Source organism: Camelus dromedarius, chromosome 1 (assembly GCF_036321535.1).
Source record: "Camelus dromedarius isolate mCamDro1 chromosome 1, mCamDro1.pat, whole genome shotgun sequence".
NCBI lineage: Eukaryota > Metazoa > Chordata > Mammalia > Artiodactyla > Camelidae > Camelus > Camelus dromedarius.
Genome location: NC_087436.1, coordinates 68,536,102 through 68,798,431, shown reverse-complemented (window position 1 = coordinate 68,798,431; position 262,330 = coordinate 68,536,102). Strand labels below are relative to the sequence as shown.

General features: G+C 34.2%; 4 protein-coding genes and 1 long non-coding RNA gene across 18 annotated transcripts; 4 read left to right on the top strand and 1 right to left on the bottom strand.

Moving 5' to 3' along the window:
• The first annotated feature begins 7,486 nt into the window (after nt 1-7,486).
• TMPRSS11D (transmembrane serine protease 11D) lies at nt 7,487-48,394 on the top strand. Its single transcript, XM_064489273.1, has 10 exons — nt 7,487-7,593; nt 20,743-20,864; nt 22,778-22,896; nt 29,213-29,280; nt 33,181-33,338; nt 36,673-36,711; nt 39,315-39,492; nt 43,519-43,778; nt 44,929-45,071; nt 48,233-48,394. Exons 1-10 carry the CDS (start codon nt 7,487-7,489, stop codon nt 48,392-48,394), a joined length of 1,356 nt encoding a protein of 451 aa, XP_064345343.1.
• Nucleotides 48,395-116,823: 68,429 nt separating this feature from the next.
• Nucleotides 116,824-129,616, top strand: GNRHR (gonadotropin releasing hormone receptor). Of its 2 annotated transcripts, none has more exons than XM_010994695.3 (3): nt 116,824-117,402; nt 127,720-127,939; nt 129,266-129,616. In XM_010994695.3, the coding sequence occupies exons 1-3, from the start codon at nt 116,881-116,883 to the stop codon at nt 129,508-129,510; spliced, it is 987 nt and encodes a 328-aa protein (XP_010992997.3). In that variant the 5' UTR covers nt 116,824-116,880; the 3' UTR covers nt 129,511-129,616. The 2 variants fall into 2 exon arrangements, with proteins under 2 accessions (XP_010992997.3, XP_010992998.3); XM_010994696.3 differs by having other exon boundaries at nt 127,848-127,939; nt 129,266-129,489.
• A 15,055-nt stretch (nt 129,617-144,671) lies between these two features.
• UBA6 (ubiquitin like modifier activating enzyme 6) lies at nt 144,672-215,834 on the top strand. The gene is made up of 33 exons (XM_031469769.2): nt 144,672-144,793; nt 148,751-148,813; nt 164,169-164,263; nt 164,796-164,824; nt 168,063-168,157; nt 168,706-168,817; nt 172,139-172,219; nt 175,044-175,166; nt 177,328-177,451; nt 180,375-180,478; nt 181,783-181,845; nt 182,649-182,725; nt 183,277-183,343; nt 186,760-186,903; nt 188,201-188,268; nt 188,964-189,042; nt 190,262-190,342; nt 193,899-193,976; nt 195,500-195,681; nt 196,880-196,985; nt 198,508-198,597; nt 198,705-198,785; nt 199,562-199,690; nt 201,094-201,145; nt 201,234-201,297; nt 202,282-202,351; nt 203,700-203,771; nt 206,310-206,427; nt 207,589-207,782; nt 208,649-208,776; nt 211,143-211,230; nt 211,421-211,515; nt 214,805-215,834. Exons 1-33 carry the CDS (start codon nt 144,723-144,725, stop codon nt 214,938-214,940), a joined length of 3,159 nt encoding a protein of 1,052 aa, XP_031325629.2. The 5' UTR covers nt 144,672-144,722; the 3' UTR covers nt 214,941-215,834.
• On the bottom strand, nt 208,775-258,696 carry STAP1 (signal transducing adaptor family member 1). 12 transcript variants are annotated; one of them, XR_010380652.1, is made up of 10 exons: nt 258,481-258,695; nt 249,623-249,694; nt 246,157-246,270; nt 244,030-244,086; nt 241,256-241,428; nt 239,658-239,786; nt 233,844-233,913; nt 228,712-228,740; nt 227,122-227,255; nt 224,677-224,756 (listed from the first exon to the last, which is right to left on the bottom strand). XR_010380652.1 is itself a non-coding variant. In XM_064485078.1 (10 exons), exons 1-9 carry the CDS (start codon nt 258,598-258,600, stop codon nt 228,713-228,715), a joined length of 798 nt encoding a protein of 265 aa, XP_064341148.1. In that variant the 5' UTR covers nt 258,601-258,695; the 3' UTR covers nt 224,677-227,255; nt 228,712. The 12 variants fall into 12 exon arrangements, 11 of the variants coding, with proteins under 11 accessions (XP_064341163.1, XP_064341148.1, XP_064341153.1 ...); XM_064485078.1 differs by adding an exon at nt 231,915-231,949 and having other exon boundaries at nt 224,677-227,255; XM_064485083.1 differs by lacking the exon at nt 227,122-227,255 and adding an exon at nt 231,915-231,949.
• Nucleotides 231,851-250,888, top strand: LOC116158029 (uncharacterized). 2 transcript variants are annotated; one of them, XR_010380664.1, is made up of 4 exons: nt 231,851-231,964; nt 233,583-233,745; nt 239,688-239,794; nt 248,377-250,888. It is a non-coding gene; the product is annotated as an uncharacterized LOC116158029 (long non-coding RNA). The 2 variants fall into 2 exon arrangements; XR_004142262.2 differs by having other exon boundaries at nt 231,908-233,745.
• Nucleotides 258,697-262,330: the final 3,634 nt, after the last annotated feature.

Below are 262,330 nucleotides of genomic sequence, written 5' to 3'. Positions count from 1 at the left end.
GTAAGGGGGAAAGTGCTGTAAACAAAAACTAGAAGACAATATACTTCACATCTTTAAAAAGTTATTAAAACAAAAGTAAAATTTTAAAGTACATTAAATATTTAAATAACTTGCCCCAATAAACTACTTTTCTTTTTTATTTATTTCAAGGGAAAATTCAGCAGTGGGGTGAAAAACAAAAACTACGTTCATGAAGGTGGTCAAAACACTTCACATTAGAAGATGGTTTCAGTATTTTATGATGAAGCTATTTGGTGTGATATGATTAACATTTTAAAATGTAGCCATTAAAATTCTTAATAATTGATGAATATGGGTACTAGATTTGCAAATTTTCTGTAAGTCTGAAATTACATCAAAAAAGTTATACTTTTATATAGCTAATAGATACATACACAGCTACTAGAAATAATATATACAGCTAATAGAAATAAAAATTAGTAACAGAGATATGCTTATGAAATAATATTAAGCATAAAAAGCACAATACAAAGGTTATACACTGATGTAACTCATGAAAAAGACTTGTACTCGTGAAAAGTACTTAAAGGTCAACATGTAAAATGAAAATGGTTTGTTTAGGTAACTATTCAAAAGTTTTAAAAATATTGTTTTATTCTTTTTACTACTACAAAACAAAACAACATCAGAATATCAGGCATAAGACAAAGGATCTGATAAAAATATATAAAGAAAGAATATGGAGGAGCCCATGCATTCCTGTCCATTATATGGTTTGCACAATATATTAAAAACTGTGTATGTAACTGAACACTTCTCAAGTTGCAGTCCTAGAGTAAATTCATTTGCCATTAGCTATCAGTGCTTTACAAGATAAAGTCATATAATTTTAGAGTTGAAAATGTTCTCTAAGACCACCTGATTCAGCTTCTCATTTTCTCAGGAATAAATGAGACTCATAGAGGAATAAGTAATTTTTTTCCTTAGGCTGTTTTCACCAACTAATTGTTGGTTGGTGAAAACAGTAGAGCCTAGAATTCAAGTTGTCTAATTTTATTACACATTCCAGTTATTTAGCATTCATTATTTCTCACAAAGTAACCTCAACATAACCTTCCAAATTCATTTCCTATCCTTTCCCACACAATAAACAGGAATATCTTTTCTCACTTCCATGCTATTCTTCCTCTATGTTTTCTTGGGCTCTGCCCTGCCTGAAAACACTGCCCAACACTCTCCATCCTTACCGGAACCCCAAACATACTTGTACTACACTCTGCTGTCCACACATCTACTGGCAGTATTGAATTAGAATTATTTTCAAAAGACATACTCAGAAAAAGACTAAGTGAATTTTAGTTCCAACTGTTCTGCTTGCTTATCCCACACTTTGTACACCTACTCAATTACTTTTCTGAATCTATTTCATATGCCATGAGAAAAACAGGATTTTATCACAGAGAAGAGAGAATTCAAAGATAGTACTACCCATTAATTTCCATAATGTATGGAAAGTATTTATTTTATGATTGTCCTTGGCTTGGTGTGGCAAAGAATGAAGTACACAACAAACAGAAAGATGGGCAAGAGTGTCACATCCTTTCTAAATTAAAGACGATGATACAGCCTGTGAAGTCACAAACTTTCATAAAATACCTATCACCTGTTATCACGTTTAATCACAATTTACTAGTATAAATAAAATTCTTACTGATTTGTGAAGTTCCCTGTCTATTTCTGATTCCACTCCACAAGTCATACAATTGGTTCAAGTTGATTCCTTCAGACTTGTTTAACAAGTTAGATTTTAATTATGTGGGATTTCCTCCTTTGTCTTCAGTTCCTTCATAGATCATACATGAGAGTCATTCATTTGAATGGAAATCTCAGAGCAATTGGATAGGCAGAAAAAAGGACTTCTTCATTACTCAGGATTAAAATGTACAGGTAAGTCTTGTTTTTTTCTCCACAATTTTGAAAGTTTTACTATATCATAAAGCATGTGAAAAATGTACGGAAACGTAAGAAATTTTGGCTATGTCTCACAATCTTCTAGTTACTTTTCCCAAAACTTCATTAAAACTCTTAAATATTGTTTAGATAATATGTTTGATATTGTTTAAATACGGTGCTTGGCTGCTTGACTGAATTTTTTATGAAATTAATAAACCTGAAGAGACAGCTTAGTGTTATGAAAACATGTCTTTAAATAAGGAATTGTTTTTGTTTTCTCGTGTTTAATTTTCAAAAAAGTGATGTGTGGATTTTAAAATGTAGGCAGTAAAAAAAATTCCTCTGTTGTTTGAAAATTTTTTGAGGATTATGTATTTTTACTCCTGTCACAGTATCATTACTACATGTGCAGTGGATTCTAAAGTCCTCTTTAAGAAAGTAAAGACAGTATTTGTCTACCTTTTATACACTATGGTATTGTTATTTTCAAGTAAGTTTTTGTTGATACTTAAGAAAAAAATAGTATCTACTTAGTTTCCTTTCTAGTTAATAATTGCTTATTTTCATACACTTTCACATAAAAAAGCAACAAATTGTAGCACAATCTAGAGTCAGATGGTACAATCTCAAAATTATATAATTTGATTTGTTTGTATCTGCATCTGAGTGTATTGTTTGTTTTGTCTTCTCATGAACACAGAAAAATATGACACTAATTAAGTCATTTTAAAAGGGAAATAAACAAAATATGGACAATCTGTTGGCCATGTTGTGTAGTTGAGTTTATTTTAAATCTCCTGAACTTTAGAAAACTTGATCAAAATTAAAATCGTTTTAATAAAATATATGTACAATTATGTGTATTTGAATATATATGAGTAAAAAATGGGTAGCAGTCTAAGTTTCCAAAAATAAATAATAATTAACAATTAATAATATAAAAATAATAAAAATTATTTCACATTCAAACAAGGGAATAGGTTTAATAACCTATCAAAATAGGTGAAAATCTATAAAGTAATTTATATATTGTATCTTCTCATTTTATGTGAAAGTGAATCACAAAATTGTATTTAGTCATTGACTAGCACTTTGTACAGTTACACATGTGAAAAAGTCTAATGAGAAATACAAAACAGTAATCATGTTTGCTGTATTAAAGTGGTAAGCTTATGAATTATATTTTTCCATCATTCCTAAACCTTCTGTAACAATGTAGTATTGTTTTGGTAGTCACAATACAGTTAGAAATGTATTTTGCAGAAATATTTTTAATCTCACAAAGAAATTTCTCTGATATTTAAAAAAAATTGATCCTCATAAACAGCTAGATGTCATTCAAAGGAAAATAGAGGAAAACATGGAAACATGCACATAATGAAAAAGAAGTACAATTTCAGAATGCCTGGAATCAATCTAATTTCTAAACTGACCCATCCTTGTAGGAAATATGACGCTCAATCAGAACCAAACTTTCCAATTACAAAGAACTCTTCTTTGGAACTTTGGTTTCTATGGATCACACTTTGAAATATTTTGGCTCTTAAAAATAAGCTGTATCTATAAATAATCAGTTTTTCCTTTTTTATTAACCTGAAAATATATAATTCACAATTGGTTTTGTTCATTGGTTAGTTGGTTGGTTTTTACTGAAATGAGATAATCAGAGTTACCATGCCAAATTGGTGAAATTTTGAAAATAACTTATGGACTTTCATTCATCAATTTGAGGGCCCATGACTAGGAAATAATGCCTTCTTTCAATCTGAATAAAGAGCAGAATTTGTGTGGGAAGGGGAGAGCATATTTAAATGGCTTGGGGAGTTAAAAAATAGACAAATTTTTATTTTGACAATCTTATTTCTAAAGCAGGACATCTGCCTGAGTTTAATATTGCACAGGATGAATTAAAACATAGATTTCTTCTCTACTGGAATATTCCCATCAGCATAAAGACATACCATAATATCTCCAATCAAAAAAAAAAAAAAAAAAAACCTCACACTTCACTATTTTCTAATTCTTCCATATGCTCTGAGGAAGCAGGTTATCCAAATTGTGGAGGGGAAGGAAAATTAAAGTAATATGTTTTTAGGTAGTTCTAGGTCATTTTTAGGTAATTTTAGGTAAATCTCCAGGTAATTCTGTGATACCTTTGGTTGAGACTGGGTTCTTTTGGATGGTTTGATTACTTTTATATATAAATTAAACTCTCAGACCTCTTTTAGTTTGTCCTCTCCTGAAGCTTGCAAAGTTTGTATGTTCCTTCCTTTACCTACCTGTTCATCCCTACGTGAAGAAGGAAATCCTACCACCAAGGGACCCAGGAACCTGGCATTATGATATAATCATGATTCATTTCAAATCTTTTAAGTATTCCAAATTTTCTCAGGTCCTCTAGGAGAGTGTCTTGTCAACTGGATTACATAAAAAGTATGAGGTAAGATTTGGAAAATAGGATGAAGATTAAAAGCTAGAATTCAGAATGTAGTCTAAGGAAAGATTTACTGTAAATGAGCATATCTCAGCTCAGGAACGGACATGTCTTAGCAGGACTCTTTCCATTGTAACAAATCTCATTTCCATTTTCTTCCTTTTTGTCCATGCTCATGATATGATTAACTGACTGCAGAGACATGTGAAAGCCAGTCAAATGCCATGAAATAAAAAGCCAAAACTGTCAGAAATACATTCCAAATTCTACCTGTTATTTCTATTCTGTCTAATGAATTGTGATTTTAACTTTCAGAAACCATGCTTAAAATTATAAATCATCAGGCAAAGGGTATATTTCTTAATGGAAATTAGTCAAGTGGACCAGCTTTACAGTTAAGAGTCCAAAATGGCACATTTAAGGTATAAGGTATTATCCATAAAAACCTTAGGCCACATGCTAAAACAGCTGCCCATTTGGTCAGAATGTTTTTCTAATGTTGGTAAAGGATGGGGAGTGGTGATGGCATTATAATACTGGTGACTGCTATCAGTCACCTAGAATCATATATTTTCTAACAAATCTCCTATATCCACTGCTAATTTGCCCTCCAAAAGATACTCAAGCTACTTCCTCAGAAACTTGTTACTCATCTGGCTCATGTCAGTCCAGCCCCCAAGATGGCTTTGGTTGATACCCCTAAAATAAGTCATAAGAAGAAGAATTAATGTCTATTTTTAAGGGAACCTAAAGATACCTAATCCATTTCCTTAAAAGCTGTTGCTCCAACTTGAAGGATAGCATTCCCTTGAGCAAAGAAAACTTGCCATAATGTCAGTTTTTCAGAGTATTAAGTCCAAATCTGGCATATGTGCATGATATGTAAAAGTAAAGCACCATCCTAAGCCTGAAATCACTCACTGGGTGACTAAGATCATTGAAAAATAAAACTGACTTTGGGAAAGTTTACACTAATGAATAACTCAGCAGAAAAAAATGGCAGATTCTTTAGAATATTTATGATATCCATGTGTCAGGAGTATGAACAAGTGTATCAATGGTTAATAAAAGGATATGTGAGTTCAAGTTTCAAGTTAGTGGATAAAAAGATCTACTGAACATTTTTCTAACACTGATAATTTTTTATTCTGAGTTAAATACATTAAAACATACAGTTTCCTTCTCTGCTGGAATATTCCCATTAGTATAAAGAGATACCAAGCTATCTCCAGTTTAAAAAAATTCCTCCCTTGACCCATATCCCTTCTCTAGCTATTGCCTCATTTCTCATTTCCTCCTCTTAACAGCAAAACTCTTGTAAAGGTTTGTTTAGACCCACTGCCTCTATTCTTATTTTCTTCTTCCATTCACTTTTTTACTTTTTAAAATTTTTATTGTTAAATATATCACACATAAAGACTAACTGTAAAAATGGACCTCTAGGTACTCAACTTTATTAAGAAAAATAATATCATCAGTACTTTAGAAAACTCTGTGGACTCTTCCTCAATTACATCCTATCCACTAACTGCCCTCCCCTCACTTTGGCCCTGTAACTGTTATCTGGCATGTATCTAAATTTCTTTATGGTTTCACTATACACACACACACACACACACACACACACACACACACATATATATTCCCTAAAGAACATATTGTTTAGTTCTACATATATTTTAAATTCATTTTATGGGATCAAAATTATGCTTTATAAGTGTATAGTAATAACTCATTCATGTACACAGCTATGTGATATTCCATTCTAAGAGTCTAATATAACTTACATAACCACTCTTTGGGGATTTTACCATTAAAAATGACACAGCTTTGAACATTCTTAAATGGGTCAAATGGTACAAACAACCAAGAGTTTCTCTTAGGTGTGTTCCTGCAAATGAATCTTCTGGACCATAGGGTGTATGCATGTTTATCTTTAACTTTTCCTCTTATCCCATTACAAGCAGATTCTCATCTTCACAGTCTCAAATAGCTCTTGTCTAGCTCTCCAGTGATCATCCAAATGTAAAATCCAATGGTCAGATCTCAGAGCTCATTTTACTTAACAGCTTCACAGCAGATCATTTCCTCCTTGAAATACAGTCTTAAAGCTTCCAAAACATTATTCTCCCTTGATTTTTCTCTTATCCTACTGGTCAAACTTTCTGAGTTTATATGCTGTATCTTTCTCATTTTCCTATTGCCCAAATTGTAAGTAATATGAAATACAATTTCTTTTCTTCTAGCTCTACTTATCCAGTTACATGTTTTCCAATACTGTTTCAGCTGATGATTCCCAAAGGCAGGTAGTGATCCCTCAAGTCCACAGTCATTCACTGGGAAACCCAAAATGCTCATGCTTGAAAATAACTTATAAATCAATATGGCAAATAAGCCATTTTGAATCTTACATACCCAAACAATTTATTTATACCTCTTTTGTGATAATTATTGTATTATTTCTTATGCTTTATTTAATTCATTTATGTTATTCATCCAATGAAAAAAATCCACTTTTTGAGTGCCTAATTTTTGTGAGTTGTTGTTTTCAGTGCTAGACATACAGAAATGGAACAGAAAGGCCTAGACTCTGTTTTCATGTCATTTATTGGGAAGGCAGGCACTAAAAAAATTAAACAAGTAAGTATCTATTTAATTCTACTTGTGACAAGCACTATGAAAAGAAGTTTAGGGACTCTGATTAATTAAGATGAATGGAAGCAACTGTCATTGAACACATTTATTCTATGGAAATCTTAGCAGAGCAAAAGGTAGTTTTTACTGAAAATCACAATCTTCCTTGTCAGGAGCAACCATATCAATGATTAAAATGAAAATATGTGATTTCATTTTGATTTGTTTAATAAGATGATACAAAAATAAGTATTATAGTAAACTATCTAGGAGTTTATGGAAGGCTTCTCTGAGGAAGTATTATTTAAGCAAAAATTAAATGCAGGCAGGAAACTGATCATACCAGTCTCTGAAAGCCATATTAAAGAGCTGGGATTATATTCTAAGCGAAATGAAAAACAAAGATTTGACAAAGGCAGAGACATTATTATATTAGAATTTTAAAAAGATCATTCTGACTCTCTCTAGAGAATGATCACTGTGGAGAGGGGGAGATACCCATCGATGAAGGGAGACCAGCTTGAGGCTAGTTCCGTATTTCAGAAATGGAATGAATATGGCTCCAACAAAAGTGCTGGGAGTTGTGACAAAACTTGTGACATATCTAAGAGGTAAAAAGGATGCAACTTGACACTCAATTGGATGTGAGGGATGAGAGAGAAATCAATCATGATTTTCAGGGTTTCCACATGAATAACTTGGTGGATGTAGGTATCATTTACTAAAAAAGAAAATGTCAAAAAAAAAAGTCTATCTGATGGGGCAGAGAGAGGTTGTCAGTGTTAGAAGGGAGAAGACAATTCTGCTTTGGAAATGTTGCGTTCTAAACATCAAGTGGGGATATGTGAAAGATGCAGTTGAACATTTCAGTCTCAAAATCATATATAGATCAGCATTTCTCACAGTGTAATATCTGGTTTATTTCTATCTGGATCCCCTAGGGCACTTGTTAAAAATGCAAATTTTTGAGCAGCAAGACCAGATCTACTGAACAGTCTGAGTGTTGGATGCAGGAATTTTCATTTTTATAAACTTTTCAATCGATTTTTACACACAGAAAAGCTTGAGAACTGTTAGCTTAGATGGTAATTAAAGTTGATTAAATGAAATCAACTAGAGAGAAAAGTGAACACCCAAGACAGAGCATGGAGCAGCAGACTCTTAAGGTTGAATAGAAGAGAAGCAACCAGCAAAGGGCATCAGAAGGATAAAAAGATGTGTCAAATCATGAAAAACAACAGAAAGAGACTATTTCAATAAAGAGGAATAGTCAAGGGTGTGAAATGCTGCTAATAGGTTTCACCTTATCCTCCTTCAGAAACTCATGAATGCCTTAAAGCAGGATAATTTTTTGGCCATTTTTTAAAAATGTCCCCAGTGCCCAGCAAAATAGTGTAAAGAGAACTCAATTATCTATTGATTTTTCCACCATTCATTTAATAAACAGTGTTAATAGAGTGTCCACCACGTCCCGAGTTGCAAAAAAAATTAATAAGACCTCAAAAAAAGATCACAGATGAAAAATCAAGAGATACCTCTGTACCACTACTTAATCTCTCTTTAGATCAGTTTATTCATCTGCATAAAGGGTAAGATGGAGTGGATATTCCTGAAGTTCCCTTCCACAGGTAACATTCTGTGATTCTGCAGAATTGTTATTGCTCTTACAAAAGGCCATTACAAAAGAATGGTATTAGCAGCTAGAGCTGGGTTCTACCTAAAAGAGGAATGTAGAATTTACCATTTATTGACTATAAGCCAGAGTTCTAAGTACTTTACAAACAGCACCTCATTTAATTCTCACCCCATTCTGATGCATGTTATTATCCCCATTTTAAGAATGAGGAAACTAAGGTTCAGAGAGGTTTTGTCACTTGCCCAGAGTCACACTGTGTCTGTCTGATTACAAAATTTATGATTATCATTATAGTAATGTACTCTTTCTATATTACTTGTACAGCAATTAAAAATTCAATCCTCCCAACAGGACTAGTATTTCATAGGAATAGTATATAAAAACAGAAAAAACAGTGATTATAGATACATTTGTTCAGGAGACAGAAAGGAATGCCTTATGTGTTCAGCTCTTCATTCCCATGTTAGAACCATGGAAATGTTCACAGAGTAGACAGGGCCTCACTTCCATCATCTAATCCATCCTCTCACTGTACAGATACACTTAAAACAGACCATCAAAAACTTCAGGAGATACAGTGGAGAACCAATCACAATCAGTCCCTGCCCTCATTTGCTTGACTGACCACACACTGACACAGGGTCAGGTGTCAGACAATATTTCAGTTGTATTAATAAGTTTTTAAGTCATTTATCTTCACTACAGCCTGAAGGTAGATACTACTGTTACCTCCATTTTTCAGATAAGGAAATGAGGAGAAGTAAGGTAACTTCCCAGATTCACACAGCAAGTAGAAGGCAAAAGCAGAATTTGAATCCTTAGTCCAGCTTCAAAGTCTGTGCTCTCAACTGCTGCCTCTCTCATGGAGCTTAGTTTGCTGCAGAGGGGAGGAGGGTGATGTCAGGATAGGGACATGCATAAGGAACATGTAAGACAGACATTCTTAAGGGAATAAAGTGTTTACAAAAGTTGAAAGTGTGTAGTAGAGGTAAGAGAATCTACCTCATAGAGTGGTCGTGGAAATAAGAAGGAACCATCCATGTGAAGCAAGGAAAGAAAAGAGCAGCGTGAAGGTGATAAGGAAATTCACTCATTCTTCATTAAGTGACAAAGGGGAAAACTCAAATCCAGAGAAGTGATTTGTCTAATGTCAAGTAGCTTTTCTGATCCCTTCAACACTGTTTCCCCACCACCCACCCTGCCATTGTGCATATTTCTTCCCAAGATAAAAGGTATCTACAATATTTTTCCTGAGCTCTGAGGAATACATTCTATTGTGTAGGCTTCAAAAATATTAAAGCTATTGACCTTGGAACTCTGCTCATTCCATTATGACACAAAGTCATTATAGAAAAATGATACTGAGAATCTCAATTCTTTCTTCTGCTTCTTTAGAAAATCTGGGCAAGAAGCCACTAGGATTCAGTTCAGAAGGGACTGAGTACAAGATGCTGTTTTTAAAAATATACTGATGAAACTAAGTATTACTCAATAGCATCTGAAACAACTAATCTTGGGTTTGGTCCATGATTCATTAGAAGCTACTCTTTCTGTGAGAACAATTATCATTTGCTGGATATAGTTAAACAGAATTATCCAAGATAAATACATATGGGGTTCTGATTTCAGTCTCCACTCCTCCCAAGTTACTAGTAATAACCCTTACTAGTAGCACTGGGAGAATAATCCCAAGAAATTTTTGGATTCTCTACTCTATCATGCCCACTAACTTATTTCACCCAATTTGCGCTGAAATGTCTTTCTTGCTGAGACTCTTTACTAACAGATTTTTATTTAACTTGTGTATTTAATAATGTATTTGTCTTTTTGTTCTCCTACCCCATTATTCACAGCACCTCCTTTCCTCCTTCCCTGCACCCCTCCCTAAGTAAACAATGTTTTAAAACCTGGTATATATCTTTCTATACAAATTAAATAGGATCATCTCCTTGGTAACTGTTAGAATTTTTAAGTACTTGAGTCTATATATAATAATAAAATCAAATATTGGAGGATGAACTCATCTGGGGCAATAAGTGCCGCCTTGTGCTTCTCCAGGGTGTGATATACCAAATCCCTCACCTCACTGGGATACATTTTGTAGAAACAATGCAACAGGAAATACCCTGATACTTTCAATTTACATTAAGTCACACTGAGCTAGGAGTAAGGGCCCCTAAATCCTTCACACATTTATTTCCTATAGAAAACAAATATGTATTAGGGTCAGTATATTTTAACAAAGCAGTTAGTTAAGGTTTTGAACATTTCATGACGATCTTATACCAGAAGAGGGCTGTCTATGTACCTGGAGTCTAGGAAACAGAAGAAACTAGTATGCCTTCAATAATATCATCCTGTTCTGTCTCAGAGCTACTCTGATCTAACTGTATCCAAAAATCTTTGTTACACAAAGTGTGGTCCTTGGACCAATAGCATCAGCATCACCTGGGAGCTTGCTGGAAATGCAGAATCTTGAGCCTAACCCCAGATTCACTCAATGTAAATCTGCATTTTTAAATTCATATATATATTAAAATTTAAGAAGTACTGAAATGAACAACTGCAACTGCACTAAACAGCTACAAGTTTGGATACTTCCCAAGTATCCAAAATGGAGAGAGAGGAACAGCAAGAGGTATCTTTGCGTATTTAAATACGAATGAGAATGCCATCTAAACTGGGTGTGCAATAGATTTTCCATTCCTCTCCTGCAGAAACAGTGCCTTGGGTAAGTTAGAACTCACAGAGGAGCATATTCTTCACTGAGTTTCAGGAACATTGTGTTCCTCAAAATGTTAAGTATTTCACAAATAAATGTTTCTTTGCTCGTATAAATTTGAGAAAAACTGCTTAGTTCAGGCTGCATAAGGAAGAAAGAAACATTTGCAAAATAGCAAATAAGTAAATTTGCAGAATAGCAAATAAGAACAAAGGCTTAGCCTATAGCTATGAACTACTTGGGAAAATCTACCTAAAATGAAACCTTTGACCTTGGTCTCATTATATGATGCCATAAGTACCCAAAACAATCAGCTACTGAAAGACCACTTCTACTCTATTAAACAGTCAGCTGTTTAAATAATTAAGCACCCAGCATGAGTAGTTTCTATATTGTTTCATTCATTAGACTATTCATGCCTCTTTTAAGTGTAGGCTAGTAAAAGAAGTATAAATGAAAGTTTGTATTTCTTTCTTTTCTACTTGTAAGCCACAATAAAAGTTCATTTTCCCTGGGTCATGGTTCAATGCATTTTTAGTCTCATATATAAAATTATTTCACTTAGAACAATGGGTGATTATATGTATTTAGTAAATATTAATTGATAACTGCCTAAATTATATATACACACACTGATTTTCACAATGCCAAGTGCTTTTACTTACTACTGAATACCTAAGGCTATAATAATGGGAAGTTCTTTATGAAATCTATAAAATCCTTTATGAAATCTATAAATCCTCAAATCTATAAATCCAAACCCTCAGTCATGTCCTTTGCTCTAAAGCAAAGACTCTAAATCCAACATATTTAATGTCTTCTATAATCTCAATTGATTTTATTTTTCCAGATTATTTTCCACTTACTTGCCTACAAGGCCAATTATCGTTCTCCAAGCACACTTTGCACTTTTCATCTCTTTTGTTTCTGTTTTTTCATCTACTCAGAAGTTCTACCCGTCCTGCAAAGTATAGCTCACATGCTACATGTTCCATGAAGATTCCTAACAGTCCCTCCATCCTTTAACCAAAAGTTACTTCTCTGACCTCTCAATTTCTGTAACATTTGGAGTGCTTATGTGGCACTTTTTACCTATCACTCTAAAGTTACTTAAGGAATTTTATCTTATTTATTTTTGCATGTCTAGCAAAATAATAGGCATGTAAATCTAATATTTCTAAGTAAAGAAATTAATGATTACAGGAGAAGAGTAGAAAACTAATATTAATTTTTCTCTACTGCAAAAAGTACCTCAATGGAGGCAGCTGTGGACATGTGCCCTTTGGTGTAAAGTATCTGTGTGATAACACCCAGGTGTTAAGTTGGAAGAAACCGGAGTGCATAATAAATGTTACAACTAAAGATATAAATTAGAAGTCATCTTTGAAAAAAAATGTGTATAAAGTAAGCTGAAAAAGTGTGGACTAGGTTAAAAAAAAAGGACTAGAATAAGTAAATAGGAAAAATTGAGTATTTTGAACGAAGTGCACTTTGTTCTCTTGATGATAGATTAAATATAAACAGGGTAATATATAAGATTAAACTGATTAATGAAAAGAATTTCATCTTACTCTAAACTGCTTCTTTAGCACTTTACAATTTATATAGCATAAATATTATGTTTTAATTCTCACAAAATTCTGTGTGGTGAGTATTGTTATCACCATTATATAGCTAGGGAACTGAGACTCCATGCTGTTTGAAGGACTCATTTATGATTACTCAACAGCTACTGGTATAACAATCTTTAGTTCTTGAGTCTTTTCTAGTATATTTCCTAGTTGTCGCTACAATAATTCCTTAAATTCAGGAAAACTTTTTCAGAATTTACAAACAAGTGTCATATACATTTTATTTGGATCTTTTTGGATAAGGAAGGTATTGTTTTGTCCATTTTTAAAACAAGGCAACTAGAGTTTGGAAAAGTTATGATTTACGTGAGATCTCACAGCTTAGATTTGACAGAGTATCTGAATCCACACCTCCTAACTCCACTTCTGTTTCCACATCCTCTTAGAAAAGTCTTTTACAATGCAAGAATTAAACACTATGCTCAGAAGTTTAAAGTCAATTAAAACAATCTTTTATATATCAGATCCTTCTTTTCAGAAACATGACTGATATTAGAATGAAGGATATCTCAAAAAGAAAAAAATGATCATTTTTAACTTCCTTACTTATTGCAGAAATATAAAGTGAACATTATTAATAAAGAACATATTACAAAACTGGAACAATTTTTCAATGTCACTAGGTCCAAATAAATTAAACTTTGATATACTGTGATGAAGCATAACCTATCATTTTTCCCTTCTCTAATAATTGTTTAATACTGCCTAAGATATATCCTCAAACACTACAACCCAGTAAAAAAATTTAATCAAGTAATTGCTGCAAAGCATCTTAAAATATATTTCAAAGATTTAACAATAAATTGGAGAAAGAATGCCCATAAACTTCCAGTATATGAAAATGATCCCTTAGGGTTTAGAACAAATTAGACAAAGTATGAATAGAGCATCATAGGAAAGGAATTTATTTTTCTCCTAGCAGTAAGGATGGATTTGTCTTATTGTGGCCTCACCCTCTCATGGGGTTGTTTCTGTGGCCTAGATCTGTTAGAAAGAGCCTGAGTTCCAGGTACAGCCTGAGTCCTAGGAAAAGAAGAACTAAACTAGCCTGTGAAGTAACTGAGCTCACACTCTTGGCTTCCCTGGCAGCAGGTTCTCCTGAACCATCATGAACCCCCAACTCAACAACTACATGCATATATACATACGCACATGCTTACATACATACCTACTAGTCATTTGTCCATATCAATTTGCAAATTTTATGAGAAGAATTTGAATCCTAGATTGGCTTTCCCCACAAGTAGCAGATTCCAGAACTCTGACACATCATTTCATGCCTGTTGTGGACAGTTGTGCAGTTTGTGCAGTGTACAAAAATGCTTGGCTCAGAGGGAGACTGAAAGCCAAGATGGCACCTATGCTGCCTGCCAAGCTGTGTGCCCCAGAGTAGAGCTGCACGCAGCCCAAAGAACACCCTTTTATAATTGTCTCTGTCTCCCAGAGAAGTTCTTTTCCTAGTAATCAAAAAAGTATAGCATAGTCTTGTTCAGGTCCCTTACCATTTGCCCAGTCTCTGTATCCTCAACTGGTATAAAGGGATTTATATCCTCAAGGAATGGAAACTTATTTAAATGCTACCCAAGACAAAATTAAATTGGAAAATAAATCATTGAGTTAAAAGAAAGTCATGCAGTGCATTCCAAAGGTACACACATACAAAATATTGTGGGTTTGTGATTCAAGGATAAGAATTTTATCTTCCATATAAACCCGGAGTTTTCAGAATGCATTATGGTTTAATAAAACAAATATATTCAAGAATCCTTAAAACTATGGCACTGACTCTGCAATCATCCAGCTGTGCATTCCTGAATAATCCTGTGTCTCTCTTTTCTTTTAGAATATACTTAAGGTTATCAAGAACAACAACAACAACAAAAACCTTAAGAAATAGATAAATAAAGTATTGGAGTAGATCAGTGATTTGCTGGAAATAGGAAAGGATCCCTTTCCCACAACTCAAATTCAAAGAGAGAAGCTACTCTATTTTCATCTATTTTATATCACTGAGCTTCCAAGCTTTTTGAGAACTTGAACAAAGTGATCCTCAACTTAAAAAATTAAATCATTGAAATGGATAGTCTCTATTGCCTGCCTCATGACAACCACCTAGAGTTAATGAAAGGTATTTAAACAGAGTAAGTCCCTCTACTTTGGAAACATTTCTCATATTCTTCATAACTCCAATTTATAATGTAAACACATACATACTCAAGTATGTGTGTTTGTGTATCCTGCAATACAAGGTCTGTAGAAATATTTTTGAACTTTCCATTTCTTAGTATCAACAATAAGGTAGTAAATGTGATAGAAATTAATAATAACAACATGATAATTAACAGAAAACTTCCTGCTATCTGAAGTGGCCACTTGCAGTTTGAGCTTGACAGACCTGGATTCGCATTCCAACTCTCTTACTAGCTAAGTAACTAGGCTTCTCATTCATTATCTGTAAACCAGGGTTTCTAAACAGGGATTAAATTAAATGATGTAAAAAAGTTCAGCCAGGTACACGGTAAGCACCCGATAGATGGCAAAGATTATTCTCTGATCTGTATTTTTTTCAGTGTTTAAAGTAAGAATGCATGGCACACAATCCTATATAAAGTCCCTCCAAACAATAGTAAAATTATTTTAAACCCATTTTTGCAGAGCCATTCATCAACTTTTCCATAGCAATGCCTGATACGGACTCTGTAATGGGTTCTGTGCTAGGAATGGGGCATATCCTGGCAGACAAGATGCATCTCCATCTTTCAGGAGCCACAGTCCAGATGTGGATGCAGGCACATGAAGGGATAAGGATTATAATAGAACATCACTGAGCATTATGAAATCAGATGAGGGGCAGCAAGGGGAGAAAAAGTTAACTACCTAGTGGGAAATTAAAGATGTTTGAATTATTTCAAGGATAAAATGAGAAGTATCCAGGCAGCTGAGATATGAAAGTTTCCAGGCAAAAGACAGCACACACAGAAGCGGCTGTGACATTTGATCTGGCTGGGGTTAGGTGGCAAGTGAGAATGTGGCAGAAGTTGAAATTGCAGATGTGATTTGATTAGCCTTAAGTGCCCTGGAAAGTTTGGATGCCATCTGAGAACTTTGATGAGCAATAGATAAATTTCAAATGAAGTATCAGAAGGGGAGGATGCCAGATTCTAAGATTTACATTTTTAAAATCCCTAGAAGAATTGTAAAGAATTGATTGGAAAGAAGCAAAAACCTTTAATTCAGTCGATTCCTCTTTTCCCCATATCTCATAAGTGAATCACCAGCAAATCCTCTAGGGTCTAAATGCAAAATATACCCAGACTCTGACCACTTCTCACCACCTCCATTGCTACCACCCTTGTCTAAACTACCATCATCTCTCACTTAAATTATTTAATAATCTCCTAAGTGGTCTCCCACTGCATCCCAGGGCCACTACTCCCTGCAAAGTGCCCAGAGTGATCCTACTAAAGAAATAGATCTGATGTTAATCTTTTGTTCAATACCCTCTAAGACTTGTCTCACTCAAAATAAAGACCGACGTCCTTACATGCAAAGCCCTAAGTGATCTTTCCCGAGCTGCTAACTCCTAGTTTCTTATCTTTCTGCCCTCATTTTCCTTCAGTGCCCGCCACCCCTGACTTTCTCACTCCACTCCAGTTCAGCTGCCTCTCTTGCTGGTCCTCAAACTTACTGCATGAGCTCCTGGCTCAGGGCTTTCAAACTGCTGTTCATCTGCCTAGATAATTCTCCCCCTGATATTTTCATGGCTTGCTCACTCAACTCCTTCTAGTCTTTACTCAAATGTCACCTCCTCAACAAGGCTGGTCACTCAATCTAAATTTTTAGCACCCCCATACACACCCCCTTCCCCACCTCTCTGCTTTTTTGTTCCCTTTATTTTACTTACTTATCTTACACATTTCTCTCCCGACACCATGAGGATTGCTATGACTGTTTCTTTTCATTGTATTCCCAGCAATTAAATTTTGCCTAGAACACTGCAGTCACTCACCAAATAGCTCTTGAATGAACTGACTAGTTAATGGAAGAAGGGAGATCAGTTAAGAGGCCTTTCTTGTAATACAAGCAAGATGATAGCAGCCAGAATTAAGAAAGAGATAGGCAGAATGGACAGAGAGATTTAGACAGTAGGAAAAGAATCTACTGATGACCTCTTAAATGTGGGAAGTTACCAAGAGGGAGCAGGTACAGCTAATTACTGGGTCTTTAACTTAAGGTACCAGGTAGATGGTGGTGACATTTATCAATAGTAGAAATAGGGAAGCATGAGTACAGGGTGGAGAAAAAGACAGCAAGTTCAGTTTTGAACTGAACTGTTGTATTTAAGGAGGTTTTAGGACATCCATAAGATGTCCAATGCATAATTGGAAATGATGGTGTGGAGCTCAAAAACGAGGTCTGAGCTGAAGATGTATCTTAGGAAATATTACCTTATTAAATGCTTGCTGAAACTATGGCATAGTATGGGATCATCAAGGAAGAATGCATATCACGGGAAAACAACCATGGGCCAAATCTTTATTATCATACCTGATATCTTATTTAAGTGGACACAAAATTGTTTAGAAGTCCTCTATATACATACATATTATATACAATTGAATTTGCAATTACCCTGTCACTGTTTTCCTCTATTCTTGCAAATAATGGAAAGTTATTGGCAAGTGGTTCTATTAATCCACAACCATATATTTGTAACTATGTGCCAATGGCAGAAATTAACATGTATTTGTACATAAATATGATATATTAATGTAAGGTGTACTTTCAAATCAAAATTAAATCAACAATTATTTTATTGCATATTTAATATGTGTAAGGACAAAATCTGAGCATTCAGTTTAATAAAGCTCTCAACAGATGTTGATTTTCTTAGCCTCCTCCAAGTGATATCAGGAGAGATAGGAGTCCCAAAGCTTTTCCATCTCTTGTAGTGTGAGGGAGGAAGTGTATGTCAGAGGAAGTCCACATTCCTTGATTCTAACCACCCTGATTTCCATTTCCAAATCTGTCACTCCTGAGAAATTATGAGTTATTTACTCTCTGAGCTTCAGTTTTCCTATCTTTCAAGCAGGTATCATAATACCTACATTATGGCTAATATGAAGACTGGCAATATACCTGCACAGTGTCTGACACTTAGGCTCTCATAATGAAAGTATAGAATAAGTTTTCCAACATTCATGTAATTTTCCAAGTCAATGAAAGAGAGTAAGAAAGAGGGGGAAGCTGGTTAAAAATATCACAACTGCGTATCTGTTTTGCTATTTAAATGCAAGCACTAAGAATTTCATTGGTCAGAGTCCTGCTTTAAAAGCAAAGTATCTGCTTGCAGGTTTCCATTGCATATGAGTCAAAATTCGGACAGCATTAGCAAATATATTTTCTCTAGTAGATTGCAAAGTAAATACTACACACAATTTAGTGCATGTTGGCATAAGCTTTATAATCAGCCACATACAGAGGTTCAATGACAAGTTGCACTACTACCAAGAGAGCAGATATTTCTTCAGCTGTTTCTATAGGGTGGAGCAACCCATTCTTATGTAATTAATTACGGCTTGTGAGATTAAGGTAATCTGAGGTCCACACCCTTTGTTCATTGAGTCATATGTCTCATGATGTTTTTCAGGCATTGAGTTTAAGATGCTTTCCGTGAACTAAAGCAAAATTGGCACTAAAGTCATTCTCATGGGAGGCTTATCCAAGCTAAAGCATATGCTGACTCTAGCCTTTGTTGTTTTTTGGGGGGACAGAGGGTGGTTGACTTCCAACTTATCTTTGGTTTTTAGGAACTTCTCAATCTATCACTCATAAATCTTGACACTTCTGCTCATTTCTGGAAATACAGTCAGTTTCCTGGTTATTGAGATGGAGAATCAATCAATATGCAACTTATTTGAGTTGGCTTTCCTCCAATTCTGCCTTTTTCTGGCTCTCCTACTGCTCAGCACCACTGACATTTACTAAATTTACAATGCCAAACACAGCAATTGTAACCACATGTCATTGGTACAACAAACCCATAAGGAAACACAAGTGTAAACTGAGGATCAAAAAGTCAGCAAATGTCAAGGTGCCAATTTTCTCCTATAAGAAAATCACTACAGTAGTCATTCCCAAATGCTGGACTCTGGACCAGTAAAAGTCAGTTTTCACTAGTCATTAGCAAAATGAATTTTAAGAGCAATGTAATAAAAAGACATCACTAAGCTAAAGCTAAACAACATCTTTTTTGTTATTCTGAGATTAAGTCCTTCCTACTTTTATATATTTAAAAGCCCTTTTATTAAACAATAATGTTTGAGCAAGGTCAATTTTTGTAATTTTTAATATGTTTATTCAACAAAATTGAAAGTTGGCAAGTCTACATCTACCTCTAATAACTTCTGCAATGATACTGGTCTCAGAGACATAACTTACAATGTGCAGGTAGTACTATGTAAAATACCAGGAAGTGCCTTTTCATCAGGGTATGAGTCAGTTAGAGCCCAAACACCACCAGGTGACCCTGCTGTGAAACCTAAAAGTCTCGGAATCTGATGGCATTCCCTTCACACTTACACGAGAATGCTAACAAAACAAATAAGAGAAATGAAAACCAGACTATATTCTGGCCAAATGTAACTGCTTTTTAGCTCTGTTAAGGCTTTTAAAACTAAAACACACCCAGGAATTAACACATGCAATAAATATTTATAAATATCATAAATCTATGAACCCCCTATATATGCCAGGCACCCTACAAAGTGTCAGAAACATACACATGAATAGAATCTTTATCCTCAAGGCTCTCACAGCTTAGTGGATAACCTATTTAATAGAAATATATACTTTATACACCTAACATAACCTCACTGATTTTCAAAACAGCCTTGTGAGGCAGGTATTATTCCCATTTTCAGATGAAGAAAGTCTTAGATAAATGACAATAAGATCTCCAAGCAAACAAGGGATAAAATAGGAATTCACACTCAGCTCTTCCGGTGACCTCTCCAGTGTGAGTGTGTGCGGTGGTGGGGAGGGAGGCAGTGAAGAAAACAGTGCCTAGGTTATATGCCAAATGTAATACCAGACACTGTGTTAGTATAAATCTATTGGCTTACACTGATATTGATGAATCCATGGGTGAAAAAAAATGATAAATCACACAAATCCTCTGCTGCTGGTATAGTTCTAATTCATTTCAGGTGCCTGCTACTCTCCTGAATCTCAGCTCTCAGCCTCTGGCCATATCTCTATTTTAATAATATGGAGAATAGTACAGTGGGAAATGCTACTGTTCTGACTCCATCCACCCCTCTCTCTACTCAAAATGATCCCTCTTCAGCACATCCCTGGGGATGGTGCCCAGATAAGGGAGCTTACTATAGCAGTGTCCAACATAGGGTCTTGGAAGAAGTTGTAGTAAAATAGAAAAGAGTTATTATTATTCTTGAGAACTTCATCAACTGGCAGAAGAAGGAAAAGCAATTGCATACCACAGGTCAGATTCACTTATTCTTCTATCAAACTACCTAAATGTCAACATTTTAGTGCTGAAAAAAATTGGAAAGAAAAAACATTAAGGAGAGTGTTATTCAGTTCCGTCTCATTTTCAAAACAATATTCCTATCAAAAACCAGTCACTTTTCTATAAATAGAGCCACGTGCAAGCTAAGAGGCTTAGGAAGGCAGAAAATGATCATGAGCACTAAAATGATGGATTCTCTAAGTGAAATGAGTGGCCTCCGATTTTCTTCCCCTTTCTAAGGCCAGCACGGGTGCCATCGGCCTCAAGATCCCTGAACCCATTCATAGTGTGTTTTGTTGTCATCGCAGTGGTGGTGATCCTGGCATTGATCATAGGTCTACTTGTCTACTTTTTTGCTTTTGGTAAGTACCAGAAGACTGGAAGTACCACTTTTCAAATGAATTAACTAAATATACCTTCAGATTAAAAGTCTGGCATTCTCTCTTTTATTGCCACTTTTATTTCTTAATATAAGATAATTATGTTTCTTATATACCTCTAAAAATATATGCTCATGTCTATATTTTCTCTAATTCAGCATTTTTTCTCTTCTCTTTTTTTGGGGGGGGGTGCTTTTTTTTTTTTTTTTTTTTTTTTAGTATACTAAACAACATTATTACCCAGGCAAGAATTATTCTAGCCAAGGGAAAAAAAACTCTCAATACTTTCATGATGCTAGAGTTAGTTCATATTGTTTTTCATTAATATGATTTCCTTCTTCATTTAATAACCTGATAAAGTTGTAAAAATAAAATATTACAAAGAAACTTAAGTTTCAACATCTAGAAGTTGGATGTACCTAAGTATTCATTAATTCATGCCCCGTCTCCTGAAAACAATCTTAGGAGCAGGACAGTTATGACAGGAGATGAATTTGCAGTTTAGAAGTAGCAAGGGGTAAAAAACAAACTTTAAAAAGGGTTCTGTTCTTTTTTGTCTTATTTTAATTTTTATTATGTCATAATAACTAGGAAACATAGACAAGAAACAGTATAAAGAATGCATATGCCCTGCTCATTCACAAACAACTTAACCTAGTATCTCAGTAAATATTCTTCCAGATGTTTTAATGTAGATATAATGTGTCAAGTTTCACTAGATAATCTATGTTATAACCTGTTTTTTTAACCTGAAAATATACTTTTGAGTTTTTTTTTTTTTTAATTTCAGCTATAATCCTGTTAAATCATTTAAATCACTGGGGTGGGGGCTGTGAGGGCATAAGGGTATGTGTGAGTATGGAGACTGAACAAGAAGAAATTTATTTATTGCAGTAACTAGGAATAATCTTTTCAGTCAATCCACTTTGGAAGTTGTGGCTTAATTTTGTTTTTGACTACATTTTGCTATCAAATCACCTGGAGTCAACTATGTCTAAGGTGAATTACAGAGGCAGGAAAAACAAATATCAAGTTTCAGATTAAACTAATGAATTTTCACTTTTAATGACACTGTGTTGTCACACAAACACAAAGCAAGGAGCCTAAGTAAGTCATCTTCAAAGTGTATCCCAGTGACCACTTACAGTATTAGAAAGACATACTTCTGCCACAACGGACCACACTACTCTTTCCCCAGGATCCTCAACTCTTTCTCTGAGATACTTCTCTGCATAAATTACGTATATGAATGTTCAAAAGGAAGCAGGGATTTTTGCCTAAGAGATTATGTTATATCCATGTTCATAATGTTTCAAAGAGGTGTATAAGTATGTTTAGAGATTTTTATTTCCTTCCACAGCTTAATATAACCTTTGGAAGACCCTGTTTTCATGAAAATAATTCACACTGGACAACCAGATTAGATATCTTGTCAAAAGAGTTATTTTGTAGATTAGTCCAAAAAACTACTAACAAGATACTAACTCCTTTGAAAAGGATAGCATTTGAAATAATTTTTGAACTATTCAGAATTACTTTGGGTTACTCCTTAATAATAAACGAATAATAGCATATTATAGACATTAATATTTCTTACATAAACAAATCTGCAATCACAAATCTCCCTAAAATATAGTAAGAATGAAAATTATACTTCTGAACAATTTAATTTCTCAAATAATACTGTTCTGATTTTCATATACTTTCAAGTTTCAGCTTTGCCAATCTTTTCAAAAACTGAAAAATAATTTTTTTATAGTTACATTTATATTGTTTAGAGTTTTCTTTCTTTCAAGGAAAGAAAAATTTTTAATTGTATAATATAACCTCTTGTAATCCTGTATAAAGATTACGTAGCAATGTGAGAATGATTCTGACTTTTCTTTGTTTTATAGATCAAAAATCTTATTTTTACCATAGCAGCTTTAAAATCCTAAATGTTGAATACAGTGATGAGTTAAGTTCACCAGTTACACAGAAATATAGAAATTTCTGTGGAAGAATTGAATCTATGGTAAGTTTTTAATTTTTATTCTTTATTATTTTTTGATTGAAGTATATGGTCAGCTTACAATGTGTCCATATCTGGTGTACAACATAATGTTTCAGCCATCCATATACATACATATATTCCTCCTGTTTCTTCAATAAACATTTATCAAGCATCAATCCTGCCAAATGCCGTAGACATACAAAAAGTGGAGTAGATGCTGGATCCTGCCCTTGTGGAGCTTAGTCTAACACGGGAGATGAAACACACCTACAGATATTTATAACCCAAGATATTTAGTATGTGGCAAGATAGCAACACAGATGTGAGTTTGTGGTGAAAAGATAAATTATATCCAGCCATGGAGACCACTGACAGCTTCTTACAAAAGACGACTTTTCTGGCTGGCTATAGGGATGAGTAGGGCACACTACAGCTAAACCATGAGCCAAGGCAAAGAGAAGAGAATGTGCTTAGCCAACAAGATTGAGCTTTATTTTGCAGACAAAAAGTCTTGCACTAGAGGCAACATGATGGTAACAGGCTCTGACAGATTTGTGTTCAGAGATGTAAAAATTAGATTATAAAGAGAAGAGCCTGCACACAGTAAGACTAGTTAGAAGCTCATTATAGTGGTCCAGAAGAAAGCCAACGGGTTAAAAGCTTGAATAGGAAGTATTCCAGAAAATGGGGAAATGCAGATAAAGCTTCTGTTTTAGGCCTACCAAAGCAATCCACCTCCCCAACTTCCTACCTTCTCTTCCCAATCTGTTCTTTAAAAAATCAATAGGAATATTTAGTTTCATCATTTGTGTCATGAGATCCCACTGCTCAGACTTCAAACCAATGGACTTTCTTCAATTTCTTCAAGAAGCCACTGGAGATATATATCTCAGGAGGCCAGTCTGAGGACAGTTATTCATAACGAAGTTCTCATAACCATACAAAAACATCTTGTAAAGTTTCAACTGTGTACCCAGTTTAATAAAGGGAGCAAACTGAAAGTGTTCATATTGAGAATCTCAGCTTTATTATAGGGAATTAGAACTCAGCTATTTGTCATTATAGCAAGATGCCAGAGACGTCCTTGGCCCTAAAGAGATCACTCAGTTCCCGCCAGAAAGATCAGACAGGTCAGCTCATCCTTCATATAGCGCATGTAAAATTGCCAAATTTGGAAAGAAACAGCTTAAAGCATAACATATAACATATATTCAGCAATGCAAAAAACTTGAAATAAATAAATTTATTTTGAAAAGCACTACCAGCACCTTTGGAAGATAGTAAGTCTTTAGAATACAATCCCCAAAGACAAAATTTTATACGATTTGTTATTATTGAATTAGTCTCAAAAATGGTCTATAAAGTAAATCATAATGTATATGTAAACCCTGTCATCAAAATGAAAATAATTTTAGTATTTTCTCTCTTATAAAGATAATGCAAAAATGTAGAAAATTCAGGGCATTCAAGAAATATAAAGAAAGAAATATGCACAAAATCTCAATACTCAGCTATATCCACTATTAATATTTTGATGTTCCAAGTGCCTTTCTATGCAAACTACATAATCATACATGCACAAAGACATAATTTTCTGTCAATGGAATCAGACTATACATTCTTGTTTATTACTACTTTTCTCTCACAAATGTGCCACAGAGGTATATAAATATCAATGAATTAAGAAATATGTCATTTAAAATAACTAAACAGTATTATAGTGTGCAGTTGTATAACATTTTATTTAACCAGTCTTCTGTTGATCGACATTTAAATTGTTTCTAGTTTTTCACTATTGTATCAAATATTCTGATAACCAGTCTTGTTGATATATGCTTGCACACCTGAGTGATTACATTTTTGGGATGTATCCCCAGAAGTAGAATTATCAGAACATAGGGCTTATGCATTTTTTGTTTCTCTCTAGAGATTTTTAATTTTTTTCTTTGATTTTAATAAAGATGTTACTTTAGAAGCATTTTAGAATTATAGAAAAGTTGCAAAGGTAATATAGAGTTCTCATATATATTACATCCATAGTTTCCTCTATTATTAAAATCTTACATTATGATAGTATATTTATTGCAATTAATGAACCAATGTTAATACATTGTTATTAACCAATTCCATATTTTATTCAGATTTCTTTTGTTTTTACTTTATATTCTTTTCTGTTTCATGATCCCATCCAGAATACCAAATTACATTTACTTGTCATGTCTCCTTAGGCTTTTGGAGACTATAATAGTTCCTCAGATTTTTCTCATTTTTGATAACCTTGACAATTTTGAGGAGTACTGCTAAGGTGTTTTTGTACCATGTCCCACAGCTGTGGGTTTTCTGACAGTTTATCTTACAGTTAGACTGGAGTTCTGGGTTTTAGGGAGGAAGACCATAGAGGGAAAGTGTCATTTTTGTTACATCATATGAAATGGGTACATACGATGACTTATCTTTTGACTTCTCTTTTCTTGTTAAAATTTTCCTGTCATCCATGTTGCAAATATTTCTCTAATATGTGATTTGACTTTCCAACTTGTTTATAATCTAGGGATTTTTTAAATGCCAAATAGATTTAACTTTTAATGTAGCCCAAATTATCAATCTTTGCATGATTTCTCACTTTTGTGCCAGGTTAAAAATGGCTTTCTCCACTCCAAATACTTTTTAAAATGTTCACTCACATTTTCTTTTTTGTAATTTTATCATTTCAGTTTTTATAATTTTATCTTGATTCATCTGTAATTTATTTTGTAATAAAGTACAGATTCTGCTTTTTCCCCTAAAATAGCTAGGCAGTGGTACCAAAACAATACATTAAATAGGGGAATGGATTTCTCTGTTGTGCCTAAATCCACTAAATTCCTCCTTTTCTTTTTTCTGTACTCTCCTCTCTTCTACTGATTCATCTTTGCCTGTACCAGTATCAAGCTATTTAGAGGACTGTAGATTTATATTTAAACATATGGTAGACAAAGATTCCCCTTAAAATTTTTCTGATGTATGATTTCCATAGTTAATCTCATTTATTCATCCTTCTGCAGAACACTTTGAACATCTAAATCATTGTATGAATAATACTCTAATATAGTGCTTTATAGTTTACAAAGGAGTTTTACGTATATTATCTAAACTTCAATTCATAATGGGCATATTATTTTTATAGATGGGTAAAGATTGTGAGATTAAGAAACATGTCGAAGGCTATTCAACTGGAAAGCAGTCGATCTAAAATTCAAACCAAGGTCTCCTGACTTCAAATCCAAGAATCATACCATTTACCAGTGGTAACATGAGTACCATCATGATCCTTGTCCCATAGTCAACACTGTTATACTTAATGAGTGGTGGAATAGTCCCAGAAACATCTATCATATTGAGCACTTCACTTCTCCTTTCTGGTCTTCAGTTTATTCATTAGTAAAATAAAATCACTGGGCTAGATGATTTTATAGTACATTCTAACTCAAAAATTCCATGGTTATATGAGTTTCATGCAAGGTATCCAGGCCACCTATTCACCTGCTTTTCTTAACCTACTTCTCTGGCCACTCCTTTATCTCTGTGTCCTTTATAGGCTCATCCTCCTCTATACTGACATTAAATGTTGAAATTCCTCAATGCTTTGACCTACAGCCTCCTATTATTTCACACTGTTTTCTATCTCTAGATGATCTCACCCATAACCATTACTTCTGCCAACACTTACAAACTAATGACTCATTCTGTTTCCAGCCCAAACTTTTCCTCTGTACTTCAGACCTTTTCACTTAAATGTCAGCTTAATATCTCAACTTGGCTGTTTTAAAAGCATCTCAAGTATATTACGCCCCCAAATCAAATTCATGATCTCCCCATGCCATACTAGCCTTCTTCCAATAATCCTATCCCCATAATGACAATACTGTTTTCAGTTTTCCAAATTCATCCTTGACAAACTACTCTGTCATTCCAAATATCCCATCCATTACCAGCCACTATAGGTTTTATCTCCTGTATTTCCCTCAAATCCATTCATTTCTCTCCATATCTGCTACCACCACGTCCATCTAAGCCATCACTTCTACAGTGAAGTACTAAAATAGCACCATAAGTAATTTGGATTATTTTGTACCTAAAATTGATTAGCCATATGCAGTATCTGACTTTACTGTCCTCTTGTTTAAAACATTTCAGTGACTTCCCATTATTTATGTTAAAGACCAAATGCAAGACTTTCATGGTCTGGCCTTTCTATCATTCTAGCCTCCTTGCTTTCTGTAAAACAACTGCACTGGCCTTAAACACAATCTACTTATTCCCACCTCAGGACTTTGCATGTGTTATTCACTCCACCACTGAAGCTTTTTTTTTTCCATGAATATTACTGAGGTTTGAGGATTCTAGACTACTATAAAATTCAAAGATACAATTACCACCCTTAATCAGGAGAGAAATATAAAATAATTCTTTTCATTGTTTTTTTGATTTTTGTCCCTTGTAATAAAAGGGTCAATAGTACAGGTTACAAAATCAAAGAAGTGTGAAAGTAAACTCATCTGACCCATTAAACAAGTACTAATTTTGAAGGGAGGGAAAAGGCCAAAAGGTTGCAGGTAAAGGAAGCAGATGTGTAGCCTCTGAGAGCTGCAGTAGCCAACTATGTACAGATCACTTCTGAAGAAATCGAGAGGAAGAAAGGTTACAAGATTCATTCAAGTTCTCATAACAAACTAACTTACCTCTGTGTCCTGTCTACTGCCCTTTCCACTATACTATTGGCTTCCTCTTCAAGCAACTGTTCACTGATTTTCTACCAAGTGTTTGTCAAGTTCCTCTGAAAGAGTTTAGAATTTTCACCCACTCTGTGAAATATGGGATCTTATCCATAGCCTTCTTCTTTTATCCCTATATATGGATATCAATCAATTAATTAACTTGCTTTTCTTAGGCTTATTATCTTAGTCCTCACAATATTTTCCACATAACAAAAATGTAACAATTAAAGTGGATTTTTAGCACTTTGGTCCAGTCTAGCTTGTGTCAGTGCAATACCAGATCATGAATTAAAATATAATTACAAGAAATGTTTACCCAAATTTTAGCAATTCCTTAAGTTTTAGGTTCAGTTCCTTTTACTTCTGTTACAGTCAAGTAAAATTAAAGCTAGATCAGTTTATCAAAATACCTCCTACAATATACCACAGTAGTAAACATTAAAATCCACCCTTCTACATAGTTAACTAGAATATAGCTCACCAAATGACTGATTCTATAATTCTATAGATTTAGATCATAAAATTTTGAGTGACTTTTTGCTTTCTTCTTAATACTAATATTTCTTGAATTTTTAAAAAAGAAATATAAATTATTTTGCTAAAACTAATAGCCTCATAATTCTTAAAAATGTTTAAAGCCTCTAGAAAGAAAAAATTTTATCATTTTGTCTAACAACTGGTTGGTGCGATATCAGCTTAACGGAACAGATATTGAAAAAATAAGATATAACATGATGCAATAGACATTGCATAAACTTTACAATTCAAGACCAGTTGGCTTCAAATCCTGGCTTAATATAATATTCAGCATGCAACTTAATTTCCCCATCTTCACCTTTTCATGTTCACCTACACCTGGTACAATCTCACAGTACAAGCCAATGGAATCTACTCCCCATTATGAAAGTTCAGTACATCTCACCCACATCTTGGGGGTAACTATTCCAGTCACAGAACAACTGCTAGTTCACTGTGAAGCTAAATGTTATACCTCAAGAAGACCGTCCTTGCTGGCACTGAGCAATAATAAAATGGGAAAGTTAAGGTTAATTCAAAAAATACCAATTGATGCTAAAAATAACCTATGATGCTTGCTTAGGCATTAATCAGAAACAAGAAAAAGATCAAGATTACTTCTCTTCTTTTTTCATAAAGCTCTCCATTGCTGTTCATTTTAATCTAGTTTTACCCATTTAAGAACAGTTGTTGCAGGATCACACACTGCATCAGTGGACTCCCCTAGTGTTGGCCCAACCCACCTTGGGAACAGCCAACAAATCACATAACATGGGCTCTCATTGAGTAAAACATCTGCTATGTTTAGAATGGCTTCTAGTGAAGAGTATCTTGTCCATTACTATCTTTGTGTAATAAATGAAGAAACAGGCACTGCATCAGAAGGCTACATAACCTGACTTAATCGATCCCATGTGTTCTGAGATGGAACTGAACTAAACAGAACTGAACTCAAAACTTTAGTCTCTGTTCCTCATTAATACAGTTCTATGTTGCAAGTTAGGGTAGAAAGAGGAAGGAGAGAAAGACTGTAATTAGAGAGGTTTTTTCCTTTCTTTCTACAGATTTCTAAAACATTCAGAGAGTCAAATTTAAGAAATCAGTTCGTCAGAGCTCATGTTGCCAAACTGAGGTGAGTAAAACTACATCCAAACATATATAAGCATAGATACAATTTGGTGCGTTTGACTTTGTTCACAGCATGGAGAGTGAATGAGATGTTCACACAATGTGTTGCAGTATCATGAAAATAGTATCATGGGCAGCTTTAAACAATGCCAAAACAAAAACAAAACATGCCACATATGGTCTATATACCTACTAATGTAAATAAACACATTGCTTCAGTTCTTGGCAGGAAAAGGAGGAAAGGGTAGAGAGATGGTTGGGTGAAGGTACAGTAACAGGGCTATTATATTATATAAATACTGGAGATACTGTTCACAATGCAGTCCATGTAAACAATGCCCCAAGAGATGTGCAGTGCAATGTCCTGGGCATGCTCATCCAAGATCAGACCACTAAGCCAACATCAAAAGCAGCTTTTTGGTTTTTGTCTGCCTGGAATACTATTAATATAAAGGGTGCTGTGGCCAAATCCAGACATGTCTGTCATGAATTAATAATAGGGGAAGTTGCAGCATACATGCTAGTTATTTGCTGTTCCTACTTTAGCTGAATATGGACCTATCCTTGTGATGTGATGTGATAGCTCTCCCAACTAAAACAGCTACTCTTATGGACCCTACCACTAATGCCCCAAATGTCCACATTGCTCAATCCATCAAGTAACATACAAAAGTTCTTCAGAAGAGAGATAAGTTATACTAATTCTTTCTCAAACACTAACTACACAAGAAAATTAATTTTTCTTTTTCTCAGTAGAGTCACTACTTAAGTACCCAGAAGTATAGAGCTCTGGTCAGATAAGATATGCTGAGGAATTCAAGGAGTAAGAAGAATACATGGGAAGAGTATTTTCCAAAATGTATTTCAGTCAGTTCCGTGCAGATTCATCTTAGCACTTTCGTGGTAAAGTCTCTGTTCCAGTCACCAGTTCACAATAGTGGTAGAACTGAATGCGCCATCTGCATTTTTCTCTTTTTGTTTACTTCCCACTTACTGCTTTCAGGGGCTTCACTGCTGCCTATATGCTAATATTCTCAAAGTTGCATCTTCAGGCCAGTCTACTTTTCTCATCTCTAGACACGAATATACACAGCTATGTACTTGATATCATTATATGGATATCTTGCAGACCATTCAACTTTCATATGTCCAGACCTGAACCTAGCATCTCTCTCCGACCAAATATGTTACTCTTCTAGTGTTGCCTGCCTCTGTTAATGGTGTCACCTTCAAATAGTTACTCAAGCAAGAAATATAAAAGTTATCTTTAATTCCTGCCTCCCTTTCAACCCACACATCCAATCATCTAATCTCCACAATTCTATTTCTTACATATGTCTAAGAGCCATAACTTCTAACACAGTAACCTCAACCATCTCTCTCCTGGACTACCCACAGCCTCCTGATGAGTTTCCTTTCCTCCAATCTTGCTCCACTCCACATTCTACAGCAGAAAGAAAGAGTTTTTGAAACAAGAAGCTAAACATATTATTCGCTTAGTTAAAATTCTTCTAATGGTCACTCCTTACCCTTATGATATATCAAATATCATATATAAATAAGAATTATGTGTATATGTATAATATATATGCATCAAAGATACATGTATTCTTCATACATATATATATATGTTTCCTTGAGAATATATATATAAAACAAAACTTTACTAAACCTCCCTATATTGCATTTTCTCCTACCATCTCTATTTCTGAGCTAGTCTTTTACCACTTTCCACTTTGTTCTTTACTCACCAGTCCCACTAGACTGCTTTCAGTTTCTTCACTCTCAACACTCTCTCTAACCTCAAGATCTTCATATATGAACTATTTTCTCTGCCTGAAATACACATACACACACACTACTTTCTCCCCCTTCCCCTTCTGTTTTAAAATATACTGCGTTAATAGAAAATTTGAGGTACAGTAAAGCCAACAAATCAGGAGATGATGACTTCTGAGAAGACATTTTGTTATTCACAGTTCCCAAGAGGACCGGACATGACTCTTTGATAGAGTTGTTATGAAAAGCAAATAAATTAGGAGTAAAACAGTCCTGTCTGAACATCTATTTATGTGTTTATCATTCACTAAACATCCCTCTTCTTTGAACTGCATATTCGTATCTTTTCTGGTTTTTCTTTTCATTATTTGTCTTTTTCTCATTGATTTGGAGTTCTGTGTTAATAGTAGGTACCAAATATTTGTTGCTTTGAGTTGCAAATATATTCTCTCTGACTACAGTATATCTTTACACTTTGTTTATGGCATCTTTTGCTGTAGAAAATCAGTTGCAAAATGTCTTATTTAAGAAATCCTTTTTCCTTGTGTATATAAAGACATTCTTCCATAAATCTGTAAATTTTAAATTGCTGCTGGTTCATATTCAAGTACTTTGTGTGTGGTACCAGGCAGAGATTTAATACTTTACATATGAGTTATTTTCCTTTAGATTAGCAATGACGCTTCTATGATACACTGTTTACATATGTCTTATGAGTCTGTTTCTGGGTTCCTATTAGACAATAATAGGAATTCTGTTCATTTCCATTAAGCTTAATTCCTATGTCATTCAAATAAAACCTACTACTATGGATTTGTCTATTTCTCCTTGTTCAGTACACTTTGAGCACATATTATCAAGTGCCTATATGTTTAGAATCGTTATATCTGCCTCATGAATTATTTCTTTTATCAAGGTATTAATCCTTTTCATTCCTAATTAATGTTTTTCAATTTTATAATCTCTAATGTCTGATATTATTATGCTACATTGACTTTCTTGTGTTTTTTTTCCAATATATCTTTCCATCATTTTTAACATTCATATATCCTTACAGGTTAGCTATTTCTCCTAAAACAGGAAGACAGATAGATTATATTTTCCAATGCATTCTGATGATCTTTGCCTTTAACTAGAGAGTCTAGACAGTTTCCACTTATTCTGATGACTGTTACATTTGGATTTATTTTTTCTATATTCTCTTGTATTCTCTACCCTGCTTTTTCTATTGCTTTCTTCTACTGTCTTGCCTTCTCTCATGTGATTGCATTTTCTTCATTTTCTTTTTTCCTTTTACTAATTTAGAAGTTCTACATTCCGTTTATTTTATTTTAGTGATTACTCTTGAAAATTTAAACAAGGAAAGTTTGTTTAATCCACTACCCTCTTCCAAATAATACAGGGAACTTGGGACTCTTATTCATTCAATAATACATGAATACATTCGTGTATTATTGATATTTCAATTCCACCTTATTTGTAATGCCTGCAAATAAGTCATTATAATTATACTGTCAATGTCTTTTTGGATTACCAGTTTACCATTTTCTTTGTTTCCTATTTCTCCTTGTACCTAATACCCTCCTTCTGGGTTCAATTTCCTTCTTACTGAAGTACATCCTTTATAAATTCTTTCACAAGAGTACATGAATAATAAACTATATTTTCTAATTTTGCTTTGATGTGATAAATGTCCTTATTTTAGCCTTATTCTTGAATAATGCTTTAGTGTGGATATAAAATTCTAAGTTGAAAGCTATTTTCTCTCAAATAATCTTCATAACAACCCATTTTAATGTAAAGAGACAGATATGGAAAGATTTAAGAAAAAAAAAACACTTACTCAAAGTCCAACAGTAAATGGCAGAGCCGGAGCTGGCATTCAAAGTCTGACATTCAGACTTCAAAGGAAACTGTTCTGAATGGTGGTACAGTGTACTATGCATTGAAATCAAGTATTTGTGGGATAGCATTGTGATATATCATTACATATGCAAACATTGTTATGTGAATCTGTCCTAAAGTTAAATATCTCAAGTAAATTTTTTAATGCTTATCAATAAAAATACATAGAGAATAGCAGAAAATTATCATAATTGACATTTCTAAAAATATGGTTTTTCAGGCAAAGTGGTAGTGATGTGATAGCAGACATTGTCATGAAATTTAAATTCACCAGAAAAAACAATGGAGCATCAATGAAAAGTAGAATTGAGTCTGTTTTACAGCAAATACTGAATAACTCTGGAAGCCTGGCAATAAACCCTTCAACTGAGATAACATGTAAGTATAATTTTTTAACACACTATTTCATTTCAGTATATCCCTTTACCTGTTCTAATTCATGTTTTAATTGAATGAGAAAATGACTTTTTTCTTTGAATTAAACTTTATGAAAGCAACTTACTATAAACCTAGATATAATATACAGCTCTCTAATATAAAACATTCTAAAGTTTAAAGAATCATTTAGCATTCAAATAGGAAGTTTAATTTGCTAAAAATTCTTTATTATTTTTCCTCTGATCACGGGGATGTTGTCAGATGTTCAGTATGTAGGTATGTTGTAAGAGTGTTAAATAGCTGCTCAAGGTCAGAGGACAATTTAATTAAGGATCCACCTCACTCAGAACAGAGCATGCAATTGGAAGGTGTCTAGCAAATACTTATGAAATAAAGAAAGAAATTAGAATATTTTAAAATACCCCAATCTCCTCTCTGAAAATCCTCTCTACTTCTGCCTGGAATGGAATCTATTTCCATTGTTTTGCATTCCTATTGCTGTCAAAATTGGCCCAAGCCAACATTCATTTCTTGCATGAACTACTGCACTAGCCTCCATGCTACTTCCCTATGCTTTGTTGGCCTTTTCCAATGTATTGTCCACATATTGATTAAGGAAATATTTTAAAATATAAATACAATCTGGCTTAAAAGCCTCCCATGCTTCCCAAAAAACAAAACAAAAACAAAAACAAAGCAAAAATGCCACCTATAAGCAGAATGCCATGTTTCTTGGTTTGCCTAGGGCAGTTCTGGTTCACATCAATTGCCCTTTACCTGTCCTGGTTTGGACAATAAATAATATGGTCATCTCATCTAAAGTACTGTATAATCTGGCTCATATTTACCCCTCCAGCCATTTATTACATCATTCTCTTCTTCTTTCACAATTCTCTGGCGACACCTTCACTTTCTCCACCTGCCAAAATTCTTTCCTGCCTCAGGGCTTTTACATACATTGTTCCAGTTTCATATAACACTCCCTAGATCACCCCTTTGCATCTGTCAAGTCTCATCTGAATCATTTCTTTCTAATGTAAGCCTTTTCTAACTTCCATTACTAATTTGTATACCTCTGTCATAGACTCCTCCATTTTCCTTCACAGCACTTACCACAATTGAAACTACAAAATTACTTCAGATTTTTATCATTTTCATTCTACTCTAAGTTTTCTAAAGGCAAGAACCAGTCTGCCTTGTTCATCCTTTTGTCCTTCTCCTTCCCAGTATTACCACATGATAGGTACTCCACTAATATTTATTATATAACTTTTAAAAAGGAATTACTTAATAGAATTTAAGGACACTCCTCCAACTGTGTCATGTACTGGTTGCCTAACAAACTATGATTGCTTCACAATAAGCACAAGATTAAGGGATTTTGTGGCTCCCACACTGAGCTGGTATTCAATTAGCATGTATCTATTACAGCTTTACAAGTTGTTAAAATACTGAAATGCTTTCCTACCTGTTGGTAAACAATCACTGCACCAGGCCCACAAAGTTGCATCCCCAGCTCCTCCAAATTCTCCCATCCCTACTCTGTACTCCCAGCTCCTCCCCCTACAATTACAGAGTTAATGCTTAGCACAGCAAGGACTTCCAAGACACCGTTCCAGCTCCATGGGTCCTTCCTGACTGGATGATGCTCATGTATTACAGTCTGTTTAATTCTTAAAAGAACCACATATTATAGATCCTCTCATTGTGCCCACTCAAAAAAGACAGATAATTGCCCAGTGTCATACAGTCAGCATGAAGGGGAGTCAGTACTGAACTAAAGTCTCCTTTGTTCAAAGAATGAGAAGGAATGGTCAGCTCTTTTTATTCCATGTCTCTAAAAGGATGTTTTGGTTCCTTTAAGACTTACAAAGCAGATGTGATACTCAAATACTGTGAAACTTCTGGCAGCAAGTAAGTTTGCATAAATTGATTTTAGAGGGCATGAAAACCTTTCTGAGAGGTTTAGATTTACCTTATAGGAAATAAGAAGCTGATTTCTCATTAAAAGATTTCAAGCAGAGAAGGATATAATCTGGTATCTACATTTTTGGAAATGTCAGTCTGATAAAGCAGAGGTGGATGCATTGACAAGTAAAAAGTGGAGGCAGGAAACCCAGTTTGAAGGTCATTATAATAGTATAGGTGTCAAATGATGAAAGCATGAACAAAAGTGGTAGCCAAAGGGATGGGGAAGATGGGGCTAATTCAATGGATAGTTAGAAGCTAGAAGGTACAAAATTTAGAAACCAAGTAGATGTGGAAATGATGAGAAAGGAGGAGTTAAGAGGCCATTTCAGACTTCTAGCTATTGGTGGAAGTGATGTCATTTACTAAAGGAGGAAATAAAAGTAGCAAATTTGGGATAAAATTTGGCGACACTGAGTTTCAGATGGCTGTTGGACATGCAAAGAAAATTGTTCTTCCATAAGCTGATCTTAAACTTTAGTAGATGGACCTTTACTATCCAGTACTAACATATTTTCCTTTCTGTGTTCTCCCACCACTTCCCTACACACAACAATTGTATTCGCTCTCCTGACTTTACTGCTCCACAAACATCTTACACTTTCATGCATTTGTGCCCACTATGCCTTCCACATGGAATGCCTTTTCGCTTCTTGTCTGCCTGAAAAATTCCTCTTAGGTCTTCAAAATACAGCTTAAATGTTATTTTCACTGTGATAACTTCTGTGAATAAGATAGCATTAGTGACCCTCTCTCTTCTCCTCTCTACTTTGCACTTAAATTTATTTGAATGATTCCTATATTAATTTCTATCTGTAGAGTATGTAAGGGCAGACCCCTAGTATTTTGCTCACTGTTATACCTACAGTACTATGAATAATACCAGTAGAATAATACAGATACAGCTACGTGGACATACATACATAGTAAAATAAGTGAAAAGTTATCTTATAGCATTTATTACATCGTATCTCAATGACTTTGCTTATGTTTCTGCTTTTCCAAGTAAACTGAGAGACTTGAAAGCATGGATAGCTTTTTTTTTTTAACTTTTTTTATTGAGTTATAGTCATTTTACAATGTTGTGTCAAATTCCAGTGGAGGGCTTTTCAGTAACTTTAAAGTATCTTTTAAGAGTTTGATGAGAAATGAAAGCATAAACTTCAACCTCCATAACAATAAATTGGAGGAAGATTATAAACACATATTTCTAGGGCTTATGACTTAGAGATTCTTTCAGCAGGTCTGGGATAGAGCCTGGGAGTCTATATGGGACTACTGAGGACTACTCTTTAAGAAATTAAGATAAAATGATATACAGTCCTTTTTGTTTTGATCGTACTCCTTTTTTTTTTTTAAACAACAGCAATAACTGACCAGGATGCAGTAAACATTCTCACTCAAGGTAAGCTTTTAAATTACTTTGTAGATATGGTTTACAAAGATAAAAAGATTAAATGTTCAGATGATTTGTACTCTTTGCCAAGGCAGTGTCTATCACAGTGGTATCTTTATTGTTAGTTCACTCATGTGGGTTCTTGTTGAGATTAAGACTTTGTTGATTCTGTTGGCCTAGGAATGATGTTTAGCTTTCGCCTCCTTTTAGAAGAAGGAAGTAGAAGTGCTATTCCACCCACACTGTATCAAGTTTGATCTCATTAAAGTTTTCTTGGCAGCTTTGGGAAATTTTTCCTGCCCTGGTTCTATGGTAGCATTTCAGTAGACTTGTAAGTTATGTTTAGTGGCACCATATATATGGTTTCTCCTAACCAGAATAGCTTGCTTTATTGTGGATTGGGTTAAGCATAAAGTATAATAAAAAATAACAAAAAAGCATTATCAGTTTTATATTTATTACATAAAGGAAAAGTCACTATTTTCGTGTCATTCTGCATACTCTCAGGCTGGGATAGCAGAAATATAATCTTTAGAAAACAGCAGTTTACCTCTCTGGCCAATAAAATGTAGTTATAAATTAGTTCAATATACATTGATAGCTGGCCTATCTCAGATACTTAAGTGATTTTGGAAGTTAATGCTTCCTCTATGGGTGTTTCCCAACTTCATTATATATTGAATTAATGCTTCTTTTTAATTAAAATGTGCTTAAGTAATTTAATTGAGAATTTGGTTGAAGGATTCAGCAAAGGAACCTATATTCTTATTGGAAGTACATGTATATTCTTAATGAAGTCTAGTCCTCTATCTATGAGATCTGTTAGAAAAAATGCCTTTGGATGGTTGTCTTTCTGAAGCAATGTCACTACTTTAGAGCTACTCCAGCAATAGAAATTATTGGTGGCAATTTACCTCTAATTTCTTAGTAATGGACTAAACAAGAGGACACAAATCATGCAAATGGGAGTTGAGAGGAGTTGAGTGATCAGCCCACTCCCACCCATTTCAGCTCTGGCCATTGGAGTGTCATGGGCTCTCTTAAGATGTTTAAATAAACCTCATCTAGATCCTTAGAACCCCTGTCACCCTAGAGAATATTCTGTGGACCTAAAGAAACTCCTTTTCCAGGGCATATTTAGTAATACAGAGTCAGTTATGGAGGTGGACTGGACCCTCCATAATGAACTACATTACCTCTACAGAGTATTCTTGATGAGAGGATTTTTCCTCCAACTTCATTGTGCACATGAATCACTTGTTAAAATGCAGCTTCTAACAAGTTCTGAGAATCTAATGTACATCTTGGTGACTATAGTTAGTAATACGGTGTTGTATACATGAAAGTTGCTGAGAGTAGATCTCAAGCATTCTCACCACATACCCACACACACAGAAGAGTTAACTATGTGAGGTGATAACTGTTAATTATCTTGATCTTGGTAATCATTCTACAATGTATATGTATGTCAAATCACCATATTGTATACTTTAAATATGTACAATTGTATTTGTCAATTATTCCATAAAAGTTGGAGAATAAAGTACAACTTTTGATTTGTTCCCTGATGTGGGTCTGAGTCAACATTTCTTTTGTTACTGTGGTATGACTGACAAATAAAATTGTAAGATATTTAAAGTGTACAATGTCATGACTTGATACATGTATACATTATGAAAAGATTCACCTCATCCAGCTAATTAGCATGTCGGTCACCTCCCATATTTATCACTGCCCTCCCTTTTTTTTGTGTGAGAACATTTAAGTTCTACTCTCTTGGCAAATTTCAATTATATATTTCAATTATATAATACAGTGCCATCAACCATAGTCAACATGTTATACATCAGATTCGCAGACCTTATTCATCTCATAGCTGAGAGTTTACACCCTTTTACCAAACTCTCTACTTCCTCTGCTCCCTGGCAACTACTTTCTACTGTTTCTAGACATTTGACTCTTTTAAAAAAAATTCCACGTATAAATGATACCATGCAGTATTTGTCTTTGTCTGGCTAATTCCCTTAGCATAATACCCTACAGGTTCATCCATGTTGTTGCAAGTGAGAGGAGTTCCTTCTATTTTAAGGCTGAATAACATTCCTGTGTGTATGTGTGTCTCTCTGTGTATGTACGTATACCACATTTTCTTGATTCATTCATCTACTGACAGACAGGTTGTTTCCAGAAAGAACCAACATTTCTAACAAGCTCCTAGGGGATGCCCATGCTGCAGGGCCACAGACCACACTTTGAGTAGCAAGGCTACTAAGAGATGGAAATTTCCCAGAGTACCTATGGCCTGAGCTGGTACCTCCAGCACTGACCTATCTTAACCCCTACTCCTGAAGAATTCCAGAGAATTCTGAAGCTACTCCAGAATTTGAAACCTCCATGCCAATTAAGTTCAGAAATGTTCTCTAAAGTGTAAGTCCACAGGCAACAGTCACATAAGTACTCTAAAAATATAACACATTGATCATGCATTTGGAAAGCCTAGCATGTCAAGGGAAAAAATACATAAAAGGCATAAATGATGGAGAAACTCTTACAACATCTCCCAAATATAAGAATCATATCTTCCCAGCACATTAATTCCCTTTTCCCATTAGAATGTGGGGCCCGTCCAGACCTAATAACATTGTCTGAGGAGAGAATCATAGGAGGCACTCAGGCTGAGGAAGGAGACTGGCCATGGCAAGTCAGTCTACAGTGGAATAATCTTCACCACTGCGGAGGTGTCTTGATCAGTAGCACGTGGATACTGACAGCAGCTCACTGCTTCAGAAGGTAAGGCCACAGTTAACCTACCCATCTGGGAACAACCAGGTGAGACACATACATGAGGGCTCTACTCACACCCCAGAACTGAATATGTTCAAATTGATTCAGAAATAATATAATACAAGAAAAATAATAAATCTTACCTTCCTATTCATGATAGAAATTATATTCTCCTTCAGCTTGCTAATTTGTATTCCTATTTCTGTTTTAGGTAATGGTATATCATCATGGTAAAGAACAAAGATGTCAGAATGTTTAATCCAAAGCCTAGCTTAGGAAATCTACTGAATCTCTATAACCCTTTTTTGTTCTTCAAATTAGGGGCAAATTAGGGACATACTATTATCTATGTCTTACTGTTACTGATACGATTAAATACATTAATATAAACATGTTAAATATAAGCAAACTATATTGTTGCAGAAAATTTGCTCATTTTGTCATGTAAACTAATCAGCAGGCTGATGGCTGATCTCAGATTGCCCTATGGCATCAATTTATTCTTTCAATTTCTAAAAAAATTGAGTATCTACTATGAGCAAGATCTGAACAATCAAGTCAATCAAAACTTATTCCTCAAAGCTTGAACCCTGAGCTCTCCTCAGATTGCGTTATTTTCTTCTCCTGGACTCTGCTTACATTTCTGCACTGAAGAGCATTTGCTCAATCTGCTCCTTCTCTCTAAAATATCTCTACCAAATCTTTTATGGGAATTCTGTAAAATCTTTACTATTTCTAAGAAGTCCTTTGCAGAACTGAAAGTACTGCCTCATAATAGCATGCCTGTTACAAAATTGTTAAATTAAGAGGAAGTAAAGGTTGACTAGTGCACAATTTCTGAACAAAAGTTTTAGGAAACCCCAAATTATTCTGAATTTTTCTTATGGTTATCTTATAACTTCATATTTTTTACACAGTGAATAAACCTGAAATTTCTGATATTGGAAACTTCTGCTATCAGAGCTATCAAATTCTGATTTAGATGGTCATACTTATTGCTGTGTCCCAGATAACACAAGAAAGGAAATTAATAGGAACATATCAATCTTCATTGCCACCTGAAAGGCCAAAGAACAGGAATGGCACCAGTTGATTTCAATCACCGCTGAATGTGGAAACCACAAATTCAAATACCTGGTCTTAGCAAGAGCTTAGCATAATCAAGGATGTAATAGAAAGAGCATTCTAAGCCCTATTCAGATCCAACCACCAAAGCTATAATGAAAGATGCAGCTATAAATATCCTCAATGGTAACCAAAGGAATCCATGATTTTAAAGACTTGGAATATCTTTAAATTTTGCTTCCTCCAATTCTTCTGTTCATTACCATGATTGATCCATGACAGCTGACAAACTACATGACTGCTGTATTGGCACCCTCCCTACAGACCTGATCATCAGAGAACCCACTTAATGAGACTGTCTGGGGCATGGCCAGACTTACGTCAAGGTACACAGAAGTGACGAGGCCCTCAGAGAGGATTCTTGAATTGTCACCTCCTCTATGAAGTATTCCCTGATGTTATTCCTTCCCTCCCCTATGTTATTCCTACAGAAATTTGCTTATCTATCTTTAACAGTAGTCCCTGGGATTTCTGCCCCTCTGCCAGTCTTCTCCACTAGTGTGTAGAACTGCTCAAGGGCAGAGACCATATTTATAGTTTTACTCCCAGACACTCATACTATTCCTTATACAAAGCACTTAGTTGAACTTGTTGAACTATAATTAATGACAACAATAGTTACCTTCATTGAGTACTTACCCCTGTGCCAAATACTGTGCTTGGCATACCTTACTTGTCTCAATTAATACTTACCCTCATGTGAGAGGGTATCAATCAGTCACATTTCATGCATAAATAAACCGAGAATTAGAGATATTAAGTAACTTGCCCTAAATAACACTGCCAATAGCAACTAGTTTCAAAACTAAGCTCTTACTCATTTGTTGAAAGAAAGGAAAGGAAGGGAGGGAGGCAGGCAGGGAAGGTAGAGGAGTGTCTTTTAGAATCTTCACTCTAAATTTGCACTTCTGAGCAAAAGAAGCATAAAAAGAAGTTTAATGTAAAAAACTCATCTATTTGCTTGTTGTCAAATATTTTTTCTTTAGAATCTTTAACTACCATTCACTCTTTTGCAAGGTACTGTACCTCATAAAATTATCTCCTGAATACAATCTATACATCAGTCTGTAAAAGACCTTTCTCATTTTATTTTTTTTCTCCTGCCATACTGTTATTCCACTTCCACTGTCTTCCCTGCCCCTAAAAGCCTCACATTAATATTTGACATATGTCTTTAAACATTCAATTACCTGCAAACCTATAGTTTGTGTGTCTGTATGCCTTTAATTCATATAAGCAGCATAGTGTATAAATCTCACATTGTTCTTATTGTTTTTGCTCAACGCTAGGAATTTTGATATGGTCCACCATTGCATCCACCATATCCTTTCACCAACTAGGTTGCTCCAAGTTCCCACTGCCACAAAGAGCAGCACACATACAATGTCTCTCACATATATACCCCTTCATATGTGCCTTTCTATAAACTTTTAAGAATTCTCTGATATATGTACCCAGAAATACACATGTAGTCTGTTAAATACACTAGAATGCTTTCCAGAAGCTTACAACTTCACATGTAATGCAAAAGAATTTGAACTTCTCTTCCCTACCAACAATATTATCTTCTTTTAAAATTTCTGTCATTCTTATGAATATGTTAGATGCTCATTATTGTTATAATTTCCATTTCTCCACTTACTAGTGAGTTTGAGTATCTTTTCATGTATCTACTAGCTATTTGGGCTTCTCCTTCCATGAAATGCCTATTAATATTTTTTCCCATTTTATAATGGTTTTTCTCTCCATTTATTGCCAGTTTACAGACTTCTGTATATTCTACAAAAATTTTAGATATTAAACATTGCAAGTATTTTCTCATGGTTTCTCATTCATCTGGTAAATATGTCTGTGAAACACTTAATTTTGTTTTTGTTTTTTATGTATTTTAATTGATTTTCTTTTTTATGTTACATACTTTTTCACTGAAGTATAGTTGATGTATAATATTATATAAGTTACAGGTGTACAGTATAGTAATTCACAATTTTTAAAGGTTATATTACATTTCAAGTTATTATAAAATATTGGCTTTATTCCCTGTGTTATATATATATCTGTGTAGCTTATTTATTTTATACATAATACATAATAGTTTGTTGCTCCTAACCTCCTATCCCTCAGTTCCCCTTCCCTCCTTCCCTCTCTCTACTGATAACCCCTAGTTTGTTCTCTATATATGGTACACTTAATTTTGATTTCATGAAATTCACCCATTCTTAACCATATGATTGGTGTTTTGGGAGTTTGGCTAAAAAATCTCAATTCCTAGGTCACGAAGATAATGCCCCACTTTTTTTTTTATATATACTGGTGCACTCACTCTCTCTGTGTATTCATACACACACACACACACACACACACACACACACACACACACACACCAAAATCTTCAACAAGCATCACATTTAGTACAGAAAAAACATTCATCCATTAAAAAGGGACTAGGAGCTTCTTATCATCACTACCATTTAAATGGAGCTTCTGGCTAAAGGAAAGGAAAAAATTAAGTTGGAAGGAATAAGTTAAAACTAAAGAGAACATTCTTTCAGACTTTTTATTAGTTCCTTGAACAGAAGGAGGCAAAAAAGAGAGAACTCAAAGAAAAAGTTCGTATTATACAAGTTATCATCGAACTATCAGCATATCCTCATTGGAATAGAAAAATACCAGGATGTTCATCACCCCAAGATATGTTTTATGAAATATTTCTGTCTCTTTAGACAAATTATCACTTAATTTGCCAGTAAAGAGTAGCAGAAATAGATCACAAAGAAATGTTGATCAAATAGTTCCTAGATGGTTGGGGGGAGGGGACGGGAGGGGGGCAGTGACAAACACAAAATTCAAATACTTGAAATTTGCACAAGTTCTTTATTCAAATAGCATGTTTTCCTATTTTTTTAGCTACTCTGATCCTCGACGATGGACTGCCACCTTTGGTATCTCCACAACATCTCCTAAACAGAGAATAGGAGTAAGAACTATTTTAATCCATAACAATTATGAACCTGACACTCATGAAAATGATATTGCACTTGTACGACTTGATAGAGAAGTCACCTTTGACAAAAATATCCATACAGTGTGTCTCCCAGTGGCTAACCAGAATATTCCACCTGGATCTACTGCTTATGTAACAGGATGGGGATCTCGAAAGTATAGTGGTAAGTATCACAGGAAAAATTAAACAAAAAAATAGCAGTATCTCCTGGTACTTGCTATTACGTATTTGTTTTAATTAAGGAACACCTAAAGGGCAGGTTGTATGGAAAGAACCATCTTATAGTCTGGTCATCCTGTGCTCTAACTAGAGCTTCCTCAACAAAGCAAAGCAATGTCCCTAGAAACTACAGGAATTCTCAAACATAGTAATAGGGAAATGTAGAAAAAAGTTTTAAAGAAACATGAGCTCTCCAATGATCCAGAGACTTTATAGGACCCAAATGGCTCCCCTATAAAGAAAAATTTAAATTTTTAAAAGGGGATTTGGATAGGTATTCTCTAAGGGTTTTAACATCCTTTAAGGTATTAACAGTCATTTAAGGTATTCTGAGACGAAATAAATCCTGCCTTTAGAGCAAGAAACTCTGTGTGTACATAACTATTGTTTATTAAGTGAATTATTTATTAAGTGAATAAAATAAAAATGAAAGTGAAAGTGATATGAAAGAGCAAATATGGCCAAGGGGAGAATAAGAGTATCAGCTAAGGAGTAGAAGGATAGTATTAAGAATTTTCACAGGCTTCTACCTATGTTGTAGATTGTCTCCCCAAGGAAAAAAACAAAGGCTTAACTGTCCTAGAAAATATTTCATCGTGTATTTATGGCCCAAAGTAATTAGGTGTAGTAGATAAAATATGTGCCAATCACAAAAATGGCAATGCCATTTTGAAGGAACATCAGTATAAAGTAAATTCAATTCTTTAGCCTTAAAATCAGACTGGTTTCTCTTTTATTAGTAGATTAAAGATCACTTAATATATAATTTTCTAATTCAAAATCAGTGGATATTTCAATTCCTACTAGTCAACTTTAAGAAAGCATATTTTCCCCTCTTTTAAGGTCTATGGGGCACTGCATCATAAAGCTAAAGCAAAACAAAACAAAACAAAACACACCAATCTGTGCAAAGTGGTTATCCTTCTCTACTATGGAAATCTTTGTTGAGAAGAAACTCCTAGTACATCTTCAATAGCCTTCTTTGCTGGAAAGAGATAATGTTTGGAGTACAATTCTTCCTCCCCCCACTCACTATACAGTCATTAATTTATGTATCCTAAAGTCCATTTTCTTTCTGGTTTTATACTTAACAGGCCCTACAGTTGCACATCTAGAGCAAGCACGGGTCAATATAATAAGTCACAATGTATGTAATGCACCAACTAGTTACAATGGAGCCGTCTTGTCTGGAATGCTATGTGCTGGAGTATCTCAAGGTGGAGTGGACGCATGCCAGGTAAGTTCAAGACAATGTTATACATGTCATCATCCAAGTTTATAAGCACTTACTAGCATGTGATACTATGATAGGCATAGCAGTAACATAATTATAATATACAGCCCTCAGCCTCTAAAAATATATGACCTAGATTTTAGATATAATATTAATGAAGTTGATCCACCATGAAATACTGATTCTGAGAAGCCAAATATTAGAGTGGTTAACCATCCAAGCTCAAGAACCCGGCAGACCTGGGTCTGAAATCCATAACCTCTATAACCAATTCTTTTATCTGTAAAATGAGGATAATAATAGTATCTAACTTTTTAGGCAGTACTAAACATTAGATGGAGATTAAATATGTCAGGCACATACTAAGCAAGAAAAGAATCTCAGCTATCTCAGATATTTTGATGTTGTTAACCTATATCATGATCACTGACATTAGTAATTTTAATCTCAACCTTCTGACCACTATGAATTCTTAAGTAAATCACTCATCTAAGAGTCATATAATCAATTTTAAAATATAAATAACACCTGAATATCAGCATCTTTAAGATAGAAAGTATATACAAAGAGCTTAGTTGCTTGAGTCGCAACAGCTTCCACAATTGTAAAACAGCACTAATGAAGAGGAAACAAAAATTTAGATCTACTTTGTAATTTTCAACCAAATCTAAAAATACTAAAAATAAACACAAAATTCTTATTCTAAAGTAATTAGAATAAGATTTTAATACTAAATTTTTTAATTAAATTATCTAAATAATTGATGTGGTTATGCCTTTTAAATAAAATTTATTACTATGTCTGAAACCCAATCCATATAATAATAGAAATAAATAATTCATATCCAAAATTACATTTTTGGAATTAAGAAAAATCAATCTGTTTTCCTAAGGAATCTGCTACTGCTTTCCTGAGTGAATTGTGAGCAGACAAATTAGGTTTATTGTTTCCTCAAACATTACCGACTTTTATACTTGGTGCTCACATTCTTGAAAAAGTGGATAAGAAGTAGATCTTACATAGTTTTGGCAAAGACTCCAATTCATGAGCACTTTCCCCAAAATGAAACATTTTTATTGACTGCAAATTGTGTGGGAGTGGAGGAGAATCGTTTATCAATATTCAAGATACTGTTAATTACCCACTGGTTTTTATTCCCTTTACGTGGAGACATCATTATGGTAGGGAATGCTTCTTGCTCCCCTTCCTGTTTCTCTTCTATTGCTAGCCCTGAAATTTTCAACTTCTTCAACAAATTCTCTATTTTCACAGTAGTTTTCCGAAGAATTCACCAAATAAGCAACACACTTCTACACTGATCATTTCAGATCTACTAAGAGCATTAATTAGAACTGACTTAAGGATATACATGAGATATAAAAGGGTGATTATTCATGCTTTACTCATGATGCCCCTTACCTCTCCATATACAAATTCTGCTCTTCCTCCAAGCCCGGTTCACGCCATAACTCATCATGAAAATTTCCCTTTGTGTTCCACTCTGAGCCTCACTGATTTTCAGCTGAAATACTATAATGCATAGAGTTTGTGCCTCAAAAAAAGTCACTTCACACAAGAGCTTATGAGATCCTGTTTGTTTTTGTTCATTTATTCATTTATTTTTTAATTGCATTAATTACTTCAGATGTCCTAGACTCAGTGCTTACACAACAATGTATCACCTGAACTGACCAAGGCTGTGATCCAGAACAGAGAATACAGGCTCAAATATTTGCCCAAGCAGGCAGCGAAGCTGGCCAGATACAGGAAAAATTAGACGTACCTCTTAGTTTAGTATTTGCTTGCCCACTCTTGGTAATACATTATGCAGAGAAATTTCTTACTATAGAAGAAATAGCAGAAAAGCACAATGATGGGAAAGTGCTGAGGACTGGTTAACTGGAGCACATATGCATAATCTAAGCAAGGCAGGTGCCAATGAGCTCCATGCAGCACTTAACCATGCAAGCTGGTGATTCACACACTAATCCTTCTTCTCATCTAAACCAGTAATTAAGTAGGTATGGAAGAACTAGCTACTAAAAGCAGTCAAATGAATAGCAAACTATCCTAGAAGCACACTTGGTAATAACAGCTGACTTATTAGTACCAACTATATACCAGGCTGTACTCAGAGTGCTATGTGTGTTAAAGTTATTTAGGCATATAAAAATATTACTTACAGATAAGGAAACTGAGGCACAGAGAGCTATTAAGTAGTTACTGAAAAGTCATATAGCTAGTAAGTAAAGAATTCAAACCTAGGCTACCTAACCCCAGAACTCACAGACTTCACCCATCAAGCAGCATGTAAGATACATTAAATTTTTCTCCTCAGCTAGATTATTACATGCACAAATATTTGGTTGGTTTATTATTATAATTGGCTGGTAATTATTTTCATAAGGAGTATTTTAGTCATTGCCACATAAATTTCTTTTCTATTACTCATCAAAAAGAATACATTACTATATACTATGCATCAAGCACTGTGCATTGTGCTATGAATAGGAAGATAAGTGAGATTTCTAAAAACGTATTCATTCGACAAGTATTTTCTTAGCATCTCCTTTGGGCTAGAAGTTTAGGAGACAGCAGTGTCCTAAATAAGTATGCTCCATTCCCTGATGGAACTGACAGTACTGCCTGAAAAACAGACACTGAACAAGTATCATAAATGCAATGAGTGTTGCAGAGATGTGCAGCTGCTACACTGAGGGGAGCTGATGCCGTGGGAGTAAGTTCAAACAGGCACACAAATATACTTGTATAAAATAATGAAGTATCAGTGAAAGAGGTACATACAGGAAGAGAGAACACGGGCAGTGAAAAACTAATTTAGCCCAAAGCTGGAAGGGATGACAGTTGGGGAAGAAAGTCACAGGTCAAGGATGGCCCCCGAAGGAGGTAAGCCTGCAATAGGAAGCAGACTGGTGGAGTCTGGGGCATGTGCTCCTCATCTTCTCACACATGCTGAAGGAACAATGTGTGTACTTGGAGGATTTTGGTAATTTTCACATAACTTGGTATCGTATTTCAACAGGAAATGTCAGGCATAACTTTACTGTTATAATGGATATGACTTCTACTATTACAGAAATAAACTCTTTAATACTTCTGACTTATCTTCATACTTAAATAATCTATCATTCTGTTTCCTTTAGGGTGACTCTGGTGGCCCACTAGTACAAGAAGACTCACGGCAGCTTTGGTTCCTGGTGGGGATAGTAAGCTGGGGTTATCAGTGTGGTCTGCCAGATAAGCCTGGAGTGTACACTAGAGTGCCAGCCTATCGTGACTGGATAACCCAACAAACTGGGATCTAGTGCAGTAAATATGTCTCTGCTGCAAAGTCCGTATGCAAATGTGCCTGTCTAAAATTCCAAAACTTCACTTTTCAGCTGCAAAAGGAAGCGAAAATGTCCTATTTCAACATTATGTTACAAAAATGTTTCACAAACACTAGTCTTTCTCTATTACTATGGATTTTATATTTTCTTAAGAAAACTGTATGAATGCTGCATAATACTGTGGCTGTGTGCCAGGGGAGGCATAGTATACTAGTTACAGCAATAACAATTTTATGACAATTGTGATAATGTAAGTGCTATTAGTGAGAAAAACAGGTACCCTGAGAGTGGCAACTAGAGGAACCTGGACAAGTCCGCAGGGTCAGAGGAGTTTCCTCCGAGGACATCTCACTGAAGCTGATGGGTGGTTTTTGAAGTGAAAAAAAAAAGTGAAAGAGGGCCACAAAAGTCAAAATATCCTTCTTCTTTGTGGGTAAATTGTATTCCATTACACATATATGCTGCATCTTCTTTATCCATTCAGCTGTTGATGTGCATCTGGGATGCTTCCATGTCTTGGCTATTATAAATAAAGTTGCTGTTAACAGTGGGGTGAATGTATCTTTTTGAATTAATTCTTATTTTGTGGTTGGCTTTATTTCTTTGGTAACTATGCAAGTTTAAAAAGCTAAAGTTCTAAACACTCTTAGAAAAAATGAACAGTACATATATGTAAATTTTTAAAATATGTGCAGTATATTGTATTTATGTATATATGCAATATATTGTATATGTGCAGTCAAATTGTAAAAATTCTACCTACCTAATAAAACTGAATAAAATTTAATGGCACAACAATTTATGTAGTCTGAATTACGAATGTTACTGAATTTTTATGGGATTCTACCGCAGCTAAAGCTTGGTTATGCACAATCATCTACGTGTCAGGGCTTCTGCTGCTAAAAGCTTACTCATGACACCGGGGTATCAGAACAACTACTTGCATTGTGATGAAAACATCTTGTATTTCTTCATGTAAAATTGTAAGAGACCTATATTGAAGTCATTCACTTTGAAGAATTTGAAAATTAAACCAACTTTCAGTGAAACATACAGACAAATCATTGGTACACTCTCTTTCAAATAAACTCTTTTAAAATCATTTCTCTGCCTAAGTATTTATGGAAGTTACAATTTATGAAAGACAATCCAAAACAATTTATTTAATTGGTTTTCCAACAAGAGGATTGCCAACTAGACTCTAAAGACTTGACACTCTCTGCTGCCTTATAATCAAGCTCTATAACTAAGGCAAGCGTCCAGCTTGCCACTCCCTGTCTGCACCCTCTGAGGACAATATTAAACTAGTAATTTACAGTAAGCATCAAGGGGAGTGTGTTTGTAGGTGGGTAGGTGGGTGTGTTGGTGTGTTCGTATGTGTGTGTGCACATACCATCACATAATCATAAACATACTTGTTTATTTCTATGTATTAAAAGCAGAAATTCTACTTATTTAGCAGAAAATAGCAAATTCAATTATTTATTGAAAATAAAATATTTAGCAAATAGTCATATTTTTATGAAAAGATATTTGAACACCAGAAAAACACCTATTTTAAGAGATTTTTTTTTAATGTACTGATGAGTTCTGTCTCCCTGATAGCTAAGTAACTTCATGAAAGCAGTTTTGAGTATTTATGGGAAGGGTGATGATTCATAAATCTTTCCAGTTCCTAAAAAATCATTCTGGAAACTCTGGAAGAAACATTCTAGCATCCTAATTAAGTCCCCAGAAAACTTATTAATACCAAGGAGAATCCTTTCCAGCATATAGAAAACACTGACTAATTTTCTTTTATTGGCAAACAAAGTGTATATTTGATGTTCAAATTGAAACCTCCTGAGTTTAGTGAATAGAACTAATGAAATGAGAATTATTCAAGAAAGTTTAGAGCAAGCAATTGACTATAACATTACTTGGAAATTTTAATTACAGAGTGTAGATCATTTATTCATTTTACAAATTTATTGAGCCCTGTATGTTCCAGACTCTCTACTACACTATACTATTCTCTACTATATGCTAGTGAAACCAAGATAAACAGACATAGTCCTGGCCTTTAGACACTCAATATGACTAACATACAACATAACATAATGGATGCAATGATAAGGAATAAGATATTTATTACAAGATAACAAAAGAAGCAGGAAGTTTCTAGAATCCTTGGGGAAAATATTTTATAACAATATCAAAAGTGAGTCTTCCAGAGCATCATTTATCATGAACCATACTAATTACTCTGTGGTTAGAGATAAGGGAGCCAAGAACTTCTCAGGTTATTTACTTTAACATGTCATAGTCTCTAATTTATATAATCCAATTCCTGTTTTCCAGTTTACTAAATCTTAAATGCTTCAAACGATCCAAAATAAAGTTTTTTATTTTTTATATGTCTACATAATCCAAATCTCAAATCCTAGTCCATTCCATTTCTAGTCAATCAGTTTAATTAATTTCCTATGGGGAAAACAGATTATCACCTCCCTCCCATATTTCTAGAGATTCGTTTCTATAAGAATCAGTTTTCTTTTGAAGAAAGTTTCCTTATCATGGGGGGTATTTAAGCAGAAGCTGGATGATCACCTGCAGAAATGTTTTACAAGATTTCTGCAGTAGGTCAAGCTTCAAAGCAGATCATTACTATGGTGCTTTCTAGTCTAAGATTCTACCCATGATAAGCAAATAGTTTTGAGAGAGCATAAAATCTGAGAGAAAGAAGAATTTCAGAGTATTGGGACATTTGTTTGTCTGTTTAATCTGGTGCACGACCATGAAACAAATTACCTAGAGTAAAGAAATATATAAAACAGTAAAGAAAAAAGGAAAATTAAAAATAAAGCCACTGTAATATATCACAAATGCACACTTGTAAAGGATTAAAAATGGAAAGTCTGAAGATATAAAGCACTGGCAAAGATGGGGGAGGATAAATTGTGTTAACTTGGAAAATTTTTGGAATTATCTAGTAAAGGCTATCTGCATAACCTATGCCCTAGCAATTCTACTCTGAAGTGAATACTCTAGAAATGGGTGCACATGTGTAGGAATATTCAAAGCAGCATTATTCTTCATAGACAAACAGTGGAAACAACCAAATGTCCATTAACAGTAAAATGGATAAATAAATGTTATATCCGTACAATGGAATACCATATAACAACAAAAATGAAGAGACTACAGCCACACCTAACAATATGAACAAACTTTAAAAACACAAAGTTAAAAGAAGTCAGTCACAAAAGACTACATACTATACTATTGTATTAGTTTAAAAACTATGTTGTTTAGAAATTCATTCCTAGTCATGAAAAGCTATTTTTAAAAAGCAAGTAATTTATTACCAAAAATATATAAGACAATGTTTACCTTTAGAGGAGCAGGGTAGAACAGTAATAGGGAAGGGAAAGGCAGAGAGCTGCTGGTTTGTTAGCAACCTTCTACGGATATCTATTTGCTTTATAGTAAGTCACTGAGTTGTACATTTACGTTTTATGTGCATTCCTGTATGTGTACTGTTTTTCACATCTCTGATGCAGAGCATTGATGGGCAGCCCAAATATGGTGAGGGAAGCAATCTATAATTCTCAGGTCATTCAGGAAAGTACCCTTGAAGGAAATGTGGGGCCAACTGACATCCTTCAAAGTCCAACGGCCCCCATCTCTGGGCTCTCAGATGTCTGCCTGTGATCTCTCAACAGACAAAGTACATTCTTTACTGGTTGTGTTTCCCCTAACAAACTAATAGCCCTCGGTAATGCATAATTTCACAATAGCTCAGGCTGGCTCGTTTCAGCCCACCTTATCAGAGTTCATAAACCCCACTGCCCATCATGGACCCTAAACTTCTTACCTCACCTGCAACCAGACTTGTGCACAAGCCGATCAGGCACCTTGTGACCCACCTTATAAAACACCCCAACAACTGGCCCCCAAGGCTCACATAGGCCCCTCTCGGCTGTGTGGCACGCTGTTGTCTATGGCAGCATACCCCTAAGACTCCTTTTCTATTCTCATACTTTATGTCTGGTAAACTCTTTTACCAACCTGAGAGTCACAGTGTCACCAACAAGACGTTCATGTCCCACAACAGGAAATATGTGAAACTTTTTTTTTCCTTTTAAATATGTATCACAATGAATAGCAGAAAAAGTATTTTATTTCTGTTCATGATCTGCATTAATCTTTTAATAATTATGTATATATTTGTTTTTAGCAGGATTGCCTATCAATGTTAACGTTGTTATACTTAATATTTCTAGTGTGCATAGTACTAACTCAAATATCTGGTTCTATTTCTTCCATAATAAGTAATTTTCCTAAGATATAAATTTTTGAGGGTAAAATAAAAAGATACATACAATCCCATTTAGTAACAAGAAACCAGCTCAAGTGATTCAGAGTTAAATAATTCATGTTAAATGATTCAGACTAAATAATTGTACTTGCAATAATAAAAGTAAACATGTTTTAAGTAATAAAAGGTTGTGTTTTGTTTATTTGTAAATAGAACTCTCAAACATTTTATTCAGCTTGTCCTAATCATCCCTTTCTTAAAACCTCAAACTCTTCATTATAATAAAAGCGTTCTGATTTGGGCCTTAATTCCTGTAAGAATGGACAGCCCCAAGGACTTGATGCATCCCCTGAACTCCCTCTAGTCACTGCCTCCAATGAAACTCCCTCCTCTGAAGGAAAGAAAAATAAAGCTTTCATACATATCAATGCAATGAAAGGGAACCTAGGATGAAAGCATGAAAAGCATTGGTGAAAACTTCTGGATTTTAAGAAAGTCAGTCAGAAGTAGTGTTGTACTCTAGTTTTTAAACAACAGAACTACAGTAGCTTTCAGTTAACTGAATCAAACATTATCTGCAATTTTTAAACTTTAGAGCTAGAAGGTTCTAATGCTGTCCTAACTGAATGCCTCTCATACTCATTCATCGTGGGTCACCTGAAAAAAAAAAATGTCGCCTTTTGTTCCTTTTGTGATGATTTATGCATGCTCAAAGGGTAATTTCACTGAACCTTTGTTTGTCCTGAATAGTCTTAGGATACAATCCTGTTTCTTTTCAGCCTTAAATATATCACTTTCTCTCTACTTCTGGCAGTCAGAGCGACTTAATGAGAAAGATACAAATTTGAATAAAGTTATCAAAATTATAAGCTATAAAAAATAAAATTATACAATACACATCAACACTGGCTCCAAAGATATGTTTGTACTACCTAGACAAATTAAAAAACAAAAAACTTTAAAATTATCCTACAGATATCAAGGTCTATCTAATTATATTCTAGTTTTAAAAAAAAAGAAATTTCCATTTAGTCGGCAGTAAAATGGAAACCTTTTTCTTCTAAAATTCTGAAGCTTTTTACAATCCCTTCACTAAAACTTTTCTCTATAAATTTGTCCAGCATGTCATATAAATTGACTAACTTCATTTTTTCTCAAACCTAGCTCAGGAAACAACAATCGCAAAATAAAATGCCCTTAATTTGGAGGTAACACTTACCCACGGTGTCGCTGGCGAAGCCCACCAGGGTTCCTGGGAAAAATAAGATGGAATCTACACGATACGGTCTAACCTCTTCCTTTGTACTTTGTCTAGTGGCACTCGCCTACAGGGGCCCATGTGTGGAAGCCTTGCACCTAACTCGCAGGATTAGAGCTCCCAGGGCAGAGCCGCCTGGCGCCCACCGCACGCAGAAGCAACCCGCGCCACAACACAACTCAAGATGGCGGCGGGGGCCGTGTGCAGAGACGCTGCGCCGGGCACTGCGATCTGGAGCCGCCCGCAGCGCCGCTGCAACCGCCCGGCAAGAACCCGCCCCCGCCTCGCTGACGAGACCCTCTAAAGCAGCCCCGCCCACAGCCTGTGAGCGGGAACCTATACTCGAGACCCCGAGCTTGCACCTCTTCATTCTCTGACTAAAGAATAAAACTTTATTTGTCTCTGAGATGAACTCAGTCGTGTTCTCTTGCTGAAGGGAGACACCGGTCAGGAGGACCCTTGCTGGAGCCAAAGTCCAAAGGGTCCGTAACAATGGCAGGAGATTGAAATGAAGACTTCCCTTCTTCACCAGTTGTGCGTCCCGAGATGTAAGTGTGACTTTCCTTTCTTTGTAGTTTCACATAATCTGGAGGGTAAAATGCAAGTGAAGAGACGTAATTGTAACACTCTCCTCATGGCAAACATTAAGAAAATTAGAAGAACTCTCTCATTAGAAAGAGTTGTCTAATTAGAGGGATTCTTTTACCCTGACTCCAAAATAAGATTTTTTAATGATAATCCTCTAAAATATGTTCTTAAATTTTAAAAGTGAAATTGAAATTTTTTTAATGATGAATTAAAAGTGAACCAATTAAAAAGTCTTGTAAATGAGACAAAGAAAAAGGAGGAGTAAGAATGGGAGGGCTTACAACCTATGTAAATATTCTCAATGATAATGTTTGCTTTAAGGAGACTTGAAATCATCCATCACTTAAAATTTTTTACTGATACATGAATATATATTTCAAATTACACACAAATGAAAAACTTTAAAAGGCTCCTACATTTTAACATATTGGATTCTAAATGTTCAGGTAAGTTTTTAACATTTAAGAAAGCAAGATGTATGTTCATATCATGTATTTTCAGGTTAGGTTTCTTATGGAACTCAATAACATTGAATGATATAATCACTGAGACTGAGGAGACAAAAATATATAGCAATTAACCTTATGACCAGTTTATGTCACAGGTTTCCCATGAGATTTACACAATCACGCAACATATGCACACAAATTTTCCACGTAATCCTAATGGGATTTAACTTTTCAGTAAGTTAAAATGTGCTTATTTTTCATCTCAGAATCCCCATCACAATGCATAAGAGATAATAGACATTCAATGAATGTTTGAATAAATTAAGGAATAAAAGTTAAAATTCAGTAGCATTAAAGAAAAAAAATTACTTTCTCAGAGTTGATGGAGATTATAGCCAGAAGAAATTTTATCATATATTCAGCCATTTATTTTTATTATGGTCTCCAAAATCAAAATACATATGGAAAATCTAAACTTCAGTAATATTCTGTCAAAAAATTTTCCAAATATACAGCCTGATTTATTAAAGGTTACAGAGCTAAAGGATGAGATGGGCACATACAGGGACACAGATGCAGAGACATAAACACTTTCAAACACATAAAATTATGGAACTCAATGGAATAATATATTCATATCAACACAATCATATACACATTAGCAAAAAAATCAAAGAGTATTCTCAGGTAAGGATAGAGAATTTGACTAGTTCTTATGAATTGAATAATTTTTATAAAAATAGTTAAAATATGAATTATCAACAATGAGTATACACATATATACTCAATAACTTTTTAAATTCATTCATTATTCATAATATTGTTTCTCAAATTATGAATTGCATATATTTTAGGATTACCATTTAGACTGGCTCTCTTGGTATTCCAAATAAAAATTTTTGCATAGAACAATGTCTTCTAAGTGGCTTATTTGTTATATTTAAAAACCAATAAAATTTCTTCTTTCCCAAGTGCCTTTTAAACATTGAAATATCTTTATGTCTTATCCTTTGTGGTTTTCCAAACATTCTCTTCTTTAATGTTTTCTATTTGAAAACTGGATAGAAAAGGGCATAACATGTATTTTATACTTACTTTTAACTGAGATCCATTTTAAAATTTCACCTGAAATGTTCAAAGTGACTATGAATGACTAAGCCAAAACTTTTTTAAATGTTTGCTTTAAAAGAATGTATTATGAACCACATTATAATAATGGAAAATAATTAAAAGCTTAAAAAACTAGTAACTGCTAGTGATCAGTTATCAACTTTCACTTTCTCATTCTCTTTCAGTCCTCATCTAAATACATAATTTTACTTAGTTTGTAACCATAACTGTTGGTTCCCAAACTGGCCCCTGTACACAGAGAACAAGGAGAGACTGAAGAAAGAGGCAGACCACTCCAAACTGGTTGGTGGCAAGAACTTGCACGCGGGACTTGTGTTGGGTGGCTGCAAGAACAGATCTCCGCCAGAATCTTAAAAGTTTATTTAAGGCCTTAACTGGGTTCAATCACATATACTGTCCAGTTGATCCCAGCAATACATTGCTCTCTCAAGGCCATGGCTTTGAAAACAGCTCTCACTGTGGGAACGGTGGGCAGAACACACACTCCAAAGACAGAGGAACCAACAAGGAACCTCCACTGCCCAGGTGCAGCTTGCAGGTCAACTGGCAGTCATGTCCTTTCCATGACCTCCTCCAACAATATAATACAAATTTGGATTCTGCCTTATTCACCTTATATTTTATCTTTTAACATTTTATGCTGCTTATGATAATTATTAAAAGGTTTTAACTTTTCATTTAGTTTATATGTCAATGCATCCATTAATATTTACTTAAAATTAGTTTTTAAATATTTCTCATTTCAGTCCAATGGTTAGTTGATTTTTTAAATGATAGCTTTTAAAGTGAACACTTAGATTTATAATAAGAGAAAAAGAAGGTACTTTCAGTTTTTTAAAGTGTTTTTGTATCCGTCATCACAAATGTTAGATATACATGGCAGACACTGTCAAACACATGAAATTATGGAATTTAAAAAGAAACTTAGGGTTGTAACTTCCATATAGCCCCTTTTTATGGCATCTTTCTTCTACATAATTTTTTAAAGCTACTACTCTATGTCTTTCCTTGATACTTCTAAACATCTCATTGCTTTAAAACTGAAACTTTTATGAAAACCCCTTTTTTGTATAACTTAAAGTCTGCCTTTATAAAGCTCATATTCACACTTCTCTAGCTGGTATGATATTTTTTTGCCATGAACTCGAGTATATCCCCCAAAAAAGTAATTTTCTTAATTATGTCTCTTTCAAGCCCCCATCCTGCCTAATTATAGCAGCTGTACACACTATTCTTGGTAGATTTAGTCAATCTAGTTTTCTTAGGCAGTTTGGGGTTTTAAAACTCAGTCAAGTTACTATATTCCTCCCTGTTCTCTACGTTCCAGGTGACCTAGCTTATATAATGTCAAGCACTGGGGCTAAGGGACTGATCTACAGTCATCATCTGTCCAGGTTATCAACTCCTGAGATGCACATTGCCCATCTGCAGGCATTATCAACCCTCTACACCTGTCCTCTCAGAAGCCTTGGTTCCAGTCTTGTCTCAGACTCAGCAGATCATGCTGCTAACTGTTGGCAGCCTCCAACAGGTCAGTCAGCTTTCTCACGTTCATTTCTGCACACTGCTTACAGCCATGGAATAAATAGGCTACTAGCCCCCACAGTCATCAAACTCAACAAGGACCCTGCCTCAGGGTGTCACAGCCTTGATACACTGTGAAATCTCCCTATTCAAGGGCTTAAGCACCGTGATGGCACAAAGAACTCAGCAAGGTGCAAGATCCCATGACTTCATGATGATAAAGCAGTACATTTTGAGAAGATCACAGGGAGAATGTAAGGATTGACCTATCTTAAAGGATGAGTAGGATTTACAATAGCAAATAAAAGAACTTAATAGATATTTTGAAGAAAGTTGTAAAAACATAGTCTGGAATGCTCAAATAAACACAATCAAAGTAGAAATTGTTAGAGAATTCAAATGTATCTGATCCAAGGTCTCATTAATAATTGATACGAGAACTGCCATTATGGTTATTTTTCATTCTAATACAAAGATAATTAGTCTGATTACCTTTCCCTTCGCATGTTTTTTGGGGAAAAGGAAGTAGCATAGGTAAAACAATGATTCTCCTTGATCGTATAATAAGTTCGTATCTCTTTAACAAAGACTGTTACCCAGGGAAGCCTTTCTCCAAGTTTATACTGCTGGTCGCTGGCCTCTGGCTGGTGGCTAAACATTAGAATGTGTCTTATCTGTTCTCCATGCCAGTATCTGCTAAGAACCAGAATGCTATCCAAAACTTTGAAAAATGACTAGTTAAACCCATATATATATACTTTTAACAAAAAAATCAACACCCTTTAGGTTTCAGGGAATAAAAACTCTTAGTGAGTGCTAGTATTCTGGTAGCAGTAAAAATTTCAGGGAGGAATTCATAAGGGATGAGATGTGTCAAAGGAGGCAAGTTACAAGTTGGAGAGTATTCAGATCCTAATGGAGGGTTAGAGCTGGGAGAGTCATTGGCCTTCCACCAAAAGGCAATAAAGAAACTGCCGCAGTCTGGACAGTAAGAAGTGCAGCTGCCCTCTCCAGATTCACTAAATGCAGAACTGAGTGAAGACTGGCTATCCTCAAACCAGGTGACCTGATTCCTTCCTCAGTCATAACAACTGGGAGTTTTAAATTTTGCCTCTACTTGGGTCATCTGATTATTTATTACTTATGAAGCAGCATATATATAGCTCATGTTTTGCTAACGCACAATTAATTAGGAAATCTTCAAAGTGCTTTGAAGATGAAAATTTGTGAGTGCTAAGTATTTTCATTAGACCATTATCATAAAGCACATAAAAGTTACAGGATCTTGTAAGCTACATAGGTGGAGAATGACTGTGCCACACGGCACTCGGGGAGAACATGGCAAAGGGACAGCCTCTGCGGAGAGAGCAGGCATGGACCGTGCTGCAGAACAGGTGGGCTCAAGGGGGCTGGGCAGCAGGACGGCTTGCCATTGCTCCTCAGGGAAATTTTCTGAAGGGACCAAATTAGTGAAAGTTGCTTTATTTGTATTTTAAAGTCTCAAAATGACCCTTTGTGGAAATAAAAGAAAATCAAGAATGATTAGGATGGATAAATTTTAGAGTCTGTTTTGCTTGGTAGTTTTTGTGAGAAATCTTTCCATCACAATTATAGCATTCATCAAAAGTATATGTATAATTGCTGAAATTACTGAAGTAAAATTGGGGGATTTACTTTTAAAAAGATAATTTCACTTTGAAAATTGAAAGAACACAGGATAGTTATATGTATCAATTTCAATAGTGTGTGTCAATATAGAGACATTAATACTTGCGTTCACAATATGCTTGCTATTTTACCTAAGTGGTAGACAGAATTTTAGGTCTTAATATCTAATTATTGAAACAGCACATTGCTTCACTGCCACACATTTTTAGTAGTATGATTTAACATTTCAGTTGGAAACAAAAACAAGAGAGGATTTTATTTCTTTCCATTAGCAGTGCCATATACTTACAGATAGCAGTTGGCCCAAAAATTAAAGAAATGTTCTGACTGTTTCTGTGGGACACACAGATGGATAAATAATTTTTTATTCTTAAGCTAATCAAATTAGCACACAGGAAAATGTTCACATGCACATTGCTGTCCTTCCTGTCACTTCAAAATGCATGCCTTGATAAACCTATTGAGCCTGACTCATATTTTAACAAAATCTTTATAGACAACGTTTCTGGTTTTGATATCTTGCCAACATTTAGATTCTAGGTGAACAGTACAAAATTGAGCAGAATGTAACTTCTCGATGAACAACTTTGTCATTTTACACATTCACATTAATATTTAGATTAATTAGCTGTAAGAGAATCCCTGAAATCTTCTCTCTTAAACTGTGATGTTAATCCGTAAGATTTAATTAACAAAAACTAGTAAAAATGTTTTGCTATTGGCTCTAATTAATGTGTTTTTTGTCCATGTTAACTTGCTCAGCTCCTTATGCTCCATAAACAGTATGTGAGAAATGTGTAGATAGACTGTGGTTTCATCCTTTCAAGGAAATAATAATTTTTTAAGTAAAACTCTCTGGCAAGCAATACTTTCTGAAATTGCTAAATGATCCTCAGTATCATTACCACCTTACCATTATTACACCTGAATGGCTTCAAGATACACTTGGTAGATAGAAAACACTGGAAAATTAAGGCATATTGCTAAAATCAAATGAAGTTTTTCTATTCCTTATGTCAACTCCCACCTAAGACCCCCAATTCTGTTGAATAAGGGGTCTATTTTTCAACCAACATCTCATATAATAACACTTAGAAAAAAATTGAATTTAAATGTCTCACATTGTATTTTTAGAAAATATTTTAAAGAATCTGGATGCTGACAAAGTTTAATTTTCCTTTTGAATCTAGGAATTACACACACACACACACACAGAAATTATACTCCAAGTTATTTGCCACATCAAATTTCGTTCTCCACTTTCCACGTTTTTTTTTTGAGACTTATTCCATGGCAAGCTGTGTTGAGTAAAATATGCAGACATACCTGTGGGTATGGAAGAGGATGCTTTAGGATAATACTCATTTACAGGAATTTGAGTTACCAGGGTTTTACCACATCATTTAGTCTTTTCTTTTTCCAAAACTTTTGTACGCTATTCTAGACTCAGTAAGCGAGTTGGTCATATTGAAAAGTGTTTTCTTCTAAACTTTTACATAGTAAGATGTATTTTAGTGTTTTTTATTTTATTATCAACCAAAAGAGTTCATGAGCATCACAATTCCATGGAAATATTGAGAGATTAATTTTATGTGCAAGATGCACATATAATTTTGACAAAATAAATAGTCAAAGTTTTTTTTTAAGTAAAATGAAATTTCTAAAAAGATTAAGATTTCAAATATTACCTGCATTGGGGATCTAGTAAATATGTCTTCAGGGACTATCATCTATTCAGGGAATGACTAAAAAAATAAATTTTCTGATAGGTATTTGATTTTGCAAATAAAATTAATGTGAATGTTTTAAACTAATCAACATTTAGTATAGTCATTTTGATGTATCTTGAAATACATATTAGAAACATCTTTCACACACACAAACATACAAACATACCTACAATATTATATGCATGGATATATAGTATATAAAATATGATATGTGATATAAATAAAATATATGAAAATATAAATGTGAAATATTTATATTATTCTAACCTAATATATATGTGTGTATATATGTATATATATATATATACACCAAACATAAAACATAAAAATATATTATGAACTGAATTGTGTCCCCTCAAACTTCATATATTGAAGTCCTAACAGCTGGTACCTCAAAATGTTATTGTATTTCAAGATAGGATCTCTAAAGAGGTAATTAGGTTATAAGATATGTCATTAGGGTAAACCCCAATCTAATATGACTGCTGTTTTATAAGAGGAAATTAAGACATAGATATGTGCAGAGAGAAGACCATTTGTTGCCATAAGGAGAAAAAGTCATCTATAAGCCAAGGACAGATGCCTCAGAAGAAACCAAACATACTGAAACATTGATCTCAGACTTCTAGCCTCCAGAAGCCTTCTGAAGGGTCTTTTGATTAAAGTATTAAAAAGGCAGACCTGAGCCCTAAAATACTCATAGTTACTTTAGATGTAAATAGTCTAAATATACCATTAAAAGACAAATATTAATAGCATGGATTAAAAAATATATCCCAATCATATGTTGTCTACAAGAAACTCACTTTAAATTAAACAATATAGGTAGATTTATAGTAAAAAGTTTACAAAACAGCCTATCATGTAACATTATTTAAAGCATTACTCAAAGGAAAGCAGAAGGTGGCTATATTAACACTGGATACAGAAGTAGACTTCAGAGCAAAGAAAATTACCAGAGTGGGTAATTTACAATAATAAAAGGGTCAATCCACCATGACAACATACCAATCCTAAAACTATGTACCAAACAGAGCAGCAAAATATGTGAAGAAAAAAACAAAATAAATAAAAAATTCAAAATTATAGGCTTCAACATTGCTCTCTCAATTGTTGAACATCTATACAGAAAAACAAGATATAGAATAACTCAACAGTGCTATCATCAACAGGCCCTTATCAGTGTTTACAGAAAATTCCAACAACAGCAAGACATGTTCTTTTTAAGGGCCCATGGACCATGTGGCAATATATATCATATTCAGTGCCATAAAACAAAATTGAACAAATTTAAAAGAATTGAAAAATCATATATAGTATGTTTTCCAACCACAGTGGAACCAAACTAGAAGTCAGTTTTTAAAAAAGGAATATCTCAAAACACTTGGAAACTCACCAGCACATTTCTAAGAAATCCATAGATCAAAGAGAAATTCTCAGTGGAAGTTTAAAAAAAAAATACATAGAATGAAAATGTAAACGAACACATTGAATTTGTAAGAAATAGCTGTAACAGTGGTGAAATGGAAACTTATAGCATTAAACGCATGCATTAGAAAGGAGTAAGTCTCAAATCAATACGCTCCCACCGCAAGAACTTAGAGTAAAAGAGCAGCAGAATGATGGAAATAACAAAGATAAGCACAAAATTAATGAAATGAAAACAGAAAAATAAGAAAAAATAAAACAAAATAATGGTTCTTAGAAAATATCAATAAAATTGGCAAGCTCTGGAAAACTGATAAAAAAGAAAAAACAAAAACTACCAATCTCAGGAATTAAACAGGGGATATAGCTACATACATGTAAACATCAAAAGGATAAGGGAATACTACCAAAAACTGTACACAGATAAATTTGACAATTTAGACAAAATTGACCAATTTTTTGAAAATCACAAACTATCCCAACTCAAACAATATGAAATAGATCACTTGAACAGACTCATAACTATTAAGGAGATTGAAACTGGAATTTAAACATACACACATTAAAAAATCTAGTGTGGTTTATGCCAGGGGTGCAAGGCTGTTTCGATATTTTTTAAAAAGTAATATATCCACCATATTAACAAACTAAAGAAGAAAAGTCACATATCACTGTATGTCAAAAAGCATTTGACAAGATTCAACACTGTTTCATGACAAAAACTCTAGGAAAAATAGGAATAGAGAGAAACTTTCTCAACTTGAAAACAACATCTGTAAAAAACTTACAGATGGCATAATTAATGGTGAAAGACTAAATGCTTTCCCACTAATATCAGGCATAAGACAAAAATGTCCACTCTCACGACCCTTATTTAATATACTGATAGAAATTTTGGCCAGAGCAGTCAGATAAAAAAAGGAAATAAAAAGCATACAGATTAGATAGTGAGAAATAAAACTGACACTATTTGCCAATGACAGATTGTCTACATAGAAAATCCCAAGGAATCTTGAAGAAAAAATGAAAAACAGAACTTCCTAGAACTAAAAAGTGAGTCCAACAAGTCATAGGATGCAGGATAAACTGCAAAAATAGATTGTGTCTCTATATACTAGCAATGAATAATGGACTTTAGAATTAAAACATAATACCATTTACAGTTACTAAAAAAAAGAGAAAGGACTTTAAATGTAAATCTAACAAAATATTTATAGGATTTGTATCCTGAAAACCACACAACACTGAAGGAAGAAATCAAAGATCTAATCAAATGGAAAGACTATGTTCATGGATTAGAAGACTCAGCATAACAAAGATGTTAATTATCTCCAAGTTGATATACAGTTTTACTGCAGTGCCTATCAAAATCCAATCAAGGTTTTTGTTTAGATATACACAAGATTATTTAAAGTTTATGTAGGTAAGCAAAGAAACTAGAAAACTAAAAAAACATTTTCACAAAAAAGATGGAGTGGCAGGAATTGGTTTACCTGATTTTAAGACATTATATGGCCACAGTAATGGAGATTGGGTAGTATTGAAGAAAAAAAAGACACAGATCAGAACAGAAGAGAACTCAGAAATAGACCCATGTAAATATGCCCAACTGATTTTTGACAAGGGAACAAAAGCAAGTCAATGGTGGAAAGATACCCTTTTCAGCAAATAGTGTTGGAGCAATTAGCCGTCCAAAGGAACAGAAATTAACTTCAACCTAAGATTCTTACCTCATATCAAAGTTAATTGTCCGTGAATTATGGCATAAAATACATACAGTTTTTAGAGCAAAAAAGTCAGAGAAAATTTGGCATCTAGGTCTAGGCAGAGTTCTTAGATTTGACACCAAAAATATGATCCATAGGAGGAAAATTTGAGAAATTGGACTTCATCAAAATTTAAAAATTTTGCTCTGTGGAAAGCTATTAATAAGGTGAAAAGACAAGCTTAGAAACTGGGGGAAAATTATTTGTAAAACACAAATTCTACAAAGGACTAGTATATAGAATATATAAGTAATTCTCAAAACTCAATGGTTAAAAAAAGAACAATCCAATTATTAAGTAGAAGATATAAACAGACATTTCAGAGAATAGAGGATAACAAGCACACATGTAAAAATGTTCATCGTTAGTCAATGCAAATTAAAACCAAGAGAGATATCTCTGCATCCCTATCAGAATGGTTAAAATTAGTGATAAGAAATGCTGACAAGGATGCAGAGGAGCTGGATCACTTACGCATTGCTGGTAGAAATACAAAATGTTGCAGTGACTCTGGAAAACAGTTTGGCAGTTTCTTAAAAAGTTAAACATACAACTACCATATGACTTAGCAGTTGCACCTCTGGACATTTAATCCCAAACAAATGAAGACATATTCATGCAAAAACTCCTATGTATATAGCACCTTTATTCCTAACAGCCAAAACATGCAAACGATCCAGATGTCATTCAGTGAGTAAATGATTAAACAAACTGTAGTGCATCTATACTATGAATTACTTCTCAATTTAATTTTTTTTAAAAAAAGGACTATTGATAACATATAACAATCTGAATGAATTGCCAGAGAATTTTGCTGAGTAAGAACAAAATACAAAAGGTTTCACATTTTATTATTCCATTTATATAACATTCTTGAAATAAAATTATACAAAAGAAGAACATATTAGTGGTTGCCAGGATTAAGGAGGGCAGTGGGACTGGAGGCAAATGGATGTGACTTAAAAAAGGGCAACACGAGGGACCTTTGTATGAAAATCTTGCTATCTTAGTATCTTGGCTGTATCAATGTTAACATCCTGGTTATAATACTGTTTTGCAATTTTTACCATTGGGGAAAACTGGATGAAATGTATGAGGGATCTCTCTGTATTATTTCGTACAACTGCATGAGAGTCTAATTATCATGAAATAAAATGTTTAAAATATTTGAAAAATACACACACTTCTCTTAGGTAGAACATCCTATAGGACAACGGACCCAGTACCTTCAATAAGTCAGTATACAAAAAATCTTAGAAAGGAAGCAGAGTATGCAAGTTATTCTAGATTAAAAGAGACATAAGAGAAATTAGAACCAAATGTAATGTGAAGCTTTTGATTTGATTTCTGTTCAACAACAACAACAGCAAATTGTAAAAGGCATTTTGAGGACATTCTGAGAAAAAGAAATATTTGAATATGAACTTGGTATTAGAGTATATTAAGGAATTATTGCTAATTTCATTAGAGATGATAATGGTCATTTTTTAAATGCCCTTATTTTTTGGATGGAAAAAATCTAAAATGATTTTTCCTTTGTGAATGTCACGATATAATTATTTTTCTATGACTATTTTAAAATGCTTCAGAAAAATAGATGAACTCTTGCAAAATGTCCACAGTTTTTAAATCTATGTGATGGATAAATTGAGGTTTATTAAACTATTCTCTCTACTTTTAAATATATTTTAAATCATCCATATTAAAATAAAACCTCTCTTGATCCCATTTCCTTCACCACGTATATAGTCCCACTTCTTTACTCACCTTTTCAGCAAAATCTTTGAAAGAGTGATCAGTGGTCACTGTCTCTAACTCCTCTACTCCATTCTCTTTCAAACCATCTCTAACCATTCTCATGCCCCTTCCACTCCTAAAACTTCTTGCACAAAGTCACCAATTACCTCTATAATGCTAATCCAATGGTCAACTTTCAGTACTCACTTGTTCTTCTTATTTATGAGCCATTAGCAACATCTGACACAGTTGATCCCTTATCTAATCCTTCATGCACTTCTGTTGGCTCCCAGGACATCACTTTCTCTTGATTTTCCTGCTACTCACTGTTGCGTCCTCTCAGTCTCCTTTCCTTAGTCTTCCTCTTCTCCTTGACCTCTTAATATGGGAGTGTTTCAGCAATCATCTCTTGGTCTCCTCTAGCTACATTTACTTCCTTGATAATCTCATCTAGTCCCAGAGCCTAATCTATATGTTGAGGAATGCCAAATGTATATCACCAGCCCAGACCTCTATCCCAAACCCCAGACTTGTATATTCAAACTGCATCTCCACTTGGATGACTAATGAACATCTAAAGCATAAAACTGAACACATAATCATTCCCTCAAAACCTGCCGTATCAACAGCCTTCCCATCTTTGATGATAACTTCCTCCTTCACATCCTCAGGCTGAAGAACTGGAAATCATCCTTGACACCTTTTTTCCACTCGCATTCCACCAATTAATCAGAAACTCCTATCAACTCTATATTCAAAATATATTCAAACTTCAACCCCTTCTCATTTCCTCCCCCTCCACAACTCTGGGCCAAGCCAACTTCATCTTGTGCTTCAATTATTAATAATCATTTTTACTCTTGTTTCTCTTGTTACCACCCTTATTCTCTATAATTAACTTTCCACAAACCAGTCAGAGGGATCCCATTAAGAAATTAGGCCAAATTATCACATTCTTCTGCCTAAAACCCTCCAAAGCTCACATTTAACTCAGAGGAAAAGAAAAGCCAAAATTATTACAATAACCTACAAGTCCCTAGATGGTCTGGGCCCTGTTACCACTAAGAATTACTCCCTTACTACTTTTCCCCTCATTCACTGCTCTAGCCACACTGTCCTCCCAACATGCCCCTTCCTTCAGGGCCTTTATAGAGTTGTTCCCTCTGCCTGGAACATTCCAGTTATCTGTACAGCTAACACCATCATCTGTTTCCAGTCTGTTCGGATTTTTCCTTCTCAGTAGGCCTAATCTGACCACTCTGTTTAATTTTGTATCTCACAGACCCACATTCCTGATCTTCTTCACCTATTTCTACTTTTCCTACAGCACTTAATATCTTTTTACCAGTTATGTATTTTATGTATTAATTATACTTTGTTTGCTGTCTGTCTCTCCCTCAATAAAATGTAATCTCCATAAAGAAAGAGATCTTTGTTCCTACAACTGTGTCTAGTAGGTCATCTATAAATATTTGCTGAATGGGTGAATATTTAGTATTATATTATTTATATGTGCTGAAAAATAAGCAGGACAAATATTAATTCACTAGTTTTACATATTGATTTCCAGGCTCAGCAATCCACTGAATCCATAATTAATGTAAAACAATACATTTTTAGACTTAATATCAAGTCCCTATTTACTTCTAAGAGTATCCTGTATTTTGCTCATATTAACACTTGCTTCCCTGTCCTTTCTGCCCAGAAGACCGGAATCAAACACAAAAATGAAACTCACAAGGTGTGGAAAGATTACCTTGGGTATATTAATGATGGTTATTGCCGCAGTAATCATCGGACTGATTGTTTATTTTGTCACTTACGGTGAGTACTCAGTATGTCTGACTCTTTAATCCCACAGAATTATTGGTTCTATCATTGGAAAAATTAGTAATTTTGAAAATGAGAGAAAGAAAGGAATCAGACAATATTATTAGACAGAGAGAATTTCTTATGTTTAAGACATTTAAAGAGACTGTTATTTAGAGACCTTTGGTTCAGGGCATACTAAACCCAAAGATTTGGTGTATTCTTCTTTTTTTTTTTTTTTTTTTGTTAACTCCTGGTAAAGATTTAGGTTCTGGGAATACATTACTAAATCAAGTAGTCACAGTCCCTACCTTTGCTGAACTTACAACTTTCTGAAGAGATAATCAGTGAGTTATCAAAAAGCCTTGAATATGAAATTCTAAACTAAGACTTCTTATTCCGAAGCTTGTAATTTTTTCTCTATACAAAATTCTCTTCTCATAAAATTCTTTCTACACAGAAGAGTATTCCCTATTACTGAGGGATGAAATTTAAAAGATCTGTACAAATTTTTCTATATATTTTGTATACAATAAAAAAAATTACGGTATCCTCAAGACTGATTTTTCTTAAAAATAGCTCTTTGTACCAAGTCTCTGTCCTATTTTTATTTCTTTCTTTAATCCACCCTTTCCTATTCTTTTTAAGGATGAGGGCCTTTTTATAGGGAAAAAATTTTTTTCCTATATTCACACAAGAAAATACTTTGTTGATTACAAAATAATGACAAATAAGGAATATAAATTTAGTAATTCTTTTAAGTTAACCTATAATTAATTACAGCTACATATGTTTGAAAATCAGTAATACATATATGTACAAAAATCCTTTATTAAGTCTAAGTTCAATTCCTGGTATAGATATAATTTTCCCTAGAATCATCTTCTGCCACCCTACTTTTATCCTGTATAATTCATGGCCTACAGAATGGGAACTACTGCTTTTTAAACCATGGCAGTATTTTCTGGAAAAATACATCTAGAAAGGAGGCTTTCTGGCTAAATAAACATCCATTTCAGTTTATAAAAGGAAAAGGATTTACAAAGAGAGAAATGGAATTGTACACAGTGGAGTAAAGAGGCCATCTCCCCTTGGGAGTAAGACTAAGTGTCTTACTACTATCTGTTTCATCTTCCATAGACAGAGGCTGTTTGTGTGAACACTGTCTTTAGGTAGATTATAATGCCAGCTGTTCCCTGGCCAAACCAAGAGTCATAGTTGTAGCATATGCCTGTAAACCTCAGAGTAAGAGGTGCTCACTCAAGACACAGAATTTGCTGCCTTTCATCAAAGGTGTAAAAGTGCCAGAAACTGGAGTTAAGAAAAGGATATTTGAAGCAGTTATCTTTGGAGATAGGTGTGCTGTGATTTCTCATACAACACAGCCACCCTGATATGTGAAGAATGGATGATGTTTTCTCCTTTACTTCAAACTGAGAGATGGCCCTTGGAAGAGAGACCATTATGACCCTAAGAAGACTTGCAGATCCTAAAAAACAGTGCACTGGAATCTGACTCACACATGGAATATTCAAAGGGCAAAAAGCTTGTTGCTTGTTTAGCAAAGTGAAGAGGAGGTGGTACCCTTGGGCAGTTTGAACAACCGAAGTCTCCGAGACAAATAATGCATAAAATGTTTGCTATGAAACACATATAGACAACCCAGAAAAAAAACCCATCACCTTAGGTCCTTCATAAGAGGCCACCTTGAAGGGTGATCAGATCTTAAGTTAAGGAGTGGGAAATATCTCCAGCTGCCTAAATGCTAAGGAATGAGTAAACTCAATCTAGAACTGTTACAACTAAGGGAACTATAGTTGATAAATCTCCAGCAATGAGTGGAAAAGGAACGTCAAAGTTCAGGGGGAAAAAAAAAACTAGAAATGAGTAAGTTTTAAATAGGTACTAAATTACTAGAGCACAAAAGCTAGATGCCCAGTTCTCAACCGTTGAAGTAACCACCTAGAGGGGTCCAAATCCAGTTAATTAAGTAGAAAAGGAGGACTAGCAGGACTAAGTGAGTAAAGAGCTTGAAAAGGGAAATATCTCAACTTTAAATCAAGTTCCAATTTTGATTATTAGAGTAGACCTGGGTATTTTAATTTCTGAATGGAGATCATGTTTTGTGATATATATGTGTGACCATAAGACTTTTTAATACTAAAGAATTAAAATAAAATTGTTTTATGGTTACATCCTATGCAGTATATGTGTTTAAAATACCAGTTTATACATATTAGTATGTAATACAAATATATACCTTATATATTATATGTATATTATTGCATATATTTTTATATATAATATACATAATCACCACCTGCAGTTTATTCTAAAGCAATTAGATACAGATATTTTCAGTGGGCCTAGAACAAATTACTTATGTGAGAAATGAATATGAGTTCTAATATATTTAAGACTCACTCTTAGAGTTAGTCATGGTAATATCTATTACTGAGAAATTATAAGCTTTAATGGCTTATAAAAATTTCTAAAAAGGGAAAAATCCAAAATTAAATACTTCTGCGTCAGAAAAATAAGTAATTTTTGTTAATAAGTAAGTTTTCTCAAGTCATAGTAAACCTGTAGAAACAGGAATAGAATCTCCTGGACTGGGTAAAGTACTTCAGTGGGGTTTCCAAAGTCCTAGATTTTTCCTTGTCTTTTTAAAAGTTATTGGTTTTCACCTTAAGGCCACCTACCTGCTGCCACAATATCTTGTAACAACTAAAAAATTAACTCAGAAAGATCTTTTTAAGTATCTATATGTTTGTCACTAAATAAACAATGAGCAAATTTAATTCTTTTATCCAGATGCTTTGGCATCATTTAGAGGCAGCCCCATGATGCTCTTCTTTTGAATGAGGCCTCCAGCACTATTTTGAAATTTTCTAGTTCACTATCCTGGACACCAAACGTGGAAGCAACTAGCCATCTCCTCACAATAACTATTTCATTTGGGCCAGTAACTAGTTAAAAAAGGGCAGTTAGACAAACCAAAGCAAAGCACAAGTATTCACTCCATAACACCTACCTTTTTCTACTTTACATAACCCTATGTGATGAAAATGTTGTGTTGTCTATTTGGTTAACTTTTTAAAAGATGATAAACAGATAGGTAGATAGACAGATAGATAGATAGATATATAGCCTTATTCTTTCTCCCATCCTCTCCAAAACTGGACACAGATTCAACTTAACAAGCCATTTACTGGGTGAATACTATGTACATAATGGCAGGTAGTGGCTGGACGTTATAATGGGAGTATAGCAGTAACGGTGGAGAGTTTCTGGAGCTTCTCTCTAGTCCTCATCCTAAAGTGCTCAGCGTCTAGAGCAGGGTCAGCACACTTTTCCTGTAAAGGCCAGACAGTATGTATTTTCCTCTCTCTGGGCCACCATAGTCTGTATTAGAACGACTTGAGACTACTGTTGTAATGCTAAAGTAGCCAATATGTAAACAAGTGAATGTAGCTCTTTTCCAATAAAACTTTATTTATGGTCACTGAAATTTGAATTTCAATAATTTTCACATGTCACAAAATATTCTTTTGACTGTTTTCAACTTTTAAGAAATGTAGAAAACCTTATTAGCTCACAGGCCATACAAAACTAGGCAGCGGGCTAGATTTCATAGTTTGCTGATCCCTGATCTAGAGTAATACATTTTAACCCTGACTGCATCATAGCACAGTAGGATTGAAGGAGCCTGGGTCCCTGACACCTTAAAGTGACATACTGAACCTGGGTTACTGACCTCTGAACTTATTTGTCTCTGAGTCTCGTATGTGTACCTGTCTCCCTTTAGATCACTGGTTCTCAACCTTGGCTGCACATCAGTACCACCTGTGTGAGTTTCTATAGTTACAATTTCCATTCCAGACAGCGTCTTTGAGTGGAGCTTGTGTACGAGTATTTTTGAAACAGCTTTCCAGGTGATTCTAAGTTGCAGCCATGGTGGGAATTGCTCAAGACACATCAGAAGTCTCAATGGAGAAAACAAAGAGAAGGCTCTGGAATATAGGGGAGAAGTGTTCTAAAGAGCTAAACTTGACTGTCACAGGAATTAAAAAAAGGAGTTGAAAACAAACTTAGTAGGCAGAAACACCAGAGGTACAGAAGTAAAATTTTATGTCTTCTAAAACCATGGCATTTCAAGAGGTAAGGAGGACATAGTCGCTAACCAAGGGCACAACATTTACCTTAGAATCTGCCATTTCTTCCTCTTCCTCTTTCTCCTCTAGGTTTGTTCCTGAGGTAAGATTATGTGGGGAAATAACACCTGCATCTTAAGAATTTCCCTTAAAGGCACTGGCACAGACGCTTTACCTGCTTCACTATGGCCACAGACAGAAGGGCCTTGAAATTCAGGAAACTCCACTCTTCCCTGTCTCAGAAGAGATTCAGAAACAATGAGTTCCTGTATAGAGAACAAGCTTTGAGTTTCTCCTTCCCTGTCTTTCAGGGACCCTCCCTTCCCACAGATGCCCCAATATTCTGCTACACAATAGCTAATGTAGGCTGCACTGACCTGCCTCTACCAGACCCACATCCAGCAGACCCTGTTATCTTCCCTTGAAACAAAGCCTGGACTCAACTCTCATAAATATGCTTGAGAGCCCTCATACCTAACTCTGACCTCACCTTGGAATCACTTGGAGCACTTAAAACGACATCGATGTTTCCCCTGAGACTGATTGACAGAATCTATAGGAAAAGGCATAAATAATGATAGTTCTTAAAAATCCACATGGGATTTTTTTTAATTGAAGTATAGTTGATTTACAACATTGTGTTAATTTCTGGTGTACAGCATAGTGATTCATTTGTACAAATATATTTATATATCCTTCATATTCTTTTTTATTATAGGTTATTACAAGCTGTTGACTATAGTTCCCTGTGCTATACAGTGGTCCAAGAAGTTAATAAAAATACTGTCTTAATGCCCTAGATTTTCAACCCTGATTTCCTAATAGAAAAATTAAAATCTGTACAGTATTTATGAATAAAAATATATAATAATAAAAACATTATATGTTCCTTTGGAATTTTCTTTTTGCAGCTTTATTGAGATATAATTGACATGTAACATTGTGTAAGTTGAAGGTGTACAATGAGTTGATTTGATACACTTACATACTGAAAAATTGTTACCACCATACACTTATATATTACAAAATGATTACCACAAGATACTTTTATATTATTTCAGATGTTTCATTGTTATTGTATAGAAACACAGCTGACTTTGTATCTGGCAACTTTAGTGACTCAATTAGTTTTAAGAATTTTTTTGGTGGAATCTATATGATTTATCTATATATGAGTCCATTCAGATGCAAATAATGACAATTTCCTTCTTCCTTTTTGATTTGGATGCCTTTTATTTCTTTCTCTCCTCTGACTGCTCTGGCTAGGACTTCCAGTACTATGTTGAATAAGAGTTTTGAGAGTGGGCATCCTTATCTTGATCCTGACCTTAGAGAAAAAGTTTTCAACCTTTCACCCTTGATCATGGTACTGGCTATAAGTTTGTCATATATGGCCTTTATTATGTTAAGGTTTGTTCCTTTCAGACCCAATGGGTTTTTATAACATGAAAGGATGTTGTATTTTGTCAGATGCTTTCTCTACATCTCTTGAAATGATCACATGATCTTTATTTTTCTGTGCTATCAGGTGCAAAGTCTCCTCTTTCATTTCTGACTTCAGTTCAGTCTTCTCCCTTTTTTTCTGTTAGTCAAGCCAGCACTGTGTTAATCTTGTCTATCTTTTCAAAAAAAAAACTTGATTTTTTGTATTGTTTTTCTGGTCTCTATTTCATTTATTTCTCCTCTGATTTTGTTATTTCTTTCTTTCTGGTGACTTTGGGCTTAGTTTGTTCTTCTTTACCTAGCTCCTTTAGGTGTAAATTTAGGCTTTTCATTTGAGATCTCGCTTTTGTCTTAATGTAGGTGTTTGTCACTATAAAATAACCTCCTAGAACTGTTTTGGGGTCATCCCATAGATTTTAGTATGTTGTGTTTCCATTTTAATTTGTTTCAAGATATTTTTAAATTTTTTTTTCAATTTCTTCTTGGACCATTGGTTCTTCAGGAGTACATTATTTAAATTCCATATATTTGTGAATTTCCCAGCTTTACTCCTGTTACTGATTTCTACTTTCATACCATTATGGTAAGAGAAGATAGTTGGTATGATTTCAACCTTCTTAAATTTTCTAAGATTTGTTTTGTGACATGTCATATGAGTTATCCTGGAAAATGTTCTATGAGAAAATGTGTATTCTACTGCTGTTGGATGGAATGTTCTATATTTGTTTGTTAGGTCCATTTAGTCTAAAGTGTGGTTCAAACCCAACATTTCTGTGTTGATTTTCTCTCTGGATGATCCATCCATTATTGAAAATGGGCTACTGAAGTTTCCTACTATTATTGTATTGTATCTCTTTCTTTCTTTAGATCTTATAGTGTTTGCTTAATATATTTAGGTGCTCTGGTGTTAGATGCATCTATACTTCTGATTGCTATGTCTTCTTGATGAATTGATCCCTTTATATTATGTAATATTATATATAGATTATATTATATCATATAATGTATATATGTAATATTATATAATGACCTTCTTTGCTTCTTATTACTATTTTTAGCTTCAAGTCTATTTCGTCTAAGTGAAGCTACTGAGTGTTATTATTTTTGTCATCTTTGCCAATGTAATCCAAACAAAATGCTATCTCATTTTACTTTGCTTTTTTTTTATTATATGTGAATGTATAGGAAGGATTTTTCTAAATAACTAACTGTAACTACTCACATGAAGAATTTCATCAGAATATTACAAAATGATTTTACCCCCCCCTTCCCAATTCGTCTCCCTTCTTTCTCTTTCTCACCTCTTTCTTCCCCTTTCAGTCTCTCTTGCTCTCTCCCTGACCAACCCTTTCTTTCTCTTTTTTTCTCTCTCTCTCAACGTGCCTTCCCAGTCTATGGACTGCAGGGGTGCAATGGGACCTGAGGAAAGCTACAAGAAAAAATTTAATTCTACTATATTTGACATATTAAAATAATACTGTCCAGCCTTGCCCTCAACTTTTTCCTTCACTTCACTTTTCTAAAGTTGTACATTTGATTTCTTTGTTCTGTTTACTTAAATTGCAATACTTACAAGTCATGCCTCATTTTTCTTTCTCTTTTATTCATTTTAATTTCCTAGGTACTTCATAAATGAAAAAAAACACTGATTTTCCTAAATGTCATCTGCAATGACCAAAAAGACTAAAGTAATTACCTATGCTTTAATATAATTTCATCTCAAAATAACATATCTGTCTTCAGACTGCCCAAACTTGAAAGTTGGCACATTGAAATTTTGCATTAAAATTTATGAATACATTCTTGGGCAAGGTTATAATTTAATAAACATATCAAAGTTATTTCAACAATCACTTAAGAATTAAGACTATTTAAATGTTGAGTTACCTGAAATTTCATCAGAGTATTCTATTTCACATAATTTTGTTAAGAATGAAAACAGTTACATGATGACCAAAGTGAGAGCTATTTTTTCTTTTTTTTTCCTTCTCAGGAAAGACACCTTTCTACTACCACATCAACTTTAAAGTCAATAACATTGACTATGACAGCAAGTTTGAAAAACCATATTCACAAGAATATATGGACCTAAATAAAAAGATAGTGTCTTTGGTAAGTTGAAGTTCTTTTCTTAGCATTTTTTTTTAAATGCTGTTTCTTCAAACGACATAATCCTAGCAATCACCTTCCAAGTTGATGACTGATGATTTCATACAATTTCTTACCACTACCTCAGTTCTAAATTAGGGTGGTCAGCCCTGTCAGAAAGTCAGTTAGAAAACATACAGGGAGAAAAAAAGTTTAAGAGGGACACATTTTGAGAACACCTAAAAAATGCCTGATGTGATAGATAGTCAAAGAATATTTCTAATGTATTAATAAGTTAAATGAATGAAACTTATTCTACCTCCAAGATACCTGACCAAGGCCAACTTGTTTCTGCTCTTAACTTAAGCAGCCCTTCAAGTAGGAGAAATGGTCAGTGTAGAAGAGCCTAAAATACAGCCTAATATAAAGAGCATCTTGTTGATCCTCAGTGTATGTGAAAATTGTTAAATGTCTACTTAAGAATATGCTTTGTTATAAGTCAACCTTTACTTAACTAAAGACCTAATGAAGAATCTTGACTGCTGCTTGGAAATAAGCTTCCTTTATCAAAGATACCACTCTAACTAACTCATATAATTCTGTCAACCAAACCAAATTCTGCCAAGAGCCGTGGTGGCATCATTCATTTTCCATTTCCCTGAGAAGATTCCTGACAGGACATTTTCAGACCTAGCTCTCTCTGACTAAATCTTACAGTTTTTCCATAGCATTCTACTACCTTTGAGTTTCTAATAAATCTGAAGACCTTAAAAGTCTTGGTGTGCTTTTGCCATTATAATAAGAGTTAGTATATAGAAAATGGAGAAAGAAAATCCCCAAAGAAAATGGCAAGGAAGCAGTATAACCCAATGATTAACAAATAGGCTTTGGACTCAGAGTCCTTGTTCAAGTCTAAGTTTAGCCATTTACTAGCCGCATAGATAAGCTCCTTGGACAAGTCATTTTATCTTCCCACACCTCATTCTCCTCAACTAAAAATGAGATGATAAATACCTATATCATGGGAATGCTCTTGACATTTACGTAAGGTTAAATATGCCATAGTCTTAGCAGAAGTCCTATTATTCTATAAGTCCTTAAAAAAATCTAAAACAATTATCTGAGTAAGATTAATAGGCTTAATACATTTTAAGTATATAACAAAATTAAATACAATTTTTAAATAACTCCAAATATGCCTACACTAAGAAATTCACCGTTTCTGCTATAAATTCAAATCAACATGTTCAAATCAACTAACCTATGTTTACTTCACAAATAAATATTCTAAAACTACCAGTCTGATCAATTATCATACCATCTTGGTTGATCAACCACCAATCCTGACATCTTGCTTCAGGTTCCCTTAGCAGCCTTCATTCCCAGTCCCTAACTCAACCTGTATTAAAACAGCCACCAACTATGGATCAATGAGGAAATCAAAGCTGAAATTAAAAAATACCTTGAGACAAATGATAATGAAAGCACAACCACTCAAAACCTATGGGACACAGCAAAGGCAGTGCTAAGAGGGAAGTTTATAGCGATACAGGCCTTCCTCAAAAAAGAAGAACAATCTCAAATAAACAATTTAACCCACCACCTGAATGAATTGGAAAAAGAAGAACAAAAAGCCCCAAAAAGCAGCAGAAGGAAGGAAATAATAAAGATCAGAGAGGAATTAAATACAATAGAGATTAACAAGACCATAGAAAAAATCAACCAAACCAAAAGCTGGTTTTTTGAAAAAGTAAATAAAATCGACAAACCTCTGGCCAAACTCACAAAGAAGAAAAAAGAGGGAGCACAAATTAGCAAAATAAGAAAGGAAAATGGAGAAATTATAACAAACAAAATAGAAATACAGAATATCATACGAGAATATTATGAAAAACTATATGGAACCAAACTGGATAACCTAGAGGAGATGACAAGTTTCTGGAAACATACTGTCCACCAAAACTGAATCAAGAAGAATCTGAACACTTGAACAATCCGATCACTAGAAAGGAAATAGAAATAGCAATTAAAAACCTCCCTACAAATAAAAGTCCAGGACCAGACGGCTTCACCGGGGAATTCTACCAAACATACAAAGAAGAACTCATACCAGTCCTTCTCAAACTCTTCCAGACGATTGAAAAGGAGGGAATACTCCCAAACTCATTCTATGAAGCCACCATCACCCTGATACCAAAACCAGGCAAAGACACTACAAAAAAAGAGAATTATAGGCCAATATCACTGATGAACATAGATGCCAAAATCCTCACCAAAATTTTAGCAAATAGGATCCAACAACACATAAAAAAGATTATACATCATGACCAAGTGGGGTTCATCCCAGGGACACAACGCTGGTTCAACATACGCAAATCAATCAGTGTAATACATCACATCAACAAGAGAAAGGACAAAAACCACATGATCATCTCAATCAATGCAGAAAAAGCATTTGATAAAATTCAACACCCGTTTATGATAAAAACTCTCGCCAAAGTGGGTATAGAGGGAACATATCTCAACATAATAAAAGCTATATATGACAAACCTACAGCCAGCATAGTACTCAACGGTGAAAAACTCAAAAGCTTCCCACTAAAATCTGGGACAAGACAAGGATGCCCACTATCACCACTCCTATTCAACATAGTCCTGGAAGTCCTAGCCACAGCAGTCAGGCAAGAGAAAGAAATAAAAGGGATCCAAATTGGAAAAGAAGAGGTAAAAGTGTCATTATATGCTGATGACATGTTACTATATATAGAAAACCCTAAAAGGTCCACACAAAAGCTACTAGAGCTGATTGAAGAATTCAGCAAGGTAGCACGTTACAAAATTAACGTTCAAAAATCAGTTGCATTTCTTTACACTAACGATAAATCAACAGAAGAAGAAAGTAAAGAAACAATCCCCTTTAAAATAGCACCCAAAGTAATAAAATATCTGGGAATAAATCTAACCAAGGAGGTGAAAGAATTATACACAGAAAACTATAAACCATTGATGAAGGAAATTAAAGAAGACTTTAAAAAATGGAAAGATATTCCATGCTCTTGGATTGGAAGAATCAATATTGTTAAAATGGTCACACTGCCCAAGGCAATCTACAGATTTAATGCAATCCCTATCCAATTACCCAGGACATATTTCACAGAACTAGAACAAATCATAATAAAATTCATATGGAACCATCAAAGACCTAGAATTGCCAAAGCATTACTGAAGAGAAAGAAAGAGGCTGGAGGAATAACTCTCCCAGACTTCAGACAATACTATAGAGCTACAGTCATCAAGACAGCATGGTATTGGTACCAAAACAGACATATAGACCAATGGAACAGAATAGAGAGCCCAGAAATAAACCCACAAACTTTTGGTCAACTCATCTTCGACAAAGGAGGCAAGAATATACATTGGAATAAAGACAGTCTCTTCAGCAAATGGTGTTGGGAAAACTGGACAGCAGCATGTAAAACAATGAAGCTAGAACACTCCCTTACACCATATACAAAAATCAACTCAAAATGGATTAAAGACTTAAACATAAGACAAGATACAATAAACCTCCTAGAGGAAAACATAGGCAAAACATTATCTGACATACATTTAAAAAATTTTTTCCTAGAAGAAATAAAAGCAAGAATAAACAAATGGGACCTAATGAAACTTACAAGCTTCTGCACAGCAAAGGAAACCAGAAATAAAACAAGAAGAAAACCTACGGAATGGGAGAAAATTTTTGCAAGTGAAACCGACAAAGGCTTGATCTCCAGAATATATAAGCAGCTCATACGACTCAATAAGAAAAAAATAAACAACCCAATCCAAAAATGGGCAGAAGACCTAAACAAGCAATTCTCCAAGGAAGACATACAAATGATCAAAAAGCACATGAAAAAATGCTCCATATCACTAATTATCAGAGAAATGCAAATCAAAACTACAATGAGGTATCACCTCACACCAGTCAGAATGGCCGTCATTCAAAAACCCAGAAATGACAAATGCTGGAGAGGCTGTGGAGAAAGGGGAACCCTCCTACACTGCTGGTGGGAATGCAGTTTGGTGCAGCCACTATGGAAAACAGTGTGGAGATTCCTCAAAAGACTAGGAATAGACTTACCATATGACCCAGGAATCCCACTCCTGGGCTTGTATCCAGAAGGAAATCTACTTCAGGATGACACCTGCACCCCAATGTTCATAGCAGCACTATTTACAATAGCCAAAACATGGAAACAGCCTAAATGTCCATCAACAGGTGACTGGATAAAGAAGAAGTGGTATATTTATACAGTGGAATACTACTCAGCCATAAAAACCGACAACATAATGCCATTTGCAGCAACATGGATGCTCCTGGAGAATGTCATTCTAAGTGAAGTAAGCCAGAAAGAGAAAGAAAAATACCATATGAGATCGCTCATATGTGGAATCTAAAAAACAAGAACAAAAACAAACAAACAAACAAAAACAAAGCATAAATAAAGGACAGAAATAGACTCACAGACAGAGAATACAGACTTGTGGTTACCAGGGGGGTGAAGGGTGGGAAGGGATAGACTGGGATTTCAAAATTGTAGAATAGACTACACTGTATAGCACAGGGAAATATACACAAAATGTTATGATAACTCACAGAGAAAAAAATGTGACAATGAGTGTGTATATGTCCATGAATAACTGAAAAATTGTGCTGAACACTGGAATTTGACACAACATTGTAAAATGATTATAAATCAATAAAAAATGTTAAAAAAAAAACAGCCACCAACTATTTCTCCTACTTTTTCATTGACATGCGTCAGAGCACCTGCTTTTATATGCCTTTCTATTTTCATTTAATACAATACTCCTTGTATTATAACTATTACCAAATACACAACATTCATAAGTAAATAATAGCATGTACCAAATGGAGTTGTGAATCATTCATCAAACTTATCTATTAGTCATTATTATAATGCCTACAGCCTATGTTTCTTCTTCTGAAGATTTCCATTAAATAATTCTTGTGATGATTCACTCTAAAAGGAGAAAAGAAATTGAATAAAGAGAGATGTTGGGTTTGTTTTTTTTTTTTTTTTTTGGTACCTCTCCATCAGATACGATGCTCAATTACAGTGAACAGAAATTCTAAAATTTAGGAGTGAGGCAGTACCTTAACAATAAAAATTAGCTTTACTGATTGTCAGTACTGGTCTAAGCACTTTATAGATTAACTTATTTGGTTCTCCCAACATTCCCATTTTCCATGTGAAGAAACTGAGGCACAAAGAGGTTAATTTACCCAGTCATACTGGATTCATCTTCTTTATAATGTATTTCCCTAAAATTAATAAGCATGTAAATATTATAAAATCTCAAGCACATTTCAGATTACATCAGTTTTCACAAGACCAGGCAAATATTTCAAAATGTTTAACTAAATTCTGTGTGATTTTCACATACAAATGTGGTAGATTATGGATGACCAAAATGATACCTGATATGTGTAAGGTATCTAAAATTACCCAGATAAAATACGTCAGCCAAGTTCATACATCAAACTACTTAACAGAGTATCCAAGAGGAGGGGGCATCTTTGGTCATTATATAACCAGGACATTCATCAAGTAACAGATTTTCTGCTGAGCTAGCCTAAACCTGGTATGAGCATATGCACATTTATGTATATGCCTCTCCTTGCAGCTTACCAAATGACATTATATATGGAGTTCATTAGAATTAGAATTATGTAATTTTTAAAAGGTTAATAACGTGAAGGATAATATGCATGGTTTCTATTTCATCTAATATGGGTTAGCAATGTTTTAGTTTCAGTAAAAATTATGTTAGTGTTCATTCAGTTTCATGCCCTTCAAAATTTATCAGAAATCTAAAATTCCAGCAGTGGTCCTAAATTCAAGATTACTGTACCTTCTAACCCAGACTATTTTAAAAACAAAATATTTCTCTGACATAGTAAATGAAAATCATTGTGCATAAGTTTCTAACCATGAAGGAACTGAAAAGATCCAAGGTTTAATTTAAGAAATGAAACCAATGTTACAGAGATACTATTTATATATTAATTGATATGAAGAAAGCTTACAAAAATTACTGATGCACTAGTTTTCTTTTCTATAATTTGAAAATAAGGATAGAAGAAATAAATACTGGATGCTCAGGACAGGATGTCCGCAGACATGGTTGCAGGGTGGTTACTATAAAGTAGCAGAAGGGACCATAGACCCAACTTTCACTCCACATCTGGGACTATCAAACTAGCAGACATGTGCTATATCTTTTGTGTCCACTTTTAGGATATTTGTCACGTGGGAGTAGTATTCTTCTGCCTCTATAACAACATATCATATTATAATCCTTTGTTACACACTTTAAAGTATAATTTAACAACATAACAACACCACCAAAAAAAAGTTATCTTATATATTTTTAAGTTTACTTGAAAGAGAGAATTTGAAATACCTGGATTCTTATATAAAAATTAATTATAAAAGAATATGTTAAAGAATACTATATAGTTACACTAAATAATTGGTTTAGGGACTCCAGTTACTTTCTGGAATTTTTTCTTTCCCTCATGTGATATAATTATTTTTATTGATCTTCAGGACATCCACTTTAGTCTGAGATTTTTCGAAAGACAACCCCTTATGTATAACCATGTCTTTGGGCTTTGGTCAGGTTCCTCTTTATTAAAACATGTATTGATTGGTATGTTAAGCCTCCTATATTTGATAAGTATTGTAATGACCAATTTCTCACCCAAAGAAGTGGTTTTAATACCATAACGTAAATGATCATGATTTTTCAGTTAATAGACTCATCCTTGTGTTCATCATTCTGAAGATCTTCCCATCAGTATAGTCTAGAACCTCCTTGCCCTCACTTGCCTAAATGGTGACTTGGAAAACATTTGCGTATTTTTCTTCAGGGAAAAAGGAGGGAACAAAATGGAATAAGGTGAAGAAGCTGGGGAAAGTAAAAAATTAAGTCCATGTGGTATGAAAGATTCAGAGTTTGTGATATGTGTGTCTTTTGACTTCCATTTGAATTTCTAATCTTGTTCTTCCTTACTTCTGGGGAAATGATTAGTTCCGAAACCCCTGCTCAAGGCCCTGCCCAATAATCCTAAGTCATTTTCTGAAACTTGGCATTTGGTTTCAGGTCAAATATCTGACAACCCTTTTCCTCCAAGGTTTGCCAAGAAACTGACCTTATTAAAAATAGGAATTGCATGAGTATTACTGGAAAAATTCCTATAAATCCTCCTTATAGCTTCCGGGAACACCCTAAGCCTGCAGTTACTATTCACGCTAAGGATGGCAAGCTTTGGTATTATTTAAGGTGTGTGTTGATCTTTTGATCTATTGTGAGGCTTGGGAAGATGAATACAATAAAAAAAAAAAGTGATGGAGGAGGGTGGGTATAGCTCAATGGTAGAGCACATGCTTAGCATGCATGAGGTCCTGGGTTCAATACCCAGTACCTCCATCTGAAAAAGGAGGTGGGGAATGGAGAAATTAAGGGCACTAAAACAAAATATGAATAACTCATCTTAAAAGAGAGAGAGAGAGAGAACCTTAACTAAAAGCATTACAAGTTTAGCTATACATATTTTGATTTGGAAACAATACCATATCAAAAACTGGTTCTACAGCATCCATCTTATTAAACAAATACCTCATTAAACAAATAATATATTCTAGGGCTAGGTGTCTGAGTTCATACTGAAGCCTATTTTTAAAAGCAAGAGTATCATTCAGCAGGCATCATTTTTGGTCTTCAGTCTAGTCTCTTACCCTGGTTTCAGTTTATGGTATTCCCACTCTCCCAACTCACTAGTCACTATATGTTAAAGCCAATTTTGACTCTTCCTTCTCCATTATCTAATCATTCACCAAATCTTATTAATTGTTCCTTTAAAGTAGTTCTAGCCTGACTTCCAAAACAAGATTGCTAATTAAAACAAGCGTTTATCCCTCACTCTCTTCAAATCTCACTGAAATGATAGAAAACAAACAAACAAACAAAACCCCAAAATGTCTAACAATGATAGAAATGTTGCTACCAACGGACTGAAAGAATGAAGAGTTTCTGGAAGGTAAAACCTAGAGCTCTGCGTAAGAGTAAAATCACAGCAGCACAGTTGCCAGCAAATTCACAACACTCTGGACATAAAACACTAGCCTCTAAGAAAGTGAGTATTCCCAGCAGGAGCTTGGAATGAACTCAAAATCAGAGACAGCAAAGGTTATGAGAGAAAGCCAGAGTGGGTAACTAATTAATTAATTAATTTAAGAAATTAGTTATTTCCACAGGAAATAATATAATGTAAATTAATTAAAGGGCTGAATCAAACATTCTACTAGATGTTCACACTAATGCAATTAGAAAAAGGAAAGGAAGTAATACGTGTTCTTTGAAAAGAATGAAGAAAAAGGATCATTATTTACCAACAATATTACCATGTACTTAAAATATTCAAGATACCTAATCGAAAAATTACTGGTAGCAATAATAGAGTTTTTACCAACACATAACAAGTAACAGTTTTCTTAATCACCAAAAATAACAAAATATACAAGTTACTATTTTTAAATTCCATTTAATAGCAACTAAAACTATAAGCTATACATGAATAAAACTAACACAATTGTGTAAAACCTATATGAATAAAAAGATATAATCTTACTAAACAACATAAAAGAATAAATAGAAAAAAAATGTTCCTGTAAGGAAGACTCATTATTTTAATTATATTGATCCTGTCCAAATAAATTATATGTTCAATACAATACTTTAGTTTATGGTAAAGATGTTATTTCAAATTCAATAGATAGTGTTGGGACAATCAGCTAGCCATCTGGAAAATATAAGTAATATTATTTGTGTTTCTGGCATAATCACTTGATTATATAAACAGCTTGTGCAAGATTCTGTTCACTTTTTTAAAGAATAGGACCGGTTAAGATTATTTATAAGGTCACTTGTAGATTTAAATTCTATGAATCTGTGGATTTATTCCTACAAATTCTAGGATCCTATTATCTAACCACTGCAACTCAAAATGTTGCCTCCTGTCTCTGAATACCTACAGAAACCACAGTCTGTGGTACTAATTTTTTCACTTAGTATGTCTTTTCCTTGTAGCTATGGATGCTCCCTGGATCTATTGCCCCAATCATCTCCTCATATTCAAATAATATTTGGGGAACAAAAGTCAGTGAACAGGGGATTCATGAGAAGTGAGAGAAAATAATGTACAACCTGAAGAGAAAATGTAGATTTACAAATCAGGAGAAATGTTTCTCAGCCTAAGAGAACTGACAACAGTTGAACTATCCTGAGCATATAATAGCTATATTATTCTCTTTTCTTAGGATGTTCTTTTGCACAGGAAACAAAACAGTGTAATACTATTACTCTTCTACAGTGCAGTGCAGTATTTCAGGGTCTTTTCTTCAGAGATATCAGTATCTTGCTCACACACTGTCATCTTCTAAAAACATTGCTCTTGACTCTGTTCTCTTCTAGCATCATTTTCCTGCTTCCTTTCTCAGTAAAATTTTGTTGAAAAAGTTAGATATGATTGCCGTTTCCACCTCCTTGTCACCTGCTCTCACTTTAACCCAGTCCACCTGGAATTCCTTTCTCTCCACCCCATTAAACTACTCCTATAAAGGTCACTAAAGACCTCACTGTTACCAAATCTGATGGTCACTTTTTTTTCCAATTAAAAGTATAATCAGTTACAGTGTGTCAATTCCTGGTATACAGCATAATGTTTCACTTCCTACTTGAACTTCTCATCATTACTTATCTTCCTCTCTGAAACTTTTCTCTTTTCGGATTTTAAAATACTTTCTTTGCCATATTTTCTTCTTCATTAGCTGCTTTTTCCAGCTGCCTTTGCTGGTTCCTTATCATCTGTAGATCTGTAATTATAGGTGGTCCCCTCTGCCTTGTCTAGAGTCCTCCCCTCTTCTCCCTTCTCCATCTTTCCCCTTCCTTTTTTCTTCTCTCTCCTCAGTCTGTACTCTCTCTAACTTACTCATCCAAACTGTTTAAAAGCCATCCACACTGATAACTCCAAAAAGGGAACTACTGATCTTTACCCCAAGACCTGTTTCTCCCAGAGTCTTACCCATCTTAGTAAAGAACACCAAAATCAGCCCAGTTGCTCAATCTAAAAACTCAACAAAGGAATACTCCTCTAGACCAACAAATCAGTACATTCTATTAACTTCACCACCAAAATACAACTTTAATCTATCTGCTTGTCTCCTGAATTGCAGCCCTTATCATTTTTCTTGCCTGAGCTCCTACAGCTGCCTCCTAACTGGTTTCTTTTGTGTTTGCCTAACCTCCCTGTAATCTATTTTCCACACAGTAGCTAAAGTTGTCTTTAAAAAATAAGAATCAAATCACATCAGTTACCAGCTTAAAAACCTTCCAAAGACTTTCAAGCTCATTCATATTTATGTAAAGATATAAACATAAAAAGAAAAGAAATCAAAAATTAAAACTTACATAAATGGAAGAATAGGATCAAAACACATAAAATGGATTTTTTTAAGTACAGACTTCTTTTTTCTTTTCTGCTTATTTTTTACCATTCCTCCCTATCCCTCTACACATATCTGCAAACTCCACTTCAAAGTAATCCATATTAACAAAGTAGTGTGTATCCTTCCTTATTCTCCTAACTAGATTTTACTTTTGAATACCATTTAATAGATTCTTTAATGACAAAAATTTATCTATTCTCTTTATTTGGAATAGGTAATTTATCTGATTTTATTTCTCCATTTTGCTTTAAGTAAATAATGGTGATTGTTGGGGTTTTTTTCCATTTTCTTGTCCTTATTTTTGCTGATTTACATTGTTTTTCATTCTATTTTTTCCCTCTTGAGAGTTTCAGTATTCTTAGTTAATAGTTAACTGTCCTGGAACTCAAAGTTAGATAAATATTCTTCTATTATTAAAAAAGTTATTAGCACCATCAAAACACGATTTTCCTTACCTAACCCCATTTCCATTCCCCACTCCTGATAAGGCTTTTTAAAACTTATTTTCCCTCCCTCCCCTGCCTTCCCTTCCTATTCTTATAAGTAGGTTTTGCTGAGATAGTACCTCAAGTTCTTAACTGTTGTTAGGATGTTTCTTAAAGTATGTTGCTTCTACTGCAAGCATTTAAATTACACATTTGTTGTATTGAACATACACACACACACACACATGCCCCCCTCATGTTTCATTGCTCAGTATTTCTTCCCTCTTCTCCTTCTCTTCTCTATTGAGAGTTCAATTCTGATTTATATCTTGCTTTTCTAGAATCTTTAGTCATGTATTTTTCTCAGTTGTGACATGTGAATGATATATTACTAGATTCTTGAATATCCATAAATATCTTTCTTTTACTCTAACTAGCGATTATATCTTGAGTGGGAATAGGATTGTTGAATTGTCAGCTTTTTCTCTCTGAGTATGAGGATATTATTCCACCAGCTTCCACCTTCAATGTGACAGATGAGATATGATTCTATTTCTTCTATTGATATATTTTTCCTTTGATATGGAAGTTTGTAGAGATGTTTTTTTGTATCTAAATTCAAAAATTCTCCTGATACGCCAAATCTGCCTAAAAATGTCTATCCCTTTGAATCTTCAGATTTTGATATTTATTTAACTCAGAAAAATTTTCTCCCACTACTGTTTTTATTATTATTATTATTATTATTATTATTATTATTATTATTATTATTATTATTATTATTATTATTATTACATTTCCTTCATCGTTTTCATTTTCTCTTTTCAAGGTCCTATTATTTGTAGCCACTTCTTCTGGAACCATGATCTAAGTGTTTTGCTTATTTTCACTCATTGTTTTCTTCTTTTTAAATTTTACTGTTTTAAAATATTTATTCTATTTGGATCTCAAGAGGAACACTTACCTTTTTTAATTGACCCTCTAAATTTTCTAACTTATAAATTGTGGTTTTCAGTACCACATGGTCTTTTTCTGATGTGCCTGAATGTTCTTATGTGTGCTTTTTTCGGCCGTTGTTGTTAAGGTTGCGGTTTCCTCCAGAAGTTTTGTTTTGATGAGCGCCTAATCTGTTACTTCCTTTCTCTGGCTGTTGGGTTTCTTTATTTGCTTTATCATTTTTCCTTGTTGGCTTATTTGGGTCACCGTCTTGTTGTTGGAGGCAATCCTACAGGATGGAAAGGTGAGATGTTCTTAAATCCTGCAGGCAGAAGGTCGGGCAGCAGGCTCTCTGCCTCTCCATACCAAGGACCCAGGAGGAAGTCTTCCAGCTCCCCATTTTCTGCCCACTACTAGCCTAGCATCAGGAGCAAGGAGGCTTCACACACCCCACCCCACCCCATTATGGTTCCTTCTTAGCCTCTGTGGGGCCATGGAAACCCACTCACACAGTCCAGTGCCAACTTTAGCCTGGGGCATCCACAAACCTCTGTTGGCCAAGATCTCCCCAGGGCCTGTTATGATTCTATCCATACACAGGACTCTCAGACAGTCCTCTAGGCTCTTCCCTGACCCATGGAAAAGAAGGTTTCTCATTACTGTCCTGTTTCCACGTTTCCTATAAAACCCAATTCCACCTGGCCCCAGAAGAGCCAGAGTATTCAACTGGAAATAGAAGAAAAATACAGTAGTTTAGTTACCATCTTGTCAGGATTCCCTCATTCACTGTATTTAGGAATAACATCTAAACTTATTACTGTGGCCAAATAAGGTCTCTGTAATCTCATCCACCTACTTGGGCAACCTCAATTTATACACTCACTCCCTTGCTCACTTTACTTGAGTTATGGCAACTTTGCTTCTATACCTCAAATATACCAATCTCATTCTTACTTAGGATCACATCACCTGCTGTTCACTCCATCTAGAATATTCTTCTCCCCTTGATTGTCAGCTTTACATCTTTCAGGGCTCATTCAAATGTCACCTCTTCAAAGTGGCCTCATTTGACCATTCAAATACTGTTCCCTGAATCACTCCATTGTATTACTTTAACATTTTTATATCACCTAGCCCTGTGTCAAATTATCATATTTATGTATTTATTTCTTGTTCTGCTTATTATCTGTCTCCTTCATTTAATCTCCAAGAAAGTATGGTTGTATCTAATTTGTTCAGAATTTTATTTCAATAGATACTTACTGAATAAATTAACACATCCCAATTGCTTTGGAGCAAGAGGAAATATATAAATTAAATCTTCACAATTCCAATAATGAATTATTGCTTTGAAAGACTGTCTTTGACAAAGTGAAAGTCATAGACAGTGCAACTTTTTGTCTGGTGCTCTGTGAAGGTCCTGCTGTGAGAAATCATCCATTAGAACAGCTGAGAAAATGATTCTTACATAAAATTTCTCTAAGATATTTCTACATATCCTGCTTTGAGCCCATCAGTAGCCCCTAACTGAAGGAGCAGGGGAAATGGTTTGCAGTCCAGACATGAAGAGGGACTGCCATAGTACAGAAGTTTTAGGAACATCTCCTTATGGGGACACTTCTGTTCAGTCTTATGCCATTGATGTTCAATAGAAGGCTGAACATGGAAGACAAATTTTATCAGTTGGACCTTTGAATTGACACCTCTTCAAAAGGACTATTCTGCCCTATCATGTTACTATTAGGAAGCAAATATTTTTGCCTCACCTTGCCATGTAATTTATGGATTTGCGGACATCTATGAATTAATTGAGCTAATATAAAGGTAATTTTCCCCCAAAATAACCACCTGTTTAACACACATTGCATATCTTTCTTAAGCGGGTCATGATCTGCAGAATTTTTAACACTATGTATTTGATGATATTAAGGAATTATTTAATTCCTAGGATGTGGTGGTAGTAAGATGAAACTGGTTTGGCCGTTTATTGATAACTGGTGAGGCTGAATGGTGGATACATGGGGTTCACCATATACTAGACAGTTTTTGTATATTTGAAGTTCTCCACAATGAAAACTTAAAAATTAAAAAAGAAAACATAAGTTATTATTTATTTTATTTTTTAACAGATAAATGAAACATTTCATGAATCCAAACTAAGAAGACAGTATGTCAAATCTCATGTTGTCCAAGTAAGGTATGTAAAACAGCCTGAGAGGCACAGAGAATAAACTTTTCCTTTGCCTTCATATCTCATATTCAACAGACTATCTTTGCTTATTATATAACTGAAAGGTTAAATTTAGGGCTTCAAAATGACTAGCATTTTCAAATGTGAAAAAAAAGGAATTCAAGGTCTGTTGTAAAATTATTAAGCCAGAACCAAGAATTCTTGCTGATGGTGAGTATTGGGTAAAGGTTAAATGGGTTTACTTTTTGTTTGAAGGCACAAAGTCTAAAAGCAAATCTAAAATCAAGAGAAGGTGTCAGTGTGAGAATGGGTAAGATAAGAGAGCTGTGTACAGAATCCCTGACCCAAGAGTAGCAGACTAGTGGCAGACAATGTGGAAAACCTTGCTTACAATCGTGGGTTAAATGTAAAAATTTGGAAATTTCACATAAAAAGCAGAATTATCAGAATGTGCTAAAAAAAAAATCAAAAGATCTAACAACATAGGACCCACATTCCCACGTGGCAACAATATTCTGAAGTTGCACTGTTTGCAGCAGGCCCTAACACTCCCACAATGTATGCATATGTATTTACACCCAACCAGCTTCACTCCTTTACCTTACCTTCCTGCCCTTCTAGAAATCCAATTCCACAGCTATTTTCTGGCAGCAAACATGTTTATCCAAACGCTAGTAAGGAACAGGTAACCCGTAACAGATATGAAAAAATAATAACCACAAGCACAAATAGAAAAGTTACTATGCTTTGGAATAAACCCCTTCCTAAAACTAGAACTTGTACTATTTAATTTTCTTGATTGATTTTTAAATAATCCATGCTCTTAACCAGAACCCCCAGAGAACTTTATTTAACCCATTTAACCTGATAGAAACCCTGTGTGATATGTATATATTAGTTTCTCATTTTGCAGAGGAGGAAATGGAAGCAAACGCAGGTTAAATGACTTGCCAAGGTCACACAGTTAATATGTAATAAAGCTGTAGTTGAACCCAAGCAGTCATTTCTAGATTACTGCATCAGCTGGTCTAATCTTCAGCTTTTACTCCTTCTATTACACATTCTCTACACAGCAACCAAAGTGAATTGGAAGAGGACATCATCCCCCTACTTAGCATCCTCTGGCAGTTTCCCACAAATGCCACGCTCCTTATATACGGCATTTGACCCGGCGCTGCTTCTCTCTGACTTCATCTCATAGCCTTGTCCTCATTCAACATTTGAAATCCACACAGACCTGGTATTATTCCTCCAATAAACATGCCAGAATTGTTCCCACCACAGGGCTGTCAAACCACAAATTGCACCAGAGTTGAACAAACAAGGAAGACATTGTTTAAGGCTTTTGCAACAGGGTAGAAAAGCCAGAATTAAATCCTAACTTCCTTGAAGCAGAGCACCATAGGGTTTTTAAAGGCTGGGGTGAAAGGGAGATCCTAGGCCATCTCAGTTTGCTAACTGGCTTTGCCCAAAGAAAAGTAAACTTTCCATATCTCTTCATTACAGAAGAACTAGCCAACTCTTGCAAATTGTCCCTCCACTAAAAAAATAATAAATAATAAACGATTCTCTCATCTTACCTTTTACATCTCATTTTGTTATTTGCTCTTGGTTCTTCCTACAAAGTCCATAGTGCAGTTATAATACATAGATACATTTATATTAATAATTTTTGCACAGCATTCTGAGATTTTTCACAATACCTCCACATGCATTATCTTATATGGTGTTTACAATAACTCAGTCAATAATATCATCTCCATTATAGAAATGAAAAGCCATCTCTATAATATACAGAGTACGATACTCCATGCTGTAGTCAAGGAGCTGGCAAATAGTGAATCTAGAATACAAATTCAGTTCCCATTAAGTCTAGATCACACTCTCTTTACTGTTCACCATGTCCATTTTCACTCCCTTGGGAGGAACTGGAATATCTGCCAGGAGCTCTGGTTAACAAACGAGAGAATGACTCCACTAAGAATGATAAAGGAGTAATTTCTTTGTCTGTTTCTGTTCTGCAGCCGAGCCAAAGGAAAAGTGATAATACATGCTGTGCTGAAGTTTAAATCCTGTTATATAAATGGTGCGGCAAAATTTTGGGATAGTGTTGAAACCATTTTACATCAGAAGTTAAAGGGCAAAACTGGGTCTTTGTGTATAGAATCTTCTTCATTTAAATTTTCAGGTAAGGCTTTTTATGTATGATATGGAATGATTTTCATCTTTTAATTTGAATATGGTGTTTTGTTGTGCAAGTGAAGACAATACTTTTCTCTTTGAATATCATTTCATATACAATAATACTGCTTTTAACCACTGTTGAAATAATCAAGGTCTATGTTAATCAATTTTTTGTTGTAATATCATCCTTATAGTCTTAGAACTAAATCTTACTTGATGATAGAGTTTGTTCTTGTTTTTTTTTTTTTTAATAATCAGGGTCCCAAATAACACTTCTTTGCAAAACAAGGCAGTCTTAAGCTCAGACTCTTCTGGCTTGTTCTGTGGGTTCTTGATTTTTCCCCAAGTTCTTTCAAATGTCTCAAGAATCTAGGCTTCTAAATTCCAGAATTGAGTCTGAATCTCTTTAACATCAGACCTACTTCTTGATAGGCCTTTCATGGACTTCATCTCTCTCTTCCTATGTACAATCTATTTCTTATTCTTGGTCACCTAATAATACTGTAAAAGTTGGCTTCTGAAAGGTAGGGACAAACATCCTTGGTTCCCAGGATAATGAGTGTCTGCCTGGTCTTGATAAAAGCATAGCCAATACTGGGCACAGCTAAACAGTTCTACCTGGCTATCAGTTCTCTGTTACAACAAATTTGACCAAGGGCAGAAAAGTATTCCTATCCTATAGGAAGGACTGAAAGGACTGTGAAAAAAAAAAAAAAAATCTAGGCCAAGTGTTCAATTGTCTGGAGCATCAAAAGAATCAAAAAACTCATCATTCCTCAGGAATAGCAAATTGTTAACTAAACATATTGAGTTAACCATTTAATCACCATGATCTCATGTCTTAAAAATTGTTCACATTTAAATCCTATGAGAATAATGGAAACACATTGATTTATAGACAGTTCAGCTTAAAACATTTATAAATATTTCAGCCTTGCCAGGGTGTGTTGGCATGTTTTTGTTGAGAACAATTAAAATTGTTCACAGATAATTCCTATTTCCTTACAAATTGATTATTACCCATGATCCTTCGGAGGAAAATCTTATAGAAAGAGGAGCACTATGTTGTTTAAAATGATTTCAAAATGCTGATTAATTTCCTTGGTATAGGACATTAGAGGATCTTAGCTTAAATGTCTGGTTTTAATTTAAACAGTGTTAAACATTAAAAAACATTAAACATTAAACAGTGTTAAACATTAAAAAAAACACTAAATACTTTTGAGATACAGTCTGCTCACATATTCTGGTTCTCAAATATGCATAGAAAGCAATGTCTAAAATAGACTTTAGCATTAAAAACTGACATAGTATTTTGTAACTACACCATGTATGGAATTTTTTTTAATTGAAGTCAATCACTAAAAACAATTAGAAGGCAGGGTATATTCACACAATTAAGCTGAAGAAAGCACTAAATTTTTCTGTATTTTTTAATATATATATATATTTTTAGTCAGATTTAAGTTTTTTAAACTCTATGGAATGTAAATATATTTTGCTATTACTGTATGTGTGAGTGCTCAAACACTTTGCAAGGAAATTAAGATGTTTTAGAATGTTACACTATGCATCAAATGAAATGTGCCCTTATGTCACTTTAAGAAAAAGTGTTTTGTAGTCATAAATTATCACAAATTCACAAATTAAAGTTTAAGTTTAAAAAAAAATCTAAAAGGAAAACATGAACATGCTTCTTCTGGATAAAAAGCCCTCATGTTGTTGAAATGTGACTCTCCTCGGGTTACATCAGTCACTTTGTCTTAGAACCTTCCTTCTCATGTGGCTTATCCTACATGTGATGACCTCAAAAGAACACAGAAATAAAGCAGCTGTTCAATTTATGGAGAATTTGCCACCAAAGATATATTTTTGGAAACTTACCTGCTAAAAACGTGAAGTCACATAGTAAAGAAATGGCATTATATTCCTAGTATTCCTCCAAACGTTAAGAACATTATGTAGGATCCTAGGAAAATAGACTTTCTGGGGGTCTTTTCCAGATTTATGATTTTTCTCAATAGTTTTATTTATTACAATGCCATCCTACAAGTTTATGAAAAGCAATGACAATTATTAAGTGTAATACACCTAAGTACAGATGGTTCTTTGTTAGGACCTTAATTTCTACCCGTTGCCTAGAAACTCCCTGTCTCTCCTTCTTCACCCCTCATCAGAAGCTAAGATGCCTTGTGACACTGGCAGGGGTTCACAGGTGCAGGAACAAACCCAGAAGCCAACGAGGCCAGGCCTCCAAAAGTACAGTGAAGTGCATTAAGACAAAAGCTCACATTCATGACAGCTCTTACTTAAAGAGATTATGAATCTTCATTGGTCACCACTTAAATAGATCTCTGGCTTAGGGATTTATGAAAGCTATTTAGATAGCCAAGGTTGCTGTCACAGCGTCTTTTGAATAGCCTGACCTTCTTATTCTGTCAGGTTAGTTCAGTTGCTTAGCACCTACTCCTAAGTATGTCAGGGTTGTATATTTCATTTTCATAGAAGCTGCTAATGAAGAGGAAAAAGACATCACTGGCCAGAGTTATTAGTTACAGTGAATGGCAGAATACAGCACCAGTGTTCCTATACTATGCCTAGAAAGAGGGGATATAGAATAATGGCTAAGGTCACAGGTCCTGCTTATGAGATTTGAATCCCATGTCCTTTACATATTAGCTATGTGACTTTGGAGAAATTACTTGACATTTCTATTTCTCAGCTTAACCACCTTATAATGGAGATGATGATAAAAATAAAAAACAGTTCTATGGTTGTTGTGCATATTTCAATTACTTAATGCACAGGACTGATACAGAGCATTATTAATTGTTGGGTTTTTATCAGAAGAAAAAAAATACTCAAAATCTATATCCTATGGATTGCAGGTTTGCAAGTCAACTATTTGCTATTATTTGTTTTCATAGTCCTGCCCATACCCTCCCCCTAAATTTCAGGCTGCACCATGGGTGAGGGGGAAGGAACTGTGAGAACGGCCTTTCAAAGCACTAGTGCAGTAGGGCCAGCTCCACATCCCCATCCCCATCCCCATCCCCTCACCAAAAACAAATCACTTGATCTCACAGAGCCTTAGTTTCTTCGACTTTAAAAAAGGGGTTATAGTTCATATATTCATAGTGTTTTCTTCTGGGAAAAAATGAACACATGCATAAATAAAGCTCTTAGCACAGTGCCTGGCATAGGGCAAGCACTCAATAGATAGTAACCAAGACAGATTTTCTTCTCTATATACACTTTGCAAAAGAATATTTTTTCAGCCATCATGATTATTCTTCTGATAATTCTATGCTTTGTTCACCGTACAACCAACTGAACCTTAGGGAACATTTCTGTGTGCTTTTCATGTTTGGATTCAGAACAGGGAAATAGCTCATTTTGAAGAGTTTTTTTTTATAAGCTTCAAGGATGAAATAAATCAATGCCAGCTGAACAAAGAGATAAAAATTATTACTTTTGTAGAAATACAAGTTAATCAACCAAAGCATCCATTAACATTTCAGCATGTAATAATTACACCTATTTCAGGAAAGTTGTTTTATATAATTCTTAGTTATAATACTAAATCATTACCAGGAAAATTTTTAAATCATCTATTACTGGCTTTATTTATTTATTGAGTAAATATGAACAACAATGCTATGGCCAGAAAATTTTAATAAAATTTTAGCTTATTAGTTATTATTGTATATTCTAATATTAAATTCATTTTCTTTTTCTGTGCACATATCAAATGATACTGGAGTGAGTATCTAAAAAGGGTTGTTTGATGATTTTTAAAAAGTTTGCCATGGATCATCACAACTAATAAAGCAAAACCTCACAGGTTTCCACTTAGAATTTGTGTTCTCTATAACTGCCATGCATGTTAAGTTACTTACCCCAAATCAGTAGCAAAATTAGCAATAGTAAATGGTTTACTAGTTTCTGGTCTACATCAAATGAATGAAAATGCATTATTCATTGGACAGTGGACATTTGGAAGGCTTTAGAGTTGGAAAAGACCTTCAAGATCTCTGGTCTGGTTGCCTCGCAGGTAAAGAAGATTCAGTGAAGTAAAGTGATTTGTCCTAACCCATAAAATAAATAATGGGCATACCCAAGACTTGAACCCATGTCTTTTGATTCTAAGTGTACTGTGCATTCTCTACATTATTTTATGAATCACTTTAGAATTGAGAGCTGCACTAAAGATCTGCTTAAGCTGCAGATTAAAGTTCCTAGTGAAAAAAAAAATCTGCTTTCTTTTTCCAAACTTATAGTCAATTATTTCAAATCTGAATCTTTTAAACTCTGTCCTCAGTTTTAACATTAATGAAGAAAGGATTTAAATCCATATCTAATTTAAAGAATCATTGAGAGGAGTTAAAATCAAATATTATGAAATATCAATTTTAATAAACAATTATGAAGTATTTGTACAAACACTTTGCTAGGCACTATGGGTAATTCAAAGAGAAAAAGTCTGGACAGCCTCACGTAAATCAATGAAGTTAGAACACTCCCTCACAGCATACTCAAATTTTTCTTTTCTATTACTGATGAGTTGCATATAACTCTTTCTTTCCTGCATAAAATTGCTGAAAGTACAATATACTAAATGCCAATTTTAATGTTTTCTTCCCCTTTAATTTATTTCTGTTTCAATGATAAAATATGCTTTAAAAAGCTTTTATTAAAGCTCATAATGTGAGAAAAAATCAATAAGGGATTAGATAAGGCATTAAACATATTAATAGCTCTTTTTTTAAGAAGAAAAAAATATCTTTCCCAAGTCTGTCAACTCAGGCTACAAAGAAAATTAAAGATTTCAGGAATTTCTCCCAAAACAGTTTTTCTATTCTTTGTATCCTTTACATCCTTTGTCTCCTAAGTAGAATTTCCAGAGAAATACACAGGAGTCCTAGGGTGTACTGAGTAAGAAAAAAATAGTTGTGGTTTGTCTTTAATGACAGCTTACATGTTCAACCTCAAAACCATGTAATTGTCATGGATTTACTCATAAGTAATGCATAAAATAAGTCTATAAATTGTCATGGTTGTAACTGGATCTATTTACCACTTCCTGAATATTTTTATTTTTCTGTATTTTTTCAAAAATATATAGTTCCTAGAAGAATTTTTTACTGTAAAAAAGATACATTTAAAACAAGCAACTTGAAATAAGTTCTAGAGAAAAAAATTAATTTGTTCAGAATGAACACATGAATATTACCAGGTGTTGGTTACTTTGCATCAAAAACTACTGTATGCAAATTGGCAAGGGACTCTGACGCTAAGGAATTACTTGAGAAGAGGGAGATACGAATGAAAGCTTCTTGGAGAAGCTGCCTCTTAAGATGAGTCATAAAGACAGCAATGGCCGTGAACTAAAAGAAATCCACAAAGAAATTCTCTTCTGGTTGCAACATCAGAGCTGTACCATAAAAAGGCAGACTTCACAAGGTGTCTAGGTACCTGAGAGAGTCAAACTAGAAGCTTTCCAAACTGAAAGTGCTAATCCTAAATAGTGACTTCCTGTTCAACATGTGTCCTCAAAAGGGCCCCTTAGAAACACAAGGATGGCATTTCAAAGGCATTACGACACGTTATCACTTACTTACATTATCCACTGCTCACTACATCAACGTAACTGTCTAAAGATACTCCTCTGTACATGTCCTCTATTCATTATAGTAATATTTTATACTGCTTCCAAAGATTAAAATCAACAATGGCTAAGTCATTGGAGAAGCATATATAATATCCAAATAAAAATAGATATTTCTGATTTTACATACATCCTAAAAGAAGCATAGTTCTACCTTTAAAACTACACCCTGCATATATGCCTGCTTATTAATTAATTGTTTAATTAATTTGTAAATATTTAACTATTTAAATCTTAATAAAATATTTTTAAAATTTATCTTCAGAGTGAAAATGGCAAACATATTGAAGATCTGTACTGTGAAAAACTAATCTACATCACTCTGAGGAATGACAAATGATATGTAATACTTAATCACAGAGATAATTTTCAGCCTACCAGAAATATAAAGAAAAGGATTTATTAAGGTTAAATATGCAACCAAGTGACTAATCAAAACCTCAATGAGTGAAGGATTCAGATTTTGTTCAGGTCCATTCTCTGTTTCTTTTCCTTTTAATGTAGATCAGTCATATTAATGTTCCATGGTACCTTTTTTTGATGAAAATAGTATAAATGAACTTACATGGTGAAAGATGATCATTTCTGTGTCGTAAAACAATTTTATAGTGGTTATGTTGCTCAGTAAATCCATGTATGTTTAGTTTTAAGGTTTACAGAAATCTACCACATAAACATTTTAAAATATCCCATTAAACACATTTCACAAGAGAATTCAGCTGATCTCTTCTAAGTGTGTAGTGCTAGAATCCTAGGAAAACTATCTGAAAAATAGGATTAATTAACTAATTTATCAGTTGGATTTAGGTAAAGTAATAAATTCACGTAAGTGGAGTTATAACCCATGGTCTATGTAAAATTTAAGTTATAAATGTACCTACTGCTACTGTAAAATTCTTCCTTATACTTTACAATCATACAGCTTAGTTTTCATTATTACTATGTTTCAGGCTTCTTTTTTTAAGAAATGAAATGTTCACTGGACAGTAGACTTTTAGGGAGCCCTCATTCTTACCAGTACTCCCAAACTTAAATTTCTTAATTCCTAACCTCAGAAAGACACCAAATAGGAAACAATGGTCATGGATTTGCAATACTACAGATTATAAAGTACATATGGAGAGCATCTATGCATCTTTTCTAATCTGATATTCAGTAGTGAGTGAATTAAGCTTATTTTGCTCCAGTAAAATTAATTTCTTGACTCTTTCCCAAAAGATGTTTGTCATCAACTATTTCTATTCCTCCCTACTCTTTTCTAGGTGACTTTCCTTGGTGCATCCAATTTTTTATGCATACATCTGCCATAGCACTTATCACTTAATATTGAGTTATCTACTTAATTGTACATCTCTTCCACCACACTTCAGGTTCATCAAGGGCAGGGTCCATGTCTTTTCTTCTTTGATTCCCAGCCCAAAGGAGAAAAACCAATGCTAACACTTGCTGAGCTGTTTTTTAAAACTGCTTTATCATATTATTCTTTGATGGGAATCTCCTTCTTGGCAGGGGCAGTGCCTTTTTTGTGTGTCTATGTGTCACTTCCTTTATGTGGTACATTGTAAACGGAGTACCTCAGGTTACATTGTTGACTCCCTGATTCAGAGGTAAATCCATAGGCGTTCCAGCCTTTGAGTGTGAGCCAAGAGATTTAAAAGGAAAGAAACAGCCACAGCAGTGACTCAGTAGAAAAAAAGTATCAGCTTGTCATTTCTCCATTCATTGTACCTGTCTTCCACCTATCCATAGATAGTTATTATATTAAGCTCTGAAATAATACAACTATTAAAAGTTTTAACTTATTTTACAGTCAGAAACATTTCTTTTAGCAAGTCATGCATCAATAAAGAGAATCTCAAAGAAGAAAGTTTTGTGAACAAAGTAGCGTTTCTAAATAATTAGTTCTTAAGATATAGGAATTAACATTTTTCCAATTGAGTTACAGGAGTTGAATTATTTCCCAAAATCTTAATATGGTTTTATATAATTTACCAACCACACGAAGCTCAAAATCAAACTCCACTGGTATTAGGTCAAATAAAAATTACCCTCTGCCAGGCAGCCATAAAAGGATTAGATGGACATACACCATCTGTTTAAGTAGGTGTGCCTCATATTTACTCATAGTCCATCTGACTGCTGAATTGCTCCTGCTTTTTTGTTCAGACAGGTTGACTTCCCAGTAAAGAATTATTTTGTCTCCCTGATTTGTTGTGCAACTTAATATAAGAATGTTTAATTGAAAATGACATATATAACTGGATACTCCCTCCTGGACTTACAGAAATCCAAGAGCATGATAAAAACAAACCTACATTGGCATTTATAGTATTTAATTTGTAGAGCAAGTGGTGATTTCTTTTTGAAGAGAAACTTAAGTAGAAATTGTTAGTGGATTTACAGTTCTCTGCATCTGAAACTTGGAACATAATTGTAATCACTTATTCACTCTCTCCTCACACACTTTGCACATGCATTAAACAGGTTTACAATTCTGCAGGGATGTGGAGCCCATAGCAAAATTATCTGGAGTAAATCTCTATAATTTTCTCTAGATGTCTAGGAATGAGTAGACAATGTTAAAGTCTGCCTTGTTACTAAAAATTTTTTTTTTATCTAAAATGAATGGGAAATGGAATGTCATGTTTAATTGAATGTTCTGAATAATTGAAACTTACTACACAAAATGTACTGATTTTTAAATGATCAAAATACAGCAAAATGCACACAACACCAAAAAAAATGCACTAAGTATAATAGTGTACATACTCTTTCCTAATTACTAATTATTTGTTTTGGTATATCACTGTTTCAGTGTCTTAGCCTGTTTCCTCAAAAAGCAGAGCCAGAGCCAGAGACTTGCATGCAGTAGTTGATTTGAGAAAGAGTTAAGGACAGAAAGTAAAACAGGGAGAGGAAGTTGGCCGTCACTAGCTGCAACTCTAGCTCCTTCCCACAGGACCTTATGAATTATAGTTTGGAACCGTATTCCCCTGTGACTAAACAGGGAAGCGTCGGTCTATCGCCTCCTATCCTGCATTGGCTCCAATAGAGTTAACTCCCACATTTCCTATTGTCCATCTCAGAATGTCCAGTGGGTTCCTTCTGGCAGAAAGTGAGAAGTCTTAGGTGATGACATGAGAAGGGCATTTGTCAAGTTTCTCCTGAGTACAGCAGATCCAAATCTGAGTGCCATTGGTCACCACACTGTGGCTGGAATAAGAGGGACTAAGAGTATTTATAGTGGCACATAAAAGATGGCAAACACATTTGGTATCTGGTGATTTGGATTTAAGATATTGTGAAAGATCCCCATTTTTCGAATATTTCAGTACTTTCTAGGACCCAAGACCTCTTTTTCAAATAACCTGTAATGGGGAACTTGAGAGTCTTTTTAGAAACAGAATAATGAATACTAAGATTATATTACCCTCTATACTAATCTCTGAACATAGAAATTACATAGTCAAGATTGATAAAATAATTATGCCTACAGAACAATGTGTTTCCCAAAACAAAATAATTAATATTAAAACTATATGTGTTCATAAATGTAAATATTTCCATTTTCTTCTCCTTTGACTCTTAGACATTGCAATGCCGACAGCAGAAAATCTTCTCCATACCTGTAAGTTCATGACAGTTATTTTCTGGTAAAACTTATTTCCTTGGATGGCAAAAAAAAAACTTCACTTGAGAGTCAATGTGTGTATCTATAAAGTTGTAATAGAAACTTGTATTAAGGTGACTGTAAACGGTCTTAAATTGGCTGATCTCATGGATTTAAAATGAGGAACATATTATCACAGGCCATACTAGCAGAGGGGCTCCAAGGACAAGCAGTGATAATTAAGAACTTAAAATCTAATACTAGCTACACATCAGTTTTGAGCCCCAGATCTGCCACTTACTAACTGGGTGAATTTACACAGGTTATTTAACTTCTCAAACCTTCAGTTCCAAGTTGTGATGATAAAAGAAGGTACAAGTAAAATACTTAAAAGAGTATAGGGCTCATAAGAAGCCCTCAAAAGTTGTCAGCTGTTTGCATTTTCTACTCTGCTTATGAAAACTTTAGGTCTAGGAACTCACTGTGGAATTCTGATCCTAGAAGCCAAGTTTTATGTGCTGAGAAATCAGTTGTCTTACATGCAAGCAGCTCCCTGCTGGCCAAGGCATTCTGCTTCTCTTTTCGCACTAGCCGCTCTGGGAAATGTGATCCCCAAGGTTGCTACAACCTAGAGCACACTGTCAGGAGAAGCACTCGTATCTGGGGACTGAGGTTGATTGGAGCAACTGGATTAGAGGACTCGCCCTCCTGAGCTGGGTGACACTGACCCTGATGGCTTTTACCATCCTTCAGTCTCATCATAATTATTTCTGAGCAAACTGGGCAAAACTGAAACACAAATCTGTTTTAGATTGTCTTTCTCTGTGATATATTTTGACTGAACAAACCTCAAGCAACTTACTAAGAGATTTTAAAGTCAGTTATTCTGACTTTAATCAATCAAAAACTTTAGTAATGATACACTCAAAATCCACAACTAAGGATTTGTCAGGTTGGTAGAAGAGAGGTAGTCAACACAGGAATAAAAGCAGTGGTAAGAAAGAGATCGGCCAATTTGTCCATCCCCCAGCTTAAACACTAAACAACCATCCAGACCAGTATCTTGAATTTGACTTGGTTTAGCTGAGATTTTAATTGTACTTTAAATAAAAAGGGAGAAGGGATAGGTAACCAAGAAAAAACAAACAGGGTTGAAGAGAGAATAGAGTTTGGCATGTGATATAAAGTGTATTTAAGTGCAGTAATAGGTGATGGAATAGATGTTAGAAGGGTAGGGACGGTGAAGAGCTTGGTAAATTGTCTGATGATTCTGAAAGTATCACCCAGCATGTCCTCATTACCTACCTCAAGTCCTTGAAATTTACCTGATGACCTCTTTTGGAGTAACAAAAGCTATAAGGTGCCAGGTAAGATTTCAGCAGAGGTAATAACAAGGTAGCACTGCAGAGGTACTGAGAGCTTAACAGACACAACAGTCATGAGTAAATGAAAACTCAGAATGAAAATTGGTTGAATAGATACAAATTAGATTAAAATCCTGTGTAAGAGCAAAAACAGGGAAATAGAGTCACCCAGGGGAGGTTCTCCTAGACCAAAGAGAAGGATCTTTGTTTTCATCTTCCTCTGAAGGAAGTTGAGCAAAAGCCAACTTCCTTTAGGAGTTGTCCAAACTGAAGGGAGGATTGGGAGGAACCCTTATACCTTTAGGTTCTGCATTGTTTGCTTTATCCTCTGTAGCTTCCATGATAAGGGAGTGGAATGAAAGAGGGAAAGAAAACGGAGTCACAGTCAGTGAGTCAATGTCAGGACTCTTTCATTCAAAAATAGCAACCACAAAGGCTTTGCTTCAACTAAATGATGTTTATGAAGAGGATGCCTTAGCAACCTGAAGTTTAGGTTTCATCAAAGAGAACAATCCAGAATCGGAAGCAATATACAAACCTAAGGACTTCAGGGGGCTAGTGGAGGCCTTTTTAAAAGTCTACACATCCCTCCCCTGTGCTTCTAATCTTTTCCACCCTCAGGAAAGAGTATCTCAAGATACATCTTGTCGCATATAATTAACATCTCTGAAACGATTGACTAATCTTTACAATTAAGTTAAATGTTCTCATTCTTGGTACAAATACCTTTCTCTAACTCAGAGTTTCTCAACCTTAACTACTGACATTTTGGGCCACATAATTCGTTGTTTCAGGGACAGTCCCGTGCATTGCAGGATTTTTAGCAGTATTCCTGGCCTCCACCCATTAGATACCAGTAGCCCAACACTGCCTCTCCCAGTTATAACAACCAAAAATGTCTCCAGATACTGCCAAATTTCTCCTGGGGATAGGAGATGGTATCCAAAGTTGTCACTGATTGAGAACCATTACTTTAATCTACAGCCACTGAATTGATTTTTGCAAGTTTTACTCACTCTCTAAATTCTTAAGAACAAACTTCTTACAGAAGAGAGTTTTGCAGTCAAATATCATTTTGACTTTAAGATATCTCATGGATTACACTATAGACTTCATTTCTACAAACAGTTGAGAAATTGTATGAGCTCCTTTTATGTGATGGGTTCTCTCCAGTAGGTTCTAGAGATACATTTAAAAAAAAAAAAAGGTGTGATTCTTGCCCTCTAAAAGTATTTATTAATGAGGCTTGTAATCTTTAGCAAAAGGTATCATAAACTGCTAAATGATAAGCTCTTTAATTGGAGTAAGATGAGATAGTCAAGAGAATCAGAGAGAGGGTCAAACAGATAGAGTAATAGTGAAGTTATACTGTTACTGCAGATTTGCTTCAAAGACTTAAAGAATCTAGCAGTTTCTCTGGATCTAAACTGACACTAAAGCACAGTCCTGATTCAGAGAAGCATCCAGCTTTGGGGGAGGGTTGGCTATCTTCATGTGTGTTACTCCTTTTATCCAGGTATTGTGTATTGTAACTTGAATGCAAACACGTTTCTGTCTACTCTGTCTCTCATCAATATCTTATTCACATGTACATTCACTCACACTTTCTTATGAGTGTTTCATAACAATCATTGCTTTAAACAAGTGTTCACGAAATTAAAAAGCACGTATTTCCCCATGCAATTTAACAATTTGTTATACAATTATTATCTTTAATATTCAAACACTTAGTTCCACCTACCTCTTTCAATAGGTCATAGTGAGGCCATACACACACACAAAGGTGTGTATGTGAGTGATGAGGATGGGGGAGAAAGATGTCAATCAATTTTGAATGAATTCTCAGGAAATCTCATGTCATCAGTTAGTCCTAACTTCTCCAAGACTATGAGTTTTTCCTCAGTTAATAGTGACATGTATTATAAGAAGGTTGTTTACTATAGCAATGCATGCATAAGCAATATCAATCTCATTATATGCTAATGAATTCCATTTTGAGCAGGTTGTGGACGTCGCACAATAACTTCTTCTGGGAACAAGATAGCAGGGGGCATGGATGCTGAGGAAGGGGAATGGCCCTGGCAAGCCAGCCTTCAACAGAACAATGTCCACCGATGTGGAGCCACTCTGATTAGTAACAGCTGGCTTGTCACTGCTGCTCACTGTTTCATAAAGTAAGCTCTGGACCACATAAAGACCTCAAATTCAATTACCTAAAAATCTGATACATATCTTTCAAGAATATGGCCACACAGCTACACTTCCAACTGCTCAATATTGTGAGGTATAGCTCGAAATTACTCAATAAAGTATCATTAAAAAAAAAAAAACAGATATATTCAGGCTAGAGCCAGGTTGTCAACAGTGTCACCACTGACATTTTGGATCAAATGATTCTTTGTTGTGGGGATTATTATTATTATCCAATTATTTGTTAGATCAAGTAATTCTATCCTGTGTATTGTAGTATATTTAGAAGCATCCCTGGCCTTTATCCAGCAGATGTCACTAGCATCCCCTCAAGACTGATAACCAAAAATATCTCCAGACATTAGCAAATGTCTCCTGGAGGACAAAACAGCCCTCAGCTGAGAATCACTAAGCTAAATCTACTTAATTCAGCTTTATAAGGAAACTGTAAATCCCAACCTGAACATGGGTCTTCTGTTTCTTTCTCATCATTATTACATTTGGCCTTATTTCTTTAATCATTAAGTATTTCAGTTCATCTTGCCTTCTCCCATATATGTTATAGCTCCATTTGAAACGATTTTTTCTTTAAAGGATATATTATTACACCAAAGTTTGCTTTTTTTGTACCCAAATGGTTTTTACCCTTCTGTTTGATTGTTCATTTCACTCATTTCTCTTGGTTTTATGTATCACAGTGGTTTTACATGAAGACAAAAATCCCTCTCACCCTTGAGAATTTGAAAATGCTCCTGCAGCACTTATTTTTCAGTGCCTAATGTACATGCCTTGATTAACAAGTAATAGTAAAAGTCAGAAATGTCTTTCTATTTATAGTTTTTAATGATTATAAAAGAGGATTTAGACTGTTCCCTTTGTTTCCATAATTTTACTCTGTCCCAAGTCCTTGCCCACTTTTTATTTAACCTAATTATTTTGTGTTGTTATATTTATCTTTCTAAACCCTTTTCTTTTCTGTACAAAAAGGAATAAAATGTGGTCTCCATGGGTTATCTTTTAAAATAGAGTTTTCAGAGTCTATTCATGTATTCCTCATTTTTATTTTTTCTTACATATAGCCATACTGTTGTATGCTTATATTCACTATGGGAATTCAAAACATATCTATTTCTTTAAAAAAAGTATAAGATACTAATTCCTACAACTCCAACATACAAGCCTTTTAATAAATAAACCTATTTTCTTTAGGGCCAGGGATCCCAAAGAATGGAATGTTAGTTTTGGGCTTCTTCTAAGTCATCCACACACCCAGCAAAGTGTCAAGGATATTATAATTCATGAAAACTACCACTACCCAACACACGATAATGACATTGCTCTTGTGCATCTGTCTTCACCAGTATTATATACAAGCAACATCCGAAGAGCATGTCTTCCAGAAACTACTTATTCATTCCCACCCAATTCAGATGTGGTCGTCACTGGATGGGGAACATTACAATCTGATGGTGAGTTCCTAAACTTCCTCTGTTATATAGTTTGAGTTTTAGGAGTTAAAAAAAAAAGAATCACAGCTAAGTTTGAGAAATACTCTTTCTGGGTCATTTTAAAAGAAATAATGTGCGGTGGATTGAAAAGCATCTTCAACAGCATTCATACAGAAACTATAATTTCATTGAGCTATTTACCTTAATTTCCCTTAATGATGGCAATTTTTACATAAATGCATTATTTGAATAAGTAATTCCTTTTCCTCCATTTCATTCATTCATTTACTCATTCAATAAACATTTATTTTGATTACCACCTTTGTTCCATGTACTGTCCTAGGTCATTTAAATATATTAATGAATAAAATAGGCAAATTTTCCTCCCCTTATAAAGCTGACATTCTTAGCAAAGAAAGACAGACAATATTCATGAAATATAATAACTAAGAGGATTACACCACATATTTTATGCAGATCAATACCATAAGAAAAATAAGGACTGCAGGGAATTGGACATTTTGGATGGGGTGAAATAAGTAGCCCTCTGTGACAGAGCAATGCTTGAGCAAAGACCACTTAAACATATACATCCCCATGACCCTAATAATGTAAGATTTAGTGGCTATTTAGGTTCATCAGTACATTTGAAAGCAGAAAAAAACACCTAAAATTAATTCCACAATTCAGAACAGTAACAAACAGCAGAAAATCTAAAAATGATCATAAAATGTATATTTCTGGAATATGAATTTTTCTTTTTTTCCTAAGGCATACATGTAATAAATATAAACTTCCAAAACAATTCAAAAGAAAAAAAAATCCCATCTTATCTGGATGAACATACTAACTATTTCTAAATAAGGTCATTTTTAACAATAGCTAGATGTGTTCGTAACACCTTTATTACTCAGAAAGGAGACAAAAGCAAGCTTAATTAAAACATATTTTTTATATTGGTTTGGAAATTGTACATAGTATCGGATACTAATAACCTAGCTAGAGAGATTACTATTGGCATTAGAAAAATTTCATAATTTTCTTCTTTTAGGAGCGAGTCCTAATATACTCCAGAAAGGATTAGTGAAGATTATAGATAATAAGACCTGCAACAGTAAAGCAGTATATGGTGGTGCAGTCACACCTGGAATGTTGTGTGCTGGGTTCCTGGAGGGGAGTGTGGATGCCTGCCAGGTAAATCTGCCTATTCCATTTTCAGACGGAGCTTTTTATGTGGTTTTTAATTTCCAATTAACCTGTTCAGTTGTTTCACTGACAATTTTTAAAGGCTTAATTATGTTTTATAGCCAGAGTAGCTGGTTACAATTATATTGCTATCTGATAGGTCTCATTATAGTATGAAAGGGCTAAACCACCCTTACTGTTACAAGAAGCTGTGAGTGAGGGTGAGGATAAGACTCAATTTGGAATAAGCAATAAAGAGATGAAATAAAATATTGGTGAATTTAATTTGACTCACCCTCTTTCACAGGAAAACTCTCAACTGAGTCTAACACCAAACCTAATGATCGTGGAGCTTTCTTAATTTAGACTGATTCCAATATCCCAAGTATTTTATTTATTTGAAAACACTTATATAGCATCTTCATGTGCCAGGCACTGTTTTAAGCTCTTTATGAATAATAATTTATTCAAGTTATGATAACCTTGTGATGTATGTTTATACTATTATAAACCCTATTTCTCATGTGAAGAGACCGAGACAAAGAGATCAAGTGGTTTGTCTAAGCTAACACAGACGTTAAGTGGCAGAACTGAGATTTAAATTCAGGAAACTAGACTCCACAGCCTGTATTCTCAAGGCTACACTGAGTTGCCTCTCCATATGCTAATATGCTTCAAATACCTCTGATCCCATTCATAAGCAATAGTCCTAGAACTAACAAAAATACTACTGTGCTTATCTAGGCACACAGAATTAGTGATAAATCCAGGAGGAGGCTTATTTTATTCATTCAATTTAATTTATTCGTTATTCTTACACTCTGGGAGCTAGAAGATGTGCAAACAAGTACTTACAATACATAATCATCATCTCTCATTACAGATTCCCATCTTCCCAACTGTCCCACTAAACCTATTCTTCAAAGTCATGACAAATTTCAATTTTTGTCCCTCTCAGTTTTCTCTGTCATCCACAATCCTATGACTCTCTTGTAATCTTGTGCAGCCTAGAACCCATGCTTTATTATTTCAGCCACTACTGACAGCACCCTCAGTGATTTCACCATCTTCTGCTTTCCCTACACCCATTCTAATCTCCAAACACAGGGCAACTATCTACTTTATTTGCTTTTCTATGCAATTTCCTGAGCACAACTAGAAGCAATCTTGCAACCTTATAAATATAAAGCTTTATGTCACATAGTTACAGCTGGGTCCTTAACACACTATAGAATTCTTTAATGCATCTTTTTATGGTGCCATATCAAACTTTTAGTATATTCATTGAATATAACCCACCATGCCCTTATATACCCTAACAAATGACATTTCCTCCCACTAACAAGAAAAAAAATGAAAGCAACTGCTCCTTTAATTTCTTTTCATCCTGAGAGATTTGTATTTTGCTTATCCTTAACCATATTAGCTCAGGATGAACAAGTTTCTTCAACAATTCAAAGCTAATCTTTTGCCTATTCCTTATCCACTGTTTTCATCTACACAGGTATTTGAACTTTTCATTAATTTTGAACTTTATTCCATATTTTCCAAACTTCCACTATAATGGACTCTTCTACATAGTCTGCAAACATTATTAGTTCTCTCCCTTGAAAATATCCTGTTCTGTGTTTCTTTTTCCCTTCTTGGTCAAATCTTTAAGGATAGTTTACCACCATTGTTCCACATTCTCAAACTTATTCACTCTCTGACCCACTACTTGCAGACTTTTGCCTTACTAGTCCACTGAAAGTACTCTAGCTAGGATTACTAATGATTTTCTAATTGTCAAATTCAATAGATGCAGAATAGTAAATGGACTGGAAACAAGTGAGCTAGAGACAGAGGGATCTACTAAAATATTTTGCCTGAGAAAGGATATAAGGGCTTCAACTAAGTAAGAATAAAGAGAATAAGACAGCTGAGTTAACAAGACTATGGGACTGATCAAATGTGAGGAAGAAGAAAAGGAGGAATACACGCTAGCTCCATAGTTTTCCCTGAGCAACTGGAGAGAAGGTGTACAGGAGAAAGAGTAGATTTAAAGAGAATAAAAGTTCGATTTGAAGTGTGCTAAATTTTAGGTGCCTGTGGAATATCCAGGTACATATGTCCAAAATGGCATTGTAAATGAAAACCTTGAGCTCAGGATAAAGTTCTCGCTAGAGATATATACCTGAAAGTCATTGTCACCTGGGTGGTAGTTAAATTCATGAGCATGGATACAACAGCTTAGATAAAGTGTGTACAATAAGAAGGCACTACATAACAGAACTCAGGTACACACACTTTTAAGGGGCCAACATTACAAGATACAAAAGATGAGAAAACAAAAAGCATAAGAAATTGGTCTCATAGGAGTCCACGGATCAGAAAAAAAGAGGGTAGTTAATAGTGACACATGCCATCAAGAAGTCTATTAAATTCAACAATTATTTATTGATAATGTTTGGAATGGTACATTGGTGGAAAAACCATTTAGAAGGAAGCTGAGTAAAAGATTTTTAGTTTGATGAGATCTCGTTTAATTTTGCTTTTGTTGCCCTTGCCTGAGGAGATGTATCCAAAAAATATTCCTAAGACCAATGTCAAAGAGGTTACTGTCTATGTTTTCTTCTAGGATTTTTATGGTTTCAGATTAAGTCTTTAACCCATTTTGAGTTTACTTTTATATATGGTGTAAGAAAATGGTTATTTTATTCTTTTGCATGTGGCTGTCCAGCTTTCCCAATACCATTTATTTGAAGTGACTGTCTTTCCCCCGTTGTATACTATCCTTGCCATATGAAAAGGTGCTCAACATTGCTAATCATCAGAGAAATGCAAATCAAAACCGCAATGAAATATTACCTCACACCTGTCAGAATGGCTATTATCAAAAAGACAAGAAGCAAATTTTGGCAAGAATGTGGAGAAAAAGGAACCCTTGTGCACTGTTGGTGGGACTGTAAATTGGTGAAGCCACTACATTCCACTACTGGAAAACATTTAAAAATAGAACTACCATATGATCTAGCAATTCCACTCCTACGGATTTATCTGAAGGAAACAAAAAAACCCCACTAATTTGAAAAGATAAATTACCCCTATGTTCATTACAGCATTATTTATAACAGTCAAGATGTGGAAGAAACCTAAATGTCCATCAATAGGTGAATGGATTAAAAAGATATGTATAAATATGTATACAATGGAATACTACTCAGCTATAAAAAAGAATGAAATGAAATCATCTGCAGCAACATGGATGGACCTGGATGGTATTATACTAACTGAAATATGTCAGACAGAAAAACAAATACCATATGATTTCACTCATATGTGGAACTAAAAAACAAAACAAAACAGAAACAGACTCACAGGTACAGAAAACAATATGATGGTAACCGAGGTGGGGGAGGGCAGGGGACAGATGAAATAGATGAAGGGGATTAAGAGGTACACACTTCCAGCTATAAAATAAATAAGGAAGACATAATATACCCATAGGGAATATAGTCAATAACATTGTGATAACTTTGGTGACAGATGGTAACTGGACTTAGTGTGGTGATCATTTCATAATGTATAAAAATATCAAATTACTGTGTTATACACCTGAAACTAACATAATATTATGTTAATTATAACTCAAATTAAAAAAAAAGTAAGTTGAGAATGGAATGAGAAATTAGAAACATCAATATAGATTACTACTTCAAGTTGCAGAGCTATGAAAAGAAGATAATTAGGGCAATAGAGGAAGTCTTAAAATCCAGAAAAGTTGTCATTTTTCAGGTAGGCAAGACCAAAAAAAAAAAAAAATGTATGTCTGGAGGGAAGAGACAGTGGAGAAAATGAAGACATATTAGGAAAAAACAAATAAACAAAACAATTATTCATAGAATAAGGTCCTTGATCCAAAGAACAGATGGGAGGATTAACCTTGGAAAGAACCAAATACAGCCATTTGTCTGAAAAGGAGAGTAGAAACAGATGTGAACTGGTGGAGGTGAGCTGAAGGAAAGAGATGATGGGAAGTAATTGTTTAATGGGTATAGAATTTTAGTTTTGCAAGATGAAAAAATTTCTGGAAGTGAATAGTGGTGATGATCACACAATATGGTCATTGAATTATATACTTAAAATGGTAATTTTTATGTTATGTGTATTTTAGACAATTAAAAATAATGATTTTTTAAATTATGAAATGAGAAAAATTTGGATTGGCTGCTCTTAAAAATGAGAAAGGAATATGGCTAAGGACACACAACTGTTGGGGAGAGGTGTTGGTTTGAGGATGTAAATTTATAACATGGTTTTCAGTGTATAGTTGGCCCAGATTATAGTGAAGAAGAAGGTAAGGAGCTAAGAATCTTGCTGAAAGAGTAGTGAATAAATTATGCAATATAGTCACATAAAGAAAGATGGGAAATAGGAAGTAAGAGAAAAGAGAGGAGTCAAAAAGTTGGCATTCTTAATGAGGTTGAAGCCACATGTAGAGTGAAAAGAAGTAGAGTAAAAATACTGCAGTCATAATGCTAATAATAGTGTTTCAGAGGTGGAGCTATTCCAGGTGATGACAAGGAGTGACATGGAAATGTTTAATAAATATGTAAATAATCAAAATCAAAGAAACCAAAAGACTATGGTTTGATCAAATGGGTGTTGAAATTATCCAGGATGATGGAAAAGATTAGAGCACAGGAAAATCCAGATGCCATGGTGTTCCATCATTCTGGAAAAATGGCCTAAACATCAGTAAATGAAAACCATATGGAGTGTAGAGGGTAGTTTAGTCAAATTATACAATTCTGAAAACTGGAGGGATGTTTCCACAAGATTTAAAGAGCAGTAGTCCAGTGCTGGTGGTGGATATATATAAACTTTTTTCCTCAATATATGCCTGAAAATAGGAGAGTTTGGGGAGGTGATCAGAGAGTTCCTCAGCATACTGTTATGGCATTAGCAACAATATCATAAATATCTCTTTTGGGTAATTATTCAGTTTAAGTTTTTCATACTTTTTTAAAATTTTTGTACTGTTATATCCAAGATATAAACTTTTATGTTTGATTTAAATAAATGATTATAGAATTCAAAAATATTCTTGACTAGAATCATTTTAATATTGAAATTTTAACATTGAAATGTTGAATTCTTAAAATTTTAAAATTGAAAATCAAAATGGAAATATTTTTAAAATAATTAAAATAACATCTTAATATTGAAATATAAAAATTTTTTAGTGTTGAAAATTTTTAATATTGAAATACATTTTTTCCCTTCTTCTGTATCTCCTTGTCTTTACTGTAGAAGAGAAAAATAAGCAGTGTTCACCTTTAAATTACAGTAATTGCATATACTTTTTCTCTTTCTAGGGTGACTCTGGTGGACCTCTGGTTGGTGCAGATTATAAAGGCACTTGGTTCCTTGCTGGTATTGTAAGCTGGGGAGATGAATGTGCTCTTCCAAACAAGCCTGGTGTCTACACTCGAGTGACATACTATCGAGACTGGATCATGTCCAAAACTGGTCTCTAGTGCAGAAGTGCTTTATAGATGAAAATTCAAATTTTATACCCTTGTTGTAAATATAGCTGTAATTCCTAAACCATATTTAATTAGAATCACCTCTCTTTATGCACATTTAATTTGCAAATTTAAACATATATAATTTTAGAACTGTGAAAATTTTTTTGTATATTAGACTTTGACAAGGGTTTAATGACAGTAATGGGCCACAACACATCATTTCCCCTTTTATCCTTTTCCAGACTGATGGGAATTATGAGTAAATATGGATTATGGGTTACCAAGGAAGTCTTCTCTAATTCTTTGCAGATCCAGGTCCCTTGGAAAATCATAGACTAGATGTTAGCAATAAACTCCCCTCCGAGTGTATAAATAATCCCCTGCTGAATCACATGGACTCCACAAGATCCACATATCTGTAGGTTGTAGCCTAGGAAGTTGCAATAATACTGCCTATAAAATTTTTTCAGGAAACTGTACCTGTTTTCTTTCTAGTCTTTGTACCAATGCTATCCCTTCTCTTTTTATGTCTTCCTCACCTTAAGTGACGCAAAACAGGCTGATAATCCCATGGAGTGCTTTGATAGATCCCGATGCTTGTTGATTTGTCCCTATTTCTCTTTCATATAAAAATGAGGCCATTCACTGTCATCACCGGTAAGGTGAAGACAACAATGGTCCTAACCTCTAGGGCTGTTGTAAGGATAAATGTACTCATATGTGTAACATGCTTAGAAAAGTGCCTGATACAGTAAGTACCCAGTAAATGTTAAATATTATTAATAGTGTCATTATTGCCAAAATCAATGAGCAGAACTAGATTCATAGTTCTTTGAACTTCTTAAATACATCAAATGTCACTCACCTTCTGCTTCACTTACCCACTTCCACAGCCATATCCTGTACTTTAGTCTTACTCAGAACAGCTTCACACATCTGGAATCTTAAATTCAAGTTTTTATCTACATTACTTCCTTATAGCAGAGTGATTCAGTTATACATCCATCTGACTAATACAACATTGTAAATCAACTGAACATCAATGAAAAAATAAATAATATAAAATTTAAAAATTATTGTGAGAAAAAAGAAACAAATAATGAAGCATTTACACGCCAGTGTTTTGTTTTGCTTTTTTTTTCCTTTCCCTAAATGTAGAAGGCAAAAGACAAAATATACTTCGGTATAATCAGATCTTACCATGAACATTTTTTCCTTTCTTCTTCTGGTTGCTGGCCCACATATAATAGCTTTTCAGGTTTATAAGGACTATCCAGTGGTACCTTGTTTTGTCTCAAGCATATGGCCCTGATCAGATTAACTGACATGATGTATATGCAAAACTTTTTGAGTCCTTCAGAATAATTATCTGTTATAATCAGGACTGTGTGATTTTAAGGAACCAATTATAGCTAATACAGTAGGTATAAAATTTGTCACAGAATCAGATGTGAAAAAATGCCTTTGTTTAATATTCCACATAAATATAACTTCACTCCCCTAAAATCTAAATAGCTGAGGGCTCAACAAATATATTTCTTTCAATCTATTGTGAACTTGTAGATTAAAATGCTATTTTCTAATGTTATAAATATTTTAGTTTGTAATATAGTTTAACTTATTTGGGTGTTCTAGTGGGAATTTTGATTTTTCTTTAACGATCTGATTTTGCTTATTGATTCTTACTTACAGTGACCCTTATTATGTGCAAATTTATCTATTTGCTAAAATTTATTTGTAACCCCAAAATCATATTTGCAGAGATTTTATAATTATTCCCAGACATGTGCATTCACAGAGTTTTCACTTTGCCCAGGGAATTTCCCAGCTAAGTGTCAACAAGGCAATGTTCTGCCTTCTAGTTTCAGCAATTATATTACAAGCAAGCATCCATAAAAAGGAGGAGGAACTTTGCTGATCTGTAACTAAGGCTTCTCCAGAGTGTGCCAAAGTGAAATGTATAATATGTGAAGAAGCCATGGAAAAGCTGGAAAAGTTAGGAAACTTATGGATTCGTGAGATGAAGGCTCATTTTTTTTTAATGTTGTAGACAGCATTGTTTGAGGCTGAAAGCCAAAGAAATTTATGGTAACTGGCTTGCACATTTCAAAAGGTGACACAGTGTGAAAATGTCAAATTGCAGGTGAGGCAGTTTCTGTATATCAGGGATCTTAGGAAGAATTTTTTTAATGAAGTATAGTCAATTTACAATATTAAAGAATTTTTTAAATATCTCCTATGTGTTATGGGGTTATGTGGAAAAGCAGGTGTTCAACACCAATGAGTTTTGGCTTGTTTGACAAGAACACTGGCATATAAAACTAAATGATGCAAATGGTGTTATTGGCTTGCAGAAACACAAACCCTGTATTTTCACTAGGAACAACGGTTCTGTATTCACTAATTTAGCACTCATGGCAACTTTACAGAACATAACTTCCACAAATAATGAGAGTTGACTGCATTGTATATTGATGCTATATCTTTGCTTTAAAATCCATGTGCTACATTTTTCTAAAAAACATAGTCCTCTTGATTTCTGCCTCATCTGTTCTTCCCACTAATTTTTCTAAAACAGTCCATTTCAGGACCGGAATAATCCATTAAAAAATATTTCCAAACCCTTCAGAAAGCCACTTACAAAGCCAGAGTCCATGTCCTGCAGTATAATATTGAATCCAAGTCTGAAAGTAGTGAGAAAAGCCAATATTTCTGATCATGTGGTGACAACCAAAGGGGAACCCAAGTAAGCTACTGACCTAAGTGGCTCAAGACCTAGGAGCCAGCACAGAAGGAGCTGAGGAGGCACTGAGGGTACATCCAGTATGCTTATCTAATCTTCTGTAGTACCCAGTAAGCTCCTTTGGGCCTGGATGATGCCATAGGCACATTTTAATCACCTGCCAAGGCCAAGCGAGTTTACATAGCAGGTATTTAGTAACTATTTATTAAATAAATGTGTATAAGACAGAATAAATAAATAAATGAACCAACAAGAATGGGCCATCTAAATCAAAATAGCCACTTTTACTTTCAAATTTATTCCCTTGTTTGGCTATAACAGAAGCAAGCTAGTTGACGTAAGACAAGTCAAGCTGGTGATTTAATAAATTCCAATCTAAGCCATACTAGTATTAGTAAACAACATCATCAAGCAGTCACCATGAAAGTTAAAGCAACAACGCAGAGAAAGTTTCTAAGTGGCCCTAGTGTAAAACGATCAGACTGCATATAAAGGAATATAAACAAATATTCATTTATAAACATATATGGTTGTGGTTACAGCATTTATACAATATTCTCTCCAATATCCAGTTACCCTCTGCAATAATATGCAACAATGGCAGCACGGTATTTAGACATTTATAAAATCAAGGCGATTACAGAAAAAACAGTTAATGATTTTACTCTAATTTAAGCATGGATGATCTGACCTTTAAGATTGATTGAGAAATTTGAATGCAGCCCAATTTGTATTAGATCCAATTGATTCTGTTAAGGTATTAAATTGATGTTTCACGGAGGATGGTTTGAAATAAACATATTTATCTAGTGTTTGAATGCTCTGCAGTGTGTGATTAAAAAAAAAAGAAATGTTTTTGAGAAATGTATAAATTCTTCAAACAACAAATTTCAACTGGATCAAGTTCTTTTTTTAGTTTTTTTCTTTTTTATTTTGCATCTGCTGAACACAAGATGAACATTTAATAGTTTTGAGAAAACCTCTTCATTAAAGTTACTTGAATCTTACCAAGTGAATTTTAAATTCAAAAACTAAGCTTCAGACATCCTTCTTCATTTAGAAAAATGTTGTGAAAACCAGGCCATCTGCTGAGGTACTACAGTTACATTCGGCCCTCAGAGAGCGCTTGGCCAGCTCTGCGTCAGCGCTCTATTGGATTACAAGCCCACAAAACAAGTTCACCTTGATCTTTCACTTAAAATATAAAACATCTCAGGGACAAACTTTGACATAAATATGTAAACCTGTGACGTTTCCATCTAAAGAAGGCTGAAATAAAACAGAACCTTTTGGTTCAAATACAATAAAACAACAGAAGCACCAGAAACAAGTCTTGACGCTCTCTGTCAGGAAGGATGGCAAACAGTGCCTCTCCCGAACAGAATCAAAACCACTGCTCAGCCATCAACAGCAGCATCCCACTGACACAGGACAACCTCCCCACCCTGACCTTATCGGGAAAAATCCGTGTGACAGTTACTTTCTTCCTTTTTCTACTCTCCACAACTTTCAATGCTTCTTTCTTGTGGAAACTTCAGAAGTGGACTCAGGGAAAAGAAAAAGGGAAAAAACTCTCAAGGATGAAAATGCTTTTAAAACATTTGACCTTAGCCAACCTGTTGGAGACCCTAATTGTCATGCCACTGGATGGAATGTGGAACATTACTGTGCAGTGGTATGCCGGAGAGCTCCTCTGCAAAGTCCTCAGCTACCTGAAGCTTTTCTCCATGTATGCCCCAGCCTTCATGATGGTAGTGATCAGCCTGGACCGCTCCCTGGCCATTACGAGGCCTCTCACTATGAAAAGCAACAGCAAGCTCGGACAGTTCATGACTGGCTTGGCCTGGCTCCTCAGTAGCATCTTTGCTGGACCACAGGTAAACCAGTATCATCAACTTGTTAGGGTATGGAGATCCAGAGTTCCTATCTAAACTTGAATGAAGGCCTTATCAAAGGCAGTATTGTATTATCTCTTAAGAGCTTGGGCTCTGGAAGTCAGAGTAGAATTTAATCCTAGCTTTGCTCTTTTACCTTGAGCAGATATCTTAATCTCTCTGAGTTTCAGTTTATTCCTTTATAAAATGGAGGTAATGCCTACTTTATGCACCTTTTGTGATGATTCAACAAGCTGTGTGTTAAAGTGTCTATCATAATCTCTGGCACATAGTAAATGCTCCTCTAAAGTGTAGCTATTCTCCAGTTTGACCTAATCCCCATTCTATTCTTCCACCTATTTTTCCTTTTATTCTGATTGACATGGTAAATTGAGAGAATCTTTAGGAATGATGAAATTTGCATAGGTAGAATGTACGCATTACTTGTTTTATATGGGTCTTCTTGAGTCTTCTGTCATTGCAGATCAGAGAGAAATAGTCCTGATTAGTACTTTGTTCTGCAGTTTGCAGCTGTGTGGGACTGAATAGAGAGAAAATGTAGGAAATCTTAGACTTTTGGAAATTTAAATATTTCTCTGAGGTTGACTTGAGCTTTTCTGGAGGTGGGTTAGACTGTAACAGGCTGTTAACAAAAGTATGAGACTGTCTGTGCAGGCACAGGCCCTCTTCTAGAGGAGGCAGACTTCTCTCCAGACTGTTTTCATTACAGGTAACCTGGTTAATTGACCTGCAGAATCTGCCTTAGCAATAGTCAGATCTCCAAAGAAAAGGACACATTCTTGAAAATGGCAAAGATCCTTTAATAACAGATGAACAGGTTGTCTCTATGCTTGTAAATGTACTGTATGATGAATCCAGGGTACAAGAATGTGTCAAGAATTAAAGTCAGAATTTCCCAAGACCCTCAAAAACTTGCCACTACAAATGGAAATGTATCTAGATGTTCTAAACTGGCCAGGTGACTTAAAAACAAACAAACAAAAACTGCCACATAGGACTCACAAAATAGTGCAAAGTACTAGAAAGCTAGACAACTAAATTCTCCTACCAATTCCTCCCTTAACATTTTTTGAACAGCAGTATGTGTTTTATGACAGGAGAAATGGGAAAAACCAAAATGTTTTTATTTCTGTGGAGAAAAGTATATTACAGTTATTCTTACAAGGGTTGCATATACAAGAATTAGTTTAGCAAATATGTCACTTAAAATGAGTTTACTTAGCAAAGGCTTACACTCTGAAATTTTCCATTTTATTTCTTTAAAGTATGAGTGCTGCTTATTGTCTAGTTTTCTTAGAGAAGATAAACACAAGTTAAGTGACTAACACTGAGCCTGGTAATCATGAAGCAATGAAACACTGTCAAAGAAAGAAAATGTCATTCAGTTGTAGAGGTAAAAATTATGCAAAACAAATACAACTACGTACTAAAAAGTCTTTAAACCTATTACAAGTGTCAGAAGAGAGAGAAATGAACAAGAGTAGAAATGGTGAAGGTTTTACAGTAAAGATAGGATAAACTGAGTTTTTAAGGATGAGTCGTATTTGAATGGAAAAAATAATCCAAGGATAACATGTAGTTTTCAGCAAAAGTTAAGGGAATAATTTTCATAGGAGTCTTGTTTGACTGTAGTAAAAGACCGAGAGTCGAGAGTAGCAGGAAATTAGATTCAGCGGCTGCTGCCGTACCTTTGACCTTGGAGCACACTATTTTTTTGTCAGAAAACATTGGGATTATGTATTTGCTTGTCTCTGCCATTATGGTATATGTTCTTACAATAGTGAAGAGTGTTGTGTTCAATTTAATTAATATTCACAGTACTTAATAAGATACCTAACAAAAACAGAAATTTAAAATGTTTGGATACTTTGGTTTCTCTTTGGATGAAATAAGTCTGTCAGTGCTTACTAAAAAAAAAAAATTTTTTTTTTGAAGAAATGAATCAGTAAATGCAGGTGGGATGGATGGATGTAACAGAAGACATTGCTAGCCAGGGGAAATTCTAAAAGTAATGTGGAAGCCATATAACCTAGGTGAGTCCTGTGCAAGGAGTAAATTTTTTTTTCCGGTTTTATTGAGAAATAATTGACACACATCACTGTATAAGTTTAAAGTGTACAGCATGATGGCTTGATTTGCATATATTGCAAAATTATTGTCACAGTAGATTTAGCTAATATTCATCATCTCATCCAGATACAATAAAAAGAAAAGAAAAAAGAAAAAATCTTTTTCTCCTTGTGATGAGAACACTTAGGATTTACACTCAGCAACTTTTCTATACAGCACACAGCAGAGTTAACTGTGTTGTACATTATTAAAATGATTTTTTAACAAAATATTTTTAAGAAAATTTACATAGAGTCTAATGGCGTGGAGAGAGACACAAAGAAGCCTTTTCAGATCACCTGGCAATGAGGTGATCAGGCTGGGGGCTAGGATGGTGTCAGAAGAGGTGGATAGTATTTATAAGGGACATTTCAAACAAAAAACAAAGATTGGCAACAAACTGGATTTAGGGGGTTAATAACAGAACGAAGTAAAATAAAGCTCCAGTATTTTTAACCAAGGAGTTTTAAAACCTGTCTTGAAATGGACAGGTAGGTTGGGAAGAAAAGCATGTGTTTGTTTGTCTGCCTGCCAAGTTATTTGAAGGGGAGGGAAGGCAGGCTATTAATAGAGCTAAAAAAAAATTTGCTTTAGGACATGATCTTGACAACATAAGGTCTTTATATAATACAGCTATTTGGAAAGTAGTTGGTAATTTGGGGTACTGATGTAGATGAAAGTCTAAACAAAAGTACAGATAAGTCAATTTGTGATCATAACTGAAATACAAACCAACAATTTCACTTTCTTTTAAAGGACTCTCCCAGAGACTATAAATAAAATATTGACTAATTTATTTAATTATTTTCACCTGAGTATATCACAGCACTAATAGCAAGAAAACACCAAATACCTATCTTAATGATAAAAAGAAAATAAGAAATTAATTTTGAATTGCTTAGGAATTTCCTATAATAGCCTAAACTCAAGCGCATTACTTTACCTGAGAGATTTGTGTGAGTATGGGCCACAGCAAACGGTAGTACTGTTTCATTTTATGAAGCAAAGGACTCATCCTTACTTTTAGCAGCACTTTAAATTTATAAAGCACTTCGCTGAAATTTCCTGACAAACCCCGCATTCATCATCTTACTCACACTGACTCTGTGAGGTCCATAAAAGCTGTGTTACTATCCCCACTTCACATGTAAGAAAACCTACAAAGGGAACCTTTGAAAACCACGGCACTCAGAACTTTTTGACAGTGACCCAGAGAAAGAACTACATACTACGTAAAGACCTTGTGTCCCTTTTTCTCACACACCTGTAACTGAGAAAAGTTTTCATAAAATAAATATTCTACTCTGTTCCATTTCATTTTTTAATGTTGTTGCAACCAACAACTGAAGGGCACAACCTTCAGTTTGAAAACCACCAATTTAAAGGATTTATTGTTTGTCCAGTGCCACTTGACCTGTTGGACTTATGTCTTTTTATTAAGTCCAGTTTATCTTTTCATTATAGCTGTCTGCTCTCTCTCTGAATGGAAGAGGTTTCAACCCTGTGACTAATGTTATGTGTATTTGATGGAGAAGACAAGAGGAAGACAGGGCTTTTTACTTCCAGACGGTGTGACACACAGGGAGTGTACTGCGTACTTCACCCATTCTACTGGAAAGCCCACTGACAAAGGCGCATCCTGCTGTGGCTAATTACATTGAAAGGATGACGTTAATCCTCATCCTTTGGTGCATATGTTGATAGTTTGTCACTCGAGTAAGTCATGCCTAGGTTGAAAAAAGAAAAAAAGAAAAAAACTGACAAGCTAGTTGTCACATTCCTGGGAATCTGGGAATTTCTGACATTCTGCTAGAGGTCAGAATAACCAGATTTCAAATTGCCCACCTTGGTTTTCCACCTTCCTGATAATGTCAGAGTTCTGTGATGATTTGGAGATACATTTTCAGAAGTTTCTGTGTAGTATGGCCAAAATGTCCTACTTTTTGCTAGTAATGGAATTTTCTTTTAAAACAAAAGTCTATGTGGAGCTTCAAAAAATGAAACTGATATAAGAGGAGAAACTGATATAAAACCTCCAGCTAAAGAGGGAAAAGGGAGCCCCAGTCCTTTGCTTGGTTTTTCACTCACCCCAGTCAGTCTCTGAAGACCTCAGATCTCCCTGCAAGTCTGAAAGGCAAAGGGATGGTAGAAATGGTGTGGGCATTAGATTTAAACAAAACTGGCTTCAAATCTCAACCCTGTGTCCTACCAGCTATTCTAAGTAAATTACCTAACTTTAAGTTTAAAAGGTAACTGTTTAAAAATGTTTAAAGTTTAAAAAGGTAACTGTAAAGAATAAGTTGTAAAGAGTAAGGTATGTGAAATCACCAGTACAAGACTTTATACTTAAACACTCACTGCTATTCATTCCTTCCTTCATTATAGAGTTTTTGAAGTCAGGAGAAAAACTAATAGGGAAATATGAGTATGAAAATAAAATGATTCTTTAAGAAACAGCAAAGAAAATTTCTTAAATAAAGATTACTTCAAAGTTCTCAAAATTATAACATTCATTCTGACTGGTAAGCAAATTTAGCCAATGTGTTCCCTAGTCACAATACCATCCACTCACTCTGAAAGCTATATATGCCAGAGCATAATAATTCAAGTCTTGAAAGTATTGTTTCTAAAAGAAGGATAAAAAAAAAGGATGGAAGGGAGATACAGAGAGGGGGCAAAGAAAAGAAAGAGAAAAGAAAAGAGAAAAGAAAGGCAAGGCAAGGTAACAACCAAGGAAATCTGGTTTAAGACCAGCTATGGTTAGGCTAGTAAGTGCATGTTAAGGAGAAAACATTTTCTGAATTAAGTGTGTCCATAGCTAATTAAGAAATTACAAGGTTTCTAATGATAGTCATCTAAGACCACAAGAATTCCAGTGTAGCAGATTATTTGCAGATAGAGTTCATTTCACTAGTTCATCTGTGTTACTATGGAGACTTACAAGTTGACAGCTTTTAAATTCTATATGTAACCCAGGCCTGCAGGGAAATAGAGTTATCTCTCAATATCCTGGGGGATTGGTTCCAGAGCACACCCAACAAGATCCCACCCCCCACCCCTACCTCTGCAGCACATAACAAAATTCCCAGATGCTCAAGTTCCTTACATAAAATGGTGGTGTATTTGCATATAATCCATGCACATCCTCCTGTATACTTTAAATCATCTCTAGATTACTTTTAATACCTAATACAATGTAAATGGCATGTAAATAATTGTAAATACAATGTAGATGTTACATAAATAGTTACTGGATCTTGGCAAATTCATGTTTTGCTTTTTGGAACTTCCAAAAATTTTTTGTCTGAGTATTTTCCCATCCGCAGTTGATTGAATCTGCAGGTGTGGAACCTGCCAATATGGAGGGCTTGTTGTATCTCAGCAAATCCGTTAGTCTTTGATGTAAAGATGTGTGGTTTGAAGAAATGAGGAGGCTTGCCTGTTACAGAACTTACAGAGCTAGAATGTACTTCTGAACTTGATAAGTAGCCTAAATTCAGTAAAATCACAAGTGTACAATATGCCAAGAATGGGACTGGAACATAATAATGGCATACCAGTAGCAGATACAGCAATAATAATGATGATGATGATAAATAATAGTCATTGAGGACGTAAATATGTGCCAGGAACTGTGCTAAATGCTTTTGTGTTCATTATTTCATGCAAGGCTCCCAACAATAATTTAGATACAATTATTGTCTTTATTTTATTCATGAAGAAACTAAGGTTAAGAATACTATATAACGCTCAAGATTACCATCTGGTAAGTGAAGGTGTCAGTACATCCAGTTACCCAAAAGCTTGTAACCACTATACTGCATCCCACTATGCAAGAGTGCCTATTTCCTTTTTTCCTGTAGGAAGCTGGAGAAGGAAGAGGCAAGAAAATCTTAAGGTGAAAATAGGTAGTTAAGGGATATCAGGAAAAATATATGGTATACATGTATGAATATAGAAATAAGTATATATGATACATATTTATAAGTTATGTGCCTCAAAATTTTTATTATAATAATGGTTATGATTTATATAGTGCTAACTGTGTGCCAGGTACCACTCTAAGTGCTTTGCAAGTATTTACTTGTGTTTAATTGTCATGACAGCCCCTAGAGGGAGATACTATTAATATCTCCATTTCACAGATGAGAGAAACCTGAAGCACACCATCTAAAGATAATCACCCTTGGAAAATATTAGGTCATGGTGTCATTACTGTGGGGGAAAGTGGGGGTTAAAAATAATATGCAAAGAAGGAATAGCATTTGCAATTGACTGTAAAGATAGAAAATGAATTGCTATTGTTTATGGCAAAATAAAGCAAATGGTGATGAGAACTGGGGTCAGGCATGAGAGAAGAGAAACATAAAGAAATTAAAGAAATATAATCCAAGGACAAAAAAGCCACTGGAAGTAAAGTGGATCCCTGTAGTAATCATTGAGACAAACATGGCCTTGGAGGTGAAAAATAAACTGAATTAAGGCTAAAATAAATTAGTTTATGGGCAAGTAAGATTCTGAATTTCCATAACACTATTCTATACCTCTCTTTTTGAAGTTACCAATCTATTATAGGTGTTACATATATTCTACATCTCCCCTACCAAATATTTAATTCCCTGATAGAAGGTATATCTGCTCATCTTTTATAACAAAAAGCACCTAGTATATTTTTTAACCAAGTAGTTGCTTTAAAAATAAGCATTTGTTAAATAAAGATGATAACCAAAATCGAATCATAGTACTATATTTCAGTCACTTTTATTAAAAGTTTCATCATTTATAACTTAAAAACATGAAATATTGAAGTGAAAATGTGACCCAGTGCAAAGCATAAAGTCAAACTCAGGTCATCTGGTTCCAAGCCTGTGTCAGGTGGTGGGGAGAAAAGGAAAGATATTTAGAAATGTAAGATTCTCAGGTTCTATGTGAAGGAACCCTTCCAGAGACTTCAAGTCACATCATCTGTTGGGTAAAATTCAAAACTGAACTTTAAATAAATTCAGGTTTCAGAGAAGGATGGAAAACTGAAAAGGTCACTTTGTAATGTGAAAAAAGTTAGTCTGGATCATAAAATAGAATTTGCTGAACGCATGTCTGAGTTTCTTGACTTTAAGATTGATAATATGATCATTTGGCACCCTCTAGTGGAATGATTTACAAATTCTTTTTTTTTTTTTTTTTTGCCCTTGAAGCTGAAAAAAGATCTGAAACTGAAAATCAACATTTTAATTACAAATAAAAGAAATAAGGGGGAGGGTATAGCTCAATGGTAGAGTGCATGCTTAGTATGCACAAGGTCCTGGGTTCAATCCCCAGTACCTCCACTAAAAATAAATAAATAAATTTTAAAAATAAATAAATCTACCTCCCTCCCTCCCCAAACACCCCCCAAAAAGAAAAGAAATATAATTACACTTTATACTATATTTACTTATATTCTATTACATTTGTGTTTATTTTATTATATTTATATATTATACTTCATTAATTTTTTTCCACTCTACAAGCAAAGAAAGGAAAAACAGTACTTTTTTAAAGGCACGCTCTACTCTTACTCCATCACCCCAAAAAGGAAAGAAATTCTGGGCTTATTAAATTAATTAAATGCCATTTAAATTTACTAATACAATCAAAAACTTAAAAAACTAACTATTTCCTGCATTTGCTTAAAAATTTTAAAATCCTGTAACACTTGTCTTTGAATTAACTTGCTACGGGTTAATTGGTGCTTGGGCACTCTTATCTTTTCATTTTAATAATATTTCATGGTAAATGAGGTTTTTCAGTAGAAAACCTTGGAAAGGACAAGGAAAGAAGAATGCTTGACCAATGGGGAAGGAATAAATAAATGTCCACTAGACCTTGTTTTTGAAAACTACTTGCAATGTTTCCGTAGCAGTTGACCCAATTTGTTCTTTTTTTTTTTAACATGATTTCACCCTTAGAGAAAGGCTGCAAGAATCTTACAAAGATTTCTAGGATATCTTTCTCTCAGTTTCCCTGAATATTAACATTTTATCACATTTGCTTATTCACTTTATTATGTTTTATGTGTATTTTTTCTGGATTGTTGAAAAATAAGTTCAGACATGATTCCCCTTTCAATACCTCAGTGTGTTCTTTCTAGCACATAACCACAGTTAAGTACCAAAATCAGGAAATTAGCACTAATACAGTACTATTATTTAATCTACATACCTTATTCATATCTCACCAGTCATATCAATAATGTCCCTTTTAACAAAAGAAAATCCAGCATTATGCTGTCGATTCAGTCTGCTTTAAACTGCAATTGTTCCTTGGTCCATCTTTGTGTTTCATGACATTGACATTTTTGAAGAGTTCAGGTCAGTTATTCTGTAGAATGCCCCTAAATTTGAGTTTGTCTGATGTTTTTTCATGGCTAGTTTCGGCAGAAACACTAAAGAGGTGATGCTGAATTCTCAATGCATTATATAAAGAAGCAAAAACTGCCGATTGGTTCCATTACTGGCAATGTTAATTTAATTATTAGGTTATTTCTCTACTGTAAAGTTATTATTTTATTCTTTAGAGTCATAAATATCCTGCAGGTAGATACTTTGAGGTGATGTAAATAAACTATTCTCCTCAAATTTATACCCATATTTTTACCATCTATTGATGACTCTTGCCTGAATCAATTATTGTTATCGTGATTAAGAAATGGTAATCACTACTTCCATTATATCTTTTAGATTGGTTAGTTGACTTTCAATAGCAACAAAGAGCTTTTTCCTCTCCCCATTTATTGATGTTTTGTAATTTGTATCAGCATGGAGTCACGGATTCTTTCTTTATTCAGTAGCTTATCACTCTCTTCTATCAGAGTTTGGTTTTGTTTTTCATGCTTAAACTGTCCCAGATTTGGCCAATGGGAGCTCTTTCAAACTGGCTCCTGAACTCTTTTCACATGCTCCATTACTCTTTGGGCATTTCCTGACTTTTTGGCATAACAAACTGTTCCAGGCACATGTTGTACTTTGCTTGCCCTTGCTGTAGGACCACCTACTATTCCAATGAGTTCCTTTTGGTAGAGAAGGATGTTTGGAAAACAAAACCTGGGTATTAGAGTGCTGGGTGTGCTCATTGCTACTGGGTTGTCATTGTTCCTAGGCTCTCTCTGCAGACAGAGCTGGAAAATAAATATATGTACATGTATACACACACACACACACTCTCACACATAGAGATTTTCCTTGCTCTTTTTACAGCTGTATAGCAGTATATGGTGTGGTCTACCACAGTTTATTCTGCTACTGTCTCATTAATTTATATGTAGATTATTTTCAATGTTTTTCAATTACAAATAATGCATCAATGAATAATCCTGTGCATACCTGTTTTCATATAATAGAGGCAGGGGTGTATCTTCAGGGTAAATCCTTGAATGTCAGATTGCTAGGTCAAAGATAAATGCATTCGTTAGTTTGTTATTGTCAAGTTATTGCTAAATTACCCCTCTTAATGGTTTACCAATTTGCATTCCCATTAGCAATGAATGAGAGTCCATGTTTCCCCACAACCTTGCCATGAGAGTGTGCTGTTTTGTTTTTTAATTTGCTAATTTTGATAGTAAAAAATAGCATATCAGTGTAGCCTTAATTGGTTGGCATCACTCTTATAATGAGTGAGGTTGAACATCATATGCTTAAGGGCCACTGTTATATCTTTTCTTTGTGAACTGTCTGTTCATGTCTTTTGACCTTTTTAATGGGGTTTTATGTCTCAAAAATAAAGTTTAAAAAAATATGTACTTTGAGGGCACATCCTAAATGTCAGACACAGTTTTATGTGCCATAGATAAAACAATGAAATCACAAAATCATTTGTGAAAATTTTCCTCAGCATAATTGCATCTGATATGGAAATACAAACAAGGTTTAAATCTTTGTTTGATGCCTGTTCTGCAAGTTTGAAATAATTTCCAAAGAAATTCAAAATCCTACAGATCCATTCACATTACCCAAACACATTTTAAGTAAAGATCCACTTAAAACTTTTTGCAGAGATGCCAAAAGGTTATTTTCAAGAAGCTTAGAAGTTGCTTTGGGTAATGTTAGAAGGCTAGCAGAACACAGAGGAGAAAACTTTCAAGAAAACTTTCAAATGCTGTTTGAAAATAAGCAATCTCCCTTTTTAAATTTTTTTTAAAATTTTCTCATACAGTTATATATCTTCAGGATGATCCATTTAGCAGACAGCTCTGGACAGACAGACGGTTTCTCTCAATGTGTAACACACTGCAGTTTTCCACAATGGTGGCATGAAGCCTTTTATAACTTTTTCACCTTCAGCTGCCTCTTCATCATCCCTCTTCTCATCATGTTGGTCTGCAATGCAAAAATCATCTTCACCCTGACAAGCGTCCTTCATCAGGATCCCCACAGTATGTATTCCTTAGACTAGCTGTTAACTGTGGGTAAACAGCTTTCTAAAGCAACTCAAAGCAGAGTAGTACTTACTATGTGCCAGACATTGTTCTAAGCAGTTTACCTATATTAACCCATTTAATATTCACAATCACCCCCATAAGGCAATACTTTTATTATCCCCAATTTACAGAGGAGAAAATTTAGTATCTTCTAATATTCTAAAATTTATACCATGGAATTAAAGATGAAAGGACATTTATTCCATTTAGGCAGTGTAAGCATTGGCAAATTGTTCCCACTGGGCCATCGCAACACTACAGCAAACACCTGATATCTAGAATATAGCAAAGTACAACTCGTTAAATGGTAGTCAACAGACTTGTTAAAGTTAAGCTGTTCTGTTTCACATTCAAATCCCCTGTATCCACACAATGTGGATTTTTTTTAATTCTTTTTTTTTCCTTTTTAAAAAAATTCTTGAGAACCATTGAGTCCTCACAAGCACAGCTTGTTTTTGCAGATTATTTTCCAAACATGTACAAAAGGGAACCAAAACTGAGAATCCCTTAAGAACCTGAAGGGGTGCAACATTAGAAGCTACGATTATCCAGTAGCAAGTGTTCCAGCCTTCAGCTGCCAGCTGCTGCTTCTTCCTGTTCCCAAGAGTTAGCAGGATGAAAATGTCTTCCCCGTGATTGTTTTTTTTTTTTTTTCTTGGCATCTGGGCATGCACAGTTCAGCACCTTGAAGAAGTCAATTTTTGCCCACGTACATTTGTGAATACAGGCCTTAGAGCACTTGATGCACATAGTATCCACACACTGCACACTTGTGTGTGTGTGTGTATGTGTGTTGGGTGTGGGAAATATTATTGAATGTCATTGACTATTTCATTTTTAACTTCACAGACGTGATTGTGCCTTCTTTTTTTCAAGAATCTGGTACATTCTCAAAAAGGAAAATTTATAAAGCATACGTGGTTCTGTTGGCTTGACAACCAAAAGATAGGGAATTCAACCCAGCTCAACCTCAGTCTGCTCTCTCAAATTTATATAATTTATTTAAGAATTTGAGTAACCTCATATTTCAAATCTGTATTAGTTTAGTGGAAATTTAATTTTAAGAGCATTACTACCTTTAGTAGTTTCCACTTATTATGTAACATAGTAGAAATCTTGAAATATAAACATGCTTTTCAAATTATCATTATTAAAAATACTAGAAATTTGCTTCCATTGTATTCATTAGGTTGAATTAGTGATTTTGTCTTCCTATTTTGTCTATTTTGGCTTTGTAATAAAACCAGTCACTTAACACCTCCTCTTTTCTCCATCTAAAAGGACTACAACTGAATCAATCCAAGAACAATGTACCACGAGCTCGGCTGAAGACCCTAAAGATGACGGTTGCATTTGCCACTTCATTTACCGTTTGCTGGACTCCCTACTACGTCCTAGGAATTTGGTATTGGTTTGATCCTGAAATGGTAAACAGGGTGTCAGACCCAGTAAATCACTTCTTCTTTCTCCTGGCTTTTTTAAATCCGTGCTTTGACCCACTTATATATGGCTATTTCTCTCTGTAACTGTCAGACTACATAGGAAATCATGTAAAGAGAGCAAGATAATGAATTTCACCTTTGGGGAATGATCAACACAAAGCATATTGCAGTACATTTACATATAAAAGAAGCAGAGTTTCAGGTTATATTACTATCCACATTCTTTTAGAAATCACATTGTTAGAGATTTAACAAGGGAAAAAATTTTCAGGAAAAATAATGAAATATTTCCCCTTAATCATAAGATTCTGAATTAACCTCTGCTTTCTGAGCTCCCATAACCCATTATGTGGGTTTTTTTTTTTAATCACTTTCTTCTTTTATAATAATATATCAGTGTTTAAAACTGCCATGGCTGTTTTCAAAGAGAGGCCAAAAAGTAAGGCTGAGAAAACACAACACAGTCCTAACCTCAGCACTACAGGGGAGTTTTTCTCCAAGGGGGTTTAGCAGCAATTACAATCTTACGCTAAGATAATATGTAGACCACAGGAATAGTATTTCCCCTGCCCATATGATCAGTTTTCCCTCCTGTGATTAAAAAAAAAAAAATGCAATGAATCTAATTTTTCCTTTGGCTTCAAAAGCATTCTGATGTTTGGAGTATTCAGCAACCAACCTGCCATCCACTCCTCCAACCTGGCAAGACTCACAAATAGTTCTCCTTCATCCCCTTGTTTACATGGTACAGGCTGTGAAGGGCTGCCATGTAAAAGGGAGCCTTAGAGGGGTCTGCATTTGGACAGGGGGTCAGAACACACCTCTTGGCTGTGGAGTCTATGGAATCTGTGGTAATTAAGTGTAGTAATAAAGACATTGTTTTAAAATACAATCAAGAAAAGACCTATACTGATTATGTTTTATACATAATATACTCTTTTTTTTAATATGAGGGATTTTTCTTCTATCTTCTGATCTTCCTAAATCCATAATCTACGAATCTCTAAAAAGGTAAATAAGAAATCAAGCAAATGCACAAGCAAAAATTTATTTGATATGTAAAATGAACTCTGAAAACCACAGTTTTAATATATAGGAGTCAAAAGAAACAGAAGAATATTAGAAAGAGGAAAAGACAAGTTCTCTATAAGTGTGTAACTAACACCTGTTGATATTTACATTTAGTGACATGGTTTCCACAAAACATCGACACAGTATCTCTTTTAATTCAGGCCTCTGTTTCAAGCCATCACATGGAAAGGGGGTTAGGGTGAAAGGGTTCTAAAATATCCATTAAATGAGAAAGTCTCATAAGGGACTTACAAGAAATTCAACCACTGTTTATAACTTTTTTTAAAAAATAGGTAAAATACTATTATATTCACATGAGATATGAAGTACCACACAAAAGATGAAATGTAATTTCCACATATTCCAGGCCATGTGGAACTGTGGAAAGTAAGTTACTAATTAGACTAATAGTAGGTCTTTCCTTTCTTTACTTTTCTTTTCTCATACTTCCAGTTTTCTAGTGTTGTGTTTTGTTTTTTTTTCCACATCCTAGATTAGTTTCCAATTCTGTCTCCATTGGTTCTATTTCTATCACCGTTGAACTCCTTCCTTCTATTCTTTCATTCATATCGTCTTTTTCACTAAACTCATACATTTAATTAACCAATCTATGCCCCAATCTACAGTTAAGTTGAGCAAGACTCAAAATCTGTAATATGCTAAAATGCTTAAAGTTAAATTTAAAGGTGTGTATGCTAGTTCTGCTAGATGACACAGGAATATAAATAAGAAAACCAATCTTCTCCACATATCTTTATCATACATATACTTACTCCTAACTAGTAACAATTCTTATATATGGATTTAAAGGCAAAAATATACAAGATACAATCCAAGGGCTTTAGTAAATATACGTTTAATGAATACATGTCAGCTTGGATTTTATATGTTCAAGATACGTTTTACTTAGACATGTTCTCAGGCATTTTTAATACATTAACTAAAGGGCTATTCAAAATCTTGATGCAGGGGATTTTCACCCGTGATCCATATAGAAAACAGTATTTCAATGCAAGTGCTTTTCTTTTATTCCTATTTATATTATTTATATGCTTAAAAACATTAACCTGAGAGAGGTTTTTAGGCCAAAACAGACTGCCAAAGGAGCTCATGTCACAAAACAGGTTAAGAATTCCCAATTGATTTTTATATTTACAAAGAAGTTTATGAGAATTAAAAAGTATCAGTGTATTCATTTATTTATATATACATTAAAATATTAATATTGAAACTGGATTACTCACCATTTTCAAACTTAGAAACTCTCTCAAGGCTCAATATGTAATGAAAATCTTTGCAGTAATAGGTATATTATACAAATATTGTGACCCATAAATTATAACATGGAAATGAATTTAAACCAAAATTCATAATCCAAAACATATGTGTGAATTTTAAGTTAAAAATATGCAACTCAAAAGAGGGCACTTAATATTTGATATTATAGTCATTTGCTCTTTTCCCATCATAATAAAAGATGAGGATTCCTTGTAAAAAAGGATATATCAGATAATTAATATTCTATTGTGGCTGCCTCCTCTATTTAGCATATAAAAGTGGTCAAAAAATGGATTTCCTCTTACAATTCAACTTAGTAATAAATGACATAGACAAGCAACAATGAATTAAACAAAGATTGCACAAATTCAACTTCAGCCTACAAAAGACAGATATCATAGCTTAAAACAAATAAACAAACAAACAAAACTACTGGGGTACCACAAACATTATTTTCCAAGAAGCTTAAATCAGTGTAAATATATTAGGAATTTTTTTAACTGTCCTGGTCTCAGAACTTACTTGGTAGTCATAAAATGATATTTGTGAGCATTTAAAATATATTTAGAATTTTATCTATTTTACTTTTAGCCTAGTTTCAAATGTTTAACCAATTCCTTAAACTTGTCTAATTACTATATTTGTGTCCATAAGATGCTAAATAAAATAAGGTTCAATTTAATCTTTAATTAAGATTAATTGAGTTAAATCTTCAATTTAATTCTTATGGTTATTAAGTTTAAAAATTAGGTTTAAAACAATTAGTCTAATTTTTAAAATTACATAATATATAAAGTGCATGCATAGGAACAGTAGAATATATGCAAAAAGTGTTGATATAGTTATCTGAGTGTTTTTTTTTTCATTTTCTTTTTTGTGAATACCTGTATTCCAAATTTCCAAAATGAACATATATTACTTTCATAATGAGAGAAAAGTACAATAAATATTATATGTATGTGTATGTTTGTATGAGTTTTATTTTTTGCATCACTGTTTCTGTTAGAATGCTTTCTGCTGTAATTAATAGAAATGACAGACTAGAGGTAGCATGTTTTTATGTTATAGGAATTCCAGAAGTAAGCATGCAGAGTTGGTTAATTCAGAGCTTTGAGTCATTTTCTCTGCTTCCACTAGGCTTTATTTTAGTGATTAGAAGTTAGTTGTCACCAACGAGAAGTCTCAAAGGCAGAAGGAAAAGGTGGCTTCTCACCCTGCATCTCTCTTTCCCAGACCCCTCAGCACTTCCTCTGAAACTGGGCTACAATTGGAGCACATGACCACTCATAAACTAATCACTAGCAAAGGATAAAGGGATTACCCCAAATACCTTAAGGGTATGTTTTATCTTCTGGAGAGCAGCACTCAATTTTCCTGAACATTTAATTCACCAGGTAACAAAAAAAAATTTTTAATAAAGATAAATAAATAACTATATACACATATATATGAATAAATATAAAAGTTCTTTTTTTCTCTCTTTTTTTCTTTTTTGTGAGAGCCTAAGGGAATGTTTTGAGGGTCAGAAGCCAGCAGTACCTGCCATAACCAAAATAAAATTAAGACTATGTAGACCACAGAGTTTAAATAGCACACAATTTAAATACAAAGCATAATAACCAGATCAGTTCTTGGAACACAGTAAATTGCACAAAAAGTGTATCCCTCAGAGAAAGGAACCGATTTTATTGTTTTTCACAGTCTAAATCCGAACACTGTAAAACTCTAGTGGTTGGAATCTTCATCTGATGCAGAGAGGGCATAGTATAGTTTAGGCCCAATTACTGACTTTCTTGAGAATTCTTGTTCTCTGTTTTTTGTTTGTCCATTTTTATGATTAGTCCATTGGGTAAGAAATTTGCATAGATTTTTAAAATTCTAACTAGCACTTCAGATCCAGAGAGTAGTTGTCAAATAAGTTAATAATTAAACACGTGGCAACCTGGAGGGGATTTCTCACAGAGCTAAGAAAACTCAACTTCAAAGCTCCTCATTCACGCCACTCCCGAGGCCTGGGAAAAGAAGTCTTCACTGGTTATGTTTTTACAAAACTCACAAAATAGGATATTATAATTGCAGTTAGTTAAGACTAGCTCTTTCCACTTTTACTTGCCCTCTGCCACACTTCCCCGCTCAGATGAGGTAGTGTTGGAACGGCCAAGGATACCTCTGGGATCCGGTCAAGGGGAACTTGAATTAGGGATATATTTACGTTGAATCTAGAGGGATACTAAGTGGTTCTTGGTCACTTTTATGCGTGGTTAAATCACTGCTAACCAGGACAGTAAGCTTCTAAGCATAGTACCAGATAAAATACTGTTACTCCTATACTGACTCACCTGGCACAGTGACAGGAAAGTGCAGGGCCAGAGGTCACATCATGATATAGATGAGTCTAGCCTTATGGCCACAGAACTACATGGGTAGTGGAGGGGAAATCGGAGTATAAAATGTACAGAAGCTTGTCTATGGGAACTCTTTCATTTCTTAGCATATATACCCTGAAGTGATTCCCAGTAAGTCACACCCATATATAATCCCCTCTATGAGCAAGACGGAACATGTGACTTGCTTCCAACCATGCTTTTCCTATGGCAAAGATAATGGGAAGCCAATTCTTTGATTAAGTTACATAATAAGGCAAAGGCGATGGGATGTCACTCCCGTGACTTATATTTTATTATGTAAGACTCCATCTTGGCTGATTGGAGCCAGAAATTCTCCTGCTGCCCTTGAAGAAGCAAACAGCTATGTTGTGAGCTACCTTTGCAGAGGGTACATGGCAGGGAATTGTGGGTCACCTCTAGAACCTGAGGGTAGCCTCCATAGGACACCCAGTAAGAAGCTGCAGCCGTCAGTCATAACAGATGCAAAGAAATGAATTATGCCAACAACCTGTATAAGCCTGCAAGTGGATTCTTCCTTAGTCAAGCCTCCAGAGAAGAACACAGCCTGGCCAACATCCTACTTACAGCTCACTGACACCCTGAGCAGAATTCATGCCCAACATCCAGTCTCATCCCTGGACTCCACACATTCAGAAACTGTGAGATAAATGCGTGTTGTTCCCAGTCACTATGTTTGTCGTAATTTATTATGCAGCAGTAGAAAACTAATATACTTAGCATGTAAAATTGTAAGAAAAGGATTGGGTCCTCATCAAATCCTAGTTAAAATAGAAATTCTCTCCTCTCAGAAATATACTCAACAAGGCAGCATATACAATTATAAACTCCTACATTATTTTTCTTTCTGACTGGAAATGTACAATATACCAGAATTTCTGTGTTTGTAGGGCACAAAACCATAGCAGTACTAAAGCCAACAAGGACATATGTTTCATGCATCCCACTGTATCAGACTGAATGTTAGAATGTCATTACTGATAAAAAATTTTGAAATTGAAAGAAAACTTTAAAAATCATCACTATATAAAACATTAGATTATGAAACATTGTTACATTAAGACATTATTAGGGAGTATGTAGCCAAAATAATTTAGGAGGAGAAGTACCTTAGAGTTATGTCAAACAATTAATGCTTAAAATTATTACATTATTTTTGGAGACTTTGCGATGTTTGTGGTATTTGTCAGATTTTTGTAATGTAATGTGATTTCTTTTTTCATTCTAACAAAATATTTTTTATACCCAATTATGTATTATAGAGAGCCTTCAAAATTGTAAAAAATCAGGCCCCAGAAAACATGAATCCTCCTGATAGGAACTAAGCCTCTACATTATTTCTACTACCGCTTCTCACTTTCCAAATTTATAAACTAGTTCTGATAAAAATATTCAAATCTTATTTTCTTGCCAAATTCACTATCCCAATGATCTCTTCAGAAAGCTAGACTTGCTAGAATGAGGTCCCACCTTACTCTTTCCATTCTAATGCCTCCTCTCCATTAGAATGGGACTGAAGTCTGTTCCTAAACCAATTTAAACTAAGGAGGACATGCTATTTGATTTCAGGAATCTCTGCTGCAAACTATATACTGGTCTGTGTGTCAAAATCTCTAATGTTCCCTGCTTTTATAGATTTCTAATTACTATGGTCTACCCACCTGATAGGATGAGACTTTCTGTGATCTCATCCATTGCTTCCTCTATCACTAGTTCATCTCCTGAATTTCCCATTATCTTTCACTAAACATCTTGGACACATTCTACTTTCTAGGCTGCACTCAGCATCTTTACTTACAGCTGGCTCCTCTACAACAATTGCTTGCCCCAGCTGGTGTAGTTGCCAGGACTAAGTTCACAAGGTCTTCCCAAGTCCATTGCAGATAACAATCCCATAACCAGCTATTTGGCAAAATACAACCACCATCAGAATAGCACGATCAAATTCAATAAAAAGTAGACCCCAAAGAAATAGAATGCAGGAACTGACAAAGATTTATCAGAAGAGAGCTCTCTCAACTTCCCACTAATAAACCTTCCTAAACTATATTCTGTTCTCTGTGTGCTCCTATTACAATGGAAAATTTGTCCCTGCTCCTCTTAAAAGCCAATCCCTCCCTTTGTGTTGTGGATAACTTTCCCTCTCACCTCTCAAGGACATCATTTCTTCAGCTATTCCATTTTCCTCCTACAACATCAATTTCCCCCTTTCTATTGAATCATTTCCCACTGGCATATGATAATACTTTTTATCTCACATTTTAAAAAAGTCTTCCTCAGCTATATATTCCATTTCAGCTTCATCTGCCACAATCCATTTCTCTACTCTACTTCCCAGAAAACTCAAGAGTTGACCACACCTGATAACTCTTCTTTACTTCCCTTTTTTAATTTTTAAAAAAATTTTATTTAAGTATAGTTGATTTACAATGTGTTAATTTCTGGTGTGCAGCAAAATGATTATTACATATATATATTCTTTTTCATTATAGGTTATTACAAGATATTGAGTGTAGTTCCCTGTGCTAGACAGTAGAACCTTGTTGTTTATCTACTTATATATAGTAGTTCCCTTTTCATCGTCAACACCTATCACCTTGTAGTCTATCCTTAGCATTCCAGTGAAACTCTAGTCAAGGTCACCAAAGACAAACCTACTATCAAAACTAATGATGCTTTTTCTGTTCTTGACTTACTGTAATGTTCATCAATATTCAAACAGTTCAAACCTGAGCACCTATGAGGAGCTCAGGTGAAGGAGGACTGGGCCATATCTCAGAGAATACTGGAGTGGCAGGAGATGAAAGAGAAGGTTTGACTGGAGAGAAACCACATGACAAGGAGGTGGGTTGGGAAATTGTCAAGCATCAGGAAGCTACATGGAAGATTAATTGGTGTCTGAAGGCTATCCCTCCCTCTTTGGGTGAGTAAATCACACTGCCCTCATGGAGAAGCCCCACTGCTGTTTTTCTTATCACTATCTGGTGATGTCCTTCCTTTTTCAGAGATCAGCATAATATCCCTTGGCCATTCATGAAAACAGTCTTTATCCTAAAACAGTGCTGAACCATCTGAGTAACTATTCTGGGTGGAAATCCAATTTTCATCAGTCTAGTATTATTTTTAATTCCCCTGAAAAGAAGGTGTGGTAATTCCTTGACAAATTAAGGAGAAAGCCCAGCATCAATCCTTGAGTGGAACTGGACAGTGGTGAATTCTTATACCAATTCATTTCCCACTAGAGACACCCCTCTTAGCTCTGTGAAACCATCTGCTCTTGGTTTCTCTCCTATCTCACCAGAAGTTCTTGCTCAGTTTCATTTTTTTCTCCTTCTCTTCTACCTAATAATTATATGGGCTCACATCTAGGGATTCCCGGTTTGTCTGTCTACCTTCTCCCCCTTGGGGATACTGCTCAGTCCTCTGTACATGGGTATGTATATATGTGTGTATATACACATTTATACACACATGCACATATATGCACAGATGTATATATTACAAAATTTATATATTTAGCTCAGACTTCTCTGAGCTACAAATTCATAGATCCAAATTTCTACTTGATTTCTCTATATGCATATTTTACTCGACATATCTTTATTATGTTATAATGAACTCTATTTCTTCCCTAAATCATTTTCTCATGCATTCTTCCCACCTCAGTGATGTCACCAAAATCTACCCAGTTTGTTCAAGACAAAACCCAGAATTCATTCTTAATTTATCTCTCCCTGTTTTCTTACATTCAATCGATCAGTAAATCTAGTCTGCAAAACATTTTCCAAATCTGCCCATTTCCCTGTCTCTATTGTCATTGATCTAACCTAATCTATTATTACCTCTCTCAACCTGATTGGAGCCACAAATTTCTCATAAATTCCTCTTGTTCTGCTATAATCTATTCTCCACAAAGTAGACAGAATGCTCTTTTTTGACATACAATTAAAATGTCACTCCTTTAATGACTCTGCATCTCACCTGAAACAAAGTCCAAATTTCTTAACTTGTTCTTCTAGATTAATTCTGAATGATCAATTCTAGCTTCAGGTTGAGAGGCTATGGGACATTGACAGTTTAACATTTTTCCTTCTCAGAAAAAGATGGAATTAATATAATATCATCATTGTTCCTTAAGAGTGACACAGCAACACCTACACTGCAATTCAAGGAAATATATATATGTATAATATATATTTTATGTATTTATAATTTTGTATATATGTACATATATAAGCTAAGAGAAAGGAAATATGTAAGCTCTGTAAAATTCTTTGATATTTCTGTGTGTATAGGCAAGTTTGCTGCCTTAATGTTTCTATTAAGTAATAGAAAGGAATCATATCTTTATCAATTAGAACACTTTAAACTAGAAAAATGAGAAACACAGTTGAAAAGGGCTGAAACAAAAAAGACACTATTTCACATAACAATCAATCCAAAGGTTAGTTGGTTTAGAGTTCCAGTGAATTTAGGGTTTTGGCATATGTACTACATCAGTTTTTGATCTCAGGCTTGTCCACTACTGTCAGGAAAAACATGTAACAAACAGCTGCAAGAGTCATCTCCTCATAGAACAAGTCCAGAGACACAAAAGGGAATATTTCCTTGCTGTGTCTGTTCTTATTAACAGGGAGAATCTTAAAGACAAAACAAAACAAAAAACAAGGAGAATCTTCTTCAGTAACTCATCTTGTTATCCTGCCCCTCACTTATATTCCTGAATTGTCTAACACGCCAATGCCTAAGCCAGTCCACTCCGTGGAGATTGGAATCATGACTATTTTAGATCACTCATAACTCAGTATCTAGGATTTGGGAGAAATCTAGATTTCCATGAAGCTCATGACAGCCCTGTATCTGAACAAAATTGATACTCTGTTAGCAAGAAAGAAGGGAGAACTCTTAACAAGAAAGAAAAGGTATGGTGTCTGCCAAATTGCCTTTCAGCAATTTGAATGACTAAAGAGGTTGGAATTAGATGTCATCAGTGACCATCATTTTTGTCCAGTAGAATTATTAAAAGTGATGCCAGCATCTCCCACCTTGAAGCAATCACCATATCTATCCATGAAACTTGGTGGTAGTGAATCTGTTTCTACTTCTTGCCTATCCCTTTCATCCTGAATTGTCCAAGATTTGGAAATAAGTATGAAATCTCATGAGAATTCATGCAAGTAATTTAATCTATTGTTATTATTATTACTTAATATTATCTTTAATTGATAATAAAGAATCTGTAGGAAAACTCTTTTGAGTAGTGTTTATCTTTTGGCATCCTAAAATTGTCATTTCACTAATTATTAAAAACAGATACCTCTCTTCCTACCTTATTAGAGATGATAACCTTTGCTTCCTCTGTCTACCACTCTGCATTAAAGCATCCTTAACCACATTGGTGAGGTTATTGTCCAGATTAGAAATACCTGCTGGGAGCTCTACTGCCTGGAATATAAAAATCAGCCTCCCATCAAAAGCCCAGTGATAAGAGCATTGTGAGAGATGGCTCCTTCAACACCACCTTCAGTGAGACTAGTGTTGTCGAGTATGTCCCCACAAAACTGTGTATAGACCAAAAACTATTTGTAAGAGATGGAAGTCTCCCTAGGATGCCATCACTGGCAAAGATGTTGCAAATAGCTGTGCCTCTAGGCACTACACCATTGAAAAGGAAATCAATGACCTAGTGTTAGGATTCAGAAGCTAGCTGACCTAAGTATAGGTCTTCAGGCTATCTTAGACTTCTGCTGGTTGGTTGTAAAGCCAGTCTCTTTCTCCTACCTGCTGATAGTTGATTATAGGAATAGAGTTATCTGTTACCCAGCTTCTTAGTTTTTCTTAGCTGTAGCTAAAGTCTTCAACTTCAGCCACCCTGGAGCATTATGACTGTGCTTTTATATAAGATAATAGGGCTATCTATATTTGTGTAGAAACGTTGATATCAAGCATCCAGTATACAATAACCTTAACCACATTTTCAACAGGAATTGTATCCTCCATCACTGCTTCCTTCAGATTTTATGGTGCCTTGAATATTTACATGAAAGAATTTCACACCAACTTGTTCTCTATCTCCACACCTATCTCCCTCTGTCCACATATATTCCAGTTATCTTTGTGAGGAAAACTAACCACAAACATTTTCTGTAGCGGAAATTACTAATGCTTGCTCTGAGTTAACCAACATGTGACCCTTGACATGGTAAATATATGGCATGTCTAAAGCCAGGATGCAGAGTATAAAATGACATCAAAGCCAGGAGGAATGGGACTGCAAATAAACTAAGGAAACAGAAACAAAAGATTAATGCAACATCAGTGCAGCCCAGAACTCAGTAAGGAAAGCCATATTGAAAAGGGGTTTAGAAGTAACCCAAAGTGTAAGTTAGAGGAAGTGAGTTAGAGCAGTGCAAAATATGGTCCTAGGGCTAGCAGCACACACATTAACATGGAACTTACTAGAAATGCAAATTCTCGGCCCTTACCTAAGCGTACTGAAGGAGAAATGCTAGTGTGGGGTCCAACAATCTGCTTTAACAGGCAAACCACGAGATTCTGATGTGTGCTTAAGTTTGATGCTCTCCAGGCTAGAGGTTCTAGCTATCAAACTAAAGATGAGAAAACAAGCCAAAGATGAGAAGGGAGATGATCTGAACATTGTTTCAGTCAAGAAAAAAGATGTGAAATGCAACAGTATAGTTGAGGAAGCAACTGCCTCTAGGGTGACTAGTGACTGTGGCTGAATTTGGATCTCTGGAATGGGGCTTTGAACGTCCTCTTTCATAAACAAGCTGAGTTGCCTTTATCACTCAATTTGGGCAGATTCTGATCATTTACAGAATATTGCCAAGAAAGCCACACAAACATGAAGCCCTGCTTAGGGATTTTCAGGTTTGTCATCTGTTTTCTATCAAATATCAGAAGGTTAACTTAGGACCGTGATTTATTATATTTTACCTCTAGTCACTGTTGCATAAGCGGTTAAGTTAAACAATAAAGTGTCTTGGGAAACTATATTTCAATCTTTAATCTATGATGATTTGTCTTTTTATTGCTCCATTGGCAATTTTTCAAAACATTTTAGGAAAATGTGATATACACATATTCTAATTCATAGTCGATTTAGGGGTGTAATTATTCACATTTTGAAATAGTTTATTTCCGTTATAAGGAATTCCCTCTGGGTTCTTCTAAACAGCCCTCTTCAAGCCAGTTCAAATGTTACTGCAACACCTTTGGACAAAGAAGCATTCTTCAAAACTCAGAAGGTTGACTGCTTTCCAACCATGTTTGAAGGCCTGGCCTCAGGGTCAGTACTTCCCGTTATTTATGATATGAAACAGGTGTTCCAATTGTCTGGCTCTGGGCATAATATACTAGAAAAATACTCAGCAAAGTTCTAGTCGTGGCTCTGCACCTGCAAGGATATGAATTTATCCAATACATTTAACCTCTTTATCTCTTTGAATCATCCTCTGTAAAACAATGGGGTTGTATATTTAGATGACTGCTAAGTATCCTTTCTGTGCTAATAGTCAATTACTTAGGAATATGAAGTTGAAGATGCATGTAAATAGCCTCTGTAATTATGAAACACAACATAGTTGATTTTGATTATCTTTATAATTTATGATGTAAACTATTTAATTTACAGAAATCCAATTTGCACATAAAGTTTCAGGAAGATATTCATTATAATTTACACTTACATAATGATCAAGACGGGGCAATTCTAAATGTATTGTGGTATCCTGGATTTTCTGGATCCATACAGAAAAAAGGACATTAGTGAAAAACTGGTGAAATGCAATAAAATATATAGCTAGTTAATAGTACTGTACCAATGTTAATTTCTTAGTTTTGACAAATGTACCATGATTTTGTAAGATGTTATCATTAGAGGAAGCTGAGTGAAGTATATACAGAAATTGTTTTACCTTTGAAAATTTTCTGTAGATCTAAAAGTATCCAAAATAAAGATTTTAAAATAAAATTATTGTGCTATGCCTTGAGAATGTAACTGCATTCATATATACATACATATAAAAACACATGCAGCACAGGGACAACAGAAATGAAGGAAAGAGACAGTGGCTCTTTGACAGATCATAATAGAGGAGAGTGCATCAAGAAACCACAGAAATCAAGCCACCATATTTTTTTAACACTATATCAAAGCAACAACAACAAAAAAGGGAGCTCTCTATTGTTAGAAAAATTTTCCTGAAATCTGTAAGGAAGGAAAAATGAGTTTGAACTGAAAAAGTAAAAATCTGCTTTGCCATTCATCAGGTATAAATAATAAACACAGATAAAGCCAGCTGTAAAGGTAACAGAAAATAGTATTTCGCCCAATAATCTGCTGTAAATTGTCACCAAGAAGCCACACTTCGTGTAAGTGCTGAATTTTTCCTCACAGAAAAACCCTATCTCTAAAATAATAAACTGTCAAAAAGAATTTGCTCTTTGAAATCCTTTCATTGAAATTGAAATATCCCATTCTTGGCTAAATGATCTAAGTTATAATGACACAGAGAAACAGCCTCTACTTGTAGAACTTCAGAAAGGAGTTTGTAGACACATTTCCCACCAATTTTAACTCTGTAGATTCCAAGAAAACAGCACCCTGGGTCCATGTTGCAGTCCAGCCTAACATAGATCCCTTTACATACAGTCTTGCTTTCTTTTAAGTCTATCAAAATGCTGCTTCAAACCTGTGAAGAAATGTGGGTGTCAGATGAAACTTGGTATGTTCATTTTCCATTGCTCTATACCAAATTACCATAAACACAGTGGCTTAAAAAATACAAATTTATTATCTCACAGTTCTCAGGTCAGAACTGGGGACCCATTATAGCTGGGTTCTCTGCCCAGGGCCTCCCAAGGTTGAAATCAAGGTATTAGCTTACTCGCTCTGTTCTGGAACTTGGGGTCTTCCAAGTTCATACATGTGTTGACCAAATTTAGTTCCTTGCAGCTGTAGGCCAAGGTTCCCTTCTCATACTGGCTGGTAGCTGGAGGCCACTCTCAGCTCCTAGAGGACATTTCCATTCCTTTCCATGTGGTCCCTTCCCTTTTCAAAGCCAGCAATGGAGTTCTTTCGCACATCAAATTCCTCCTCACATTTTGAATCTCTTTCTCTGGGAAAAGCCCAGTCTCTCTTAAAGGTAGAAATATATACTAAAAGGTGACAAATCCTACAAAAGAAAAATTGTAAGTATACACTTGCTTTTCCCTCTGAGTAGACTGCTCTTCTGATAAGATATTCACAGGACTCGCATCATTTAGATTTTAGCTCAAATTGTCACTTCTTCAAAGAGTCCATCTTTGACTACTTTATCCAAAATTTTCTCCCTCCTCCTCCCCAAGTCTCTTTCCATCTCCTTATCGGTTTCAAATTTTCTTCATCATATTTACTATCTGATGTTATTTTTTCATTTATTTCCCACCTTTTTTGGCTTCCCACAATGAGATTGATGAAATCAGGGATCACTGTATTTCTATCACCTGATTATTGTCTAGTCATTAGGTCCTAATGTTCATTAGGCATTCAATAAATGTTTAGGAAGGAAAGAAATAGGGAAAAGAAATTAGAGGGAGGGCCATAGAAATATGTCATAATTTGTGGGGTGGATGAAAGATATTTATATCTATTAGCTTTAGAATAAAGAGAACAGGCAGCAGATGAATCTAGTGCCAGAGCAGAATCTTGAAAGAATGGGACATAGACCAGTTCATTCTCAAGATTTTGTGGAAAAGGTACACAACTTGATCAAGAAACCTGAAGGATGACATCTGTGAGCAGCATGAAATTTCCAGATATTTGGAGATGTGCAGTTTTGAAAGGAGAATGGAGAGGTACACATTCTTACTGTTTCGTAAGAACGGTGAAAGAGGAGTCAATGGAAAGAGCATCAGATGAGAAGTTCTTAGACACATGTTCTAGTACTTAATCCGACAAAAGTCACTTACACTGACCCAAAGTTCCTGCCCCTCACACATAAACTGAAGAGGGCAACCTAGATGACATAATGTCATTAACAACTCTAAAAATCACATGATTCTATAAAATCCGTGATAAGTATTAGAAGTCCGAAATTATTTGTTAAACGTATAACGTCTTAAAATAAAATCCCAGACTAGAAATCGGAAGTTAACTTATTAATAGCCTTCGCTTTTTTTTAATTTATAAAATGAAAGGGTTTTTTCCCTTTCCTATACAACTCTTAAAGATTTTGATACGCAAACCCATCACTTCGCTGGCCACTGGAATCCTCTGGGTACCTTCAGCGCTTGGTTCCGTTTACAGGTACCAGACCCCCGCCGCAGCGCTGCCGCTCACGGCGGCCACCTGCAGCAAAGCCGGCCCAACGGCCACACCCAAACCGGAAGCCAGGACGCCCCTGGGCTTGACGGGAAGGCCGGGCTCAGCAGCGCGCTCCCAGACCCGCCCCCTCCGGTGACGTCACCGCCCCTTGACCTCGCGGTCCCGCCCCCTTCCCTACCTCCCGGTAGCCAGCGGCGGCTGCGTCTCAGGAGACGATGGAGGGACCCCAGGCAGTGGCCGCACCTCAGGGACAAGAGGCGTCCTGCTCCTCTTGGGGAGCCGGCAGGTGAGAGGATGAGTGTGGGCGCGAAGAAGCAAGGCGTGGCGGGCAGGACCCCGGCGCCGGCTTTCTGCTTGTTCCCCTGTTTAGGCAGGGAGCGCGCGAGAGGCCTCGGGGCCGGGAGGAGCCGGCGCCGGGCGGCGAGGGGAGCGCGCAGGGTAGGTGTGGCGTCGTGGGCTCCGGCCTCTACTGCTCCCCGGTCAGCTGAGGAGAAGGTCCACTTTTCGCCCCTTTTGGCGCTTTCTCAGTACCAGTGGGGTCGGCCATCCTCCTTCCTCCCAGTCGCCGGACGTGGGGGGAGGGAGGGGCTCCCGCGGAGAGTTGTGGCCCGGGTCGCTTGGTCTGAGCTTTCCAGCCCTGGTGCCAAACACCTTCTTCCTTCCTTTCGGTAAGTGAAAGCTAGGCGCTCCACTGTGCGCGATCCTCCACTGGGATCCTCCTTTGAAAACTGTTACCAGAGGGAACTTGTTAATAATGAATCAGTGGTAGTCAGGGCATCCTGAGGCTTCTGCTGACTACACTTAAAAAAAAAAATCTAGGAAAAAAACAGGAGTTACCCATTATTTCCCAATTGGTATTGAGGTTCTTTATGTCTTTTCCACTTCTGCAAAAATAGGGGGGAAGCGTTCCTGTATTTCCTGCTTCAATCATTTCATAATTAATAAAACGGATAGTTACATTCCGCTCACTACCAGAATACAGTACGCCTAAGATGGAAGTGAAGGATATGTGATTTTGAGCTAATGTGAGTGGTCACAAACCTGTAGCTTTTTCGCCAGCTTCAGACTGAAGGGATGCTTTTGGTACGATGGTATTGCCTGCCACTGCCAACACTGCCAAATTTACTTGGATATATTACGTAATGCAAACAAAATCTCCCCCTTTTTAGAGCATTTTTATTGCTGTATAGACCTTATTATAAAAACTATTTTTGAAACATTGCAGGAAATAGAACTTTCTGAAAAGTAAGTGCCAGTTGGTTGTATCATTAAGTGACAGAACGGGTTAGAATATAGCGTTTCTCATTTTTGCTTAAGAGTTTTACTCACTAGACTGTTGCCCTTCCTGCAAGGAAGACAGTTAGTGAAGGTGTAGTAGGGATAGGAATACTGTGTAATATGAATTTTTGTTTATTTTCACATTTGTTACAATGCCAGAATATATTATGTATGTGTGTGTTCAGATAGATGATCTCTTAAACACAGCTATCTTCTGGTTTGCTTTCTTGATTGCAATCAGAAATAGTTCTCGTAGTTATCCATTTATTTAGCTAGGAGCTGGTACCATTTGATAATGCCAGCCAATGTTTAGTAAGAGAAATAATAGCATCTTGATTATATATTTTCAAATCCTTTGTCTATATAAGATATATACCAGGCCTAGAAAATTGGATTCCAGAACTGAATTTTGTGCTATTACATTGTTTTTAGAGTCTTGTAATTGATAATTATAGCTTCCCAAAACCTAGAATGGATTACACTTTTGCCAAAATGATACTGATCTTAGCTGTCACTGTGGCTGAGGTCCCAGGCTGGTTCCCTCTTTCCCAGAACCATCTCTTTTCCTGTGTTTACCTAGTATCATTTTTGTGTGTATGCCATGCTGTTAAAAAAAATTAGGATGAACTGATAATACCACTCTAAGTATATCTGTCACATTAGTATGCTTAACTTTTTTTAATTTAAAAAATTAATTTAAGAGTTTTGGGGGGGGGGTGCTTTCTTTATGCCTCCTGTGAGAGGCGATAGACAGTATAGCATAGTTGTCAAGAGCCAAACTGATTAGATTGATGGCCCTGCCATTTACCTGCTGTGTGGCCATGGGAAGGTTATTTGTGTTAAATTCTCTGTCAGTCTCAGGTTTTTTCCTCTGTTCAATGAAGATAGTAATTGGGCTGTCTCATAGAGTTGTTGAAAGGATTAACTGAGTTAATACATTAAAGCACTTAAAATAACGTGTGGCACGGTGTTTGCTCTTGTTATTAAATGCCAGGTACCATTTTAGGTATTTGGAATAAAGTAGTGAATTCCTAACAGATCATGCATTCTATAGGGAAAGGCAAATGGTAAATAGTTAATGATAAGTGATTTGAAGAAAATACAGCAGGTTAGGGAGCCACCTAAGAAGAAGGGGAATGATTTCATTGTGTTAACAAACCAAGTGTGGATCTGCTTACCTGATGCACAGCAAAGCCAATCTGCTGGTGCTGAGTTATGTGAAGGAAAGTACAGAGTTTATTGCAGGACTAAGCAAAGAGAATGGGCAGCTCATGCTCAAAAGTCCCAAACTCCTCACTGGTTTTCAGGGAAGGGTTTTTAAAGATAGTCTGAGGGGGTGCATTGTTGGGTGTGTGATCAGCTCAGTGCTCAGTTCTCTGATTGGTTGATGACAGCGTAATGTTTTTGGAATCTTCATTATCAGCTTTCTGGTTCCAGCTGATCTAGGATCTACCTGCCACTGGTCTGCATGCAGTTAACGTCTTCCACCTGGTGGGGATTTTAGTATCTGTGAAACAACTGGAGGATATGACTCGGAATGTTATCTATAGACCTTGAAGAGGGACTCAACGTCCTTGACTTTGTTATATGGCTAAACTATTATTATTTTGTCTTACTTGACTACTTTTCTTTTGTTGCTGCATTTTCTCACTTCTCTGATTAAATTTGCTTTTTGGAAATAGGGAGATGCCTAGGAGGCTAAAACTTTCTTGCAAATGAACAGGGAGCAGGAATCTGTCCCAGGGAAGGCCCCACAGAGTTCTGCTCAGTTTCAGTAGGGTGATCAGAAATGGTCTGTGTAATATTTGTGAAACAACATTTTAATATTTTAATATTTAAATGATAAGAGCCAGCTATTCAGAGATCTGAGGGAAGAACATTCCAAGCAAAGGGAATAGTAAGTATAAAAACTGTAAAGTGATAACAAGCTTGACTTTTTAAGGAACAGTAGTAGGCCAGTGTGACTGAAGATAATGAGCAAGAGGAAGGGTTGTGGGAGTTGAGGTTGGAGAAGTAATTGGGAGACAGACATAAAGACCCTTTTAAATATAGAAGGTGTTTTAATTTTGTTCTAAGTGTAAAGGAAACTTGCTGAAGGATAGTTCTAAGTCAGGGAGTAATGTCTCACTAGTTTCTAAAAGATTTAGGTTGTTAGATGGAAAGTCAACTGAAGGGGAAGGGCAATAGAAATAGAAGAGTTAAGCCCTTGAAGTAGTTCAGATGAGATATGATGGTTTGGTCTGAGACTGTACTGATTGAAATAGTGACAAGTAATCAGATTTGAGATCCCTTTTGAAGGTAGAACTAACCAGACTCACAGATGGAGGAAATAAGGGAACAGGTTAAGAAGATCCCTGTATTACTGGCCTGAGCAAGTGAATAAATGGTGGTACCATTTACTTGGTGGTCGCAAGTGAGTTGGGAAAGACTGAGGAAGAAGAGACTAAATAAGGGGAATTAAATTCTGTTTGAGGCATGTTATGTTTGTGATACCAGTTAGACATCAGAATAGAGATATTGCTCTGGCAGATGTGCAAAATCTGAGGTCAGAGGAGAGATCAAACATGTAGAAATAAGCTTAGATATCATCAGTGTATGGTAAATTCCATGGACTGAATGAAATTACCTAGGGAGAGTATGTATATTAAGGAAGGTTTATGGAACACAAACAAAATTATTAAAATAAATCTCCGTCAGAATATTTGTAGCAGTGATAAAACCTGAGAATGAAACAACCATGGGTTCTAATTTTATAATACACACAGTGTGGGCAGTTAGTGAATTTAATTTCAACCTACTTTTTAAAAAAAATCTAAAGTGGTAGATACTAAAATATATATATGGTTTATAAAACCTCTTTTAGTACCTGATGAATCTGATCCTATGTATAATTGAATTTTACATTGGAGAATGTGAATATTGAATAACCATACTTGCACTTATAAGCTGTGTTTTCTTTTTTCAGTGGGAATACAAATTTGCCCATCATGCCAACAGAATCTGTGGAGATTGATGATGCATTATACAGGTAAGAACCATAGGGAAACTGAACTTACTTTCCTCATTCATTGTTTTCAAGTAAAGGAGTAGTTTATTTAAAGACACCATTAGGCCTATCAGAATTTTAAAAACATATCCTGATTTCCTCTTAAGTTAAAAATTAGGGTTTCTGCAATTTTTTTTTAAACTGTAGGGTGGAAGCTTGAATAATATTTAAATTTTGATTGCTTTGGATTGAGATGATATGGCTAAGAATGATTTTGCTATCCACTATAAAATATACCTCTTGTTTCTGGACAGGAGTATATATTTATGTTCTTCATAGTGCAGGAGTCTCATGAACAACAATTCATTTCACTTTAGTTATACAGTAACATCTAGAGAATATGTTTACTTTAGTGTAATCTCTAACAACATTGCATGTTTGCACTATATAGACAGTAGAGAAGTATTTTGTGATTGAAGAGCTGTGATTTGAATTTAGTGGGACTTTTTTAACATGTTTTTCATGAAATGAAAATACTTTTTCCAAAATTAAAGAGAAGTTAAAAACACATACATTGCTATCATTCCTAGTAAATTTTTAAAATACTGTGAGATGTTTGCATGGAAGACAGTATAATCTCAATTTAAAACTTTTTAGATTTCCTCTGTATATAATCATGAAAAAATAGATTTTATGTAGGTAGAATTTGGAACAATAGATTTATTATGTACTTGAATTTCTTTTTATATTTTTTTATGTGGGATGTAGAGTCAATTTTGAGCACTTTAGAAGGAGCTAATATATATTACCTGGTATGTTGATTTCAAGTCCTGTTTTGTGCTGTATCCTTGGAAAAAGAGATAAAGACTAACTTGATTTTGCTTATGTGAAAATTATTTTACCATATGGTCTTCTGACTATAATTATACTTCAAAAGTCACCTTAATCTATAATTATGATGTTCTTAATGTCCTTCTGATCTGATTCTTGGGATAGTAAATGACAGCTCATTGAGATAGCTTTGGATAATTTTTTTTCATTATTTGTTACAGTCCTCGAGAAACCTATAATGGCTGATTAATGAACATAATTTTCAGTAAATCAGAGATTAAACTTTCCATTGGCAGTGCTACATAAGTTGGCTTATAGTTCGCTTACAGTCAGTTTGCTTAACTGAAAGTTATAGAATATAGCAATTTAGGCATCATATATAGCAGTTCATATATGATCATGTATTGCTTGATCATAAGGTAGTTCTATTTTTTATTTTTTAAGGAACCTCCATACTGTTTTCCATTGCAGCCGGACCATTTTATATTCCCACCAACAGTGCACAAGGATTCCAATTTATCCATCCTTACCAACACTTGTTATTGTCTGGGGTTTTGTTTTATAATGGCCATCCTTTCAGGTGTGAAGCGATACATCATGGTCTTGCATTTCCCTGACAATTAGTGGTGTTGAGCACCTTTTCATATTCCTCCTGGCCATTCGTGTGTTGTCTTTGGAGAAATATCTCTTCTAGTCCTTGCCCATTTTTTAATCAGGTTATTGGGATGGGGGAAGGAGAGAGATTGCTCTCGAATTGTAGTTTCTTACGTAATTTGGAGATTAACACCCTTTTCAGATACATGGTTTGAAAATATTTTCTCCCACTTTGTAGTTTGCCTTTTCATTTTGTTGATTGTTTCTTTGCTGTGCAGAAACTTTAGTTTGAAGTAGTCTCACTTGTCTATTTTTGCTTATATTGTTGTGCTTTTGGTGTCATATCCAGGAAATCTTTGCCACGCCCAATGTTAAAAAGCTTTTCCCCTATGTTTTCTTCTAGGAGTTTTATGGTTTCAGGTCTTACATCTAAGTCCTTAATGCATTTTGAGTTGATTTTGTGTATAATGTAAGATAAAGGTCTGATTTCATCTTTTCATCTTTTGCTTTTAGAAATCCAATTTTCCCAACACTATTTGTTAGTCTAAACCTACTTTTTCCTCTGAATGCACTGACCGTAATAGACTACTTCCTTACCAAATGTAGTTTTTACTTTTACACCTCAATTGTCTTTTTCTTAGAGTGCCCTCTTGTGTTTCAAAAGCACCTTCTACTGACCTTTTAAGAATCACTCAGATGTCTATTCTGATATCTTACCTGAGTTACTTCTAATCTTTCCTGTTCAGTCCTAAAGCAAATTATTCCTGTTGCTAATAAAGTACTCATCATATTGTCTCATAGTATTTTTTTTAACATTTTTTATTGATTTATAATCATTTTACAATGTTGTGTCAAATTCCAGTGTTCAGCACAATTTTTCAGTTATTCATGGACATATACACACTCATTGTCACATTTTTTTCTCTGTGAGTTATCATAACATTTTGTGTATATTGTGTATAAGAGAAAGAAATAAAAGGGATCCAAATTGGAAAAGAAGAGGTAAAAGTGTCATTATATGCTGATGACATGTTACTATATATAGAAAACCCTAAAAGGTCCACACAAAAGCTACTAGAGCTGATTGAAGAATTCAGCAAGGTAGCACGTTACAAAATTAACGTTCAAAAATCAGTTGCATTTCTTTACACTAACGATAAATCAACAGAAGAAGAAAGTAAAGAAACAATCCCCTTTAAAATAGCACCCAAAGTAATAAAATATCTGGGAATAAATCTAACCAAGGAGGTGAAAGAATTATACACAGAAAACTATAAACCATTGATGAAGGAAATTAAAGAAGACTTTAAAAAATGGAAAGATATTCCATGCTCTTGGATTGGAAGAATCAATATTGTTAAAATGGTCACACTGCCCAAGGCAATCTACAGATTTAATGCAATCCCTATCCAATTACCCAGGACATATTTCACAGAACTAGAACAAATCATAATAAAATTCATATGGAACCATCAAAGACCTAGAATTGCCAAAGCATTACTGAAGAGAAAGAAAGAGGCTGGAGGAATAACTCTCCCAGACTTCAGACAATACTATAGAGCTACAGTCATCAAGACAGCATGGTATTGGTACCAAAACAGACATATAGACCAATGGAACAGAATAGAGAGCCCAGAAATAAACCCACAAACTTTTGGTCAACTCATCTTCGACAAAGGAGGCAAGAATATACATTGGAATAAAGACAGTCTCTTCAGCAAATGGTGTTGGGAAAACTGGACAGCAGCATGTAAAACAATGAAGCTAGAACACTCCCTTACACCATATACAAAAATCAACTCAAAATGGATTAAAGACTTAAACATAAGACAAGATACAATAACCTCCTAGAGGAAAACATAGGCAAAACATTATCTGACAAACATTTAAAAAATTTTCTCCTAGAAGAAATAAAAGCAAGAATAAACAAATGGGACCTAATGAAACTTACAAGCTTCTGCACAGCAAAGGAAACCAGAAGTAAAACAAGAAGAAAACCTACGGAATGGGAGAAAATTTTTGCAAGTGAAACCGACAAAGGCTTGATCTCCAGAATATATAAGCAGCTCATACGACTCAATAAGAAAAAAATAAACAACCCAATCCAAAAATGGGCAGAAGACCTAAACAAGCAATTCTCCAAGGAAGACATACAAATGATCAAAAAGCACATGAAAAAATGCTCCATATCACTAATTATCAGAGAAATGCAAATCAAAACTACAATGAGGTATCACCTCACACCAGTCAGAATGGCCGTCATTCAAAAACCCACAAATGACAAATGCTGGAGAGGCTGTGGAGAAAGGGGAACCCTCCTACACTGCTGGTGGGAATGCAGTTTGGTGCAGCCACTATGGAAAACAGTGTGGAGATTCCTCAAAAGACTAGGAATAGACTTACCATATGACCCAGGAATCCCACTCCTGGGCTTGTATCCAGAAGGAAATCTACTTCAGGATGACACCTGCACCCCAATGTTCATAGCAGCACTATTTACAATAGCCAAAACATGGAAACAGCCTAAATGTCCATCAACAGGTGACTGGATAAAGAAGAAGTGGCATATTTATACAGTGGAATACTACTCAGCCATAAAAACCGACAACATAATGCCATTTGCAGCAACATGGATGCTCCTGGAGAATGCCATTCTAAGTAAGCCAGAAAGAAAAAGAAAAATACCATATGAGATCACTCATATGTGGAATCTAAAAAACAAAAACAAAAACAAACAAACAAAAACAAAGCATAAATAAAGGACAGAAATAGACTCACAGACAGAGAATACAGACTTGTGGTTACCAGGGGGGTGGAGGGTGGGAAGGGATAGACTGGGATTTCAAAATTGTAGAATAGACTACACTGTATAGCACAGGGAAATATACTCATAGTATTTTTTTTTAACATGTATGTCACCTCTGTTGGACTGTAAGTTTCTCCAAGCCAAGGAACGTGGCAAAGTGTCTAATTCTTAAGAGTCTCATTAAATGATTATTAAATGACTAGAATAAGACAGAGGGTTCAGCTGGACTTGTGGTCTGGAACCTAAGATTGTTGACAGTTCAGTGGGTGGGCGGGATCCAAAACTGAAAGAATCAAGAGATATGACAGAGAAGTCTGGAAAAGGTGCATATGGTACTAACGTTAGGAGATACTGATATTGAGAGAGTACTTACACATTTCATCCTAAAACAAAACCAGTATGAGGACAAGGTGCAGCATCTGCTGGAGTCTGAAATGAGGCTGCTACAGTGTAACAGTCTTACATCTGGAAAATTTTGTCAGATGGAAGGATAGACAAACAGAAAATTTATTTTTTCTCTGGAATTGGGGCATTTTGAGCAAATGAACATCTTTTAACAGACCAGATACACATAAATTCATTTTTACCTAAAAGTTAAAGAAAATATGTAACTTTTTGGCATCTTATATGTTGATATTTGTAAGGTCAATACTTTAAATATTGTTTATTTCTTCCTAGATAACTAAAATTAAAATTTGGTTAATGTTTACTAGGTATACAGGTTTTCCCCAGATACTAATAACTGAGTCTCAGCCTATAATTATTTGTAGACAGTTAGGCCTTCCTGTAAAACTAAAACTCTCTAAATCTAGAAATCTTGAATTTTTACTAAGTTTCTGATATTTGTATATATATTTAGGTAGGAAATATTTTTAGAGCAGTTTTAATGCCTACCTTAACAGTTTCTTTCTAAATCTATCTCACTTTTTTCTTATTACTCAATCTTAAATCACCTCGTAGTTACTAATCAACTAAATCTGAAATTACTTTCAGAATCTAAAGGTTTTTGGTTTTGTTTTTTTTTTTTCGCCGGGGGGACCACTCTGAACAGCATTCTAAGCACCTATCTATTTATTTTTATTGCTGGCAAATTGTTGAGTGAGTTAGACTTGAGCCAGTTCTGTAGATCTGCCCATTTCTTTCCTTCTGAAGATATTCCCAAGCCTGCTTATCACAAGATTTATCTGAAGAAATGGAGTCCCAATATAGGACTCCAACCTTGGTTTTCTAGCTCCACTTTTACCAAAGAACTTTCCACTGGAAGTAATTAAGACTAATTCAAATAATAATAAAATGATATTTTGCTATCTCCTTTTAATTAATGTTCCTTACATATACAGATTCCTGTGAAGAGATCACTGTATGAAGAAGGGGTGAATATCAAAGCAGAATCAGGACATTCTTAAGTTTCTGGGTTAATACAACCAAAGTAGTATCGAAACTGTGTTTATTTTAATGGAATAGTAGAAGAAACCCTTTCCACTAGCTTTTGAGATAACAGTCTTTTGGGATTTGCTTCTGCTCCTCTGACTCTTCCTTCTCAGGCTTTTCTTAGGTCTTGCTTTGCCTGCACAATAAATGCCAGGTTCTAACTTCAGGATTTTTCTTTCAGTTCAGATCATCCATTTCCATGATTTTAACTATCTCTGCGTGCTAATGATACTTGAGTCTCTTTCTTCAGCTTTCTCCTTCCAAGCTCAAGACCTTTGTTTTTAAATGCATGCAAGGTGCTTTAAATATAAACCAGGCAGGTGTTCAGCAGATGTCTATGTTTTATAGAAACAGTTTGGTACAGTAGAATGAACATGGTCTCTGGAGATAGAGGAGAATGTTCACATTCAATTCTGACATTTATATGAACTGAAACTGGTTACTTAATCTTTCTGCTGCTTGTATTTCTCTTGTGTAAATGAGAATAATATCTTATATCTTAAGAATAGTATCTTAGTCTTAAAGGTTTTATGAAAAAACTGTTAATATAAAATAGTTCTCAGCATTAAGTAGTACTTAACACCATTGGATCCCTTTTCGTTTCCTCTTCCCATTCCCAAGTTTAATTGATGCCACACCGACTCAGTAACCAAACTAGAAACCTTAGTGTCATCTTAGATTTTTCCCTATTTGTCATCCTCCAAATTCAGTTAATTTTTTTAAATCCTTTCAGTTCTTTTTAGATAACTCTTAATTCCAGTTCTTCCATTTTCTCTCCCTGCATTTGGCATCTCACAGTTGAACTATTATGATACTCTCTTATATGATCTCTTTAGAACTATTTTTGTCTCTAATTCATCTTTCATAAGTTATTTAAAGTGGTATTTTTGACATTTATCTCAGAGTCTATGGCTTTTCAGTTTAAAATCCTGAATTGTTTCCCCATCATCTGCATTGGTGAGGCCAAACTGTATAATACACATTTTAGTCCTTTTTTGGATACAGCATAACAGTGCCTGAGAGTATGAACTTTGGTATTAGATCTGAATTTGAATCATTCTTCACCATTTATGAGTGTATGATCTTAAGTTACTTAACCTTTTAAGTCTAGTAATTTCTTTCATTCATACTTTTTTATACATTCATTTATTCAACAAATATTTAATGAGAAAATATATACAAATTGCAAATTAATCATGAAGAATAGTACCTATGAGACAGTCATTCCTAATTATTTATGATGAGTTAGGGCCTTATCTTTCTTTTTAGCCTCCATGTCAACTTCTCACCACTTTGCCTTCCAACATCCTACCCTTTACCCTTGTCGAATTTTATGTAAATATTGTCAGGGTCTAGGATTTGATTTTACCTAATTACAAGCTTAAAAACTAGCCTATTACTGTTTAATGGATTCTAACAGAAGATGTGAAACATCTTGGTCAGAGGCAAAGGATTCCATTACTTGTGATTCAGCAAATAAGATGGGCATCAGCATGGTGTTGGTTCCCCTTGTTCCCAAGTCCCATTAGGGTGATGCCATGGGCCCAGATGGATGCTTTATACATACAGCTGAGGAACACTGAATTTGGGGGATCCACCCAAAATAGTAAGCAAGCATACTCTTTGTCTTGGAGAGAAACTCACCCCATACCTCAAAGTTACATGTTGCAAATATACTCTTGAGAAAGGGCCCAGATAAAAAGCATTCAGGACATCGCCTACTAGGTATATCTAGAGAGACATCTAGGAGTTGAAAAGCCCATGAAGTAGTATCTCTCAACATAAATACATATTTTCCCACAGTTTATTAAAATATAAGTTAATATAAAGTAAACTACTGAAGTATTTAAAGTGTAAAATTTGATGTGTTTTAACATGTGTAGACTCATGAAATCATCACCACAATTTAGATAACATATCCATCACAACTAAACATTTTTTTTGTGCCGCTTTGTAATCCCTTCCTCTCTTTTCTCTCCATCTATGATTTCCCCAGGCTACCGCTGATCTGCTTTTTGTACTGTAGAATAGTTTTTATTTTCTAGAATTCTTATAAACGGAATCATACAGTATGTACACCTTTGGTGAGTCTCGCTTCTTTCACTTAGCATAATGATTTTGAGATTCATATATGATGTCCAGCTTTTAGTTTGATTAAAAAATTTTTTTGTATTTCAGTGACTTCTATTCTTCTCTTTTGAGGGTTTTTCCTTCTACTTATTTTGAGTTTACTTTGCTCTTTTTTCCTAAATTCCTGAGGTAGAAGTTCAAATCATTGATTTTTGAAACCTTTCTTCTTTATTAATGTATCCATTTCATGTTAAAAATTTTCCTTTAAACACTGCTTTAATATGTGTCCGACAGATATGTCTTCATTTTTATTCAGTTCAGAAAACTTAATTTTCTTTTGATTTCTTTGACCCATGCATTATTTAGAAGCATCTTATTTGGTTTCCCAATGTTGAGGGATTTTTTTTCAGAGATCTTTCTATTGTTAATCTCTGATTTAATTCCACTGCTATTAGTGGACATACTTGGTGTGACTTAAATTTGTTCTTAGTTTTGGGGTGCAGAATATGATCTATCTTGGTCATTGATCTGTGTGCATTTGAAAAGAATGTGTATTCTGTTATGTATTGGATTGTCCTATCAATATCAATTAGGTTGAATCAATCAATAGTGTTGTTCAGGTATTCTGTATCATTGCTGATTTTTTTGTCTATTCTTTATGCCAATTATTGAGAGAGGGTTGTTATCCATAATTTCATGTTTGTACATTTCTTATTTCAGTTCTACCAGTTTTTGCTTCATGTAGTTTGATGTTCCGTATTAGTGCATAAACATTTAGAATTGTTATGTCCTCCTGATGTACTGACGCTTTAATCATTGTGAAATGGCCCTCTATCCTAGTAATTTTCTTTGCTCAGAAATCTGTTTGCCTGATATTAAAATAGTCCAGTTTTTTCTTGATTATTTGGTAGCATGGTGTCTTTTTCCACCCTTTTACTTTGATTTGTATATTTAAATTGGGTTCCTTGTGGATAGAATATAGTTGGGTTTTTCTTTTTACTCAGTCTGACAATCTGTCTTTTAATAAGAGTGTTTACACCATTTACATTTAATATGGAACATTGATACTGTTTTGTTATTTGTTTTCTAACTGCCTAATCTGTTACTGGTTTTCCTTTTTTTTTCTTTTTTTTTTTGTTGAATAATAGAGCATTTTAATTATATTTTATCTCCTTTATTGGCATGTTACTATAGAGTCATCCTTCAGTATCCATGGGGGATTGGAGTCTCCATATATACCAAAATCCACAGATACTCAAGTCCCTTATATTAAGTGATGTAGTACAGTGAATACAGTCGGCCCTCCGTATCTGCAGATATGGATATGGAGGACTGACTGTATATTTATCGGAAAAAAATCCACATATAAGTGGACATACACAGTTCAAACCTGTGTTCAAGAGTCAACTGTACTTCCTTATTTTGCATTTTTTAGTGATTACTTAATGATTTATAGTGTACATCTTTAATGTATTACACTGTGTGTCCAAATTTTACTGTATCACTTCCTTTATGCTGTAAGAAAGTTATAACAGTATACTTCTGTTTCTTCTATCCTGGAATTTGAGTTATTGTTGTCTTAACATTTTACTTCTACGTATGTTATAAACCGACAATACATTATTGGTTTTGGCTTAAACAGTCAATTAAGACAGATATTAAAAATAAGGAAAAAAAGCTTTTGTATTTATCTATGTATTTGTCATTTCTGATATTCTCTATTCCTTTTGTAAATTAAGATTTCCATCTGGTATGAAGATTTACTTTAACAGTTCTTATAGTGAAGTTCTGCCAGCAATGAATTTGTTCAGCTTTTGTGTGTTTAATGAAGTCTTACTTTTTTGAAATTGAGTATAGACTTTAGGTTGACAGTTTTTTTTCCCAGTACTTTAACAATGTTGTGCCACTGTCATCTGATTTGTACTGCCTCTTGGGAGAAAGTCAGTTGTCATTCTTACTTTCCTCTGTAAATCGCATGATCTATTTTCTCTGATTGCTTTTAATATTTTCTCTTCATCCCTGGTACTAAACAATTATGATATGCTTTGGTACAGTTTTCTTTACATGTCTTGTTCTTTGGTTTGTTTGCATCGTGGTTTGTGAGTTCCTGGAGTGTGTGTTCCTGGAAATTTTTTAGCTATTTAGTTCTTCAAATATATTTTTCTCTCCCCCTTTCTCCACTCTCTTTCAGGGACCCCAATTTCACATGTATTAGACCAAGTGAAGTCCCACAGCTCACTTAAGGTTCTGTTTATCTTTCTCAGTCTTTATTTTTTTTCCATCTCTCTGTTTCATTTTGTAAAGTTTCTGTTGTTATGTCTTCAGGTTCATTTCTGCAATGTTGAATCTGGTCATTTCATTCAGTGTTATTTTTCATCTTAGATTTTATAGTTTTTATCTCTAGAAGTTTTGCTGCTTCTTGAGCATATGAATTGTATTTTTAATTATTTTAATTTCTTTACACATTCTATCATCTTTCGTTTTTGAGTATGTTCATTTTTTATTTTTATATTCATTATGAGTTGTATTTTCCTGCTCTTTTGCATATCTAATTTTTCAGTGTGTGTCAGACATATGAATTTTACCTTTTTAAATGCTGGGTAATTTTTAATTCCTTGAAATATTAAAGTTTTTCAGGGACACAGTTAAGTTACTCGAAAATAATTTTATTTTTTCAAGGCTTACTTCTAAGTTTTGTTAGGTGAGACCAGAGAAGACTCAGTTCTGGGGCTAATTTTTCCCCAGTATTGATGTAATATTTTTTTAAGTATTCTATCTAGTGCCCTCTGTATTACAAGGTTTTCCACTTGGCTGGAGAGGAACACGAACTGTTTCTAGCTCAGTTTAAACAACAGTGATTGTTTCACCTCCACTTTTCAGTTGATTCTTTCCCTGTCTCAAGGTTGTTTCCTCATCTTACTTAGCTGAAAACTCAAGGAGAACCCTTTACGGAATAATGGGGTTCTCTCTGTGCATCTCTCTGCTCAGAAATTCTAACTGCCTTGAATTCACAGCTCTGTCTCTTCAATTCCAGGAGACCACCAGGCTCTGTTTGGGTTTCTCTTCCTGCGCTGCAGCCTAGAAGCTCCAGGCAGTGGCTAGGGCAATCGTAAAGCTCACCTCATTTGTTTTTCTTCTTTGAGATTACTGTGGTGAGTTGCCTGTTGTTCAGTGTCTGAGACTGTTTCATTTATATTGTCCAGTTTTCAATTGTTTAAGATAGGAAAAGGATAAATCTGGTCCCTGTTACTTAGCCATGGCCAGAAGTGGAAGCCTTACATATATACTATGTATATGCCTTTCTTTTTCATGCTTTTCTTTTTCCTGGCATAGAATGCTTTTCCTTCTTTGATTCATTTTTTAGCACCTATTAAGTCTTCAGATTTCAACTTGGATGAACCATATTTGTGAAGCTTTCTATGACCTCCACTGATAGAGATAATCACTTCCTTTTCAAAGGTTCCCTTAGTTTCTGGTACTTCCATATGTAGTACCTAATAATGGATGATTTATCTCTCCCAATAACATATCACAGGCATCCTGCTAAGTATTTTATATATTTTCTCTTACTTAATTTAATCCTTATAGTGCCTCATATGAGGTTATTGCTGTCATAATCACCACACAGTGCCAGTGCCTGGCTTGAAATAGCGATTTTATTAAATTAATGCATGAAGATAATTAAGTACATCCAGAAGAAAGTGAGCAAAGTGTTCAGGGGGACTCAAAATAATGTCATGTTTGGAATTGTTTACGGAACTGGAGATGTTTAGCCTGGAGAAAGAAGACTCTGGAACCTAAATACCCTCTTCAAATGTTTGGAGGGCTGTCACATCGAAGAGGGATTAGGCGAGTTCCCTATAGCCCCAAGGAGGTAAAATTAGGATTAGTGGTGAAAACCACAGGGAGATGTTGTACCTTCATAAAAGGAGGAATCTTTGATAAATAGGGCTCTCTAAAAGTAAAGTAGATAGCTATGGAAATTTCTTTTTTCACTAGATACATTCACTGAAATGTTGCCTGTCCACTTAATACAGTCAGCTGTAATATAACAGTGCTGGGCTTGAAGTTACACACTCAGCTCTTTAAATCCCATCTCATAGGATTTAAGTGTCAGTTGCAGAGTACCTGACATTGCCTAGCACAAAGTAGGTGCTTAGTACCCTTACCCTTGGTGGCCAAACATTGAAAAGGTAGGTAATTTAGGTAACTGTTGAGAATCTGTCTGAGATTATATGATTCTTTGGAAAACCTTGGTTCATAATCTTAATTTTATTGTTTTGTCTGGATGTTCTTTGTCATTTATAGCCATATTTATGTCATGGCTATTTATTATTTGCCAAAGTAATCTTAAAAATAATTCATGAAGACAAGTCTGAGATGAAAAACATACTTTTAATGTAGTTCTTGTGACTGTGAATATAGTAAAAAGAATTCAAGTCCTCTGATTCGTGGAGCATAAAAGTGTTGTTCTTGTTCCTGTGTTCCAGTTCATTTCTTTCATTAATTTAGCCAGTTTTTGTGTGTCTGTTATGTGCCAGTTGTGCCAGGCCCTGTTAGTCATAGGGCATATAGTAGTAAATAAGGCAGCCCCTGCCTTAAGGAATTTACAATCTCCTAGGAAAAATAGACAAATAGTGAAAATACACTATGGTAAGTATTACAGTAGATTGAATGTTGAGTGTTAGGGATGCACATAAAAGATGATGCAGCACTGTCTTGAGAAAGGTTAGGGGTATTGAGAGAAGCATCATGGGTGAAAGTAATGTATAATTTGAGACCTGTGGACAAGTGGGAGTTATTCAGGCTTGAAATGCTGAGGGAGAGGAACTGAAAACCTTTAGTACACTTGGAACATGGAGTTTGATGGTAGAGTGACCAAAGATGAGGCTAGAGAGCCAGGGAGAGACTGGATTATAAATGGCTTTGTGACTAATACTGGAGTCTAGATTATCATAAGGGAAATAGGAAACCACTGGAGTTTTTAAAGCAGGAAAATGATATGACCAGATTTATATTCAGAAAAGTCATCCCATCTCTCTTAGTAGGAAGTTAATAGGTACAAATTTATTTCTCGAAAAGTCAAGAAATAAATGTACAGACATCTTATTGAGAAATAAGACAGTAAATATTAGAAGAAATAACTAAGAGAATTGAAGGTGGCTGTTCTTAGGGTTTAGGAATCAGGGGTAGGGAACTGATTTTTTATCTTCCTGTAAAAGCCTTGTAGAATGATTTGACTTTCTTAATCTGCATGTAGTGTAGCATAGTGGTTAAGGGTATGGATGCTAAGGCCAGACTGGCTGAGTTGAATCTTGCCTCCACTATTCATAAGTTAATTATTTTCTCTGTGCTTATGTTTTCCTTTCTGCAAAAATGGGAATAATAATTGAGCTTATAGAATTTTTGTGAAGATTAAGTGAGTTAATACAAATAAAACACAAAAAATGTGTGGTACATAATGAACACTGAGTGTTAGCTGTCATTCTTACATGTCAGCACTGTTCAGGTTCTGACATGTAAGGAGAATAGACAAACAGAATCATAGCGGAGCATTTTTTAAATGTTGCTTTTAGTAATCAAGAGAAGAAGCAAACAATAAAATCGGAATGGGTCTAGATTTCACTGACATGATTATTAAGTGTAATCCAATGCTCATATAAAGAATGTTGTATCTAACAACTGTAGAGTACACATTCTTTTCAAGAATACGTGGAAGATTTGTAAAATTGACCAAAATCTTTACTAGTATTAAAGAGTACAATTATATAGATTGTGATGTCTGTTCACAATGCATTTAAGCTAGAAGTCAACACAAAAGATAATTATGAAGTTCCTCATACAATTAGAAATTTAAAAGTATACTTCAGATTAGCCCATAAGTTAAAAAAATCATAATTAAAATTGAAAAGTAATAATCTAAAGTACTATGTATCAGAATTTGAGATGCTGTTTAAGATTAGTTAAAGTTTTACATGTGTATTTTAGAAAAGAAAACATAAAAATTAAGGAATTTTTTATTTCAGGAAACTAGGGGAACAAATAGAAGAGGAAAATTATTAACATAGGAAACATTTCAAAAGCCAAATTCACAGGCACTAGCCAAGGACTAGCCCCATAAGCAAGCTAAAGATCAGGCCTACTATGTTAACTTTTTCTCACATGTTAAGGATGTGAAACTATGGGGACTTTGATACACTGCTAGGTGGAGAGTAAATCAGTACATCTACTTTGGAAAACAGCTTGGCGTTATCTAATAGTTAACCCTGCCTTTCCTCTCCTAGATATATACACTATAGAAACAACTTCATGTGTACCATGAGACATATGTAAGAATACTCGTAAGTCTCATTATTGATAACTGTCCAAAACTGTAGAATAGCTAAATTATGGTATATTATCACAGTAGATTAGTATAATACAACAGAAATGAAAATTAATAAACAGCTATATGCATTGATAAGAATAATCTTGTAAGTATAGTTTCATTCAGAAGAAACAAGACACAGAAGACATTCGAAATAATCCCATTTATATAAAGTTCCAAAACTGATAAAACTTAAATATGTTGTTTAAGGGTACACAAGTAAGGAATGGAAGTGTATATAATACACTGTTCATACCATAGTAGATGTTCAATAAATATTTCATAAATAAATGAATCAATTTTATCTCTGAAGCAGAAATGGCGAATACCAATTTAAAAAGAAAAGTGTAGGTTTTATTATATATTATAGGGAATAAGGAAGGAAATAAGATGGCTTGTGTTTATAAAGTTTCTTTTTACTAGACAAGAGACCCCTTTTTAGGCTTGTATATTGAGTATCAGTAGTTGAAATATGGAAATTAAATAAGCATCTAGATATTAAACAAACATGCATTAAGCCAGCATGTGTATATGTGCATGTGTTTGTGTTCCAAAAGAAATACTTGCAACCATAGGGGTTCTAGAATTATTTATTTATACTAAGCTCATCTTTCAAATGATTCTCATAAGAATCCATTGGAAAGTTCACATCTTCAAAAAGTAGTCTAATATCAAGTTTATCACTGTTCTTTCAAATAAACTCTTGCTATTGACTTAATTACTGTATCTGACTTTTTTTTAAATTGCTAATGTGTATTTTTTGAAATTCCCATCCTGATACTACCTTGTGGCTGTTAAAATAGATGACCTAACAAGGTCCTTTACATAATTTAACAGCTTTTATATTTAAAATAATGTTTGAAAATGCTTAATTTTAAATCATCTAAACTCCAAGGAGGGAACAAATTTTTGCCTGAGAAATCCTTTTCACAGTGAAAGGCTTCAAGTGGAGGCTGCAAACTCAAATGCTTGTAGCGGCCACTGAGGTAATAAATGAGAGGAGCAGAATGGGAACTGGGGCAAGTCTAGAGCACATAGTCCTCCCTCTAAACAAGGCAACTGCTACCCAATTCTGTCTGTAGCCATGAGGGAATGTGGTGTGTGGTGCCAGATTTTCTAATTTTTCAAGGTATTTCATATAGTTGGCTATTAATTCAGACATTTTAAACACTATGCAGTTAATCCAAAACAGGTCTGTGGGCAGGATCTAGTCGCTAGGTTATTAGTTTGCAAGTAATTTTAAAAGGTTATATAATTTTGGTGAAATAATTTTTTTTTTCATTGTATTTTACATGTAGTCGACAGAGGTACGTTCTTGGAGATACAGCAATGCAGAAGATGGCCAAGTCCCACGTTTTCTTAAGTGGTATGGGTGGTCTTGGTTTGGAAATTGGTAAGCAGTATTTTTATTCATAATTTTATATGACACTTTTGAGCAAGCAAATTTTTAAAGAATTTAACTCCTTTCTCTTGTATTATTTTCTATAAAGGAAATTAGATCCACAATTTTGATCAGATTCAGTTTTGATTTTTTTTTTTTGGCAAGACTATTTCATTATACTATTACATTCTTCCACAAGGAACCAGTAATGACTCTTGCTTCTATTTTTGTGATGTTAATAGCTATTTAATGATCTTCCTCTGTATCTATTAATTCATTATGATAGACACACACATATTCATAACAGCATGTCTGGAAGCATACATACACTAAAGTTTTGAGTGATTATCTCAGTGTGGTTTGATTATGAAAATTTTATTGTTTGCTTCTTGTTCATTTGTATTTTCTAAAGAACCTATATTTCGTAAGTAGTAAAAAAGTTAAAATTATTCAGTCAGAGATGTGACCAAGATCCATAAAGGTATCTAATGTACAACACAATTCCTAATACTAAAGCTACTCCTTTTTTTTTTTTCCTTAATAGCAAAGAATCTTGTTCTTGCAGGGATTAAGGTAAGTGAGTAAATGTCCTTGGTAAGAAGAATTGTCTGTTGTGAACTCTTTTTTTCTCTTCAATAATAGTAATGTTATTTTACACTTTGGCCTAACTATTGCTTCTTCATTAGTAGCTAAATTGTTTTAATGCTCTACTTTCCTCTTTAAAAAAAAAACTTTTTATTATAGAAAATCTCAAAATTATACAGAAAAAGAATAGTTTTAGCGGAACCCCATGTACCCATCATGCAGCTGCAGTTATCTGCTCATGGGCAAATTTGTTTCATGTATCTCCTTCCCATTCACCTTTGACCCCTAACTGCCAAATTATTTTGATGTAAATCTCAGACATCCTGTTATATCATTAAGTATTTTAGTATATACCTCTAAAAGATAAAGGTACCTTTTAAAAACATAACCACATTATCATTTTCACATCTAAAAATGTAAGCATTTCTTCATTGTTATCCTTAGAAGTTAGGTATCTATTACTGCAAAACAAACTACCCCAAAACTTAGAAACTTAAACAACAGCGCTTAGCAACTTAAACAACAGTTTCTTTGGGTCAGGAATCAGGTACAACTTAGCTTATGCCTCTTTTTGAAGGTCTCTCTCAAAGCTCTAGTCAAGATATTGACAGAGTCTGCAGTCATCTTGAGAGTAGGAGAGGATCTGCTTCCCCAGCTGGCTTATGTAGTTATTGACATGATTGACAGGGTTGTGCCACTTCACATATCCACCTCAGTTTCTTGCTGGCTGTTGGTCGGAGGTCACCCTCAGTTCCTTGCCTCATGGCCATCTTCATAGAGCAGCTTACAATATGGTGGTTTGTTTCATCAGAGTAAGCGAACAAGAAGATGAGAAAGGGAATGTGCTAGCAAGACAAATCACAGTCGTTTGTAACCTAATCTCAGAAGTGGCATTCTATCACCTATGCTGTAGCCATTAAAAGTAAGTCACTAGAAGAGGGGATTGCACAAAGGCCTGAATACCAGCAAGTGGGGATCATTGGGGCTGTCTTAGAAACTTGTGTACTACAGTCATCAAGAATCTACTCACAGTTCAAATTTTCCCAATTGTCTTATGAAAATTTTTTTAAAATTTGTTTTGTTCTAATCGGGATCCAAATAAAGCTCATATACTGAACTTGGTTTCTTTTAATCAATGGATTTCCCTTTCCTGAATTTTTTTTCTCTCTTGCGATTGACTTGTTAAAGAAAGTTGGTCATTTATCTCATATACCTCCATCCTTGTATTTCCTGTAAACTGGTAGTTATATTCAGAGAATCAGATTCAGATTTGATTCTTTTGGTTCTACTGCTTCACAGGTGATATTGGGTTCTCCCATTAAGAGGAAATAATATTCTGTTTTCTCTCATTTTGTGATTATTACTACCTATTAATGATCATTGCCTGGATTCATTATTTTCTTGGGGCTGTGATATTCTGATTCTGTCATTTCTTCTTCATTTATTAGCCGGAATAGTATTTTAGAAAGAAAAGTTTCCATTTATACTTGTTTGGTTTCACTAAAGTATAGTTTGTTTGTACATGTACAAAAGATAGGAGAAATGTTTGATTTTTTTCCCCCTTTATTTTCTACTTTTCAAAATCACTGGTTTCCTATCATCCCTCAACAGTGACCAGTGAAATTTGTATGATTTGTTTGTATCATGATAACATCATGATAAACTAATGGATTTAGACATATTGGATGTCTTTTGAGCCATTGTACTTGTTATTATTCTTGATGCTCAAATTGCTTCATCTTTGCTTTGGGGGATCTTCTTCAAGTTCTTGAGTCCTTTTCACACTACTCCAGTAGTCTTTTTGATTTTCACTGATTGTAAAGTCTTATCAGTGGACAGAGCTAGAGCACTCATCATGAGTGAAAACTGAAATTTCTGAGTTTCAAGTTTAGGATTATAGGATATTTTTTCTTAGACTTTATATTTGTGTTTCTTCTCTTATATAAGGGTTTAGGTCTTAATGACATGAAACTGATTGCTTTTTACTTTATCCTGTATTATATTCTACTTGTCTATGACATAGTTTTAGAATAACAATTCCAGCATTATTAATAGTAATATGATTATTAAAAACAATATAAGATGTTTCTTTTTAGTCCTTAGGATATAGCCCATCTGGAGCTGGCAGACAAATTAACTGCTTTTTAAGTCACGTTAAAGAATTACTTTGTGTAGTTACGCAGCAAATTCAAATAGTTTTGGTCCATTTATTCATTTTGCTTTGGATTTTTAGGGATTGCTTTTTTAATTTGATTTAGTTTTGCTATTATATGAGACATGTAATTCAAAGTCAGATTTATAAAGCAAAGTATATTCAGGTAAGTTTAGCATCTCTACCCTATTTCCTCCTTCCCTTATTAGATCACTTTCTTTTCTTAATCGCTTTTTAAATGTAAGGAAATACATACATATAGATGTGCACATCTTTGTGTGTGTGTACGTACATATTTATTCCCACCTGCCTTTCTTAAAATGTCATACTTACTTCTACCTTGGTTTTATCAGTTAACAGCATACCTTGGTATTACTCCATGGTAATAAATACATGTATTTCAGTCTTTTTTTTTAATAGCTGCATGGATATACATTGTGTGGATGTATCATATGTAATTGTACCCAGTTCCTCATTGGTGGACATTTTAATTATTTCCAGTCTATTGCTATTACAAATAGTGCTGCACTAATACTCTTGTACATAAGGATTTTTAAATTTTTTTCCAGTTTGTCTTTGTGATAAATTCTTAAAAGTGGGATTTCTGTGTCAAAAGATAAACGCACATGTCATTTTGCTAACAACTGCCACATTTTTCCACTGAAGTTTTGAGCCACTTCATGTTCCCACCAATAATGTGTGAGAATGCCTGACTCACTTCATTCTCAGCAATACAGTACATTGTCAAGCTTTTGGATTTATGCTATTCTGATGAATGAAAAAGGGAATTTCATTCTTGAGCGGGGTTGAACATGCTTCAATATACTTTTCTAAATTTACATTCTTTTACTGTTTAATTTTTCCATGAACTTTTCTGGGTTTGTCGATGTGTATAGTCATACCATCTGTGAATGGATTTAACTTTATATAACCTTTCCAGTTCTTAGACCTTTAATTACTTTCTATTGTCTAATTACACAGGAAATACTTCCAGTGCAGTATAAATAGTGTTGGCGATAGTGAGAATCCTTGTCTTAATCCTGACTTTAACAGATATTTTTCTCTTTTTTGAAGGCACTTACTATTCATGATACAGAAAAATGCCAAGCATGGGACCTAGGAACCAACTTCTTTCTCTGTGAAGACGATATTGTTAATATGAGAAACAGGTGACCATAAGATATTTTAATATGTTATCATAGGATTTTTTTTTGTTACTGTGGCAATTACTTAGAATATTTTCTGTATCTAAAATAATGGATCAGTAATAGTTGTTTTTAGCTCATCACCATAAATTCACTCTACCATAGACATTTAATTATTTATATTTGTCGAAATTTTAATACATTCGCATTGCTACCTAGGATTGAATTTCTTTAAGATTATTAAAGAGGTCTTTATTATTGCTGAATATTTAAGAGACTTAAGTAGCATTGACCTATAAGGGTACACTTTGAGATTTGTGACTTACTATGGAATACAGCAGTATGTTACATCTCAAGATTATATAGTTTTCTATAAAGATAAATAAGTCCTAGCTTTTTTCCTCTCCAGTTTATAAAATTCACAGTGAAATTGTGTAATATTCAGCTTCCTCTGATGTCATCAAAGTGTCCAGGTTTGAAAGATTGAGTATTTTTATTGAACAAAAGAGCAGTAAAGGTGTTTTGGTTTTTATTATTTTGTGTATGTGTGTGTGTGTGGTTTTTTTTTTCAGGGCCGAAGCTGTACTTCAACATGTTGCAGAATTAAATCCATACGTTCATGTCACATCATCTTCTATTCCTTTAAATGAAACCACAGATCTATCCTTCTTAGGTAAATACCAGGTTAGTACTCCATTTTGTATTAGATGTTATTGACAGACTCCAAGGCAAATCATTAAGTATTAATATAGTATTAACTAATTAAACCTAGTCTATTGAGCAGAACAAAAAGTTTCAGGTTAAGAGACTTTTTTTTAGAATACTTTTCAGATCCTCTATTTTAGGGAAGGGGCCTATTGACAAAGTAATTATGTCAGTCAGCTATTTTCACATTATTGTGCATGAAAAACTACCCGGACTCAGTGGTTTATAGCAACATGCGTTTCTTTCTCATGCATCTGCATGTCAGTTGGAGTGCAGATGTTCTAGGCTGAACTTGAACTCCACAGTCTGGGTTCTGGTCCATGTACCACTCTTCTGGGACCAGGAGGCTACCTAAGACATGGTCTTCTAGCAGTAGCAGAAATGCAAAGGGGCAAGTGTAACCATCAAAGTACTTTCATTTCCAGCCTCTGTTTGTGTTACCTCCAGTAATATTCCATTGGGCAAAGCAAGTCATATTGTCAAGCCCAAAGTGAAGGAGCAGGAAAGTACACTCTGCCCTTCCTAAGGTCATGGGCAAAGAGTAATGTGTAACCCAATTACAGAGGAGTGAAAAATGTAGATCAACAATTTAATCTTCATCAGGTAACAACAAAAGTTCTCAGTACCTCGGATGTTCTAAAAGTGACTGGGTTGACCCAGATTTTTCTTGTGATTAAATTATCATGTTACCCATTGTCTAGGGAAAAAAAACACTTCCGTGTTTCTTTAAGATCTCAGTACTTCTGGCACTTGTGTGACTATGTGTGTGTGGATTTTCCCCCAACACCAAGCAATTCTCCAACATTCTGAACCCCTAACTTGGTGTCCCATGGTTTAATTTAGTTTTGATACTTTCTGCCTGGAGATGATAGTGTCGGATCCCACAGGTTAAGGGTTCAGTCCCCCAAGAACCCACACACAGCCATCCCCCTGCTTCTGAGGACTGGCTGTAAATCAGAGGTTTCCACAACCCCCTCCTTAGGTCTGATTTATTTGCCAGAGTGGCTCACAGACTCAGGAAAACAGTTTATTTACTAGATTACCAGTTTATTGTAAAAGGCTGTAACTCAGGAACAACCAGATAGAAGAGATGCATAGAACAAGGTATGTGAGAGGGGGGTGCCACCTTCCCAATACCACCACATATTCACATACTTGGAAATTCTCTTCAGCCCCTGATTCAGGAACTTTTATGGAGGCTTCATTATGTAAGCATGAATGATTAAAACATTGGCCATTAATGATTAAGTCAATCTCCAGCCCCTCTCCCTTCCCCAGAGGTCTAGGATATGGGGCTGAAGTTCTGACCTTCAGATCGTAAGGTTGGTTCCCGTAACAACCAGCCCGCATCCTTAGGGGCTTCCCAAAACTCACCTTATTAACATAAACTGAGGTGTGGCTGAAAAGGCTTGTTATGAACAAAAGACATTCATTTCACCTTTATCACTCTGGAGGTACTTCAGAAAGTAGGACTAAATGAAATATTACAACACAAGTTGCCCTTGTATCTCTTATGTAGAAATTATAAGAGTGTTAGGAGTTACATGCCAGGAACCTTGATTGAAGACCAAAATATATACTTCTGATTTATAATCACAGTATCACACCTACTTAAAAATCAGTGTAGACTTCCATTTTTGATTGGGTAACTTGAAATCCATCCTGCTACAAAGATGCTTTGTAGACTTTCTGCAGTAGAACCTGCTTAATAACCTTCCTTTTCAGTGATTACATGGGCTCAAAAAAATGTTAGGGAAGTGCTCAGAGACCAAAAATGAATCAGTAACTAGAAGAACAGTGAACTGCTGGCTGTGGTCACTTTCAGGGATAGGATTTGCCTGTCTCAGTAACCACATTTCTTAGGAATTAATGGTCACACAGAAATAAGATACAAAATGCATCTACATGAGACAGAAAAATGTAATTGAGACCTATCACTTCTTTGTGGCTCCCTGGAACTTCAGAAAGCTACACCCTTAGGAAAAGGGTATATGAAAACAGTCTTTGCCCATCAGAACAAGAAGCTTTTCCATTTTCTCTTGAGCTTTGGATGAAACAACAATTTTTCTCAGAATTTATAACCATAGCCATTCCCTCACACGAGTTTGGAGTGAACTTTACAATCCATTGTAGTCTAAAATTTCCCAAGCTGAGAACTTAACATAAAAAGTAGTACTGAGCTGGTGTTACCCTGGAATGCCAGACAGAAACAAAACTAAAATATCAAGAGGAATATACCATCAACCAGGCCACAGTGTATTCCGGTATATAAAGCCTCTGAGATTGTGTTTGTAATACAAAATAATATGACAGGAGAAATCAGTTCAGCATGATCAAGAATCAGTGGATGTGATAAACAATAGAATTAAACCTCCAAGAATTTCAGATAGTAGAATTGTTGGATAGGGACTATAAAATATAGATGTTCAAACTGACTAAATCTTAAAAGAAGGGATTAAATATACAGTATGAAAATAAGACACTATTGAAAACAACCAGGCAGATAGAGTCTGGGAGGAGACTAAAAGACTCGACCTGCTTTTGCCATGAATATGAATAACCCTAGGGAAATATTTGACCTTTATGATTCTAAGTTACTTATGATAAAATCTGATTATAAAACCTTCTCCACTTATCTCATAGGATGATAAAAAATTAAAGTAAGCATTGAAAATTATAATTTGCTGTGTTAAATAATAGTGCTTGTTGGTTTCAGTAATGACACTATCAAAACAAAAGTTGTTATATTGTGAATCTGTTAAATCTGAAGTAAAAGCTAAATCAACTAATGTATCTCTTTAAAAATGTAATTGTTATCCCTTTATGCTAGTACTGAACTTATATTCTGATGACTAGGTTAGTATTTCTCTAGCAGTAACAGATAAAATCTCCAACCATTTGAGGTATATAAATAACACATAGAATATTAAGGTTTGCTTCTAACTGTGAAGCCTGTGATGGTAATTGAATTTAACGTGGGCAGATTTTCCCCTATGTATACTATGCCATTTTATATAAGGGTCTTGTGTATCTGCAGATTTTGGTATCCACAGGAGATTCTGGAACCAGTCCCCTATGGATACCTAGAGATGGCTGTGTATGTTACTTTTACTTTTGCTATTCTGTACCTCTGAAGGTATTAACCTTAAAATAGAATATAATAGAGTAATTTTTTGCAAGGAAAACAGTGCATTTTTAGCATAGTGAAAACTATGTGAAATGCTTCTGATTTAGAAGTTGTACATCACCAAAATAATTGTTTATTTTCTAATATTTAATTTCTTGTATTCTTCTCAACAGTGTGTAGTTTTGACTGAGATCAAACTTCCATTGCAGAAGAAGATTAATGACTTTTGCCGTTCTCGGTGCCCTCCAATTAAGGTAATAGTGTTAACTTAATGACAAAGTTTACCAGAGGAAAAATCACTTTCACTATTAGAATTTGTAGCTTTTCAGTGAGTTTTATGAGGAATTCTTTTTATATAAGGACAGTCACATTATTTTTCTTTTTAATTTTGGTATCATAATCATTTCCTATTTTTAAAATGAGGATCTAAATTTGGTTTATAGGCAAATTGCCAAAACTAAGGAGGAATTAAGATTAGCAGTGTAAAGAATGATAAATATTGAACTCATCATCTCACTTTAAATATGGTATGATGGTGGTTTTCAAGAAGTTCATTGTTTCTTTTAACAAATAATTAAGCATATGTCTACTATGTACAAGATACAGTTCTGGGCACTAGGAATACATTCATGAATAGGACATACAGATTTTCCTATTCATGAAAATTCCTTCTAGTAGGGAAGATATATAATAAACCGGCAAATAAATACACAGTTTCAAGTCTTATGGAAAAAAAAGCTAGGTAGAATGTCTAAATGATGTTGGGAGGGGCCGGTGCTGATTCTCTTAGATTGAGGTCAAGGAAGTTCTCTCTGAAGAGATGACATTTGAATAGAGCCTTGAATAATGAGAAAGATCCGGCTATGTAAAGATCTGGGGAAGAACATTCAAAACATAGGGAACAACAACTGTAAAGATTTGTAAGTGCAAAAATTCACATAGTGTGTTTGACCAGAATGGAGTTTGGGTAGATGGGAGAGAGTAATAGGAGAAAGGATACCAGAAGACTGAGTTCAGAGAAGTAGTTAGAGGGCTGTATCTTACAGATCTTTGAGGATATCTGAGTTTTAAGCCTTTGAGTTTCAGTCTGATTTATATTTTTAAATGATCACTCTGGCCATGCTGTATGGAGAATAGACTAGATCAGTAGTTTTCAGAGTGTGTTATAAGGACACTGAGGGTCTCTGAGACTTTGATGGGGTCTGCAAAGTTGAAGAACTGTTTTTATAATATTACTGAAATGTTATTTGCTTTTTTTCACTCTGATTCTCTTATGGGGTACAGTGGAGTTTCCAGAGTCTATATGATGTGTGGTGACGTTATTGCTCTGATAACTAATGGAAGGTGTGTGTATATTCTTGTGTTTTAAGTATTTCTCAGTTTTAATTTCTAACACAGTAAATATCAGTAGGTATAACCCACATAAACAAAAGCTCTTTGGGTCATTAATAATTTTTAAGAACATGAATCATGGATCATGAAACCAAAAAGAAGGAAAACTGTTGAAATTGTAAGAGCAGAGGTGACTAGACCAGTTAGGAGCTAATGCAGTAAGTAGCCCAAGTGAGAGGTGCTGGTGGTGCCTTATTCAAAAGAGTTGGGAATAGAGATTGTGAGAAGTCATTGAACTGAGGAATTTGAGGAAGACTAACAGAATTGAGAATAGATGAATGAGAGCTGTGAAGGAAAGTGTGATCAAGAATGACTCCTAGATTTTTGCCCAGAGTAGTTAGGTGAGTATTGATGACATTGGGAAGACTGGGAAGAGGTTTAGATGGGAAAAATCATAAATCATGCCCTGCAGTTAAATACATATTACTAACTCCACCTCCTTTGTGGGGCCATTTCTTCCTTTGGAAAAGGAAAATGCTGTTTGTTCCTTTGAGATAGGCACTAAGCCATGATCTTACTGTATAAAATAGTTGTGCTAAAAATTTTGGATTGTGGTATTTACATAGTATATTTATATTTTGTAGAACATTTGTGCTCTGGTTCACAATTTAAATTAAGCAGACGAACAAGACACAAAGTAGTCAGTAAATTTATAACAGGAAACAAAAGTTTTACAAGATAATTACACTAGGTAATAAACTAAAATCTTTGTTTATGTGATCGATATATATATATATATATATTCATACTTTAAAGTTGTTTTGCAAGGAAAGAAATTGTCCTTGAGTTTGCAGCTTTTAAACTTAAAAAAAAAGTTTCTAAATTTCTGCTCAGTTTTATGTCTAATAAAAAATTCTGTAGGTGCCTATTTTGATAGTAAAGGCATTGCATGATCAATTAGGAGGTAATCTTCCATTAGCCATTTCACTACTTCATGTAATAGGTGGTATATATCACTGGTTACATTCTTATACCCAAATATGAATAGACTTTAGTTTTTGCTAGAAAAATATCACTTGGTATGGGACCATATGTGTTACAGATTAAGAGTTTTTCTTTATTTTCACTATCTTTAAAAATAACTTAGCACAAAAACAATTTCTTTACATTTTCTTAGACTGGTGAGTATGTGTTATAAAAATGGCTTTCGGTAAAATATTTTATAAGATTGTGTTTAAGAATCTGATTTTTACTTTTCATGACTTCATTGTTTACTGTCAGTTTCTCAGTCCCTTTTCTGTTGACCACATGCTCAGCTTTTAGCTCTGTTTTATTTTCCATTAACTCTACTGCTTTTGGTGAATGGACATTCCATTCTTTTCTAAAATGAAAAGTAAGAATTCACTGCTAGACCATCAAACAAAGATACCTTGTTTCTTATAAACTGTGCTTCATTTTTAGGGCAAGGCAGAAGTTGTTATTGAAAAATTACAGATTGTATGATGATGATGTGCTGATGTTGCTTCTAATTTTGTAACGCTAGATATCCAGTCCCAAATACCAAAATCCTTGATCCCGAAACCAATTTACAAACAAATAATTTATCCTGTTTGTGATCATTTTATACCCCAAAGAATATGCTTAATTATAAATAAAATTGTCATAAAAGAGCCTAAGATAGTTGAGCTTTTTTTTCTTATATATTATATAATATATAAGCTTAAAATTGTTTTTATCATTTCACAGTTCATCAGTGCAGATATACGTGGAATTTGGTCACGGTTGTTTTGTGATTTCGGTGATGAATTTGAAGTTTTAGATACAACAGGAGAAGAACCGAAAGAAATTTTTATTTCAGATATAACGCAAGTATGACTATATATGTATATTATTGTATATGTATATGATTGATTTTTTAAGTTGATGTGAAACTTTTTTAAAAGGTGGTATTAGCAAAATATTTAATATGCAATATTTTTTATTTGTTTAAAATAAAGTTGGAATATTAAAAGTGTTTCTGGATTCCTTCTAACATTATTTAATAATTGATAGACCAACAGTTGCTTATGTCGTTGATTTTAATTTTAATTTTGTTCTATGTCATGCCCCTATGGGACATGAATTCAGTATTTACCACAGTTTATTGTGTCAGATCATAGATGTACTAGGTATGTCATAAGTCACTTGGCCCAACACTTTGACTCCAGGAAGATGGACACATCATAGACGAGAGCTTTTCAAATTTGTTACATTTCTAAAACATTAACCTTCAAATCAGAAGGTCTGAATTTTCTAACCATGTTCTCTCTTTTTCTTTTTTTTTCTGCTTTTGTTTTACTTTTGAGGTAAAATTCACATAACTTAAAATTAACCACTTTAAAGTGAACAGTTCTGAGACATTTAGCACATTTAACCATGTTCAGTTAATATCATGCTAGTTTAATTTTTTTATTCCCTAAAAGAATTAGAGAAATTATTATGATCTATTTTTACTACTTTTTCTTTTTAGCCTAAGTCATTAACTTTATATACATTCTTTATAATCAATTTATGTTAAAGGTCAAAAGAAGACAAATATAAGGAAATGATAATATACTTTGACCTAATAGTATTTGTGCTTCTATCTTTATGGTTTATTTTTAAACCTAATGTAATGTTGCCTTTCTCACCCCTTTTTAAGAAAAATTCATTGAAAAATTATTCTGTGTGTCTTTCTGCTTACAGAATGGTTTATTGCTCAGCGTTTTACCTTCTCTAGTTATTGTTAGTTTGTCCCTGTGAATATCATACAGTTGGAGTAAGCTCCAAGGGATCTTGTATTTCACTGATATTTTCTTTTATTGAATAGTGCAGGAAATGTGGAGGTTATCCACAAAGAATTAGAAAACATCATAAACGTTCCCATTTAACTTACCTGCAGATTATTTCTCCTTATGAATATTATTCTTGAGATATTAGTAAACCCACATTACATTAATTTTATCTGCATGTTTGTGATCATAATTATATTTCTCAGATCATTAAGCAGCAAGAAAATTTTTAGTATCTACACAATTGTGAAAGAGAATGATAATTCCATTAGGTTTTATATAGATTAAATTATCACCTTATTCAAGCAATGTGTTGGATTATATGCAGTTAGTAAATTTCCAGGTGTTTGACCTATCTCATCCTTCCTTTTAGGTGAGATAAGTATATTTCTTATTCTTTATATTTTTCTTCCTATTTTTATCCTGATAAACTGGGCTACATAATATTTCTTTGGCTTTAAAGTATTGGACAAGCTTTAAACTACCACTTTCCTGGCTTTAAATCTCCATCCTTCATTCTTACATTTCTTTGATCTTCAGAGTTGAACTAATCTTTTATGTACATCAAGTCTTTCATAAATGACTTTAGAACTTAATATTCAGTCACTTTGACTTTTTTTATAAGTCACAATAATCTTTGAATCTATGAAACATTTGAACTCCTTTGTGGAATCTGTTTCCCCCAAACATAGAAATTATATTTTTAACATTCCTAATAAAATAAGTGGGTCCCTATTTTGTGAAAGTTTTTTTTTTAAGTTTAATAATACATTTTATTTAACCCAGTATATCCAAAATGTTGTTATCTCAACATGCAATCAATATGAAAAAGCATTGAGATATTTCCCGTCCGTTTTGTGACAGTTTTTTTTAAGTTTAATAATACATTTTATTTAACCCAGTATATCCAAAATGTTATTATCTCAACATGCAATCAATATGAAAAAGCATTAATGAGATATTTCCCATCCCTTTTATCATACTAAGTCTTCAAAATCTAGTGGACCCTTTTATACTCATGGCACATCTCACTTTGGATCCGCTGCATTTCAAGTTGTGATAGGTTTTTAAAATCTTGCTATTACTATAGAAGAATGGCTTGGAATTTTGGTTGTTTTGAGAATTTTATGATAACATGGGTTCGTTTTTGTGTGAAATTGGAATTTGTACAAAAAAGAAATACGTGGACTTGTTTTTTAGTAGATTACTCTTATTTTTAGGCTAATCCTGGCGTTGTTACTTGCCTTGAAAATCATCCGCACAAACTTGAAACAGGACAGTTCCTAACATTTCGAGAAATTAATGGAATGACAGGCTTAAATGGATCTACACGACAAATAACTGGTAAGTTTCTGTGTTTTATTAATTCATTTATACTTATTCATTATTCAGCACATTTATAGTTCAGGCTCTGTTCTTAGTGTTGAGAATACACTATCAACTCAGATAGACATGATCCAATTCCCTGGCCTCAAGACATTAAATCTAAGTAAGGGGATGTTAACATTAAGCAGTGATGATGGTATAAAGAGAAGAGATATTATAGGAACTTTAAACTTAGCAAGGAAGCCTACTCAGTTTTGGTATAACAACTGTAGAGACAGGGTATCTTGATTAAAATTTGAAGATTGCATTGTCTTAGGAAGGTAATGAAAAGGAAAGAATAGTCTGTGCAGAGACAAACAGTAAGAAGCAAGACACAATTCAAGAACTTAAAGATATAATGTGACAGGGCTGGCAGTGAGAGTTGAGATAGCAAGAGTCTTAGGACATTGAGGAGGAAACTTTGTTACCTCATATGGTAGATGAGCGAAGATTCTGGCAACTTACTTATTCACACATTAGGGAGTGAAAGAAAAGGAGCAGGTTCTGAGAGAAATTAATGTGTCCAGTCTGAGCTTGCTGGGTGAGGTGACAGTGAAGTATTCAAGCAAAGATACCTGTTTTTGTCCAGTGGCTTTGATAAAAGTGATGAATGGATGTTACTGTAGGCAGATGTGTTGGTTTATTAGCAAGAAGCTGCAGGGATCTGTTCTGTTAGTGAACTAAGATAAGATCCTGACCCAAAGGAGAGATAAGGTGACGTGGCCAGAGATTCGAAGAGAGTAAACATTTTAAAAAATAGATTATCAGGCTTCATTTAGGGCCCATTTGAAGTTGAAGATAATTAATTTGTAGCACTGTTAGTCTGCATAGTTTGTGGTTTTCTTCCAAGCCATGTTTAAAAGAATTAAAAACATTAGTAGATGTCTTGTAACTCAGAGACAGCATGTTTACACCTGTTCAGCTGAGAGTGATTCAGTTTTGTCTCTAGGGCTTTTGAAAGTATAATTATGTGATTAATGTATAGACTAGTAAATGGATTACTTTTTTTTTCTTTTAATGACTACAAAGTGAATCCTTAGGAGAGAAAAAAGTCAGTTTCTGTTACAAATTTATAGCAAAACTTTGGTCTATATTTAAGAATTTTTGATAATAAAACTTTTGGATTTTATTTCCCAGACTATGAATATATAAAACACAGGTTCATATCATTGATATTAAATAATTTGTATTGGTTTTTCCAAAAATTGACTAAACTAATTGTTTAGGATTATCCTTTGATGTTTTGGGGTCCACGTAATGATGGATTGTGGTACTGGATCCGAGTCTTAAGGCTATATATATGAAAGGAGGAGCCACTGGATGTCAAGAAATGAAAATTTTAAAAACTCACATTTTGTACCAAAAATTCTTTGGGCAAAGAGAGGATGTTTAAATAGAATAGGTGTTTATGAAACTTACTTTTTTCTTAACATTTATTAATTTATACTTACTGCTCTAAAGTAATTTTCTGTTACTTGAAAAACATTTTAAAATACCTACAATATGCTTATTCTAGATAAACATAAACATATAAATGTTTAAATAGAGTTAAAAATGAGTACTATTTCAGACCTCCTCCCACTCCAGAGGTGTGGCAGCCTAAGATTGTTGTTTACTCTGCTGACCTGTTCTGTCTCCTTAATACATAAGGCTTGTTTATTTAATTTAATTTCTTGAAAAGTCAGATAGTTCAAACAGTAGAAGGCAAATGTTCATAGTGAAAACTTTTCTGCCCATCTGTAGATCCCACTTGTTACTACCTATCCAGTGTTCTTAGTTTTTGTGTCCTTCCAGGGTTTCCTTATGCAGTTTTATATGCAAAGTAGCATATTACTCATAGAGCTACCCTTTGACTTTTCATTAAATGAATCATCTAGATGGGTGTTTTTACATCAGTAATTGCATAACAGTCTTTATTTTTTCCCCTTATGGCTCATAGTATTTCAGGTATTATTGAAATTGATATAGTATATCACTTGAGCTATCCCTTCCCCGAAAATAATATAGTATAATTACATTTTACATATTACGGATAAAATTAAGTATCTCATCTTAAGTTTTAGAGCTATTTTTTCTTTTAAAGTGAATCATCCTTTACCCATTTTCTTGTTGAGTTTTTGATCATTTTCTTAATCATTCGCTGGGACTCCTAATATACAGGGCATATTTACTGAGTTGCTTTTTTTTTAATATGAGTCACAAATATTTTTTCTAGTTTGGCATTTGACTTTGCTTGTTATAGTTTTTATTGTGTGTATATAATGTCAAATTTTTCAATTTTTTCTTTTATGGCTTTTATTTTAAGTCATAATTAGAAAAAGCCTTTCTCTATTGCAAAGTTTTAAAAAAGTTTTTCTCCTATACTTTTATCTAATAAAATTTTTTACATGTTTTTGGACATTAAAACTTTTATCCATTTGGAATACTTTCCTAGGTGGCTTTTTTTCCCGCAAGATTTGTTGAATAATCTTCTTTTCTTTATTGGTTTGAGTTGCCACCTTAATTTTGTCCCTCGGGGATCTGTTTCTGAATTCTCTAATCTGTTTTGTTTGTGTGCCTGTCTATTCAGGAGCTAGTATCACTGTAGATTAATTATTAAATATATATAATATAAATATATTGATTATTGAGGCTTCATAAAATATTTTAATATCTGACGATAACCTCTTATCATTCTTTTTTTATCCTTCCAAGTTTTCTTGGCTATTTTTGCTAAGTCCTTATATTCATATTGGAAAAATAATTTCTCTTCCCACACTTCCTCCCACCCACCTCCCTACAAAAAGATTTATACTGAGACTTTCTTAATTTTGTAAATTAGAGAAAATTGGCATTTTATGATAATAAGCCTTCAAATGTAAATGCTTAGTATGTAATGGTTTTCTTTTTTTTCTTCTTTTAGTGTTATCACCATTTTCTTTTAGCATTGGTGATACTACAAAACTGGAACCTTATTTACACGGAGGCATAGCTGTTCAAGTTAAGACTCCTAAAACATTTTGCTTTGTAAGTATTTTTTTCTGCTTAATAAATACTTCTTTACAGAAGAATGACAGCAAATAAAATAATTACTTAGTTAACCAAACAATAATTCAAAGGTTGAACAGATACTGATTTTCTATTTGTACCCACTTTGAGGAAAATTGTATCAATCTATGGAAATAAACTGATATCAACAAAAAAATTTACAATAGTAACACATAAAATTGAGGTATATAAGTTACCTCAAAGAAACTGCAGCTTTGTGAATCATGAAAAGGTTGATCATACTTCTTAAAATTACTTCCTAAGACAAAAGGCATAACTAACAAGCATTGATTCAGTGTGTTTTGTTTTATTCTTCAGCTATTCACATTTTTAAAGTAAAAGGAATATTTCTTTTATTTATCATACTTATTAATTCAGGTTTTTTGATTTAATTTTTTGAGCTTCAAGAAACAGTGTGTATATTGGAAATGTGAGATAATTCCTATAAACTGGCATTGAAAGGAAATGTAAGTATCTGTATAGAGAGAATTTCGAGGCTACTAGTATCAAGGAACTGAGGAGTCTCCTACTGCCTCCTACTTCTAAATCCTTAGGCCACTTCTCAGAATAAGCTGTCTGATTCATCTCTGTTTTTTTCTTGCAAGTTGTCAAGGTTTTAACTTGACTGCCTGTTGTTTTCCAGAACAATTAACTAAAGTCCTCTACAAGGTTTTGTTTAAGACAAAGTTAGAACAAAACAACAGATTAAAATGCTACAGCTACTCAAATCTGCCCCTGCATTACTTCCTCTTGCCATTGTCCACAGTTTTTAATTATGCTTCTGTTTATGCCTCAAGTAAATTTCAGGTTGGGTTGTCTTTTGTGGGCCTGGGGGGAGGTTGGTTGACTGGTTGGGTTTTTTTGGCTTTCGTGTGTTCTTTGCTCCACACAGAGAATTTTAACTGGTTGTTTGTTCAAGTCCTGTCAGGCATAAAAAGTCTTAATAACTTGCTATCAGAAATATGTGGTAGCTCTTTCATTAAAATAGTATTTTTTCAAGTGTACTAATGTTTCCAACAATTCTTCCTAAATTTACTATGTGGAGCAGGTTGTCTAATTGCATTTAACATTAAAAAAATAAATAAGTGTGATAATAAGACAAGGGGTAACCAGGGAATAGTAGCTATTTTATATTTTAGCTAAAATGCATTAGCTCAACCTAACTTATTTCTGATCTTTGGGAGAGAGCCATTGCGTTTAGTGTTCTGTATAGTTTGTCAAGTAATTACTTGCTTGCTCCGGAGTTATAATGGGTTTTTTTGTTGTTTATTTTTCTCTCTTAGGAACCATTAGAGAGGCAGATAAAACATCCAAAGTACCTTATTGTGGATTTCAGCAAACCTGAGGTAAATAAACACTTTGTAGGTTTGAGAGAGGCAACAAAGTGGGAGATGGAGATTGGTAAAAGATTATAAAGTTGAAACCGAGCAACCATGTATGTACCTTTCTGTCAGACTGTTAATTTTTTTTTTAATAAAGATTGTATTCATATGTCTAGAGTTGACTCCCAAGAATTAAAAATGGGAATTTATATAATGGAAAATGTTAGAAAAATAGGAAAAAATTTAACTATTATAATGATAGGCCAGTTTTGATAGTTAAAAGATGATTTTAATAATTCATTCAAAGGTGATCTTACTAGAAGATTTTATGAACCATGTAGAGTTTTATATAATACATATTGCTCCCCACCCAAAAAAAACTTGGGAAACATTCTATTTTTTCAAATCACTGGATATAATTTTATAGCAGTCAATGTATTTGTGATAACAAATTATATTTACAGTTTCCAAATTTGTATATGTTGATAAGGAAAAGAGATTCAGTGATCTTGTATAAATAATTGTTGCTGTTGTTCAGTTGATATTACTCTTAAGTTTCATATGAATAACCTAATAAAAACTAGTCATACCACCTGGGAATGAAACTTGGATCTGTTGCTTAAATACAGCTTTCTGACCTTGAAGTCAAGTCATTTAACTTCCCTAAGCCTCAGCTTCCTCATCTGTTAAGTAAGGATAATAATAGTTATAAGCTAATTCATTTTTGTAATGAATAAAATAATGTTTTAAAAACATTAACACAGTCAGTGCCTGGTACACGTTACACACTCAGTAAATATTGACCAATTTTTTAATGTTCTAAATAGGCATCTTTAGAGATTCACTCAGCCATGCTTGCCTTGGACCAGTTTCAGGAGAACTATAATCGCAAGCCAAATATTGGGTAATGTTCTTTGTTCAACTTTTTTTCCTTATTGTAAAAACAGTATTTCAGAAATTATAGATTAATTTTAAGTAACTAAGCCCAATATAAGTGCAGTACCATTAAATACACCAAACTATAAGCACTTCTGAAAACCTGGGTTTTTTTCTGGTCAGAGTGGAGGGGTCAAATTATAAAAATGAAATTATACTAAATAAGAATTTTCCCACTTTGAAGTCTTCAAAAGCTATAACTTTTTAAAATCTGCAAATTATTGAATTATGAATCTACTATCTGGTTTTTTACCACCTAGCTTATTACGTCAGAAGTTTTATTGCAAAAGATTTTTCCCTTGAATATTTAAATCTTATTTATATACTGTCCTTAAGTGAGCATGATTTTGAAGTAATGTGTTTATAAACCAAGTTACCTTCAAGTCAGTAAGCACTTTATGCTACATGTTGGCAAAATTCCACTTTTTTTTAACATTTCTTAAATTTTAGTTATTTATATGACTTACTATTTATAGCAATTGAGAACATTGATATTGGGTGCTTTGTTTTGAATCCTAGATGCCAACAAGATTCAGAAGAGTTGTTGAAACTAGCAACATCTATAAGTGAAACCTTGGAAGAGAAGGTGAATGTTCAAAATGATAGCCATCAAAAATTGTGTAACATATAAATATTGATATTTTCTTATCCTTCAAATTCCAGTTTTGCTATACTTACTGACTCTGTGACAGTAGACAAGTTACTTGATTTCATTCTGCTTTAGTTTTTCAGATCATGGCCTATTTTTTAATTAGATTGTTTGTTTTCTTCTTATTGAGAAAGTTCTTAATACATTCTGGAAATTAGTCCTTTATTGGACACATCTTTTACAAATATTCTCTTCCAGTCTGTGGTTGTCTTCATTTTATTGCAGCATCTTTTGAAGAGCAGAAGTTTTTAATTTTGATAAAGTTAGTTTATCAGTTTTTCTTTTTTGTGATTTGTACCTTTTTTAACCCCAAATCACAAAGTTATTCCCCTGTGTTTTATTCTAGAAGGTTTATAGTTTTGCAAATTCATTTTTATATACCATGCAAAGTATAGATCATGTACATGACTATATATTTTGAACTCATTGTTTACTGTTTTGTACTTTTATGAATTCATTTTTTTCTACCTTGCCAAATATAGTTCAAGGTTAATTTTTGTGTATATGACTATCCAGTAATTCTAGTCCATTTATTGAAAAGAGAATTCTTTCTTTTTTTCAGTTTTTTTGGCATCTTTGTCAGAAAGTTATTGTATGTGTAGGGCTCTTTCTGTACTCAGTAGTATCTTCTATTGGTTGTTTCTGTCCTTTTGTTGGTACCGTCCTGTATTGATCACTGGAGCTTTATAGTAAATTTTGCAGTCAGGTTTGGTCTCTGCTGTATTACTCAGAAAGAGCTCAGAATTAACAGTATTCCCTGAGTTCTTACACATTTGAAATTGTTTCTGTAGCCTTTATGCTTGAAAGGCAGCTTGGATGAAAGTAAAGTTCAAGGCTTTTACTTTCTTCCTTGATACTTTTTTGTATCTTATTGTTGGGAAGTATGATGCCAGTTTACTTATCTGACTCTTAAGTAATCTGATCTTTTTTGCCTTGAGTCCTTTTATATTTTTTTCTTCTGTATATTTTTTCATCTGTGAAGTCTAATAGTTTTACCAGAATATAACTCAGGGCTGATCAGTCAGTTGTTCCAGGTACACCAAGAGCCCATTTTGATTCATAGATTTGTATTTCTTTTACTTACTTCATCCCCTTTAGGGGAGGTGGATTGGATCATTTTGGTTCTTGGTTATTAAATTTCTGATTCAAGGTGGGGTTTTTTGTGTTTATTTTCCCAAATCTTCAAGTGTTTGTTATAAAACAGAAGTGTTAGTTATAATTATAAGCATATATAATTCACTCAATCAGGTTTACTCTACCTTGTGATTAGTTTGGGGGAGAAATTTTCAGTAGCTGAAATGTTTAGATTCTAATTTTTTGTCTCCTTACATCACCTTTGCTTGGTAAACTGATTTTTTTCTGCAAATTTTTTTGGATGGGATAAGGGTTTTGGGTGCTTGTTCAGACTTCTACTTCTAGATCCCCTCTTCCTCTTCTCTCAGGATACTGAAAAAGGAGTGTCTTTAATAAATGATTTAAAAAAATTTTTTTTAATATTTTTGGTGCATAGGTGTTGGTATATCTTATTGATCTTTTTGATTTCTGCCAAATCCTACTTAACTTCCTCTCTTACTTCCTTTTTCAGTCTTCCCTGTCAAAGAATATCTCCCCCTTTCTGTTTACATCATTATCTCCCAGAGCAGTCCTTTCACCATAGCCATTGTTGAGATCTGCCGGATTTCATACATGTTCAGTATTTTTGCACTTCATGTGGGACCTTCTGTTTTCTCAGGATGATTCTGACTGCTTTGTCACGTTAGGCTTTTCATTGTCTTTTCTGTGTTTACATGCTTCCTGTTCTCTGTGTAGGCTTACAGCAATATGAAGTCCAGAAATAGTTCATTTGGGGTTTGGTGTTTGTTTTTTTATTTATAAGTAATTTGAAGTTCATAATATTCTGTTTCTTAGTAATGCTGAAGCCCTGCCACTGGTTTATTTCTCTTTTTGTGGATATGTATCAGTTTTGGAGACTGTGTGAGGAAGTTCAGGTTTAAGCCATAGTCATTATCCCAGGATAATGAAAAATTCCCGGACTTGGATTTTGTTTATTAAAAAAATATAGAATCTTGAGAGATGGTGTACCTAATGGTAAGAATAGAGCTGGGGAGTTGGACTTTCTGTGTTCAGATTCTGGCTTCCCCACTTATTAGCAGTAAAATTTTAAATAAATTACTTAATCTTTCAAAGTTTTAGCTTTCTAATTTGTATGATAGAAATTATATTTCTGAGGATTATTTTGAAGATTACATTTGGACTTAATATACAACTCAGAGTAAATGTTCAAATTACCTGCTTCTATTAGCATTCTTGTCATTGTTTTTAATATTATCACTACCAGCAATATCTCTGCCTTCAAAAATGGCACAGTTTATGAAATTGTAATCCAAGGTGCATTTAGTGCTAAATAGTTGTAAAATAATGAGATATAGAAAAATTGAAATGGAGTGGGTAGGCTAGTGAGTAGATATTAACCTCTTTCTGTATCATAGATCTTTGATTATGTAATAAAAGCCTTCGTTCTTCCTCCCTACATGCACAAGTACTGTTATTTTACATAGGATTTCAGATTAATTGAGCCCTACTTGGATCCTAGATTGAGATTATAGTTACTGATATCAAAAGTATAGGCAGAGAAAGAGAAACCATAGCTCATGAAGAGATCTTTGTCCCAAATAAGAAATTGTGCTAAAGTAATAACTACAAAATTCAGTTCTCTATTGTTTCCTTAAAAATACTAATAAATTTTACTTTGAGAAACATCATTTCAGGTTTTAAGTATGCTAATGAAAACTTTGTGATGATTGGCTCTTAGATTAGATTAGTATGTAAAACTGCCATTACTCTTTTTTCCTAAACTGCCTTTTCTAACAATATATTAACTCATTTTTACAGTTTTACTTTTTATTTATCACTTCAAGCACGAATGATTGCTTCCTTATCACTTTTTATGGCTCATTTTATTTTTATTTACCTAGGTTAAAGGTTTTTCTATATTAAAACATGTTTTTAAAAATTCTAGTTGTTTGTAAATATTGACTGATGTCACAGAACTGTTTTTTAACAAGAACTATAAATGGTAGATAATCCAATTAATTATAAATTGTGCCCTAGTATAACAACAAAGAGTCAAAAAGTGAAAATAGGGGAGGTACTGGTAAAGAAAAATACTGCTTAGGGTAACTAACATGCAGTTGGATCTTTTATTATGAGACTGGGACTCTTTTAGGACTTAAAAACTATTTAGTAGGGAAATTGAATACCTTTTTTAAAAGTTAAGCTATAATTATTCTCACATTAACTCAATACCATGTGGATACTCTAAAGATTATTGTCTTTCCTGGCTTGTGTTTCAGCCGGAAGTAAATACTGACATTGTGCGTTGGCTCTCTTGGACTGCCCGAGGCTTTTTACCCCCACTTGCTGCAGCAGTAGGAGGTGTTGCCAGCCAAGAAGTATTGAAAGCTGTGACAGGAAAGTTTTCTCCTTTGTGCCAATGGGTTAGTGCTCTGTTTTTATATTTTTTTATACTTAAAGTTGAATTATCTACCAATATAATGAATATCTGTTATGACTTACAGTATTAATATGTTATGAAAGACAACCTTAAAATATTTTTTGATGCATGAGTTAGATGTGATATGCCACCGAAACTTAATTCTACAATTAAAACTGGCAGGATCATTTGTTGAGGCTGTCGGGTATAACCTAGAGTTGCATTCGAGGATGTATTTATGAGAGGAAAAATGAATTTTCTATCCTTAGATTTAGTTCTGCTACTATGTAGCAGTCATGAGCTTTCAGGACTCTTGAACTGTTCTGTGTAATCTTTTGGCATCATAAATCTTCACATTCCCTAGTTTCTAGGTATAAACTTATAAAGGTAGAAAGCATAGGAATGGTAAAAGTTTGGCAACTATGTAGGGGAAAAACCCTTACTTCTATTAACAGAAGGAATAATTGGCAGCATTTATCAAAGGACACTATCTTGTTTTTTGTGTTTTAAAAAGTTAATTTTAATAATTAAAATTTATGAAATTTATAATTAAATTTATTATAGATTTAATAATGCTATTTTGCTGCAGAATCATTTGGTTTATTTTAACAGAGTACAAAAGTCTGGTTTTAGATATAACTATTAACAGCATTGCAAATATGAATTAGGTTATTAATACAGATTCTGTGTTGTCAAATAAATAACCATTTATTCTCATGTTCAGATTTAGCCATATAAGTTACTTAAAATGAAAATGAGAATGAGACTCAACAGTTTTTTCTCATTAACTTGAACTAATTCTGTTTGATATTTTTGTAAATGCTGAAATTATGGCTTCCTAGACCGTTTCCTCTGTAGTATAAAATATATATAATTATAAATGACATATAGTAAATAGAGACTAAGTATTTTCTTATCAAACGTAATCAATTATTTACTCAAATGTAGGTGACATTGAACAAACCTTCCAGAGTTTTTAAGTAGTTATAAGAAACAGATTTGGAGGTGAAATTTCCTTTCATTTGTTAAAATTAGAATGTATCATCTTTAAGATGGCTAAGTGACATGAACCAAATTATATCTTTTTACAGTTCCTCCAGATTTAATGTTTCAATGAAAGAATATAAGGAATGTATATTGTATAAAAAACAATTCTGTGTTTTAGTCTATTACTTTACTCTGAATTGACTTTTTTTTATTGTTTTCTTTAATGAGTATTAAATAACTACAGAAGAGAATTACTTTTTGTAGCAATTTAAGTTTTCTACATAATAAGTTGTGTTTTTATCTTCTACTTTAAGTTATATATTGAAGCAGCAGATATTGTCGAATCCCTAGGCAAACCTGAGCGTGAAGAATTTCTCCCACGGTAATACTGACATTTTTGTTGCTTTTTTCTTGGTTGTATGTTTATAAGAGGCAACCAGATTAAAAGTTTTTGTTCAAATATGCATTTATTTTAGATATCTTTTCTTCCAACTCACCTCTGCAGTCATTTCTTCTCTACTTGGAGGTCAAGTGTCATAATAATGCAGTATCTTTGCCACTTTATAAATGAGTATAAAACTTTTAAGTTGTATTTGATAAGAATGGTTTGCTTTCAAAACACCATTCTGATTTTAGATGAAAACAGTTGCTACTTGAAGCTTTTATTTATTTATATCAATCATTCTTCACCTTTTTGGGTCACAAATCTCTTTGAGAATCTGATGAAAGCTTATGGATTCATTCTCCCCAAAATACACATAACCCATAGTTCTGCCTTCAGTTTAAGTGAGTTAACAACTCCAAAGCCCATCTATAGACTTATCTACAAACCTTTATTAAAAATCCCTGCCTTAAAAAGTTTTTTCTAGATAAACTAAGGTCACTTTCACTTAAGCCATTTGGACTTAGGTTGTTAAGTCAAATGGAAAAAAGAAAACAGTCTTTTCTCTTCCAAATAAGATAATTTATCCTTTGGTTTGGAGTATTCTAAGTACAATATTAAATTGGTACTAACATTAATGAAACTAATTTTTTTTTATGCCTTTCTATTTTCTTGGTATGTGTTGTTTTCTACAGAGGAGATAGATACGATGCATTACGAGCCTGCATTGGAGACACTTTGTGTCGGAAGCTACAGAATTTGAATATCTTTTTAGTAAGTAGGAATAATGATGAGAATAAATGGTACAAACTGCTATTGTATATCAAATTAATTTATTAAAGGAAATTTTAGTACAGTTTCTAACTAACAGAGTATACATTCAGAAAATATTTAAAACAGGAGTTTGCAGACTGTGGCTTGGAGACCAAATCCATCCTGCTGCCTGTTTTTATAAATAAAGTTTCACTGCAACACAGCCAGGCCCATTTATTTATATATTGTCTGTGGCTTCTTTTGTACTATAATGGTGGGGTCGAGTAGTTGTGACAAATACCATATGGCCTACAGAACCAAAAACATTTACTGTCTAGCCCTTTACAGAAAAATTTTGCCAACCCATCATCTAAAGAATTAATATGGAGGTTGGGGGAAGGGGGTACAGCTCAGTGGTAGAGCACATGCTTAACATGCACAAGGTCCTAGGTTCAATACCCACTACTTCCATTAAAAAAAATTTTTTTTTAAAAACCTAATTACCCCCAAAAAAGCAAAAAAGAATACATGTAAAAGTAAAAAATGAGTATAATAGTTTTGAACATTAAATGATTTTCTAGAAATATATTAAAAATTGTGAATGGAGGGGTTTATTTTTTGTTACCAAATAAAGGAATATATAGATGGATCTGTCTTTCTTGAATGTCTTAGTGCATTGACAGGGAAGCTCTCCCCAATAGCATAAAACTTCTTTTCTTGACACTTACTTTTTTAAATTATAATCAATCCTTAAACTACTGCTGATTTTTAATATTCATTTTTAAAATAATATTTTGAAAATCAGTTATCGCTGAGCTTTTACATACATATAGAATCCATTAGTTTTTACTTAAAAGTATTAGAATAGTTATATTCACCAAATAAGTTTAGAAAATTGTTTATAAATAAATAATCTTTTCCATTAAAGTGTTGCGCTGTTTTGTTCTGTTTGTTTCCAACTTATATAAAAAATGAGATCAATCTTTGGCATTTGTTTAGTATATTAGAATGTCTTCTGTTTAAAGGAATTGTATTATGCTTTTCCTTCTATAACACTTAAAATGGCATCATAAATCATTAAATATTTTAAAGTAAAATTAGTCATAAATGTTTAAATTATTTTTTAAGTATGCATTTATTACAACTTAACATTTGAAGAAAATTAAGATGAAATTGCTATTCTGTAAGTAGAAGTTTTCGTTTTATTTAATCTGATACACTTTATTTTTCTTCTCCATAGGTAGGATGTGGAGCCATAGGCTGTGAAATGTTAAAAAATTTTGCATTGCTTGGTGTTGGCACAGGCAAAGAGAAGGGAATGGTAAGCTCTAAATCCTTGAGAGTTATAAGTTTAGATTTCTGTGGCTTCTCAACCATATTTGACTGCATGGATCTAAAGTATTGATTTTTGAGGCTAGAGCATTAAGCTAGAAATTGGAAGATACTGACTCTGTGACCTTGTGTCAAATTACTTGAATTTTCTGCTCCTCAGTTTCTTTCTCTAGTACTGTAAAACTGATGTCTCTACTGCTTCTCTTATAATGTAATTATGAAGATCAAATGTGATGAGAGGGCTTTGTAAGTATAAACACAATAATATTGTTGTTATTTCTATTAGATACTACTTATTTATTACTAAGTAAATGTTTAAGATGGGAGAAACTAACATTAGATGGTAGCAGAGAACTCAGATATTGTTTCAATTGGTGATAATCAAAAGAAGAGTGAATAATATGAGTATAGTTTAAATTCTTAAGACAATAAATGTGAGCTAATTAGGAAGCCACATCGTATATTTAAATAAAAATGTTTTATTGATGCTGTTTGCCTTTAAGATGTAAACTACAGTAGTGATTTCATAGATTTATTATAGTGACTAATAGTAATTAAATTAGTAAAATTTATGTAATAGTTTACATTTTATAGTTTTTTACACTTGGCTTAGTATTCCACTCAAAAAGGGTATTTGTTGGTATCACAGTTATAGGCAGATGTCCTACATTATATTATTCCTACTCAACATTTCCTAAATTGTGTCACAAGCCACTATTAGTTCTGGGAGTTTTAAAAGGTATTTCTAAAAGAAAAACTCGTTGGTTACACAAGTTTGGGTATCATCTAAATACTTTATTACTTAGAAATTTATAATGCATATCAGCAAATAGAGGTCAGAAAAAGAACCATAGTAGACAAACCTACTTATTTCAGGTAACAAAACAAGGTGAGTTAATGTGGACAGATCTCTAATCCTACTACAAATACATGGTCTTGCTATATAAATTATTCTTTTTTAAAGTGTTCACATATGTAGCCAACTAATTAGAGTGGAGGAAAGAGAAATCCCTAGGTTCCAGGATCCAAGAGGTAAGTTAATTCCTGAGCCAAAAGTTGTGGTAACTCACAAGTGTTTCTAGCTTGAATATATATCCAAAACATTAGCTAAAAAGGGAAGTCATTTGTGAGAAATTGTAACCAAGAGCATGTGCCACACTGATGCATGGGGTCCATATAATTATATCATATGAAAACTTTAAGCAGAGAAATGAGTGTAACAAATTTAGGACCACTGAAAAAACCTTTAGAGCTCTGATTTAAACAAATGCAAAACTGCATCATGGTGATACTTACACACCGAGAGTACACAGGACTATGCAGAGAAATCAATATCCATTCAAGACAATTCACAATGAAAAATGACAGTCTACTAATAAAAAGGTACCACCTCAAAGAACCAGCCGATGAAAATTGAAGAATTAACTCTCTAAGAGCGTACAGATGATAGGAATACTATGGATAATAGAACAAATAAAGTTTAAAGTTAAAATGAACAAAGGTATAGAAAAAAGAATAGAAACATGAGGGGGGAAAATGCACTGAAATTTTAACAACAAGCCAAGGAAGAATTTCTATGTAGTCAGTGAACCTAAAATTAAAATACAGCTGAAGTGAGAATTGACGAACAGAAGATAAATAAAAATACCCAGAATGTAATGTACAAAGATTCTTTTTTTAATGAAAGAAGATGCATTTGCATGGTCCAACTTAAGTGTAGTAGAATTTCCAGAGAAAATAAAAATAATAGAAAAGAAGTAATATATTCCAAGGATAATAACAAGTTTCCAGAGTTGAAGAGACAAGTTGTTCAAATTGAAAAGGTAAACTAATACCAAACAAATCAAAGGCAAAGGCAAAGATAAAAAGAGAGATTACTAACAGACTTCTCATCATCAGTAAATGCACACCTGAAGATAAAGAAGCATATTTCTTCATAGTGCAAGGGATTATCAACCTAGATTTCTATACCTAGCTAAATTATCTTTCAAGAGAAATAAAGATAACTGACAAGTAAAATGATGAAAGATTACCACTTACTTGTTGTCATTGAAAGAACTGTGGATTAATAACATGGGCAGTGTGTGAAGCAGGGTAAGTAGAGGCATTTGTCAACATTCTTAAATTTAAATAAGTGTTGATTTTTAAAACCTTTAATTAAAATGTTGACCAATTTGGGGGTGAGATAGTTAAAAATTAAGTGTTGTTTGATATCATGGAAAATAGAAGGGAAAGTTCAAATATTCTCTTAATTGTTCAGGAGGAAGATAAAGATTTTTAATTTTAGATCATGTACTTGTTAAAGTTTTGAGAATGACCACATAAAAGTAGAGGTTTAACTTCCAAACCAGTTCAGTGAGGGGTTGGCAGGAGGTTGAGGGAGGATTAAAACCAAGAAAACTTGACCAATCCAGTAGAAGACAGAAAAAAAAAAAAAAAAATGGGAGTGGATAAAAAGTGGGGTGGAGGGAGGTGGAAGAAAAGCCTTTTATCAGTTATCACAATAATTAGATACTAATTAAGCTTTCTGTTAAAACACATTTTCTGTGCTTTTTTTCCCCTTTTAAGAGACACCCTCTAAACATAATTACATAGAACTATTGAAAACAAATACACACACACAGACACACCAGGGAAATGCCAGCTTAAAAAAAAGTGAATGTGACACACACACACACACAACGAGGGAAATGCCAGGTTAAAAAAAGTGAACGTGACACACACACACACACACACACACACGAAATGCCAGCTTAAAAAAAAAGTGAATGTGTCTCTGAACATCAACATCTAACAACTAGAACACACTGAGAAATACTGCTCCTAGTGAAATCACAAATACTAGCTTAAGTGGCAAATGCATTGTGAATACTTTTTAGATTATCTTGCATCTGTTTACTTTTATCTTGCATCCTTTAGAATGGGGGTCTGCAAACTTTTTCAAAAGGACCAGACTGCAGCTGTTGTAAGCCTAAATACTGTTAAGTTTGTCACAACTAGTCAGCTCTGCCATTGTAGCTTGAAAACAGTCATAAACAATACTTAAACAAATGGCATCACAGGTGTTCCAGTAATATTTATTTACAAAAACCAGAAGCCTGCCTACACTGTAGTTTGTAGACCTTTGCTTTCGCAAGAGTTTCTTTCAAATAGAAACATGGAAATTGGTTAAAATTGAGAATAAATATGTACAGAAAGAAGAGCTGTCTTCTATGGCTATTCTGTTAGCATGTTTCCAAAATGATAGTGATGTTTAGCCTCAGTTTTGTTATGATAGTTAGAAAAAGTTTTGAACATGAATTGCAGTTTGGTTTCAAATGATTTGTTTAACATGTTCCTATGCTAAACATTAATTATCATTAAATGTAAGTATAAAAAGAGTAGTATTTGTAACCAGTTTTGGATTATTTGTTTTCTTATAACTTTTACCAGGCAAAATAATTTAGAATAACTTGTGGGAGTTGTTTTAGTCATTCACAGAAAAGCAAAGTAGATTTAAATTTATTTCTTAAGTACTTTCATCTTTTTTTTTTTTCTTGTATTAGGTTACAGTAACAGATCCTGACTTGATAGAAAAATCCAACTTGAATAGACAGTTCCTGTTTCGTCCTCATCACATACAGGTGTGTTGTTACACTGTTTCAAATTTAAATCATCTATTATATTATACAAAAAAAAGGGAATTTCCTTTTTATAAATAGAAAATGGTGCTTGAACAAGCATAAAGTGTTCTTTATTTTATTAGAATCTCTCAAATTATCAAATAGTGGGAATGACAATAGGGAAAATATATAATTTTTATATAAATATTACTTTTGCATATTAAAATCTGAGTTGTGAATCATGGGCAATAATGGGCATGTTTTTTCATTTTATAATCAGGATTTGTCTATGTATTTAATCTTAGAAACATCTAATGATATAGAAACAGTTTCCCTAATACGAAGTGTTTATGGATGACAAATTCGACACTCTTATTTTCCATCTTTATTACAAAACAAGTAAAGGTTAGCAGTTAGAACATTTTGCTCTTTTGATCTTTTTTAATTATTTAACATCCCTTTTTATTATAAAGTAATATTTGTTTTACTCTTTTATATAGAGATCAAAATATTTAAGTCAGGAAAAACAGTTTAGTCAGTCAAGCAAATTTGCGTTTACTTTGGAAATGTTTTTCATTTTATTCTATAACATTAATAATCTTAGTAAACTAAACTTAGAAGTGTCATGAACAGAAAGTAATTAAAGCATACTTTTATGTAGTTATATAGTGACATAGTTAACCTAACAGTCTTACCAATTCAAATATAACGAACTAAGTAACAGGGTCTCTCATGAAGCTAATTTATGTCACAAGATTAATTCACTGAACTTTATGCATTTTATGTACAGAAGAACTATTATGGCCTGTTTGTTTTAACGTCTAACGAAGTTTACAATTTGTATGTATGCTAATAGCACTGAGAAGTAAAAACACATCAGCCTAACAGTATGAGAAGAGACAGATACCATTAAACTAGATGCATGAATTTAAACAGAATGGTCTATAGATATTTACTGTCAGAGCCAGTACTCTCAAATGAACTTTGATACTGCTTGAAATGACACCATTGGTTTAATAATGATCACTAAATCTTTAAGAAAAGAAAGAGTACTCTTTTTAAAACTAAAATATATAATAATAATTTTTAAAATATTTCCATCTAAAAATGGTAAAATTTTGAAGAGATTTTAGTACCAAAGTATTAAATTACCATACCTCTGAGAGTTCATCTTCTGTAGAGCTTGGATTTCTAATATTTTACTGAATGTGTTCTTATTTTTTATCTAGGCACACATCCAATTCAAACCTCACTACTAAGGAAAAATGTACTTTTAATTAGACTTTAACTAATATTTTAAGAATTCTAAAGCACTTAGCTATAAAAGGGGTTGTTTAGGTTTTATTAATAATGTGTGAATTACTCAAGCTAATGTGGATTATTAAATGTAGCATGACCACAATGAATGTAATTTCCACAAACTAAAAATGAAAAGTGGTCTCATTACATTACTCTTCAAGCATAAAATGTGTTAAGTTCAATCATGGCCTATATTTATCCTGTTTAATATTCATTTCTTCTGTTTTTAAATATTATTTGTTTAGAAACCTAAAAGCTATACTGCTGCTGATACAACCCTGAAAATAAATCCTCAGTTAAAAATAGATGCACACTTGAACAAAGTATGTCCAGCCACTGAGGCGATTTACAATGATGAGTTCTATACTAAGCAAGATATAATTATTACAGCATTAGATAATGTGGAAGCCAGGAGATATGTAGACAGGTATGTTCTTGAAATTCAGGTTCGTAGAAATTGTCTCTCTCTTGTTTCACTTCATCTCCCATACCTGTTTATTGAAAAGTTAACTGAATTTTCTGATAATTCTTTATGTTTTTATTACAGTTCTCCTCGAACCCAAACCATTTGATGGTTTCTCATTACACCTAGAATAAAATTTAAAATCTTTATCATGGCCTAAATGGTTTTCATAGAGTATCTGCTACCTGTCCACCACTCGAGCTTAAAATTTACTGTATCTCCCTGGCTCCCCTTATTCTTTCTACACATTCTTTTCTTTCAGTTCTTACAGGGGGCATCCATTAATTTTTCACCTCAAGTACTTGCACATACTCTCCTTCAGTCTCAGGAAATTTTATTTTTCTTATTTTAAAACTCCTGACCCCAAGTCTGCCTACTTGCTCTTCACCTCTTTTAGCTTTTTTTCCCTCATTCTTTCAATTTCAGCCTGACTGTCTTTATTCAAACAGGCTTAAGTTTGTTCCCTCATTATATCATTTATTCAGGGATTGTTTATTTTCCCATCACTGTATCCTCAAGTGCCCAACACAGGATGTCATTCAGTAAATATTTGTTAAATAAGTAGATAAATAAATGACTATCATATATACACTTTACATAATCTTTCTTATTTCTTTATATGACCTTTAATGCTAGAGTACTAGAGCAGATTTATTAACAGGAAAATTTACCAGTTGAGAATGCAGTAGAAAATTTGTAAGCTTGGGCAGAGGAAGGCAAAAAGAAACTTTAAGAAATTGAAGTGTGTAGAATATAGATATTTTAAGTATTGAGAAAGAAGGTTTGGGATAGAGAAAACATTGAAAAGATACAGTGAGATAGAGCTTATAGTCAAAAAATAACCAAAGAAGAAATAGAAAGCAAGAGAAGAAAGGGTAACACATTAATTAAGAGTTAACTGAGAGGAAAAAAAGTTGAAACTCAAAATTTGGTTGGAGTAGTAATAGAAGGTAGAGACTAAAATTGCTAGGTTGACCAACAGAATTTGGGAGGAGGGGGGTGGAAATAATAGATTGTTTGGTGGTAATGTATCTGTTTCCTAAAATATTACATTCAAGAAGTGATCAACCTGTGAAATGATCAGTAGAGAATGATAAGATGTCCTCTGCTTACATTGTTGTTGCTCACTTTTATGTTTGTAATCTATTTTCTTTTCAAATAGCCGTTGCTTAGCAAATCTACGGCCCCTCTTAGATTCTGGAACAATGGGCACTAAGGGACACACTGAAGTTATTGTACCTCATTTAACTGAATCCTATAATAGTCATGTAAGTGAACCAGTTTTTTAAATTAGTAGATGTCTCTTCTTTATATCTCATAATTTTTATGTTTCATGGTTTATCCAATTCATCAGTCAGGAAATTTGGTTTAGTGTCTTTAATCCCTTTTGTTTTTGATCTGCCAATGATGTCTGCATATGTGCATGGACACTCTTTGTAGTGTAGCTGAACTTACTTATATTAATCATCAGAATTTTGTTTCTGGTCTTTCTGGAATCTTATTCTTATGTTTACTGTTTATTTCTCAGAGCTACTTGATTAGTTTTCTAACAACTTTTGAACTGGTGACCCACTCAAAATCTTACTGAAGACTCAGTTTCTCTATAGGAGGGACCAAGCCATTTATATACATATATTTTATATAAATGATGTAGATATAGCTTTTTTTAACCTCCACAAGTGATTTTGCGATATTGCCAGAGTTGAAAACCACTGGTCTAGGAAATAATTGTAGGCCTTAGGATTTAAAAAAAGTCAACCCAAGTTGTAAAATTAAGAGAAGAATATTATTTTATAAGCATGTGTCCCTTTATTTAATGGCCATGTTTGTTTTAGTATATTTTTAAAATTTTTGTAAAATATGTTTTCTCCTTTACTGTCATGAAATCAGAAATTTATATAGCAAAAACATTATAGTAGACAAAATTGATCAGTTTAATTTGAAGGAAATTAGGTGGAGAAAATCATAATATGCTGGGGCCATACTGAAAGATTTTCAAAGTAGAGTATGTTATAAAATTCTAAAAGTTCCCTTGATTCTCTCATTCTACCACATCTTTCCTAAACCTCTTGTATTTATATTCTCAGACTTCATACTCAGGAAAGTCAGAATTGAATACTCTTCTGGCTTTCCTCTTTGGTTTCTAAAGTATTTCATGATATTTATAGATCGACAAACTAAAATACAAATCTCTTATGTAGAGACAAAGTGAGTTGTTTTAGATTGGGTAAACCAATAAGACTAAATGTACCCTTTAATAGAATATAGATTCTTCAATGATAATTTTTCACATGGCATAATACAGACATTTGCCATTTATTTAATACGCACTTTGTGCAAGAAACTGTACCAAGCATCAAGAACATATGATTCCTGCTTCGAAATATTTTTTCTCCATGGAGAGAGAAACTTACGGTATGCTGAGCATCTAATTGGGAATTCTTGAATTACTTTTCAAAGTAAGGAGTGTTGTAAATTTTTAAATGTCACCTTGATTCTTGGAGGAAAAAAAAACTTAATTATATATGGTAGTTTGTTATGAGTACTACATGGTACCAAAGGAGTACACAGATAATAAGTGTTAATAGAATTCATTGCTATAACAAGTGGGTTAAATGTCAGAAGAATCAGCTTTTCCTCTTAATGCCTAGGAGATAGAATATTAAAAAAATGTTGGATTTATTTTATTTTTGAATTTTATTTTTTCATAGTCTTAAAACACTTAAGTAAATTCAATCCTTAAAAAATTGTCATTGCTTCTCTTTATTATTGTCATATTTTATAAATTAGCGGGATCCCTCAGAAGAGGAAATACCATTTTGTACCCTAAAATCCTTTCCTGCTGCTATCGAACACACTATACAGTGGGCAAGAGATAAGGTAATAAAGTTTTTTTAAAGAAATTTTTCTTTGAAGTAGAAAAGACAATATTTCCAACTTCTAAACAGACTTCTATTTGTAATTTTTTTTCCTCTTTTCCTTTATAGTTTGAAAGTTCCTTTTCCTACAAGCCTTCATTATTTAACAAATTTTGGCAAACCTATCAATCTGCAGAAGAAGTCTTACAGGTAAAAATCAATACATTTTAATATAAACTCAACATTTTATGTCAGGGTAATCTTATTTTCAAGTTGCCTATAGTTTATTTTACTTCCTTAAACAGAGAGTATAACATTATTATTGTATATAGTAAGTGTATGAGGAATCTTGAAATTAATGAGCAGGTCACAAATGACCCTTCTTTTTTTTAGTTTGGTTGAACTATGTGGAATTGCCAATATTTGACTATGTTAGACTCACAGAACAGCAATTCATATGGTTCAACCTAATAAGGATGTGGTAATAATGATCAGACAGCTACAAATAATAAAACAGATTATTAAGATCTTTGGGAAAACCAAGTTCTAGTGAGAATTTCATGAGTGGACAGTAGTCTCCAATTTATTACTTTCATGGTGAGGGCAACTTCAAAGCTATTTTCATATTTTCCTGTCCTACACTAAAAAAGGGTAACTTTTTAGTATGAAATATTGCTCATAGCACTTCTTATATTAAGTACTTATAATGTACTAATAACTTATAGCTAGCAAGACATGAGGATAACTTGTGAGACACGAAACTTAGAGTTAAAATTTCACATGTTGTCTTTTCCCATTCCCCCTCCAAAAAAAAAAAAGGGTAGAGAGAAAGATAGGGACAAGTTTCTTAAGGTAAAAAAATTAAATCACGAGACACATGCGCTGACACTTGAGACTTTGGCTAACTCTTCCTGGGAATGTGTGTGTGTGTTTATATGATTAATTGGACATGTATTTGTTTTGTTTTGGTTTTTCTCTCATTCTAGAAGATACAATCTGGACACAGTTTAGAAGGCTGTTTTCAAGTTATTAAGTTACTCAGCAGAAGACCTCGAAATTGGTCCCAGTGTGTAGAATTAGCAAGATTAAAGTTTGAAAAATATTTTAACCACAAGGCAAGTATACATTATAAAACAATAAGAAAAAGTCTAAACTTTTTCATTTAATTACTATGAAATTAATTTCACTGACCTGAAATGTCTACTCTTTCTTTCAGGAAGCTTTTCAGAAATAAATAGTAACTTAACTGAGAACAAGTGACAGGCACACAACTAATTTCTCTTTTAATTAATGTTGCTGATTAAAGAATGCATTTAAACTTCACCCATTAGTTTGTCAGTTTTGCATTTAACTGATCCTTATCTTTCTGTATTTGTCAGTTTTGCATTTAACTGATCCTTGTCTTTCTGTAAACAGAATGGGTTTTAGTAAAATAGTAAAATTCTGCAGAATCAAATGGGTTATACATACAAACTATTTAGAATAGAACCTGGCCCATAAATAAATGCTCAGTTAAATTTTAGCTGTTATTCTTACTCCAGTTGTAGTTCTGAGAATGTGTCCTGCACCCTCTTTAGTTTCTCCCTCTTTTTGGGCTTTTACCTGTTGGAATACAAAATAAGTTCATTTTTTTCAAAAAGTCTTTTAAGTGGGGAGGTATAGCTCAGTGGTAGAACGTGTGCTTAGCATGTACAAGGTCCTGGGTTCAGTCCTCAGTACTTCCATTTAAATAAGTGAATCCAATTACCTCCCCCTGCAAGAAAAAAAAATTTTTTTTAAGTCTTTGGATTATACTTATCCCTGCTTTTCACTTCCTTCTTTTCTCTGCTTCTTGGAAAAGTCTATACTTCTATACTCACTGTTATCAAGTCTTCATCCAATAAATATGTCTTCTTTCCCCACAACTATTGAAATTATTCTTACCATGACTATTAGTGACCTCATGTTCAAAGTCTAAAGAATTCTTCTTCCTTATCTTCTATAGGTTTTTTTTTTAACTTTTTTTATTATGAAAAAATTCAACCACAGAATTGTTAAGAAAGCATGTAATGAACTCCATGTAATCCTCATATACTTGTCACCAGGTTTAACAATTACCATCTCGTAGGCAGTCTTGTTTCATCTATGATCACACCCAGTAGACCCTCCCACAAATGATTTTCAAGCAAATCTCAAACATATCTTTGCAAAATAAAAATATTATATATTTTTACTGGTTTTATTTTTGTTTTAAGGATTAGCTCTTTGAAATGATTTGTAAAATATGCCACTATTGTGTAAAAAGGAATAAAATAATCTACATTCATGTTTGCTATAAATGCAAAAAAACCCTGTAAATGTTGATAAAAACTAACAAAAGAGGTTATTCCAAGGGATGGGGACAGTGAAAGGAAAATGGACAGATGGAGAACAAGGGTGACTGGAATACTTCACTGTGTATCTCTTTATGTACGTTGATTTTTTTTTAACCCCAGTTAATATTAAATAGTGATTTTTTTTAATTCAATTTTTTCTATAGGCTCTTCAGCTTCTTCATTGTTTCCCTCTGGACACACGACTGAAAGATGGCAGTAAGTATAATAAAATATTGAGAAGAAAATTTAACACAATTTATTACTGGCTCCTGACACTGAAAATAATATTTGTATCTTTTGTTAGGTTTGTTTTGGCAATCACCAAAGAGGCCCCCGTCTCCATTAAAATTTGATCTAAATGAATCTTTGTAAGTATATATATCCGGTTTTACATACATCTTTTATTGTAAACTTCTTAACTGTATAGGTTTACACTGCAGAGTGAAAACCTCAGGCTCTTTAATATAAAATTATTACATCTCTTTTAATCTAAGTTAGCATATCACTTTGGCCAGCAAAGCCTGCCACAGTTCTTCTCTCCACCCATAGGTGTATCTATTTATTTACATGGTAAATAACCTTGTTATTTTATCTTTTTTAAAGTGAACCCAAAGTGTTATCTCTTTGACATTATTCATAAAAAAGTAAAATGAAAACAAATGTTTTCCTATTTTCATTAAATATGTAAGAAGTATATAAGAAACTTCAGTTAACTGGGGGAAAATTGTTACTATTGAATAACTCCCTAAATAATCTCAAATTAATTTTCAAAGGAGTTGATCTTTGAATAAATATCTGTATATCCTGTCTATCTATGTGAGATATACATTGTACACACAATACACACTATTATCTGTATGTATTTTAAATAACACTTAGCTTGTTAACCTCCTTTTCAACAAATAACTGTACTTAGTTTTTTCATCTGGTGCTTATTCTAGGCACCTTATCCTGAATCCTGTAAAACTTACGTTTTTTGCTTTTAAACAAACTGGTTTCTTAGTTTGAACTTATTATACACTCTTTAAAACCAAATCTGTAATATTTTCTTATGAATTAAAATGAATTTTCTTTCACTACCTTAATTTTTCTACTTATAGCCACTCCCGTCCCCAAAGTAGTCTTGATCACTACCTGAATATTAGTTCTTATGAGGCTAAACATCTGATGTTTCCTCTTTTATAATTTCTGCAATTCCTTGGTCTAGACCAGAATTTCATTGCCTAACTTAAAAAAAAAATCCTGTAACAAAAAGTCTGATTACTTAAGCATTTTAAAGGCTTTAGTTTCTGATGAATTAAACATCTTCTTTGAAACTGTGCATTCACGTTTTTATTCTTTAATTTCAAAAGGCACTTCAGTTTCCTTCTGAATGCTGCAAAATTATATGCTACAGCCTATTGCATTCCATTTACAGAAGAGGTAAGATACTCTTCGAGCCCTAACAAGTGATAGAAAAGGTTAGAATCAGATGAATTTGTTTAATTGCATCATCAAAATGTGTTTGTATATTATAAGAATCATTCTTTGATATAAATGTTTTATTTTGTGATAGTTCTGCCTATTCTAATATAGCAAAAGCTAAACTCTCATTGCAGCATTGCTAAGCAGAAGAAAGTCAGATTTTGCTTTCTAAATTTAAGTATGAAAACAAATATTTATAAAAGCAGTCTTAGTTTATTTTTTAAAATATTTACAATCTATTAACTTCAGTTATTGCAATTACTCTGAAAACCCAAAGTGACCTATTTTATAACAATTTTTAAATATACCTTAGAGAGTGTCTTTGTAAACATTTGTTTGGCTTATTTTGTGATATTAACTTACATGCTTTTCAGGAGATTTGAAAATGCTATCCCATATTGACATTTCTTAACTTTTATCATTTATACCTATTTTCTTAGATATCATCTTCATTGACTAATAAATAAATGAGCTAATACAGTTTTATTTAAGAGGCAGGTCTGCATTAGTGAATTTTTCTTCTCAAGTGCATAATAGAGCTAAATATATTGCTATACTTGTAAGTAGGCAGAACGGAAAAATATGAACTACATCCATAACTAACACTGGCTATTTTGGATCTAGATAAAAATGCCTGTTGTAAATTAATCCTTTTTGAGTTACCACACAGTGAAATATACCATAATGTCTGGTAAAAAATGGTGCCATTCAGTCGAATATTCTTTTTCTGAAGAGTGGTAATTTTGTGATATGAATTGTAGGTGATTTCAAAAGCAGGTATGTCTCAGTTTTTTCTAAGCAGTTATTTTTTTAACAATGAATATGTATATAGCCTTAAATTTATCCAAGTTTATCTTGAACCATTTAAATGTTTTCCTGATTCCAGAGGTATGAATTCCGTGTACTTACTTATTTTATTTACTGTGTCAGTGTATATTGAGTATAGCTTTGTACAGGGAACTTTGTAAAACGATTAAGAGATAGTACCTGATCTCAAGGCATTCTATATAATACTCACAGCCAATCCTAAAACTACCTATTTTAAAATGTAAAGAAAGAACTAAGATTTCAGGTTTGTTGACTAATAAAAACTTTTTTTATGCATACCACCCCCACCTTCCAGCCTTTATGGATGATATTTCTAAAGAAATAAAGGTAAATGTCACAAATAGATGTGATCTAAACAGTCAGATGATACATTATTCAAATATTTTACAATGATAAAGGACTTTTTTTTTAGGATGTTTTTAGATTTAGAATTCAGAATTTTTTAAATGTGTTGATAAAATTACTGTTTTAAAAACAGGACTTATCAGCAGATGCCTTGTTGAATATTCTTTCTGAAGTAAAAATTCAGGAATTCAAACCTTCCAACAAGGTATGTGTACAAACAAATTCATTCATTTAGCAAGTAGTTATTGAACTTCTACTTGTATCGAATCTCATTCCAAACCTGGATAACCCTGTAATGAACAAAACAAAATTCTTGTTCTTGTGTGAGTTATATTCTAATGGACCAGAGATGGACTATTAAAAATGCCAATAATTATTTGATACTTCATTATGGGCATAAGTGCTAATAAGAATTAAAACAGGGAGAACAAATAAAGGATGATGGAGCTGGTATCATTTTTTTATGAGATAACAAAGGGAAAGCTTCTCTGATATGGTAACATTTGAGCAGAAGCCTAAAGGAAGTGAGGGAGTGAGCCATGCTATTATCTGGTGAGAGAGAGTGCAGACAGCAGGAACAAGTTCAGAGAAAGGCCTTGAAAGACTGAGAGCCAGGATTTTTCTGGAGGAGAATATGCAAAAGAAGATTGATAAACAGTGAGGTTGGAGAGGTAGTTTGGGTTATGATAAGTACTATGTGTTCTATTATGAGATAAGCCAGTGGAGCATTTTAAACAGAGGACACAATCTGACTTATATTTAAAAGGGTGACCCTGGCAAATTGTGTTGAGAATGATTATATAACACATGAGAGAGGAAGTAGAAAAAGGTATTAGGAGGTTATAGGCAAGAGATAATGGTTTGAATTAAGTAGTGGGTAACAGGGAAGTTGTGTTAAGGGTTGGATTCTGTGTATATTTTTTAGTAACGCTGACAGGATTTGTAAGGGATTGGTTTGAGTGTAAGAGAAAAAAGATTGTTATTTTCTAAGTTAAAAAAAGAAATAAGCTTAATAGCTTCAAGTGACAGGGAGAAGATAGAAGAATTTTGAAAAAAAAAAATAGTGATTGCCCAGGGGAGTGGGAAAAGTGGGAAATTAGAAGATGTAGTAGGATTTCAAGATATTTCAAGTAGGATTTCAAAGTATTGAGGATCCACTTAGTGTTAATTCCACTTAATATATTCCACTAAATGTGGCTGGAGAAAAAGCAGTTATCTACTTGGGTGCTACTGTAAAATAGCTGAAAAGTTGGGTTATAACAAGAGTTGGGATTTTGTCAGGCAAAAATATTGGATGCGGAAAGAGATAGGGAATATTAATAAAGATGGAACATGAAATTTAAGCAGGGTAAATAGGAAAGTTTGAAAATACTAATATTTTCCTTTTTCACATGTTCATTATGTGCTTTTTTGTGTGCACTCTAAAAGAAATCATCCACATAAACAACCTTCTGTTCCCCTTACCCTTTAACTATACTGGAAAATGTGGAGAAATGACTGCCTCCCTGCAAAATTCAAGTAAGAAGTGGTGTATGTATGCACTCTTCCACTCAGCATTTTTATTTTAGGGAAGAGGAAAACTTACAGGCAGTTTATTTTGTACAGGTAAATAGGTTTACTGAATGAAGTGTTCATGACTTCTAGCTTATCAAGAATAAAAGTACAGAAAGGAAAAACAAAATTCCTATATAAAGAAAATTCCTAGCCCATGTTTCTAATGGGCAAAACTGCTAGACGGAAGCCAAGGAAAAAGGCATCAATAAATTTACTGTTCTTAATGCCCTTCAGTATGTTTTCTAGCTTGAATTGCTTCTTTCTGTATTAAAGTTTAGGGGTAGTAAATTATCCTGAGCAGTTTAGCTACAATTTTAACATGAATTAATGTGCTTTTTCACAGCTCCCTGGAGCACCTCCCACCGAAGCTTTAGGGTCTGGCACTTCTAGTTAGGAGATGCCACAGCCAAAAATATAATCTGCACGTTCTGGCAAATATATATTACTGCTTCCTTGGCTCCTTAATATTTCTCAAATACTTATAATAATATTTAATATGTAAAAATATGACTTGAAAGTTTCTTGGCTTGAGAATATTGACTTCACTGCCCTCATGAAATATCTGATAAGTAATTTCTTAAAGATAAATTACTTGTATGTGCTGTCCTAAGCATGCAGCTATATGAAGGAAGACATTCTTTGGAAAAGAACTTCTTGTCCGCAATCAATAAATATTTAAAAGATGCCCATATTATGTATTTTATGGATTTCTTCAATTTCCTTGGAGACAGAAAAGAGCTCTGCACTAGCTAGAGCTATGAAATTTGTTTTGATGTTGATTTGTCAGAATCACAAACTGTTGATTAACATTAACTTATTTTAGTGTGAAATTTTAACAGAATTGTATGAACTCAGATCTTGGAAGCTATTCAGTAAGTATTTTTAACACTCACTGTGAACAAGTTTATTTTAGATATTTTTAGGTTCTCTCAGTGATCAAGAGAAAGATATCTGTTCTTAGAGTTTATACGTCAGTGTGAGGAGATAGATTATAAAACAGATATATAAATAATGTAGCATTACTTACCAGTGGAAGGTATAAAATACATTAGTCCATAATGATTAATAATCTGATTAAACTGGATAGAATGTTTCTCTTTGTTACTTATTTGATAAAACAAATAGGATAATCAAACTTAGGTGTAGGATGTGATGACTTTAACGAATATATATATACATATATTAAAAGGTTGTTCAAACAGATGAAACTGCAAGGAAACCAGACCATGTTCCTATTAGCAGTGAAGATGAGAGGAATGCTGTTTTCCAACTAGAAAAGGCTATTTCATCTAATGAAGCTACCGCAAGTAAGGGAAAATCTTTATTGAAAATGTTTTGAACTGGAGAGATTTTTATTTTCGCTAACCTCTATACTCAAAAAGTTGTGGGATTAAATAATAATAACAATAATACTATTACTTATTTCATATTCCTATGAAAGTCACTCTTCATCTTTAACCGTGACTAAATTCATCATTTTCTCTACCATTTGCCCTACCCTCAAAGCCTGAAATGTAAGTTTGCTTTGTTGTTGTTCTGATTGTTTTAGTCTTTGAAATTCTACTGTGTGATTCCTTCTTAACTTTTGGCTAGCATAATGAAGAAAAATGGAGTCTTTCTGGACATTAACCCTGGGTCCCAGTCACTTTAGGATAAAAAACCATAGACATTTCTTCTTGGCTTCTTAGTCTCCAAAATTGCACTCAGGAAATATAAACTGACCTATGTACATCGTTGCTAAATAGTCTTAAATATAGGGAAACTGAACTTTTAATTCCTTAAAAACATTATTTTAGCTCTATATTATTTCATGTTTTTAGACCTGCTCATCATCTTTTAACTACATAAATCAGCAGTTTCCAAACTTTGGGGATTTTATGCAAAGACCAGTAAAATTCAGGGGACAAAAAAATAGATTAGCCAACTGTTTATTTTGCAAATAAAAGATTGTTATCCTAATTTAATAATTATAATTCTAGAAAAAACTTGCTGTCATATCTTACTTTTTCATTTCATCACATATCAAACTACACCTATCCGCAGAATGATACGGGGAACCACTAATCTAGAAATGTGTCAAAAAGATACTCATTTTTATTTGATCAGCTGACCCTGTTCTTAGTTATCAGAGTGTTTCAGAGTAGTATTTATGGAATCAAGTTTTGAACAGTACCCAATGTTGACTTTTTTTTATTGTAAACCGCTTAATAGCAGTTATACATGGCTTTCTTATTTTTCCATTTTTTAGAAAGTTTTTTTAATATAGAAACTTCTCTAATTTAGTGGTGTTAAAGCCATCATTTTCATGTCCTTCAAAAACTTCAGTTCCTTGAATTTTTTTGTTGTTCAGTCATTTAAAAACCTAAACAAAAAGGACTCTTTAACAGTAGTGAACCCACATTGCTTTTTACCTAGTAAAGCCCTTACCACTTACTAGGAAACTTTGTTTTTCTGGTTGTTACCGTCAGATGACCTTCAGATGGCAGTGCTTTCATTTGAAAAAGATGATGATCGTAATGGACACATAGATTTCATCACAGCTGCATCAAATCTTCGTGCCAAAATGTATAGCATTGAACCAGCTGACCGTTTCAAAACAAAGCGCATAGCAGGTAGAATTATACCTGCTATAGCAACATCCACTGCTGCAGTTTCTGGCTTGGTGAGATTATTATTCTTTGAAAATGCTTCTTTTTCATCATTTCTTTCCTTTCTTCCCCATTATATCACTCGCAACCAGTCACTCAGATCTTAGAGAAGGCAGAATACATATTGATCTTATAATTTAAATTTGTAAGGTATTTCTGAAAATACAGTAATCTGTACTTTGAGCTTTTAAGATAATACAAACATTTTAACATAAAAAAACAAGCTCTGTCAAGATAGAATATAATTTTTCTTACAGACAGTGATCATCTTCATCATCTTTGTATCTTCCATACAAACCAAGTGCTCTTGTTTTTCTTGAATAAAATGAACTACCATAATCTTTGCTATTTGATTATATTGGATTTTAGTTCTTTGCCTTAAAATAAATGTAATTCCTGTTAGTGATTTGGATTTCTTTCAATTTAGTTTTTTCTTAATGATCTAGAATCTTTAGAATAGCCCTAGTTATTTTACTGTACCATGGTGTTATTCTTAAAAGCTATGTAATTATTTTTCCTATTAAATGATTTTGGACTGCTATATTTCTTGAGCTCTGCTGTTTGCTTTCAAAGTAGGAAGATTACATGGTCTAATTAATTTTTTTGATAACTTTGTTTAACATGTGCAGAACAGGTTGAAAGTTTGAAAGTGTGAAATAGGCTAAGTGGAGAGACTTAAAAGAAATTTATATTACTCTAGTCCAAAAGCTGCTTTTATTCCTTTTTTTAATTTTAATTTTTTTATTGAAGTATAGTTGATTTTGCTTTTATTCTTCACACAGAAATGCTTGAAAAGAATTCAAGAAAATTCTATAGATGCAGTTAAATTCATGAATAGTGTTGGGCTGTTTATATAATCAGATCACCTTGTTTTACCTAGGTTGCACTGGAAATGATCAAAGTAGCTGGTGACTACCCTTTTGAAGCTTACAAAAATTGTTTCCTTAACTTAGCCATTCCAATTATAGTGTTTACAGAGACATCTGAAGTAAGAAAAACTGAAATCAGGTATGTATGACGGTCTTTTGCTTTTGCATAATGAGAATGACATACCTTTTTTTTACATTTTAAAAGAGAAAAGTAATAGTTTCATCTCTCCTTTTCTTCTGTATATATAACACTTTCCAGTACTTCAGGACAATGCTACCTCTTCATGTAGCATTTCTCTCTTCTCTTTTTTTTTAACTGAAGTATAATTGACATTCAACGTTAAATTAGTTTCAAGTGTACAATATAACGATTCAACACCTGTATATGTTGGGAAATGATCACCACAGTAAGTCCAGTCACCATCCATTGTTACACATAGTTGCAGAATTTTTTTTTCTTCTGAAGAGAACTTTTAAGATTTACTCTCTAAGCAACTCTCAAATATGCAATACATATTATTAAGTATAGTCACTATGCTGTGCATTACATGCGCATGACTTACTCATTTTACAACTGGAAGCTTGTACCTTTTGATTCTCTTCACTTACTGTGCCCACACGCCTACCCCGTTTCTGGCACTTTCAGTGTTCTCTTTATCTATGAGCTTGAGGGTTTTTTAGTTTTTGTTTGGTCAGTTGGTTGGGTGTTTTGTTTGTTTCTCTTTGATTCCACGTGTACATGAGATCATAAAGTATCTGTCTTTCTCTGTATGACATACTTTACTTAGCATAATGTCCTCAAAGTCCATCCACGTTGTTGTAAATAGCAGGATTTCATTCTTATGGCTGAATAATACTCCATTGATATAATACCACATTTTCTTTATCCATTTATCCACCTGTGGACACAGATTGTTTCCGTATGTTAGCCATTGTAAATAATGCTGCAGTGAACATGGAGATACAGATCTTTTCAAGTTAATTTTTTCATTTTCTTTATATAAGTACCTAGGAGTAGAATTGCTAGATCATATGGTAGTTCTATTTTTAAGTTTTTAAGGAAGTTAACATATTGCTTTGCATAGTTGCTGTATCATTTTATATTCCCACCAAGAATGTACAAAGGTTCCAGTTTCTTCACATCCTTGCCAACACTTGTTATCTTTTGTTTTTTGATGATAGCCACCCTAACAGGTGTGAGGTGTTATCTCATTGTGGCCATTGATTTGTATTCCTCTGATGATTAGTGATATTGAGCATCTTTTCGCATACTTGATATGGAACATGTTTTCACATGCCATCCATATGTCTTTGGAAAAATGTCTGTTCTGATCCTTTGCCCATTTTCTTATCGGATTGTTTTTTGTTTTTTGTTCTTTTTACTATTGTGTTGTATGAGTTCTTTATATTTATTTTGGATATTAACCCCTTATCAGAGATATGATTTGCAAATATTTTCTCCCAGTTGGTAGGTTGCCTTTTCATTTTGTTGATGTTTTCTTTGCTGTGCAGAAGATTTTCAGTTTGATGTAGTGTCACTTGTTTTTTGTTGTTGTTGTTGTTGTTTTTTACTTTTGATGTGAAATCCAAAAAATGAATCACCAAGACTAGTGTCAGGGAGCTTACCACCTAAGTTTTCTTCCGTAAGTTTTATGGTTTCAGATCTTACATTCAAGTCTTTAATCCATTTTGAGGTAATTTTTGTGCATGGTGTAAAAGTCCAGTTTCATTCTTTTGCATGTGACTTGAAGCATTGCTGACTAAACTGCCATAGAACTCTCACACTTAATCTGTCACACTGTTTAGCATTGTACTTTCTTATGGTTTCATCTATGTCTATCTACATCAGATGAATTAAAAGACACTCCAGTGTCTGACTAATGGGTAATGAGATTAAAAATCTAATTCCAAAAGCTATATGACAAAGCAAAACAATTCCCCTGGACTTCCATTTTTCACTTTTTAAATTGGTAACAATCAGAAATTTGAAAACTGCTATCTTGGCAAGAATGTAAGAAAGCACTCTCATACATCACTGGTGAGTGTATAAAATAATATAACCCATAATAAGGCAAATATAGCACTATATTTCAAATTTACAGATACATTTACACTCAGCTCAAATTATTTATGTACAGGATATTTATTCTGGCATTATTTATCACTGCCAAAGATTGGAACAATCCAGGTGTTCATTAATAGGAGACTGGAACATCCACACAGTGAAACCCATGCAGCTATTTTAAGAGAGAGAGACAGAACTCTCTTGCTAAGGCATACTTTATAATGAGACACTGGGAGGATCAACAGGGTACTGATAAAAGTGGTTACCTGTATGGTGTGATGGGGAAATAAGATAATGGAATATTTTTAAAGTTATATTTTTCTTTTTTCTCCCACATTAGTGTCTAACTAAATCACAAATAATGGACTTCTGGGGTTTTATGTTATTACTAAAGGGAAGAAAATGTAAATGTTTTTGTTCTGAATATTTTTCTATAACAGAAATGGAATATCATTTACAATTTGGGACAGATGGACTATACATGGCAAAGAAGATTTCACCCTCTTGGATTTCATAAACGCAGTCAAAGTGAGACAATTATTCATTATAGTCGCTTTGAGTCTGTTAGTTTTTATGCATAATTTCATTAACAGTTTTTATAAATATTATATAGCAGGAGTTTGTTTGCTCTCTTTCTGCTGGTTGTAAAACATTGTCACCCAGCATTTTATATTTGGATGAGGCTTTGATCATTTCTCTTTTGGGTATGCACTTTTAGGAGAAGTACGGAATTGAGCCAACGATGGTGGTACAGGGAGTCAAAATGCTCTATGTTCCTGTAATGCCTGGCCATGCAAAAAGATTGAAGTTAACGTAAGTGTCGAACATTATATGCAAGAGATTCTCAAGAACTGAAACATAAGCTGAATGTACACTAGAGAATTAAATATAGAGGTTAATGAAGTTCAGATACAATATGTGATTTACTCCTACCTAATGGCAGTAGTAAAGACATGAATCTACCAAGCTCCACAGACTACCTATCAAGCGAGATTTATAGCATTACAGTGCTCTTGTGAATTTATTGTAGTTCAGAGTCAGCTTTTAAGCTAATAGGCTTAGAAACCTGATTTGGTCAATAGACCAAGTAAAAGTAAATCCACCTCTTATATGGAAACACACACAAAGACTAGGCTTATGAGGCTGAAGTGTTTTTAAAAATGCCAAATTATTATTTTCATTCATTTATTCAGGTTTTTTTTTAAGAATGGCTGCTATATGCCAGGTGCTTTTGTAAGCATTAGGGATACAGCAATGAGCAAAGCAAAGTTCCTGCCCTCCCTGAAGAGTTTGCACAACCATTAGATATGTATGTCAGATGGTGGTAAGTGCTATGGAGAAATAAAGCAGAATAGGAGGTGTTAAGTTGGTACAGTATATTGAGTAGTCAGGTATTCCCTCTGCCTGTCATATTTTCACCAGATAAGCTGGCATTTGAGCAGAGACCCAAAAGAAGAGAGGGAACAAAAACAGCCAGTCTGTGCAGTGGTCTGCAAGCCCCTAAGTGATCTGGTTCCCACTTACCTCTCTAAGTTCCTTTCATACTTCTGTCCCCTTGTCTACAAGATTCTATTTCTTTCCCTTGAACATTCCAGTCTTCAGCATGAGACTTTTGCTCTAGTTGTTCCTTCTGTTTGCAACTCTTTCTGAGATGGCCATCTAACTTTCATCTCTGGTCTCTGGACTTCCTGAAGAGGCCTCTCTGAACCCTACTTAATATTAGCCTAGCATACCTAATCTAGCCCTTTTCTCTGCTCTACTTTTTCTCTCTTTCATAGCATTTATCACTGTCTTATTGCTATTATATTACTTACTATCTGTCTCCCCTCCACTAGAACTTAAGCTTCATTCACAAGGGCAGGAATCTATATTTGATCTGGACATTGATGTGTCTCAAGCACCTAGACCAATGCCTGGCACATAATAGGCATGAGTAAATATTTGTTGTTCATTTTGCAGTATATACAAATATCAAATCATCACCTTGCACACCTGAAACTAATATAATGTTATGTCAATTACACCTTAATAAGAAATTCTAAAACTTTTTACATGAAATTAGCATATAAAAATATTTGTCACAAATAAATGACCCTCTGCATGATGAGTGTCTCAACATGCTTGTCAGTTTAACTGATTATTAATAAGGTTAATCACATTTTAATTATTATAATCTGGGTTTAATTATCTATTTTTAAATAAAATTACTATTATATTATTTATGACATTAATTTGCTTTCTTGTTTTTCATTTAGATCCCTAAGTATCTTTTGGATAAACTGATAGTAGTATTTATTGTTTACTACCTAGATGAGAGTGGAATGTGTGGTCCTGAAGTGTATTGATTAATGGAATTTAAATTTTACTGCAGATAATTCACAAAAAAGCTTTTTAGAGTTGGCCAATATTTGAAACCTCCAGCATGATATGTTTTGAGAATGATACTTCTCATTTTATTACATTATGCATTTAGCAAATACTTACTGAGTACCTGTAAGTGGCTAGACAAACTTGACTTCAGAAAGACCTGGGTTCCCATCCTTGTGTAGCTCCTTAATTGTTTTGTCACATTAAATAGCTTACTGAACTTTTCAAACTTAGTTTTCTGTCCACATATAGGGATGATTGTGCCCAAGGCTATTGAGCATTAAAATAATAGTGAGGGCTAGCAGTGTTACAGCAAGTAAGAAGTATCCCATAAATGTTACTTCTGTGAATATTTTTTCATCTGCATTTTATCAAATAGCCCTTGCCCTCAAGGAGTTTATAGTCTACTAAAGAAAAGTGACATGTTAGTAATTAAAATGTAACTGAATAATTATTATAATAAAGTTTTTTACAGAACACTATGGGCACTAGTGTATCAAACTTCAGCTTAGGGTAAATTTCATTTGAGCTATCTTTGAAAAAGGATTACATCAGGCAAAAGCAATAGTTTGTTCAAAATTATGCAGCTAATAAAGAGTGTACATAATCTATTTGGGAAATAAAGTTATCTGGAATGACTTAAGGATGAGATGGTAAGAATGAATTGTGGGAAGAATGAAAATTTGTAGATGGGGCAAAATATCTTTGTAAAATGAAAATACCTGTTATTGAGGACTAAATACAGTACATAGTTCAGAGCCTAGCATGAGATAGATACATGATATATGATAGATAACATTGTTAGGCAGGAGAATAATGTCAGATTTGCATTTTAAGAAAATTCTGGCAGCAGAATATATTGGAGGTAGGAAAGAGACTGGAGGGAGCTGGCTAAAAGCTAATGCAATAATCTGAGGGGTATATAGATGATGACTTGGTTTATGATAATATCAGTGACAATAGCAAAAGTGAAGTTTTTTTTTAGTAAGCAGGATATACATGGGATATGAAGGAAAGGAAAAACTTAAGAATATCTTTTATGGTGATTTTTGTAGCTTGCACTTGAAGTAACTCTGGCTTGATTTTTACTCCCTAGGTAGAAATGCTTGAAAAGAACTTATGCTTCCAGACTCCTTGCAGGACATTTGGTTCTGTTCAAAACATCCATAAAATATTTTGGTCCACACCAAAAATTCCTTGAAATTGGATCCCTGCCAAGTAGTTATAGACAATCCCAAACGTCAAGGACTTTTTAGTGTGGCCCAGATGTCTTACAATGTTTTAGACAGGACCAAATGGTCCTGCAAATATCAAGGAACTTTTGGGGTGTACCAAACATCTTATGAACCGTATGGATATTTTGGACAGGACCAGATGTCTGGTAACCCTCCAAACTTTACAGGGAGTTTAAAGAAGAGTTGTTGTTTTTTGTTTTTTGTTTTTTTAAAACACTGCTTACCTTTTGGGTTTCTTTGAGGGTGGTTTTTTTCTTTTAATAAATGGTCTGTATTCTTTATCAATACCATCAATGGTAAAAATTGATTAACTGTTAGGTAAATGAGTGTCTTGGTTTTAGAGCTTTTAGTAAAGAAGACAGTTATATGAAAGCAGGTGAATTACTAGATTTAAAAATAAATTTAAACAAGCCCCGATTCTTTGGGTAACATTGATCAGCAAATCACTCTTTCATTTTACAGAATTTACCAAATTATTTGTCCTTGCCTTTTTTTCTTAGAATGCATAAACTTGTGAAACCTTCTACTGAAAAGAAATACGTGGATCTTACTGTGTCATTTGCTCCAGATACTGATGGAGATGAAGATTTACCTGGACCTCCAGTAAGATACTACTTTAGTCATGACACTGACTGACAGAACTTGTCTTAAATTTACTCTAGGACTACTTGATTTTGGAAAGGAATGCATTCAATTCAGGAGCTAAAAAGATCAGCTCGTAATGCTATGGATTTCTGTTTGATGAAGCCTTAATTTACATCAGTGGAAAACTACACTGAAGATTTATAAAGCATTTTGAAGCATAGTATATACTTGTGTAGTGCTTCATGTGTGGATGTGATGCGATCACAAGCAACTTTGAACTGGAATGCCATTTTTTAATGCTTACAAAAAATTTGTGTATTAACCTCTCTGGATGAAAAGAAGGAAAAATGCATATCCAAGGCCAGAAGAGATAAAAAAATCAAGAAGTTGAAAGTGACAAGTGCAGCTATCCAAAAAGTTTAATCCTATTTTACGAATTTCTTTTTGTTTAGTATTTGAGGCCCATTTTTCTATACAAATAGCATTTGGCTTTATGCACCTCTCATGACTAGATTTTGGATTTAACACCAGTAGGAAGAGGAAGGATGATAACAGTGGTTGAAGAAAAGACATTTAAAATTGTACAGTTTACTGTCCTATTACCTCTGCTAGTTTAACCAGAGTTTGTTTTATCACTGTCCCCTCAAAAGCAGGATCTTTGTTAATAGCATCAGTGTTGTGAGTTATGAGCGTGTCCAGTGATAGGTGTTAAACTGGATAAATGTTAACAATATTATATGGACTCTGATGTCCTTCTTATAGAATCCGTGAATGTGAACAGATAAATATGGCTAGTTATTTGATTCTTCAGTATGCCTTCTAATGTGGCTATTTTATTTATTTGAAACTCTAAACCTGATTGTCAGAGTATATAAGACTAAAAGTTTTTGTAGAGAGAGTGTCCTTAGAAATAGATGAAAAGTAGAAATTAAAAAATTATCACTAGTTGAGTCTTGATTTTTTTTTTCTTCCAACAACCTAATGGACAGAAAAAAACAATTTAATGTTTTATTTTAAAGGGAAATATATTATTTAATTCCACATTCCCAGAAAAGGAATTGACAAAGATAAAAATTTACATTTTTAGGTCTTTACTGATAGAAACTTTCTGTTTCTGATAAGAACTATTGCGAATGTTCATAGAAATAGTTTCATTAAAATGATGTAAACACTGAATTCGGTGAAAACAGCAAATACTTCTTTCATTTCCTAGGCTATTATGCATTCTTAAGCAATTTGCATTATTTTACACAGAATAAGTTATTTCTCTCTAGCTACTTTCCTTCTGCTCTCCCGTTCAGACCATAAATAGGTACTTTGATAAATTAAAAACTAGATTCAGGTCAGTATTACTCCAGTTTGGTGTCTTTTCATACTCTGTACTTAACCTCCATTTTTTTCTACTTACAAGTAGTTTAAATTACTTAAGTCAGCCAGCTCTATTGTTTCATTCTTTTGTAAAAGTATCATCCAACTGGGAAAATATATTTGGGAGTGGAGGGTGAATTTGTATGATTAAAGGATGATCTGTGCATTGGAGGTGAGGATAAGTGGACATGATGAGTTTAAAGGAAATGGCTACCTTTGAAATAAGCAGTTTAATTTTGATTGACCATATCCTACCCTCTCCCATCATTTATATTACAAGTATAATGTTTAAAATTAGTATGCTTACAGTTGAATCCAGGAATGTCAAAGCTCTATGGCTTGGAACGTCTCTAAGAAGCCAGTTTCCCACTTTCACTTGTTTTGTGCTCTATGACAGGAACTGGTATTTTCCCAGTAGTATTCACTAATTCTCAGTTGTGATCTAATCACTTGTTTATATTTGGTCTAAATCTCCACATCTCTTCAGAATTAAATTTAGCACCATGCTATCAGTTCTTATTTATAGAGATCAGTACTTTAGCAGATTCAAACAAAATTAACAAGGATTGAGTTCATTTTATGATTAAACTTGAAACCATTTTGTCTTTTTTTTTTCTGTAGGTAATGGTTATTGCCATTAATCTCTTCTATTTAATTCTACTCAGCTGGAAAGCCAGTGTGAATTTAATGACAGTTTTTTTCATTATCTGTTTTATTTCTGTACCATGAGATCACTGTTGGTGATTGAAATATCAGGTGCAAAAATTAGTGATTAGACTGTACAACTGAGTGATTTTTTACTTATTAAAAATGATTAAGTAATTTGACAGTATCTTTGTAAATCCTGTTCCATAGCTGACTCCAGAGATTCCAGTTTTACTCTTCATTTTATGAGTAGTGTTGCCTTAGTGTTTCCTAGTTTTCAAGGTTTGCAATCATGGAGATACAACATTCACTGGATATGGAGGGACATTACTTTGAAGTGCTTTTGGCTCCTGGAAATTCTGTTAAAACAGTTGAAGGGAATGGTGGTGACCTTGTAAAACCTAGAAAATCTGGTAAATCCTACACTGTTGATTGGGGATTTCTGAAGTCCATTCTTTTTTTAGAATTCAAAGCATTATGTTGCTCATCTATAAGTTCCTCTAAATTGTCCCAAAGGTAGAACTTGGAAATAGATATGTATCTTTTTTTTTTTGGTAGATATGTATCTTTATTTTTAGTTTTTGGCTATTATAGCACTCCCTGGTGGAGCCAATGGCAAGGCATAAAATAAGTCAAGAATGTTTAGAGTCCACTATCTTATAATTGGAAAAATGAAGACAGAAAATTTGTTTTCTTGTGATCTTGAGGGGAAAACAATCTCTTAACCTAATAATCCTTTCAACTGTAATGAATATTACCAAAAATTCACTGTGATTGTGAATATATAACCATTTAGTATACAATCACTAGATATGGGTTTAACTATTTTACTTTTAACAAATTTAAAATTTAACCAGGAAATTGCCGTCTTGGGGGTCACAGTAAGTATTCAGTAGGTAATTTGTTCATTTTTCTCTTGCCATGTCTTAGCTTTATTTATTTAATTAATTAAATTATTTAATTAATTAATTAATTAATTAATTAATTAATTATTTCAAGAGAGTACATAAAATATGAATACACAGCTTAAGAAATAATTTTAAAGTAACTACTTAAACAACTCTCAAATCAATAGAACACTGACAACAGCCCAGAAACTCCCTTGGTAGTCCTTCCCAGTCACAGTCAGCTTCCCCACATGTACCCTCTGGCAACTAGCATTGTCCCTTTAGTGATAACTGTGTCTTTGTTTTTATTTATAGCGTTACCACCTATGTATATACCTAAACATTACAGTTTACTTTTGGTGGTTTTTTAACTTAATATAAATAGAATCATACTGTACTCTTTGGTGACTGCTTCTTTCCTTCAGCATGGTATTTATCCATGTTTGCTTATAACCATGCTTCCTTCATCTTCATTGATGTATAATTTACCTTTGCATTAATATACCACTATTTATTTATTCAGCCTATTGACTGTGGACAACTTGGGATGTTTTTTGTTTGGGGCAATCACAGTTCTACAAGGAACATTGTATGTATCTCCTAGTACAACTAAAGTTTATGCCTAGGAATGGAAGTGCTTGGCCATAGGGTATTCACATCTTAAATTATATTCGATACTAACAAAAGTTCTTCCTGAGCAGTAGAGATGTCCTGTTTTTCCACTTTGCTCAACACTGGTGTAAACAGACCTTTTTTTTAAATTTTGCCAATCTGGTAGATGTGCAGTTATATCTCATTAAAGTTTTACTCTGCATTTCCCTCATTACTTTGAAATTAAGCACCTTATATGTTTGTTGGCCACTCTGACTTTCTATTTTGCAATGTGTCTTTTCAGTTCTTTTGCCCATTCGTCTGTTGTGTTGGGAGGTTTTTTTCCTCATTGATTCATAAAAGATCTTTATACATTCTGTTCTTACTTGGCTGTATAGTTGCAAATGTTTTCTTCCACTCTGACTTGCCTTTCCCTCTCTTTATGATGTTCTTTGATAAAAAGAATTTGCTAATGGTTGAGTACTGAGAAGTATCAATTTTTTGTTTTAAGGTTAGAGTTTTTTGCAAATTGTTAAAAGTTATTCTCTCGAACCACAAAGTCATGAATATACTCTTCTTTGCTGTCTTCTAAAGCTTTAGTTTTGACTTTCACATTTAAAGTTTATAATTCACAAGAAATTTTATGTATGCTAGAAAGTGCCTCACCACCATTTACTTTTTCTGTATTTTTCTGCAGTGCTGCCAAAGTCGTATGTCATATCCGTATATGTATACTTCTCTTTCTGGACTTTTGTTCCTCCTTGTTGTTCTGTCCCTATGCTAGTATTCTGTCTTCATCACTATAGCTGATACATTGTTTTTGATATCTGGCAGAATAAGTCCTCCCAATTTACTGTTTTGTAAGAGTGTCTTGGTTATTTTTAGCCCTTTGTATTTTCAGTTCTCAAATTTCTAATTTCAAATATGCAAATCTGTCATTTTGCAGTTTCTAGTTGTCCTGCTGAAATTTTATCTTTTATCTATCTGAACATGAAAAGTGTTATTATTTTATAGTCTGTATTTAATAATTCCCATATCTGAAACTCTCCTGTGGGTCTCTTTCTATATTTTGGTTTCTGCTGATTCTCATTATCTTGTATCCTTGTGTGTGTGGTTATGTGTGGTTATCTTTAATTAAATGCCAATACTATATTTGAAAACTTGATTATAGAAATATAGTTGACCCTTGAACAACACAAGTTTGAACTGCATGGATTTGCTTATATGCGGATTTTTTTCACTGAATACATCCTACAGTATTACATGATCCATGAATGTGGAACCTTGGATACGAGGACCAATTGTAAAGTCATATACAGATTTTAAGCTGTGCAGAAGAGTGATGGCCTAATTCCCATGTTGTTCAGGGATCAACTGTAATTTGATGCCCAACATGATATTTTCATTTCCACAGAGTTTTTTCATATGCTCTACCAGGCACTTGGGCACTAGTAATTCAGGATCATTTTGACCCACTTACAGAGACTGAAATTTTCTGAGTCATCTATGTGACTCAGAGCTGAGCTGATTGAACTAGTGCCCTTACTTCCTGTTAACCCTTACTCCAAAAACCCTTCAGACTTGGTAAGTGTGAGTTGGGGTTACCAGAGTCAGAGCCCTGACCCCGTGACTGGTACTGCACTCCACCTTTGAATCTAGTCCCTTAGCTCTGCTTAGCTTCTCTGTGGCCTCTTACAAATCTGCAAAAAAAGCTCCAGGGTACAAGTGGTCACAAATGAAAAATTCATTTTCTTTATGAATTTCTATTTTTCTCCCAGATATTAGCCTAATAATTATTCATTAGTTTAGCTTTCTGATGCCATCCAGCACTTTTTCAAATATATTCTGTGCAGTTTTTCTAAATATTCTCAAGTGAGAATGTTAATCCAGATTACTCAGCCCACTTTATTTCCTAATTTTTGATTATGTGTAAAATGTAATTGGTATCTTTGTATTGCTTCTGTATCTGGAAAACTTACCTCTAATGATTCTTGTAAGTTATTTGTAAATTGTTTCGGATATTCTACATAATCTTCAAATAGGGACAGTGTTAGTCTTTTCTAAGATCTGAATTTTGGTTTTCTTAATCCTCTATTGTACGTTTGTTTTCTGTTTCATTAATTTCTGCTTTTATCAATATTATTTTTTCTATTTTGTTTGGAGTTTTTTTACTGTTTTTGTTTCTAACTTGAGATGGATACTTACCTCATTCATTTTCAGCTTGTCTTCCAACATAACCATTTAAAAGTTATAAATATGTCTATATTACTGTAGTATAATTACATTATATTCTAATTACTGTTGTAGCCATATTCCACAAATTTTGATACATAATAATATTGAGTTAAAATATTTTCCATTTCCATTAGGGGTGGTTCCTCTTTAACTCTTGAGTTTTTCAGGAGAGTGTTTCTTCATTTGTAGCATAGAATTTTGATTTTAGGGTTTTTTAAATCCAATTTGATATTCTTAGCCTTTTAACTGGAACACTAAAACCATTTACATTTCATGTAATTACTAGGATTTATTTCTGCCATTTTATTTTATGGAGGTTTGTTGTCTAGCCTGTTCTATGATTCTTGTTCTCTATTTTCTTACCTTTTAAAATTTGTACTTCATTTTTTTTATTCCATTTATGCCAATTATTAACTCAATTCTGTATTCTGGAACTTTGAAAACTAACCTCTTTCGCCATCTAGCTTCCCTTAGGTTCCACAAATAGAAGACACTAGAAGGAGACTGGAAAGCTGGAGAGAGGGAGAAGAGACTGACCATTGCCATTTGCTTCCTGATTGTCAGCATCACCTCAGCAGTGGCTTTTCTCCTAGTAGTTGTGGCTGGTTCCCAGGCTCTACCTTTTCTCTGGCACTCTGCAGGATCTCTTTTAGGCTTCCAGATTCTAATAATCCTACCCTTTTTCCTTTAATAGTTGGGACCCTTGCCAGCATTTTCAGTTCTCTCACAACCTGTTTAAGCAATTCCTTATGTTAAATTCTTTCTTAATATAAATGATATGGTTTCTGTTTTCCTGAGCTATACACATTTTTTTTCTTTACTGGTTTAGTGGCTTTTATCTTTTGGTGATTACCGTGTATTACAACATGTGTGTTCAGACTAAGTCAGACTAAAGCTAATCATTTTTACGTTTTGAAAGATTATAATTTCCAAAGATGGCCACAGCAATATTTGCAATCTGACATGCTCTTTTGGAAGCTTGTTACCCTACAACCACCATCTAGAGACAAAATGTTTTCACATACCTTGAACTCAAACAAGGATTTATGACTGCCTCAACTAATATAACAGAAAGCAGTATGTGTGACTCTGTATGACTTCTGAGGTTAAACCAGAACAGGCTGTGTGGCTTCTGCTTGGCTGGCTCTTTCGCTCTTGCTCGCTCGCTCTCCCTCATGGAAAGCTCAGCCCTGGAACCCAGACATCATGCTGTGAGGAAGCCTTAACTTAGCCCCAAGAGAGAAACTGAGGCTCCCAACTGCAGTCACTATCAAGTGTCACACATGTGAGTAAGCAAGCTCTCAGACCATTCCAGACCTTAGACCTCAGGGAGCAGAGACAAGCACTCCCTGCTGTGCCCTGCCAAGTTCCTGCCCCACAGAACCTGTGAGTATGGATTGTTTGTGCAACTAAGTATTGGGGTTACTTGTTACACAGTCGTAATGACTGCAACAACTCTCTTTGCCAGCCTGCATACTCTGATCATGTATTTTATTTCTCTTAGGTATTTTAATTTTGTTGTCAAATACCTTAGTGTCTTTTAATTCTCTAAGACTTCTTTATTTTGTTTATATAGTCAGTGTTTGTATTTATGCACACACACATATCACTTCTTTACTCACACATATATCAGTTTCTTTACTCTTTATTCTCCTTTGTGCGTCAGGCTTACCATCTGGAATGAATTTCTTTCTATCTGAAATACTTCCTTTAGAATTTTATTTTGTGAGAGTCCACTGGTGGTATACTTGCTCATGATTTCTTTGTCTGAAAATACCTTAATTTCGCTCCCATTCCACTGAGATATTTTTGCTCAATGGTAAAATTCTAATCCGACTTTTATTATCTTTCAACATATTGGAGATATTTTTTACTCTCTTATGACCTTCCCCTGTGGCTGTTGAGTCAGCTGTCAACTAAATACTGCATCTTTTTAAAAATATATTTATCTGCTTTCATTTTATGCAGTGTAGTTATTATGTGTCTGGGTATGGATTTCTTTTATTAATCCTGTTTAGGGTTTGTTCAACTCTTTGAATCTAGATTTGTACCTTTTGTTAGTTCTGAGAAAGTCTCAGGTCTATTACTCCTTCAGCTATGCCTCTTCACCCATTCTCTTCTATGATGATTCTCATCAAGCATTGTAGACTTACTCTGCCTTCTATGTTTATTACCCTTTCTTCTATAATTTTGGTTATATTTTTCAGTAGTTCTATATTTAGTAGTTCTGTTTGGTTCTCTCTTTTAAAACTGCTAGATGACTTTTTATAGTTCCCTATATTCTGCAGATATTTTCTAACATCTTTTATTTAAATTGTGAGGGCCATTTTATGGTCTGCCAATTTCAGTTTCTCCAGTTTTTGTGGCTCTTTTCCTGTTGTTTCTCCCAGCTAAATGTGTTGGTGGTCTTCTATTAGATTCTCCACCTTGGACAGGCCCTGGGCTTTGATCTCTGTCTCCCTTGTCCATTTCTTTTTACTTTATTTCAATCAACCACATTGCCTCACCATCTTTAGGAGTCCTTTTTTTTTTTTTTTCCAAACGTTCTGTGTTAAGAACTGCATTTCTTTTAGATTGCAGGAATTCACCTTTAACATTTAGAGATGGTAACAAATTGGCACTCTTAAGTCTCTTGTTGCTTATCTGTATTTGGACTAACTTAATTGTGAGGCCGTTGGGAATAAGAGAATAGATCTTTTGTAATCTACACATCAGTTAACACACTAGTATTACAGTAGATTTTAAAGAAGTATTTCACAAACTTTATTGTGGTGTGTTTTAAAAGAGCAGGTTTCTGGACCAGCCCCCAGAATTAATTCAGGAAGTCTGAGGGCATCTTAGGATTCTGCATATATTCAGGTATCCCAGATAACTCATTGAATTTGTTTGCTAGGACTGCCATAACAAATAGCATAGACTTAGTGGCTTAAACAACAGAAATTTATTTCTTACAGTTCCAGAAGCTGTAAGTCTAAGATCAATGTGTCAGTAGAGCTGATTTCTTCTGAGGCCTTTCTCATTGGCTTTGTTGATGGTTGTCTTCTCCCTCTGTCTCACATGGTCTTTCCTCTGTGTGTGTGTCCTTCTCTCCTCTTATAAAGACACATCTTTATAAGATGTTGGAAATAAGTAGACCTTAGGAGTATATTCTGACGTCTTCATTTTTTCAGATGAGGAACCAAACATCCAAATAATTAGAACTAGGAGTAGACTATAGCTATATCTTTTGATTCTTGGTTGATTGCACAAGTGATTCCCAATTTGAAAGACCATCAAAATCAATTTAGAACTCTTTTCAAGAAAAAGAATTATGAAGAAATGTCCCTGAGGTTTTGATTCAGTGGATATAGTGTGGGACTGAAGAATTAGTATTTTTAAGGAATTCTGAGTGATTATAATCAGTCTCATACTGTGTTTTACTTGTGAAATGGGTGATATATATAGCCTTTTACCATCCTTGTAAGTTAATGTATTTTTACAAAAGGAGGTATGGGTTGAGTTTGAGCCAGCAAAAAGACAACTTGAGAGAAACATAAAAATGGATAAACTTCACTTATTTCCAGTAACAAAAAAAATGTAATGTAGAAAATTTCCATTGGAAAAGGACTTATAGTACATTTCATATCTCTGGTTTTTAACTAGATAATTAAAAAGACTTCTGTTTGATAAATTGGTCAAATTAGATTTTAACAAAATCTATTGAAGCTTCATTGGAATTGCTAGAATTTAGAACTAGAGAATCTGCTGTGGAGATTATGGAAAGGGAAATATATTTAATTGGATCCTAGGGAAATAAAAGCTCTATTTAGAAAGGACCACATGCTTTCAACTTATATAATTGCATGGGAATGCATTATCTGTAAGTTACCCTCCCAGCCATATACTATGATTTCCTAGTGAATTGTTTTCATTCTGATATGATAATGAAATTGTATGCTGCAGTGTTTAATTCTGATGTCCAGGTAAGTAACTTGGTAGTCAGAATCAGGAAGATAGAGATAGCTTTCTTTAAAAGTATGATCTTCCTTCTGAAAATAAGAAATTACCAAGATACATGAAAGTAGTTTTTCCATTTTATTTCATGCAATATGTAGATTTTTCTTCAACCTCTCTCTTCTGCCTTCTGTGGTGGATTCTTGGCCTGATAATTGTGGGTAGAAAAGCTTGATTTTAATAAAGAACCAGTATTGAAGAGCAGGACAGTTCATTCTTTTCAACATCAGTTGATTTTCCTGCTTGTATATGAAGCATTGCTGGTGTGTTTAATAAATGTTAGGTAACTAAATACTGAATATTCAGATGCCTTTTTAATTTGTATTTTATCCTAGACCTGTAACTTGTTTCCTCATAAGTTTTTCTCTAGCATTTTTTTCTTCCTAGCTAATTTAATGTTATTTATCTATCCTACCGTATTTTGACATTGCTTTTAGTTTATACTGATAATTTCTGAAGTTGGGAAAAATAAATTGAGGAAATATCTTTGACTATTGGTTCCATCAGTGCTCTTGCTTCTGGTGTCAAAGAGAAAGCTGATTGCTGACATGGGTTTAACAAGGCTCAAAGAAAATCTTTCTTTGGTAGTATTTTATTGGAAACACCTTCACTTTCTCTTAAGTCTCCAGATATTAACCTTTAGGTGCTCTACAACTCCGAAATTAAAGATAAGGGCTCTGGCATTCCCACTGTGCCCCTTTTCAGCTAATCAGCTGTGAGTCCACACTCCTGAAACAGTTATAGGCTTCCCCCAAAGTTTCCTTAAAATTTCAGCACTATTTGTCAAGACCAGTTTTGACCTTTTTGTAGTATTTCTTAGTCCTATTTCCACTCTCATTTACTCTTCCAGTTTACTTTTCCATCATCTTTCTGCTTTTGAAAGAAAATATATTACTCTACAGAAGATAGTGTGATTATTTGAAGTCTCTCTTCATGTTCCCTTCTAGTTCTGTCTGTTCATCTATCATTCCCTAATCCATATAATAAGGGAATCTAAAATGCAAAAAGGTTGAGTAATTTGTTCCTGATCACAAAGCAAAAAATCAGTTCAGCCACCAGAAAATAGTAATAGCGAAGACTTTGACAATAAACTAAGAAATAAATCACTGTCAAAGTCCCAGGCTAATTCCTGAGATATACATGTGTGAGGCAGCCCCAAAGCAAAATACCAAAGGCTTTGAAACTGGAACACTTCCCACAGAAACAGTAAGGCAGAACTGGTTCAATCTAGTCAGGATGGTTGCCTGCTTAAAAAAAAAAGAAAAAAAGAAAAGAGCCCCAGAGGGTTTTAATAGGATCCAGAGGCCCATGACATAGTATTCAAAATAAAATACCCAAGATTACAATTCACATTACTTGGTAGACAGAGTCAGAAAAATGTGACCAGTTCTCAAGGGAAAAGACAACAGATGCCAACACTAAAATAACCATGATGTTGAAATTATCAAAGATGTTAAAGAGCTATGCTCCATGAGGTGGTGATAAGCACTCTTGAAACAAATGGAAGGATAGATATTCTTAACAAAGAAAAGAAGATTATAAAAACCAAGCAGAAATTTTCAAAGTGAAAAAAATATCTGAAAAAAAAGATCCACTGGTTGGATTCAGAAGTTCTTCAAGTTGAAGAGAAATGATTCCACAGGAAAAAGAGAACAGGAATAGGAGATATCTAGGTAATAATAGACTATTTTTCTCAAATTCTTTAATACATTTATAGCAATTGAAAGCAAAAATTAGATCATTTGGTGGAATTTTCAATGTTATATAGATGTAGTACATGTGACAGCTGTAACAAGGAGGCGGAAGTAAAGGGACCTATATGGTTGCAAGTCACTATTGGTTAGAAACATGTTACAGGTCAGTCTACCTTCAAGATACAGGGTTTACACAATGCATGAATACCAGGAAATGAGAATCATGTAACTGACAGAATATGCAAAAGTGATGGGATGTCAGTACCATGGTTATGTTACATTATGTAAGACTCCTCCTTACCAGTAGATTTACTTAGTAGTCCCTCCTTCCTTCACGCCCACCTCCACCTACTTCATTGCTATCTTTGAAGAAGCCAGCTGCTATGAATCCTAGAACTGCAAGGAAGTGAATTCTCCAAACAACCTGAGTGAGTAGATCCTTCTTGCTGAAGTCTCAGGTGACAACCCAGCCTAGCCAACACCTTGATTGCAAATTTGCGAAAGACCCAACTAAGTCAGGCCCAGACTCTTAACCCACAGACACAGGAAAGGATGAAGTGAGGGGAGAGAGAATATGAATATCTATCACTGGAGATGCAGAACCACTGAGAAGGTTTTTTTTAAAAAGTTCAAAAATAAACATGGGTTTGGGTTTCAGCTTCATTTACTAGCTTTGTGTGAAAACTGAAGTGTTGCTTTTTTTGATCATAAAATAGAAATAATAGTATCTTCCTTGTAAGATTGTTGGGAGCAATAAAATGAGATGATGTAATCCTGGGACTTCACATAATGCCAAGAATGTAGTAGGTGAATAGTTACTTGCGATGGTCCTTTTGTGTTTCTGGGAGTGACATTTTTCCTCTAGGAAGCAGAGAATGTTGCTTCCTCCTCCAATACTATGCTTGGGGATTCACCAATTTATTATACCAACATCATCCACTCTGTGCCAGACCCTGGGTCAGAAGATTAATTCAAAGATTAAGGCTAAAATGAACCAACTCCTTGAAAGACTACCAAAATTCTCTCAAGAAAAAAATAATATAACCTGAATTTACCTGCATCTAAATTCAATTAAAGAAATTGAATTCATAGTTTAAAACCTTCCACCAAAGTAATCTTCCAGCCCATATAGTGAATTCCACCAAGTATTTAAGGAAGAAATAATACCAATTCTACACACATTTTCAGACTATAAAAGAAAACAATACTTTTCAGCTCATTTTTTTGATTCCAGCATAACATTAATACCAAAACTAGACAAAATAATTATTTTAAACAGATAATACATATGATCAAGTGGGTATACACACAAGGCTGGTTCAAAAATGGAAAATCTATCAGTTGATCCACCATATTAAGTAAAAGGAAAAATGATCATCTCAATAGGTGCAGAAAAATAATTGGACATAATTCAGTATCCTTTCATCATTAAAAAAAAAAATAAAACACCTCTCAGCAAACCAGGAATTAAGGGAAATTTTTCAGTCTGATAAAGGGCATTAAAAATAATAAACTACAGCCAATGTCATACTTAGTGAAAGACAGAATGTTATTCCTTTAAAACTGGGAGCAATGCAAGAAAGTCCACCCTTAACATTTCATCATTGTTCTAGACATCCCAACCAGTGCAATAATACAAGAAAAATAATTAAAAGGTATCCAGGTTGGATTATGTGAACTGAAACTACTTGTATTCACAGATAACAGGGTTTCTATATAGAAAATTCCAAGGAATCTACCCAAAAAAAGTTTTTAAATGAATAAGTGATATCAGCAAAATATTGGAATACAAGATCAACATACAAAAGTTATATTTCTGTATATTACCATTGCACAGTTGGAATTCAAACTTTCAAAAACTACTATTTTAACAATAGCACTCAAAAATTAAATACATAGGTATTTAACAAAACGTGTGTGGGATCTGTATACTGAAAAAGCACTATAAAAGAAATCAAAGACAACCTAAATAAATGGAGGGATATATGTCTTTCTCAGTTGGAACACTCAGTATTCTCAAGTTTTTCTGAGTTGATTTATAGATTCAACAAAATCCAAATCAAAACCCAAGAATATTTTTCTGTGATAACATTGATATAATTCTAAAACTTATACTAAAAGGCAAAGAAACTAGATTGATCCAAAAAATTTTGAAAAGAACAAAGTTGGACTTACACCTCTTGATTTCAAGAATTACTGTAAAGCTCCAGTAATCAAGATAGTGTGCTATTGGCAAAAGGGTGGGAACATACATCCGTGGAAATTGATACACAAAAATATACTCAACTGATTTTTTACAAAGGTGCACAGGCTATTTAATGAAGAAAGGATGATCTTTTTAAATAAATGGTGCTAAAACAATTACATATGTAAATACAAATAAAATGAATTTTGACTCATCCCTCTTACCTTAAACATATTCCAAGTGGATCATAGACCTAAATGTAAAATAGAAAACTGTAACACTTCTAGAAGAAAACATAGGTAAAAAAAATCTTTGTGATCTCTTGTTAGGGAGAGTCCTCAGATACAACACCAAAAGTTCAATCCATAGAAGCAAAAATTGACAATTTGTACTTCATCAAAATTTAAAATTTATGCTTTGCAAAAGATGCCATTGGGAAAAAAAAACATTTTTATATCTTGCATCTGACAAAGGACTTGTATTCAGAATATGAACAGAACTGTCAAAACTCCACCATAAGAAAACAACTCAATTAAAAATATGGGCAAAATATTTAACCCTATATTTTGCCAAATTAGATATATGAATGGCAAATAGCCCATAAAAAGATACTCAACATCATTAATCATTAGGGAAATGCATTTTAAAACTAGAGATACCACTATACACTTACTAAAATAACTTTAATGACAATATAAAGTGCTGGCAAGGATGCAACTGAAATTCTCAGACATTGATGGTAGACATGCAAAAAGGTAGGACCACTTGTGAGAAGTTTGACAGTTTCTTATAAAGTTACATATACACTTATTATATGACTCAGCAATCTCATTCCTAGATATTTTACCAAAATGAGGTGAAGACTTAAATTCACACAAAGGTGTGTATATGAATGTCCATGTAACTTAATAATTGCCCCAAACTGGAAACAACCCTAATATGTTTAAGTTGGTAAATGGATAAACAAACTGGTACCTCCCTACAGTGAAATACTACTATTCAGTAATTTTTTTTTAAAAAAGTGAGCTATATAATACGCACAACACTTGTGTGAATCTAGACATTATGAGTGAAAGAAATCAATGTCAAAAGACTCCATACTGTAATTCCATTTATATGACATTCTGGAAAATGCTAAACTATAGGAGTGGAAAATAGATCAGTGGTTGCCAGGGATTATATGTAAGAGGGTTGACTGAAAAGAAAGAACATTACAGCGTTTTTAAGGTGACAACTTTCTATGTCGTGATTGTGGTGATGGTTGTCAAAACTCAAAGAACTATGCACCAAAAAGTAAATTTTATTGTATGCAAACTAAATAACATTTTTAAAGAAAGAAAAAATAGCCCCTGTACATAAGACAAATCACACTTGGAATTATTTATTCAATTCAGTTTCTCCTTTACTAAAAGTTCCAAGAAGGCCATACTTTATTCTCAACACTAAGAATTTGTAGCCCAAGGATGTGCACCAACCCTTCTCTCCTTAACGTGAAAGAGCTTGGGCTAACTTCAGAGGATTAGAGAGCACATGAAGGTGGATCAGCCAGCCCCAGCTGACCAGCAGCACTAGATGTGTGAATGAGGCCAACTTGGACCATCCAGCTCGTCAAGCCACCAACTGGTTATAGTCCTGTAAGTGATACCAAGTGAGACTAGCAAAAGAACTATACAACTGAATCCAATTCAAATTGCTGATGTGCAGAATCGTAAGCAAATAAAATGGTGGTTGATTTAACCACCATGTTTTAGGGGTGATTTGTTACACAGCATTAGATAATGTATACTATCATCCATGGAGAAGCCAAATTATATTGGATTCCCCACGCCCATTTTTAAAAAGTCATTTGAGAGATGTTACAAGAAATCCTCTCGTCTCTGAGGGAAAAGAAAAGAAAAGCTTATATTAATAGGACATTCCCAGAGATTTCTATTAAGTGGTATTTTCCTGCATAAAGCCCAGGTAATGTATTGTGCTGAAATATCTATAATAACATGTTCATCCTTTGTGGTTATATTTTAAGACAGAGAAGTTCAACGATGAGAGGGAGAAGTTGAAGGCACTAATAATTATAGACGACAAAGAGAGAGACTAAGAGGGGACATGGTGGCTGTTTTTAAATATTTGATGGGCTTTTTAAAACCCCATGTTGTTTCAAAGCCAGAAATTGGATTACTATTTATAAGATAAAGGAAGAATGTTTCTGACTCAATGGTAAGGAAGAATTCTCTAATATGAAAGCTGACTAACAGTGAATTATGCTGCCTCAAAAATCAGTGAGGCAGCTATCATTAGGAATTTGCAAACAAGCTGAATGGTCACATTTTAAAGATGTTTTCTGTACTGAGTATGCAGGTGATTCCTATACAAACTGAGACAATATACTGGATAATTTTCTAAAGTTCCTTCAGACTCTGAGTCTTTTAAAATTATTTGTCATCACGAGATTCATAGCCATGTTTTAAAACTTGGACTTTTAAACTTGCTGTTCTTTGAATTAGACTTTTCAGATATGCCGTGCTGCAGGTAGCCAAAACAAGTTGTTTTCCCTCATAATTTGTAGGAACAGAGACTTGTTTTGATAACTGAAAACAAACAAGCTGGAGGTATTTTTTCTCTCCTACTTACAGTTTGTCAAGTGACCATGTGTACCAGGGATTGTTTCAAAGGATGGAGAGAAACTGTCACATCCAGCCTGCCCTGCTTTGCCAAAAGCTGGACTACAAACAGGGCCAGTTTCATAGTCATATGAACTGTGCAGTTGCACTGGGTCCCATGCTTGGCTTAATGGTTCACTACCACTATTTTGAAATTCTTAATTTATGAACAAGAGGCCCCACAAATTTTGTAGCCAATCCTAACTCTACAGTCTTTTAGTTGTAGTTCCTCACCTTGTTATCTTGCCCTCTGCCTTCTGCCTTTACAGTGGAATAAGACCTCTCAAGTCATCTGTTGCCTAATGGCCAGTTCCTATTGTCTCCCCTGAAATCCTCATCCATTTTCATCTGTCTAGAGCATCTGACATTGCTGGCAGGCCATACCTTTAAATTCCCTGTTTGGTTTCTATGACTCTATATGAATGTGGTTTTCTTATCTCTGAACTTGTTTGATAAACGTGCCTCAGGGTTTTTTCTCTAGAATGGGCCCATGTTCTATCCATCAGAATTTATTGGTACTCCCTTATTTCACAGATCAGTGATAAAATGATTTCCAAATGGATAAATTTAAAATCTGAACTATAGTTCTACCTGGTTAGTATTACAAATCATATACGATTTTGTTTTGTTTTCTTTTGCTTTTCTTAATACAGCAGTGAAATGAAGAACATACCAGGGGTTTCATCAGTTGAATATATAAATGGTCGTAAATTTCCTCGAGTCTCCTTCACAAAATAATCAATGACACTGAAAAGATTTGGGAGTGTTACCTGTATAAAGAGAGTGAGAGAAGACTCGGTGTCACCTGTGTAAAGACAGAGTAAGAGAAAACTAAACTGAAAGTTAATGGAGATTACTGTGTATTTCCTGATCTCCAGAAAATTGTGTCAGTTCCTCACTTCAGTGGGTTACTGAATGGCCAAGGTTTTGCCTACCCATGCATTTTATTTCTCCTTTATAGCCATATCTAATTCCCTGTTGAGAAATTACACCTTTCGCATTGGATACATTTTGATGGACAATAATTAGATACCCTGCTATTTTCCTGTTATTACATGAGAATGTGACTCAAGTTAGGCCAAAAAAACAAAAAACAAACAAACAAAAAAAAAACCCTTCAAGAAATTTGAACTTGATAGAGAACCAAGAAAGGATAGCAGACTCCTAATCAGATGATACTTAGTATCAGTAAATACTTCCTAGTGTCTGAAGGCTTTCAAGCCTTTCAGTCATTCTTTGTGCTTCCTGTGTTCCTAAAATAAGTCCTTTTTTTTTTTTTTTGCTTCAGTTAGCCATAATTGGTTTCTTCTGCTTGAAACAGAAGAATCCTTTAAAGCCAGCAAACTTAGCATTTTAATATCTCATTGTAACAGGATAATTTACTTGGCTAGGAGTAACTGAATTGTCTTGCTGCTCTGTAAACCAATATTTTTATGCAAGGAAAATCAGGTTAAACTTGAATATCCCTGGAAAACTTGAAGAGAAAAAAGAATTCACAAAATGACAACCCGGTTGGGGAGTATGAAAGGTAAAAGAGCAATCCAGGGTGTTAGCTTTCCTTACACTGGGGGCTGTTGGGCTAATGACAGATGAATGAGCCCCAGTTCACCAGCTGCAGAGACAGTCTTCCCTGACCATTGCTTCCAGTCACTTGGTTATTTGGATTATCCTTCTGCATTCTAATTCTGTTTCCTTCATTAGAATTTATGGAAAAGCCCATTCAGGCATGGACATGAGAACTAAAAAGCTCTAGGAAACATGGCAGAGACCTAAGTGGGGTATATGAAGTAGCAGCTGTCTGGCTCTTGGCAAAGGTCACACTGCACTCTGAGGGTTATAGTCAGAACATAAGAAATTCAACACTACACTCCCTTTCTCTGACCAACACAGTGGGCCTGGGGAGGCAGAGGCACTAGGAGCTCAGTTTTAGAGAAGATACCATGAATATCTTCAAGATCCATTGCTTCCATTTAAATGGTGTCACTTCCCTGGCCCTATCTTCCCACCACTGCAGCCTAAGATCACAGAGCTATATTCCCTTTCCCTAGAATACAGACCACTGTAAATACCAGTTTTTCCACCTGTGTAATAGGTGTTACCTCAGGGTAATGATAAAAATTAAATTAGATGGTGTAAAGTATTTAGCTCTGTGCCTAACAGTATGCAGTGGTTATGATATTTTATCATTAGCCCTATGATAAGTTGGTTGGGATAGGAAAGGGGTTGAAGATGAGGAAGAAATTCTTTCTTCACTATTTTGTCACTATTAAGAGGGGAATTTCTGAACAACTGCATAGTGTGATACATAATACAACTGCTGTATTAGAGGACTAGGCATTCAAAGATTTTTTCCCATTAGAGATAAACACATTGAAATATTACTTCTACTTAGAGGATGTAAAACAGATACTTAACAGAAATATTTTTCTCTCTCTGAGGCAACTGTTTGATGAAGATTTTCAGAGAAGTGGAAAGAATTGTTAGCAAATTATCTTCTACTCTGCCTCATTCACCTGCTGTCGCATCTCATTTCTCACCCTGTATGTCTGCCACCTTCGGGGCCTCCTAACGTGGCTGTTTTTGCCAACACTATTTTCTTAGGTAAGGAATATGCGTTTCCACCTTACTTTGTATTCTATAAGATAGTTTTGGGAGGAAGCAGGAGAAAATTAATCAACAATAAGGAAATAGCTACTTACAGGTTTTTCCAATTCAATAGTATAGTTATGTCCTACACTCATCACTTTGTAGTGCTTGATTCTTGGAAGGCTAAAATGAAAAGAAAAAAAAAAGGTTCATCTCCATTTGAGTATACTATTGGGTGAATCAAACTAAAGTGATTATAAAATATCACCTGTATAGTAAAACTATACTCCCATGATTTCAGTTTGGCAAAACACACACACAAACACACACACACACACGTTTTTTGTTTGTTTTACTATTTACTTTTTTCCTATGTCTCTTTTTATAGGGTTATACACTAGGGATATAGGAAACCTGGGTCACTGAGTAGATGAATGAGAAGAATAACAGATGAAAAAAGAAACCAAGAACTAAAATCTTTCAGGCAGAAACTATTTTTTAAATGCTAGTAATTTACAAAGTAGACAATATAAAATCCTATGTAGGTATATAAAAATCAAATATATATTCTCTATATTAAAAGGGAAGTAGAAAGAAATTCTGAAAGCAAATTACTTTCTTCTTCACCTCATCAATATTCCCATCAGAATGCCCTCAATGGCTGTTCTTCCTGCTAGCCATATACCACCCTGGATATCTTCTAACTTCAGGGATGCTTTAGAGATATGGAAAATGCTAGGTGTTAGGTACTAAATGAACACACAGGTGAGAATGTAAGTACAGTAAATGAATCCTAATGTATTCCTCTTCTGTAGTCACATGGCACTCTAAAGTATTACCATCCTAAATGCATAGTACTTTATTGACTATAACTGCTTTAGAACAAAATATATTCTATTCACTTTTGTACTCCAGCATTGGGCACACAATAAATATTTATGAAATTGAACTTTCAGAATATTGGGAACCCATCTCACAGTGCTATTTGCTAGAACTAATTTATACTGAGAGCAGTTGGTATGTTTGCCTTAAATTTCCTTGATTCATACAGCAACAGTATCAGGACCAAGACTTTCTAATGTTGAAAAATTAACGGCATTTATTACGCTTTTATTTGCTTGAAAAACAAACTAATTCAACATCTGTCCAATTTACAGAAGCTGCCTAAGCAAAATTGTCTGTGAGGTAAAGTTTGTCTACAGGGCTTCCCGTGTTCTTTTTCATCACTCTTGCCATTTCCAGATTACATTCCTCTAGGACAGAACTACAATTCTGTTTAAGGACTCTCTTATCTAATGTAATATCCAAATCTCTTAGTAGGACAGCATGTTGGAAAACAGCTAATAATTTTTTCCAATGGCTTTCTTATTCTAGAGCTTCACTCTCAAAACATAGGATAAAACCTAACCAACTCTCTTCCTTTCTTTAAAAAAAAAAAAAAAAGAGAAAAAAGGTACCCCTTAATTGTAAGCCTTCAGGAATCAGTCACAGACTGGTGAAGGAAACTTTGGGACATAAGAGATCTTACAAGTACCCTCTTCTGGGTTGATTGGCTCTGGCTTATCTTTATCCCTATGTGAAAAGAGCTTTATAATCATACAGTTACCTTTGAAAATTCTCACCAATTCCAATTAGAATTCTTATACTTCTATGAAATAAGTGATTATTTTTCCTTGGAAGACTGATAGAAAGCTTGAAAGGTATGGCCTCTATAACCAGAAAGATCTAGGTTCAAATTCTAATTCTGTTATTTGAACTCTCTGAGCATTCATGTCTTCATCTATAAAATGGAGATGGTAAAGCCTTTCTCACAGGGCTATTGTGAATTAATGTTTGAAAAGTCCTTAGTAAAATGTCTGTCATATATAGACCCTCAGTAATTTATAACTACTTTTTAATAGTTTTCAAATGTATTGTTTTTATCTTAGTAGCTTCTGTAAACCTCAGCCTCTTCACTTGTAAAACATGGAAAATACTGTTTTAGTTTTTAATTGTGTCTGAAAGAAATGTTTGTCAGGCACTCAACAGAGTGCACACAAATGTACCCCATAAGTGTGGACAATGAGTTGTTAGTAGCAGCCATCATATCATCATCATCATTCATGGTAAAGCTGTGGGAGGAAAAGCAGCAAAAGTTAACAGGCTCTCTTGGAACTTTGATTAACAGGACTAAGTTCTGAGGCAGAAAGTAAGGTAGAAAAAAATTCCATTGAAGTCACTTAAATTTTGACTCTCTGTAAAAACCTGTGTTTTGCTTTCATATTTTGTTTTTCCAAAGGAATGAAGAGGGGAATAAAAACTTAGATTGATAACATTTGTTATATTGAGGTTTCCTGACTATGACCTCAAAAAAGAAGTAACTTATCTTTTTAAAAAAAACTGTGGCCTTAAATGTGGTTATAAATACTGTTCTTAGCTTCTGACCCCAATTTTTGCAGAGGAATGAATTTGGGGTCAGTATTTTCTATTGCTTTCTTGGCTAATGGCTTTCCACAGTGTTTGTTCTTCTAGCTTACACTGTACTCATAACAATTTTAAGAAAGCAAAACCACATTATGAAGTTTGTTGTAAGAATAGCTTTATGTCTTATGAATTCATGCACCACTGGGCTGGGTAAAGTTGGATGACATTTTGCATCATGAGAGGAGCTACCTGATAATTTGACATTGAATGACTTTTGCCTCTTCCTGAAAACTGTGATCTTCCCTCCCACAGTTGACTTGTTAACAGATGGAGATAACTTTACTTTCAAGTACTGCTTTGTAAACCAACTTGTCCTTTTCAGCTAGTGTTTTACCAGACACACTGGTCTAAACTTGCATGGCTGAACATTTCTCCTACAACCTGGAAAAGAATGACTTGGTTTTGTGGGTAACACTGATAGTCTAGATTTCTGCCAAAGTCTTTACATTAAGTGCTACAGTCTAACAAGCTTAATTTCCTCTGCTCTCTACAATTCCTATTCTTCAAAATTAAGTGACCTGTTAAATAGAGGATATTAAATTCAGGCATTCTAAAAGACCTATGTTGAGGCATTAAAGAACATATATAACAATCTGTAACATCATAGATATATCTGGCTCATAAGGAATATTTGTGCAAAACCAGTTAAAATTTTTCTCAGCCACTTTCAGGTATAAATTATTCCCCCAAGCCTAAATAAGCACATATTCCAGTGTTAGAATGCTCTAGTTTGACCATTCTGTCACTCATTGCTTCCTAAATAAAAACTTTTGGTGGGGGGAATGGTCAGTTTTATGAAGTGTTATGCATTTTTGTGACCATCAGCTGTACAAAAGCATGAATTTCTATGAATTTAAACTGGAAATGTGTTTTCTAAAATTAGAATTATGTAACTTTGATATGAACTCCTTTGCCAGACTCTTATGAGATTAAATATAACTTAAACACAATACAAATAAAACTATGATGTTAAATTCATATTCTAAATATAGACACTCATTGCATTTGGTCACAACTCACATTTGCAGCAAAAAAGGTTATTTATCATAGCTCACTTGTACGGAAAATGCAAATCATAAGTTGGACTAATTTAGAACACGTTAAAATAGATCTTGCTGCTGTTGTGCAGGAAATATATAAAGACTGTATATTTAGTCTTAAAAGAGCTGTTAGATCTCATGAATTTGTTCGTTTCATGCAGAACAATAAGCACAGAGTTCACATGCAAATAGATCGCTCAATCCAACCAAGAAAAGAACAGTATGAAGGAAAAAAGTTAATCACTTTTTTGTGTATCTAATTTAACTTTCAAGCAGTTAGATTTCTTTTTAAAAATCTGCAAGATAAATTCTAACTCAGTTTTACATACTTTTATTTTTAAAGGTGGAAGTAAGCAGTTAAAAGCATTTTATATTTTAAGTGATATTCAGTATCCTAAACCCTGAAAAAAGACAAGCTCCTTGACCAGGCTATACTAAAAAGAAAAATTCACTTTTCTCCCAGTTCTTCTAAGCTCACTGATATTTAATGGCAGTCATAACTTTTATTTCTTTTGGATTTGTTTCAAGATAGCCAGTTAAATTAAAATTCAAGTTAAAAGTGAGTAATCCATGATATTCTACCGTATTAGTTGAAAATCCAATATAGCAAATATTAGTCTATAATAAACAGAAAATAATGAAACCACAAGATAGTTGACATAGATAGTCACTGTGGAAAAATACACACACACACACCCATAGATACTCTTACTTCATACACAGAACCAGGATTTGATTTACCATCTAACATTCTTGCCATCTATTCAGTGCACATGGCTAGTGTATAAAGACAAGTCTTAGTTTATATGAAGTAGTTGGCAAGTGAATGAAGCTTATTGGGCTGTGGCTTATACTAGCATTGCAGCCATATGCCATAATTTTAATTTTGCCCTGTAATGATTATTTTCTTTTTACTGTCTTTATTCACTTGTCAGTTTCTTCATATTTAATATGTTTAGAATTATTGATATTTACATATGGATCAGTAGAGAGATTCATTGATAGATATGGCCAAAAAAAAAACCATAAAAAAAAACCCCAGAATATTATCCCCAGAAAGAAAGAAAGAAAGAATAGCAAATTCAAGAATCAAACTTCTGTTTAAGCTCTTTTATGAAAAATAATCATGTACTGAATATTTCCATTTAGGACAAAAACTCTATATTTTAATTATATTATCAGTTGTAAAAATGTTAAGTAAGGCAGAGTCCCTACTGAAATGCAAGTTTTTATAGACTCTGAGAGCTGGCATGGACTTTAAAAAATACAATGACCCTTACTATACAGAAAAATCAACTTTTGCATGTAAATGTTACTGACTTTATCAAAGGTAAACCATTTCACTAGAAAGGAATTCTTAACTTTGACAAAAGACTCCTAAGTGATTCTTTTTATGGTTAAGTCAGAGTATGTCACTTCTTTATTCATCACAGTCCAGGGGCCTCTCATGTCCTTCAGAGCATAACCCTTTTCTCCACAATAAGCTGAATGGCTTAGAGCCATCAGCCCCTACATCACCTCTGGAATCTCATCTACCTCTTTCTCCTTGCTCAGTCCACTGCATCTTCTTGTTTTTGAACAATCCAAGCCTTCTCCTACCTCTAGGCATCTATGATTCTTGCCTGGAATGCTCTTATCCTAAATATTTACACGCTATATTCTCTAACTTCCTTGAGGTCTCTGCTTAAGTGTAGGTTAATAAAGTAGGCCTTCCTTGACCACCCTGTATTAAAACAACAACAGCAACCAGAAACACTTTCTCTCTGTATCACCTCTGAGAGTTCTCCTCTCTCCCATCCTGCTTTATTTTACTTCCATAAAACTTATTATCATATCCATGATATTTTTAGTTATGTATTTTTTTATGGTCTATGTCTCCCTACAAAAATGTAGACTCTTGGGGGAAGGTATAACTCAATGGTAGAGTACATGCTTAGCATGCACAAGGTCCTGGGTCTGATTCCCAGTACTTCCATTAAATAAATGAATAAATGAATGAATGAATGAATGAATGAATAAATAAATAAATAAATAATAAAAAATTAATATCCCCCTCCCCAAACAAACAAAAAAAATTTTTTTAAAGAATGTAGACACTATACACCAGGGATATTACTTTGTTTGCTCATGTACATCTACCTCAAATATTACTTGGCTCAATAAACATTTGTTGAAATGAGTGAATGAACAACAGAACTATATCCAGAACCAAAGTAATTTGCTCATTTTTCTTCTTCCCTATTACAAATATTAACCCTGTCTTTAGCACTGTTTGTATAACATTCCCTCCTCATTCTTATATTCACATTTTTAGCCCCAACAAAACACAGAACAGGTGCTGATATGACTTGTGTGACTTTGCTTTCTAAAGTGATACCATGCTTTTAATAATTCCATGCTTTTTTTTTTTTTAATTAAACGTACTCTATCTCCTGCCGGATGGTGATCGAATAGTTTCTACTGTCACTACCAGGCCTCAGGATCATATTTCCCAAGGAAGGATTCTTCTCAAGCATCTCAGTTGCTTCCTTCCGGGACACTGCATAAAAACATCTACAGAGGTGAGATAAAAAACAGATTTTTTTTAACTGCTGAAGATCATTACCTGAAAAAAATGGTACTGAAATAACTCTAAGAGCTGCAGTTATTAAATTTTCTTAAATTTCCCAGCTTTATTATTACAATGACAGTGATATAATTACTATTATTACAAGCCTGTGCCACAGTGAGTATGCTTATACTTAAGGCCCTCTTTCCCTCATCCCTCCAAAGCCTCTTTCTCTTTAAACAAGAAAGACCTGAAAAGTTATCACCTGAAAAGTATATATTTACCATTACCACTTGAAAATCTAAGATAAGGATTAACAATATATCCCCAGACTCAGTCTATAATAAGCTCTTGGATAAATAATATTTATTGGTGGTTTCTTTTCAGAAATACAAAAAATCTCTAGACATGCTTCTTGTATGGTCTCTGTCTTAAATAATTTATATTTGAGGGTATGTCTGAATTCACCCCTTTTGGTATAATATGACTTTCTAATGGCATTGGTGGCATTTTTAATGTGTAAAACTGTTAAAGTGCTTCTCATTTTTTTCAACTTATTTCTATAGTAAATATTGTGGTCAATGAAAAGCCTGTTTTTTCAACAGAAAAAAAAATTTGGCAGGATATGCAATACACCAAGGATGTTGAAAGAGAATATCTCTGGTGAGACAAAGGCTGATTTTAATCTTCTTTTTATTTAACTGTAATAAACATGTATTGTTTGTCTTATTGAGTAAAAAGAAAAAGAAGCAGTCTGTGTGAATTTTAACCTATCAGTCCATCAGCTGTCACAAGTTTCAGCTAAGAGAGATGATTGGCAGTTTTCAGTGAGTGTGGTACAGGTAGAATACGCATCAGAACCTGATGTCAAAAATGATACCAGGACAAGTTTCACTGACAAGAAGACCAAGATTCCAGGGTTCACACTCTTAGCCACACTTTTCAGCAATATAAGGGTTAAAAGACAAATGTAGGATGTTACTGACTTCAGCATGTTCTGTGCCTCTTCTTTCCCAACACCTTACACACTTGACACAGTGACTTCCTCAAAGTACAAGCTCAAAACTACTCACTGACTGATCAATTGAATGAAACTTTCAGGTATGTTAAGTCTTCTGTATAATTTCCTGTTAGAAAATCAGTCAATCATAGAGTTGCATGGTGAAAAAAACATCCTTTTCCTTCCTTCTGCACAGAAGTTTTTATTTAGGTTTGTTCTTTGGAAAAAAATATCTATTTAGTCTAAAGGTGTGGGGGGAAGGGGATTTCCTTTGTGGTAAGAGGCTTGGTTCAAATCTGCATTTTGTTGATATGACTTAGAAGAGGAAATATAGCATGTACGCAGAGATACACTGTGTGTCCACAAGGCAGCTTATTGTCCTTGCTTTAATGAGTCCAATGACTAGCTCTCTTTGATAATTAGAAAATAATTTTAGTAATCTAATAAGTAAACTGGAGTTTGTGGTGCACTTACGCTGGCATAGGGTTCAGTACATCCACATAATCTTCAATTGGCTCCTTCTCTTTTTCCGGGGATGAACACGGTAACTGTTCTGTCTCAGTCCTCCTTTTCTTTTCTCTCTCTAGGACTTCATGCAGTCTAATTACTTGCCCAGGAAGGAGTGACACATGTAGGGGAACTGACAGCTGAAACCAATTAAAGCAGTAGGCAAACAAGAAAGACAGCAGAATAACTAACTGATTTTAGCAACGATGAGCCTGTTCTAGTCCTAAGGAGCTTCAGTTACTTGACAGAAATAGGTGGATAGGATCATGAATAGAAAATCTTAGTGTCTTAGAATTAAGTTGCTTCTTAACCAATTAGAACCTGCACAGGATACCTGATCTTCCAAGAAATTCTCCTTTTGGGCCCAAAGCAAAGTATGCCCACCTGGCACCATAAGCTGATTCAAGTAACAACAAACCTCTCATTTTTCACTCTGAGCTCACAAGATCTCACTGTCAGGGAAGTGCTAGCGCACCTGCAAGTTGTCCCACAGGTAACCTGGAACGAGCTCCACCAACCATATGGCAACATGGGGTTGAGATGGAACCAGTTATTAGATGACTGAGAGTCAGCAACAGATGGTCTATATTTTGGTATGTTTGTGTTTCTATTTTGAATTTTCACTCACACATTAGGTTTTTTAGAAAGTCTTTTCTAGAGTGTGCTTGGATTTAGTCTCCTAGGTTTTCATACCTCTCATTGAGACCTCATTATGACCAGCTATGTACTCTTTGAAGTTATAATCTGAATAGTAGAATATTTTTCTTTATGTGGCAATACCTAGCCTATATTTTGAGCCAGCCATGTCTGATTGTCATCTTGATCTCTAGAGTGGGGTCCATGCCTTCCAGGGGGTGTGTAAGAAAGTCCTTTGGAGTGTGGGATGAAAATACTAGAACTTCATTTTCCATTTATATATTATGTTGTTAATTCCTATTTTTGATTATATTTTAAACATATATGTGTATATATCCAAATATATATATGAAATTTGAAATAAAAACTTATTAATAAGGGTACATAATCAAAAATATTTAGAGAAGATTCTTCTGGATAATTAAGCTACTAATAATCAATAAGACTATTCCCTTTTATACTAATGCAGAAAAAATAATAGACTGAGGAAAAACTAGTGAAACTGCTATTCCTTATTAATTGCTTATTATGTCCCAAGCTTTGAGCTATTGCAAATCCTCACAGCAATGCTACAAGATAGGTATTGTTATCCCTACTTTACAAAGGAAAATGACAGACTCAGAAAGATTAAATAACTAGTCCAGGGTCAGATAGCTAGAAAGTTGTGGAACCAGGACTCAAACTCCAATTTAATTAATTCAAAAGCAACCTCTCTGCACTTTCAATTATAGTCTGTGTTTCTCAGACTTCTACTAAAGTTCTCCTAACAACAGCATGGTATGAATGTATATAACAGAGTGACCTGGGAACATAGTAAAAACAACATTTATAGAGCACAATATTTGAGGTAACTTGTCATCTTTTGAAAATTCATGTGAATTTTATTTTAATTCTTTAATATGCCTATGTACATTTTAACTTAAAAAAATAGTGCTTTTAACCTTACCTCAAGGAAAAAAACTAAAAACAAAATTTTGGGGCCAAAATGTCAAGCATAATTAGTGTTCCAGGAAGAGGCACCCCATGTTTTTTCCAGTGGTTTTAGTGTACTCCTTGACACCTATACTTGTACCCCAGTATAAGAAGTGCGAGGCCACACACGAATGCCTTTCCACAACAGAGGGAGGAAATACAGTTCCCCAAAGAGTTTCTCTCTCCCCGCAAATCAATATATCTTTCACATACCTAACTGGTCCACTCTTCTAGCTTCCTATGACTTTCCTACATGGTAGTTGAACTTCCAACTTTTACTGGCTTTTGTCTAAGACAAAGGACCAGCATCCAACATCTTGGTAAAGTGCAGTGCTTATTTTATTGTGACTGCAAAGGCTTTGCTTAGAAACTAGCTTTGGATAAAGTCTGTATTTAACTGACCCTAACAAACATAGGACGCTTTCATATCCCCTAAGAGTATTAGAAAATACGTTGCTCTTTGGGGAGCTGGTTATCAAAGTACCTCATCTTTCTTAGACAGTTGCTACTGTGGCTTTATTTAAAATAATGGTAATTATTTTGCCAACAGTTAACTCTAAGCAGTAGATCTTACTATTTGTCTCAGATAAGATGCCACAGAGTTGAACAGATAAGCATCCCTTTCTCTTAAGACTCGCTAAACAAATGTTGAAAGATGACTTTTCATTTTGATGGTCTCTCCCTGTTATATTGTCTATGTAATTCATAAAATCTATCTCAGTTAGCATTTTATACATATATATTATATGAATAAGAAAGGAACTGGGAAGTATTTTAGCAGATGCTATGTAAGCTACAAATATCATAATATACAAAGGACCACTGTGTCAAAGGGATAAGATCAAAAGGTCTCCCTGACCACCTGTGATTTACTAGCTAGAATCATTCTCCTGTTGATTTTCTTCATAACAGTTATCACAATTTTAAACTATCTTGTTTGTTCTCTTGTTTATTTTCTTTCCTCTTTCCACTCACCCAATAAAAATATAAATTTCATGAGTAAGTGTAAGGGTTTATATCTGTCCTTTTCAATTACTATAACTTCAGTCCCTTTCACTCTGGATGGTTCATAGTAGTTACTCAGTCAGTATTTGTTGAATAAGTGAATTAATCAAAAATAATGTCCTTCTTACTTCTGTTACTGTGAGAATGAAACCTCTCCATTCTTCCCCACTTTCTGTGTTCTCTGTCTAAAGATGAAGACAAAAACAAAAACAAAAAAGAAAAGAAAAGTCATGAATGACTGTTAGCATTAATACATTTATTGACTTCAAATAACTTTAGAATTTCATATGATTGTTTTATAAAACTCAAAATACGTAAGCCATCAAAACCCAGCAAGATTGACAAAATGCATGTTCTTCTATTGAAGCACATTGCTTTAAGAAAACAGTTGTATTTTTAAACCACTTAAAATCAGTTAAAAGGAAGAAACAATTCATTTTCCTTTTGGCTTTGAATTATTAATGTGTATTTGTTGTGAAATATTTCAATACTGTTTTCTTTTATCAGAAGACAGAAGTACATAGCTTTAGTGTATTTGCTTATTGTACAAATTTACTTAACTCAAAAAGATTTAAATGTTAGCACACTTATTTCTGCAGTATTTCAATTCATAGTTACTCCCCCACTGGTATTTAACCCTGACTGGCTTTAAGTTTGGGGCAACCAGGTAGGACCAATACAGTTACTTCCAATTACCTTATTAGTTAGTAAGTTACCTTAGAAGCTTTCAATTCATAGCTCTAAATACTACTAATACAACCAACATTTATTAAGTGCTTATAAGTGGCAGCTACTGTTCTAAGTATTTCATACGTATTAACTGATTCAATCTTCATGGCAACTACACAAAAGTTACTTTTTAAAAAGAATTTTTACAGTGTTCATTTAACAGATACTTATTGAGTGCCTTTATGTGCTGGTCACTATTCCATGTACTGGTTTACACTAGAGAACAAAACAAAAATCCTAATTCTCATAGGGGTTAGAGTCTAGCAAGGAACAATAAATTATAAACATAACCGTGAGTACATGTTACGGTGTCAGATGGAAATAAAAGAAATTAAAATATAGAGCAGGGTTAAGAGAGATTAGGAATGCCATTCGGGCTCATGGGAGGGGAAAAGAATTGCAGTTTTTATGAAGTGGTCCATGTAGGCCTCAGTCAGAGGGTTACATCTCAGTAAAGACTTCAGAGGGAAGAATCCAAGGCAATAAAGAGATTAAGTAGGTTGCCTATGATTATACACTAACAAATAAAATAGTCACGCAAACTTAGGTCTCTGACCCCAATCTTGTGCTCTAAACCAGCACATCAGAATCATCTAGAGAGCTTGACTAAAATGCAGATTCTGAGGCCCAGGTTAGGAGTGGGGCCTTAGTAGATTCCTGGTAGATGAAAGCTTAATGACCAATGCTTTCAAGGTCAACTCCAACTATACCCTATTTAATGGCAAGTTATTCTCTTTCTGTTGTAGTTGTGGGTTGACTTTAAATGGCTCACTTTCAATGCCAATTCAAAAAAAATTTTTTTTTCTATGTAGGTGCTGAGTATATAGCAGTGAGTTTAACAAACAGATCTCTGCCTATTTGGAGATTAGAGTTTTATGAGATTTATTTCATATATCACAAATTGTGTACACCTAATATGCAGTTCTCATTCAAATTTTCTAATTGTCTTGAAATGCTCTCTATAGCTTTTGTTCTGTTTTCTGATCCAGTATCCAATCCAGGATCACACACTGCATTTAGCTGTCATGACTCCATAATCTCCATAAATAGGAACAGGTGTCCAGTCTTTCTTTGGCTTTCGTTACACTGGTATTTTTGAAGAGCTTAGGCCAATTGCCTTGCAGAATGTCTCTCAATTTGTTGAAATGTGAATTTGTCTGATTCAATGGTTCCACACATATATCATGTTGGATAGGTCTCAGAATCATCTGGGAACTCAGTGAATGCCAAGTCCCTGAGTGCCAATTCAAGAACAACTTTCTAAAAACACCAGGTGGGATCTCTGACTTTCTCAGAGGACAGCAGTATATGGTTTCAAAGTGCTTGTCTACTAAACAAGTGAACATGCTTTTTCAAATCTCTGTTTAGGAAACTATAGTTCTTGGCAAAGGCAGGAAATATTAACAAAGTATAAGCCTTGGCTGCTCCTCTTATAATTCCTCTTTACCTCAGCCACCAGGTTTAGAAAAGGTGAATGCTATTTATAACCGGAACTTGTTTCAGACTAATTTCTGCTTCTCACTCACCTTCAAGTGCACTTCCTCTTTTGGCAAAACAAGGGTGAATTTTGCACAATTCTTTTCAGTTGAATTCTGGTCAGCAAGGCATGTGAGGTCTATTATGTCTAACTTGTCAATATACTGCAAAGATACAGGGAAATCTCAATTATTTCATGGGTAACATACGTTAGTTCTAGCAGGAAGGACAATTGGTAATATCTTCCTTTCAAGTTACTTGTACCTGGTGTGATACCCTGGTTTGCAGCTGGGCATCACACCCCTTCCCAATCCAGAGGGCATTTGGAAATGTATTTTGCGGTGGTGGGTTTGATTAGCTCATACAGGTTTGCAAAAGCCAATTGTTAAATTTTCAGCAGTTTTGAAAGATGCTTGTTAAACATGGCCATTATTAAAAATTAAATTAAATAAACATACAAGTAAATAAATTATATTAACAACAGGTAATTAGAATTCAAAACATCATTTTCTGGTTATATTACTGCATAGCACTCTCTAAGCTCTTGTGTTTATTTATGTCTTCATTTCTGTGAAAATATTATACACTAGAATACTGTGCTTCTGTACCTGTCTTTCCAACCCCATGTTCAGTGAGGTAACATTGATAGGTTGAAATTGGCCATGGTGGGAGTATTTACACCATGGAAAATGACAAATCTTACAAATTACAAATTAGGGCTTGATTTATTGTTTTGTTAAGTGTCCAAGGGGCCAGCAAACTTTTCTGCAAAGGCTAAACAGTAAATGTGTTAGGCTTTGAGGACCACATGCAGTCTTGTTGCAAATTCTTGTTCCTTTTTTTCTTTAACAACACTTTAAAAATGTAAAAGAAAAACATTCTGAGCTCACAGACTGTATAAAATCAGGCGGCAGGCTAAATTTGGCCCAAGGGCTACATTTTGCTGGCCTGCGGTCTGGACTCTAGGAAGTAAAGAGGAAAATATTAATAATGCAGATGAAATTTTAAAGTTTGTTGTGTCTGAAGCTTTTTAATTGTAAACAGAACATAAAAATGATAAAATATTCTTCCATAATTCAAAAATTATCTCATTTAGCGAAGAAGTTGCTCATATCATTACAAATAGGTGACATTCTGACATACATAATTGTTGCTTTACTTTCATTAATGTAAACAAAACCATTGGCCAAACTTCATGTCAAATATGTTTAATGACAATACAATAATGTTAGTAGGGAAACAGCAGATTGGAAAACAACTCCATTTATCAAATCATGATGAATTGCAGTCATAGTTGGCTACAGATACAGGTTTAGAAAAATCAGCAGAAGTATTCTGTAAGAATTAATTGCCTGCATGGAAATTACAGTAAAGAATATTGTGTATTTTATTTTTTAAACTGTATACTATACATTCTTTATATCAGTAATATTTATAATAATATTATAATATACATATAATAATATGTATATATGTGTATATATTCATACATTTTTTCAGAAAGTCATTGTTCATCGTTTACCATATGCCACGGGTTATGAGGATCCTATTAAGAAATTCCTATATTATTCCAGTATAATAAAAATATTTCTTTTGAGCAATTGGCCTATATGAATTGGTCTGTATGCAACTGGTCAGACTTGCTCTGTAGTATAGAAAGATTAGGACCATCTCTAGTAAATGTAGTAGGGTTTTTATGGTGTAATTTTTTGCTAAATCAGCCTCTTTCTTGACTTCTTTTTATCTCCTTTCATTTTACTCTCTATTATGCCCAATATAACCTATTTACTCTATTCTTGTGAATATGATTCTTTTATTTTCTGAATAAGGTAAGGCATAAAAAATAAGTAAATAATTTTGTTTCCAGAGCAATTCCTATATTGGTGAGGCTGAGGGTAAGTTTGAGTTGACCTATTTCTTTTTTTTTAATACTCTCCCTGCCTTTAAATATTTTTTTCTTTAAAAATATTTCTTCAATAACAAAAAGCAATTAAAAATGGAAAGAGAGATATAAGGGAAAGGGGACAAAATTTTAAATTACACAAGAATCTTTTTCTGATAAATTGTCTAGGTTAAGCTAAGTGAATTTTTCTAAGATAAAGGAGGAAGCAACAAAGGAAGAAGTGGAGGAGTTAGATAGGGTGCCATAAGCTGATCTGTTGATTAGAAGAAAGGAAGTCATATCTTTGTGTTTTTAATTGTAGTGCTGAAAGAGCCTTAAAGGTCATCTGTCTAATCTAGCTGCCTTCTGTTGCTTGAATCTCCCCCAGGGTATCCCTTCATGCAGTCATCCAGCCTATACTGGAACATCTTGAACAACATGGAACTCACAGTCTGCCTAAAGACCAGGCTCTCAGTCACTAAGCTGCACCTCCTCTTGCCATGTACTGGGTGAATAATTACCATTAACTCTCTCACATGTGTGTATTTTACAAGGTTTAGACTAAGGTCTTTTATATTTTCGCTGACATCAGTGGGAAGCTGGAAGGCACAACAAAGAAATTAATTTTGTTAAAATTTCTTATGGTATTTGAAACCACCTTTATATAAATCTTGTCTATCCAGAACTCTGATGAAAGATGACCATTTTAACTTTGTTTTCTGTTTGTTTTCGTAAATGACTTCTGGTTAGTTTACCAATAATGGTGCTGAAATGCCTGCAGGTGAACACATCATACAGGCTCTTTTGCTGTATCTTTCATTAGATCTGATCAAGTAATAAAGATGTCCTAAGATGTGTAGGCTACTGCATCCATGGTCTAAAGTGTTTATATTTCAACAGGTTACTGAATCATAAAATCTCTTAAAAGCATAGCATTCCAAGCTAGGCATGCATTTGCTACTAAAATGCTACATTTTATTTGTACAAAAGAAAAAAGAAATACATAGTTTTCAATTTTTTTTGGACAAATTGAGATATAAATCAATTTTTTAAAATTAATACAAATAAATTATCTCAATCTCTTTATTGTTACACTCATGCTTGAGCTCTTAGAAGTCGTTTCATGGGGTATGTTTGTATCTTTCTAGAAAAATTAAATTGTGACATATTGTATGTTATAAGCTTTGGGGATCATCTAGTTCCCTTCAGATTATAACTGCATGCTACAGCAAGATTAAAAGTAGGGAAAATTAAAGCTATCACCTGGTATTAGGCAATATGAATCCAGATGTCCTGCTAAAGTTTTCACTTTTCAACTAAGTTTTTATTAACAGGATCAGCAAGGGAAGAATGCAAAATTAAAAACATGAATTAATGCCTTCTTCTGAGTTACCCAGGAGATTTTACCATGGGTCTTGGAATTGATATCCCTCACAGATACAAATTTAAAAAAAAAAATCTACCCATTGTACATTTTTGAAAGTTTTAAAAAAATCTTTTGGGGGGAGGGAGGCAAATTTCTTACTTAAGTTGGTATACTGGAACATCTTTACTCTTGGAAGACAGTGAATAATAAACTATACGACAAGTTGTGTATAGGGAAAAAATTAAATCAGCTGAACATGTCTACTTACTATTGTACTTTTTTTGTCGGTATAAAAGAAAAGTGTAGTTCCTCTCAACTCTGTCCAATAATGTTTATACTCCTGCAGGAAAGAAATTATAAGCATTATTTCCTTAGTGTACATTCAACTATTTTCCTCTTGATACTTCCCTTTGTAACTTTCTTAATTGCTGTGTGGTATAAGTTTCCTTTTTACTGTAAGATAAATCACCCACTTTTTATGGCTTAATGTAACATTTAATTCTTGGTTAAATCCTTCACAAATGTATTTTAGTATGAGGTGTGATGTGGGGTTGTAATTTGATCTGTGTTTAAGTAGATCATTTTCCAAAACTTTCCTCATTAAGATGCTTGACTTTTTATGCAGTTTCAGTGGAACCTTGCACCTGTAAGAGGGGCCTGTATAAGGGGCCAGGTTAAGACAAGCATTTAGTATCTTCCTTCCAAGACAGTTGAAAGGACTGAGTGAAATACACATAAATCACTTAGCACAGTACATGGTTCATAGTTTAGGTTTAATAAACAGAATATATATTTATATAGGTCAAAGAAATATGAGCAATTGATAATGATAAAAATAACAATCAAAACTGAACTTTGAAGTTCAAATTTCATTCATGTGGTGAACATTTCATTATTAATACATTCACATTATTATGAGTTCTATAGAAATACAATTTTTTAAGTTTAAAATATTTAAATTACCCAGTCAGACACTCACTCAAGTGAAAGGCTACCTAGATAAGAACTTACATTCTATGAAGATTGGCTGTATTACAAAAGAAGGGTAAGCGGATTTTAAGAATACAAGAAAATTCTTCCACATATAAAGACTTACCATCATACTCAGCTCTTTGCAAAAGTATGTTTTAAAAACCTCCAGTCAGTTTCATAGAAATGTTGATCATTCCTTCCTTTAGAGTTTAATAAGCTGAATTTTCGTAACATGTTGGGTTGTCTTGACTTACATTGACGATTAATGTAAGAAAATCATAAGAAATGTTTTTCTTTTGCTTATAAATATGAAGACACTTATATATTATGATATTTTGTGTTTTTTTAATACTGTCATATCATTTATCCTTCTTTTGACCAGCAAAATATTTGTCACCTCTTCAGAATTTATATATTTATTTTCTCAAATAATGGGAATTCTATAACCCGTCTTACTTTTATTTTCCTTGGCTCTCATGAAGCCCAAGATTAAATTCACTCTGAATTATAGCAAGCATCTTTCTCATGTTCTTAATAGAACTATTTCCTTCTTTTGTTTTCATGGTGGATAAGGTGCTATATTAGTTAGTTTTTGTGGTGTAACAAGCCACCCTAAAGCATGTGGAGTAAAACAGCAAATATTACCTATTTCTCATCATTCTGTGGCTGGCTGATGATTCTCTGGATCTGGGTATATTTGGCTGTGGCTGAATGGTCTAGGGTGCCCTCACTCACTTGATTGGGGTTTCAGCTGGGAATGGAGAGTGAGTGTGTGTAGTATAATAAAAAGTATATTTAGTCTTAGTCCCCAAGTTCCTGGCATAGAGATCCTAAAACACTTAGAATTTTCTAAGTGATAGGAGTGTCTTTATTATTCACAATGAGCCCCGTTACATCATACTTGAATTTATACTAATGATGTAACTTAGGATGGGATCCCTAAATAGCTTCAGGATAGGTCTGGTCACCAAAAGAACAAATGATTAAAGGGTTGGAACTGTCAGCCCCACCCATCAACCTTCAGGAAGAAGGAGGGAGTGGGCCTGAAGATTAAGCTTTATAAAAACCTTGAACAGCAAGATTTGATGAGCTTCCACATGCCAAAAGGGTGGTGTAGCCCATCTCCACAGAGACAGAAACACCTGGGCTCGAGACCCTTCCAGACCTTGCCCTCTTCATCTGGCTGTTCAATTGTACCCCTTACCAGTAGATGTAAGCAAAGTGTCTTCCTGAGTTCTGTGAACCATTCTAGTAAATTATCAAATCTTACGAGGGAGTCATGGGAACCCCTGATTTATCGCCAGTCAGTCAGAAGCACAGGAGGTCTGGGACTTGTGACTAGTGACTGAAGTAGTGGGCAGTCTTGTGGACTCAGCTCTTAACTAAGCTGTGGGGTCTGCCCTAAATTTGGGTAGGTAGTTAGTATCAAAATTAAACTGAATTGTTGAATACCCAGTTGATGTCCAGAGAATCAGAGAATTGATGGAAAACACCCCAGTGAGACAACTGGAGTCGTACTCCGTGTGGTTTCACCTTCCAGTCAGCTGACCTAGACTTGTTCACGTGCTGGCAGAAGGATGCCAAGGAGCAAAACAGGGCAAAACCCACTGTGCAAGCACTGTATAATCCTCTGCTTTTGTCACATTTGCCAAAGCATGACCCAGTCCAAATTCAAGGGGCAGAACAATAGACACAACTTCTTTATGGAAAGAGCAGAAAAGTCACATTTCCAAGTGCATACAGCAAGCCTTGAACAAATTGATAGTAGTCCTGCAGCAATCTACCTCAGGGACAGAGTTGGAACTTGGGGTAAGGTTTCCCTGTCCAAGCCCTGTGGTCGTTCCACTTCATCCTACCTCCCAACAGAGAGCTGGCGATAATGTAATGTAATGAACCTGCTGATGCCTCCTGAACCAATTACAGATTACCGAAGAAAAGGACAATTTAAAAGGGCATAGGATTAAAGGATTGGACATAGATGGTCCCCAAAGAAGCAATTATAAAACTGGGCAGAGTTTCTTCCTCTTGTCTGAAATCCAGATGCCAATATATACCTGACACCTCTCGGAGTCAAGCAGTTTAATAAGGCAAGAGAACAAACCTTAATTTCAACCCCATCAGAAGTCTTTTTTCCCTTTTATTTTCATATGGAATGCATAGTGTTAACAGCATTAAAATAGCCCTTTTCCTGGTTTCTCCGCTGCTTTCTTTCACCCCACTTTATTCCACACAGTACTCCTCGAGGGAATTATCTCCTCCACAGAGAGTAGGGCTGAGAAATGTGTGAGTTTAGAAGGCAGTATGCTCAGATCAATCCCTTCCTGTCCTGTTCAGCCTACCAGGACAGAGTGGGCATTCTGCTCTGTTCCCTGCCATGTGGCAAAGGACCTCCAAGAGAGGCAGGCTGTGGCTCTTAAACTGAGTCAGTGATTCAAAGTACTACCTAAGTGACTCAATGTTACCTAAATCTGAGGTAAAGTATTAGCACAGTTTTGGCCTTAAATCTAAACCATATATTGATAGATTTTATTAATAATAAAAGTAATGAATTGATCTTCATTTGTGTGATTCCTATGTCTTGATTTTCACCTGCTTTCAAACTAGGGAGAGGAAAAATCCCAACAAATGGGTATAAAAATGTATAGGGCAGGGGACATGTGTGTAACTGCTAATAGAGTTTCTTTTTAGAATGATGGAAATGATCTAGAACCAGATAGTGGTGATGGCTGCACAACTTTATGAATATATTAAAAGCCACTGAATTGTAAGAATAAGTTCAATGTTAAGGGACCAAGAATAGAAGTAGGGAAACCAGCCTCCTGCTATTGCCTCATAGAGTTGCTGTTGAAGATTGAATTGAATAGTCATGTATGGAAAGTACATAGGACCAGTGACATAGCAAGGGTTCCATAAATGTTGACCAGTGGAGGGTGGGGAAAGCATGGCCTCATCACTCACATTATTGACAGATGCTTCACGTTTTTTATTATCCATATAATAGTACTCTTTCCACATGGTGATTTGTATGTGTATGTGACAATGGTGGCATCTAAAAATCTCTAAAGCAGATCTCTTTCAGTGAGATTATGTACAAGAAGGAGAAGATATTTTGTAAACCAGAATAGTGAAATCCATTGTCACTTCTATATAAAATCACCCTTTCATTATTGTCTTAATATATTGAAAACTGCATTGAGAAAGTTGGCTTGAAAAGTTGTTAACCTATACTGTTTGTTTACAGAACAAGCAGGTGTTCTGGAAAAACCATGAAAGTGTCTAGTCACTCTGAAAAATACATGAACTTTCTCAGAATGACTTGAGATTAAATAATAAAATAATTCAAATTTATCTTGGAGCTTTTTAAAAAACATGACTCTCTCTTTCAGGCTTTCACATCCTGCTCTAGAGGTAAGTCTCTGAATGCAAGGAGGAAGTCAAGGCTACACTGTATTTTGGAACTAGGATGGGATGAGAGAGAGTGGGAAGGAGATTGGAATGTAGGCATATTGATTAGAGAACTTAATCACAGGTTTTGTGGTTTTACTGAAGTATGACATCCAAGATCAAGTCCAAACCTGAGAGTCTATGATTCTTGAAGGAAAAGAAAGCAAGAGAAAGCTCTACAGTTAAAGTCTACCACTCTGTTCATCTTCTTAAATAGCCTCACTAGTAATAACTTGCCATAAGACAGAAAAACTAAAATCACTAACAGCAGTCAAGGTTTATTGCATTCCCTCTGTGTGTACATGCAGACGTGCATCTGTACTCTTGAGATAAATTATAGAGGTGTTCAGTCATGAGAGAATTCTATGAATTGGGTAGAATTAATGAGGCAAAAAGGAGTTTTATGGTAAACAAATATATAGATTCATAGAAAAGAATAAGGAGGGTTTATTAGATTGGGAAAGAAGCAAGAAGAAAGGCATTAAGCTGAGAAAAAGGCAGCGTGGAAGTAAAGTAAGATTAAAAATATCAGTAGGCCCTGTGAACGCCAACCACAGCCACAAACCTAACAATAGATCAAACTTACGTTCAGTGTGCAGAGACCTGCCAGTCACAGTCTTGATTTAGTTTCTGATAAGTGCTCCTGAAAACCAGTATAATCTGAGTCATCTATAAATATCAAACTCAATGATCAACATCTAGGTATATATTTATATCTACAGAGATACATAAATATTTTAAAAATTAACTTTGAAGGACACATTTTTGAATGAAATACATTTAACATAAAGTTTCTTACTTTTAAGCAGTCATTTGTGTTCAGTTGCTGAAGTAAGAAAAACACTGAAATGGGACTTTTGGATTTATCACTAGCTTTGTAATCATTAGATGACTTTGTATTTTGACTTTAAGGTCATAATCTCATTTTTCTTCAATTAAACAAGAATTTTTCAAAGTCTGCTGAGCTCACTGTTGAGCTCAATGTGATAAAGAATCTAGTGACTAGACATTCCTAACGTTTGGAAACCGACCATCAAAATGAAATTAGACTTTAGTTTGAAAGGCAGCATGATGTCAAAGTCTTTGCAATAAAATCCAAGCTAGACTCTTTAATGATGAGAAATCTTGAACATAAATTCTGTGAGCAACAACTCACTCATCTGTGAAGTGTATAAAATAATTTCTACCTGGAAGAGTTACTGTGAGATCAGAGTGACAGGACATTAAGAGCTTAGCATGGTATCTTCCATACGTCAACACCTCAAGAAAATATACCCCTTTTTATGTAGTCCATTTGATCACTACAGCAACCCCTTCAGTTACTCAAAAGTGTATCCATTTTACAAAACAGGAAACATATTAAAAGATTTGAAGGAATTGCCCAAGTTCTGCAGTAAGACTGATACTTCTGTCTCCTTGCCCCAGTAAAAAGCTCCCATTCTTTTTCTTGTGAGTAAAGTGCCTTTGCTTAAGGACGAATGTTGTATAGTGGTCTCCAAAGTGGAGCACATAAACCCCAGAGGCATACAAGGTGATCCCATTGGGGAAGAAACTTTTAGAATGTCTCATTATATTTCATTTATTTCATCTTTTTAATTCCTTTTTTGCATATAGTTAATAATTTGTTTGGAGGATTAGTATAAAAAACTCACATATAATTTCTAAATAAATTAATATTCTTGTATTAGAGGTCTGTGCTCAAAAATGTTTTCTTGAAAGGAGTGTCTTATTTTAAAAAATTGGAGATTACTAGCATAGAGAACTATGTTTGAGAGCACAATAGAAATAGCCCTGAAATGTTTCAAATAGAATTAGTGGCAATTAGAAGACTAGTCAGAGAAATGTTCTTTTGGTGTTATTGTGATGACTGTATTCTGTGTCCAGACTAATAAGAGGACTTATTACACACAATGTTTTTAATGTTAGCACATCACAGATTGAAGAAACTATGAGATGTTGCCCAAACTCTCTTCTTTTCAAATAGTTCCACAAAAAATGAGAATTTTCTCCATTTGGAAGAACTGTGATGCCATTGGTATCCCAGTGTGGAATTTAATAGCTTTTATTATTGAATAAACCTTCCCAATCAATCTAGAATTCTAGTGTTGTGGTTTAAGTAAATCTTTGCACATTATCTTTTCCATGAAGATTGTGTACTTTTAATGAGTTCTTGACCTGGAATCCATGGACCTTTTGGCTCTGCATGTAAAATGGTGTATGTTAGCTCTTTTTCCTGGGGGCAAAGCTCCTTAGTTCTTAAAAGTGCGCAAAAACAGCTAAGAAATACCTCTCACCGTGTAATCTTCCTGTAGAACAGATTATTCCCCAGTTTTATTTTTTCTAGCTTAAATGTCCTGAATTCCTTCAGCAGAGAACTCACCGAACAATTCTGCAGAGCCTCCCAGCTTCTTCTAGCCCATAAGCTGGAAAGGTGACCTTCTTTATACCGTCGGCTCACCTCCATTTCAAAGATTCCCTGGCCCACTATTTTCCTTCACTTTTTCTCATCACTTCTACTTTCAAGCACTCTACTCATCACTGTAGCTCTCCTTTGAGCTGTGTTACTTGTGGATTCAAAACTGATTTTTGTATGTTAATAAGAATGTGATAGAAATAGAGGGATGGAGGAATAAATTAGGAGTTCAGAATTTGCAGATACTACTATATATAAAATAGATAAACAACAAGGTCCTACTGTATAGCACAGGGAACTATATTCAATTTCTTATAATAGGCTATAATGAAAAAGAATATGAAAAGGAATATATATGTATAACTAAATCACTATGCTATACACCAGAAATTAATACATTATAAACTGATTTTATTATAATAAAAAATGTAATAAATAATAAAATGGAAGGAGAATGAATCTAATCTTTAGTGTGAACTGGGTGTTTTACATATATTATCCCTTCAATCCTTGAAACCACCCTGTTAGTAGACATTACTGTTGTTCTCTTGTTCTTTTCCCTGACATATAAGTAAAAGATACTTTGCTATGAATTCAAGTGGAAACACAAGTTAATTTCATGAGAAATATTTACACCTATTGTTTATTCCTTCCATTTCAAAGCATACTTTCTAAGAAAAGTTAGAGTAGCATTCAGGTGAGTCATTACTCCTTACTAAGCCAAGCCTCATGAAGGTAGGATCTTTGAGTTTTACTCATATTTTACAGAACTGAGTGTGATGCTTGGTGCACAAGAGGCACATTATAACACTCCTTAAATGAAGAAATTCATTAAACATCTACTGTATCCCAGGCATTATACATTGGAGGTAAGTCATATTCTCTTCATTTTACAGTTGAGGAAATTGTGCCTCAAGAAGATTGAGTAACTTGTATAAGATCACAGTCTGTAAATGGCCAAGCCATCAGGTAAAGACATATTTTATTGACACTCTGAAATTTTGTTTTTTCTGCTAACCGTACCAGTGGAATGCCTTTTTTAAACACTAAGAGGAGCCCAGTATCAGAAACAGTTATTGTAAATACTTTGGGGAAAAAATTCAATGAATAATCAAATTTAAATTATAATTTAGAAATTTCTTTCTCCCTACTCCCCTTTCCTGGCAAAATGTAATAATGTAGCTAACCCATGGTAACAAGATTGAACTCATTTTAAAAAGCACATAGGATCAATCAAAAAATACTCCAGTGTAACTGACAAATATTACTATGTTATATATTTTTATGTTTAACACACATAACAGTACAAATTACCATGTCTTTACTCTCCAATAGTAAATGATCTGATTATATATGCAAGAAATATGAATATGTTATTATAGATATTTTTACCTACATAATTTTTTCTAAGCATTAATTAATCCTCAGAAAATGTTTTTGTCATTATTAAACATTTCTTATGGCATTCCTCAAAACACTTAAATTTTTCTAGTTTCAATTAATATTAAAATTTTACAAAATTTGGCCTAAGTTTATGATTTCTTTTTTCTTTAGTAACACTTTCATGTTTCTCCAATTAATTTCAAATTATCCACAGTTAGTATTTCAAAAGCACTGATTTTTAACTAAGTATAAGTTTTCATTTTTACGTTTATAAAATACAAAATGCCTTGTGAGTTTCCTTAGTGAATATACTTATGTAGTTTAGTGTATATACTATGCATAGAGCAATCAAAGTATTATCTTTTAAAATCACTGTCTTGAACAGTCTTAGAACATATAACTATACATAATGTTAAACAGTATCAATTTTATCACTTCTATAATTTTTTTCAAGTTTATCATAAAAAATAATCTGATCATCATATGTAAACTTTAATCAACTGACAATAGTAGCAGAAGGTTTAATTTCAATCATAGTATTTTATCTTAATGGTACATGTCATCGTGGAAGCACAGTAGTAAACTGCAGAGAAAAATATATAGGAAAGATTTTATCTTACAAGCTAAATTCTTGTGATATTTAAATAAATTCCTTGGAAATTTAGGATTTTTTACATTAGTGGCTTAACATTAGAACCTTATATTATTATACATAATACACACATATATACACAAATGTGTTTAAGCCATACATTGTATTTAAATTATGAAAACTGAAAACCTGTTTCTGCCCTCAAGGAAGAGGGTTTAATCCCAGCAGAAACAAGAAGGCCCTAGTCACATCATATCACTATGAAATAAATTTTATATTAAGACAGAAGCTTCTAGTTCAACATTGTCATCTATGGACTTACCTGGTATTCTGACCGCTTGACTAATAAAAAACCTTCAAAGTACAAGGGTAGAGCAGTAATCTTTGATCTTTCTTGGAAGATCCTGCGAGGAGCTGGTTTCGGGGGCTTCTTAGCCATCATACCCTCTGGTTGGTATATGGTTTGTTTAACTTTATCCAGTCTCAAACAAAATGAGATCTTCCTTGTGTAAGAGGAAAAGGCAACTGTTTAAAGAGGAAGTCCCATCTCGATTTTAAACCACCAACACACACACACACACACACTTTTTTTTTTTCTTTTTGTGAGGTAAGAAAGAACAGGCATAGGTCAACTCTGAGAGGGTTGTCTCTGAGAAAACTACATGTGTTTAGAATTACAATAGCAAAATAAACAGAAGATTAACATCATCAGAGGATAAAAGGAACAGATGTGGAGATTATGGACTTTTCAAGGAAACATCAAGGTCACATTTGTTTTCTTCCACTTTTTTTTGTTTATTGCTGTTCATTTTTATCCTCAGAAGACATGATTTGAATTAACTCCATTTCATTAAAAATTACTTCATAGGATAATTTTGTTAAAACTATTTCTAAGTATAGTTGGCCCTCTGTATTGACAGATTCCACATCTGTGGATTCAACCAACTACAGATAGAAAATAATAGAAAAAAAAATTCAGAAAGTTCCAAAGAGCAAAACTTGAATTTGCCATGCACTGGCAACTATTTTCATAGCATTTACATTGTATTAGGTATAATAAGTAATCTAGAGGTGATTTAGAGTACATGGGACAATGTGACACAGGCTATATGCAAATACTATGCCATTTTATATAAGGGACTTGAGCGTTCAAGGATTTGATATCTGCAAGGGTCCTGGAATTGATCCCCTGCTGATACTGAGGAATGACTATATTTCAGAGTTGAGAAAAATGGAGCTATTTATTTCATGCACATTTTGGTGGCCCACTAAATCTAAGCCACAGTTATGAGAACGTAAGGTTTTTTTACTCTTTTGTCAGGATTTTGAGTTGGTGAACTACCAGTGGATATTTGGCAAAATATGTCTGGCAGAGAAAGCTGTAAATTTTCAAACTTTCATTTTGTTCTTGTATGCTTTCTAAGCAGTGAATCACTGATGCTGTGTTGCATAGATTGGGTCCCTACAGCTATCTAGTGAGATTTATAGAGCTACACTGGGGCATGTGGTCCTTGAGAGACTGGATTTGGCCCAGTATTGTATAAAGAACGATGAGGGAAGGGAAAATTGCAGGAATTCTGGTTTGTTTTGCAGGGGACCTGAGAGGTTCCACCATTTGCTATTTCATCTTCAATATTTCAGAATTACTCTAGGTTTATAAGCCAGGCCTGAAGCCTGAGCATCCCCCCCACCCCCCGTTAGGCTAGCCTATTCTCACAAATTAAAGCAAGCCAGGGATTTCCAGTCTGACACTTTTTTTGGGGGGTTGGGGGGGTTTAGGGGGAGGTAATCAGGTTTATTTATTTAATTGTTTCTTAATGGAGGTACTGGGGATTGAACCCAGGACCTTGTGCATGCTAGGCACGTACTCTGCTACTGAGCTATACCCTCTCCTATGAAACTCCTTTCTTAATGGAGAGACCACATGGTTTCCCCCAACAATAGGGGTTCCATTGGAGCTGCAACTGTAGATGTGAGGAGTCAAACTGTGTACAGAGTGAGGTATGATGAAATAAAATTTATATTTTATGTCAAGACAAGAAAAATGTAAACATAAAATTCTTCTCTGTCCATTTGGGCCTCTTCCCTTGCCTTTAGTATATATTGTACCTCTGCTTAACCAGACCTCCCTAGGATATCCCCTTCCTTCTTAATCTTGGAAGGGGCATGATGGCTCACTACTCACTTTGTATGTGCAGATCTGAATTGTGTAAACTGTCAATGCATACAAAGATGTATAACTCTTTGTCTCAAAAACTTATATAACTGTGCTTTGACTTGTAACATGCAGAACAGGCCTCAGAGCTTTCTGAAAGACTGTCTCCCAGATTATAATCCTCAGGTTGGCTCAAATAACTTTTTCTATTTTTCTCTTAGATGGATTATTGATTAATTTTTTGTGCACATTCATGATGTAGTTGGCAGGACATCAGAGATACCCAGCAGAGGACACCTGGAGTCTACCCTGAACTGTTGCTCAGTACAAGCATCAACCTATTGAACCCCACTGGTTTCTTGGTGCCCTTCAGGTGTTCCAATGAATTCTCTGGATATCCAGATCTCATTGCTTTCAAGTGATGATCCTAAAAATTTCATTTGAGCTGTTTTTATTTAAGGCTTGGAGTCTGAAGGGGCACCAGTACATTTCCACAGCAGGGACTTTGGGGGATCTGGGCAGGATGCCCAGGGAAACATGGGTGGCTTGGTTTTTGTTAAATTTAGCTTAAATTGAAAAAAAAAAGTTGATATATGATCTGAACAAAACTTTTGCTGGCGAAATGAGAGACTGAATTATTTGGCTCCAAAGAACAGGGGACATTTGCTCCTTCTGGCTACAAGGTGTTCTAAGGTGACTGAGAACCTAGTGGAAGTGTCTGAGGCTTAATTAATCCTTGTGACATGTAGTGATCCTACAGGGAACCCCATTACAATCATTAAGTAAATTCTGCTCAGGTAGAACAATACAGACTGAATATCAGTAAACTAGAGAAGCGTGTTGAGGTACATTAATTAAATGAAAATAGTTTGAAACTGAAATTAGAGTTGAAGATTCAAAATTACTGCCTTGTCTTTATATTACATTGAGACCTACTTCCTGTGATCCCAGACTTCAAATGATAGACTATAAGTCCAAGTTAATTTTTTGGAGACAAAAACCATAACTAATTTTTAGTTTCAGTATTTTAAGAAAGTGACTTGAATGACAGAGGAAAACCTCCTGATTTGATAAATGACCTAATCAACCTCCTTGGCAGCTGGTAGCTGGTGTCACACAGCGGGAAGTGAAAGGAGGGATGAGAGCTGAGAAATGAAAAGAAGGGACATGGGAGACAGGACGCTGGGAAACATCAGTGGTTGGAATAGGAGAAAAGTAGTCACTGGCTTTATAGCCAGAGAGTTTCATGGGAAAAAAAGAATGTCTCTAGAAAAATGTAAAGATAGGAATCTTTCTGAGAAATAATGTATCTTGTTGATTATGTCTTTCTTATCTTTTAAAAAACTAAACCAAATTAAAGAAAAACCAGTTCAAAAGCCTCTCAAAATTGCTTTGGTTTGACAATTTGCAAGGCAAATTAATCCTTAATATACCAATGTTCAAATTATGTCTCTCCTCCTCCCAAGTTTTAGGTGGTGAATAATACATTTGTAGGTAAGAAAATACCATAGAAAAAGTGTTTGGGCAGAGGGCAAGAAGCCAGTTTTGCTACTAACCAGCTGAGACCTTGAACAAGCCAGTGAACTTCTCTGAGATAACTGTTTCTTCACTTCCTGTCTGAAGAGCTGCAACTGGCTTTTAAGGACCCTCCTACTTTCCATCCTTTTTCTCTCTGATTCATTTAAAATGCAATGTAATCAAGCCATTCCCCTGCTTCAAACATTTTAATGGATTCTAAGTGCTTTCAGATTCATTCTTTTTTTTTTTTTAAATTTGGCAGTAAATATTTACTGACCACCAATTATGTGCTCAAACATGGCACACAGATCCTTCATTAAAGGGCCCTTTTAAATCAAAACTCCTTAAAAAATACTCTCTCACCTAGTAACTTTGGTTACTCTCAGTTGTCTCAATAATTTATGGTCTTTCCTATCTTCTCTTTCTTTCCAATCACTGTGCACCTTGCTTGGATGCCCTGCTTTCCTCTTGTTAATATGATAACTCCCTACTTATCCTT

Bases quoted from the DNA above. Each gene is read 5' to 3' on its own strand.
- TMPRSS11D (XM_064489273.1), top strand. From the start codon at position 7,487: ATGAAGGGAGACCAGCTTGAGGCTAGTTCCGTATTTCAGAAATGGAAT. The intron at 33,339-36,672 runs GTAAGTATAATT...TTTAAACAACAG, and splicing joins CCCTTCAACTGAGATAACAT to CAATAACTGACCAGGATGCA. The intron at 43,779-44,928 runs GTAAGTATCACA...TATACTTAACAG, and splicing joins GGGATCTCGAAAGTATAGTG to GCCCTACAGTTGCACATCTA.
- GNRHR (XM_010994695.3), top strand. From the start codon at position 116,881: ATGGCAAACAGTGCCTCTCCCGAACAGAATCAAAACCACTGCTCAGCC. The intron at 117,403-127,719 runs GTAAACCAGTAT...TTTCTCATACAG, and splicing joins GCATCTTTGCTGGACCACAG to TTATATATCTTCAGGATGAT. The intron at 127,940-129,265 runs GTATGTATTCCT...TCCATCTAAAAG, and splicing joins CCTTCATCAGGATCCCCACA to GACTACAACTGAATCAATCC.
- UBA6 (XM_031469769.2), top strand. From the start codon at position 144,723: ATGGAGGGACCCCAGGCAGTGGCCGCACCTCAGGGACAAGAGGCGTCC. The intron at 168,818-172,138 runs GTTAGTACTCCA...TCTTCTCAACAG, and splicing joins CCTTCTTAGGTAAATACCAG to TGTGTAGTTTTGACTGAGAT. The intron at 195,682-196,879 runs GTATGTTCTTGA...CTTTTCAAATAG, and splicing joins GCCAGGAGATATGTAGACAG to CCGTTGCTTAGCAAATCTAC.
- STAP1 (XM_010994693.3), bottom strand. From the start codon at position 258,600: ATGATGGCTAAGAAGCCCCCGAAACCAGCTCCTCGCAGGATCTTCCAA. The intron at 239,787-241,255 runs GTAAGTGCACCA...TCACCTCTGTAG, and splicing joins GTACTGAACCCTATGCCAGC to ATGTTTTTATGCAGTGTCCC. The intron at 224,757-231,817 runs GTATGTTCTTCA...CACAATTATCAG, and splicing joins TTCAACTGATGAAACCCCTG to GCCAAGAATCCACCACAGAA.